Below are 281083 nucleotides of genomic sequence, written 5' to 3' on the forward strand. Positions count from 1 at the left end.
TAAGGGAAACTACCTGTGATAGAAGGAAGAAGCAAGGAGTTTCCTGCACCAGTAGCTGTCTGCATTTGTCTTTCAGCCCTGTTGCTCTCTAGGGTGTGGAGCAATTGGCAGCAAGGACTGTGGCTTTGCTTTGCCCTGGAGGGACAGTGAACATGATGTACGAGCCTGGAGAAGCCATACAGGCTCGACTGTATACTTCAGAGAGGTCTTCTTTTCACCAGCAAATTTTGACCAGGTTGCCTGATGTCCAGAACTTATGGAGAAAATGTCTTACTCATCCTGAATATATGAAACATGCACAGTAATGTGCATATGTTGGGCAGTTCTGTGGGTGCTACAGAAAGCTCTCTCTTTCCTTTACAGCCCAGATGAATTGTGATGATATTTAGCCTAGGAAAAGGAATCAGAAAAATAGAAATTGTTTGTTTCCTCCCTGCAGGTCAATGTTTAACATGGTTGAACCTGCTTCCACCAGCATGTAGAGCTGTCTGCAAATGATACCAAAAATACACTGAGAAATTGCATTTGTCTTTCTGTTGTGTATTACAGACAACTGATGTTGAAGATGTAGTCTGAATGTACTTCTGGTGGTAAACATGATCTCGGATATATGACAGTTGTACTGTAATTTTCTACATGTTATATGATTTTTGAGAGTCTCAGTTTTAAGTCAGTGAGTGAAGCTGTTTGTTAGGTTCCTCAGTGTGTCTCTAACATAGTGAAAGGAACTAATAGTATTTATTTTTGACTTTGCCACCAGGCTTTCCACATGTTCTGACAACCACTTTGTATCTCTTTGGTGATGGTGGATAAAAGCATTGATGTAGATGGAAGGTCCAGCAATAAATACTGAATGTTCTTTATACCTTGCCCAGAAGAGAAGGTGACTTTTAATGTATTTCTTGAAGCCTGTGGAAAGCACTTCTGTACATCACCAGTACCCATCATCATAAAGCTGCAGCTTTAGGCAGTTCTTCATTCCTGATGATAATAATTCAAAGCTACAAAGAGTTTTTTTTATGCTCACTGAGAACAGTAGCAAAAGCTCAGCAGGAGAAGAAGCTCTAGATGCCCTAAAGCTTTCTTTTGAGCAGAAAATCACGAAAGGTGTCATGTCCTGGGCTCTTTTGCATTTGGTGATTTCTCTGACCTTGTGACACGACCCTAGGGAAGGACTCTGATAAGCAGTGTCCATCTGCAAGACAGAATTTAAGGAAATACCAGGGGTAATTTTTTTACCAGTGACACACCTGGGATACAAATTCTTCTATCAGCAGTAATGCTGTATCCTGGTGATTTCATAATCATTTTCTTGCCTAAGTGAATAGGCATAATTTCTGGAAGCATCTGCATACAGTGACTGATCTTTACAATGTGGGATGGGCCTTGAACCTTCTCTGAAAATACATGCATTTTGCTTGAGTTGATTTGATGGGTTTTGCATCAGGGTGAGGCACAGGGCTTCTGCAGTTGGGTCAGTACTGAAGCAGCACTGTCCACTTTGATGCCCTCCCACTCTGGCATCAGGGGTTTCAGAACAAATTAATACATCTAGTCAGCTAGGAGAGACACTGGGGCAGAGTCTTCCGGGAGGATTTCCTCCCAGCTGCTCTGGAACTGATTTATTGTGAAATTTGCTGAGTCTCTGAGCTGTTTAAAGTGCTAAGAATGTCTTAGCAGTTGAGGGATACACACACACACAGAGACACCCTGGAGTTACTGTGCTGGAAGCAATGAATTCATCACTTCAATGGGCTTTATCTAAGCAGAAGTTGTTCTTTTTCTTGTGGTTGCTTGGGGATGGGAGCTGCTCAGCTTTTTCCGTTGTTCTTAAAAGTGGGTTAAAGCCAAAAGTGTGGAAACTGCACTGCATGTTGAGTATATTGGGTGCATGTGATTGCATTTGGAATGTGATCGCCTTGCATTCACACTTAGGACTCTCTGGTGTGTTTCTCCTTCTGCCTAGAACCTCGTAGAAGTATTTTTCTCCTTCAGGTATAAGGAGATTTTTATGATTCCAAAATTATGTGGATGGTTACTGAAAATAGTGTATTGCATCCCAATGCAGTGAGGCAATTAAGTTATTCTGTGTCAGTGAGATAACATGTATACGGTGCAGCCATGTTTCAGCAATGGAACATCCTCAAGTGTTGCAAGCCAGACACTTCATGTTCTCCACAATTTAACCGTACTCCAGACTATTATACTGAAGAAAGTGTTAGTATACAAATAGGATGTAATTCCACATATTCATCATTTCCCTTTTCAAGGGTATTATAGGTGCCTGTTCTCAGTCTTGGTTCAAAAGCAGCATATGTGCATGGGACACTCAGTCAGCGAGAGTTTTCATCTCCTGCCTGTGCTCTAGCAGACAATTCCTTTGGGATTTTCATCCACAAAATAGAACTGAATATGCCAGGATTACCATCTCATGTCTCAAACAGATCCACAGGCTAGGAATGAGGAAAGAAGAGACTATTACGTGACTGCTCACTGCAGTTCTGACTGCCTTGTGCTTCACTCCTGGTGATTCATGAGGTCTCTCCTGGTGGCACAGTTCTAACCTGGGATATCAGACAAATCTAGAAATATTGGCCTTTGGGCAACTGACTCTGCATTCATAGAATGCAGGTGATCATTTCCAGTTCAATGGCAGCAATTGCCAACTGCTCCTCCTTTCTGGAAACAAAGCACACATATAGACTGGGCATAAATGCTTTACTTGGCCACAGAAGCATTCAAAAACATGACAGCAGTAGTCAAGGTGTTACAATAGTCTGCATTAAAAGAAATACTTTCCTTCTCTTCAGTAACTTGACACAGAGCCTATTATCTACTGCATTAGGTCACACCAGTGTGTACTGCATGACAGAATGTATAGTAGCTTGGGAACAACTGACACAGCATTGCTTTTCCCCACCACAGAGAAGTACACTGGATGCTTGGGCAGTAAATGCTGCAGTTCTTAAACCCTATCTGCAGTTAGGCAAGTGACCTGTCCCTGAATCATTTGCATTTAATAGTAAATTGTTCTCTTTGTGCCACCTTGGGGACAGCGTTCTCTTATAAATCAACCCCACTGCATTGCTTTAGAAACTTTCAGGTTGTATGTTTTTTGTTATGTCTTGCTCTTTTTTTTATGGCATGTAAGACCTTGCCAGAAATCAAGGGTAAATGTTGTTCAAACAGGTAACAGAGAAGATTGTACCTGCCCTGATCATTATGAAACTATTTCCAGACTTTGTAAAATTTATTATTCTCTAATGATAACATGGGTGTTGAAGTGGAAAAAAATATTAGGACCTGATCCAAATCCTGTTTGATTTCACTGATGTTAGTGAACTTCAAATGAAGATAGTAGACTGCAAACGTTGCCAATGTAATTTTTTGTTAGAAAACAATAAAACTGTGCCTCACCACAGGTATTTTATGGTTTAGGTACAGAAGAAAGTATGTGAGGAGTAACAAATGTAAGATAATGTTATCAGCCTTATGTGATCAGGCTAGCGGCCTCCCCAAACACCCAAACACATCTATTGAATTGAAACTCCTAGTTACTTGGTTCATTTTTATTCCTTTATTTTTTTCAAAAGCCTTGATGTCATTTTAGCTCAGAAAGTGTCTGCTTGGAGTCGTTGCCTGACAACTGCAATTGCAAGTCTTGCTTTATGTGCTTTGAGCTGCTTGGAAGTGAAAGGGTATTGTATTGCTGCTGCCCACTGGGACCAGCATGGTAACAGGATAGATATTTTATGAGGCTACTTTATGAATAACTGTATCAATAATATTCTACTATAATGAAGGTTCAGGCACTAGAAGAAGAAGAGGAAGCACATTGCATGCTTGTGGAAAGCACAAACACATCTTATATCAGGATATAGGATTGATGATTTCCCCATCGTATTTGACCCCTTGTTAGAAAGGGTCCGTTTCTGTGTCCTAACTCCATCACCTTCCCTGAGAAAGACCAAACCTCTTGCTAGGTGGGTGTAGGCTAGGGTATGGAGCTGTGGCTTGGGTAAGAATGGGCTAAATTGGAAAATAAGGAAAAAGTTGTGCCTGCTCTTCTCAGGCCCCATACATGTACCTCTCTAGGCAGTGTGCATGACTTGGGGTACACCTTCCTGCTGCCAGCCTTGGTTTTGTGCTCTGAGGGTCATGAGAGGATGCTGGTGTTTTCCTAATCATGAGTACCAGGTGTGGGGCAGAGTGAGGACCAAGCCAGGAAGCCACTGGAGAGCTAGCATTAGGGTACTGTAATGGCTATGCTGACTAGCAAACTGGAGCATCATAGTTGGAAGCTGGAAGGTGACTGTGATCAGAGCGAGACAGAAACGAACTGAGCTACCTGGTCTGGAGGCTATGGGCAGACAGCTTGGTATGCACATTCTTCTGTGGGTCACTGATAGCCAAATCAGAGGGTTTAACAGGAAGATCAAGATGAAGCCTCAGGTGCAAAATTTCCTCTACTAATTTATAAATTGGCTCTTCTTATCTGTGTTGCTTCAGTAACTGAGCAACCATGATCTGTACTGGAGTCAGAGGGGATGTGTGAGTAAGGACCCCTTTCTTTCTTGCTATGTTAAGAAGCTACAGTAGGAGCACTCAGTATCAAACTGGTAGCGCTGTGTCTAAGTACCTAGGTCTCTGCTCCCCTAATAGGGACTTGCAAATATTTGAGCCATCAGACAGACAAGTTGCAACAAGAAGGGAAAAACACCCAGGATACCGAATTGCTCTGAAAGCCTGGGGAGACCTGGTGACTGAGCACGCATGTAAAGTCGGGTAATGCTGCAGTCGCCATGGCAGCATCTCAGAACTGTACAGTAATATTTTGAAATGTAATAGAAATTCTAATTTTTCAGTCTTAACCCATCACATCAGTTTTACTATAAATACCCACAATATCCAGCCTCTAAAGGGCTAACGCTGACATTTATTTTAAGACTGTCCAACCAAAGACTTAAGAACGCAATTTATATTCTCTGCCAAAATACTCTCCTTCAGTTAGGAGAACAGAAGGATTTTGATTTTCAGCAGGCAAAATCAAGGAAATACAGACATTATGGGAAGAATGTGATCTGTACTTCTTCATGTGCATGAATTATGGTAGCCTCCATTTGACCAGCCTCTGAAAACACTAGGGCTTTGTAGGCATGTACACAGGCATGGTTCTTAACATGACTAGGTATACTATAGATCAACTACAGCTGTGAAGGAAAGAATATATACAATAGCCAAGATTGGAGTGAAGCATTAAATTCCTTTAATAAAATTTAGCTCAGAGTCTCTGAGCACTGCCCTTTGCAACCACTGAGAAATTAAACTTAGCTTATTTGTCAAGACCAAACAAGATGTTATATAAGCATCTTGTAAGATAAGTCACCCGTGCATTGTAATGACCTTGCAGACTCTCCAAGAGCCTCACCCAGTCCTGCTGTCTCCTTTTTGCTGTCTGACACATGTGTAGATGGACCTCACCTAGCCTCTGAGGTAGCTGACTCCAGCCCCAAGGCTTTGTAACTGCAGTAACTTGACTTTCTGTTTGAGCTAGGTACTCACCCAGGCTGGATTAACTGTATTTCCTCCTCCAGCTGAGGATGTCTGGCTCTAGACTTCAGTGTACATACAAGAGGGAAGAACTAGCATTTTCTGGTCCTTGCTTTCCTTACCATGTTGTAGAAGCCATTTCTGCATGAGTTTGTGGGAATAGTCTCTGTGGATGCCCATGCATATGGATGGAGAAATAGTTACCAGAAAACAAGAGGCTGAAAAAGGGCAAACTCGCACTGAGATATAAAGTGTAAAAGTCTCCAAAGAGCTGATATGTGCCAGAGACTTACAGTGCTGTTGAATCCACAAGAACTGATAAACTCAGGACACAAAAAGGTTGCTGAATCTATCTGAAGCCATGAACATACACTGGAGCATACTCAGACCACATCTAAGAAGGTGGTAGCTGCTCTATGCAGACAAAAACTACAGGCTTGAATGCACATCTGGTGAAACAAGGGAGTCCAAGGGTTTTGCTGAACATACTAGTGTGTCAATATGAGCCTCTATGCCTGAGGAATCAGCTGGGCTTGTCCCACCGGACAGGTAACAAGGAGCATGTGTGCACACTCAAGAGAGTAACTGAATGTATGCTGTGATAGCGTCTGGTCCCCATAATAACAGCTGGATTCCATTCAGAATAACAACTTCATTGGGAAAAGGTGTTCTAATGGACATGAGCTGTTATCTCTGTCTCCACCTGACTTTATCCGCTGTTGGGGAAAGTCACAGTAATATTGTGGGAGCTGCTGAAAAGTGATCCCTGGAAAAAACGCCCTTATTCCTCAATTTTGCAAACAAAATTATCATGCTAAGCTGTAACTCCTGTTGAAGTTATTTACGTTTGCTGTGTAACTCTATATGCAGATGCTATTAGGTCTGAAATACTCCATTATCATAGACCAGATTTTCTAACCCCACTCCCATTTTTGCCCCTGCATGCAGGCCACTTGGATACCTGAGCCCCAGACTGCTCTTACAGATTGGGTGCTGTGAAGCCCAGATGAGAAATGATTTGGACAGACATGAAGTGGTTCTCCCCTATAAACACCAGGAGCCCAGTCTTACCCTCTGACTGAAAGCAACAGGCTACAGTCTGTCTGTCAGGTATGACAACTCTAACCCATGCCAGGACTGCTACTTAAAAATAGTCACTCATGCTCTTGGCACGTTATGTGTTTCCATCTGTAGCAGCAGATACTTCACAGCCAGCACTTCTCTAGAAAATAAGAGCATCTCATTCTTCCCAGTATCTGCAGGAACATCCAGGTGTTGCTGGCAGCTCTGCTGCTAATTAGACTTACAACCAAAGCAAAATGAAATAAATAAATAGAGTATGAGATAATTAGAAAGTGCTGAGAATGTCAGGTAAACAAGAGGGTAATCAATAAACAAATACTTCGAACAACTGTTTCTGTGGAAATTGGACACTCTAATTATCAAGCGGAGATACCAGCTTGGTGTCTCAGGTGCTGGCCTGAGCCCAAAGTCTGCAGGGTACTCGTCACTCCTTCCCAATGCAGTCAGTGCTTGTAGGATTAGGCCCATTTGTGCTTGCAATTAAATGAGAAAGAAGGGTTTGTCAAATGCTTGTGAAGAAGAGATGTGGGGATTCCGTCCATCCAGTAGGAGGCTGCAGCCATCTTGATAAGACATGGCAACCAAATAAAGAGCAGGAAAGGACACAATAGTTTGAAGACAGTGTAGACTGACTGCCATGACAGGATACCACTTGGTCTCCAAGATGCCCCATGTTGTATCTGCTGGTCCTGTCCAGATGCTTCAGCTGTCCCGAATGCGTACGCACAGTCAGCATACACTGAGCAAAGGTAAGTGCCAGTGGTCAGGTTTTGGTCAAGTATCTTCCCACTGCACCCACAGTCCTGGTTTACATGCGATCACTCCTTTGGCCTTGTGTGTCAGTCTCCTTCAGCTCTCAGGTGCTCACTGCATATCTGAACAGTGGTTGACATTGCTCCATCATGGATTATCACTGTGGTAGCTTGGACAGCCCCAGCAGAAACCTGTGTGCTCAAGCTCTGTACAAGTGACTGGTCCACCTTTACTGTCAGCAGTGCATGCACATCTCAGCACTCAGAGCTGCCTTTGCCTGCCTTTCATCTATAGCCGCATCACACCCCTTTGCAGCTGCCACCATCACCCACGTGTCTGCGGCTGCTTTGTAAACACAAGATCCTTTTCCCTTCAAGACTGGATTTGCCTTGGGAAGGTCTCCCTGCAGCTGGGGTTTTCCTGTGGTTCTGTCCCTCCAGCTGCAGTGAGGGGGCTGCAACAGAAGATGCTCTCCCTACTTCAGCTGGTGTCAGTCCCACTGTGGTGCACAGCCGTGGGTCTGCCCATCCCCGGCCCACTGGTACCACCTCCCCAGGCCCAGGCAAGGAGGAAGGAGGATTGAAATGCCAGCCCATGGGAAAAGTGAAGGGCAGCTTGGTAACATGGAGGTCACCATCTGAGACGTGGGCAGCACAAATGATAACAGTAGCACCACTCAATAGGTTCTACCCCAGGAGCAGGAAAGGAGGAAGAAAGCTCATATTACTGCATCTAAACACAAGCCAAATGCTCACCTGTGGTCATTTTCAACATAAAATTTAGATGTGGTTTTAGTCCTTTCTATTTGTACCACAGATGGTGAATACATTACCCAGCTTGTCCCATTTTCCTGCTGTGTTTTCTACATGTATTCCTCCCTTTATGGTGCCAGTGTTATTCTCCCCAAAACCTGAGCTGATTCTGAGTTACAATAACACATTCAGCTATGGAAAAAAGGAGACATGCTAAAAAGTAAGAAGGTCACAGTTTCAAAAGCAAGTTCCTGTCCCTCCTGCTTGTTATAAATCCTCTTTTTCAAATCTTGTGTCTCTCCAGGGGCTGTTTCTACCTTGTTGTTTGTACAGTATCTGGTATCATCAAATACAAGTGTGAAAGTTTTGGCATTACCACTGTATAAATGCTTTTAAAAATGTTCTTGATTTAGGAGAAATTCTCTCTGTTTATATCCCAAGGTCTGACATTTCTGATACTTAAAACATGTGTAGCAGAAAAAGCTACATCTGTATGCACTTCTGTATAAAGCACAAAAATGTGCAAAGAAAGAGCAAAGATGTTTCACAGTTATGCTTACAGCTACATATTCTTTCTTAATCCTCAGGTCAATCTGGAGCACTGATATGCTCAGTCAGAAAATTCTGATCAAAGCAAACCTTAGCTCCTAGCTGAACATTAAGGCTGAAATAAGGGGAACACAAAATTACAAAATGTAATATATAAACCTTTAGAATTAGTTTCAAGCAATGTTAAGTTCAATGGCTTTGTAACAGTAGCAGTGGAAAATTACTGAGGTGCATAATACATAGAAAAAATAGAGTACAGATAGAGAACATACTGGCACAAGATAAATTGTTATAGTTGATGTGGTCTTAAGAAAAACAGTCTAGAAAAACAGGACGCAGGGATAAGGAGTATCTGGGAATAGCAGGTGTCCAGGATAGGCTGTGGGTAAACTAACTGATAAGTAGGAGGATAGGGGGATTATTATGTCTCTGGTGCTAGTGAACCAATTAAACTGGTATAAGCATCTACTGCGCATGCTTCAAAGGCTGCCAGAAGTGATGAAGATTGTTGGAAGAAGTAAACGACCCTCAGAGACCACCACCACAGTTCTGTACGCATGCGGGGAGCTTTCTGGAAAATGATGTAATCCATACGTAGCCTCATGAATATGTATGTATGCCCAGTGACTATATAAGGATGGCTTGTGTAGCAATAGGGAGACACACGTTAGGAGGAGTTATCGCCCATGTGTCCTGGCGCCGCAATAAAGAATACCTGCTTGTCAGCTTGAAAACTTTGTTGGCAAGTTTGTTCCTGGAGTTTTCTCCGAATCAAGACCTAAAAAAGTGCATGTTGATTTAAACCAAGCATGCACACCCTAGAGGTAAATTTGAAATGCCACAGCTTCGTACAGGGTTGAGTTTAATGATACGAGCACGAAACACAATGCAGAAAAACATTAATAATAAAAAAATCAGAATCCTTCTCTAAAAAGTGCTGCCTGTCACATGTTTATACCTATCTTAGAGAGGGATTTGTTGTTCACAAAAGAAAAGCTGTGAAAATATATTCATGCTTTTAGCTGTTAAAAGCACCGTGGAGGATTCAAGGGAGACAAATAAGTGTTTTTTTGTCAGCTGGGTACAGGGTGGGGGAGCTCTGCTTATGTCTGGTTTGGGAACCTCAGAGAGCTGTTTATTCAGGACAACTCAAGGACTGAATCACAGAGCATCGCTCTTTATCTTATTTTACTTCACTTCCCCCTGGACAGGTGCCAGGACCTGCAGGGTCCCTGTTTTCTGCTAGTGCTGCGTGCTGCTTTGTTTCCCCTCCTTGCATAGTCTGGTCCTAGCCCCACAGTATAAGGTATCACCCACCGCAGTAGCTGGTGGAAAGCAGTCTATTTCATTGGACTCCTAACTAGTCCTTGGTGCCCAAATGCCACAGAGTCCTTGTTCCCAGACACCAGTCGTTCCAAGTGGCTCTGCTGCGTGTCTCACAGCAGTGGTGTTGATGTAGGCTGCAGTGTCCCTCTGCCCTTCCTGCAAGGAGCCAGCACTCACTGAGACATTCTCCATCTCTCATCCCCCCTTCTGCCCTTTGCAATACCTCTGACACCCCACATGTGCCCATCTCTGCTGTCTTGCAGCTACTGCCAAGCACCTGTGCTCACCTGGGGAGGGGTAGCAGCACTGTGGGGCACATAAGAAATTCCTCTTCTTTCCAGATCCATAGAGGCTTTCCTGATGAAATCAACCAATGCCCATTGACCTCAAGTTTCCTACAAACCCAGGGCTTCTGGCTCAGGTGGGCTATGCATTTTTTACATGCATGGTCCTGGGCTGGGTTTTTGATGCAGGGAACAGCTCAGAGAGAATTGGCCCTATTTGGATTTCCATGTCTCTGGTGGAGATGCAGCATTTAAGCATTAATTTGTTCTGCATGAATTTGCACAGGAGGCAAACACAGAGGTCAGACTCTGCCACGCTGAATCACGAGGGCCCCTTAGTTCTGCCTGCCTGACTGCCAATCAAGGTTAATAGGAGCTGGCAAGCTCCAGAAGCCCAGTTACACTCATTGCTTTAAAATCTTTCAAAGGCCACGTTGACTATGATGAGCAGAATTAACTGTGCTGGTCCCACTGGAGTTACATTTGCTTGCCCCAATTGTCAGTTTGTCTATTAAACAGATGGACCTGCTGTTGAAATAAAACATCTTTCTTAGGTCAATATTATTTAAGCTGAAATGCCATTGAAATGGGTATTGATAGCACTTGAATAAATGGACCAATAGAACCTCTAGTTGTGTTGCAGTTTCTGTATTGGCACTTCAACATCTGCAGTGCAAAGAAAGTTTTAGGACCGAATGAAATCTCGTTCTGCTGTGGCTGGCACTAGACAGCCTGGTGACATGAGGACCGAAGGGATCAGCCTTCCTTTCACACGGGAGAGGTTGCAAAAGAAATTATCATTGAACAGGATTCCTGCTCCATCAAGTACATCTATGGAGCACCTTCAGTTTTGCTCAGAGAGGCCACCCTGTGCTTCACACCCGAGCTGAACTTCTCAAGTCTGCATTACTGAACTACAGCACAAGGCCCACGGTCTCTCCAGAATGAAGGCAGTATTCGCGTTCAAGAGCACAGCCCCACAGCCATTGCCTGTGCCTTACATGCTCAAAAGTCACAAGCCCCATAGCTCTTGCTACTAAAGCTCTTGGTGTTCTGCTACTGCCCATGCCCAAAATAGCTTCCTTATTGCATTGTTGGATGTCTCTGTGATTATCTTACTTCTACGCTATGATTGGAATATCTTCAGCTTAATCCTTCACACACCATGCAAGCATAGGCCAGCATAGCTAGCACAGATAACTGCTGTCCTGAGTTCAGGATAAAACTTAAATGTGATTTCATTTCAAACCAGCAACAGTGTTGCTGCGAGAAGAATATGGAGAGATTGTGCACTTTTTCTAAAGGCTGAGAGTATGAACGTAGTGCTGTCTGTGCTTTAAAAGAATAAGTCCACTGCCCATTCTGAAAAAGGTGTCTCAGATGTTTAAGTCCAAAGTGCGTATGGAGCTTTGAATACCAGGCTTTACATTGGCACCAGTCCCAGATTCCAGAGAAATGCCTGCATTTGGAGGTGAAAACAGGATTTTTCCTCAACATTTCTGCCACAGAATCTTGTTTGAAGGTGGTTCACTGCCCCAGCACACCTCAGCAGAGCCCATCTCTGCAAAGCCAGTCACATCCTGAACCCAGAGGATGGAGAAGATGACAGCAAAATACCATGTAGGAGCTCCCAACAGAGTGCCTAAGGGCCAGCGGCCCTCATCTTGGCACCAAGGCAGGGCAACAGGATAACCTTCTGGGCTACTAGGTGTATTTTCATCTGCTGGGCATAAGAGGCAGCACCAAGTAATTCCAGAGTGGTGATGCTCTGGAGGAGGGCGTTCATGCTGCTGCTCAGCATTAACCTGGCCTCAGCCTGGAAACGGGGCTGCCTTTTGTATACCAAATACTGATCTAAAAGAAGGCATACGTAGCCCAAGCTCTTTCATGGCCAAACATCTGCAGACGCTGCCATTACAGCAAAGGCTCTGTGATGATGTTACATTAAGAAGAGCCTGTGTAGGAGGGAACAGGGAACCACTTTGCACTCAGTGCTAATGCTTTTGGCTAAGCATAATCCAGCTGAAGGCTTTTTCAGCACAGCAGAGTTCAGGGAAGGACTAGCTGAGTGTGGTGGTTCAGAGGGCACTAATGCAATTGTGTGATTCATTTACATCTGTGCTTTTGTTTGCTCTGAAGGCTGCCTTCGGTGGAGACAGGCAGCGGGATGCGGTCAATCACTCCTGCAGTGCTCACTGTCCTCTGACAACGACAACGACGACTGCTGGCCTTTGAGAGCGTCTCCTTCAAAGCAAGGATGAGTCACTGCCCCCGGGCAAATAGCGAATGTTATGATGATACTTAAGACTGAAAGACAGTGAGGTGGAACAAACAAGGTAATTTCTGAAAACAGATTTCTTTCAAGGGAACATATTGGGCTTAATCCTTCTTCCATTGATGTTAATGAAAGTTAGGCATTGACAAAAGGCACTACAGCGTTTGTAATGTATTTTGACATCTGTGGATGAAAGGTTCTAAATAATAGCTAAGGATTATGTATTCCTCAGTGAAAACATGAGCTAGCCTGCTGGATAAATTAATAAGCACATTGTTATGTAAGTATGGTAAAATGTTTCTGATTCTTCATGCCTACACTTGACATTTTGACAAAAGGAGGCTGAGGATCTGTTTGGTTTGTTTTATTATTTTATTTTTATTTTGTTTTATTTTATCTTAGTTTAGTTAAATTTTATAGTTGTAAGGCTTGCTTGAAAAACCTCCAAGTGCTTTCAGTTTTAAGACATTCAATTTCCAAACAGAGACGAATATTTCAGCTCTGTTTCACAGGTACAGAAATTGAGGTAGGCAAAAGATCACTGAGACTTCACTGTCATGGGATCTGTGAACTAAAGGCTGCACCCCTGGTCAATACAAAGATACAGGAAGAGCTGTTTAACCAATCATACCATGTGAAAACCTCAAAATGGTCTCACAAAAACAGGCACCTTCCTGGTTTAAAAATACCAGAAAACAGATGATTTTGGGGTTTAAATATTTAGCAATGGCCAAGAAAATTTACCATGCACTCATTGTGAAATAGTTTGCATTCTACCCTAAGTCTCACCATGAACACTACAAGCATGGAAGACCCCAGTTGGCTTTCCGTGCCATGTGGGATACAGGTTCCTGTCTCCGGGGGTTTCACCACTAATTTCTCAGAGCTTAGAAGGTTTTTCTCACCTCTCCATACAGCTGAATTTACCACTGGAGACACATTGCCAGCATTGCCAGTGGATGCTAAAGCCTGTCCTTGCATTCCAGCTCCAAATGCTAAGTGCCACTATGATTAAGCCAAAGACCTTTCTTTCTTCTTTCATCTAGATTCTTGAACTTCAAGCACTTGTACAGTGTTCCTCACTGTGGTGCAGGAGCATCACTTAAACACCAAACTTGATCTCAAAACTGAAATGTCTAGCACGTGAAAGTGATGTATAGTGGTAACACTAACTTGAAATCTGTTTTCAGGCATTAGACTGCTTGGTACATAAATGTCTGGTGTTTGCTACTGAATGCTAGACAGCCTAGTATGAAGTATTTATAGCAAATCACAAAACATATCACAAAGCGGTTCTGTTTTCCAGGTGCAGTTTACATCCTTCCTGCAAAGGAAGCCCACAGAAACGACCAAGACTGAAACTGGTTATCACAGGACAAACTCCAGTGCTTCCAGCTTATTCTGGTATTGTATTTTCTGCATCTCCAGCAACTCCACAATCATTCTGCTGGACTTGGGAAAAGTGGAGATTAAAAGATCACTCTCCAGTGGATGACAGCTTCCTTCTAGAGCTGAAGAGGGTTTGGTTTGGTTTTTCTTTTTCATGTTTCCCTCAGATTTAGGGATCTGTGCTGAAAGAGTGAAAGAGTTTAGTAGCCTGCCTTCTGTTCCTGGACCCAGACCTGCAAAGACTACTTTGAATTCTAAGCAGCAGCACATGAGGTATTTTTAAAGGCTTATTTCATAATGACATTACACAGACTGGATGTCCTGCCTTTCAGATGTTTGACTGGCAACTAAGGGAAAAACAAGCGATGCAACATCAAGTCACAGAACAATATAAATAAGCAAACAGACAAGAAAAAATAACAATCAGGGCAACATTGTGATATTTCCCACCATCCTGTTTTCTGGTCTACCTGAATTTAGTGCTGTTTTCCCGTGGGAATGAGGTTTGGTGTGATAGTGCTATCTCTTTGTTATGTCTCTTGATATGCCTTCGAATTTTGGTGACATTTGGCCCGAAGGTAATGGTCTGAAGGAGACAATGTTTCCACAACAGCCTCATAAGCACAGGTGGTTCTGTGCAAGAGGCTAGCTCTGAGTCCATTTGACTGGGAAGGAGACGTACTGGGAATCTCACACACTGTTAGCAGAGGAGTCAAGTGATGAAGTAGTTTTATACATGCCAACCATGGATAAAGCTCAATAATTTATAACTTCTTCTGTACAAAAACAGTCACATTGGGAATGTCCTTGGGAATTCAGTCCTGGTGCTCAGGGATCTGCTTGCTCCCTGCCTTTTTGAAATGCTTTACCCACTTAGATGATTCATGGGAACAAGGGCTCTCTTAATAAATGTCCATATCTAGCACAGTGAGTACCAGTCTCAGCTGAGTCAAGGACTCTTTCACAATGAAGGCAATTATGCATTGATGAAGCCTGCTTGCTATGAAACCATAATACTGAGATCAATCAGGTCGATCACTAATCTTCCTTCTCTTTGATACAGTTAATGGAGATTCTGCCTTCTATTACTGCTCTGGTATTACTGAGAAGAATTATTTATTACCACAGGAAATGAAAAAAAGAAACCCAGCAAATGAAGGTGAGACTGAAACTCATTCCATCATAGTGGAGACTTTGATTCTTCTTTAAGTTTTTCGTAGCAGACACTTAATGAACAAAGAATGGGTGAAGTTGATATGATGGGCTGGCAGTTCGAGATTGCACCTCATTTGCTTGGTGGTAAGGGAGTATAAAAACCAAGAGTAAAACAAAACTGGGCGTTTCTCTGGTTTTTAGAGGAGAAGAATGTTCACTCTCACATGTCTGTTGTCTTCAATGACCATCATGGACATTGGAGTCAAATGCTTCTGTTGTCAGGTTTTTCTGTGCAAAGAGTCTGGGTGCTGGAGCAGCAGCAGCAGCAGCTGTTGCAGGCAGCACAGCTTGGGAGGCCTCCTGTAGGTCACAGCTCATGGGTTGCTGCAGACAGCCTAGGCCCTTAAACAGCCCTTAGCCTTTAAACAGATACTCTGGTGTGAGGTGGATCTCTCTAGACACAGTTACAGCAGAGAGCAGTGCTTCCCTCCTCATGGCACAGTAGCTACCATGTAGTTCGCTTCCCTGCATTGCTCTCTCTTTCTTCCTCTCAAAAATAACTGCAGACCAAAAGCGATCACTTAAGCAATACTGTTGGCAAGATGAGCTCTGCGTTACTGACCTTTTCCCAGTCCTGGGAGACTGTACAGGCCTTTTGTCTCCTGCTCTTCCCTGACAAATGCAACATCTGCTTGTGCGAGACCAGTCTCTTGTCACTCCAGCTGCGATGATGCTCTGCCAGTATCACCTCCCTTTCTCTGCATTTCCGTTCCCTGTGTCTCCCCCTCTCTTACCAGCTCCTTTGCCCACACAAGCCCTGGCTGGTCTCTCCACATGCCATGTTCCATCTCTCCCCTTCCCAGTGCAGCTCCCACTCAGCCCCTTTCCAAGTGCGCTCAGCCTGCCAGCTGCAGTGACCTTTCAAGCACATGTACTGCTGTGTGTGCTGCAAAAACATGCTTCCCTCCACGTGCTGGCACAGCCTCTCATAAACCTCTGACCCTTGCTTACCCCTCCGCCATCCCCTGACAGAAACAATGGCAGGGTTCTTCACCTGGTTTTAGTTACCAGGGCTGGGGACTGCCAGGGAACAGTGTTGCAGCTCTGATTACACTTACATGGGAGTACTGTTAGGGCAACAGCTGCCATTTTCTTCCTGTTTGCATTTGTTTTCCAGGCTGGCTTCCCTCTTCTTTCATGTGTGTGTTGGTTTGGTTTTTCCCTATTATTTGTCTTTAGCCTGCTGCTCAAGATCTACACGTGAAGAGCTATATCCCTTGTACTGATACAGCGCTGTGCTCCCTGAGCTGTATAAGAAGTCTGTGTCACAGATTAAGGCAATGAAGAACACAGAAACAGAAAAGGGTGACTGCAGTCCTTTTGTGAGAGTGGGGAGAATGCAAAAGCAGCAAGTCCATGTGTTTAAATTGGAAGTCTGATGACAGAAATTATGTGTTCCTTGATTCCTATTTCTCTAGTTGTTTTATTTTGTTTTGTGTTTCATCATAAGTGATTTGCTCAAACTCCTGAAGCTTTGCTGTGCCCCTTTATCCTGCTATCCCTGTTCCTTCTCTCTGTTTAACAAGTGCATTTATGGGGAGGCTGAAGCCCAGATAAAGTTCTCTTTGCATCAAAGTCCTTGACACCAACCAAAGTAATAGTGAGATGGAGTTTGTGAGCTTGTGACTTCTTCCTCTCCAACATATATCCTCCTTGCAAGCATCAGCTTGAAAATGTGTCATCCAACAGAAACCTCTTTTAGTTGCTTCTTTCTTGGACTCTGGCACTGCTCCCCTTAAACCCCTTGCTTCTTGGCTGCTGTAGATTCTGCCAGGCAAATGCCACAGAGAGACAAACAGGTCCCTTGCACATTGCCTCCTTCCCATTACCCTTGCAGTCACCTGGCACCCCTGGGGCTGTACCAGGCTGCATTGCTGCAGCAAGTTTGCCACCCCAGAAGAAGAAGAGCTGTCTCATTGCTCCTTGGGAATAGAAGTGAAGACTCAGCTTCCTGAAGCTGTCTCAGTTGCCTCTGAGTGGCCTGGGTGGAGAAGCTGCAGCATTTCTTCCAGGAATGCCCTTAGTGAGGACATTCTTGTGGGGAAGGCTAGACCCAAGGAAGGATGCACATGCTTCTCCTTACCTGGGCTTAAAGCTGGGGGGGCCTTCAGCCTCTTCTATTATGCCAGGCACAGCAAGCCATAATGTTCACAAGCCCCGTGCTACCTTGGTTCCCCCTGGGGCTGCCATTTGTCCTCTATGAGAGAACAAGCCCGGAATTCATTCAAAACCAAATCCACAGGATATTTCTTGCTGTTACAGAACAGACAGGACTGGATTGTCTAGAATAACACAGATACAACCTGGTTTATATTTACAGTTGCTTGTTTTGGAAGTGAAGCTGACTCAGGAATTTCTGTCAACTTGGCAAAATCCTTCAGCTTTTACCAGCTGGGCTATGCCTGATGCCTCAGCTTCTGAATATTTGCTTTGCTCCAGACCTGTATTCCTGAAATGCAGGTTATAGGGAGGACACATGGTTGGTTGTTTCTTTTCTACCTGGAAAAATATTTTCCTTTTGTATAGTTCAATGTCATTTAAATAACAGCTACTCTCTCTTGGTGACATTTTGAAACAAAAGTTGATTCTGCAGACAACACACAACATTCAACATTCAAACTACCTATTTATCTCCATCCAGACACTATGGCCTTGAAGCAAACATGTTACACCACAGCACTGTGAAGCAGTAAGACTAGTTCTAGTTACTGGCTTTAACAGAGCATGTTTACAAAGCAGCTGTTTGATTCTTTTCATTTCTATTTCCATTTAAACTTGACACCCTATTTTTTCCACAGAGCAGGTGCCACAGCTTTAATAACTGAGATGCAGTATCTCATTGCCCAAAGAAAAGAAAAGGAAGGAAAAATTCCCAGTTTATTGTCAACTTTCATGAGAGAACTTGCAGCCAGAGCAGGAAGGTGCAGTCAGGTTCAGGATCCTGATGAGGAATACAGAGAAATGTTAAATAAATTATTACTTATGCATTATTAAAAATAAGTCACACTTCTATAGCTCGTCTCAGGTAATGAACTTGAAGCCATTCATAATTAATTTCACAACTCCATGTGGGTGAAGGAGAGATGCCACTTTGTTTTTATGAGCAAAGAGCTGTGACACTGGGAAGTGAAGCATTTAAAGCCATGTAGACCCCCCTTGAACAGCACTGGGGAGTTTTTCCCAAAGGTCACTCCACCAGGTGAGTAAGGGGGTCGGGCAGTCTGGTTGATTTCCAGGTTTTAAGCTTCTGGAGCTGGCACCATCTCTCTGTCCTGGATTTGGTTGGAGTCTGGCCCAAGGGGGTCTCCGGATGTGCCCACTGAGGCATTGACCCAGCATCCATAACTCTGTGGGATACACTCATCATTCCAAAACCTGGATTTGCCAGTAAGATTTCTCACAGTACAATGTTGCAACAGGGCACTGAGAGCTTCTGTCCCTGCTGTTGAAGCCTGGGAAATCGTAATGCTGCACAGAAGAGATACAAAAGGACCTGATGCACAAATACTGATTTAACCCCTGGGCAGCGGAGCGGCATCTGCCAAGACTGGAAGGTCTTGTGCCACGTGCTGACGGGAGGCAGCAGGGCAGTACTTGTGAGATCTGCTCATACGCAGCAAGGAAAAAGCATTCCTCTGCTGCTGAACCCAATGAGAAAAGTAAAATCCTACCCCACATTATTTCTAACATGGTATTTTCCAAACCAAAAGCTGGTATGGTGACAACAACATAAACACACCCCAGTATTTTCTGAAGTCAACTGTGCAGCCCCTGTTATTGCCACTTTTGTAGGCTGCATTGTAGAGTGCTGTGGGAAGCAGCATTTTGGGAAACGTCATTGTTAGAGAATCGAAGCCCCAGGAGCCCAGGAGAGCATGACGTGCCCTCCTTTCCCCTGCGATTCTTGCATTTCCAAATGGCAGATGCTTCTTTTTCTTGGCTTTCAGCCTCATTTTATTTCTCATTGGCAATTGAGTCAGATTGCCCTGTACATGTGGTGTCCTGTGACTGTGCTCCTTATCGGGCGACAGCAATCTTTCCGTGAAAGAACACGTCCAAATATTCCCTTACATTATCATCCTTGCCCAGATGAAGGTATACCTGGTACCTTCTGCACCAGCTCACTGTGTCACACAGGGAAGCAGCAGTGAGACCCTGGAGGCAGGGAAAAGCTATTTTTGGTTCTGTACTTTAAATGTGTATCTTTTTTTCCCCCACTTCCTAAAACTGTGTTTATTATTGAGTCATGTTTCAAAGAAGCAATTGATTCCTGCATTTAAAACACTTCCCCAGAAAGTGGTGGGCTTCCTTAATAAAGTGACAGGTAGGAAAGATCCTGGAAAATTATCGTTGCTTCCTTCTCATTTTACTTTTACTCAAGCTGCTCCTTGTTGTGCATGCATCGGCAAGAGATGCATGGATGTTGCCTCCAGCGTTGGGTTGTGAAGGGCCCAGGGAGCCTCGGGGAAGAGGATGATCATGATGAAAGCACACCTTCTCTTGGGCCAGAGGGGTTCCTGCAGGAGGTGAGATCCATATGGTGAAAAGAGGTGGTACGCTATTCAGACAGCAGCAGAGGATCTGTCAGGACTCCTGCTGCTGATGGTGAACTCTGGTTCTCACAAGGGTTTATGTATTTTGTGAATGTGAACTTTAGCTGCACTAAATATGCAGTTTTCTTCCTCAAAGCAGTATTCTTTTCATATGAAATATTCTGTTAGTTCTTCTCCTGCAGGCTTCTAATGACTGAGGGGTTAAATATGCTACAAAAACTGCCCATGAAATGGACTATGTGAAAATTTAATTAATATTGTGATATTCTTAATCTAGTGAATAGTTCACTCTTATCTTTGTGTGTGTGTGCAAGAGTATGAAAAGAGGAAATCTGTGATGGGTAATGGCCATATGAATAATTTATTTGACAGAAAACTATTTTGTATCTTGACAAAAATCTTGTATCCCTATGAAAGCAGAAGTCCCCGAGGCAGCACAGTTTGCCTCTAGGACAATATGCTTTCTTCTTATCTTCAGTTCTCATTTTCTACCAATGATCTTATTTACTCTATCAGAATTCATCATTAATAATCACTTGTCAGGAGTTTCCTGACTCTACCAACAATTATTTTGCTGTTCTGCATCGCATGCTTCCAGGGTGAACAACAGACCATAGATTCCATGTTTGCTAATAAAGCTCTGGAAAAGAAAATAAGCAGAAGGGATGTAAGCTCTGAACAACAGAATGAGGTACAGGTTTGGGGTTTGATTGCATTTTTACCAAGTGAAAAGTGACATTAGCATTAGACAGATTTTTTTTGCTGAAAATAAGAAAAGGTTACCTCAACTTTTTGCAGCTACAGGACGGTATTCAAAAGAGGTATTTTTATACCCATCAGGGAGCCATCCAGGGTTTATGCAGATTTGACATTTCCTTCTTTCCTCTCTATTTGTATCCAGAGCCCTGGGTGAACAGCCTCCCTTGTGCTTGCTCTCCCCAAATACCTTTGTCTGGGCAGCTGTTGATTCAGGCCCTGTGAATTAATAAAATGAAGAGGACTTCCTGCATGATCTAAAAAGAAATGCTATTTTCTGACTCCTGACTTGCCATTCCTTATGTTAGCATTATCTTACTGAGACAAACAAACCACCTGCTTCACATAAGCTTTGCACAGACAAAAGCTGCAGCAAGTGAACTTTCCTGACATTAATGGGAGGTGATGGCAGGCGAGGGAAGATGCTGCTGTTGTCCAAGAGGAGAAGCACTGCAAGCAAGCATGCCTGCAGTGCTCTGGCTTCCTGCACAGCTTTTATTCTCCCAGTGCTTGTGAGTGTTACTAAGGGAAATCAAAGACAAAATCCTTTAAAGAGTTCAGTCCTGTCAGCCCCCTGCATGCTGCCTCCCAGTATCGTCTAAGGGGGACTATTCACCCAAATACCCCTGTAATCACTGGCTGCAAGCATTGAAAAAGGGGGTCAGCTGACAGAAAGTGCATCCATTTATAATAATACTAGCAGCAACAGTCCCGTTAGCCTTATTTTACAAATATGGAAAGGGAGGCATGGAAAAGTACAATGTGCAAAGCTGGGAGCACCACCTGGCACTGGGATACAGGTGCTTCTTGTTCCAGGTCTCTCTTCTAAGGACTAGACCAAATTGCATGATCCCAACATGCAATTGCTGTCTGATGTTCCTTATTAAACATGACTAGAACTCGTCAGGAGAGCCTCACACAGCTCTTTGAGGTCCATATATCATCACTGACCTTCAGTCATATTTGTGCTGCCTCTTTCAGAGCACCAGGCAGTTAGGATGAACACTCCCCAACTGGTAGCTCAGCATCTGCATTTGTATGATGTAGCTCACCTGTGCCCTTTTTTACATCCCATTAACAGGTCTGAAGGCTACTGCATTAGCTGCACCCTGTACCTGTGTTTTAGCTCCCATTCCTTGCAGGCAGTCCAGGCCTAGGAAGAAGGAGATGAAAAGGACAAAATCATAGGGGCAATATGGCACACTGCTGTGCGACTATAGGAAGTGTTGGATACTGAGAGGTGCTCATTATTTGAAGGCTGAAAGTGCTAAGAATATCAGAAAAAGTGCTGAGCATCTTCAGCATTTGCTGCCCTCAGCAGGAGCAGACACTCAGCTTCTCTCAGGTGACACTAAGGACTCACCAGGATCACCCTGATAAAGAGCTCAAACTCACGCTCCTAGGCTGGCACAATGTAGGGAGACGTGAGAGCTGTTGAACAGAAAGTGGAATGGACGCTGGCTTCAGCAGCCATGGAAAAAGCCTGGGAACTGATGTGGTTTTGTTTAAATCACACATGCACTAATGCTCTGTGAAAAGCAGAGCTTTGAAAGCTGAGACACGCTGAAGCTCCAGTCTCCAGGGCTCCTGTGGGCTGTGGGGGCTCCCCAGCCAGGCAGCCACTCCATCAGTGCTCCCTCTCTGCTCTGTGCTGGGGGACAGCCAGCGCAGAAGCTGCTGCTGATGTGGAAAGGTGCAATTGCAGGTGCCATGTGTGGGGTGGGAGAGCACATGGGTGAATAGGAATCTTCACCATGATGACTTGTTTTCAGTAATCTCTTCAGGGTCTCTTTGCTTTTTGCAAGCCAAGAGGGATGTGCAGGTGATGGGGAGGTGAGGATGCTGGAGTTTACGTCGATCTGGAAGGCCTCTTGTGTTTACTGTGTCCTCATTAATGCTCTTGAGGGGCACACTTCTGCCAGATCAAAGTACTCGAATAAGCACCACTTCAGTGCTATTTAGCACACAAGCTTCAATATTTGAAATCAGAAAGAAACTTTCAGGCCCTCTCTCTGATCCAGGAAATACTTGGTGAAGTGATGTTGTTAACAGCTGACTTCTGTTCAGATCTGCCTGCTATTTTACCTTCCTCCAACATTATCCAGGAGTAGAGTCACCACAGTTTCTTCTCACCTGTCCTGTGCTAAGAACATGGCCCATGTGTAACTGCTCAAAGCTTGCCCCATTTCTTTCATGTTCCTTCCTGCCACAGGAAACTTACTGCCACATGGCCTCCAGCAAAGTCTCACTGCTCCAGCAAGAGCCCAAAGAACTTGCCTGCGTGTCTGACCTTCCCTTGGACAAAAGAATATTTGATAGAATACGGAAATGACTCGTGGGGACACTTGATGAGTACCAAGACACTATCTGTGAGCTTGGCAGCCCCATGTCCTATTCACAGTACAGTCCTTTCCTTCCTTTATTCTCTCAGTCCTTTCTGATACCGCTCATGATTTTTGTCCCCTATTTCTGCAGCAGGGTGCCATATTAAGACTCTTCTCTCAGCATTATTTCTTCCATGGCTGCTGCTTGTTGATGTGACAGATCCCTGGTTGCCAGCTAGCTTGTGCACGTGTTAGAAATTGCAGGGATTTAAAATGATCTGGAATTCCCAGTGTTAGAGCAGGAGGCAGTGAGAGTAGAGAAAAGTAAATAGTGATTGTGTCTACTGTTGCGGTCTTCTAAACCTCCAGAACACAGGAAAAGAACATGATTAAATACAGGTTATGAGGCTGGAAAATGATGAAATTCCTGTTAGCCAGCATGGTCAATTATATGACACTGAATTTTCTTTCCAAAGGTGCGCACAGGGCAAACCCAAAGCATCCAGCTGACAAGTCCAACCAAAAAGGACTATTTGCTTTCCTCTGAAAGCAAATGGCAAATCTGAACCAATTCCAGCGTCACTGGTGTCAAAGCTGGCCTGACATGGTGGTGATTTGAGCAGATGGAGCTGAAGCTTGTCTGAGGAATGCATTTCTTTGGAAAAAGCCAGGCTTACACAGTCAGCAGCTGGAGGAGGAAAAGGAATGCTTTTGGTGTCATACAGACCAAACTGCCTGGAAACAGAACATGAAGTTATGGAGAGTGCAAGTGCAGCATGGCAGGGGTGAACACATCCTGAGAGAAAAGATGAAACTAGGTCATAAAAACTGAGGAAAGAGGAGAAACTGCACTTGTCCATCGGTGATTCCTAGGTTGCCCGCTAGTTCAGATCAAGTATCTGTTCCAGAGATGCATTTCACAGTGATTTGAATGATCCCTCTTTTCAGCTCACTTTCAAGAAAAAACTGTACATTTTTCAAGTCTTACTCCAGAAACTAAAGGTATTTCTCATGTCAGCTGTCATGCCAGCCTGCTCCAGCCACAAAGCTGGGTTGTAACTTACAGCTCCCTTTCCTTACCTCACTGGTAGCAGTGTGCCAGCCAAGGGAAGTGGCGAGCAGCCTCCCAAGCTTTTGGGAGCTATGCAGTCCCTTGGAGCACCCACATCTTCCCAACAACTTTCTCTTAAGGGTAAGAAAAGTCTTAAAACAATATCCTGGGCTGCCTGTTGAGGTTTTGTTCAAGTGAACCTTTAACTGATTAAAGCTTAATAAACTCTGACTGGAGAAGCTTATGCTGTAACAGAGCAGCTCTGACTGTGACTGGCATCAGCACATGCTGGGTGGTTTCTTCTTGTCCCATGAGATGTACTTGGCCTGAGAGTGCTCTCCTTTCTCAGCAGTTACAAGTGGCTATCATATCTACTGCTTCTCTGCTGTAAGCAGTTTCATCACCTAAGTAGAAATCAAAACATTGGCACAAAACACTGCAATCAGGACTGCTTAAAATGTTCTCCTACTACAGGTATAATATGGAAGCACACCGCTGACTACCTGCTGTGGGTATGAGTGGAAAAGAGTGCAAAAGCAGCTCTCATCTTTTTCTATCTCCTTTGCTGCTACTAAAACAAAATTGTTATACTCAGCATGTCTGGTGATAGGAACTCCTGAAGGGGCAGAAAAATGTAATGACCATGCCTAGTAGTTTCCTGGCTCTTAATGAGTTTGCCCTTTCTGTAGCGCTGAGCAAGGTTAGCATCCTGCTGTTTCTTCTTGGTCTATTTCTAATGGCTACAAGACTTCAAAGCAGCATTACTGGTTTCACAGGCAATACCTGTCAAAAGCAAAGAGGAGATGGGGAAAACTCCACATATGTATGTGCCTGATATATTCGCATACACAGACACATTATGTGTTGGGAAGAGCTTTTTACAATGAACTCATCAAAGTGTTGGGGTTTTTTTCCTGACATGTTCTATACAGTCCTAGTACCTATCTAGGAAGTCTTTTTCTGCTAAACCTTTATGAACCTTTTGTAAACCAAACATGAGAGAAGGCTGTGCACTAAGCAGCTGCTATAACTAACCAACAGAACAAGATAAATACAGAATTCTTACAGATAATTCAGTTGTTCAGTATAATTGTGGGTATGTTTGCTTGATAGTTTTGCAATAAAAACTTTCTCTGGTGATGTACTTCCCAGATTTAACCCATGTAACAGATGCTTCTGAGCATTTGCAGCTCCTGAGCACTCCTATACTCTGAAAACAGGAATAAGGAAGCTAGTAACATGGCTATCAGAGCATGGACTATTGTAAAGTGACTTGAGATACAAGTCTGTCTATGACCCTGTGCCTTGGATATCAGGGTTTCTTGGCTTTTGCTTCATTCACCATCTAAGGCACAAAGAAACTTTGTTTTGTTTTCATTCGTGGAGAAAGGGCATTTTGCATTCTACATCCGCCATCTGCTCACTTGCTCTGAGTGATGGCTGGGAACAGTAAAATACTGCTCCATGGCCTGCAGAGCTTGGCAGTGCAAAGTCAGTGTGTGTACACACAGGTATCTGCTGGGAACTGGAAGTTTGCAGGAGCCCTAGACCTTACAGAACCAACAAGCAGAGAAAACTGGGCAGGCTGCCTCTCGTCCTGGACTTCTGATGATAGCTCATCCTTTCTTCAAGTCTGGCACCACAGTGGCCCTCATGCCCATTTTATACGGCTATGCACAATATAAAGTATTTCTCATCTGGAAACATGCTAAAATAGCAATTCTTACACTTCATCTGGAGTGGGTGAGAAACAGGGTGGGATCTCACAAAGCCTTTTACTCAGCTTATTTAGTTTCCTGGTAGGCAGCTGCTTTTCCCCTGCACTTACCATGGACTGATTTTTGACCTGCATGTCAGACTGTCTAGTTCTGTCCTTGCTGATGGGGCATAGCTGATACCTGCCAGTAAGTTTTCACAGCAACTGCATCTTGCTTGTAATAAAATGGCATGTCCTAGTTTAGACAAGTGGGTGAGTAAAAAGGGTTCTTCTAAGCTCTCTATTTCCTGCTTTCTATGGTACAGAAACATTGGCCAAAATTAACTAACCATTTCACTGTGTTTTATTTTCTACTCCCAAGTGGCTTCATAAGTGCTGGTGGGACATAGATGGAGCTGTCCTACAGGTTAGAGGAAGAATTATTTCTATGCTACAGAAATGCTGCTTGCAATATTAAGGTCAAACCATCCTAACATGATCCTACCACAGAGATGAACACAGATTCTGATGCAGTGTTGTGCTGTGTTGTCCTCAATTAACTGAAGGCAGTTTGCCCCAGGGCCTGACAACTCATCTGTTCGTTGGAGCTTGCACCGAATTAACATACCACAGAACTGAAAGATTCTTCCACGACAAACAGCCTGCTCATTCAGCTGTTGTTTCGCTGTGGTGCTTTGATTTGATACCACGTTTGATTTCATCTGTACATGTGCTAGTCATGAAAAAAATATTGTTGTAGCCTTGCTCTGAGGCATGAAAGGTCAACAAAACAAATAGCTGCTGTCTTTTGGGGGAATTAAAATTCACGATGTAAGACAGATTTGGAATGGCTTGCAGATGCTGCACATTAGGGAGCTAAAAATGTTTTAATCCTTATTTAGAACTTTGTGTGCTTGTGTGTGGGATGGGCTTTTTATAACTAATTTGCACACACATCTTGTGTAAAGGATTCCTTACCATACATGAGCCTTCTCCCTTTCAATCTTCACACACGCCCTATTACTAACAGAATAATCATGTCAGACCTACGTTCTAAGGAATACTCTCTGCTAAAGGGTTACTCAGATCATTAACTTGAGCAGTGATCACAGTAAGTGGGATCTTATAAGCACCTGTGAGGAACTACTGAGCTGCCACACTGGATTAAAAACTGAAGTTGCATTACTAGTTTCTGTTCCAGTTCATGTAGAAATAATCTTATCCACTATGCAATTTAAAAATACTTTGTGATAATAATATGACACTCAAAAATTCTCTGCTAAGACAAACATTTTCTTTTCTGGTAGCTTCCTAAGTTTAGCACTGTCAACTGGAAAGGCATAAAAGTACTGCAGATCAAAGGATAGAACTTCCCTATAAATTCTTCCTTTTCAGCAAACAGTAAAATCTTATTCAGGTAAGGAAAATTACTGATAACTAAGGTTCTCTCTTAATATAATTCCCATTAAAGATGTTGCAACTATTCAGCCAATAATGCTTTTGCATTCCACAGCACGATGTGACACCAGTTACTGACAGTGTTTCTAACTGTCACCTACTGCCTGCTCTGTGGGAGAGCCTGCAGGTACACTTCTCTAAGCTCCCGAGCACCTGCTTTCACCAGCTACAACAGTCATGGAAAGATGAAGGTGGCGAAGTAATGAGTAGTAAAATGAAGAAATAATATTCATAAGCATGTTTAGGTTTGCTTCCTAAGCCAAGATAAACCCTTAATACGTAAGAGAAACAGGAAAAGATTTTTAATTGCCATTTCAGAATGCCTTCACCTCCCATATTTCTTAAAGGTCTTTTTAAAAGGTCACGTTGCAAAATCATGCAAATTTATCCCTTTTAGTTAGAACACAAAGATATTTGACAGAGAGGAAGTCTTTGTTGCTATTCACAGTATTCTTGTAGTTAGGATGATTCAAATACTTATTTAGCAACAGTGTTTTAGTGGTAGTGCAGGTAACCACCCGATCAATGCCTTGTTCTCAATTATTAGTACTTAACTCTGCAAGCTTCTAAATATCCTTTTCCATCACTGAGATTAAGAATAAACTCGCCTGGGTAGAGAGGAACACACATATTTATGCTATTTTGTACCACTTCTTTCAAAATATGTTAAGATAGCTGACTCTAATTTTCATGGCAGTGCAGATGTAATTTTAACTTTCATAAACAACACAAACCATACAAACTGGAATTTATTCAATTCATACAGTACAAGGAATATAATAACTTCTGCTTTACACATATATTGAATTGATTTTAGGTATTTTAGTTTTAAAACTTAACATTCAGTAAGAATGTATATTATCAAAAGCCAAGTTTGAAGACCAGTAAAGGAAGTACTTTATGTCACTTGACAGATTGTCACACAGGAGTATTTAAAAACATTTTCTACAGAAAAGTAAGAAAAAAAAAATCCTTTAAAATGTTCATTAATATTAAATGGAGACTTACTCATATACCAGACAACTATTTCAGACCTGTCATACCAGCAGCATCCTGACAATCCTGCCATCTCTTGCATATGAGTTGCAACGTAATGTTCTAGCTGCATTTCAGTAAGTGTTACATTTTAAGATGACAGAAACTAATTAGGACTCTTAAACCTTTCCTGCTACTCAAACTAACGCAGGCTTTGCCGCAGGAATGCATTAAGTGTAGCTTATCTATTTGAGCTAGCAATTTCAAAAAGATGTATGGGACATTCTCTCTGGCTGTTTTTACATAATGAAACATAAGCTCATCAGAGCATAGCAAAGTGCTGCTTTAACTGTTTGATGAGCTGTTGTGTATCAACATGGCCTGGAAATGCTTCTTCTGACTTCTGAGCAGCTGTGTAACTCCTCTGCAGATCTCCAACCTGGAAGGAAGCACACAAACTCATTTTGTAACTCCAAGCACTGCAGTGTTTGCATCATGATTCTGTGCAGTACATTTCTGAGGCTCACCAATGTTTAAACACAGCTGGTCTTGAGAATGAACAAATAAAACAGAATCAGCACAGAGGCTTTTGAACTCACGGTTATATCCCCTTTACATCACAGGATGAGAAGAAAAAGACAGATGTGTGATTTTAATGGGAGGGATGCTTCAAGACAGTAACTTTAATTCCCATTCCACCTGACTTCTTGGAGAATGGACAAGGTACACCATGCTCAGTGCTTGAAAAGAGGAGGAATAAAAAATAGAAGGTCTGTTTTTAAACTCCACAGAAGTGTTGTTGCATATACAAGCAAAATTCAATCAGTCAGGTCTCTGTAAAAGCTGCAACTGCATGTGATTTTCTGCTTCCTCACAGAGAAGCACAGTAGCACAAGTGACATTGCTCCTCTGCTACTTCTAGAAGTATGTTTTCACATTTTTCCCTACTTTGGGAACTTTATTTTTGCCTAATTAGGCTAAATTCCTACATTATTTTTTTGGAAGGAGGAAGTGTATACACAGAGAGCATCTCAGAAAGTGCATTCATCAAAAAAGAACCCAAATATTCAGGAACACGTCTAGTAAAAGTCATAGCTCCTGGGTTAGAAGGGAAGAAGCTATGGAAAGTGTCAGCAGGAGGCCTGTGCCGCCTGTGCATCAGTCAGCACAGAGCTTCAGTACAGCAAGAATTCACTGAAAGGGAAGAAACCAGGGTCCTGGCCAGAGAAGTTATGTTTTGTAAACAATGGCCTTACATCGAGTCTATGGATTGCATTTACCACACTGCATCAATAGCTAGCTGATCTGGCTGTCTGCCTTCTCCCACAACCTATGCAGGTTCTTTGTGCAAAAGCTATGCAACAAGACATTTGCAGACAGGATTTACTCCTTCATTGGTAAGTACAGAATGCAAGTATTCGAAACCATCTTATGTTTCACAATGGAGAGGATACACTTACAAATTAATGGGTTGTTCTCTCCTTGACACATGTACTTTAGTATCTGTAGGAGTTGAGCTGCCCACGCAACTCAGACTCATAACAGAATCTTGAAGGTGTAGGCACAAGCAAAGGAGCAATTTTTTCTTGTGAAAAATGTAAGGACTTGCACAAGTTTCTCCTTATTAACAGGAATGTTAAACACACTGTTAATTCAGTGTCTGAGACACTCTGTAGGACAGAAATTGTTAGCACACGAAATACAAAGTTGGAAAGCAGAAGAACAGACTTTCCTTTTGAGATCAGTAAGATCATGGGATGAATAAATGATATTCTTTCTATAATTAGTGATATATCATATAATATTTCACTTGACATTCTGAAAAAGCCAATGACTGTAAAGACTGAAGATGGAGTTGTTACTTGTTGCTTGTCTTCTGGGCATTTGGAAATTACAAAGTTACTTTATAGCTAGCTGGCCTCATTTATCCTTTAAAGCAAACACTTGAAAGACTGCTTTTACACACAAAGCTTTTGGGTATTAAAATGAAAATGTAACTTAGTTTTCCATGAGTTTATGCACTCTCCTTTTATCTTACCTATTTGGAATTCTCAGTAATAACAATCAATCAAAAACCAACTGCTTCACCAAGGCTTTGTTTTCAGATTGCAAGAACAGGATAGTGCATTACCTTCTCTGAGAGTACTGCAAAATTGAAATGGGGCTCATACATATGAGGTGCTAAAGATGAAGCAGTCTGCAGCAAAGCTCTTGCCTATGGAGAGAAAAAAACCCCAAAAAACAGTGAAATCTGTGATGCAGGGAGGATAACAAGAATATAATGCAATTTTTATCACTCTTAAAAGAAATCATCCTATGTTTTCTGTACTAGGCCTTTCCTAAGAAAGTAATCTTCAACTATGTACCAGTTACCCTAATAGTACATTTAGGCATAATACAGTTTAATAGCATTGGAATTATACAACTCTTGGCTGAGTCAGGAAAAAAACACATTGCAACTTACTCAATTAAGCAATTTAGTTCTAAACACTGAGCAGAATATATAAATTAAAAGGAAAGCATTTAAAGTCCCACACCACTGTATTTGTCTTTTGTCTCTGACAGTACTGTCCTAAGCATCCACAAAAACTGAATAAAAAAGCAGTTTTCACACTCAAAAATATTAACAAAACATTACTTTTCTGACTAGCAAAACAGTAGTGCTAAAAATTAATGAAAAATTAATGAAAAATTAAGTATCAGAGTGTAAGTTTTCACGCTGTAAATTCAATACAAAATTAAGGTGAACTTGTGAATGGTTTTACTAAAAAAAGGTAAAAAAAAATTGATCTTTGAAAAACAAAAGTATGTGTAAATTGTTTGGGATGGCAGAGCAAAGAACTTACTAAAACTCCCTAAATCTGACAACTCTTAGTACACGCAACAAAACTTATGCAAGAACATTGTAAAAGAAAATCAAGTCCCAGATAAGCTGAATATGTTCACATTTTTTATTCTTCTATGCATAATGTCATTGCCATGCTAATCCTGATTTTTAATTATACTTGTGATACTGGAAAAAATAGAAAATTTTAAGCTAAAACCAACAGGAAACCACTGATTATAAGGGAAAGGCTCTGCAGTGTTAATTATTAACAATCACAACCTCCACAAATGGAGGCAAGCTCACCTGGGAATTAAATGTCTGTAATTTTACTGATTATGAAACTAAACCTAAAGTTTATTTGTCACTGGAAACATCCAGTGCTGGATTCATTTCAGTGTTCCCATGGTAATTGCTAGGTTATCTGAATAAAGTTAACTTTGAGAATTTGCTCATAAAAAAGGTGTTTACAAGTCTCTATATTGTATTATAGCTCTCTGACATATATATGTATCCATCAAAACAGACTTGCTTCTATAAGGATTAAAACAAGCCCACAGTAGTTCAAACCATCCCACAAAAGCGTATTAATTTTCCTTATATGTGTATAAAAATGAATGCATTAATCTACTTAGATGTCAATTATACATCTAAGTATAATACAACTTAGTATATTGACATTATGCAAGACAAACCCCCAAGCTCACTGATGCAGAAGTATATATCAAGAACCTGCTACTTTGTGACAAATCTCTAAAGCAATCTCCTTGTTGAAAAAAAATCTTTTAAGAGGTGACCTGATTGCTCTCTTCTGCCACCTAGTAAAAGTGTATTGTCTACATTTATAAAATGAATATATAAGGCTGTAACTTAAGGGATGATTAAAGAGTAATGGGTTTTGTTTTGGGCCTCAATGTAGAAAAAAAAAATCTCAACTACAAAACCCTGTTTGTCTTTGATGAACCATTTGGACATGCCCAGGAACAAGCAATTCAATGGGAGATGGCATGACAAAGTGGAGATTACACTGAAACATGCATAAAAATTACCCATGCTTTCTCCCTGTAGTAGTAATAAGCTAGACATTCATATGGGGCCTTCACCTCAGGGAAATGTCATGTTTCTTAAGCACAAAAGGGCCAAGAGAAAGATTCAACACCAACCTGTTCAATGTGACCTTTTCGCATTTCCAGCACAGCCAAATTGTTGTAAGCTTCTGCGTAGTCATTATTGTTGACTAATGTTAGCTTGAAACACTGGTAAGCCAGATTCAGGTCTCCTATCCCCTAAAAGTAAGACTATTTTAATTTATGACAAGACTGAAAACAACATGCATCTGTTTTGTTGTCTGGAGTATCTTTTTACCCATATGTACACTCTGATCAGAACCATATGTGCTTTCTTCACAGACCCTCTCATTTTCTTCTAATTCGTCCTCCAGACAGAATCATTTCTCTCCAGCACAAACTTCCATGCTCCAAGTGATATTCATTTAATCTAATTTAACTTTTAGATGACTAACGTGTCATCTAAAGGTTACATTGTCTGCTACCGTCTACAGTAGGGCAAGAAAAACATATGTCTCCAGAGGGAAAGTAATCTTGCCTCTCTGTGTCTACACAGAACACAAAAAACCCTCACACACCTAGTTTTTAGAAGACAAAAATTAAAGGAGATGAATTTCTTAGTATGGAACAGCTCACTACTCTTCAATATTTGAGAGTTATGACCGAAACTGATAGAGCCTCAGTTTAAAAATTAAAGGTAACAAGTGCTGAAAAATATAGGCACATCAGTTCATATGTGTTAGTATAAATTAATGTGTTTATCCTGGTTGCCATACCATCAAAGTGAGCAGTTGAGTTTCTCTATGATTTCAGTTAAATCATAATCAGCATTTCACAACAACTTGTATTAGAAGGCTGTCAAAAACTTTATCCAGTAACTTTATTCTGGGAACACAGCTAAACAGAAATCTGTTTAGTTCCAGACACAACTTCTGGAAGAACATCTAAAAAAATGTGCAATGAATGCAAATTAGTTTAGAAATGTAACAAACTTTATCACACAATTACACAATATTTCTGCTGCTGCCTATATGATGGAGGAATGTGCCTTCTCAACTATGACATTCGTAGTGCTTTAGTGTCTGCTGCATGTTGCTGAATACATATTTTTATGGCCACAGAATTGGTCTCATGCTCCACGTAACACAAATAACAGCTCAGAGAATTGAAAAATCTTGTCTTTTTTTTTTTCATCAGATGAGCTTGTGTTGCAGCAAAGGTTTTCAGGGGCTGGTACAAGATGCAATTTTCTTGGGAAAGGAAGGCTAAAGATAGTGAGGAGGGAGCATCTTTCAGGAGGAGTGAGCCACATTCTGTGAAAGTGTACAGAACTTTTTCGTTTGCCTTTTCCTCTCTAGTGTAGTGCAAATAAGCCTTTAATCTGTACTGTACCCTGTATACTACCAAGTTCCATATTTCAAAGTAGGGCAATGACACCTTCCTAGTTATTCTTTTTCCAGTTCTTGTAAAATAGTATTTACTCAGAAAGGTTGTTAATATTTTTCATACCACAGCCACATGTCCCAAGTTGTACCACACATCTGCTGTCTCCTCTTCATTTTCAGCCAAAAACAGCGCGCGTTCAAATGAAGACAGTGTCATATCATATTGCTGGGCATAGAAGCAACAGAGGCCCAGATTGTTAAAAAGTTGACAGTTATAAACACCCATCTGCAGGAGCCGTCTAGATTGAAAGAAAGTATTCAATTAATTAGATTAATTTTGAATAAGAATTCTGTTCTAAATGACAAAGTTCCCTCCTCCTTTCTCCCTGTACTGAGAGCATATAATAACCAAGTATTATAGTCTGATACTTGGTAAAGGTTTCATGAAAGGCAGTGTAGGACATTTTTGATTACCAGAATCAAAGCTGTGCAAAACAGTCTTTGTGTAAATCAGGTAACTTCTGTTTTTCTGACTGTGCCACATAATTTGACTTTACTGTAAAACATAGCTTTATGCAGACTTTCTCTATTTCCCCTTTCCAATCCCTCAATGTCAATCAAGATGTCACTTTCTGTAACTCTCAGACTTAATTTTTTTTATTGATTCCTGTCCTTCAGCACTGATCTAATCAGTGCTACTACAACTAGTATGTGAATCTACATGTTACATTTGAAATATAATTCAGATTTTGATACAAACTGATGGGGTTTAATGTGTCTTTTAGAATGGAGATGCTTTATAAAAATTCTGTTTACAGATATGCTAGGAGGGTCAGAGGAAAAGAGGGCTGACTGCAGCATGACTGTGAGTTTCTGAACTTAAATTAGGAAAGAGCTCAGGTCCAACAGAAATGAGATGCTAGTGTTTATATTGACTTAATCTGCTCTTAGGCTTCAGAACACAAGTCAGGCTTCTCTGGACTCTGACTGTACTGAAATTAAACCCAAGCAGCATCATTCACCACTATCTTTTTATTGCTTTGAGTAAAGCAGGGGGGAACCCCATCCCACATTCAAGTAAGGGATTTTGTGGTCACAACTTCTTGTGACTGCCTGTGGAACTTTCCAAAGACTGCTCTTTTTCAAAGGGCTAAATAGGAAGCCCTTGAAGCTTCTGAATACAGCTGAAGTTGTGAGTAAGGCCAGGGTTCTCAAACTGCCTCATGCTGTGAAAGATCATTTCTTCTTTGTTCATCTAATAATCACTGTTTTGATAGTATTTTTTGATACTTCCACATACTCCACGTGTAGTGATGACAAGTTTTTAAGACAGAGATATAATTATCACTGGCTGAGAAGATAAGTTGGTATGCTGATTTTATGGTCATATTTGTATAAACGCTTGATCACCCTCCCATACCAATCTCTTAATATTAATTTTTTTGCTATCAACATTACAAAAATCAACCCTTCATAATACTCTCCCATATGTTCAGTTCCCCCTCCACTTCCTTATAAGTAGTAGATACCTATAAAACCGCAGAGCTATCTCAGGTTGGTCTGAATAGAAGTGGTTACTGCCAATGCACGCAATGGCTTCCACATGAGTATTGTCTTGTTTTAAGACGTCTTTATAGTATTCTGCAGCTGAGGACATATTGTTCATTTCCTACACAGTTGGAAAAAAAACAGATTAATTCTACTTTTTATTACCAGTTCTTATTATAAAACTTATTAAAATGCTATTTTACCAAGTGCTTCACTTATACTGTGTACTGTACTTAACTGAGATTGTGTATGCTTTTACAGTTCTCTTACCGTACAATGCTACACCGCTGACTGGCATCTTCACAAGCGACATACAGATCCATGAGAAGAATGCATAACAATTTACTGGTGCTAGCTTTACCAGTCATTAACTCTATGCCATAGCTACAAGAGGAGCTTTCTTTGGTTTTTATTTTTCAGATTGGTCAGAAGCTTAGCACATGCAATAGGCATTTGCTACTTTTTGCATAATACCTTGTGATACACAGTACTGTGCACTTTCCCAGTATGGTAACACACAGCAGATTTTTTTCCACAATCAAAGTCTCAATTATTTTTAATGCTTTCTAAGTTAACTTATGAATTGATTTGAACACAAATGAGATTTGCATATGAAGAATTATTACCTGCCTTTGAAAACAGGAATTATACCAAATACCAGAATTTGTACTAGCTAGGATACACCAGCTGGAGAACTATACTGTATAAGTATATGCTTGGATGTATGCTACTTGGAAGATGAATTAGGGTGAACTCATTGCTGTAAACTACATCACACTGTTTCTAAAGAGTGTAAGTCATCAGAGGACTCTACCCCCATGTCAGAAAAAAATGAAAGATCAAAACACACTTGTGTGTTTGGAGAGGAGTAATTTTTACCTGTGTGCTGTAGGTACAATGTACTCTCAACACAACTAAAGAATAAGCTTTTTTTTAACCTCAGCAGCATTATTTAGCTATGAAAAAAAAAGTATTTCTTGTGATTAAAGGAAACGGCACGAAAGCAGCCCCCCCCTTCTTTTTAACCAATAAAGGTCTACAACTCTTACTGTCAAAAGGTAGAAGAAAAAAGGTAGAAAAAAGGTAAAAAAAAAGAAAAAAGGTAGAGAGAAGGTAAAAGAAGGAAAGGTAGAAGAGCTTTTCTTCTACAGAGCAGAAAAGCTCTGATTAAGATGCCTAATGCATATATTCCACTGTGAGTCTATGTAATGAAAAAAGCTCTGTCCTGCAGTACAAATCTTTGGTAATGAAGCTATAATCCTGCACTCAGGTGTCAGTGCAAAACTAGATCCTGTCAACTATATGCTGCTCTTTAATAATTCCTTAAAGGGTTATGCAATGTTATGTATGGCTCTGTAAAATCATATCCATATTAAAAAACTGTTTAACAATTCAGAAAAAAAAGCCTCACAAATATGCAGCTGTTTTCTTCCTTGCTGAAGGACAAAAAGGATTTAATATGAAAATGGATTAATGCTTAGGGGTTAGATGAGAATGATGAGAACAGGAAAGAATGCCAAGTATGAATATAAACAAACAAAAAAAATCATGAGTTTAAAACACTTGTTCTAGAATAGGATCATTACCAACTTTTAGTTAAAAAACAATGTTAAGTCCACTGTCTGACATGAAAATACAGGGTTTTAAAATACAAAATATACAGTTACAAAGCTAAAATGAAACTACTTTAAAACTAATCCTGCTTAAAATAACATCTACTTCCTAAACTAAGAAACATTCACATTCCAACTGTTCTCACTGGCTTTAGAAACTAACACTGAAACATAGTGCTAATAAAGACAATGCTGGTAAGTAGAGTATTTTGCTGTTCAATCCTGCTAGCACTGGCTGTTGGTGACTTAGACAGTTCTAGTACAATGAAGCATATATAAACTCAACCTAGCTACATGGGCAACATCTGGACCACTTGACTTAACGTGGACTTGCTTCCATGTGTCAAGGGTAAATAGGATCTCACTATGTGATTAACCATTTAAACAAATAAGCCTGAAGGGCTCCCCTGATGTTTCTTTGGTATCTTTGTGTAATGCTACCTGTTTTGCATCAGTGATGCTGAAAATCAGGATAGTTAATTTTTTATGACCTTACAGTTATATTCAACTCTAGGCTCTTTTTTCTTGCTCAGGCAGCTACCTTGGCCACAGTGAGTGCATAGTGGATGCATACCTCATGGATTCTGGCAATTCCACAGATAAGAGTCACTTCTCCAGGAAATCGATCTAACCCTTGCTTGAAAAGGTTCAAAGCTGTTACAGGCTGATCCAAGCGCAAATACACCTAAGCAAATAATAAGTGCATATAAATGTCAAATGTCTGACTATACCTCCACTGCTGTTTAACTAGGGGGACAAATAAAAGGGATGACACCTCCCTTTATGCAGGAAACCGTTATCTGAGATGGTGACTCATACTAGGAAAATAATGAATACTGAATATATCTCTGTAATGAAGATAAAATTGGCTAATTAGGATAATTACATTTGCAAGCCTATCACCTAGACATTATTAATTCAGATGAACATTACTAGTAAACGAAAAAAGTATCTTGATATTTATTATCATACCAAAACAATATACTCCCAAGACTGAGGTGAAGGTATCACCTTGAGTATTTTCCTGTTTAATATATGGTTTATGTTTAGGCTTTTAAGAACTGGATCTTCAGGCTGATAATGCTGGAATACTGAAATATAAGTCAAATAAGACTGCACTGCACTGAGCAATGACACTTTCAAATCTCCCAACTGCTTTGTCAACCTCCCCTGTCACAATCAATAACGTCCTGCAACAGTAAGAAGGCAGTTTTTTGTTTCTGTGGTTCTGGCTTCTGTGTTGACTATGACAGCATGTGATGTGAATAACACTGTGTGAGAATTGGATAGAGGACATCAACGTGTTGATAGAGACCAACTCTGTAGCTGCCTGAGAATACACCTGTAAAGCCCTCCCATTGTGGGGTATGGTAAATATAGCTACAGCAAAGGAAAGAAACCCTGCACGCCTACTCTGGGACACTAGATGGCTAATGTGATCAATCTGTCTCCCACTGAGTGGAAAAGTGTTTCGAGTGCTCCTGTTGGAGAAGTATTACATTAAATAGTGATAAAACTTGATATGATGAAAAAAGGGAAAGAATCTGTGACTGGTATCCTGCCACAAGCACTCTGTGATGCAATGTAAGAAAAATATCAATGTTAACTGAACACCTGAGAAACCTCCAAACACATTTTGTGCTTCTGGCCTTGAGCTTCATGGACTTTTGAGTGCCAATAAGCAAAATTGGAAGTTCCTTTATTTTCATCCTTATATACTGCTGTTGACATTTGCAAAGAATTCTTTCCTATGACCACTCCGGTGACATTTTTAATTGTCAAAGAGCTGTCGACTGTGAGTGCCTTCCTAGTAAAGGGACTGCCATTTCAAGTTGATCACTGGCAAAAAAGAAAAAAAAAGACAGGCATTTTTTAGAGTAATTTTGCTGACATCCCTTGCATTGCCTGTATTAAACGAAAATACTAACTCCTTCTTGCAAAAAGCGATAAAAATGTGAAGGTTTGGGGGTTTTAGGGGCAGAGCACTTGGGAGACTAGGACTGCAGAGCTGCTGTCCAGATGTGTGGAAAAAGAAATTCAGAGATAGGTAGGACAACTTCCACCTACTCACAGATGCTTTGGGGAGATCTGCTTAACAAGAGAGGTCTTTATTAAAGAGCGGTAGTCATTAAGTTTTAAAAGCCAAATGCAGAATGGCTCGACTTTCTTTTTGCTCTCATTTCTAGTAAAAATACCCTATCTCCAGTTCTTCTGAGTCATGAAATACTTTGTAACTTTCCAGCAGCCCTATTTTTTTTAAAGATTCTTTATTTTTCAGTTGTCTTTGGGTCTTTTATCTTTTCATAAATTGTATTTCAAGGGAGAGTTAGCTTTCAGGACAATATCAGAAAAAACCCAGATTGCTGTTGTAGTAATTAATAAAAATGGAACATTACTCAGTTCTGTAGTATTGAACTGTTTGCACAGAACTTGATGCAATCCCACTGTTTTTTCAATGGCTGCTTAACTCGAGTCTGATGTTTTCAGTACTGTCAGACTGCCCTACTCTATTGCCACTAAATCATGTTGTGCAATGCTTTATACTTGCCTGAGCTGGTCTATAGAGTGGGAGGTGGAGTTCAAATGCAGCTGTCGAGCTAATAATGATGTGGGTAAATGCATGTTTCCCATAACGAATCACTGTTAATCAAATTGCTCTACCAAATTAATCACTCTGTGTAGCTCATGTTTTGCAGAATGACTCCTGGTAGTGACAGAAATCTAAAATTGCTAAGCTCAATAGAGTAAACTAACTCTAACTGCTGTACTGAAGACATCCAGATAGCAATGGTGATCATCTAAATAGAAAATGTAAATTGCTCAAGAAATGTAAAGGTAAAGCAAGTATCATGAGTATCTGAATTATCCACTAGTAGAGATGACATTTGGATAGGCCTGTGCCAGCTGGCTTAAAGGGAGCTGATAAAGAACAGCTAATTTAATCTCTTTCTAGGACAAAAGAAAGAAAATACAGTTTTAGTTTGTCACAGGCCACCTTTTTTTTGAAAAATGTTTAGAATCTGATGTGTACCCTGGTAAGCAAGTAATTCCGAGGCTTAGCTGTGCCACTTGCTCTTCTAAAGCTTTTAATGCCTTTATTTTGGCAACAATTTCTGTTTCAAGGTCTCTGATTGCCTTCTTTAAGTTCACTTTGTTTTGATTTTGATTGTGAAACTAGGATTTTGAACTTCACTCTTACTGATTTACTGCATTAGTTTCCCAGGAGACTATATAAAGCTACATTGTTCTTCATACTGAAACTCCAATAATTCTTTAGTTACACAATCCTCATTGGTGTTTAGAGCAAAGAATACAGTAACACAGGAGATACTTTTTCTTTTCTTTTAGTGAAATCTGGAAGCTCCAAAATCTTTTTGAAAACTACAGACTTCCATTTCAACTGTTAGCACGTATTGCCTCAGATCAATATGGAGATCACACACTATTAAACTTAATAGTGTACCACGCTCAATACTCGCTTATTCTGGCATATGGTCTTCTCAGGAGTAGTCTGGAATTTCACTTCATTTTTAAAATAATCATATTTATGACTTACTTTTGCTAAATACAGGACTGTATCAACCATGTCCTGTTGCTTGAGAGCTGACTTAAATTGTTTTTCGGCTTCACGATATAATCCTAACCTAAAGAGACAAGAGGGAGATAAAGAAGGCATTTGCTTGTTCTTTAAAAAACATTACTAAATAATGAAGCAGTGCAAACTAAACCAAACATAAACTGCCTAAAAGCATACTCTGAAGTTATGTATTTCCATGTGTGTTAACAAAACCCATGCTGTCAAATATAATAAGGTCACAAAGACAACAATGAAAAACTATGAAAAAGGCAATTTCATGAAATTTCACCCCCTTCTGTACATGCAGCCTTCTGGTGCTAATAGAATAATTATGTACATGTTTTCATAGGACTCCTTCATGCATGGATCGTAGAAAGGAATAATTAGAAAGGTTGAGGACCTCAATCTCTTCCCACATGGTTTTGGAGCAGAATGTCACTCTGTAACTCCATGGGAAGCCTGCACTGGAGCAGGTTTACTTGCAGACCTTGTGACCCCGTGGGGGACCCACACTGGAGCAGTCTGTGCCTGAAAGACTGCACCCCATGGAAAGGATTCATCTTCGAGCAGTTCACTGCAGTCCATGAGAAGGACTCACATTTTCCCCAGGTCAAGTCTGTTTTGCCTGTGATGGTAACTGCTGAGTGACCTCCCTCTCCTTATCTCTGAATCACAAGCCTTCCATTATATTTTATCTGCCCTGTCCAGCTGAGGATGGGAGTGACAGGGTGGCTTCTGGGGGGCATCTGGCATTCAGTCAGGGTCCACCCACCACAGCTCAATAAATAAATACATAAATTAATAAATCAGTCTAATCTTCTAAAGAATGTCAAATAAAGGTTAGGGATAACAAAGAATTTCATTAGTTTGCACATCTAAAAAGAAGAACTAGTTTTAAGCCAAGATACAACATGGAATTTTAAAGGGCTAACTGCTCTGTATTATCAGCCTGTTCATACAAGAACTGCTTACAGAATTGTAAATACTACAAGATGATGCTTCAGGTTTTTTTAACAATCAATATAGAATCCGTATGTTTTACGTTCATGGGACAAACATGATATAAAGAATGAAAGGGGGAGCTGCCTCAAAACGTGTTTGAATGTTTGGAAGCATGGCTGTAGCAGGAGTTTCATCTGATTTGGTAGAACTGGCTGTTACATTCATAGCTACAACCTCAGCAAGGAGGCTGAACTGCTTGCAACAATCTCTCTTCCCTGCTGTTGCCACTCCTTCCCCAGAGACTTATGGCTGCACAGTATCAGGGTACTTCTAAGTCACTTGTATCAGATGCTCAGGAATGGGGTGCCAGTCCTAAGCCTTTGCTGTCTTTGGAATTGGTACTTCCTGGGCTATGTACTTCTGGCAAAAAGAGTCTAATGCGAGTATTTAATTTTTTATTACCTCCTCAATCTGAAGCCCTTATTGACAGTTAATTTATCAAACTAATATTGCAATACCCCTTTTGTATAGTCTGTTTTAATAACAGTTCTTTGCATTTTTTTACTGACTTTTCAATGTTTTTGAAATACATTAACAAAGGTGAAGATACAATGACTTCAGTTATTCAGTGTTGATGCCTCTACTTTAAGCAGATGAATATAATCTTGTGTGTTATAAGAGATTTACCTTTAAGCACAGTGCTCTGCAACTAAGTACATAGTGAATTATTTCCCTCAGTTTTCAGCACTGCACAATACACCCAGCAGTTCAGGTCCTGTATGGGTATACTCACTGCTCACAGAAGAAATTAACCATGACTTACCTATAGTAGCACTTCCCAATTTGGACTTTCCACCACCAGTCCTTGAATTGTGCATGCTCAGTAGCAAGGGCTGCCAAATGTAGAGCCTTCCAAAACAAATTAATCATCTTAACATTAATACCTTCAATATTTACACAAAGAAAAGAACACAAAGTGAACAACGTAAAGACCTTTAAGAGAAAATTCTGAACAAAAAGTCCTGGTAAACTTGAGGTGGGGGCACTGTTTTATGTTTACTGTTTTTATAGCTTAGTGTATGAAGTAGCTGAGAGGATAATTTGTCCCTGTAAGAACATGTAATCCAAATAGCTTCTGGTAATCCAAAGAGAAAAAAAATCAATTTTTTGATGAAAAAAATAAAATCAGACTCCTGAAGTGCTGCTTCAGAATATATAGAGTATTTGTGTAAACTGACCCACTTTTTACAAGCTTCCTATCCTTGCTCACTAGAAGTTGCTAAAACAAGTATAACTGTACTAAAATAAAGAAATCAGTTCAGACAGTTGGAAATACTGTAGAAATTGTCATGTCATTACTAGTATCAGGCTGCCTCCACTGCTGGAAATTCTCAAATGTTTACAGTAAGAAGTACTTCTTCCTTTTAAAAAGTCCATGACACAAGAAAATTGATAGGAAAAATGCGTAAGAGAAATGGATAGCTATTGAAAAGGATGGAAGTCTAAAATCTCTTTATCTGGTATACTAGCAAAATAGGTATGCTAATCAATGTGCTACCAACAGCTTGTGTAGAGAGTGGCTATGGCTTTTCATGTTTTAGCTCTAATCTCAACAATTCTGTTAAAACAAGATGTGTGTTCTGTACCAAAACCTACCAAATTAGCAATTTCCGGCATTCCTTTTTTAAAATTCCATTTTGTCCAGAACAAATCAAAGCCATGCTATGTTTTTACTTATATTTTAAGGATAACAACAGGAATAGTTTAAAAAAAAAAGCTTTAATGCAATATTTTATAACAAAGAATTGAATTTGCTTTCTGTTTTCATAAACACTTTGCAGACCACAGAAATCAGAAGCTAGTCATCTATTACGAACAATATGGAAAGCTGTGCAGTGGCCATTCAGTAGCAGAGGAACCAATAATTTCCAGGAAAAAAGTAATCTGAATAGTTGAAATAATAGAAAAAGCCTACTTTAGTGCCATCTACCTTGGGTTTCCTTCCTGTTCCTACTAGCAAAATGAGGCTGCAAGTAATCAATGAATGTAGATTTGACATATCACAGTAAAGACATGTCAGTGAAGCTATGACAACTCAAGACAAATTGTTCTCTTTTGGCTCTGAGAAAGAATGATTTGTTTTCTGTAGCTAAATTCAGGCTAAAGTTTTGCATTGATTCTGTCCTCATAAGAAAAAGAGAGCTGTTATTCCCTGCCTCTGTGACAGGAGAGAGAAAACTGAGGAAAGCTTACAACTCTGAAGTCACTGTTTCTTCCAGTTAGGTGGAATCCATGAAGACCTCAGATGGCAGCTCTTACCTTGGTTGCCCTTTGTTTCTTAATGGCTTTGCAAACCACACAACAGGGCCTCTGGATGCTACAGCTAAAATGAGGAAGGAGCTTGCTTCAAGACAGAAATTATAGGATTTCTCTTCCAAATACTTTCTTTAATCTGAAGATATATAAACAATTTTGTCCCAGTACTGGGAAAATATGGGAAAGCAGTGTTAACTCTTTGTGTCAATGACCAGCTGGAGTGCCTGGTGATGCATGAGGAGGTGGCTGAGAACTTATGGATCAAGATTAAAGGGAAGGCAGGGACTGTTCACATTATAGTGAGTGCCTACAGGTTGCCCAACCAGAAAGACTGAGTGCATGAGGCCCTCTCTAGAGAGGTAGGAGCAGTCTTATGTTAACAAGCCTTGGTCCTTATTGGGGACTTCAATCATCCCAGTATCTGGAGAGACAGCACAGCAAGGCATAACAAATCCAGGTATGTGTTGATAACTTCCTTTTCCAGATGGGAGAAGAGCCAAATAGGAAATGAGCCATGCTGGACCTTTTTCTCACTAGGAAGGGGGGAAAAGGGTTGGTGGGGAATGTGAAGCTCAAAGCCAACCTCTGTTCAGTGGAAGGTGTCCCTGCCTATGGCAGGCTGCTGTGTCTGGATGATCTTTAAGACCATTCTATGATTCTATATTAAAACATTGGTTACTTTAGTTGCATTTACAAATGCATAAACAATGCATGTGTCTGTCAAATACCACACCTGCTTATAACGCACCATGAGCAGCTACTTAAGGTGAGGATCACACGACAACATGCTTCAAAGAGCTTTCCTTAGAGTGCTCTGATGACAAGTATTCAAGGAGAAGGACTGAATTTCAGAAAACAATCCCTTCTGTACCTATACAGTCAGTTTTCTTTCTGATGCCCCAAGTATTTCTGATAACTATTTTATGCAAAGCTAACAACTCTGGCTGCTATTGGAAAACTAAGACTGCTTCAGGCATAGTAGACACTAACATCAGCAGTTTATCTGTCAGTGCCAATCCTGAATTCTTACTGGGATCTTATTACTAACATCAAGAAACATGTTCCTTCATTTTTAAGTTAGTTTCTGAAATATAGCCTTGTTCTTATAATTTTCTGTTAAGGCAATAGGAAAATCCTTTGTGACATTTTATCAGCAATCATAAAAACTTTAATCCAAAAATATTAGACATTACCAACATTTCTAAAGTGCTTGCCTGGAAAAGCTTTGTGCATATCAATGTCAGCTTTTTGCATGCTAGTAGTTAGACCTTTTGCTGGTATTAACAACAAAATCTTTTGACAATGTGGCCTTTGAAATGTTAGTAAATTGAAAAGTCAAAGCCTTCACCTTACCATGTCAATAACAATGGCTATCATAATTTAATTTCAAGTTTTGAGAGTTTTTTTTTAATTGCACCGTTTAGGTACAAACCAGTGTTCAATCTGCACAGCATGTTAATATAAAACCAGTCCATAACAACGGTTGTGTTATACTTGTCCTGCACTCCTGTGCATTTGTGAATGTTGGTGCAGTCCTATTAATAACTAGAAAAGAAAAACAGCACAGATTGTGGATTGGCAGATACAGACATATCTTTCTAAGGATTCTTCCTTCGAAAGAAAAACCCAAAACTGATCGACCCAAAAGTTTTAATAAATGTAACTCATTATTTGGAAATGCTGGTAAATTGAAATTATTACTCTATAGAGCACTTAGCATAGCTACTCATTTATGCAGGAGTCCATGTCAATAACAGTCTTAGCCCTCGAAAGTCTTTCTGAACAAATTTCAGTTCTTATATTGGTGCAAACAAAAATAACGAAACCCCTGAATACTTGGTGGGTTTTCTTAAGTTTTATTTAATGAATGAATCAAAGCTATTTTGTAGATTTTTTCAATTGTAACTGTATTTAGCATGATTCTGAGATTAATTTTATTTACCATTACTTTCCTTAGCTAAACTGCATTGTAACTGAGACTTTCCAATTGTCTACCAGCTGTACCTCAATATAAAACAGCTTGTAGGGTTGTGGTAATTTACTATTGTATTGCAAAATTAAATTGGTAAATGTACATTTGTTTGGAACTTAGTAATTTAATACACAGTATTGTAAGCACCAAGAAATTAGATAGATGGAAATCATAGCAAGCATCTGCTGCTTCTTTCACATGCTGTTGAATAGCAGTAATTCTCCCAGCAACATTTATCGACTCATCTGTAGACAATTCAACACAGGACAGTGTATAAGACTGCTGAGTAAATTACAGTAGCCATAGTCAATTTAATGCAATTTGTTTTGACGAGTGACTTCTGGATTTCTGTAGTTTGTAAATCTAATAAAGTTTCATTATAAATAGATTTCTATCAAAGAGCGTAGACTTCAGATTATTTGGAAGAACTAAGGAACTATCAGAGGTCCTAAGTATATACTGTACACTTGTTCCTCTTGTAAGGAGAGAATAATGGCAGAGAATGATGTCACAGTCAACTGTTACTATTTCTGGACAACTCTTTAAATCTGCCCTGCTCTTACAGCATTTAACACATAAAGTAGCTTTTAGAAAGTAGCTTAAGGGGTACAAAAGTCAGTTATTAAGTATATGTGTTCAACAGGAAACAAGTCAAGAACAACAATGGACAGGGCAATAGTAAATTCTTCAGATAAGTGTTTGACTTTTCATTAAATAAAAGACTTCTGACTACATTTTCAAGTGCTGAAAAAGCTAAGTGCTCTCTTCTTCCATCCCCACCTTTCTGACAATTGATAGCTTACAGATGTATTTACTTTTAATTTGAAGCAAGTTCCTAGCATTATTTGTCCAGTTGAATAATACACACTGATTGATGATATTTCTCAACTGAAATTGCTGAGGCTTTATTTTTTTCTATGAACTGACTGAATACTAAACAGAAGATAAATAATAAAACTGCCTTTGCTTCTTAAATAATAATGCAGCTAAGAACAGTACAGGCTGTTCCAATCAGTACAGTGACAAAGGAAGGGTATTGTCACTACCACTTTTGTGAGTTTTGTGTTTTACTTGCAAAACTGCAGGAACTGGTCTCCAATTCTACCCATGCAAAAAGTCCACTTTTTGATCTATACAGTCACAAACTTAAGCCAATTTCCCAGGCTTCCAAGCCTTCCAAGCTCTTTCATCGTAGTATTTCAACCTTCATCTAAAAATGTTCTTTTTGTTGTTGTTTTTTTGTTTTTCCCCACCCTCCACATAATACTGTTTTCACCAAAGAACTTTGCTCTCAAAAATAACTCACTCTAAGAGCCTGGCATTACTCTGCACCACCATGGACCATCTGAACGATGCTTCTGGTTGTATGCTTTAACTTTAGGTAGTCCTGCAAGGAGCAGGGATTTGGACTAAATGATCGTCATGGGTCCCTTCCAACTTGAGATCATTCATGATTTTATGCAGAAAAGTGGATTTTTGTTTTGGTGGGGTTTTTGTTTGTTTTTTTTGTTTGTTTTTTTTTAAGTATGTGCCACATCACACATTGGCAGGTAATACAAAGATGAAGAGATGTCAGTGAACGTTCTAAAGAGCGATCAAGCAAGATCCTGATCAACTTTTACACAGGTAACATACATGCTATTTCTCTGCTAAATCCTTCCCTTCAGGGAGAAGGAAGAAACTGAATTGGTGAATTGCCATTGTTAGGAGAGGTGACTAAACAATCATGCAGCTAAATTTAAGCAGAAGTTGTTTTTTTTTCTGTTGTTTAATAAAAATTCATGCAGATGAGGTTCAAAAGGAAGGGAGGACAGTTTGGAGAATTAGAATTATATTGAAAGTGATGTATAAATTACAGAAGAAGAGAAGAATAAAAGCAAACAAGAGAAAGCAGATTGAACAGTTTTAAAAAAAATCACTTCTTCAGAGACACACATGACATTATAAAGGCATCTCGCACTGTGAAGTGTGACGCATTCTTTCTTTTCCTATGAGATGCTATCAATAACCAAACATTTTGATCTCACTCCCGTTACACAATGAACATTGGTGACTAAACTGACACTTCTTTGCTTAGGGATACAGGCAAAACTTTTCCTGCAGAACAGTGATTTGGGATTCTTAGCAAGGATTTCAAAATGCATGCAGCACAGTGTAAAAACATCTTAAAATTTTCTTCTGGCATACTTGGAAAAATCCTTGCATTATATGAAATTATCTGTCTAGCCTAGAGATCCTGCTTGGCCTTAAAGTGCAGGTCACAGGCACATGTGGCTTCTTGTCAAGTAACCCTTTTATTCTTAGTGAAAAGAGTTTTCAGCAACAAACAACATAAATTTTAATTACTGGTTGCATAAAACGCAGGCACTTCCTTTATATTCATTATCAGAACATGTAAATAATAGTAATTGCTATTTCTATTTCTTTCTGACATTTCTGACACTTGTACTTACTATTTCACCCACATTTTGGATTAACAGTGAACTGCAATCCAACACTCTTAGACAAATGGTATGTGACAAATTGACTGTACAACTATAATTTCAACAGCTATAAATTCAACAACTTTTGCCGATGACTCCAAGCTGTGTGGTTTGGTTGATACACTGGAGGGAAGGAATGCCATCCAGAGGGACCTTGACACACTTGTGAGGTGGGCTGATGTCAACCTCATGAAGTTTAACCATGACAAGTGTTAGGTCCTACACCAGGGTCGGAGCAATCCCAGGCACAGCTACAGGTTGGGCAAAAAGGAAATTCAGTGCAGCCCTGCAGAGAAGGACTTGGGGGTGCTGGTTGATGAGAAAATGAACATGAGCCGGCTTCAGTGTGCGCTTACAGTCCAGAAAGCCAACTGTATCCTGGGCTGCATCAAAAGGAGTGTGACCAGCAGGCCAAAGGAGGTGATCCTCCCCCTCTAATCTGCTCTTGTAAGACCTCACTTGGAGTATTGTGTGCAGTTCTGGTGTCCTCAACATAAAAAGGACATGGAAATGTTGGAACAAGTCCAGAGGAGGGCCACAAGGATGATCAGGGGACTAGAGCACCTCCTGTATGAAGACAGGCTGAGAAAGTTGGGGCTGTTCAGCCTGGGGAAGAGAAGGCTGCATGGAGACCTCATAGCAGCCTTCCAGTATTTGAAGGGGGCCTATAGGGATGCTGGAGAGGGACTATTCATTAGGGAGTGTAGTGATAGGACAAGGGGTAATGGGTTGAAACTTAAACAGCAGAGGTTATATTGGATCTAAGGAAGAAATTCTTTACTGTTAGGGTGGTGAGGTAGTGGAATGGGTTGCCCAGGGAGGTTGTGAATGCTCCATCCCTGGTAGTGTTCAAGACCAGGTTGGATAGAGCCTTGGGTGATATGGTTTAGTGTGAGGTGTTCCTTCCCATGTCAGGGGGGTTGGAACTAGATGACCTTAAGGTCCTTTCCAACCCTAACTATTCTATGATTCTATAATAATTTGATTCTAGATTAAAAAGTTTTACATAGCAATGCATTTGGAAATGGTTCTGATCTATGTCAGAAAAATATTTTTGTGTTATTGATGAACTGGAGACTTTGATTTCATATCTAATCACACACCAGTTAGTGATCTGGCAGAAAATTCAGTAACTGTTTCATCAGCTATGCATTACTTACACAAACAGTTCTTTCAAACTTCAAGCAGAATTTTCTATTCCATTTCAACTGGGTGCATATCTAACATAGTAATTGAACAGTTTTGACACTTTATTCATTAAATTAATTATTTCCCTTGTTGAACTGCCAAAAAAGTTCTGCAACTTTTACCTATCTCTGAAAGTTTTAACAATAGGCACCCAAACTTGATCTTACCAATTCAGTGCAGAAGCAATACTAAGAACCACTGAAGAAAAATTCTGGACAGGGTAAGAGAGAAACTTAGGAAAACTTTTGGAGAATAAATGTTATAATCATATGGACAATACAGTCTTTCTCTTGAGGCCACAAAACACTTCAGCACTATGGAATTAAATTGCTAAAACAAGTGTTCAAAGTCCTCCGATATTTAAGTTTTCTGCAGTTTCACCAAACACCTTTCTTTCCTCTCTATTCACCAAAATGCCCAATCACCTCAATAGTTTAAAATGTGAAATAATTTTCAATTCAAGCACTACCTATTCAGCCAGGTATTTTCACCTTCTTCTGTTAACAGACAGCTTTCTGTAGCTTACTACTTATTCTCAAGTCTCAGAAGCACTGAACTTTCTAGGCAGTTCAGCTACCTAGGACACATTATGCGTTTCAGTTGCTGCTCAGGCTCAAGTAAATTCTGTTAACATGCAGTCATTAGATATGGGGATCCTATCGTGTTGACAGATGAGTGACCTTATTTTAAGCATTAGAATGTTTTGCTTCTCAAAACAGACAGCAATCTGTCTCTTGGTATTTGCAAATTATCGTTCCTAACTATCACCGATGTAAATAACACCCATGGATGAAGCCTTGCACGGCATGCTTTAGTGTGAGGTGTCCCTGCCCATGGCAGGGGGGTTGGAACTAGATGACCTTAAGGTCCTTTCCAAACCTAACTATTCTATGATTCTGCGATTCTAAGAGAGGATTTCTCTCTCCTACACAACCTTTAATGCTTCACTTCTGTACTCAGCCATGATGTCCTACCTGGACCATAAGTTCAACAGAATACTGACTGAAATAATGAATAATATTTTGTAAAAACAGAAAATGGAACACATGAATTACTTACATTTTTTACGTCATTTTCATGGTGAAAAATATATTCAAACAATGCCTGTCAGAAGAATATTTAAAACATTGTCATATTTGAAGATAAAAATTGATAACATTCTTTTACAGGCATGCAGAATCTTGATTATGTTAAGCAGAAATTAATTAGTTGTGAAAGCAATCACATTCACACACAATTGCTGGCATGTACATTTAATTAATACTTGAATAGACAAGAAGTATAGATTACTACATTGTCATTGCAGGAAAGCATTTTAATTCTTAATTTGTTGCCAGAGACCAGTGGAATTGCTTCTTATCTTTGGTCCTTAAAGTCACTTTTAAAAAAAGGCAGCTATCATTTGAAAGTGAATATAGATTTGAAAACCTGGTACCATTTTCATGGCTTTGTAACTGGAAAATCAACAAATGATCTAATAAAAGGCTTTCTGCAATGTATAGTTAGGTGCTTATGGTTGTTACTGGTTGAACCTTGATCTTTTTCTGCATCCAAATCCCAGTCTTAATTGATTCAAAAGAACAGAACATTTTTCTAAATTCTTACTATTTGTTATTAAAAAAAAAGAAAAATAGAGAAAAGAAGAAAATATTGCCCCATGAGGAAAGAACTAAAGAAAAAAGACAGCAGTCTTCCAAGGGATTCCATAACTCTCTTGCTAGCTTTTCTTAGATAAAATTCTTAAAAGATTTACCTTAAGGAAACTAAGGAATTGTCATGTCTGGGGAGGAAAGTAAATTGCAACCTACTGTTTTTTTCCTACTTTTGGTCAGAAAAGACTGAAGAGATTATTGAAAAAAAATAAAGAACTACAAATAAAATCACACTTATAGGGAAATTGGAATAGGCAGATAACAAAAGAATAGAAAATAAAGAAGTATTTGAATATTTCCTCTTCTAGTTCAGTAACAGGGAAGTTGCATTCAGTAAAAGTGGGTAAATCTAAAGTGATGAAAAATGCTTTCTTCCATGGCTGACACAATAAATTTACTACTGTTACCTATATACGTTGACCTTCAAAAGGATTTAAATGGCTGAACATTAACTTGGACTACAAAAAACTCTAGAGTTATTAAGATAACTATTAAAAATCCATAAACAATAAAAGATAAAAATTCCTGGTTTATACTATGAACCAGTTGCTAACTGAGATTTACTAGAGGCTCTCTCTGGCAATACGTGTTACCTCATACATCTACTATAAGGTTTCCTGCAATAGTTCTTAACATGGCTGATGCTAGTCAGAAAGAACCTACATTCCTGCACACTTCAAAACTTTGGAAAAACCAAGTCATGCAATGAAAAGATAGATAATCTAACTTAAAAAGAAAAAAAATATATATATAAAAAGACATGATGAGTATACTTTGCAAACATATAAGGAAGAAGCGCATGGAAGGATTATATACCACCATGAATATACAGGCTAATTATGTGACTAGTAAGATTTAGCATCTTTTTGCACCTGGGAGAGGTGACAGCTCAAACAGTTTTAAAACTTTAAGCAATGATTTTTAATGCAGAGTTTAGTCTGCAGTCTCACCTCCTGCTTTGGCTTTAGCCTTAATGTTGTCTTGTTTAAAAAAACCTCAACTTATAAATCCATGTAGTTGATGTAATTTAAAGTTAGATCTTACATTCTGTGTGAACTATTAATGTCAAAATGTATTAAATTCATAATACTGACAAGTACACTTGCTGCCTATGGATGTTGCTGTGACTGTTGCTTTACATGTTTTGGCTTAACCTTCTTTTCACATAAAACTGAAGGAAAATAGAGCTACCCCATTGTTCAAAAAATGCTAATTAAACCTCAAAATTGTTAAAAATATATACTTCTTATTCCTGAGAGCTGTTGCTGGGAACAAATATTTTATCTGAAAGCTAACCTACCTACTTAAATAGTATACAGACTTACCAAACACAATTAAAGGCTAGCTGTCTGCAATCAGAAGAACTAAGCTCAGTTTCTTATGGATGTGTCTTCTGTTTCTTAATCCTTCCCAGGTGTCCTACATTCTCCCTACTTTACTGACTGTGAGAGATATAGAGTAATGTGTGCTTTGGCAAGGTCGTAATTGAACAAAAGGCCTGCTGTTTTTCCAGAACTGATAAACTCACTCATAACTGCCCAAATTTTGCTAAAGTTTGGAACTCTTTCACTATCTTGCCAGACTAGAACTTCCTATATTTGAGATCTATTCTTCTGCCTAGTTTAAAGTGCACAAGGTACAGATATGTAAGAACACAGTGCAATTACACAAAATTTAGTTCCTTTGAAAATGACACTGAAAAGTGATACCCTACATCAGTCTAGATCACGTTTTAAAAAGCAACAGAATTTGATAATTGCTTATGAAAAATTATTGACTAAAGATTTGAACTGGAGGAGCTAATTTCCACCAGCAGATTATTAGGTACAGTTAGTCTTCTAGCAGTGTTCACCACTGTGTTTCTCAAGACAGACTGAATACATATAGGTTCCTGTGAATATAGGCTGAGAAAGTTGGGGCTGTTCAGCCTGGAGAAAAGAAGGCTGCATGGAGACCTCCTAGCAGTCTTCCAGTAGCTGAAGGATTCTGGGGATGGACTTCATCAGGGACTGTAGTGGTAGGACAGGGGGCAACCAGTTCAAACTTGAACTGTGGAAGTTTAGATTGGATATAAGGTAGAAGTTCTCTACTGTAAGGGTGGTGAGGCACTGGAATGGGTTGCCCAGGGAGGTTGTGAATGCTCCATCTCTGGCGGTGTTCAAGGCCAGGTTGGACAAAGCCTTGGGTGATCTGATTTAGGGTGGTGTCCCTGCCCATGGCAGGGGGGTTGGAACGAGATGATCTTAAGGTCCTTTCCAACCCTAACTATTCTATGATTCTATGTTACAGTTTCAACATAGTTTCTTCAGACATATTTTCAATTTCAAGTCTGGTAACCACTGTTAAAAGATAAGTAAATGCACCCTTTTTCTGAACTTTACATCTACACCATAGTTCATTGTATATCTATGTACAATTACATTAAAATGATGCCAGAAAATAAGGAAAAGATATCACAACATTAACCAAAATAGTTACATACCTTTGCCAGTTTGGGTTTTTGAGCATATTTTGCTAAATTCAGCCGAGATAGATTTATGAAAGGGCCATCTGGATTTGTTATCATTGAAGCCTGAAGGGGAGACAGAATTTTTTAAGTAGGAAGATCCTCTACACTTTTCTGGAAAATTTTCAGAATATTTGTAGTATCCAGGAAAAAATAATCAGAAACAAACAAACAAAAAGAAAAAAACCCCAAAAACCAAACAAAGCATTTACAGATGCAGTACTCTATTGTGCAACACAGATTCTTCTTACTGAATTTCAACTTTTCTGAAAGCCAAGACTTCGTCCTACTCCCACAGAGTCTCTGAAAGCGGTTGCAAGAACTACCTTCTAGAGCTACCTTTTTATTCCCTCTCTCTACTATTTCCATAATATGCCCAAACATGTAGCGTAGACTAACTGTTGATGGACTGAAGGTAGTTGAGATACATAACAAAAAATCTTCAGGAAAGGTTTACAACTATCAGTTAATACCTGCAATACTGAGAATATAGCACGTTTTGCTATTAGTGTAATGTTAATCTGTATTACATATTCATGCCAATTGCCGATTATTGATTTTACCAATAAGCCAGGATAAAACTAGTATAATTTATTTTCCTTCTGAAGTAACAAGACACTGAGTGATTAGTAATTGTTTTGTAGTAAACTAAAAAACTTGGAGCAGGTTTCAACATACTTACAGGGAAATCATGTCATAATCTTTTCATGGCCTTCAGTGAATAAAAGTGAGTCTCACAGAACTTGTGAATTTCGAATTTATGTGATGTTTTGGGAATTTATGCACATTTTTAATACAAAAAGACTAGAAAACAAGCAACAGTTTCAAACTATACTAGGAAAAGTCAGAAAAAAATTAAAAATGCTCACCTCCTTCAAATTTGAGTTTAGATGCAGCTATTAAATCAATTACAATGTCACTGTACCAATACTCTCACCAAGAAAGCCATCATTCTGAAAGCAGAGTCTACCAACTTACCGTTCCTAGCCTAATATATCTCCCAGAAGCACTAGTAATTGGACGAGCTGTGAGAGGTGTATTTATAGCCTGTTCCATAGTACCTGGCCGTCCACTTTGTGTGCTCGGTCTTACAAATCCTGTAATAGGTCTTCCTGATTGAGTTACTGGCCTGAAAATGTTAAGCACATTATCCTTATATTGTGTGGTTTTTATCAATAGAGAATTTAAACACTTATATCTGAAACATTTCATTTCCAGAAGTTAAATTAAGGATTTGCTCAATTTCAATTGGTCACATTTAAGAAAATATAAACAATTACACACCTAACAGCTGGGCTGGGACCTCCCCCTTGGCTAGTTCCAGGGAGTTTCAAAGATGTTCCTGGTCCTATAAAAAAAGAGCATTTCTCACTTTATATCGAGACACATCACCTTTGTCTGGCAGACTTTAAAAAAATTTTGTTTTACAAAAAACTGGAAAGCTCTTTGTTCAAACACAGAACAAAGAATATACACAAAGGAGACAAAAAAACAAATATTGCACAATACTACTGATAAATGATCAGACTATTGTGAGAAACTTGCCACAGTGAATGTTACTTTCTTACTTCTACCCTTCCCATTCTCTTCCCCATCCCACTTGGAAGAAGTGAGCTAATGGCTGTGTGGGGCTTACCTGCCTACTGGGGCTAACCCACAATTCTCAAGATCATCTTAGGAGTAACAGATAGCACTGAAGTAAGGAAGGTTACCAAAACAATGAGATCATGCTAATTTGAAATGGTATATTTTCTATGTGGGACTAAAATGGCAGCCAGATTTGAGTAAAGAAACCAAAGCCTTCAGCTACAGGGCAGATGGAGAATGAGCTCTCATATCATTAGACCTCTATAGGACCCCACCCACAATTTAGGGCACAGTAAAGCTCAAACACATCCATATCCAAAGGTCATCAATGAAAATATTGAATTGGCTTGAGCACAGGCGAACAGCTGAAGGGTCCCCTTTTCACATATTTATGTTTTGACAGTGGATCATTAAGCATTACTAGTTCCTGCATGTAGATTTTCCATCATCTTTACTGACATATGATTATAGCCAGTTTTTCTAACCTCCTGAGTGAATGTCTTAAGAGATGGTTTCAAAAACTTGGTTAAAAGCAGGATATGACATCTAAACCTTTGGGTTTGTTCACTACTTGTTACCATGTACAGAAAGAAATGAGACTTCAGTTGAAACAGTTCTTGACATATCAGTGTTACTTACCTACTTGCTTTCTAGGTATGTATGAACTGCTTTTATTCCAAATGTTTCAAAGAACTGAAGTTAAACTGATAAGTAGATACGGGTTTTTTCCCTTTAATTCACCAAGATAAAGCCTGAGTTTGCCCTCCTTCAGTTTTTTACCTCTCCAGCCCTCAAGCTCTGATTACCTCTGTGATACTGACAGGCCACTGTTTAAACCAGTAGACTTATCTAAATTTTTAACTTCTAACTCAATCTAAATACCTTTTAGCTTTTTTAATCCATAATGCCAACTAAATATGTAAGTGATGTTAAAAAAAAAGCAGCCAAATTCAGGATTCTCTCTCTTCTGGCTGGCTGCACTTAGGATCTCTGTTGTTTACTTGCTCTTTACAGTCCTGTGAATCTTCAGTTTTTTACTCAACAGAAAGGGTGGCCAGCCCATCCAGCAGAGCTTCTAACGTAATGATGGTACTCTTCCAAGAAACGGAGAAAGTGGCTTTCATCTTTTCAGGCTAGCAGATGCTGAACTAGTTTTCCACTTTCAGAGCCTATTTTTTAAAACTATCACAATAATACAAAAAAAGGTAGAGCTTTGCAATCCCTTTTCTAAACACAGTTTTTAATAACTATGATTGTTTCATGCTTTTGGTGCACTGGGAGAATCCTTACAGGATTTAGTTCCCTCGATCTCACCCCAGACAACTCAATCCTTTAAGAAACCCAACTGAGCTATGAATAGGCATCAAGAGGCCTATGTGCATGTGGCCACTAATGGCACCAGAATTTAAGACTGTAATTTCAGCAGTTAGTGATGAGTGCAGATGACTCCTGTAACTTCATTGTCAATGAAATAGGTGTGATTGGTATGAGCTGCCAATTAGTTTGTGTTTCCGAAAAATATGTTGTCAAGGTAACAACTTTAACAAGATTACAAGATTACAACATTAGCTCATAAACTGGATGTTATTAAGAGTCCAAATGTAGTATACTCGGAATTTTCTGTAAAATGATGCTGTAGGACTTTCTTATTAATAAACAAGACTGATAAAAATTAACATAGAAAAATTATAAACATTTAAAAACTAATGGAAATAGATTTTATTATATATATGTATGAAGTGGAACCACAATAAAGTAGTTGTTTCTACTTTACAATTCAGTAATTATTTAATAATGCAAGACCAAGAGCAAAACCATTATTAAGATAGCTTAATCTGGAAAATAAGATAAGGACAGATGAAAAATTTAAATGGATATTTAACTGATGCAAAAGGATTTGAACTGCTTAGTAAGTGAAGTGCATACAATACCAGTTGTAACATGTGAGGTATGACTACACATTTTGAAGTTTGTAAGCTATAAATATAGTGGTGGAGGATATCCTATATTTGCCACAGTAAAAGACACTGAGTCCTGCACAAATATGGATAACACACTTTAACAGCAAAAGAAAAAACTCACAGTCAGCTACCACTTTTTCTTATTAGATCATGTGTAAAAGTAGATGTGATCACAGAATTATGATATTGGCAGGGACCTCTGGAGGTCATCTGATCCAGCCAGGCTCAAACAGGCCACCTAAAGCCAGCTGCCTTGGACCCTGTCTAGATGGATTCTGAAAATCTCTAAGGACAGAAACTCCACAACCTCCTTGGGCAACCTGGGCCAATGTCCGGTCACCCTCACAGTAAAACCCAGTGCTTTCTGATTTTCAGCCAGAGCCTCCTGTGTTTCAGTTTGTGTCTACTGCCTCTGGTCCTGTCACTGGGCATCACTGCAAAGACTAAAACCATTCTCTTTGATCCTTCCCAAGTGATATCTGTGCTTATCTTTTATATAAAAATGTTACAGAAAAACATTTCAAGTGTATAAAGAAAGTAAAATCAAACTGTGGAAAAAAAACATATTTTCTATGTGTCAGTGGAACATTGTCTGGTTTAGCGACAAACCGAAAAAGAATGGAGACTAACTGCAAAGAGTTAAGAGAGTTTCAAGATTTGACTAAAAAATAAGAATATAAACCTCAGAATGAAAAAATTGTTTACTTTACCAAAGAAAAGATTACTGGATGACTTAATGACACCTTTAGCTACTTCGGAAATACACCTTTGAAAATAAAGACCTCGTATCAGGTTTAAACTATACACAAAGAAGCAACAACTGGAGCTACAGTTGATAATACCCACTAAAGATATGGCATACACTGATAACAGCTAGGAAACTTGGCAATTTAATGAAGACTGCAGAGGGTTCTCTCTCTCTCTGGAAAGTTCTTATGCTTTCTGAAATCTACATACTAGTTCAGGCACATCTAGTGGATTTGAAGCACAAATAGCAAAGTCTTATCTCACTGATTCAGGAGCTCAGGCCACACTATCATAGTGATTTTCCTTGGCTTCGAAATCTGTGACATACTATCTAGAAAGTCACCTTTTTATCTATTTAAATATAGCATGCATGTATTTTTCCACAATGCCTTATTTCTCAATAAAATTCATCAAATGACTTTTCTTGGCAGATGGTCACTACCACAGAGGACATAAAATCAAATAGAAGTCTAAATTTTATTATTATGCTGCTTTAAGACAGACACATGTAATTAGATTATTATAAAGTATAAACACAACTTGAATACTGCTTGGCTGTATTATGTGACCAAGCATATAATGAACATTTTTTAAAATGTCATCAGACAGATATGCAATTGCCTGCTTCTATCCAGATGAGAAAAGCTTTTAATGATTCAAGCATTAGTTCTGGACTACATACAGCTCTTCCCTTGAATTCTTTGACACAGTAGACAGCTAAGAGCCACATCTAATAAGATGCCTAAAAATTCTCATGTGGACTGGACTGAAGAAATAGAGAAAACCAGAAATAAGGCCAAAAAGTAGTAGAAGACTGAAAACAGCTGCTTGCAAGCTGAAAACAGCTGCGTGCAAGAAGCACTGACAGGGCTGAAGAACTGCTCTGGGAAGGAAGAGATGAAAAAGTAGAGAAAGGCAGGAGAGAGAAAATAAAAATGTTTGTGGGAAATGATACAAAAGGTGATGTCAGATTTGCCCAGACTGTTGCCTACAGTACAAGCATATGGATGAGATTCACACTATATCAAGAGCATATATTTTTCTCTAGATCCCCACAGTGCCTAAAGAAGCCAGAAAGAAGTAAAAGAAACAATGCACTGATAGAAAACAGCTAGTCAGTACAGACATGTAGAGGAAAAGCTGACAAAACACTATTTGTCTGAAGCCCTGTCTGACAAGACTAAGCACTACATCAATATCATGTGGTGTATCTCAACAGTGCCATGTAACCATGAAACAATCTAAAGAAGAGAAAACTCTTCTTGGAGCAATAGCTAAAAGCAGTATCAAGTCACCTCAATATGTACTATCTTGTGCTAGAATCCAATCCTGAGCAAAAGATATCTTCTTGCTTTAATATGTATAAGTGAAAGTCGTTCTTACGTGCAACTTGAGCAATGGCATTTTCATCTAGCACCATCTCTGCGATTTCTTCTTGATCCATATCAATTTCATCCACGTACACCATTTCTGTCAAAGCTCGTGTTTTCAGGCTCCAGGCAGCCTGAATAAGGATAAAACAAAAGTAAGATATTTTCAGGACATAAAGTAAATAATCTAATCAGCAGTTTTGCCACTTCTTTATTATTATTGCCTTCAAAGTTTTAACAGGCTTGAATAAGGTATTGACTTAAACAGTTGTGTGTACCCTGCAGTTGCCTGATGCAGTGGAATTGGGATCAAGACTTTAGACAACTCTTTTGAGGGAAAAGCTATAGTCATTGAATTTGGAGGGCAGAATTCCATTCCTCATGAAAAGTTATGACTAATTTAAGTCAGTGCAACCCTGTGAGAACTTGTGCTTTTGAAGAAATCCTCAGATACCAGTGCCACTCAAATACCACTGTTGACAGACACATTATTTAAATTGGGATGGGAGAGGGAGGTAGGTAAATAACTGTAATGCAAAATAATGCCCTTTCTAGACATCTGTAGAGAAAGAAAGTAAATCTTTTAATCAGCAGTAGTACATTACTATCCACGAGTGACAGTCTTTAGAAAGATAATCTAGAATGCCTTTGTTCAAAGCATCAAGTATAAAAAAATGTGTAAATGTATAAATTAAGCATCTGCAATTGTGAGGTTATTGGAGTACTTGTTAGTGAACTGAACTGACAAATTGCTACATTAAATGTCTTGGAGGATTATACAAGCAGTTTGGAAAGGCAAGCATAATTCTAGCCTATGTGACAAGCTTTGTGTAGACTGCAGAGAAACCAAATCAATGCAGAAAAGAAAAACCAGTGGCAGCCATACCAGCAAAATAAGTGCAGATCCAATCACTTTGATAATTTAATATGCCTATAATGTACTTATGGAGAAGGTATAATAAAAGGAGACGTAAGACTAATCCCTGATCTTCCTTCTGATTTTGAACAGATCATCAAAAATTTTCCAAATTGCCAACACAATTACATTTGTTTCCTTTCTGACACGGAGTACAGCAGTCTGGTGAAAAGCCATGGTTAATATTTTCTAAGTAGACATTTAAAAAAAGAATCAGACTGATGCTACCTTAATAGAACAAAAGGTCAAACGCATGTAAACATTTGTTCTTTAAAAGAGAGGTAAGAAAAGCTGCCTATAGTAATGATCACTTCCTGGGAATTGAAAGCAATAACTTCTTTACACTAACTGCTAAAACTGGGCCCAGTTCTTAATATAAAACATAAGTATGTTACTGTGATTTTTCCAAACACAAACATGAGATAATGTGTTTTGAGAAGCAATATTACTGACATTATTGGACAAGTATCTGTTATAAAAAATAGATTCCTTAGGTGGCTCTTCTAGTCTTAAGATCTTAGTCTGAGGCTTCACAGCCAACAAAAATTCAAATATTGCATATTATTCCCTAATTAAATATCAGCCTGTAGATTACAGTATCACCTGCAGCAGTGCTTGTTACAGGACTTCTGATCGAACAGAAATAGAGAAAAATGGCCAGTTTGCTACTTAAACTACAGAAAGGTGACCTTTACTTTGAGAGACTCGGTGTTGATGCAGATTCCATTTATATTATCTGCTCTCTCTTTGCAGGATCAATAATTTTGTTTTGTGACAAGCAACATGTCTGGCATTTATTAAGACAACCTGCAGTTTTATGAAATGGGCACTCAAACAGTAGGAACAAGAAAGGGACAGCTTATTTCAGACAATCCACATATACACAGCATAATAATAGATTTACCTTCCTTAACTCATAATCAGAACAGAACTAACAATAACTGATAGTGATTAAAGAGGGAAAGAGTATCTTAACTACTGTAAGTACAAAAATGTAATACACTATTTCTTAAGAAGTCTAAACTCCAGAAAGAAAAGTGACAATGTTTTTCACTTAGCTCCAGATAATTGTTTTTTAACTGAATCTTATATCTTCCTCTTGCTCCTCAAACTCCAGAAACCAAATTTAAAAAATAGATCAAATCTAAAATACTTAAAATATATTTTCTAAAAATAATAACTGACATTTGTAAGAGGTTTCATTCTCCAATAATCCTTTTAATTACCATACATTTTATTATGTACACAGTGAAAACCCCACAACAACCTTGTGAATCATAATCCTTAAAGCTAAGAAGATATCTGTCAGTACTTCACTGAAGCCATTTTGTATGCAAACAACTTGCATGACTTCATTGGAATTTAATTGGAAACTTGTAAAATATGTTACTGAGCTGTATTTAAAGATGCAATTTCATGTTGCATTTCATCTCTTCTGACTGTACGCTGGAGCCAAAAGATGCCACCTGCACATTACTATTCTTCCCATCTCAGTAACCTAGTGCTAATGTGGACAGAGTGAAAGCTAATCAATTACCCTTAGTCTTCCATCACTTACACAAAGCATCATCATGCAGCTTCAATACTACCAGATTCTACACAAGGTAGGCAGTGAGAATGAGCTGTAGGAGCAGGCAGATCATGTGTAGCACCCCACCATTACATTGCATTAAATTAAATGTGAAAGTGAAGCCTAACAGCTTAAATATTGTTCTGTCTGTGAAATATACATTGTCTTTTCCCTAATTTCATCAGCAGATGAAGGTCATTCAGCTCAAAACAGATTCAATTTAGCTTTTAGAAGGCACTAAGCTACTGAACTGTTGAATTGAAAACATTTGAGAGAAATAAAATTCTATTAACTATAAAAACTACCTATTTAAAATACCCTTTTCACATATACTGACTTACAAATGATGAAAAACAAATTTATGCCATTAAGGATTTAACAACAAAACAAGTATTATTCACAGTGTATCAGAACTTCTTCCCTGTGATGGTATCTAATAATTGTATTTATGAAAAGAATTTTACCTGAAACACGGAGTATTCAGAATCAGGCTCCTGAAAAGAGATTAAATAGGAACTGAGGAATTGAAATGTCAAACAATAAAAACAATGACAAAACATGGAATTATGCTCTGTGACCACCTCACTTTGAACAAAGATTTTCTCTCTCGACTTACACACATTATTGAGTTAATCAGTGTTTCACACAATAAAAGCAGATTTGTGGTAAGTACATTTTTCAGCTCTCTTTTGCTTCTGCTGGATCATGTTGGCCAAATCTTGCAGAACATTACAGAATTATTAAACTGAAAAACGATACATAAAAAAGAAAGTCAAAACAAAAAACTTGGAAGATGGAAGCAAATCTCTCAAATGTTAACCACACTATTACACCATGGGCTTTAGAATTCCTACGTATCATTCATCTTTGTGCAGTTTTGTTAACAGCTGATGGTTATCACACTGATATAAAGAGAACTGCAGAAATTGATTTTTTTCTTTTACCTCTACGATAGAAATAATGTATTTACTGTATTCTGGACAGTAATACTGTTAAGTGAAATAAATATCAAACAAATAGTTTATTGCATATTTCCAATAAACAAAAGATGAAGTTTACTACAAGCCAAAAAGCAGGAATTCCCATCTGTTCAAAAATTTGGGGTAAAAGTTAGTGAATAATAACAGGAATTGTCGATTTATCATAATTTATTGTCTAATATTCATGTTTATATAACATTTAAACCATCCTTCACAGCTTCTGCTGCTCAGTTCTGGGCACTAGTGAGGGATTTCTAATCTCTAACATATTACTTAGCTTGAGGATGACAAAGAAGGTGGGAGATGGATATTACTTTCTTTAAATTACTATTAGTCTTTCATACAGTCAGCTCATTTTTGCTCCTAGAGACAGTGGAAAATCTCCTACACATCTGTCCTTCTGTAAATCTACAGTTAAGTCAGCTATACTAGACTGAACATAGAACCATAGGGTAACACAGACTAGAAAGGGACTTTAGGAAGCCTCTAGTCCAAAGCCCTGCTCAAATCAAGGTCAGCTATGAGGTCAGCTGAGGTTGCTCAGAGCTTTGCCCAGTTGGGTACTGAAAATTTCCAAGGATGGCGACCACACAATGCCCCTGTGCAACCTGCTCCACTGCCTTACAGAGAAATGTTTTACCTCGTATCAAGCCAAAGCCTCCTTTACTTCAGTTTATATTTGGTATCTTTCACTGCATGCACCACTGTGAAGGGCTTAGCTCCATCTTCTTGATAATCTCCTTGTATGCATTAGAAGGCCGCTACTATAACACACCAATGTCTTCTCCAAGCTGAAGCACTGCTCAGCTTGCTGTTAGCTTCCTTTGCAGCCAGGGCACACTGCCGGCTCACGTTTCACTAGGAAAATGGCAAGGTCAAGCTTGCGCTTTTCCTTTGTAGTATGAGATACGGTGTACTTTTTTCACTTTGAACACTTTTACTGAGTAAACTCCATGACTGCAGGGACCTGGAAGACTGATGATGCCCTTGCATCTTCCTTCTGCAGTGTGCTGGAATTTAGTTGGTCTTTTAAGGATTCTATTTGGAATCTCAAACTTGTTCACCAGTGATAGAATGCATTACACAGCTTATAAATTTAGCATTTTACAGAACTAAACATTAATTGAGGGATTAACCTCAGCTCTCTGTGATGTACGTGGACTTGATTAAGACACTGAAACTGCCTTTATATTTTAGATGTATGATTAAATGAACTTCAGGTTCTTGTAACATGTTGTTTTATTTATAGTATTGCTCTTCTAAAAAATAACCTTCTCTAGCTTTCTAAGTAATAAAGGACATGGAGATATTTCAGCTTGCATTTTATTCACTCTGTCATGTCTGAGTGTTACTGCACATACAGTGTAGTAGAAAACATACAGGAAAACAGCAGTAGGTGATCTTCCATAATGTATGTGTAACAGTAACTAATGAGGACAAGGTTAGGAATATTACAGTGCCTTGATGTTTCAGATGTGTATTGCACTTAGGCACTGCTCATTAGTGCAAAAAAAATTAAAAAGGAAAATAAGTTTACTTATCTAGCAGCATTCATATTGCTAAAAAATACAGAAATTACTTCCCTCATCACTTTGAAAAAAGAGTTGACCAGTAATACTTATTATTGTTGTAGTTTTTGACCAGAAATCGCATAAACCCCCAAGCAAGTGAGAACCTCCCCATTAAACACAAGTCTGGAACAACAAAAAATAACATTAAAATATATCTTAACATGGGTGGATCCAGCAGTTTCTATTCATGCAAGTAATCCACTGGAACTAGGTTCCAAATAAAGATTTCTTTGAGAGGATTAACAAACAGTGGTGCCCTGTAAGCCTGTGTCTCAAAACAAAAGGTCAAATTTATTCTTCATTTACACATATAAAGCTCTTTTGAAATTAATAAGATTGTAAAAGCAATAAATGAAGGTTTTAACACAGATCTCTAAATCCACCAATGGCATTTTAAAATTAAAGTTAATGTGTAAAGTCAGTTTATTTGAAGACCAAAAGCATTTAGAAAATTAAAGTCTTCTGATGCTTATAGCCTAGAAGAGGGAATGAAACAAGATTACACATCTTATATTCAAATAAAGCTTCATTCTACAATTAGTTTCAGGTCAGTATGATTTCATACATGCAGAATATTAAAATCAGTATATTCTAAAAATGCTCTTCAAATAATTAACAGCAGAAACACAGAAAAAACATTACCCAGGAACAACAACTTCATTATAAGTATCACTAATTTTTATGCAAAACCTTAATAATTATAATCTCTTGGACCGATAACTGATTTCACTTAAAGATTTTTTTTCAGATCAAGTTCCATGTACATAAACACATTCGTGGTAACTTCATTATGACCTTAGAAAAAACAGTATGCACGTAACAATAGCTGAAAGCTCACCATAGGAGAAGAAAGGACCAATGAACAAAAGCAATTCCTGACTGCAGACCATTAATCAAGTTGAAGGCAGGACATCCACTCTATGTCTATTAATTACATTAGGCATTTTATTTTTTTTTTTTAATTGTTAAACTACAGCAGGCCTCAGACACTGGTGATGGTTATTGCCTTGAATCTGACATATGGAACACAAAGAAGAATAATCAGATTAGGTAACTAATCAGGATGATCAACAGCGACAGCCCTGGATTGTGTTTCCTCTAGGTCATGCTATTACATAGAAGACAACGCCTATACTACATAGAAGACAACGCCTGTCTGCTTACAACAGAAAATAATTAAACAGAACATCAGGGCTTTATGTGTTTGTATGCCCAAAAGCTGGTCACAGAAAATACACCTTTTATCCATCCTAAGATTGTCAGCATAAAAGTAAATGCCCTCAATAAAATCCATATTCCCAATTCTTACACAAAGAAATATACAGAACATTTTATGGGAAAAAACATTCAAGTCTTCCATAAAATCTAACTCAGTAGCAGCAGGAAAACAACTTATTTTAAAATGTTTTCATTCCATTGTTCTGTTCTTTAAGAATTCAAGTTTATAATGACATAGCATTTGATACTACTAGATGAGAATATTCTTGATTCATGCCTAGTTGAGTAAAAGGTCAACACCATACCTTAAAAACCTCCTACGGCTTACCGCATCTGGTGACAAGAGTTCAAAGAGAGTTCTACACCAATTAAGAAAGCTTCTAACCACTGACTGTATCATTACTAAACTTATTTTTGAGACTATCAGATCATTTTATGATGTTCTTAAAGGAGAACTTATTTAAAATCATTACACATGCGATGAAAAATATTCTGAATACTAAGCTGTAAGTACATGAGTAGTAAATTAAGAGACATATCAAGATGTACAAGTCAAGAAAATGTATTACATTTATAAGTGTGACTGGCAAAAAAGCCTATTTCTAAGGGTACTGCAGAAAGCTGATTTCAGCTGCCATAGTTTTGACATGGCACTGAGGATGCAATGGAACAGGAGCAGTTTTACCATTTATCAAATCAGCTGACAGCTGGGAAAAATGGACAGGCTTTCAAACAAGCAAAGTCTGATTATGCAGTTACTCTTTTCCTTTACTCACTACTTGTTACACTGCCTGTCATAGAAGGGAGAAAGTTAGTTGCCTGAACATGAAAAACTTCTTTGTCACAGCTTAACCATTCCTGACCATCTCTTTGAAGGACACCATTTCCTGTAGCTTGGTTTCTATCATATCCTAATGCATGCTTTTCAAAACTGGGAACACGGCTACTGTTCTTACACGATCCTTCTTTCCGTGGTTGCAGAGGTTGGGAGGCACATGCTTAGCAGAATATAGGACAAGAGGATGGGAACAGATGGCACAGTGATTACAGCAGTATTCCCTCGTGCTGCACAGCAGCTCACTAAGTCCAAACTTGCCATGAGTGTTGTATTTGTCTGTTTGCTTTCCTGGTGCCTACCATGACATAACTTGAGTCTGATTTGCAGAAGTGCTCCAATAAAGGGTTTGACCATAAAATGTTTTAGAATTGCTATATGGTTTTTAAGCATAAAACCCCACATGTATTGGGTTAAGCACCAAAAATGATTAATACTTAATTTTAGATATTTCTCCAGCTTATACCAAAGCACTACTAATATAATTCACACAGATGGAAGACAGCACTGTTTTCTAGAGGTAGCTAAAGAAAGAAATAAAGTTTGATCAAAAATTTAGGTACTGATTTCATTAACATGCCATCTTCAGAAGTATCACAGACTTCAGCAATCAACATCAATCTGCCCAAGAATGATCTCGGATTCTTAATTAACTTAAAAAAAAAAGTAATCTTAGCTCACTATTCTAGAACTTGCAACTACAGCAACTTAATTGATAAGCTACCATTAGAATAAATACAGAATAATGTAAAATAGTATTAGGCTATGCAGGCCTGGAGAATTAAATCATCTTTGTCACTTATTTGAGTTCTAATTACCTTAGTGTTCAGCCTTCCAGTTTTCAAAATGCTTTGTAAGGTTTCAACTACACATGAAACATTCTAGGAGCACACTGCTATTTCCTTTACTCTGTGCCTGAAGCCCATCTGGGCAAAAGTGATAGACTGGGGCCTGAAAGCAGCAAGCGTAGAAAGCAATAAGCTGACAGCGTAACAACATAAGTAGGTAAAAGACTTGCAAGCCTTTACAAATGAGAAATAGAATAATAAAATACAGGCTTCCATGGACTGATAACCAGTAAATATTAAGATTTTGTGTTGATTACAATGAAAAGTGTAAAATATAAAATACCATGAGCACAGTTGGATGAAGAAGAGAAATGCCATTCCGTGCTAAATCTGTCATGAACGTTAAAGCTATGTTTTAAATAGATAATTAGAAAATGTTTTACTTGAAGATATTTCAAAGTGTAAGATATTGCATGTTGAGTTGATTTGAGTTTGGTTCAAGGTGCACTCTTGGAAGTTATTTAACTGATATTCTAGTTTCTCCAACCTGCTGCACCAAAATAAACAGGTGGCATAAAAAACACTACATTTTCTGTTAGAATCTGTGCTCTTTGAACTAACAGGAATGATGGAAAAAAAGCTGTGTAGGCATTAAAGCATGAAGTACAGTATACTTCATGATCCTTCTGAAGAAACATGCTGAATTGCCACTTGATAATCACCTCTCTGTTTATCTTTTAAAAAGCTCTAACCTGTTTCTCTACTTATATTAAATACTTTATATAGAATAAAATCCCCTTGCTGTGCATACAACTTGCAGTTGTGCTTTACTCGAGCACTTATCTATGAAATATCCTCTTACAGGAAGACTGAAACATGCACTTTTAAAATGTGAAAGAGGAAAACTGAAATTTTCCAAGATAAAGTCAATATATTTTAAAATATTTTGGAAGTCACTAAATTTCTGTGACTAAATTAATTCCTGCTTAAAAGGAGCTCTTAATAAGGATCCATCAAGAACATTATACGGTGCAAGAGCACAACTAACCATATTTCAAGTTTGCTTCTACAGAAAGCAAAGACATTTCTCCTCCAACTACACTTTCAGGTAAGTTTGAAATATGCTGCTGCTGAAGAATATCTTTTTCACATAAAACTGTGAACAGGAATATAGTTCTGAAATGAACACACTGAAGTTACAAAGTCCAGTCCTTTGAAGGCAACCACAACATGGGAGTCATTCAGAACACTGACGAAGCTTGACCTAAAAATTCAGAAATTTCATACAGGGCCTCTTCTAAGAGCTTGTGATTTGGTGCCCTATAGACACCATTCATATCCCCACCCCCCACTGTTTCTCAAAACATAACTATCTTAAATGTTTTTACTCTTTCATACTTGGAGAAAATAAAGCTTACAGGCTGGTGTAATCATTTCGAAGACTAAATTAAGTGATGAACTGCTCATCCTAACTTTATACAGTATTTGGAAAAACTCCTATATTGCTGGTATGTAATGTCCTGCTTCTCTAAGGAGAATGTATGGTTTAATCTAAGAAAACAACTAAAATTATACACTTAAATGTTTGCACTATGTGTGATCAATGTTTGGAAGAAAGAAACCATGAACCAAGGGCCATACTTCTATATGCAAAGATCACACATATCAAGACCCAATAATGTCAATACACATAAATGATACAGGACTTTCACGGAACTAATATTCAATCACATCTAGTGCTCAGGGCCAGTTTTTTTAGAATGTCTTCTCTGCCAAAATTTTTTCTGCTGGTTGCTCCTTGTTGGTGCCTTACAGTATATACCACGCTTAAAAAAAAAATCAATAAAATCATGTTTTAAATATCTACCCTAAACCAGTTTATACAATTACTGAGCTTATATTTAAACAATTGTGTGACTATGCAGCTTAAGAGTTTTCCTTTGTGATGAAAACAAAATATGTAGCTATAGGATGCTACACATTACATACATACAAATATTAACCACAAACAGCACTCTCAAACGTTCGTTCTTGCAGAAAGGTGAGAAAATATGTAAGTATTGAACAATACATGCCCAACATTTCCAGAGACTGCAGTTGGAGAAAGTGCAAAGAGAGAGGCATGGAAACGTCTTTTGGCCCTTGGTAATGTTCCTACATAAACTGAGCTAAAATGAGTGTCTCTTAACCTTATGAGGCTTAGTCCATACAGTAACTGTGATATCTGAACATCTTTGTAATATCAACAGTAACATCCTCAAACATATCTGATTTGTCTTGACGTTTCTTACTTTGACTCTGCAAAACCTTGAGTGACTTAAAATTCTTCCTGTGGGGTGTCCTGGTACCCCACTATTGCCACCGCTTCATTCCCAGCAGCACAAGGCGCCTGTTGCACTACTCCCCTCCTCTTAGTGGCTGGGGAGGGAGGTACTACCAGGGAGCGTATAAGGAGGACCCGGCATCCCTACCCCGGCCGCCGCTGGCTACAGGGCAGCCGTATGGGGCTCGGTGAGAAGGCGCTGCAGGGCCTTTCTTTTTTTCCTCTCCTGCTCCTCGCCAGGCATGGCGCGGCCCGGCCCTGCCCGCTAAATGCGGGTCACACCAGGCCTCTTGGCGGCTGCAACAGGTAGAGAAGGAAAGCCGGGATGCTCGCTCTGTCGGGACGCTGAGAAGAGGGGCCACGGCCCGCTGCCGACCGACACCGCCGCCTCCCTTCCCTACGGCCTCCCAGCCCGCCCCCCACTACCTGCTCGCCAGGCGGCCCCTCCAGCAGCTGCGTGCAGAGATCCGAGCACTGCCGGAACTTCCTCCGCCTGAAGTAGCTCCAGGCCTGGAACAACGGCTCCGGCTCCAGCCCCATCCCGCCGGCGGGCCAGCCACAGCGGTTCTGGTGGGTTCCCGGCCGGCTGCCTGCCGAGCGGGCCCTGGGGAGGAGCGCGGCCGCCCGAGCTGCAGCCGCGGAAACGACGGGCCCGGGCAGGCCGAGGCGGGGCCTACCGGCGAGACGCGAAGGCTCGAACGGGGAGGGCGGCAGCTCCGGGAGGTCCCAGGCCGCTATGCGCACCTTGGGCAGGGCACGGCAACCCCGACCCAGCCCCGCCCTGCGGGAGCCTCTCCAGGATGACCAGAAGCAGAGTGTGCTCTCTAGTAATGAGAACGGAAGATAACAGATAACCCCACTATTTTTAGCAGTGTCCTATTATTTCCTGCCCTACCATCAAGAGCCATTTCTAACTGGAATATATGCCTAAACAAGAAGAATACAGTCCTTTAATTCTTACTTGGGTAAAATGCTCTTTAGAGTACTGGGTGTCCTGGTTGAGAAAAGTACAGGTTTCTGTGAACAGCACTGTTTTGAGTCTTGCAGATTCCACTAGTTCCTTTAGCTCATTAGTTCTTGCGGAGGGGCAGTAAGACAGATACTTGATGAAAAAAGCTGTAATACATCTATTCTTACTTTCTCTGTATGGTAAGATGCTGATTGCAACCATAAGCCCAAGTAAAAGTGGGGGGAGGAATATCTAAGAATGCTTAGACAAAGTGAGTTTTGTCTAAGTAAAATAAAAATTACTTACAAATAAGTAAGTTTTTGATGTGAAAATTTCTGATCAATGAACACGAATATGATAACTAAAATAATGTCATAGGCATTTTAACAGATCACTGTCTTACCTAAATATTAGCTTTTCTCCAAGATCCATGACATGATGTGCAGGTTAGCAAGATCAATGTCAGGTGGAAAGATGGAGAAACAGAAATGCCAATCCCAAGACTACAGCTTATTCTAATATGGGAGTAAGTGGCCTGAACTGAACTAGAAACTATAAGCAGCTGGGGTTTGGTCTCATGGAGAGTGCACAGGTATACTAGGTTCACATGGCAAAGGAAGGAGGGGCAGGCACGGGAGCAGCTTCTGTGAGAAGCTGCTAAAAGCTTTCCTATGCCCAGTACAGCCAATGCCAACTGGCTTCAAGTCAGACTCGCAGCTGCCCAAGGCTGAGCCCATCAGTGATGATGGTAGCACCTTTGGGATAACATGTTTAAGAAGGTGGAAAAAACCTGTGCAAGACCAGCAGCAGCCAGAGAGGGGTGTGAGAATATCAGAGAAACAGCTCTGAAGGCACCAAGGTCAGTGTAGAAGGAGGGGCAGGAGGAACTCCAGCCACTGGAGCAGAGATTCCTGTGCAGCCCATGGTGAGGCAGGCTATCCCCTGCAGCCCATGGAGGTCCATGGTGGAGCAGATATCCACGTGCAGCCTGGAGAGGACCCCATAACAGAGCAGGGGGAGGCACCCGAAGGATGCTCTGACGGTGTGGAAAGCCCACATTGGAGCAGACTCCTGGCAGGACCTGTGGACCCATTCAGAGAGGAGTTCACACTAGAGCCAGTTTGCTAGCAAGAAGCTGTGACCCCATGGGAGGACCCACACTGGAGCAGTCTGTGCCTGAAGGACTGTACCCTGTGGAAGGGAGCTCACGCTGGCAGAGCTCACTGCAGCCCATGGGAAGGACCATAGAGAACTGTCTCCTGTGAGAGGGACTCCACACTGGAGCAGGGGAAGAGTGTGTGGGGGCCTCCCCTTTAGGAGGAAGAAATGGCATAGACAACGTGATGAACTGATTCAACTCCCATTCCCATTCCCCTGTGCTGTTGTGGGGTTGGACGTAGGGAATTCAGGAGTAAAGTTAAGCCTGGGAAGAAAGGAGAGGTAGGGGAAAGGTGTTCTAAGATTTAGTTTTTATTTCTCATTATCCTGCTCTGATTTCATTGGTACTAAATTAAACTAATTTCCCCAAGCCGAGTCTTTTTTGCCTGTGATGGTAATTGCCGAGTGATCTCCTTATCTTTACCCACAAGCTTTAGATTTTATTTTCTCTGCCCTGTCTGGTGAGGAGGGAGTGATAGAGTGGCTTTGGTGGGCACCTGGCATCTAGTCATGGTCAACTCACTACACAGGGAAACAGTGATTGGAGTGAAGTCTTCTCTGGGACCCGTGCCACAGCCAGTTAAGAAGGGTGGAAAGAAAGGTAGAATAGTTTCTGTCCTGTATCTGCTTTTAAGTCTTTGGGGAGTCTGTATGTGCTGTATTCTCACAAAGCAAGTAGAAGACTTGCACAGGAGGCTCACTCTGTGCCTCAGGTTGGTTAGAAGACAGAACAGTATCTCTTCTTCCTCTGTCAGACCATCTGTTGTGATACTGCTATACAATTGTACTGCTGTGGCTGAGTAACTTTTGAGCTGTACGGTATTACCCCATTTTGTTTATAAATTCTTTTAAATGGCACATCCTTCAGCATGTGTTTTATGATCGGGCATAGCACAATGAGTGGGACGTGCTATACAGAGTAATAGTGAACAATGGTCAAAACCCACAGAGTTATTAAAAATACTAACTTGAAGCTCCTCCACTTTTGTGTACATTTATGAGATGATCTGTTTTTTAAATGCTGGCTGTTACCATGTTAGGTAATTCAGCACATTTGGGCTCTCTTTGTGAACTATTCAGAGGATATAGATGTGAGAATATCTATGTTCATTCTCCATAAGTCTTGGGAGAACGTCAGCTCTCTAAACTGTGGCACTGTTTTATTCTTGGAAACAACTGTCTAAAACAGTATGTCCTGATCCTGGAGGAACATTACACAGAAGATTCAATCTGATATTGACAGATTCCTGTATGAGCAGAGCCTTCAGACATAAAATTACACAATTCTACCTGTCCTACCTTTCAAGTAAAGCCAGTCCCCTGGTGAGACACTATTTGCATCCCTGGAGTCCAACAGCAGGCATAAAAAATGCATTCTCTCTCGCATGGCCTGCTGCCGCTACTAGGTGAGGTGAAATCCCTAAGTGTGCTGCTGATGTGCTTTCTTGGCATGCTTACCTCCTGGCCTGTTTCTGGTACTGGCACAGAGATCATCCTACACATATCATCTTTGAAGCCTTTTCCACTGAAAATACGAGCTTTCACTTCCTGTGTGGGGAGCATTGAGCTTTTTTAATATGGGAATTCTCTGTATCTTGATTATCAAAATCCCCAAATTTGAACCTTTAACCAGTCTATCACTTCCTCCAAATAATAATCTCTGTGGGTACCCACACCACTTTTCTAATTTATTAAAATCCTGGAGTAAGATGCGCAAAGTCCCTCTGTCTTTCTTCCTGTGCTTTGTAGAGTTCTGTATGGCAACACCCCTCCAGTGCAACTACATCAAAACTAAGAAGTCAGGAATTAGAGTCATTGCCTATGACCAGATTATCTTCAGGAAAAGAAAAAGATGTAATCTGATGCAGATGAAGTCAGGTGACATCAAACTGGGAGAACCTGTTCAACTGAGCAACTCAACCTAACCATCTGCCTATGGTATTTATTTCCAGACAAATCTGGATCTGAATACTTATTTCTGGCACATATAGAGGCACTCTTGCACACTCACATACTTCTCAAACACTGCATAGAAGCAAGACTGGTAGTCCAGCAAGTATTTCTAATACTTGCTACCCCAATACTATGCATGTTCTTTGTATTAGAAGCAATCTGGCTTTAGCTGATATGTTTAGGGAGATAATTCTCATCTTCTGTGAAAGGAGAGGAAATTCAGTGGTGCTGCTTTATTTTCATCTGGAGTATTGTGATGGTATCACTGTCTCATGGGTAATTTGAACCTTGCACTCATTTACTTGAACCAAGAACAGACAATTCAAGAAGCCTCTTCTTTCTGTGGTTTACTGTTCATTTGAAAAGTAGATGTCCCTGAGACAGCCTACAAGAAATAATTCTTATAATTATTTCTAAATGAAAGTATCAGGGAGCTCTGCTGAATATCAGGAATCCCTTATTATTTATCTTTATTAATAAAACACATGGATTTTTATAACTGATTTTTATAAAACGTAGGTTTTGTTGACATCTATATCTGTGTACTGGATTTCACTCGTGTTTCAATTAATTGTTCCATTACTTGACAAGAATAAATGTTGCTTAGAGATTTAAATCTGCTTTGCATTTTCACCTTTTATGTTGATACTGTTTTTTTCTTCCTACTGACAAGAGTACTTTAAACTGATACTGAATATGGGTCTAAAAGGGTAGATGCATTTAATGTTTTTATCCTGTACACACTCCTACAGAATAAACTATTGGTATGCCTAAAATGATCTGCATTTTTCAAATTTTCTTATGATTCTTCTGCATCAGTCTCTTAACATTTAAACTGTGAGTATGAGATACATGAATTAGTTTCTTACAATGTGCATATGGAAGAGGAGAGCAGGACAGGACCCACTGGTATCTAAGACCCCTTTCGTTTTAAAAAGGCTGACTTTGCCTTTCTCTGTAAGTCTCCCATGGGGGTCTTCTATGCATAGAGCAATCATACTTATTTCTTGAACTAGGAATGCTAATTCTCTGGCCTTATCTCTCATCATGAATTCACATTCTTATGATAAAACCAAGAACAGAACCTAAAAATAGTTTCTAAAATTCTGTTGGCATATTAATATTTCTTACTCAAGCCTGTGGAGAAACGTCCTGTGTCACTCAGTAGCTAAAGCATTCAGATGCAGGCTACTGCTTCTGTCAGTTACTCATCTCTCTCAAGACATAAGAATACAGAAGAAAGATGTAATTTGCTGGGCAATACAATTAACAAGAACTTGAAAATTAATATTGATATTACCACATATCTACCTGAAGATTGCCTCAGCTAGAGACATCTGGCTAGCCTTTGAAAAAGAACTGGCATTGGGAAAGATGACATGCAAAAAGGGTTCATTTTAATGATTCAGATACATTTGGCATTGGGAGAACTGAAAGCAACAGAGCATAGAGTAAGGTTTATTTTGTGTGCTTTGAATGAACCCAAACAGGACTACAGATCAGGCCATGCCAACTGCCTGCTTTTTGGGAAGGTGTGTAGTTGTGGCAGAAGAGTACGAAGAGGAAGTTTAATCCTCACATGCTATTTTCAGCAAGGACCCTGCCGTCTCGAGTTCACATAAAATTAGCTTGTAGAACCCATTTCTTACCGGCTAGAAAATTAGGAGAGATCATGCAAATGAAATCGCATTAAGAGCAGAGTTTTGTGCTGAGGCTTAGATTCAGCACTGGGGAAAGTAATTTGTAGTAGTAGCAGCTGCAGATTTAATTCTGTGACCAGCCAAGATAACAATAAACATCAACAGCAATTATTGCTATCATAAATAAGAATACTGCCTGTTCTTGCTGATCATACACGATAACCTAACCATGATTACCACAGTCTGGCTGAAAAAGGATGACCCAGCAGTTGATAACAGAACTTAGATGGCAGTACTGTTCAGGTTCCCTGCCATTAAATTTCATTTGACCTTAGATCTTTCCTGTTCTATTCATGTGTGGACTGAATACAACTTTTGTGATTGGATGCATACCTCCTTCAATGTGCAAGATGAACAGGATGTTTTTCAAGTGCTACTGTTACCTTCTTTTTTATCTTTGGTGGTTCATAGGAGGCACTACTTGTTTGATGCAGATGCTCTATATGCTGCACTGAGTATAGATTTGTGTTCATCACATTAGCAGGAATCAATGCAGCTATAAAAATAAACAGCGACCTATGAAAAGGCTGGTATGTTATTTTCCTTTAAAGATAGGTTGCAAAAAATTGCAAAAGATTCACTGATGACTGGATGCTCAGCTTAAAACACCCCTGGGCTTGACTCTGTCTTTTCAAGTTTAGAGCAGCTAGCCTAGCACACTTATTTGCAGCTTATCCTAAGTATCGAAGTAGGAACTCTGGTAATAATACTACTTAACAGTCATATCTGAAAAGCTTGATATAAATGGGTTTGCTCATATCTATCTGTATAAATATATATATTGAAACACTTGAGAGAGAATACAGATTTGGTACTTAGTCTACAAAGCCATTCCATCATCAACATTTGTCACATACCTATTAGCTCCCACCAGAAAATGGTGTAGGTACCCCGCAAATCTACTTTCATCCTTTTAGGAGTGTTAAACTGTTCTGTTAGTAATTTATCATTTTTAGAGCAAAAATGTATGAAAAAGTCTAGTTTTCCTACTGTGAGGATTGGCTATTTTATAGAGGCTTGTGTACAGTAAGTTACACTAAAAAATTATATTGTGTAGCAGTCTTTTGCCCATATTTTCTACTACAATTGGAATCACTTAAAATGAAGTATTTGCTGTCCTTAAAGTAGGCTTACTTCATTTGGTACACTGAATATATACTATAGGGAACGAGCCCGCACAAATGAGTACCTAAATCAATGAATGATTGGAAGAGATCTTTGAAGGCTAATTCAACCTCTCACTCAAAACATGGTAAACTTCAAAGTTGGATAAGGTTGCTCAGGTTGCTCTATTATCTCTTGGCCAGCAGAGGTTACAGATTCTCTGAGGATGGAGAATCCACAGCCTCTTTGGGCCGTCTATTCTGTCCTTAACCAGTCTGTTCCAGTACTTAGTCAAATCTGATAGTATGGAGTCATACAATGAAATTAATTAAATGTTTACATTCCACTGCTGGATTAATAGTGCTATGCTGTTTTTTTTTTTTTTTTTTTTTTTTTTAGTTTCTCAGCCTTGTGATAACTAATACTGTTACTTTTTTAGAAGTTTAAATATGTTATTTCTTTCAGTTCTTCTGGATATTTATATTATCACTGGCAAATTATGTCATATTTGATAAACCTGCATTATTGTACCTTGATTCTAAGTAGTGACTTATGGCTAAGCTCTTTTTTGATTCCTTTTGACAGCTGAGCTTTTCAAGAGCTTTTGCAAAGTTGGTATTGTGTATTATATTTTGAAATATTGTCAACTTCTGTGTAAAAAGATGTCATCTTGACCTGACAATTTTAAATCTAATCATTAGCATTAGCCAGCTGAAATTTTAATATACTCCCAAACCCCAATATTAACAAGCTTTGGGGTTGATCATCGTACATTATCCTACCTGTAAAGAAAAAATGGAGAACAGGTCAAAAAATTATCATTGCATGTAAACAAGGTGTTGCTTCACATTGGTTTTGATCATAAGATAGAGCCTGAGACAGCTGTCACATAACCGCATTCTATAATGTTTATTCAACAGTTGAAATCAATTGATTTTGAGAGTTCAGTATCAGATTTTCATCACATCTATTGATAGAAAATGGACTGGGATTTAATCAGCTTCTGTTTATGTGCTGCATTTAAGTCTATTTAGGTTGTCATATCAAGCACTGGTGCTTGATACAAGTTCTTCAAATCACCTAGATGAATGTCTTCAGTATACATATAATTGCACATGAAATGCAAGCTGAAAAAAGCTATTTAGATACAAGTGTGGGGGGCAACTAGAGCCATGTTGTGTAAACACAATGTCATTGATGAAAGAAACTGAGTACTCTACTGAGTGACTTCAGAATGCATTCTGATGTCAGATTGTTGGCAGTCTGAAACACAATAGTTTTTTCATTGTTTAAGAAGAATTTTTTTTTAGTGAACTATTCCCAAGTGCTAACACAGATTTTAAGACTGATTTTTAAAGCTTGTGATAGACATTTTTAGAAAGAATACAAATGTTAGTACCTTACTTTTGGGACTAATACTACATAGAATTTTACTACAGCAACTTCAAATTTAGAACTAAATGTGTAAGTATTTTTTACATTTACTTAGAAAAAGATATGTGTTGTGATGGAAGTTCTTAGCCTAATTTTTTTTTCCATTGAAATAATGGTATAAACCCTTTTCTTGGTTTCAAAAGAGAAGATTTGAACTTTGGATTACAAGGGAGACCATAAACCAAGATCTTTTGGCAAAAAATATCATAGCAAAATAAGCCAGTATACAATTTATGGTAAGTGTGTGCCTTCTTCAGTTTCAGCTGGTATTGTTTACGGATGTACTTGCATCACTTTCTGTCCTAACCAGATTTATTTCTGCTTTAGAACATCCAGAAGTTGTTGCTTTCTATACTAATGATGATGAATTTAATTTCAATAACATCTGTATCTTGTCTATCCATTATCAGCCCTATGTTAGGAAACATTATGTGAGGACATTTCTAAATCAAATTTCCATGAATAAATGTATTGCAGCCCCAGTTGCTGTCTGCATTGTGAAAACTATGTTGTGTTGTCTTTTCAATAGGGTGCATATTTCTTCCAGTGCCCAGAATGAATGTTTACCAAATGAATACAATTCCTATGATCATCAAGGTGTAATTTATCTTGCAGAAGGACAAATTAATGTCTGTAATATTTCATACATATACAGTTGTTTCATTTTCATTTCAACCACTGTCTGTATTTTATCAATCAGTACCAAAAGAAAATATAAGTATTTGTAGCTGCCAACTTTATAACAGAACTTGCTTTTAAAATGGTTACGTACTGGATGATGTTTTAACACAGGACATGATTTTAAAGAGCAATTGCCTTTGTCTCTTCAGAGCATGTCAGCTACATTTTGAAATTATCAGAATTTTTGGAGGTACAGTATAACAATTTTCCAGCACCCTGTTACAAAGATAACTCTTTCTGTAACCATACCCTGTACATGCTCCCATCTTGCATTTCCCAGATTCCTCTGTGTTGAGCAGTGATGTGAAGAAATCAATAACTATTTTTCTGTGCCATTTTCTTAACCTTCATTTGTTCCTTTGCTTCTTGATGATGCAGTAGACCTACTGATTATCTCCAAGACTTTCTACTTTTAATGTTACTTAAGAAAAAAAAACCAGCCCTACTCTACTGTTAATAATGTAACTTAGTCCTTAGTGTTGTCTGATATGATAAAAAAAATCTCACATTAAGTTTTCCATTTTCTGAAGGAGAAATAGTGAACTGAATTCAAATAGTATTTGAGTTTGTGATGCTGTGTTTTTTCCTTGACTTTCGATTTTTATCCAAGAGTAAAATGCCTTTGTGATCCTTAGTGTTTGCCTTGGTGCTATGAAACAGTAGCAGGTAATTCTCATTACTTTCTCTCTTCAATAGGTCTTTTAGTTTTGCAATATATTATATTATTTTCAGATACTGTGTTCCCATAACAGACTGAGACCTTTTTGTCCCCAAGGATGTTGAAACTAATGTTGTCACTGTTGCTCATCTGCTTCATATTATATAATTACTACTTGAACCAGCTACTCTGTATTACTTAGGATTTAACAGAATAATCCCTCATCTTGTGTGCTCTGGAATTAGCTGTTCCAAGAGCATTTGTTTAAGAAATCACTTCTTTAAGCCTTGTTCTATTTAGCAGAACATGAGATACATTGTAAATATATTTACAATATGCTAGCAAGCACATCTTATAAGCACACATTGTGAGACATAAAAGAGCCACTTATTTGATTTTATTTAGAGAAGTGATGTACTGGTTGGTGTCAGTGCATACTAGTTAAATACAATATGCAGTGATGTATCTGACATCATAGGAAAGATATAAAACCCATCATAGGGAGCTGAGACAAAACAACTAAACACCATGTTTCGCTTGTAAAATATCTTACTGGAAGCACATCAAATTATTATATGGCAAAAAGGTCGTTTATTTCCCGCTGTAAACATCGGTCTGATAAGTCATACCTTTTAACCCCCTCCAGGTACCCCCCGCCCTCACGGATCCCGCCTACCGAGGTCAGCACCAGGGACAGCGCCAGCCTCAGACAGCGGGACAGCTGTGCGGGAGTCGTGCGCTTTGGGAAGAGCTTGGAAAGGCCAGGCCACCATCGTTTGTGTGCCTGACGAGGAAGATAATGGAGCTGGTGTCAGAGACCTAGCGCACATCTGCAATGCAAACAACAGCTGGCAGAGGGATATCATGGGTCCTAGTGACTACACATGTGAAGACTGCCCAGCACCAGTCCTACTGCGTGGAAATATCCAGGCCAGTAGAAGCCAAATGAATTATGTGTGTTGAAGCCCAGTGGAAAAATTAGGTAAAGGCAGAGGAAAAGGTGATACCACACTGTTTCCTATTCCTGGCAAAACCAGATGCTGAGTGTGTAAAATTTCACTTGCACCCATTATGCAGGTTAGCAAAATATGACAATGAATAGTTTTCCTCTTGGAACTTTCTCTCAGACATTCTCTCATAGTACAGATGGTAGTCAGTTCCAGAACAATCAAAAAGAAATACTGGCTGTGTGGGTGTGCCATGCAGCTGTTTTCATCCTCCTTGCATTGCACACACATGATTACGGTTTTGGGTTCTCCCGTTCATTACAGGAAACATGATCTGCAACTTCCCAATAGAGCCAATGTCATTACACTTTGAAGTTTCTCCTGATTTCTGTTTTCTCTTTTCCCTTTTGCTAGCAGTGGTTTTGGAATATGTGGCTCAAACCAGCCTGTTCACTTTTACTAACCAAATATGCTCTTATTCTAATTTCTGAGTTGTGAATAAGAGCACAAGATTAAAACTTTAGTTCTGTTGAGGTTACTACCCCATGTAGCATTGATCTCAAGAGGTCCAGAATTCCACCTTAATAACTGAACAAAAGTATATATTTATATAGAGTAGAAGAAGGTAGAGACACCACAATTATGTATTTTTTTGGTACATTCATGTTTAAATGTGCAATAAATGTGCAGTAAAAAGAAAATTATTACATTCTTAATTTGTATCACAAAAACGCTTCTACTTTTAAATAAACTTTTTCAACAACAGAGGCCAAATATATATCAAATGCCTGTCTGCTGATAATCCAACCAATTAACATTTAAAAGCTAGAAACAATTTATTTCAGTCATAATGTACATTCAGTATTTTTCAAACTTACCTTCTTATAAGGTTTGGCTAATGCGGGGAGGAGTCTTACAGTTGCAATCTTATTTTTAGCCTCAATATATCTGTAACTTTATGGAACTGCAAAAAAATCTTACTAGCAGTTTGATTAAATGTATATGAACATTCAAAACAATCGGTGGAGTTCAAGGAGAAGCAATGCAGAAATGCAAATTTTGGGGGTTTTGTTTTTCAAAAGGAAAACTGTTCATTTCTTTTCCATATTATTCCCAGAAAGAGACTAAGCATTGTTATAAACTTTTTTCTGTAACCAGCTTTCCCATTAAAAGAGCTGGGAACGGCAATACAGAACAGCTATGCAACAGAATAGAAGAGTATGTTTTGTACTTCTTAAGATGATTTAGTCGGGAATTTTCCAGTCTCCTGAGAGGGACTCCTGAGAAACTGTGGCTGTTCAAGTTCCAAGGTGCTCTGGCTGTTTAGGAAGCAAACAGAAGGGAAAAAGACTGCTTAAGATTTTTGTGGACATAATGTTTGGTTTATCTGATAGTAAATATATATTCACCAACAGCCCTGATTAGAGACAGAAGCCTTTGTCTGTTTTCCTTTCTTTTTTCTTAAAAAAAAAAAAAAATGGAAGGTTTCATTGGCTGTATATTTGATGCCAGTTTCAGGCTGCATGAATCTCTCTGCAGACTTCTGTTATATGCACCTTGTGTTGTTTTCAATAAACGTATGGGACTGAAAGCTGCATTTGATCCTGGTGTGATGAAACTCTTGGTTGTGAGAGCTTGAGATAAATATAATCTGTTGGTGTTCTAGACTGTGAGAAAACATTAATATAAAGCTAATTGACTAGAATGCTCAAATGCATGTTTTTATGAAAGAATTCTTTTTCTAAAACAATGGAGGGAATAACATAATTTTAATTTTACTCAAGAAAGATTTAAGAGGAAAACCCCCCACTAATTGAAATGAAAATAGAGTAACACAGAAAAATGCACCCAACACGAAGTAACTGGTTAGAATTAGATGTTTTCTGGATGAAATGTCAATATGACTAAGGAAATAGTAGAAGAGAGACAAAAGTTAAACAAATGGAGATTTACAAATAACTCCTGACAAAATGCATGCCCTTGGAAAGCCAAATCTGTGCTGAAAGTAACAGGAAAATGGTTGGTGTTATTTCCAATTGTCGAACCAGGCTATCTATCCAGGAGCTTTTAGAGCAAGTATTCAAGTTCATGGTGCAATGGTGTTTGCATGACCACATAACGTGCATTTACTTAGCCGCCTATGGACTCGACAGTCTGACAAAGCTGGAAACACATTCGGGTCGTGACGAGAAGTTCCCCCACACTTATGCCTCATGCAATACAGAGAAGTTACTTCCCCACCTGGGACATCGGGAAACGGTGACTTTCCCATCTAAAGCGCTTTGAGATCCAGGGGTGAAAAGTTGTGTGATGAGAAAGCTAAGGCACGGGGAAGCGTGTGGTGTTTGAGCCAGGTGGTGGGCTCGAGGGCTAAATATAAGCCGTTAAAACGACAGCTAAAATTCTCTTATTGGATGAAACGAACCCGGCGTGCGGCTGAGCCCCGCGGAGAGCGTGCCGCGGGGGAGTCTCCACACACATGGCGGGGGTCAGAGGGAAAGGTAGGGAGCCAAAATATTCCCCAAAAGAACAGTGAAAATACGAACTAAACTTGGGAGAGAGGAAGAAGGCACAGCCTCGCCTGGAACCAAACACACACAAATAACAGTCCCACAAGCCGCCCGCTACCTCCTGCACCTACCACCGACACCTCCCGCACACCGCCATCTCCTCACAGCTCCCCGGGCCCGGCCCGGCCCGCCCCGCCGCCTAACGGCGCTGCCTTTGCGCAGGCGCAGGCTCGGGTGCGGGGCTGAGCTGGGGGGGCTGGGGCCCGGAGCGGCGCCGCGCCCTCGCGCCGCGTCCCGGGCGGTGTTTCAGTGCAGCCATGTCTGGCGGCGCGAGGCGGCGAGGCGGGCTCGGTCGGCGGCGCCCTCTGTGAGGCGGCGGCGGACGAGCGGCGGCGGCGGGCATTCATGTCGGCGGCCAGGGATTAGCGCGGCGGACACCCAGCCGAGCGGAGGGGGCGGCCGACTCGTCGCTCCCTTCCCGCGGGGTCTCCGGCCTGAGAGAGCCGTACCCGGCCGGCGGGGGCGGGGGACATGGCTGACCGGAGCGCGCCGAGCTGCCACCTGCGGCTGGAGTGGGTCTACGGTTACCGGGGTCACCAGTGCCGCAACAATCTGTACTACACGGCGGCCAAGGAGATCGTCTACTTTGTGGCGGGGGTCGGCGTGGTCTACAGCCCCAGGGAGCACCGGCAGAAATTCTACCTGGGGCACCAGGACGACATCATCAGGTACAGCCGCCACAGCGGGCCGTCGGGCCGCATCCCGCCTCGGGTCCCAGCACCCTACGGGCGCCCCTGCCCGACTCGGCCCCCGACCGCACCTCAAGCTCGTTTGGAGCGAGGCGCGAGTGGCCCCCTGACCGCTGCTGCCTGCCCCAGGTGCCGTCCCGGGCTGCGTTGGCAGTCCCCCTCCTGCGTCCGGATAGCGCTGTGCGGATCCGGGGAGCGGATCGAAATATATCAAGGACAGTCAGCTCTTCCTCCACATCCCCCAGGCTCCCGCTGGGCTTCGCCGTGGGCAGAAACAGCCTAGAAATGGCTTTTGGCTGTCTGGTTTAACGGTCTATGTCGTGTGTGTCCCCGTCGCCACCCGGTGCGCGGTGCCGAAACTTGTCCAGGCGCTGGTGCGCCGGTGTGCCCGGCACAGCACAGCGCGGCAGCCTGAGGGCCGAGGCTCGATCCCCGGCCACCCCTGAATGTCAAAGGGCCGGCGGGAGGAGAAGGAGTAATCTCGTGTGTGCCCCGAAGTGCTTGGGCTGCGGAGGAGGTTAATCTGCAGCAGGTAGACCTTTGGCTCGCATTTAAAAGGCGACGATTACATGGGGAATTAGTGGCTTGCCTGTAACTCGCACAACTTTTAGGGTGATCTTAAAAGATCAGCCTTTCTTGCAGAATTGAGGCTTCTTCTGTAGCTCAGTAGTTCACTTGGCAGTGAATATTAGCAAGTGCTAACATAAGAAAAATAATTACAGAGTAATGTCGCAGAACAAATGTGCTGGTGACATTTCTTAAATGTATTTTCAGCCTAAGGATGTTTTTGTAAGCCTAGTGGTGTTGTGAGATCAGTGAGAGAATTTGAGGAGTATGAAGGGCAGATGTGAGCCTGAGTCATCAATCCTGTCCCTTCCAGTAGGTGTCATTGCGGATGGATTTTAAATTCTGATTCCTTTTGCTCTTCCTTTTGAGGTAAGAGGTAGCAGTAGACAACTTGGTAGGCAATTTTCAGCACAAAATTTGTTTCTGTGATGCTTAGTGCTCCAAGACATATCTTAGAAGGTATGTGTTACTCATATGAGTAACAGGTATTATCTGTGCAGAGCAGAATAGATGCTGTGTCTCTTATTTAAGTTCTTAGACACAATAGAAAACTTAGTAATAATAGCCACATTTTTCTTTATTTAAATCTTATTAAAAAATCTAGTTCTGTGAATCTAGTGAATGTCTCTTAGAAGGGTATCATGTCTGTGGTACATTTTGCCTTGGTGCTAAAATTGTGACGAAAAAGGTGGGCAGGCAATGTACCATTATAGATTGTTGGACTAGGGCTGTTGAATCAGAAGTTTGAATCACTATTATTTGCATCATCTAATGCTTAAAAATTGTCATTTTAGTCCAGGAAAAGTGTTTCTTAGGAAGTGCTTGACATGTCTAATGTCAGGTGTTGCAGGAAGTCCAAATCTGCAACTTCCCATTGTGCTAAGGAAGCACAACTAGTTTTAATGTGAAATCCAAGGTTACCATGGCATAATTACACATTTAATGCCATGTATTCATGAGTGCCTCCAAGTGACACCTTTCATTTCAGTATGGCTCCTTATGGTACAACTACAAGTGGGGAAGTTGTTTATACTTTCCTGTGGTAACAGTTTTTTGCTCACTCTCTTCTCAGTTTTGTTACAACGTGCTACATTTGGCCAAAATGTGACAGAACTCATTATTCATAGTACTAAAACAAACAATGTGTCAAAAGTCAGCAAACCAGAAAGACTATAATGACTTTATCTGGTTTGTATGAGTATGTACTTTGATTTGTATGGTACCGTGACCCAGCATACTGGAGTTTCTCCTGCTTTGAATATAGTCCTAAGTAAGTTAAAGCATTACAGATTTATTCAATTACAATTTTGCATGATGCTTACATGCAAAAGCTATGCAGAAATGTTAGTATGCTTAAAGAAGAGTGCTCGATTTAAAAGCAGCATGGCTATTTCTAATAGTAAGATTAGATGTGCAGTGATCAGTGTTTTACTTGCCGCTTTTTCTAAAAGCGGCATGGTGCCATTTAAATGTTATCATCCCATACTTTTCCTGACTAAACTTGGGTACCTAGGCATGTCAGTTCTCAATATTTCAAGCAGTCATAGTAGGAAGGTGAAGTAATAGGAAAATGGATTTTTAAAATAGAGTGCAGGTGCAAAAGTGCGATTATATAATACAGTAATCGGTGTTACTAAATTATCTTTCTGAAGATGGCAAACTCAAGTTGCTGTACTGCAAAAGAATAATAATAAAAAAATCATGTTTTGTGTTTTAATAGGCTCAGCAAGTACTGTCCGAATGCTGAGGCATTTGTGATGTTTGTGGGAGGATTGAGAGTCTTCTTACAAGTATGGAATGTCATTTGTGAAAGCAGGTCTTGTGTCTGAAAATCTGACATATTTAAAGAATCGAAATTCTGTGAGCGCAGCTCCATAGCTACAAAGACTAAGCAGTATATATTGCATGCTACATGGCGATATTATTAGTACTTTTCATTATGAGAACTTTTATATCATTAGCATGCTTTGAATGACATTCTAATTTTAAGTATCAGTTAGGAAGAAAGGAATTTCAAGTCTTAAGACAGAGACCAGTTCTGTATCTATAATTATAGACACCACTATTAGATTAATGGACAGCTAATTTTTATTTAGAAAGTTTCTTTCTGCAACTAGCAGTTACTCTTCTGCTGTGAAGTTTTACCTCCTTTTGCTAAACAAAAATCTACAGACTTTCTGTAAGATTTCTTTATTTGATTAGATGTTTAAACATAACTTATTTCCAGTATAAATGTATAATCTTAATTTTAATCACAGTTTCCATACTCCCTGTCTCCTGTCCCCCTGCTTCAGTTAACTCTATATTGAAGATATGAGAGCTCTTTTTCAGTGTTCTGTCCCTCGGTTCTATCAGACAGGTTTTTGAAATAGAAGAGGGTAGTTAGGGTAACTTGAGGCCTCTTTTATTAGTCTGTTTTTAGAATTGAAATATCTCAGTCATTCAGCTCCAGTCTGTCTTTAAAAGGACTTTGCCTGCTTTCTGGTAAGCTTTTGATTTTTATATTTTGTTATTTTGTTATCTCTCCTGAGAATTACTTCCCAGAAACCAACCCAGTGTTTCGTAGGACAGCGAGTATCATGTTTTCAATCTTATCTCCCATTTCTTGTATATCCTCACATTTTTATTGTGGATGACCTCCTGGGTGTGTGCAGACATTTGTGGAATGTGTCGCTCAGATGCAGAAATTTGCATCTTTTGGGAGTGCTGATAAATGTTTTTTTTTTCTTGTATTTTTTAGGAGTAAATAAGGAGGAAAATCTTGTACCTAAAATCTTTGGTCACTTGATAGTTCTGTCCATGCCACCAGCATAACTTGGATGTTGACTGTTTTGGCAGCAGATAAGATTCTCTGTCCAGCCTGGGCTATGTGTATGTAGGAAATGCTAATGTTGAATGAATACTTGAATTATTTCTTCAAAGTTCATGATATTTACTGTGTGTATGGTAGGATTTGATAAATTGCTAAACTAGCTTGTGAGGTGTAGATTGGTTTACTTTATGGTAGAAGAGGAAGAAACAGTGTCTTTGTGTGTTCTGGTTAGATCTTTCCTTTGCTCTCTATTAATAATTTTAGTGTTTTAGAGGAACATGGGTTAATTAATGTAGTCTGTCCTTCCCCTGTCTGAGACACCTTAGGGGATCATATTTAATCCTGATTATACAAATCAGAGATTATACAAAGATTTCAGAAGATGGTCCTTCAGAGTATTAGCTTATCATATGGGAAACTGATGCTCATGTTGAGGCTCTTTATTTGTCTGGGCTAGTTAAAATATGTTTATGTACTTTCTCTGATGGAAGGTAGGAAAATTGGAAACCCTGAACTCATCCACGTTTATAAATGACTGCTGGCAGAAGCCTTTGATGTTACTAGGACTATTCTCTATACTGACCTGCTCCAAGAAGACTTTTAGAATAGTTTTTCCTTTTAATGCATTTTTAATTTTATTTTCTTTTTCTCCTTATTTTTTCCTTAATGCTAGCCCTACGATTGTCATCTTTTGTGAGCTTTAGAGTATTGTAATTTTCACCTGGCATTAATGATGCTACTGAAATGCAAAAGCAGAGCCTAAGATCAAACCAGTGCATCTTTTTGAGATCTTTAGTAGACTGGCAAAAACGCATATTTTGTTTTCCGTGACATTTCTTCTTCAATGCAAACTTCAGCACTCATTTGTAAGTCAGTCCCTGTGTACCATTATCTCTATGTTTGTGCAAAACAGCCACACAACCATGTAGGTCAAAGAAAGAAAAGAAGAACTATGTTTTTCTGTCAAGGGGAGAAAAATAAGAAAGAGCTGTTAACCCTCTCTCATTTTTTTTTTTTAATATCCATTGTGTGAGCTGGCTGGCAAGTAATAGTGCTCTTGTGCTCTTGTATATTCTTCCTACAACTTTAACACCAGTAAACAGTGGTTGCTTGATTAAGATGTTTGTGTTACATTTAAGTTTTGTTGTTAAAGGTAGTAGCTGGTGCATCTTCTGCTAGAAAAAAAAAGCTTGAATTTCTGCTGATAATGCCATCTCTATCTGCTGTAGAGCAACAATAGGCTATCTAATAAGTTCATTTACCTACTTGTCTGGAAGTCTATGTCTTTCCTTGTCTTGGGCTAAGTTTATGGAAAAAAATTAGGCATCATCTGCCCTGGGACTCATGCAGAGGTCTGTTTTTAGGACAGATAAAACTTTAAAAATTATTTAGAAAACATTAAAATTCTTTACTGTTATGAGGTCTAGTACCAGAAACTAACAGATCCCCTGCTACAAAGTCAGAGGAGAAAGAATACCTTTAGAGTGGTTAAAAATATCTGGTTCTTTTCCTCTTTGTGCCCCTCTGTAGCCAAGACTGTAGAGAGGTAAATTGCATGCTTGCAGAAAGCAAAGTCGTATGCAAGACAGGTAGAAAGAATGACAAATCATTTCTCTGTATTTTTTTTTTTTTTTCAGAAACAGTGTTTTGCTCCTTTCAGGAAAATAGTGTATTTGTCTAAGTCACATCTTTTGTCAAGGCATTTTTCTTATTTTTCCTGCAAACTCTATAGGAATCATCTTGGACTTTTATTTACCAAGGAGCAAAAAGCAGCAGCCAGACCTCTGGTCAGTTGGAACTGTGGTCTTTCTGGGGACTTTATTTAAGACTGTTATCATCTTATTTCAGAATTTGGCTCAATCTAGAGGAGATTGTCCTGCCTGAGATTCTGTGATTTTTACTCCTGTATTCTAAGGCAAAATAGGCCATTTCTTTTTAGTGTATTTCTGAGGTTTTAGTGAAAAACAAAAATTACTAAAATCATGTCTGCTCCCAGATGTTAATGCTGTACACCAGCTCTGCTTGAATGAAATTTTTCTCCCTCAACATTAGTCTGACCATCATCACCTAAGAATTGCACTCGCTCATTCTGACTGCTGCTAGATAATGTTCTCCAAGAGCAGGTCTAGTGTCCAGGCTTCCTGTGTGGCTGTCAGCTGTGGTTTGCAAACAGAAATTCTAGCAGTGCAGTGAATAGTCACATCCTAGTTTTGAATGATGACTTTGCTCTTTTCCTCCTCCTCTCTGTTAACCATGTATTGTTATGACTGTGTGTGACTAACTGTTGGACTTTTTCTGTAAAGGTGCTGTGCATTTCTACCACCTCAATGTATCATTCTGCTTCACTTTTCATTAGATTTGTGTCATGAAAAAATTGTATGAAAGAAGTAAGTATTTTTTCTCAGGAAAGAGCCAAACCCATTCACAAGAATGTAGAGGAGAATTATTTCAATGTCTTCTAGTCCTCCAGTAGACTGACACTCTAATATCCATCCTAGTTCTCAAAAACCTCAAGAAATAGCTCAACTTCCTGAGAAAAGGCTGAGAGAGCTGGGACCATTTAGCCTAGAGAAGAGGAAGCTCAGAGGGGATCTTACCAATGTATATAAATACCTGAAGAGAAAGTATAAAGGTAATGCAGCCAGGCTCTTTTTCAGTGGTGCTAAGTGACAGATGAAGTGACTTTCCAACCAAAAAGTGAATTTGGAGCCACAGGCTGAAGAGTGAAGACTTCCAGAATTGGAATTTCAGTTCTAAAGCTTCAGGATTCTGACCTCAAAAATTCAGTTATGATCTTCTTTCCACATGCAAATTCAAATAAAGTAATTTTGTGTAAGTCTACAGTACAGGAAGATATTTCTGAAATGATTTTTTCTTTAAGAATATTAGACACTGAGAACAGATTGTTTTTTTTTTCTGTGCAATGATCACTGTGAAACCTAATAGGAGCAGGTGTGCCAGTGTGTCCGTGGCTAGTGGGGTTCATTCTCCATTCACACTTGAAGAGGAAACCTTCAAAGGATAAAAGCAATGCAATGCTGAAAACTTATCATGTGCACCATTCTGAGAGGTTTATTACAGCAACCCAAATCACTTGACAAGATTAAATCACTAAGCTAATGTATTTCTTTGAATAAGACATTTTCCTTTCCTGAATACAGTCGTTTGAGGGACAGTTTGTTGTTGGGTTTGTTTTATTGTTTGGTTGTTTTTTTTTTTTTTTTTTACCCCAGAAAGTTTAGATTTGAAACTTAAAAAATGAAGTCTCCTTAGGTTATACTTAGGCTTACATGGTGCAAAGACTGTTTTATTTATACTAAGCATAAATCCATCTACTATCACTTTGTCATCTCCAGGTGATCTTTAAGGGCATAATCAGTTTATTTCCCTCCATTAATGAACTCATAACTTAATAGGACCCAAATTATGTCATAATTAATCTGATCAGTCCTCCTAAGAGCTTCTAGCTCAACTATCTTTTCGTTGTCTATGGCATTTTTTACAGCAGAATGGCATGGCATTTTATGCCATGGGTCATGAAGACAAAGGCATGATTAATTTCTGTCCAGCTTTTCATGTTAAGTGATCTCAAATTGTCAAATGGGTAAAAGTCTGGAGGGAAGATTTGTGTTTATGTCTTGCATAGATCAGAGGGAGAGGGAAGAGAGAATTACCTGCTTTTTCCCCGAGGAAAGCAAGGTTTTCTGGATAGTTCTAAAGCAGCTCTGGAACACATGTACCAGGCTGGAAGATGTTCTTTGAGGGATTTATTATCAAATCTTCATTACAAGCTCTTTTTTTTTTTTTTTTTTTTAACTGAGAGGTTTGTGTGTCAGCTTTTAAAAATGTCCTTTGCTTGGATTCAGCTAGATACAATGCAAATATTTTAGGATTACAGAATAAAATATTTCCTGGATTCAGTTTTGAAATGGGATTAGAGCACACCTGTTGTTTAATATACCTTCATACCATTGAAAAATTTATTTTTTGTAGTTAAAACTACATAAATAGAAATACCAAAAATATCCAGCCAGAATGGAATGTCTAAAACATACTAGAAGTTGATTAAAGTAGATCGACACAGCAAGGAGCTACAGGCTTATGAGCTTGCCTTCATGCATCATGCTTTTCATAGCCAGCAGTCACATCACCTTCTGATCTGATTCTGTCAGCACTTGGAGTTGGGGTCAGATCAGGTCAATACTTAAATGAGAAAACATCTTGGTGCTGTAGGAAACACTTCTCGTGATTTGGTAGTTGGCACTTTTCCTCAGACCTAATGTGACAACTCAAGGCTCTAGGACAAAGAGAGAAGAACAGGAAATACAACCCAAGGCTTAATAATGTATGATCATCAAAAAACAGGATTTTTTGCAGAGATTTTGAGGTCTGTCCTAATTTTTTTCACTTTTCCGAATTGCAGTCAAATCAATTATGTTTCTGCTTACCTATGTTGTGCTCTGATGTTTTAATTTGTTAGTCATTCTCTTGATGAGGTAGGAAAGTAGATTATGTTCCTGGCTGATTTTTTAACAGCATTATGAAGTTAAATTATTATTGTGTTTACAATGTTACTATGATTATGATAGGGAGGAGCTTAGCGAATTTGAATAAAATAATTCTTTTGAAGGGTTTGTCTGAAGTCAGATGTTTAGGTTTTTATTAATACAAAATAGAAAATTTCAGTTAAAACATAAAATTAACTTCAAGTTTAAAAGTTAATTATTTAAGAGTTGAATTATTCCCCTTCTATATTGAAAAGCATAGTATACTAGATCTATCTGATATAACAAAGAGTTTAGATTTTACTGTTATTATTGAGACATGCATGATAGGCTTTTCAGAAAGCATACACTGCTTGAAACAAGACATGAAATAATTGTAAAACCTCCCCTGAACAGCAAAAATTATAAAAAGTGTATCTAGTTTTATGCCATCTACAATTTTTGGGCTTTAAAGTTTAAGTTGATAGTAACATAAAGCTAAAATGCCAGAGAACTTAATTTTACATTATACAATATCTCAAGGGTTTTTCTTCAAAATGTAGTTTACCTAGTTTTCAAAGTATTATTGTATCACTTACAGAGTTACATTTGTGATTTAGGACAGCACTTTTGGTTAGCGTCAAGGATTATAAAAGAAAAAATAATTTGATTCATAAAACTGTCTAATCTGGACCAATGAGGGTCAGTCATATGCTCAATTTAAAATTTTGATTTCTTAAGATACCCTTAGAATTATAATGTTCTTACAGTATTATCAAGGAAATTGGTTTATTCACTGTATATTTGTTTGGCATGGAATAACCTGTTGCTTTTAGTACTTTTGTGTGTTAGACCAAGTTACTGAGTAACTGAAATAACTTAAAAAAAAAAAAGTTAAAATATTCCCTGAACTTATGTGTCCATCTTAATAATTCAGTAGAGTGTTAAATGTAGACGCTGTTAACTGTTCTCTCAGAAAATATATGTGGTCAAGATTTTCTACACAGTGCCATTCTGGTGTGGGTGCCATTTGCTGTAGTATGAATTTCCCTGTGTGCATCAGTTAAGCACCTTACAGAATATTATAGGTACATACAAATTACTTGCATTAGGGTGCAGATTGCTCTGATTACTCCAGTGGCTATAAAAGACTTCAATTTCTTCAAGAGATAACAGATGTCATTATTTGTGTTGCTGTTGTAGCTATTACAATAGTAATAGACTTTGGAAATGCAGGGCTTGATTTGCACAAAAAAAGGTCAGAATCAGCCGAGATTGCCTTAACTCTTGATGGCAAAAGATATGATTGAATTTTTAAGCCAGGTTTATGGTTCTTATCTGCTATGACTTGCAAAAAACCGAAACCACAAAGATTTTTTCTGAACGAATTGCGTGATAAATCCCTGAAACATTTTTGGTGTTGACCACCCTTACTTTCATTTCAAGTTTTTGTCTTTCTGCTTCGATTTCGGTGATGAAAATGGCAAAAAACGATGTGCCAAGGAAGAGAACAAACTTTGATAATCAGTAGTAGCTGATAACTGAATTGAGCAAAATCATTTCTGGAGACATCTTCAGTAGCCTGGGAACTTGAAGAAAATCTGTCCTTTGAAGTCCCCAACCTGACATACCTATTATTTTGTCAATAGGTGAGAAATTCTACTTCCAGATTGCATTTAAAGCTAGATGGTTTTGTGTGACCATTTCTGTTAGAAAAGCAGGTTTAGTTTTTGGGGGACTATTTTACCTAGCTGCAAGAGTATAACCATATTATTAAATCTCTAGAGAAATCTTGTATCTCTTCTTCAGAATAATTTTCCTTGGCTCTACATGAAAAAGACTTTCCCTTAACTGGAAATCCTCATTATTGTTGAGAAGTTTCCTGATAGACTTCTTTTGTTTCAAATAGGATCTGTATGATGGTGCCTGATGCTTATCCTTCTATGAAAACTCTGGATATTGAGATATTAATTCAGAAGATACAGTTGACAACCCTTACAGCCCTTTCTCACATTTTTTTAATTTCATGTCACTGCTTGATCTTCCAAACTTTTTCCAGGGAATTTTCTTTATAGTACCTGTTGTTTTTGCTTGCAGACAGGATGGATCAAGACCTGTATCTGTATGCCCAGATCAGTCTGATTCTTCTGCTTTAAAAACACTTGTTACTTCCTTTCAGCTATCAAAAACCCCAACCCACCAAGTACTGTTATCAACAGTAATGTTCAGCTTCCTATGGCTTAAATATTCACAGGGTCATCTTTGAAAAATATTTTTACTTTCTTCTTTCCTTGGAGGGATCTTGATATTATTTGCACTGTTTTGCATCAGAATGATGTTCTTATGCTAAAAAGCAGTGTATTCGTACAGTGGGAGTAATAGCTGTCTTGAGCTGTGAATTGAAATGCCTCCTTTTCTGTGCTGAGGTACACCAGTTTGTTCACAGTAATTTTTTTTGCTTCATACCTTCCAGATATAATCAGAATTACTAGGTTTTAAGATAGATATGTAGAAATAAGAGTCGTAAACATATACTGTAGTCTTAAAACCAGGACCCTGTCTTCAGAAAATCCTCACCTAAGTACATAAAAATAACAGTAACCCTTCAATTTTCTGAATTATAAGGTAATTTACTTTAATAATAAAGCTCCTGAAAATGACAGACTGATATAGGCGCATGCAAACACTATACCTACATGCAATTGGGGGAAAAAAACCAAAAGCATACTTCAGGGTAGAAGTCACTTAAAAATATTTATGCCTTTCATCAAGACAGCATGCATGTAGAATGTGTGGATTAATTCTATGTTTTGGTTAGCTGACAGCTGTATAAACCTTCTCCTGACTTTCATAACTGTGTTAATCCTTGTTCTCTGCTTATAAGCACTCTACAAGAGCAGGCAAGGTGAATAATGCTTTATCTTAGATCAAGCAAAGACATCTGACAGCATTTGGAAATTGCCTGAAGATTTATTGTGGTGAATGTGACATTTTAAGCTAGTCTTCCAGAGTATTTGGGGAAATAATAGGAAAAATTGAGGAACTGGTAAATGTTTGGTTTTGTGGTTTTGAGATTGAGGTTACACTTCAGTGGTATTTACATTTTTAGTTCCAGGTTCCACTTTCACTTACTGCTTTATTAATGTTGTTTCTTCTACCATACAAATGAATACTATAAAAATGAATAGCTTTTGGAACATTATTCAGTAATAAATGAATTTATAAATAATTGAGATTTTCAACTTTTGCAGGCTACAGCATATGCTTATGTGTATACATTACATTAGCTCATCAGGAATAGTAATCTGGATCAGTATTCTTGGATAAAAAAAATTTAGAGAAGTGTTGTATTTTCTTGAAATTGTTGCTCATGAATGTTCATTATCCATCTTCTTCTTTTTAGTGGTTTTTAATAATTAATTTTGTGAGCCCGTGTGTCTGACAGCTTTCACTGCTTACCGAATACAGATTGATTTGGAGTTCCTTTAGTATTGCATTTTTCCCATGTTTCTTTCCTGGTTTTTGTTGGGGTTTTTTTTATGGTTCTTGTACATATGGAGTATTTGTTTGGTTTAGCAGACAGGTTTTCATGTATATGTTTCTATTCTGTGGCCTCGGTCACATTTTTATAGTTTTTCTAAATGATGGTTCACGTGTTCCTACGTCAAGTGGTATCCTGGCTCATTTTGCCTTTCTGGACAGGAAATCAAATGCTGGGATAGTAAGTTTGAGACATGTTGCTAGTTACTGGCTTTCATTTCCTCTAGGAAAATACCTATGGAGCATCTGTAGGCCTAATGTTTTTAAGAGCTCAGGAAGAAATCTAAAGTATCTGCAGTCTCTCCAATGCTGGCAATATGAAGGTTGGCTTAGTGTTCTCTTCAGCTCTAAACCTTTGTTTGTAATGAAACTCAGCCTACTGAATTGCAGAATATTGTGTATATCTCAGCTTATTTCACTAGCAGCTCTGCCACTGCCTTCTTCCCACCATTCCTTATTTTGAACCAACTTCTAATTTTGTAAGGGTGACCTTTCTGTGTAAAAGAAAAACCTTTCAAAAGTTGTCACTAATTATTCTGTGACTCCACTCTTGAATATTCAGATGAGAAGTTCTCACATATTGGATAAGTTTTTCGTAATACATCCCATAGGAGAGAAGACGGAATTGCTGTCTAATATACTTGTTCAGAAATATGAAAGAAAATAGCACAATCTGGTTATTTTTTTTGTGCGCAATGTTAGAAGATCTAGTATAAATTTAAAAATAATGGAAGATTAATCTAGTAGTTAAAAACTTCTCATGAAGAAGAAGCAAACAGTAGTGACTGGATGAAAGATTGTTTAAAGGGTTTTACCATAATAGTAAAAGATTAAGAAACTAGGAAATTTTGTACCTCAAGCAACTTTAGTTAAATCTTGTGAGGTCCAAAGCATCCAAAATAGCCTTTTTCTGGAAAGAAATTTTCAAAATTTTCCTGGCTAGAAGATTTGGAGTAAATGTTTCTTGGACTTCACATCATTTATTCTGTATTATTCTAATTTAGCAAACAGTGCAATGAGCTTTTGGGCACAGAAAAATGAGAGTGATTATAACTGTGACAAGAATTTATGTCATTCAGTTTCCCTTTCTAGCCTGCATTTCATTGCAAACTTTACTTGAAATTAAATCTGTTCTAAGTTTGCAACCATCCTTGTCTCAGTGTTCACATAATTAAGTGGCTACAGCATGATATTCTTTATTTAAGCTAATTGGGTAGTTTCTTAGTTTGTAAACTAGTAAGAATGGAAAACTGGTATTTCCACTGAATTTTAGGTGGCCTCGGGTTTTTAAGCTATGATCATTTTGTAAGTTTGTATACTTTTCACCAATTGTTTTCAGGAGTGAAGAACTAGTTTATAAATTTGTGATTGACAGATACTAACCAAATCATGTAATAGTGCTTGCTGATTTGTTAAGGCATCTCTTTTGGGTCTGTGATGTCATTACCTGTTTTTCATTACCAATCAAAGAAGATTTAGAGCAGAAGAGACTGCCTGGGCATCATGCTCACAGTCACCTTCCAGTGTGTACCCCAGTTCTACCTGCATGAGGTGACCTTCCCCTTCACCCTCACCAAGGTAGGATGTGGATGAGGATTTTGAAGCCTCCTTGGGGATAAGCAAAATTTTTTGGGAAATGACACTATCAGAGATAGACTGGGAAAGGGTTGTACTCCTATAAAAAATCCTGTGTGTGTGTAGCTTGCACTCCCTATGCATATAGTGATGGGACAAGGGCTTTAAAACTGAAAGAGGGGAGATTTTGATTCGATGTTAAGAAGATGTTCTTCACCGTGAAGGTGGTGAGACATTGGAACAGATTGCTGAGAGAACACATCCTTGGAAGTGTTCAAGGCCAGGCTGGAGAGGCCTCTGAGGAACCTAGTCTAGTGGGAGGTGTCCCTGCCAATGGCAGGGGGGGTTGAAACTACATGATCTTTAAAGTCTCTTCCAACCCAAACCATTCTAGAATTCTGTGATCAAATGTAGTGACCCAAAGGAGATGAACAGCTAGAGTTAAGTTATTGACAGCTGATTGCAGTACCTGTGCTCTCTGCAGATCTTCCTTTTCTACATTTATTTTCTTTTTTTTTTCCTTTGCTGGTTTGTGTGTGTCATGGTTTGAGCATGTTTTGAGGGTGTTTTTGTTCAAGGTTTTTTCCAGCCAGGGGGAGTCTGGGAGGAAGGAGAGACAGGACACCTGACCCAGGCTAGCCAATGAGGTATTCCATACGATAGCACGTGATGCCCAGGACGCATACTGGGAAAGAGAAGGCTGGAGGGTAGAGCTCTGGAGAAAAATGGAGGAGGGAGCACATGGTGCTCGGCCGGGCAGGGTGGAGTGAGTTATGGGTCGGTGGCTGGTGGGGTGTTGTATTCTTTTCACTTGCTGTTTGCTGTATCATTATTATTTGTAGTAGTGAATGGCAGTAGGGGGTTTGTGTTATGCCTTAGCAATTAAACCGTTCTTATCTCAATCCGTGGGGGCTACATTCTTTGGATTCTCCTTCCTAACTCTCTGGGAGTTGGGGGACTTGGTTTAAACCACGACAGTGTGTGAATTATATTTGTAAGTTTATATGTAATAATGCTTTAAGGAATAAGTCTTAAGTCCTTGTATTGTCTCAAGAGGAAAGAAGGAAGTTGGATGTTTTTTTATGTGGGATTCCATTCCTTGCTTGCCTTCAGGCTTTAATATGTCATGTTATTGTACCACAAATTAATGCAATCAGAATTGCTTCTTTCATGCGAATAGCTAGTAACAGGTAATAGGACACTGTCTTAGCAAATTTACCTCCAAATCATTTTGGAGTATATGGTATTTCTGACTTTTCAGTGAGAAGAGCATTTTGCTGGAAAAATGCAAGAAACGTTTCTGCTTTGTTTTTCAAGGGACACGTTACAAAAGAAGTTTTCCTCAGAAAAAGTGTAATAGTGAAAACTCAATGATGAAAGTGTAAAGATCATGTAGAATTTGGAAAAAATCCCCAGCACTCATACCTCCTTGCCCCCAGTCAAAACACAGGTTCTCCTACTGGCACTGGCAAAAGCATTCATATTTGAAAAGAAGGGTATCTTTATTTTAATTCTCTTTTCTAGAGATGGTAACGCTTTTACTAGAAAGCTTAAGCCAATCCATTCCTCTTCAGTGGAGGATGTGACTATGCAAGACAAATACAGCATCTGCATAAAGCGGCATATAGTTCCCAAAATATGCTTCCTTAGTTGTCATATTTGATGAGCTGGCATATCTGTATCAGTATTACTGTACTCACTCTCCAACTCTTTCCATCTCTTTGGAGTTTGTAAACATTTTTTTGTTAATCTCAAAACAGTCAGATCTGAGAGGGGAGAATACGAAATTGTAATGAGATAAACTGCAGCTCAGAATAATCAACTTGGTTATAATGCACCCTCCCTGTCTCCAGTTCAGACAGTCTTTGAAGTTGTATGTTTGTACAACTTGAGAATCTTCAGAAAGTTATGTTTGACATTATTAGTGATATGATAGTAACTATGTGGAAGACCCAGTAATGGTGCTCCATGATAAGAACTGCTTTGTTTTGTGTATGGGAAGGAAGTGTGCTCTGACTTATCAGCTTAAACTTTGATGAGAGATGTTTGCTGATTACAGCTCTTTCTGTTTTAACAAATAATATGACAATAGTCATATTTGTAGTTTCAGGTGTGTAGTTTCTCCTGTCATTCTTTCTGGGGAAATACAGATAAATGGCAGCAAATAAGAAAATACACACAACTCTATAAAAATGTCTATAAACACGCAATGAAAGTACTTGCTTGAATTTACTCACTGAATTGATTTTTCACTTGGAAGTAACAATCAATAGATATCTGAGATACTGTTATTTTACTGCAGTGTTCTTTTGTGCATTTTTACTGGTGCCCTAGTTTCATGAAGCTCAGGAGAAGTCACATGAATATATTCTTGGATTTTCATCCAATATTGTTGCTAAGGAAACATCATCTTTAATACTGTATCCTTGCCTGCAGCTTGTCTGTATTAATCAGTGCCTGTTAATGCTTAGCACAAACCAAGTAAAGATGAAAAAAAAAAATCTTAATTTCTATTATAATCAAGTAGTTTATTATAGAATCTTCTCCTTTAGGATCCCCTGCCACTACAAATCTCACACAAATTGAAGAGTCATATCCATATCTTTGGTCTCATCCCAAACAGACACAGTATGGACAGCTTTTATACTTGTTTCATAGGCTGCTAATAATGATAATTGAATATCATTAATCTAACATAGGTATTGTACAATACATGGATTTGGTCAAAATGGTGTGAATGCTTACATGCTGTCTTAAAAAGGAGAAAACCTTTTCTACGAGGTGTAAAAGAGGAGCACTAAATTAAGAAACATATCCATTTTCAGTATACTGTTAAAACTGTAATACTGTATTTCAGCTTGCTTTGAACATCTATCTAGGGAAAGGCCTGTCAGTCAGAGATACCAGTGGAAATCTCTGTTCTCTGCAGGTCCAGATACTTTGTTTTGTTGCAGTAGTGATAGGCGGATTTTTTAAATTTTCTATTTCTGACCTCTTCTGAGAAGTACCAAACTTTATAGTCAATTTCAAAATTAATTCAACTTACGAGGTTTTTAGCCAAGTTCATGCTTGCTTTATTTCATGGTCACATTTGCCTTTTGGACATCTTCCTTAGTATCTGCCTTTTCAGAGAGACTATGTTAGATCTAACATCTGTTCTTGAAAAGCCGAGGTCAGAAATGCCAGAGACAAGCAAGAAGGCCTGAACATGTCTCATTAGGAATATTTGTTTCCTTTTTTTGGACAAAAAGTGTTACCTCCTTCATCAGCTTAGTTATCCTTCAAGGAAGAAGAAAAAAGTCAAGCACAAGTTTACTGTCTAGCTGTGTTGACTAGATGCAAGCACGGTTTCAGCAGTCTAATCTGATCCGAGCTTTCATTAGCAGGGCAGTAAACAGAACTCAAGTTCTCTGGAATGCAGAGCATCTTGTCCATTAAGCAGTCTCTTTCCTCTCCCTGTGAGAAAAAATGCAAGAAAATCTGTGTGAGGGTGTCAGTACACTCAAGTTCACAGAGCCCACATCAACAGATTTGGAAGCTGTCTTAAGAGCTGAGCCACACTTGTGCTTTTCTGCCTGTCCTCAGGGACTGACTGGATGGGTACTAAGCAACTATTTCAAATACTATTTCAATAGTTTTTATACTAGTAACACCTCTGTAGGGGTGTCTTAGAGACCTTATGTGGGGTATCCAGTGATACTTGTTATTTGATCCTGTTATTTGATCCTGTTAACTGAATCATGCCAGTGATGCAGGGACTACAGCGTAGTCCCTGTACAGTAAACATTCATAGTTACCCATTTCTGGGCGTCTATTCTTGTTGATTTTTTTCTTCCTGCACTAAGAAACTATTCACAATGCGTTGCTTGGGACTGTTTCAATAATGGAAGTTTCTGAATAGGTGAGGTGTTACCAATGTGTTTACTCTAGAGGCTAGACCAAGATACTGTATTTTTGTATTAATTGCTGTGCCTGTAAGGATTGCTTAGTCACACATAGTCCAATTAAAGAACTACAGAGGGTCTCCATATTGCTTAAACTGGAATCTAATCCTCGAGTTTTGATCTGGACTTAACACTTCAGACCTGGAATTCTGAATAGTACCCCATGGCTTTAACAATGGCCAAGGCTTGAGAATTAAGGAAAAGCGTCATTTTATCATTCACAGTTCAGATGAAAGTCATTTGAATATGTGTGGAATTTCCTTTTTGTTTTTAATGTTGGTACTAGAATCGGTAGTCCCTGACCTCTTTTCAGACTTCCCTTTTGCATCTGTCCTCATAGCTAATGGGATGAAATACTTGCACTTTGTACTTAAAATACAGTACTTTAACCTATCCTTCACTCCTTGGTCTGGAAGAAATGGTGAGGGAAGGTGTTCTCAGGTATTTCATCAGCCACTGCCAATAGTTCTACAGTTCAGTTTTCCCAAAATCCCTGCATACTGGCTTTTTTAAAAAACCTTGCTCTTTTAAAATGTTTATTGTATATTAGTTTTGTTCTACTTTCAATGACTAGCTAGAAAGGTTGTTAGCAGTTTACTATAGAGACTGAAGTGGAAGGGGAAGGACATTGGTAGTTCTACAGTGTTGTCTGTTATGATTTGGGTCTTAATTTGTGATGCATTATCCCATCTCAAGGCAGACTTTGAACTCAGTTGTTCAAGCGAGTATTTTATATAATGATATAGGAAGCATTAATATTACAACATTGCTATTAGTTAGTATTTTCCATTTATTAATTGGAAAGAGAAGATATGTATATATTCGCCTAATGCACTTTGAGCGGAATTAGTTGGCACACTTAGGCTAAGGCAATGTTTTCCTGGCCATTGGTAGTGCCTTGCATCTCTGATGCATTGTGTTTATTCTGATTTTTCACCATAAACATGCTAAGGTAATTTTTAGTTGCTGGAAAGTGTTTTCTAAAGTGTGATGTGGGGGTGCTTTTGCATGTATCTGTGTCCTGTGTGGTGCCTGAGTGTTTTTTCAAAGATGCAGTATGGAGTGGTTTTCACTTGCTTGAAACTGCACAATGCACTAATAGCAGAGCTAAGTACAGGATTGAAGAGGTCATGAATCAATCATAAGACTGCTGTGTTTCTACTTTTTCTCTCTCCTTTCCCCTCTCCCCCCATCGTGTATTCTTTTCACTTCCTTTCTCTACCTGAATTTCTTTATTGTCCACGTGGTCATATCTCTCCCTTTCTGTGGTGTTATTGTGAAAATTAGATTATTTCAAATGCAGGATTTCACCCCCTCCAGATGCTTTTCCTTTTTCCCCATGCGTACACCGCCTGCCTGTGTTTGACCTGGGAGATGTGCAGGTATTGGTCACGATTAGGTGGCAGAACTGCCGTGAAATGTGCTAAGTTTTGCTGCCAGCTGCTTTCTACTTTTTTTTTTTTAATTATGAAATTGATCTTTCAAATAAAGAAGGAAGGGAAGAACCAGAGAAATAACTCTGGAGTTGAAGAGAAGCAAAGAGGGTAAATGTTGGTTGCTTGATCCCAGTGCTGAGCATAATGCACAGCAGCAAAGAGGAGGAATTCCTATAAAAAGTTGAAAGGTCCAGAGGCTCTTTACATTTTGTAGAAACTTTGAAGTTAAAGGTTTCTCTCAGAGTTGTCCATGTGGAATTTGTCAAACAACATCAACCAACTGAAATGCTCCAGTACAATAGAAAAAAATACAGAAGTTTATCATGTAGTGTAGTATGACTTCATGAAATATTAAGTAACTTCTGACCTGGTTTTCTCTTAGTCTTTTTGTTGTATAGAAAACGTATAGATCTTTTTACTTATTTTTTTTTCCTGGTGATTTCCTGGTTACCTTTCTCCTTGCTGCTTCTGTTTATAGACTCCCCTTGTCTTCACCCTTGGAATTTCATTAACCAAAATCTCTCTTCAGGTGTGAGGTCATCTTACCATTGCAGAGTGCTTAACCTTTCTCCTTTACAAGTAATCTTTATGTTAGTGGTTCTGTCCACCAGTCTCTCAAGATCATTATCATATTATGAGTTAGGGGAGGAAATATTTTAGCCAAATTAAATGGTAACCTCTGAAATTTTTATCTCCCTGACTTAATGGTGGGACTTCTGCATCATTTTGGACTGCTATACCTAGTCTGTATAGAATGTTATGAAGTAGCTTTTTTGGGTTTCTAATAGAATATATTCTTTCTTACTTTTCTGTGTTATAAAATCTCAATCTTCAGACCTCATGTCCTCCCTTGCTGCTAGCTTGCATAAGGAAAACAAAAAACTGTCTTGCTGCTAGCCTGCTTTCTAGCTTTGTCCCAGATTTGGTGAAACAGTTGTGATGATCCTCTGTCAACTTTAAAAGATTTGGAAATATCAACTGTAAGAAAGTACTCTGCAATATTAGAAATATGAATAGTTAATAATTATTCAAAATCAATTATTCACAATTGTTTGATATTAAAATTCAGACATTGAAGATAATCTCATGTCACTTCAGTTTAGACATCTGAAGTCTAGCCATAGTGTCTATTTAAGCTAGTCATGCTTTGGCTTGCTGCAAGATCTCTCATAAAAAGAATACCAATTAGTATGTAGAATGAGGTAGTTCTGGAGATACATATGTGTCCATTGATGATAGATCTGTAGATAGCTAAATACCAACTATTAGAGCTATTGTGGAATTTGCAATACAAAACGACTTAATATCTATTATCAGTGGGAAAATATTATAAAATCATTATTAAGGAGAATTATAAATAAAAAATCTAGGCAAATGTAAAAGTTTAATTCAAAATATTTGATGTATTTTTCTTTGGCAGCCTTGCTTTGCATCCTGAACGTGTGTTGGTGGCAACGGGTCAAGTTGGAAAAGAACCGTATATCTGCGTGTGGGACTCGTACACTGTTCAGACTGTATCTGTTCTGAAGGATGTTCACACACATGGTATAGCTTGCTTGGCTTTTGATTTAGATGGTCAGGTATGTAATTAATATTCTTTTTTTTTTCAAACAAATAAATTGTTTATCTGTCACATCTTGTTAAGTAGCTTTGTGGTGTTTGAAGGATGTTTATTAGCTCAGGTTTTATCTGCTTATTCTCAAGTTGAGGAGAAAAAAGTTGGCATTACTAATTACTGACAAATACTCATATTTGGCAAATATAACTTCAAAAGAATGTTTAATGAAGATGAGGTGGTAGGGAGGTCCTTATGGTTTGTGGGCCACAGGGCAAGGTTATACTACATGGCTGAAGATAGTGGGGCTAGTGGTGCAGGGGTGTGTCTTGTGCACAAAGTGATATTACTTATCTTGGACTCTTTAATGCCTTTAGGCAGTATCCCTTTCTCTGTCATGCATTTTGTATGTGTTGATGACTCTTCACATTTTGGTTGGTTGTTCAGAGTCACGTATCCTGGATCCTAAGAGTAAAGAAAAACACGCAATATATAGATGAATCACAAGTAAAATGTGGTTCCTGTTACTGGTCTCTACATGATCACTATCACAAATGTGGGTCATCTTCAGTCACTGGGAAGGCATATGTGGACTGAAGTGAGGTCAAGCCCATTGCACTTTTCAATTTTTTTCTATTACTTGTTCATTTCTAATGCTTCATGTTTGGCTGTGCCACAGATCCGCTCTCCTCCCCACACAACTGAGCTGTCTAGCTCAGGAAGGCATAATTGTCCTTTGTTAATTGTCTTGGGGAATCTGATGATTCATTGATGCACCTAAAACCAACGTTACCCTTCAGTCTTCTTGGTGCTGAGAGAAGTTCAGCTAACTTTATATACTCTTTCATGAGCATGCTGGGTTAGTTTTTGCTTTTTTTCTGAGCTGTACTACACTGTGGAAGTCTGCTGGTTGGTAACAAGATTTTCTTGTTCCTAGGAGAACTGAGAACATAATTTAATCTCCCTTTTTGAGAAGTCATTGTATTGGCTTATGTCTGAAAAGGCATCACCAAATTTTTTTTGTGATGGGTATGCAATAAGTGTAAAACTAGTTTGCAGTTACTCCTCTCATTCGGCAGTAGGACTGGAATAGAACTGCTTGGAAGCATAGCTGAAACTGATGTTCCTTCTGAGAATATTTTCAAAGATGGAATAGAAAGGTTGGAATTCACAATATCTGAAAAATTGAAGTTTACAATAAATAGGGAGTATGAGTAGCAATTGTATTTAACTTGCTTCATGTAATTTTGGAGCTTCACAAAAAGTAAAAAAATCATGTTATTGGGAATAAGTTTCTGTCTTCGGGAAAAAATTCTCTTAAGTTTGTGGTTTGCTTTTGCTTTTACAAACTCAGTTTTATAACCTTTGTAGAAATTGAAAATTGTCTTTAATGTGTGTAGGTATTAACTGCTGAACAGTGAAAAAACTTTGTCCTTAAAGATTTGCAAAGCTTTCATCTATAAAATTAAGATAGCACAATTCATGCATAAACTGAACAAAAAGACTTAATTTTTTTTAAAAATAAAACTCAATGTCACCAAATTTCTTTTTATAAGCTCTTTAATCATGTTAGTCTTTCTGTTGAGAATTTCTATAGGAAAACCAACATTTTGACTAGTTAGCAAATAAAATAAAAGTGTACTGTTGTCTAATATGGTCAATGATTTGTATCAAGAAATCTGGAAAGGAATAGTTATTTGTACATAGAATCAACTAGGTTGGAAAAACGTTTAAATCATCAAGTTCAGCCTTTACCCAGGAGTGCCAAATCCACCACTAAGCTATGCACTAAGGCCCTACATGTACATAGTTTTTGAGCACTTCAAGAAATGACGATTCCACCACTTCTGGGCAGCCTGTTCCAATACCTGATCACCTTTTTGGTGAATAATTATTTTTCTAATATTCTGTCTAAATCTTCCCTGGTACAGCTGTTTTGAAGACTCTTAAAGCAAAAGACTCTTAAAGCTTTTAAATGCTTTTTTTTTTGTTTCAAGAAGATTAAAGAAAATATTTTTCTTTGTATGTCCTGAACTTGTGAAATAAATACTTAAATTCTGCAAGTTAAATGTAATTAAAAGTAAACCTAAGTAGTTTCATTAACTTCAGTGAGAGTCTTCCTTTTTGCAGATGTCTCCTGACTGCTGCTTGCCATGTGTGCTATATATAATTATATATATTAAACATTATAAATCCTAAATGTGTTGTTATCTGAGAAGATCTTTATGATCATGATACTGTAACTGAAGAATTATGTCTACGGAAGCTTTGGCATAAGATGTCTCTTTAGTTTTTTTTCTGTATCTATGTTGCTTCTAACTCAAATACATCATGAATTTGTTACAATTCAAAATGATTACTCTAGTTTTCATTAATATACCGATTTTTTAAATTTACTTATTTTGGACTTTTTTAGCGCTTGGTCTCAGTTGGTTTGGATTCAAAAAACACAGTTTGTGTATGGGATTGGAGAAAAGGGAAATTACTGTCAATGGCTCCTGGTCATACAGACAGAGTAAGTGCAACTAAAGAATTTGGTGTCAGTGTAATTTTAGTTTGTTAAACCATGTCTGTGTAGACATGCTAGAGCTATGTCTGAACAAAAAAACTTTTACGTTTTAGAAATAGAATTTGCATAATGCGTGATATATATTAAGATATGTGAAGATATTTTAGATATGCACATTTATTTCTAAAATAAAATGCATAACTCACCATTTATTTGTGTGTGGTTTGTTGAGACTGTAAGCATGTAGGGGAAGTGCAAAATTAAGGCACTTCCTAGACCCTAATCCCCACATGGGAAATCAAGATGCAAGTAATTGCTTAAATTTTTCTGGTCTGTAAATGAACCTTAATGTTGTTTTATCATGTGATGTAATTACTCTAGTGAAAAAAAACCAAACAGAGCTAATATACGCTACAGTTTCAGTACTGAATGAGGTGATAATATGTCGTTCCAATAATTCCATTTAAAGGATTTCAGACTGTCTGTTAATTGCTACAAATTTTTACTGTTTTAACTGTCCCTTGCTAGAAGGGTGATCTCTGCTGTCATCTTTGGGGTTTTTTTTATGCAGATATTTGATATTTCTTGGGATTTGTACCAGCCAAACAAGCTCGTCAGCTGTGGCGTGAAACACATCAAGGTAATGAAATAAATGTTGATAAAATATTTAAGCTGTAGTAGTTTATACCCTGTAAAATACATAAAAATATAACCTAAAATAAAGATATAATTATAATATAAAAGATCTTCTGTAAGAGTAATATTACTTCTTATGCACTGCAATCATGGATTACACCTGACTACACTAGACAAGATATACTTATAATAGAAAACAGACCAACTCTGCTCGACAGAGGTCATGCCCTGGCAGAAGAAATGTGGAAGGAATGAAACAGTTGTCAGTAGCATTGTATGTAATGATCGTAATAGAATTAAAATTTAGATTTTCTTAAAACATACTGTTTGAAACCACAAATAGCACAAGGCAGCATGCACATATTTAAGGCGAGTTCAGGTACTGAAGTTTCTGATTCTTGAGCAGTTAATGAATTGTTACAATTCAGAGGTAGAATGAATTGAAAAAAAGCCCATTTCTTACAGTGTGAGAGAGCATGGGAATACAGTGGAAAGAGAAATGGAAATTCTTGTCCTTCCTTTTAATACTTTTCTCTGCTGTTATTCCTACCTTTATCATTTTGAGCACTCTACCAGTTACAGGATTCATAATTCAGACAGTTCATGTCTTTTTCAAGCAGAGTGTGCTATGAAATGCTATGAATACTATGAAATGCTATGAAATCCATGTAACAACTGCTGTGCAGAAACAGCTCAGTTCTCTCAGCAGGATTATCAGTGTTTGATTGCCATCAAATGTGTTTCCTAAAGTCATTACCTTCTCCCATGCACTGTCTTCTGTGTTACCACATACCAGCAGTAGATGGCAGCTTGAAAGTTCTGTGCTGCTGTTATGTGTAGGTTCATGTAGTGGGAAAAATGTTTTGATTTTCATAAAATGAATTTTTAGATTAGTATGTATTTACGGTTTATTGAAGAAATTGTTCCATGTGTTGGCTAGATTGCACATGCCTTTGGTTTAGCGTAGCATTTAGCAGGTCATTTCCAGATATCCATGGGCTTGATTAATAATGATCTTTTTTTTCTGTTTCAAGATCTTACAGGACCGCTATGCCGATAGTGAGCTAATATGTTGTGCCAGCAGCAACTTAATATATTTGTGGTGGCTTTATGACTTAAACCATCTATTTAGATAAGCAAAAGTTTATTTGAGCAACTTTTAAGGCTCTGTGAAGACTTAATAGCTTTTTAAAAAATAATTGGTGTTTTCTTTGAGAAAGCATTAACTGAAAATCTGAATCCAGATATTTATAGGCGTTTAGATCAGGCAAGAGATTTTTGTTGATGTGTATTTTTCTTAAACCGTTGCAGTTCTGGAGCTTGTGTGGCAATTCCTTGACACCAAAGCGTGGAGTTTTTGGCAAAACTGGTGATCTCCAAACTATATTGTGCCTAGCCTGTGCAAGGGATGAGGTGACATATTCTGGTGCACTGAATGGAGATATATATGTATGGAAAGGAATCAACCTTGTAAGGACAATACAAGGAGCACATGCCGTAAGTATATCTCTTTAATATAAAATGTTAAATAGATTTCTGGAAAGCTGGAAAGGGCATTGCAAGTACACCTATTCTGTGTTTCTAAACTATTTCAGTAATAGAGACTCAGCATGTCTCATCTGAATATATTTCCTTTTCTGTCCTTTCTGTTGCTCAGGATTACTGTTGTGTTAGAAAGTGAATGCTAGATTCAGATATACATTTAGGTGTCTATTTATATAGTATCTTCCTTTATCATTGATGGGGGACTTAGTAATCAATACAGCCTGGAATGCATTTAAGTTTATCCTTCAGTAGACATGTATTATTCTGTTCAATTACCCATGCATGGGTATACGTAGTGATATTTTATATACCAGAGCTGGCTACATAGCTGCCTCCCCAAAAGCATATGGATCTACTTTATCTGACTTTCTTTTATGGATTTCTCATTAATCCAGAAGCATTTCAGAAGGCCTGGACTGCTCTATTTAGGTAATTGGTGTTGAAACAAATAAACAGGTCCCCAGAGTGGATCTGGAGCTTCATCCACATCTCTGTCAATTTGGAGATACAACATAACTGGACGCAACTCTTGAGCAGTGTGCTGTTTTCCAACTGTGCTTTGAGCAGGGATTTGGAGTAGAAGCTCTACAGAGTTTTCCTCAGCATCAGCTATTCTGTCTGAATTGAGTCCTACTGGCTGGTTGTCTGATAGCTCTCTGAAGTCTGTTGGTTTTGGGAAGTGTAATGTAAGCACAAACTCCCCGCTTGTTTGTAGACACATTCATTAAGTTATTTTAGCTGGACTCAATCACTCTTGTTCAGTGTTGCTGCCTTTCACCATATTCATTCAGCTTTTTAGAACATTATACAGCTTTGTAAAGTGACAGCATTAGTGAAAGTTAAATTTTTCCAAAAGGGCTTGGTGAGATTTTCTTTTAATCAAAGTGTTTAGTGTGAAAATGAAATGATTATATTTTTAGCACGTAAGTTTGTGTTTTCCATATTCTTTCAAATCATATGGTTTTTTGATTAAAGTAGGGAATGAAAAAGACTTAGTGGTTTGCAGTCTGACTTGTTTATGCCAATCTCTGAGAGTCCTCATTTCTTCTCATGGTAGTGAGTTATATATGGTAATGTAATGCAAGTTTCAACTTTTAACTTACCCAAGTATCACTTTAAAACCAAAACATGTTGTTGGTTTAACCTATGAGGCATGAAGCTGCTAACGTAAATTTACAAAGCTTTATTATGTGCTGGTTGAAGGTTGATGTATTTTTTTGGTTTGTCTGTTTGTTTTGAAAGGCATTGTACTTTCTAGATAATATTTAAAATTCCCCTATTAGCAATTTAAAATAGTATGAAAATACAAGCACATGAGTTCCTGTATTGCAGCTAGAATAATTTGCATGACTGGATGTATGTATGTAACTGAAGTATTAAAATATGATTTGATCAGGTGGAATGGAGGGGACAAATAGTGATGAATGATATATATGTGGGAGAGGTTGCAGTCAGTCAGTACTAAGGAGAATCCTGGTTTATTGATGATTTAGAAAATGTACATTCAGGACAGTAGCAGCTTGTTGATTTAACTAATAATTTAAAAGTGACTGGACTGCTTATTCAGACAGCAGTATAATGACAGTGTATCTTATTAGGAACACAAAGTTATGAAGAACCAGTGTAAGACTATTTTGCATTTGAGCTTTCTTTATGTTCATATAAGTGTATGTATATTAAAAATATATATATACCCACACACATGCATACCCTCCTTTATGCATCTATAGATATATTAAATGTATTCAAGAAGGCACAAATTCTAAGCCAAGAAGTATAAAGGGATATTTTAACCTTCAAATATTCCCTGATTGTTACTGTCTACCTTCAAATCTGGTTTCAGTGTTCATACTTAGTATTCAATAACATTCTATTCTGATCTGTATTTTCCTAAGGTGATGTGGCCATCTACTCTTAGATGCTGAAGTTAGTTAAATGAAACTTCTAAAATTGCATATACAGAACTGGATTCCCAGAGGAGAGAGTGCACTTTGTCTCATATCCAAAACTGATCAGGAAAAGAGTATCACATCCTATTTGGTGCTGTAGGAAACATCTGTCCTGTATACTCACATATCTGTACTTGGATTATTTGGAGTTGCAACAGTTTATTGCAGAAGAATGCTGTGTTTTTTAACCCTTTCAGTGTGAAATGATCTAACTGATAAATGTGGAGAGCACTTGTTGCTCCATTACTTATGTGCTGTGTCAATTTTGTTGACCACAAGATCACATTTGAAGTACTGCGGTCCTTCAGTAGCATCAGTGGATGGAGCTCAGGTGACTTTGGAGCATGTCTCATATAGCCTTCTATTTTTGGCTCTGTCCTTTAGGCTCAATGGAATTGTGCTTTGCACTGCTGAAAATTAAGTAGGGGCAGTAGTTCATGGCTCTGGAATTCATTTTCATGAAAGATTAGTGTCACTACAAATCTCACCAATTTCAGGGAAGAAAAAGACCAAATAAAATCTTTTCTGGAAGCTTACTTCCCAGTAAAATGAAACCTTGTTTTTCAATGAAATACTACCTTAAAGGGTAATACCGTCAGACTATTGTAAGAACAAAATGTGAAGCTTGGAGTAAGAATGTCTCTTCAGCCATACTAAACTATTATTATCATACTTAATAGTGATTTTGCACATAATTTTATAAATCATGCCCTTGTTTATTCTTGAAAAAAAAAAACAAGGGTAGATGATAACTTTTTTAATGTGCATGTTGTTAAAATCAGTGTGACTATAGCAGGGAATTGATAGAAATTTTTGTTCAGTATGCTGGTGTTATCCCTGCTTGCCTGTTTATTATCCTGAGTCATCACTCCTCAGAGAGCTTGCATTAAACTTATAATTCATTAAAGGAAAGTGTGTCTATTATTTGCATAAAGTACCATGTATTCATTTCTTGCAGCATAAACAGTAGGTATCTGAGATGCAGGAAAACATTTTCAAAAACAGGTGTGCACATAACATAAGGGATCCATGTACTTTGACCAATACTTGTAAAAGTGTAATAGTACCAAACAGTCTAGAAAACATTTCTGTTCTCCATGAAGTACTATATCTTAGAGCCACATAAATACTTGGAGTATAAAAATCTCCTGTAGCTGACTTTATGCTCCTGTGGTACTTCTGCGTAAATAGCCCAGTAGTTGTGTATGTGTGCATGCACATTGTTATGAAAAGAAGTAGATTCTTCCACTGCCTGAATCCGACAAAAATGAACATTTGGACAGCTTGTATGATTCAGCTAACATGCTGAACTCCCACTTTGATTTTTGAATTATGTTAGATTTCATTGAAAATGGTACTGTGTTATAGTTCTTTCCCATTGCCTGAATTTCCCATAAATAAGAATCCTGCTTAAAGCTGAATTCAATTCTTATGAAACTCTGGAGATGAATTTGGCTCATCGTATTTCAGACAATTACTGCTGTATGTATTTTTAATCTGTTTTTTCCTCTACATTTTTCTGGTTGGGCTTAATTCTTGGGCACATTCTGCTTTACTATTCTATTGTTATATTTCAGCTCCAATTATCCTGTTAGAACTGCTTTTGTTTCTGAATCTCATGGATTTAATTCAGGAATAAAAAAGCATCTGCTATATTATGATTACTTTTGTCGCTAGACCTATTAGATATGTATTCAAACATGTTAGTAATGCTGGGAAGTAATAATAAAATTGTTACACATGATATCAACATTTACTTCAGAACCAAGTGAAAACCAGTCTGTAGTCATACAACCTTAGATACCTTTTCATTTAGAAAGCTCAGTAAGAAATTAGGTTTTAATTTTGACTTGTGGCTCTTGTTAGGGCTAGTTAACTTTATTCATCTTCTTACCCATGCAGTGCTTCCTCATTTTTATATTCAGTATTAATACTGTAAGTACCAATAGCTGAACAACAAATAGCTGCCGCACTATGAGTATTCCAGTTAGGGTTTCTCTTCTGTGTAGTAATCTATTAATTTTTAACTTGAAAGAAAGAAAACAAAAATATTGTAGGGGAGTAACACACTTCTTTCCTGGATTCCAGCAAGGTAATTCCTTTCTTTTTAAAGAAAATCATCTGACTGATAAAGCTACCAAAGAAGAAACAAATGCCTCTATCAGAGCCATCCTGAGGATGCTCTGATTTCCTCAGTTGTTGAACTCTGTTGTGAAGAAAAGTCATTGAGACAAATATGGACAGCACTCATTTTACCAAAGTAGAATTTGCTTTTTAATTCTGGGACAAGGACCCTTTGTTCAAGAAGCAGTTACAGTAAATATTTTATCATCCCAGTGGACCCTCTTTCACAATGTCTAATCCAGTGGTGTTAATTTAGTTTTTTATTGAATACACTTGGAAATTCCTAGGAATTCTGTTATTTTTCCCCCCACTTTGCTGCTAATGTCTGCAGAATTGACACACACTGTACTTTCTCACAGAAATTATTTTTCTTTTTGTCATTGATCTGATCTAAAAAAAAGAAATTTACATTTAAAGAATGGAAATTTAAACAGCTTAGAAAAAACAGCATATTTTGTTTGATGCTTTTTGCTTAGTCCATGTCTATGTAGTTTCCATTCCCAATATCCTCAGCAAGTACCAAGTACATCCTTCCACGCTGGAGATTTTCCTTGAGACTTATCTTGCACATATTTTTAACTTCCTTTTTATGTTTTGAAAGACACACTCCCCACTGAGCAGGGACATCTCTTGGCACAAAAATAACTTTTACAGGAGAGCAGATTTCTCCTGAGATATCAATAACCTCTGGTTTAAATATGTTTTTATGGTTTCAACCTTCCTCCAAACACAGAACACTTTTTCTAATGAGCTAGGAGACCTATCTGCTGCATCTGATCCTAATCATACCAGTGTTAATAGCCCTGTATTTGCATAGTAGTTTCTCCTCTCATTTTGCAGTGGTGCTTGCCACTGTTTGAAGCAAAAAGTCCTTAAGAATGTGATGTAACTTGAGGTAGGCAAGGGACAACTGTATGTGGTTTGCAATACTTCATAACTTTGGTTATGAGCAGCTCATAACAGAACCTAAATTAGAAGTTTATTTGGAAATGTGCTAGAAGGATGTATAAAGCTGAACAAAAAAATAATAATTTTGAAGTAATATCCTCTAAAGTCTTCCAACCTCTTCTTTGGATTCACTTAAAGATACATGAGTGTCATTAATTGCAGATCAATAAGTGGATTGCATTCGGTACATAAATATGAGCTCACAAGAGCAGATAAGGGATCAGTCTGTTGATACTCTGGGCATGTAGGTGCTGTTACTGTGTCGCTGAACTTGATCTCCACACAGGACTTTCATTTGGAAATGTTAGTTCAGAAATCCTTAGAACAGTGAGAAGAGTGTGCAGCAAGGTCACTGCCCTGGACTTCAAGAGAGCAGACTTTGGCCTCTTCAGGAGCCTGCTTAGTAAGGTTCCATGGGATATAGCCCTATAGAGCAGGGGGGCAAGACTGTTGGCTGATATTCAAGGATCACCTGCTACAAGCTCAGGAGTGTTGCATACCAACTAGAAGGAAGTGCAGCAGGAGGGTCAGGAGACCTCCTTGGATGGATAAGGAGCTGCTGAGGAAGCTTCGAAGAAAAAAAGAGGCTTATAAAAGGTGGAAGCAAAGACAGGCAGCCTTCCCAGAATACAGGGATGTTGTTAGGGAAGCTCGGGACCAGGTTAGCTAAAGCCCAGTTAGAATTAAACTTGACCAGGGATGTGAAAGATAACTGGAAGGGATTCTATAGGTACATTGCAAATGAAAGACAGACTATGGACAATGTGGGCCCTCTCCAGAAGCTATCGGGAGAACTGGCTACCCTGGATTTGGAGAAGGCTGAGGTTCTTAATGACTTCTTTGCCTCAGTCTTCACTGGCAAAGGCTCTGACTACACCACCCAAGTCTTGGAAGGCAGACGCAGGGACTGTGAGAATGAAGACCTGAGGCTGACTGTAGGAGAGGATCTGGTTCAAGACCATCTTCAGAACCTGAACATGCACAAATCCATGGGACCTGATGAAATCCATCTGTGGGTTCTGAAGGAGGTGGCAAATGAAGTTGCAAAGCCACTGGCCATCATATTTGAAAAATCATGGTAGTCAGGTAAAGTTCCTGGTGATTGGAAAAAGGGAAATATACCCCCCACTTTCAAGAAGGAGAAAATGGGGAGAAAGAAGGAGAGACCTTCAAGAAGGAGAAACCCAGGGAATTACAGACCAGTCAGTCTCACCTCTGTGCCTGCAAAATCTGGGAGCAGATTCTCTTGGTAGGCATGCTAAGGCACATGAAAAACAACGAAGTGCTTGGTGACAGCCAGCATGGGTTCACCAGGGGGAAATTCTGCCTGACCAATTTGGTGGCCTTCTGTGATGGGGCTATGGAACTGATGGACAGGGGTGGAGCAGTTGATGTCATCTACCTGGACTTGTGCAAAGCGTACGACACTGTCCCACATGACATCCTTGTCTCTAAATTGGAGAGACATCAATTTGATAGGTGGACCACTCGGTGGATAAAGAACTGGCTGGATGGGTGCATGCACAGAATTGTGGTCAATGGTTCAGTGTCCAGCTGGAGACCAGTAATGAGTGGTGTCCCTCAGCAATCAGTGTTGGGACCAGTCTTGTTCAACATCTTGGTCGGCAACATGGACAGTGGGATTGAGTGCACCCTCAGCAAGTTTGCTGATGACACCAAGCTGTGTGGTTCAGTTGATAACACTGGAGGGAAGGAATGCCATCCAGAGGGACGTTGACAGGCTTGTGAGGTGGGCTGATGCCAACCTTATGAAGTTTAACCATGCCAAGTGCAAGGTCCTACACCAGGGTTGGAGCAATCCCAGGCACAGCTACAGGTTGGGCAAAAAGGAAACTCAGTGAAGCCCTGCAGAGAAGGACTTGGTGGTGTTGGTCGATGAGAAACTGAACATGAGCCGGCTTCAATGTGCGCTCTCAGCCCAGAAAGCCAGCCGTATTCTGGGCTGCATCAAAATGAGTGTGACCAGCAGGTGGAAGGAGGTGATCCTGCCCCTCTACTCTGCTCTTGTAAGACCTCACTTGGAGTATTGTGTGCAGTTCTGGTGTCCTCAACATAAAAAGGACATGGAACTGTTGGAACAAGTCCAGAGGAGGGCCACGAGGATGATCAGAGGACTGGAGCACCTCCCGTATGAAGACAGGCTGAGGAAGTTGGGGCTGTTCAGCCTGGAGAAGAGAAGGCTGCATGGAGACCTCATAGCAGCCTTCCAGTATCTGAAGGGGGCCTGCAGGGATGCTGGTGAGGGACTATTCATTAGGGTCTGTAGTGATAGGACAAGGGGTAATGGGTTAAAATTTCAACGAGGGAAGTTTAGATTGGATCTAAGGAAGAAATTCTTTACTGTTAGGGTGGTGAGGCACTGGAATGGGTTGTTGCCCAGGGAGGTAGTGAATGCTCCATCCCTGGTAGTGTTCAAGACCAGGTTGGACAGAGCCTTGGGTAACATGGTTTAATGTGAGTTGTCCCTGCCCATGTCAGGGGGGTTGGAACTTGATGATCTTAAGGTCCTTTTCCAACCATAACTGTTCTATGATTCTATGTTAGTCATGTGGGAATACGGTCCTTCCAGAGGTAGCCGTCTGCATTAGTATAGAAAACAGGTTCTTTTCAAAGGTTGACTCTCTTTGTTATAGTTAACCTCGCTAAAAAGACATTTTTTATTATAAGAGTAATTCAATGTGAAAAATAAACTAAGCTGTTCCAGTGTAAGCAACTGAGGAAAGAGAGCAACTTTAACACTAGCAAGCAAAATAAGAGTTCACAGCTAAGACACATTATCTGTCTTCTGTCAAAGCAGTACTAAGAACTGTAGATGGAGGAAAGAAGAGTTTCTGGCAGATTTCTATATAAGTTTGGGTAGAAATAAAAAGTTGAAAACTAATAGGTTGTAACAACTGGAGAATTAGTTGGAAGAGGAGTGGAGACTTCTCTTAATGTAGAAGTAGGAATGAAAAGTAGAAAAAGATGGAAACTATCAGGAGTTGAAAGACCTAAGGCACAGAGTTCAGGTGCAGGGAGCACTGGATAGAAACGGGAAACTCAAATTCTAGTTTTGCTGATCTCTTCTAAATAATAATGCCAAAATGAAAGTTTTAAAAAGAAGAAAACACCAACATGAAATCATGTCTAAGTTCACTGGCACTGGTAGTACTTCAGGAGATTAACTGTAGGCAGTGTATCTGATTCTGAAGAGTTAATATAAACCTTGACTAAATGAAAAAAAATAGATCTTTTATTAGATGTCTTGCTTTTGTGCTAGTGCAATTTGTGGAATGTAGAGTCTTCTATTTATTTATCATCTTACATATTCTGAATTCAAGCTAGTCTGTGACTATTAAGGTGTATGTACAAGATGTTACTAGAGTATTAAAACAACAGTGTTATGCTTATTTTAAAACACTGTACTCGTTAAAGATTCTTGTGTGCCTTTGCCTTGCATAGTGAATATGCATAAGATGCCTTCTCAGCAGCTGAATAATTTAATTTGAGATAGTCTTTCAGGGGTACACGTTAAAGTTGTGTGGATTGATGTCAGAAACTGAGGTTAAATAACAGGCTCGAGGTTAAATAACAGGCATTCTGTTAAAACTATTGCATGCCTATGTCACTTGGCTGAATAGTAATTAAATATAGATGGAAACAATATAATGAACTTAAATGAATGGTTTTAAGCTGGTGTCATGTACCAATGCATTAATTTGTGTGGTATTTTTCTTCTGCTTAGACTAGTCATAGATTTGAAAGGAAACTGTCCCCTTACTTCAGCCAGTGAGAGGAGTACATGCAACTGTTTTCAATATTTAAATAATAAGCTCATTTTAAATAATATGCAATTTTTAAACTGTTTTATTGGTGATTTGTTAGACAGGAAGATTAAATTTCACAGTAGTGGCTCTCCACTCTAAGCTTACTGATGCCGTCCTTAAATGTTTGCAATCCATTTCCTTGCTATGCAAGTATATATTGGGAGACACGATATCTTTGAGTAAGTGCTTAACATATGTTGCTTTACATGTTAGCATCTATGTCCCAATTGAATCTAGGAGTAAGAAGGAGGCATGGGACTTGTTATTGAACTGATAGGTTTCCATTCTCCATACTGCTCAGTAGTAGTCAGATGCTGCTGAAGTTTCCCTGTGATCTTTCAAGCTTTGTCCTAATTATAGCTAGCTGCAGTCATGTGTTTTAGGAATCACATAGTCAGAGTAAGTGTGGTGGATTTTATAGAAATGACTGCATTTAGATAAATTAACACTTGATTTTTGTCCATCAAGTTTTTGAGGCAAGATAGGTCCAGCAGCAATAGAAAACCTGAGATAACTTCACTATTAGAAGCTTCTTGGCTACAAGCAGTGGCAGTATATTCATGGAGTAGAGACTATCTTTGTTGTGTTGTTTTTGTACTTGTCCAGCTTTCAACTATCATTTCTGGTAGACCTTGGCATTTTTTAAATTTATTTGCTCTTGTTCAGATTTTTATTTTTGTTTGTTTGTTTTGGGTTGTTTTTTTTTTTTCCAAATTTGAGGGAACACTGGTGTGATAACAGCTAGTTCTATTGGAAAATAGGAAATACTCTGCATTCTGAGAAAACTGCTCGTCAATTTGAAATGTTACTTCCAGAATTTTCCTGTTTGTTAGGAAATGTAATGAAAAATTTACAACAGAAGAATGCAGTTCATGTTAAACTTTGTAACTTTTAGGATTGGAGACTTTGATCTGTACTTTTTATTTTGAGCATAGTCAATCTTTGTTGCTCATGTTATTTAATTGGATCAAAGTCAGTGCAATTGTTTACCTCTTATTACTGCTAGGAGGCTATTGACCATCAAAAATCAAATTATCTTTATGACAGCTGAAGGATTAAGAGAAGCATCAAGACTCCAAAATTGATTTGCATTAACAATCTTTGCAGTTTCCAAAAGGATACAATTGTTGGAAGAATTATGGGTGGCTAAACTATGAGAGCAAAGAATCAGTCTTTTCCCCATTAAGTGTCAGCCTATCAATTAAATGAAGAGTAATTCAGCTCAGCTTCTTCCATTGTGTACTTACAGTCTCCATTAATAAGGGACACCTTTTTTCTAGTTTTCATCTAATTCTCTATTCCAGTGGCACATAGTCTGAGGTGAGAATGTCCTGTTGCATTTCAAGAGATTGAGCAAGCACAACATCTGCCAAATCTCCTTGACAACCAGCATGTCCTTTTCAAGACAAGGATATTCTGTGAAATAGATAACAGATTAGTCCTGGATCCACTTGATCTTATCTTCAGAACATTCAGCCAGCTTCCCACATTACCAAATGTCTGATTCTTTTTTTAATACTGACTAATTAAATCATGGATTTTGGAAGGAGTTAATTAGAGGAAAGAGAATAATTCTGTTATCAAGGTTGCATTCCAAAAAGAGCTATAGAAGATTTAAATATGCCAGAACTTGGGCAGAATTCAGTATATGGTACAAAATGAGCCAAAATTCCTCTAGACTTTTATTTTCTCAATGGCACGAAAAGGTTAATGCAGTAAAACACAAGCACACACACAGACACAGAAACAAATACAGTTCGGGTTGTATTTTCAAAAGATCTCCAGACTCCTGAAGAAATAGAAAGAGGATTTTCAGGATGTTGGAAATAATGGAAGTTGGCCTTCTAATCTGCTTGTGACTTAAAAATCCCACTGCATTTCTGTTTAGGCACATGCTACTCAAAATCTGTCTTGCCTTAAAAGTCTGTATCCTAAGGATGGACCTGACACATCAAAAAATCTGAGTTGTCACCCTAGTCTTTCAGTTTTGACTGTGGTCAATGGTTCAATGTCCCTCTGGAGACCAGTAATGACTGGTGTCCCTCAGGGATCGGTGTTGGGACCTGTTTTTAACATCTTTGTCAGTGACATGGACAGTGGGATTGAGTGTGCCCTCAGCAAGTTTGCCGATGACACCAAGCTGTGTGGTTCAGTTGATAACACTGGAGGGAAGGAATGCCATCCAGAGGGACCTTGACACACTTGTGAGGTGGGCTGATGCCAACCTTATGAAGTTTAACCATGCCAAGTGCAAGGTCCTACACCAGGGTTGGAGCAATCCCAGGCACAGCTACAGGTTGGGCAAAAAGGAAACTCAGTGAAGCCCTGCAGAGAAGGACTTGGTGGTGTTGGTCGATGAGAAACTGAACATGAGCCGGCTTCAATGTGCGCTCTCAGCCCAGAAAGCCAGCCGTATTCTGGGCTGCTTCAAAAGGAGCGTGACCAGCAGGTGGAAGGAGGTGATCCTGCCCCTCTACTCTGCTCTTGTAAGACCTCACTTGGAGTATTGTGTGCAGTTCTGGTGTCCTCAACATAAAAAGGACATGGAACTGTTGGAACAAGTCCAGAGGAGGGCCACGAGGATGATCAGAGGACTGGAGCACCTCCTGTATGAAGACAGGCTGAGGAAGTTGGGGCTGTTCAGCCTGGAGAAGAGAAGGCTGCATGGAGACCTCATAGCAGCCTTCCAGTATCTGAAGGGGGCCTGCAGGGATGCTGGTGAGGGACTATTCATTAGGGTCTGTAGTGATAGGACAAGGGGTAATGGGTTAGAATTTCAACGAGGGAAGTTTAGATTGGATCTAAGGAAGAAATTCTTTACTGTTAGGGTGGTGAGACACTGGAATGGGTTGTTGCCCAGGGAGGTTGTGAATGCTCCATCCCTGGCGGTGTTCAAGACAAGGTTTAATGAAGCCTTGGATTATATGGTTTAGTGTGAGGTGTCCCTGCCCATGTCAGGGGGGTTGGAACTAGATGGTCTTAAGGTCCTTTCCAACCCTAACTATTCTATGATTCTAGTAATAATATGGATTTTTTTTTTGTGAAAAGTGAGGGGTTTTTTTTTTCCTCAACTTGAAGAATGATGTACTTGTTACCAGATGCTAGAGAAGCAAACACAGTCCATACTTCATTCTGATCAGTCCATGATGATATTGTCCTGAGTTATAATTTCAGTAGGAAAAAACAGGTTGGTAGGAGACAAGAGTCATGAGTTCCTGGGAATTCTGACAACTCACAACACTGGGTGCTAGTTTGTTCTGTGAGTGTACAGCTTTATTTGCCCCCAAAAGCTAATCTCTCATTTGCGAATTGTATTCACTTTGGGGGTTAATGTACTTCATTATCCCCAGCAGACTATTGGAACTTCGCATTTACTTCTTTACAAAACAGAAATTTCAGAACAATATGATAGAAGATATATGCACATTATTGGCTGTTCTACCTTCTTTTAGACAGGAGTACGGAGACAAGTTTTTCCTTCCATGGTTTTTAATGCTCTCCAGTTTTATTTTGTCATAGCTGAATATTTAAATATTTTCAACAAATACAGAACATCTTTTTTTCTTTTTTTACTTCTAATAGGCTTATTACCCAAAGTTGCCTTTTCATCATCTTTGCTCACTGAAATGTGTGAGCTACTTCTGGAAATAAGACTAGTGAATTCAAACAAAGGGTGTGTGCTCTTTAGATTAGGTGTCATGTATGCATCAAATCTAGTGGTTATGTAGATATGGTATCTTTGTTTTAATAAGAAATATATCATCCTTGGTCATATTTATCCTGAAAAAGCATATATCAAGTGAGTTAAAGGAAATGTGTTAGGTTTGGTTTCCTGATGTCTACCTTTAAAATAAGAGCCTTATATTATGTAGTTTTAAATGGCATAAAGTGATCACTGTGTTCCTCTGTATTTTGCTTCTAAACTTAGATGTTAAATCCATTTTCCGTAGCTTAAAATATAAAACATGCCTAATATTTTCTGCCTGGTTGCATAGAAGCTGAGTAATAGCAGCAAAGGCCCTGAAACAAGCCTAATAGAGATCAGTGAAGATCATCCTTCTGACATTTGTGGCTGGTGGACCAGGCCCTAAGGCAAGAGGATATGAAAGTGAACTCTAGGGATAAGAAGCAACATCACTACAATCAACCTTACTATAAAAGCAGTATTGCAAAAATTCTCATATTTTATTATTTATTATTGAGTGTAAATTCTTCTCAGATTTGAGTTTGTTTCTATATTTATTTGATTCATATTTAAAGCTTGTATTAGTTGCATATGCTTATGCTATTGTCAGCAGCATAACAGGTAGGAAGATGGGAAGACAATACCAACATGAGCAAGAATTCTGTTTTCTGTACTGATGTATCTAATCTGTGTATACTGTTAAAAATAACTTTCTTCTCTCTTTAGGCAGGAATCTTCAGCATGAATGCATGTGAAGAGGGGTTTGCCACTGGCGGCAGGGATGGCTGTGTTCGCTTGTGGGACCTAAATTTTAAACCAATTACTGTGATTGATCTCAGGGAAACAGACCAAGGGTATAAAGGTAAAAAGAAGTTTGTAATTTTTGGTATACCAGTAAGGTAGGAAATTTACCAGTGTTTTGAACAAAAAAAGACTTTAAAAAAAAAAAACCAAACAAAAAAAATTGTTTCATGTATGTTACTGTGAACTATTTGCTAGAAAAAGAAATTTGTTCATGCCATTAGTGTGAAAGTCATGTAGTCCTTCAGAGTTACTGCAAAACGTACTGTGAAGTTATAGACACAGACTTATTTTTTTTCTTTAAATCAATAAAATGCACATCTTTTCTGTAGTACAGCAATTTTTAACAAGGAGCAGTAAAACCTTAAGAGAAATTAAAAGAGACAGTGAGATCTACAGTGTAAAACAGTGGAGTACAAATATTGCACTTATTAGTTACCTGAATTTTTGCTAAAACTATTTAGAAGTTATCTACAGTTTCATAGAACTTATAATGCTGCTATACCTATATCTTCAATTACAGGTTGTCATGCTAAAATCTTAAATGCGGCAGTTTATAGCATGTTTTGTTAGTGTTCTAGATATTGTTGGTGTAGTGATTCAGGAACAGAACACAAAAGTATACTAAAGCACTAATGTCACAGCATTGCTTTTGTTGGCATTTGGTTTTCTTTACCCACAGTCACTTCATTATTTTCTAATATCTTGCAAAGAATTTGACAGTGTGGCCCAGTGTCCGATGGCAATCAGATATTCAGGGTCAATAAATAATTGACTGCAAGTTGAATCTTAGTACTCTGTAATTGACTTGGCATTCCAACCAAGACAGTAAAGTATTGCAACAAGATGGAATGTGTTTCATTTTAAATGCCCTTTGGTACAGTGGCTTTGTTTTGATTTTAAATTTACTCAGCTGCTTTTTTTGAGCTCTGTTGAAATGTGTGTTTAATTCCCCATTTTATTCTTTTGGTCTTGTTCTTCACTCCAGATTGTCTCCTTTACCTTTGGTGGAAAAGACTCTTACCATGAACTCTTGGTTTTTGATCACTTATGTGAACTCTGTCCTCATCTTTTAACTTCTCAAATGGCTTTGGCAGAGCTAATAGCTTTTAAAAAATGCTATCTTTAATAAATTCAGTTTCCTGAATCTTTTCACTTCAGTGTTTTTTTCTTACTGTATTCTTTTGAGGATTGCCTTTATGACCTGTCCTACTTTTTTTCTTAATTGCATTTTCTGCTGCTGCTATAGCTCACCTCTTGGTACTTTTGTCTGTGAACATAAACTCAAGTTCTGTATCCCTGTGAATGTCTTGCAGAGCAATTAGTTGACTCTTGATATATCTCTAAACAGTCAAATTGTTTCTCAAAATATCTCTCTCCACAATAAGAAGTTCCAAATTACTAAGACAGATGTCTTAATTATTCTTCATCGAAGATTCTGGTTGTTTCTTTTTTTTTTTTTTTAATCACTGTAGACAATATAGCCGTATAATGTCTAGATCATAGGGCTAAATGGTGAGGTGGTTATATTCACCAGTGCAGCACAATAGGAACAAATCCGTAAGACAGAACAATCAGTGTGGAGGATTAAAGTAGCACAATATGTATGTATTTTGAGGGGTGTTTGAGGGATGTTAGCTCTAGTTGGATTCAGTGGTCTGAATACTTTATTGCAGTTGGAGTGTACTAAGTGCATTCTTGGAGGACAGTTCTGTTCAGTTCTGTTTTGTTCAGAGGGTGTCTTATTTGTGCATTGGAAGGCTATCTTGTAATATAAAGCATGCCAAGTAGGCACTATCAGGAGCTTTGCTTTGAAAGCAGGCTTTGTTAGAATTAAAACATCAGTGCAGATCCATCAGACTGGCCTGCTAACCCACCCATTCACTGTTTCCGAGTTGCAAATTTTTCTTCAATGTAAATTTAATAACATAAGGCAGCACTTTGTGTAGTTAAAAATATTTTTCAGAAGCCGTCAACTCATATCAGTACAATATTCTTTTCAACTGATAGATAAAACTGTGTCTCATATTAATGCAGAGTAGTTTTTCAAATATCATTCTTGAGCTATTCTCCGCATAAATTAAGGCAAAGTGAATCAAGTTAAGCATTGCTACTGTCTGATTATCTGCACCTGAAACTGGCAAAATTAAGTTGCACTATCAAAGTGTAACAAACACAGCCTATTTTAAAAGGTGCATATTCCTAAAATTGGGCACCCAAGTCTGGATTCCCAGTTACAGCAGTCCTAACTTCTATTTTGTTGTTCTCAATCTTATGTATAAACAAGTAAATCCTCTGAGTGCTCGCTTTCACTGTAAGCCTGTAAACTGAATTAGTTACTAGAAATGCACATTGAAATTCCATCATAAACCCTTTTCATCTCTTTATATGTTGTTTTGTTTTGATTTAGTTTTGTTTTCTAGTTAGTGAGAAAAATAATTCTGGATAGTGTTAAGATGTTACAAAAGATTTGCTGTAGGGGGAGCATCTCAGGCACAGCCTGTGGAGAGCTGGGCTCTTTGATTGTCTTACATGCAAGGCATGTTCCACTGATGCTTTTATCACTTATAAAACATAAGTTCATCTAGCTAGTACTAAGGTCCATGGTTTGATCAGAAGTTGTAATTTATATTCTCTGCTCCCTTTGTTGAAATTTAAAGACATGAAATGTGCAATTCCAGATAAAAATGTCATTATTACCTTTCTCTGTCAGAGATCTTGTCTTGCATGAATTGGTTACATGTCCTTTATTAAAATAAGGGTCACATTTTATTTTAGATTTTTTTGTAATACTAAGCTTGAAAAGTTAATGTTATAAGGGCAGTATGTGTTATGTGGAATTCATAAAAGGAGTAAATGGAGGAATAAGAAAAGGTATATGGATACTTCTTGATGCTTGCTTTTATGCTTTGTCATGTGCTACATTGCCTTTGTTTCACAAATTCTCGGGATGTATCTTTTAGTAACAATCTCTTCTACAGGTCTGTCTGTGAGAAGTGTTTGCTGGAGAGGAGACCATATACTTGTTGGGACACAAGACAGTGAAATTTTTGAAATTGTGGTGCATGAGCGTAATAAGCCTTTCCTGATAATGCAGGGGCACTGTGAAGGAGAGCTCTGGGCTTTGGCTGTCCATCCTACAAAACCTCTAGCAATGACTGGAAGTGATGATCGATCAGTCAGGTTAAATATTGTTTGCTTGTTTAACTGTGTAGAGTTTTATACAAACAGCTCATTTTGTAGATAACCTGGTAAAAATGTAGATATTTTAAAATGTGGCATTGGTCCAGATAAGTTACACATGAAATCAGTGTAACTTAATCTCCGGTAAAAAAATATAGTCAAAATGTATATTTCACAAAAAAATAAGTGTACAAAACCTGAACAAATTTATTTTAGGCTAACACTAAGCTCTCATATGCAAGTATTCTATGTTTCCTTTTAAGGAGTTACAGGTTACAATGAAAAATTGGGATTTTTGTTAAGTATCTTTAGTATAACGTGATTAAGCAAAAAAGCAGTTAGATTATGAATATTGAAATAATGGTTTAGAATTCTAGATACATCTTGTAAGTGATAGCTGTTCTAATGTATCTTGTAGTAAAAACTTACATATTATAATATTATCTAGTTATAACTAGTTTATTGATAATGACTTGTTAATAGGAAGGAATGCGTTTACTGACCAAAGTCTTTAATTTTTCCTGCCTAAAATGATTACCAAAATAGTGGAATTTTCAGAGTGGCTGTTCCTGGTATATATTATCAGATGTTGTTGTTATTTTTACATTCAGAAAGCTAAACAAAATTAATCTGCACCTGCATTTTCTTATTAGATATTTTCTCTATATTTTAAATATAAAATGTTCTTTGCTGTATGCAAAATTTGTGCTTTTGTCTAATATTTTCCTTATGGAAAATATTCAAAATGCTTTTAAAGTAGGACTCTATCATGTTCAGAATTCTGCAGAAATGCAGTCTTCATGCTATCTGTAGCACAGCTACAAACCACTCATTACATTTGTACTTATTGCTTTATTTTAGAATTTGGAGTTTAATAGACCATGCTCTGATTGCCCGGTGCAATATGGAGGAACCCATTCGTTGTGCTGCGGTTAGCACTGATGGAATCCATCTGGCACTGGGAATGAAGGATGGCTCTTTCACTGTGCTTCGAGTCAGGCACGTTACAAAAATTAGATACGCTATTAACTCTTTCAAGCGTAGTGTCTAGTTCCTTTTATAAACTCTTTGTACATTGACACTGTAGTGACCATACATGAGATGACTTGCATTGCTGTTTTAAATTACTGATCTTGGAGTGCTCAGATTTTTTAAATATGTGTGCTACATGTGTTCATGTTGTCCATAACACATTTGAAAAAGTATACAGGTATATCTGCAAAGAACGGCAGTGTTCTAGGAAGTGCTTTATTTTAGGTTTTAGCTTTATTAATCATTCTTGAATTACTAAATCATAAATTATCTTTAATCCCTAAATTGTTTCCATGTGTTGGGATGCTGCTTTCAGCACATCATGCATGCAAAATCATTGCTGCCTTGTTCCTACGATCCCAGAGTTTTAAAGGGAAAATGAGATTTGTGTCTCATGTCGGTGTTGTTCCGTAAATGAATAAAGATCTGGTAACCTACTCGATTAATTTTTTTATGGACCCAATTTGAAGAGTTCCTTTTGTTCACTCCTCCTCAGCCCAGTGCAGCACCTTTTTGTGTCATTTTTCCCTTCTCTTTTTTTGGCCACGAAGCCCTACTTAACTCTAAAAATAGCAGTTTTATGTTTGCATATATGATAGTAAAGTTCGCGTCATGATTTTATCTTTTTTAAAACTGGGAACACGACAGTTTGGTAAGGCTCTTCTATACTTATGACATGCTTTCTTTCATACTACAGAGATATGACTGAGGTTGTTCATATCAAAGACAGGAAAGAAGCTATTCATGAACTGAAATATTCACCAGATGGGAATTTTCTAGCTGTTGGTTCCAATGACAGCTCTGTGGATATATATGGTGTTGTTCAGCGATACAAGAAAGTTGGGGAATGTATTGGATCTTTAAGTTTCATCACCCATATGGATTGGTCTTCGGACAGTAAATACTTACAGACTAATGATGGCAATGGAAAGAGACTTTTTTACAGAATGCCAAGTAAGATGCTGAGTTCCCTTTATGATATCTGTTACTTGTTACAGAAAGAACATATAGTAGTTTGGTACGAACAGCCACATACACATTCTGGTTCAAAGCATTGGGTTACAGAATTATTTTTTTTTCCTAAGTTCTTATAAATATCTACTATATTTGAGTAAGTACAGTATTTTCTGACAAAGCTACTGAAGTATCTTATGTGTTTACTCTTTATAGTGTATGTTTTCATGGTAGAGATGCTGGCTTATGATTTATTTCTGAAAACTGGATCTTTGTTCCCACTTTTCTAGAAAAACAAACAAGAACAAAAAAAAAACCAACCCAAAACCCCTGTAAAACCCCCCCAAAACCAACCCACCCCACCCCCAAATCAAACAAACCACTGCATTCAAATTAAGTTTTGCATTAGCTTAATAGCATTGTTCTTACTGAGCTTGCGTATTAAATCCATTTCAGTCTGTACTGTATGTTTTTAAAATGTTTGGAAAAGTCAGTGTGTTGTGTCTTGGAAGAGTCACTTGGTATTCTAGAATTATTCTTGCAGTAGAACTGAGGAATTTAAATCTAAAAGAGCTTTTACAGTGAGAAATTTGTAGCAGAATCAGAATGCATATTAATTTGGGAGTATAATGGTTTAAGGTAACTAGAGAAAATAAGAGTACCTGATGTAAGTATACCAGAATGCAGGAATTACTCACTGGAAACAAAAGAAATATTAAAGTGGAATACATATCTGATTCAATCATGCAACCTTCAAAATGAATAAAAATATCAAAATTAATTTTACTGATAATGCAAATTCAAATGTGTCTTTTTTATGGCAAGTGACTATTAGAGAAAATTAGTATATTACATAATACTGAAATAGAATTTTCAGCCTCTGTTTGTGACAACCCCATTATTGTAAGTATTTTCAAGAGAACACTGTCTTGAAAACTTGACTGAACTGTCCCATACTCTTGAAATAGTTTTCATCAAGACAAGTTCCCTCTGAAGTCCTAATTACAATATGTCAAGCGCAGTGTTTGTCACAAGTTTTGACTTGTTTCTTCTGTGTATACACTCTTTACATTATACCATTCTATATTTTTCCTACTCATTGTGTTTGTAGTAATTATCTATTATTATCATCATTTACTATAGAGTCCCTTCATTTGTTATACAATACTTACAGTTTGCACTGTGCATTATTTATAGTTCTATGGACACAGTACCTACTTATCCTAAATGAGCCTTTAGTCTGACACAGTTCTTAAGGTCTTACATGAAACTTTGTGGGACTGGAACAATCTTATTCCATGTAGATCTGATGTTAAAGAATGTAACAAGAATCTAAGTAAAAAGTTGGTGTTTTCAGTAATTCACAGTGACCAGAGGAGTTCTTTTTGCTCTAAGTAATCCAAGTTTCTAAACCAGTTCAGCAACAGAATTTTTCCAAGCTTTCCTAGAATGGCTACATGCAGTTTTTTATAAACATTTAAAAATAACACAGCCTTAAGCAGATTACCAAGAAAAAATTAAAACTGTAAATCACCAAACTTACTATCTTCTGTAGTCTTGAGAAGCCTTACTGCTGATGCTGTACTAGAGAATATCAGGACAGATTTAGAAGTCAGTTTTTAATTCACTCTCACTTGGATTTGTGTTCTGAAGAATGATAAATTTTACACTCTTTAAAATTATGTAAGTGGATATTAAAGAATTGCTCTTTTTGTTCTTAGGCGGAAAAGAAGTAACCAACAAGGAGGAATTAAAAGGTGTTCAGTGGGCATCATGGACCTGTGTTTCTGGCCTTGAAGTTAATGGAATCTGGCCCAAATATTCAGATATAAATGATATTAATTCTGTGGATGCAAATTTTATTGGGCAAGTTATGGTCACAGCTGATGATTATGGAATAGTAAAGCTCTTTCGATACCCATGTCTAAGAAAAGGTAGTACCTTTAAGTTCAGTTACAAACATATATTTTAGAATTTTGGTTATTCAAGAAAAAGGTTTTAGAAAACTGTGTTTAAAAAGTATATAAATGACCAATCTTTATTCTTAGAGGCTTAGTTTGAGTTCAGAGGTGAAAAAAAATAATAGACTTGTGTATTGACAACTGTAATACTAACACCACTTGTGTTTTGAACCAAATACACCAAAATTTGCTGGAAAAATAGCCTTTTTCTTTTTTTTAGTAACTGGATATCATGAGGTGATGCAGTATATACCCTTCTATGATATACATACCTAAGTATTTCACTTTGGTCTTCAAGTATTTTTCTTCCTTCCTCTGGATCAGTGATGGAGATTTAGGCTAGGAATTGGAAAATAATAACTTTACTAAATGATTAGAGGCAATACACATGTGAATGGCAAATTGGTCCTGTAATCAGAATATGCCACTGAATATCATTTGAAGTTTAAGAACTTTTCTGAGACATTTTCCTCAATTTTTTGCTAGGAATAAGGACAAATCACATGTGAAATTTTTAAACCTGAAGCCTAAATCAAGGAATATAGTTTTCAAGTTTAGTGTTGAGGACTGAGAGAACAGAGGAGGAATATGTGTTGTTTTAGACAAGAAAGGCTAAAGACACTGTTCAGGTTGAACTGTAACGAATTATCAGTGGCAGAGATCTCTGTCTTAAGCTGTTAATGTGATGATGATCAGAGAAGAAAGCCTGTGAAATGTTCTCTAGATTGTAAGAAGAGTCCCCTTAACCTAAAAATTTTGCCTGGGGACTGGATCTAATGTCTAAGTTTTGAAAAGCGAAACAAAATTTGCCCCAGTGCATGACTGCAGTTTGCAGTGTTGCACATTTAATGCTGGCTACAACCGCATGATCTTTGTGATGGGTCTTACAATATGTCTTCAAGCAGTGTGTGCTTGAAGAAATTACTTTTATTTTTTTCTTGATGAATGACATGAAGAGTTTTTTCAGCTGTTTTTGTGAAAGGTAATATTAAAAATCATCTCATTTTAATCATTCCAGTTTTACTTTTAAAGTTGTAAGGCTATTACTGATACCTGAGTAATTGAAAAATACATTTTTTGCAAACAGTATTCTGTCATTTTGAAGGAGTTGTAATTTGTTCCCTTTTTATCCCCTATTTTTTCACTAGAAATATAAAAACAAAAGGCACAAGGGTCTGAATAATGGAGTACTGTTAGGAACTTCTTATTAGTAACTGATCTAGTAATTGTATTGTAATTATGTAGTAGTCAGTGTAAACATTAACTTGATGTAGTTCTATTACTACTACTGCTATTAAAGATGTGCGGATATGAATTGCTAGAAGTGCATAGTGCTCAAATTGTACAAAAAGTGAGAACCAGTGCTACAAGCGCACATATGGGGATGCTTTCACAGAGCCAAATATACATAACTTAACATTTAAATAATTGCATGTTTTCCCTATAGAAACAGTAATTGGCAAAATCCTGGCTTATAATAAATATAAGATTAATATCAAAAAGTTTTAAGAAAATCTTCCTTTAGTACACCTCATGCAGCACTATCATATGATTTCTGTCTTTGTGTTTGACTTGTTAAAGATATTATATCCTGCAATCCAAATTTAAAAATGTATCTTAAAGACATTAAATTTGGAAATATTGCAAAAAAGTTGCTATTTTTAATTAAAATATCACTTGGAATATTTTAATTAAACTATTACTTTTTATAATGGTTTTCTTAATGTGTTTTCTTAAGGGGCTTCTGAAATATTTATTCTATGTATGTTGACAGATATTTTCTTTCTTGTTCTAGGAGCAAAGTTTAAAAAATATCTTGGTCATTCTGCTCATGTGACAAATGTCAGATGGTCACACGATCACCAGTGGGTTGTTTCCATTGGGGGGGCTGATCATTCTGTCTTTCAGTGGAAGTTTGTCCCTGACCGGAAGTTGAAGGATTCTCTTCATATAGCTCCCCAGGGTAAGTCATTTATTAAAAAAAAAAAAAGGTAGGAGGAGTGGAGGCTAAAATGGAAGTAAGATTCTTTGGTGGAAGTATAGAAATAGATATTCAGAATTGCCACCTGAGAACATTGACTAATGCTTGCCTGTACCCTGTATGTGCAGTCTGTCAAGATTCTGGGGGAAAAATAAGAATAGCCCCTGTGTTAACTGTGCACAGGGAAAATGCAAAAGTTTGGATCATGGATACAACTTCATGAATTCTGTATGTATTATCTTTTACTAAGTTGACAACAACTGGATGCCAAGATGTTACTAGAAAAAAAAAGGTTGATTAAAATTTTGAACTATTTAGATGATAGTTCAAGCATTGTAATTAATTTGTTTCATATGAAGATGTATCTATTGCAGACCCAGCTACTGGGTAAACGAATTCTGTTTCAGTGCTGGCCTTGTGAGTACCAAATGCAGAAAGAAGTGATAGATTTCTTCATCTCCTTAATGAAGCCTCCGAGAAGTCTGTTTGATTCTTTATGGCATGAATTGCTTTTCAACTAATTATTTCCTATTACTGAAATTTCTTCTTAGCTAATGCATCCCAAACTAAAATATCTATAGAGAAAGTGTTTAAATTTCTTGTTTATAGATACATAACCTTCTGGCTGACACTAAGTGCAGCATACATCTGTTTTGTCACACTATTGATAATTGTCCTCATAATGGCCTTTCTAACTGTGATCTGCTACTTTTATCAGTAGCTGTATTGGGTTCCTTTGGATCACTGATGAAAAGATTACTTTTTATTGCATGTTTCTAGAAATATTTCTTACTGAGTGGTGATTCTATCTTTGCAATTACATTTTGAGATCTTTTAAAATGATTTGTGTTCTAGACTGACTTTGTCTGGTTTCTTAATCAATAAATGTGCAACATTCAATCAAAGGTTGCAGAAAGATCCAAATATATTACAATTTATCATCCTGGACATTCTTTTCAGTTTCTGTTGGAATGAAATTCTGTGCTATAACATTATGTGGCTTTCCCCAGGTGTAAAGCAGAAACTTTAAATGACTACTCTTTCTCTATAGTAATGGAAAATTTTACCACTTCCTTTCTACATATGATTTTTAGTTTTTTCCCTGTAATGTACCTGGAGAATTGCTACTTACATCAATGGCTCACTTAACCATAAGTTTCTCTTTAGAGTCCTTTACTTCTGGTTACCTTTCTGCAAGTCTTATTTTCTGCTTTATACTCTTTAGTTGATTCTCTTATTTCTTTGTTTCCTCCTCACATTAATGTCAATGAAATAATTTTAATGAATGAAACTAAGTCACTCCCAAGTCCTCCTAAAATTACCATACTTACAAGTTGTCTTATTTCTACTAAATTTCTCTAATTTCAGCAGAACAGGTTCTTTCAGCCTGTTAATTGTTAGCAATTTATGTGTAGTTAATATAGGCATTGAATGTCAAATCAGAAACATTAAGCAATTACTTTAAATGCTTTCTTGTTTGTAATTGAGGTTGCTTCATTTTCTATTTCTGTTTTCTTGGTGGCAGAGAGTTTGGTTGATTCTAATAGTGATGACTCAGATTCAGATCAGTCTGATGTTCCAGAGCTGGACTCTGAAATTGAACAAGAGACACAGATCACCTATCGTCGACAGGTAAACATTCTTGTTTTGATGGTAGTTGGTATGCTTCCCCAGGCTTACATTGGTCTTTTATGAATAGCTGTTGAAGTCTGAAAACTGGAGAGACTGAAATCTGAGCAGGAACTGACCAGAACTTTTAGAATTGTTATTATCTGATGTATTCAAAATCTGAAGACACAGTAGATGAAAAACAAAAAATACATGTATTCCTAACATGTTCTGATAGAGTTTTGGTTGTAATTTTGAAACAAGTTACACTATGCAATAACCAGCTACAGTTCTTGGAGATTTTTTACAATTGTGTCAGTATTTCATTTATATGGATGATTACCGTGGCTGAATTCTCAGAAATATGTGTTTCTCCTGGTAATCTTTGAATTTATTGTGTGCTCTTTCTTAAAGGTTTACAAAGAAGATCTACCTCAACTTAAAGAGCAATGCAAAGAAAAAAGAAAAAGTGCAGCTTCTAAGAGACGAGAGCGAGCTCCAGGGAACAGCATAAGATTACATTTTGTTCATGGGTATGAAAACTAGGATTCTTTAACATACACAAGCAGACTGTCTTTTGTAGGTTGGTGATTATCATTTAAGAATCTGCTGAAAGACTTTTAGGTCAGTTGCATTGTGATTTAAGTAAAAATAAATGTACACTAATTTAATAGAAACCTTGGAGGCCAAAGTAGACTAATTCTAAGTGTGAATTCTGAATTGAATTTGGACTGAAACTTTAGCTGATACTTCTTATTTGAATAGAGGTGACTATAATATTTGGCTATTACATGATTTTCAGTATTTAGAAAGTAATAGTTCTCTAGTGTATTATTTTGGAAGCTTGGTGTAGTTGAAGATGGCTGGATTCTGTACTAAATATTGTTTCTATTGCTATTTTATTAAAAAAGCCAACAAAGAAACCAGACAAACCAAAACCTGTTTGTACCTAATCTGAAACAATTTACATGTTTCTGTGATAGTTTAGTAATTAAACTTAATTCTTACCAGGTCCTACAGGTGTGTTAAAATTCAGTTTCATTCTCTTTTTGGTGCTGATTTAAGTACTAAAATTACTTTCAGATGCATCCTTTAAGTTCTATGATTTCATCTTTAGTGTTGGTAGTCTCCCATAACTCTTCATAAGTGAAGATTTTTTTATCAGAACAAAGATGTGGTGTCTTAAAGCAAAATGGCAGTAGATGTTACTAAATTAGAATAATGCAAATGAAATGTAAATTCCCTTGATACAAAACATAATCAAAGCCTTGATTAAGTTAAGGCACTGGAAATTGGGTAATACTGTTTTCCTCTCAAAAAGGTACCTCTTTGTGGGAATACAATTTCTTTTTAGAGATAAGTAAATGCACAGATAAGTTGCTGGTTCTGTCTTTATGATGATACTTAAAACAATTTTAGAAGGGCTCCATATGAAATGCTTAATAAATTAATTGGCTAAAGATAGTTAATTTTTCAACTCAGCAATTTTGTCTGTAAAAGGCATAGAGTTTGAGGAATAGCTTTGGAAATAATGACAACTGGGAAGCTTGTTACAGAGTTGCGGTTTTCTATTTCTATTTTGATGCTCTAGAATTTTCAGTTGAAGATTTTTATATTGGTGTAGAAAATGCATTAAGGTGGGTAGCTCTATATAGTCTTTAAAATTTGGTCTAGGAATCGAACCAAATGATCCTGAAGAGGATGTAGCAGAAGCAAGGGCCCTGGATCTTTGGGATTATTGTTATTTCCTTCACAACAGAAGTGAAGCTTGACCAGAATATCCAGGAATGACCAGAAGTAGAATGTCCAGTTGAGTTCTGTCTGGTTACCCAATGGGCATCAAGGAAACTAATGAAGAATCCATGCTGAACAACAGATTTTTCTCAATGTCCAGGCTGTTAACTTTAAAGTGACCCACATCCAAGTGAGTAATAGGCATATTCTCTGATTCAGGAAGTCTGCTTTGCTTCATCTTTCTTTAGCTGCAATGGAAATGTCTTGGATGTTCCTTGAAAGTGTGAAAAATGGTGCTTTTTTGAACTAGGGGAATAGGAAGTTCTTTTTCCTTTCTTTTTTTTTTGGGCATGTTGGTTATGTTTTGAATTTATCGACTGCCTTGAAAGATAAAATTTTTAAAATTTCTTCATATCCTTTAAGAAATCTTGTAAACCTCTGCTTACTTCCCATTTTGGGAAGGGATAAAAATAACAGTTCTGAGTATGTGAGCCAGCCACTGACTAATACAGATGAGACAGCAACTTCTGTTAACAGTTTAATCTCTAAGTGCATCTTTCTCTAAGAGGTCTGATGCAGTCATCATCAGAAAGGTTATTAAAGTGGTGTACTAGTTTGGCCTCTTTTTGACTATCCCTATATTTTCTTTCTGCCATGTCTTTGACAGTGGTGGTGGTTCAGAAACATAAAAAGGGTACTACTTTTGAGAGATATTCAGAGGAACTCCTTTCTCACACTCAATGCTTACGAAAGTTTCTTTCTGCTGGCAGGGAATAAGGATACAAATATTACACTATTATATTCATAGAAGTATATAATAAGAACAGTAGTCCTGTATTCTCTCAAAGCTATGAGGTTTAGACTGGATATAAGGAAGAAATTCTTTACTGTCAGGGTGGTGAGGTGCTGGAATGGGTTGCCCAGGGAGGTTGTGAATGCTCCATTCCTAGCGGTGTTCAAGACCAGGTTGGATGAAGCCTTGGGTGATATGATTTAATGTGAGGTGTCCCTGCCCATGGCAGGGGGGTTGGAACTAGATGATCTTAATGTCGTTTCCAACCCTAACTATTCTATGATTCTATGAAAGTTTCTTTCTGCTGGCAGGGAATAAGGGAACAAATATTACACTATTATATTCATAGAAGTATATAATAAGAATAGTAGTCCTGTATTCTCTCAAAGGTATGAAGCTATGCTGCTGATCTCACAAGAATGATTTTTAATTATTCAAAGGTTTTAAACAAAATTTGAATTTCAGCATATTCATTGAACTGACCTTACCAAACAAGGTAAAATTTGGTTATTCTTTCAAGGTGACATGGGATTTCTCATGCCCTTAAATGAGAGTCTTTACAACATCTTGCATGGATTCCTACCAGAGGGTTAAAATATATACAAATAGCATTTGAAGGGAGTAAGCTAAGAGTGGAGCCTGTTGAGAAAACACTATTGTCATGCAAAAATATTTTAAAAGAAAATAATCTCTGCCTTTGTGCTAAAGACTGTGACCTCAACTATGTTTATTTTGACATTTGGTTCTTCTGGAGATTTTTGGGGCAAGATTGCACTCCATTTGGAAGTTTTCTGCATATGCTTTGAAGGTAACATACAAATTTTGAAACCCTTACAGAATCAGACAAACTATGGACATTGAGGCTTTACTCAGAGTGGACAGTACTTGTGAAGTTACCCCTTAAATGTCTTTAGATGCGTAATTTGCAACTGTGGGTAGGATCCAGTTTCAGGTTAAAGAACCTACACTTCTGTGCCTGAAAGCAGGTGTTTTATGTGTATATCTAAACTTCTGTTGCAGTCTATGAAGATCCAGTCAGTAGTCAACAAAGCATAAGGAGTGATTTGGCTCAAGTAAAGTTAAATGCTGATTGTTTGGTCAGCTGAGTAGCCCTGCAGGTTCCATTGGCTATATTGACTATAACACCATTGACTGAAATATAGGTGTTCGTATATCTAATGCACATGCAAACACCTGCATTTACGTGTCTTAATCTCAAACTGAATCCAGTCCCTCCTCTACATGACCTCGGTAACGGCAAAAATTTTTTTCTGCTAGCATTAGGAAGCTTTCTGTCTGAAAGTTACTGTCCTATTAACTTGAACTGGAGCTGGATGTGATGGTTTGATTACCTGTTGCTGATGACCACTTGGAAACAACTACTGCAGTGTTGTCATCAACAGAATGCCATATTATCTTTAATTGTGCCTTGTTATATATTATCCAGTAACTGTGATGCAGAGCTTGCTTTCATTATTATTTAGTTTGTCCTTGCTAATCAAATTGCCTCATAAATTACTTCTGTGGTTTGTTTTCTGCATGCAAAGAAATTGTTTCTCTTTTTTTTTTCTGAGATTAGCTAATAACCTTGGTTCTAAGTTGGTTTCATAATAATGGAGATGTAAGAATTTTGGAACTCAGGGAATGATCTTCTACACTGAAAAATGTATTTCTGCTTGGACTGGATAGCCCATCAATTCATTCTAGTGAAAAGTACCTGTATAGTTAAGGAGTTAGTAAACTGGCATATGGGAATGACCAGATATGTTTAACTGGGCTACAAAATGTCTTTCTTTACACTGCTTGATATTTTGACAACATAATGGTTTATTTTAATTGTAAGTCACTGATTGTATACCATTTTTTAATAATGGAAGAAGGGAACTAAAATCTCAACTTCTTATCATAAAAAAATATAGCCATGAGTAGTAATAAGTATTTTCCTGCTTCCTTGATAGATTTTGAAGGTTTTGAGTAGCACAGTGATATATGGCATTAACATACTCAGTTCCATTATGCTTAGCTTAGGGTATATAGGCAGCTGTTAGAACAAGAGCTGGGAAAAGTCTGAATTTTTGGGTTACAAGTAGAAGGATCTGAAATCCTTTTTCTATCCTCATGCTTTTTACTTTTATAGGTGACTTCTAAGCTTGCATGGTATTACTCAATGTCCAGTATTTTTAAAGCGTTATTTCTTTCAGCATACATTTTTGGTGGCTGTTTTTCAAGATATTCTCATTCAGGATGTATATTCAGCTGCTTAAAAAAATTATTATTACTCTTCATTTGCAAAGGGAATCCAGTGTTTTTAACAGAGCACAGGAAAATGATGCCTAAGCAGCAGCAGGTCCAAATACCTTCTTTGGCACTGTATCTCCCCCTCACTGAATGTTGTCATGTCCTTTAACTGCTGATGTTACATACTGTGATAGGTTATTTTGGTTTTCTTTCTTCACAGCTACTGTAGGTCATTCTGTCTTATGTCTCTTTAGAAACTAGTGGCTGGACATCAAAGAAGAATTAGCCAGGCAGGGCAAGCAGGCAGCACTTTTGGTCAGGCAGAAATCATCTTCAAAACATCCAGACATGCTGCTGCTAGGGGAAGTTGTTAGGGAAGGATATGGGTGGAGGGAGAGCAAAGTATGATTGAAGAGTCTGCACTTATATTGTGACTCTAAATTGTTAGTCACTTTTTGGAAGAGCAGGAAGCAAACATATAGCTGAGCATCAGACCTAATGGAAAGAGAAATTTTTCGAGAGACCTTGAAGGGACAGTAACTCAGGAGACACTTGAAAAGTTGCAGAACTGGCGCCAAACCTGATGTTAAGAGCCTGAGTGTGAGAGCAAATGTAAACAGTGGGCTGGAGTGAGATGTATTTAAAAGCTGTTATTTCTGTGCTATCACACTTTTTGCTAGTTTAAGAAGTTCATTAAACCATGGGAACTTGCTTGTTTGTGAACTAATGAGATCCAGCTTTGGACTTCATAGTATTGGAGGCAATATGAAGTTGGGAGGAGTACTTGGTACACCAGATGGCTGTGCTGCATTGAGAGGGATCTGAACAGGCTAGAGAACTACGCAGTGAGAAATCTTATGAACTTCAAAAAGGAGAGATGCAATATTCTGAATCTGGGAAGTAGTGGAGCTGGACTATCTGCTTTGTGAGGTGATTTTAGCAATTTCTCTCTAATAACATATGAGCTAAGTACCATTGAGAGTAGTGTAGGTGAGCAGACAGACAGGATGTTCAAACCTACTCTAGGTTTTCCAGTAATCACCTGCTGTGATATTTTACAGTAATGCAGAGATCTAATATTTGTATTGGTCTAGTACTGGTGCACTGGTTACACAGAGAAAGCTGTAGATAATTTTATGAAAAATTTTCTACCTGGACTACATAATTTCTGTGTCATTTAAACCTTTTACATGTCTCATACAGTATTTGTCTTAATGCTATCCCATTAATTTTGTGTATGACACTTACTGGTATGTGTGGAAATGCATCTTTGTCTTGTGTGATAGACCTGCAGTGTTGCAAAAAAGATCTGGCATTTGTTTTCTTCTTTAAAATGATGTAATTTGTTCTGGTGAAACATGCTTTCAATTAAGCAAACCAATTCATATCATGACAAGTGCAGCAGATGTTTGGGATTTCTGTCAGTTTGCAGTTGCCAATGCTGAAAGTTTAGTTAGTTTGCCAAGAATGACTGACTTATGACTGACTTACCATGGTCAGGGCTTATTTTCAATTAGTTCAGTTAGAAGCTGGGTTCAGAAATACTTAGGTAAAGCCTTATAATTCCTAAATAAAGATAACTTATGGAGAGTTCAAACACATTCAGGTGTCATTTCCTTCTTGTAAATGTAACTGTATATTTAGAAATGTAACCAGATTTTGTCTGCATCTTTGTAAAATAATTAAAAAATTTAGTGAAGATCTGCAAGAACAGAAGAAGCAGAAAGAGGTTACCTGGGCAATTAATAGCATAGGAATAGGATGTGTCAGGAGTATATGGAATACTGTTCATATCAGAAGAAAGGAAGGAATGGATTTAAGTTACACATTTTTAAATGTTATCTCCATTGACTGCTAAGAATCACATTGTTAAAAACAGTAGTTTACAACTTGATTGTTTAATGATTTTTGATTTCTGACTCTCTTAAATTACTTCTGAAACTAGGACCCTAGCCTTTTTGAAAATGTTACTATTGTTTCTTATGGGGTCCTGAAACGTAATCATGCCTACAAAGAAATGTATGTACTGTGATAGTGCATGCGGACCTCAGTAGGGAATCGGCCTACTCATGCATTTGCTGTGTCAATACAGAAAGGGTACAGGATTTTCCTTCAAAACAAACTGATCTGGTAGAAAATTTATTTATTTATTTTGTATTAGTAAGTTTCCAGAAACTTTCAGTTTTATGAAATCTGGGTTGTCCACATTCTTATGGAAACTTTTTGCTGCCTGTTGTTCAAACAGTAAGGGATAGAATATGTTCAAAGTACTAGTTTGGCTATTTTGTTTGATTATGTATTACATGCCGAAATTCTCCATGCTGTCTGAAAAAGTGACTCACTATTGCTTTCGCTTCTACACTGGTTGTGGAGAGTTACTATTAAATAGCAGCCACTTTCAAACTAACACTAGTAGCACTGATGTCTGAATAGTAAGTGAAATTGATAAATTGGCGCTCCTTTAGGAAAATATGTTAATAATGTTAAAACACCAAAACAGCAATTGTTAAGTGATTGAATTTTCATGTGTGCAAAATGCATTTTGCATTATTTTATCTGAGAATTTCAGTGTGTATCGTTATGACCTTGAAGAACAAACTTTTTTTCTTTAGTTACAGAGGTTACGACTGCCGAAGCAATTTATTTTACACTCAGACCGGTGAAATTGTATACCATGTTGCAGCAGTGGGAGTGGTATACAATCGGCAGCAGAACACACAGCGCTTTTATCTAGGTCATGATGATGACATTCTTTGCCTTGCTATTCATCCCTTAAAGGACTATGTGGCAACAGGCCAGGTAGGATGCGTGTTTATCTGCAGTAAGAATCTGAAGTTGTTACTATTGAATTTAGAAAAGCCTGTTTTGAAGGAAGAAAGTCCAGTGTACATTTATTAAGGTGAAGGATTGCATTTGAGTTGCAGTTCTTTAACATGATTCCATCTGCTACATAAGGGTTTTTTTTCCAGTTCTTTATTAATTCTGATAAGAGATTTTAGGTGGTAGGTTTTTGTGAATATCTGAGGCTTTTTAACATCTTTTTTATTTAAGAATGGATTTCTTTTTCCCATTATGTTGCTGCTTCATGATAACAGTGGAGGATATGTGCAATAAAAATACATTTTTTTTAGTATCTTAGTTATGAAGTTAGCTATATACGCATTCGTATACTATGACTTAACATGAGGTTAGCAGTTGTTACTACATTCTGGCATTTCAGTTTCATTTGTTCTGGTTTTGGTTATCACTTATAGCCAAACCACTTACTGTTTGTACATGCAACTCAGGTATGTATGTTGCTAAAATATTTATAAGAAGTTCATTTTACCTTTCACAAGACAGTAATTTTAGGTGTATCTTTTTCATTCATGTGTTCAGGCAAATACCTCTTCCCCTAAATGTTTATACACCAGGATGTGAAGGCTTGATTTGATGTTTCAGGGTTTTTATTATTGCTGTTGTTGTTACATAAATTGTATAATATGTGAATGGAAGTTTTTAATAGAAATAAACTTTTGCTTATAATGCCCTTAATTTATGTAAAAATGTTTGTGATTGACATAAATTTGCAGGTCAGTCTAGAGATTAAAGACCTAAATGTGAGAATTTATTCTGTTTAATTTTGTAGGAAAAACTAAAACTAAAAATATGCCTAGATTTGCTGTGTTTTAGAACACCTTATGCTATCAGCAGGAAGATATACTCTGTTACATACTGGCTTATATATGTACATTATATACTGTTGTTTACTACATTACCTGCAAAAATTAGTTAATGCAATAATGAAATTCCTCATGGAACACTGGTTCAGATTTTCTGGCTAGTGGATATTAAAGAGCTTTGCAAACATCGCATATTATGTCTGTGGCAAAACCAGAAATAGATCCTTTTTTCCTGAGTCCTGCCTCTGGTCTTAAACACAGGAAAGTGTTCTGGTTTTGCAGCCCTTTTTGTGTACTGAGGTGCAAAATCTTTGGAATAGCAAATAATCTTGTAGATATTGACTAATAATGCTTGTATATAGTTGAAAAGAATAAGCTGTGTTGCTTTTCTTACCATGTTCTAGTTACCTGCATTGGTGTCATTTTTGTGGATATTACTTCATAGGTATTGATGCTTTAAAAGCTGGCTTGTAGGCACTTGTAATGACAACAGAAAGCAGCAGAAGTCACCTTGATTTCTCAAACACAGAGTAGCTTCCATACCAGCAATAAAAATAACCTTTTATTTTTAGACAGGGAATGATTGATAGAGAATTGATGGAATAAATATGCCACAGTGCAATCAATGAAGGGCTGCTTCCCCTTCTCTTCCCCCAAGCGGAGAGTGATTTAGTTGTGATTAATGTGTCTTGAGTTATTTGGAGGAAAGAAAGAGCCAGCTGGGGAGTGGTATTTGTAAAGGAAGAGAAGGAATAACATACTGCTAGCCAGACAAAAGCAATACTGCAAAAAATTATCTCTGTAAATTTTTTCAGATACTTTTTAAAGAATTTTTGGGTATTACACTTTTAAACAACTGTGTGAAGTAACAAAGAAATGAAAAAAATTTTCTTATAAATGTTTACTTTCAGGTTGGTCGAGATTCCTCAATACACATTTGGGATACAGAAACAATAAAACCACTCTCAGTATTAAAGGGCTATCACCAGTATGGTGTTTGCGCTGTTGATTTTTCAGGTAATAAGTATTTATTTATTTATTTATTTACAATTTTATTTTTCTATATGAAAGCTAATCAGTTGTAATGAGCGATTGGGAATTCATTTACATTGAAGATTTTGCATTAAAAATATTCTCCAATGATCAGTGTCAAATGAGAGAGGCTGTGGTCATTGATTACAAAAAGCTCCTGTGGAATCTTGCACATCAGGAAATGCAGGAAACAGGTTCTGTGTCATTTAATAGCTGAGTTGGTCACTTTGGAATCTCTTTTGGTTGTATGAGGCAGGCGCACAGATCTTGAGTGTTACATCTGCATTACAACTGTGTAAGCAAATTCATCAGGTGTCCAGTTTTAAAGAATGTAAATCCTGCAAGCCAATTGGGTAGCACACTGATAAATTCAGAAAGTCCAGTTATGGAGGAATTCTGAGCAGAAACCCATCCTTTCTCTCCATCTTATACTAAGAAGAGACTGTTAGTTACATCTTTTGAGATTTTTACACCCCATACACTGAATTCCTGTACCAGTGTTAAGTTTCCTCTTTTCCACTGACTTCTGTTCATTCTTTAGTGGCTTGGACTTACTAGATAGGATCTCTAACCTCACGCTGAAAACATGTGATCCCAAAGATGAGTAGTTCAGGGTCTTTGATGCTTCTTACCTTTGGTTCTTTTCAAGATGTGTATCTGATTTCCCAAATTTTGTCATGGATGTATAGCAATTTCAAAGATTGATACATGTCAGAAAGTTGTTTATCATGAATGAGCACAAGTAACTTCTTTCTTGGATGTTGATGTGGGATACATATCAGAGCTTCTTGAAGACTTCACACTGTTACTAAGTTAAACGATATTTCATAAACTTCATGGTGTTGCTTTAATGCTTTCCTGTTTAAAAATTAACATGGATTTTCAGACTGAGCAGAAAATTCTCATAGTACAACCTGTGATTAAAGTTTTTTTGCAGCTATGTCAACAGCCACCTGAACAAAGGATTTGATAAAAACACAGAGGATCTAAGCACAATTTTTAGACAGGGTGCCTTAGAGTCCTAAGCTCCGTCCAACTGACCACTCAAATTTAAAAGCAGACAGACATGTCTTTAAGCACATGTCACATGATTATTTACCTGTTTATACATTCTTCTTATAATATTTGTGAAGTTATAATATTCTTTAATATGGTTCCTTATTATTGCAGCATAGTTATGTATCTACTCTCTTAATCACAAATTTATCTTTCTAGCGGATGGGAAACGATTGGCTTCTGTTGGAATAGATGACAATCACACTATTGTACTCTGGGATTGGAAGAAAGGAGAAAAGCTTTCAGCAGTAAGGTAAGAATGAACTCCATTTTAAAATTTGTACCTAGATTTACCCTCAAATGACAGTAAGGAAAATATATTAATGGAGGAATAATAGTTCTCTAAAAAATTTGCAGTTTCTGTCACTTCAGTGATAGAGTACAGCTTTAAACATATTTAGCACAGACTTAAAACATTTTTGGAAGAAACTGTTGACTCTCATAGAGGCAACAAAAGTGATTTCAGTGACAGCTCAACTGGTGAAGAAAACAGACATAAAAGGCAAAGTTTATCTACTTCTGTTTGAGTTCTGAAATAATTTCATTAAAACTCACTCCATACACTTTTGTTGGCCCTCTCAGAGATAGTAATATATGCTCTGCTTTTCAGAATCTTTTTCATCAGAGGTCCTATCTGTCTTGAGATAGTAGTTTGTGGTGGTTTTTTTCTCAGTTATCTTTTCTTCAGTATTCTTTCATTTTCCTTTCTGAGTCCTGAGCAGCCTGATCTGACTTTGAAGTTAGCTTTGCTTTGCATGGGAAGTTGGATTCAATAACCTCCAAAGGTTAAATATTTTGGAAGGGTTTTTTTGCCTCTGCACAGACTATTTAATGTAATTTTAATAAATGTAGTTTTAATGTACAAGATAAAAATCTTATTTGTGATGTTAAGTAATGGTTTTGAAACCTTTCTTTGCTGCTTCTAAGGATCTGTTGTTTTAAATAGAGCAGTAATGTGAGTGGATATTTCCCCACTGTCTAGATTCAGTATGTATACGCTAAATATAGTTCTAGGTAGATTTGAAAAGGATTTATTATTTGTTAGAAGCCCAGGTAGCTTGACTTCTCTGAAGATGCTGGTTTGGGCCTTTCAGTTGCCTCCTTTCTAGTGATTTTTTTTTGTTTGTTTGTTTTGTTTTTTGTTAAATCCCCCTATTCTCTGAACGCATCAGTCTCACTTAATTCCCTTTTTAATCAAAATTTAACCAGTTTATACTGGATTTAGTTTCTTGAGTGTTTTTCTTCCTACCTACTCAGAAGAATTGAGTAGAATTTTTGAGAGCAGCATATACACATTGTAGATTAAACTGTGAGTTTGGTAAGAAACTGGTTCATTCTTCTTGTTACTATTTCATTTAGAGGTCTGGAAATGACAAAGGTAAAAGATTCTTGCTACTCTTGAACAGTGAGCAAAAATTAGGGATTAGAGGCTGCTCTGCATTTTATAGACAAAAAAACCCCTACTAGTAAGCATTTCTTACCTTGCACAGATAGCAAACATGTTTGAAAGCTGGTGGGTAGTTTTTGGTGGCTTTTATTTGTTTGTTTTGGGGTTTGTTTTCATCTTGGGGGGGTGGTATCCACATTATAGGACTGAAGCAAGGTGTTGACTTCACAGAAACATAGTAAGAAATCTAAAACACACAACAGGTTTTAGTATTTCTAGAAACAACTGAAATTTCAGTTAAAATTGGTATAGCAGCATATGTTTTATACTAACAAGAAAAATGGAAAAATAAATTAAAAGGTGAATGAGAATGGCAGTTTGTTTTCACTATGAAAGGCTTTAAAATAAGATTTGCAACTTTACATCTCTAAGTTTCATTATGAACTGTCAGAGGTTGAAATGTTATATACCTGTTATATAAATGTGTATTCTTTTGTAAAGAAAATGCCACCTGGTGGATTTCTGAAGTAACATAGTTATCTTCGAAAAGTCAAGGGTAATGAAGATAGAGCAGGACTCAGTATGTGAGTTCTCTTTCTTCTCATAATAAATTATTGTTAATGATTTGGAAATAAATGTTAGCAAGATAGAGAAGGTATACATTATGGGACAAAAAAACCCCAAACTAACCCCAAACCAAAACCTATTTAAGAATATGAATAGTTTTTTTTTTTTTAATTTAAACTATTTTGCTTTGCATTTCAGGGGAAGTAAAGATAAAATTTTTGTTGTTAAGATTAATCCATATATGCCTGATAAATTGACTACTGCTGGAATTAAACACATGAAATTCTGGCGCAGAGCAGGTAAGGAAAACTTTCAGAGTTACAGTATTTTCTATTACTGCAAGTATAAACATTTAATCTCTTACAGTATGTTTTGTATATTAAAGGCAAATGTTGTCTCCATGTATTTCTCTGTTAGCTTTGGCCTAGTCAAAACTCATATTAATTGGCATTATGGCAGTAATGGGAATTCTTTTTAAGGTCAATTTGCCATGGATCTAGAACTATACAAATAGAGAGGACCCTGAATTTACTACTTTGTTTCTTTATATCTAATAATAATATAGCATATCTGATAATGTTACATAGCTGCTCTAAAATCATAGAATAACTTGGAAGAAGAACCTTTAAAAGAGATATTATAGAGAAGCACAAATATAAGTACATTTAAAGTTATAAAAATCCACATACAAGAATTCAAAGTACTTGAAGAGAATACATGTGCCAATTGAGACCTGTTTGTTTAGAATCCTTTGTTGAACTCAAAAATTAAAAGCCAAAGAAAAGCAGCTTGCTTTATTTGCTAAAAAAATGTTTGAAGAGTGAAAAATACATTCCCTGATATTACTGTGAACTTCATTGTTTCAAACCTCAAAAAGTATATAAAGACATACGTGGTATGGAAGACTCTGCTATCTGCTCAGAATGTTCCAATTATTTCTGCACATCAGTTCACTTGAGCCTGTGATGAAGATTCATTGTGGTAAGAAAACTGTTGACTGGAAAAAAAGACACTGGTTTTCTCAGCTCCTGTTCCAACAGAAATTAATCAAGATTGTCTGAGAGCAAGCTGTTGAAGTCTATATAAATAATTAATTGTAACTATTGTTCTTGCTATCTATAGAAAGAACAAAGTGTGTCAGAATATTTAATGAACAAATTACTATAACTTCTTTAGAAAGAAATCTTAACTATGATACAAGCATAGGGATGGTGATTTTAAATCAAATGAAATTTTTTAAAGTGCCTCTTTCCTCTTTGGCATTGCTCAATCAGCAGGAATCAAATTTATCTAATGCTATGGCCCATCTATAATTGCAATGGCACACTGTCAAGGCAGTTGCCTTGAAGCACACTTAGCAGTGTTAATGTGAGGAGTAGAGTATCAGTGCACCTTAACAAATGCCAAGTCTTTGAAGTCTGCACTAGAGCAGGTGCATTTGATGTGAGAAGTGACACCAAAGTATATGGTTTGGACTAAGTTTTCATCAGTGCCAAGTGGTGGCAGAGGGGTTCAGAGACATTGCCTCTGTAATTATGAGAACAGTATGAAGTGTCACATCCTGAGGGGCTTCTGTGTTATATCAGATGAAGTTTCTCTGATGACTGTGAAAATAAAAATCTGATGTTCTAGCCAGAAGTTACTATGTTTTGTACTTATTAAATGATTTTCAATACTGTATTTTAAAATTTTTAAAGCTGTAACATTTCTGCAATCCAGAGGTCAGTACAGCAAACCTCTAAAAAAATTCTTCACTGAAAAATTATCGTGAAAAGGAGGGATATCAAGATTTAAACTTTTTTTCCCCCAAGTTAATTTCATTAGGAAATTCTGTGAACTGTGTGGCATATATTAATGTATTTGTTTAGATGAGAGTCTATAAATGGGCTTTCTCTTTGTACATCTATATGTGGGTATATGTGCATGTTCAGATCCAGGTTCAAGTAGGAAGTTAAAAGTAATATTCTTTTTTCCTGAAAGATGCCAAACAGTGCAAAAACTTTATTTTCTGAGAACTTGGGCTTTATTTTTTGGTGGAGCAAAGGTGACCCAGGGGAAAAGGGCTTGTTGCTTTGGGCAAGGTGTAGTATAGTTTTTGGAAAAGAGTTCCAAGCAAACATCTGATATCTTGTTTTTGGTTTAAACCAGGTGGAGGACTAATTGGGAGAAAGGGCTGCATAGGAGCATTGGGAAGAACTGATACAATGATGTGTGCAGTATATGGCTGGACTGAAGAGATGACATTCTCTGGAACTTCCACGGGGGATGTGTGTATTTGGAGAGATGTGTTTCTCATAAAAACTGTCAAAGCACATGATGGTCCTGTGTTCAGCATGCACGCATTGGAAAAAGTAAATAAACTGCTCATTGTTTTTTGATGTCTGGACAAAAAAAAAAGTCCATGAAGTTAGGGCTTTCCCAAACTCAGGAATCCATGGCTTTATTTTCATTACAGAAAAGCCTTGTGAGGTCCACATTCAAACCAGTATTTTGCATGTCTCAAATCCTTGTGATGAAGTGACATTTTATGTGGTAATTTTCACGACCTCTTGCTAAAGAAAAAATAGTGACTTATGAAAAGTAAAAGTACCTTTTGATTTAAGCATCCATAAGTTTAATGGAATATGTGAGTTTGCGAGAGACAGGGAAGATCATATTCTTACTATTTAGTGGTGTAATTCTGTTCTACTAGTAGCAGCATTCAATCTGCAGATCACTAAGTACTCTCTTCTGATCCTCAACATCTTTTGACTCAGGAAAGCCTTTAAGCATGTGCTTAAATGTGAATGGGTGTCCCAGTTAGATTACTTGTATGTTTGAAGTTATGTATATGTTTGTATCTTCCTAAGTTAGACTAAGTTACTTCACCTTCTAATATTTGAGTTTCAGTATAGCAGCTTTGTCCAAAGCATATGTTAGTCATTGCCAGAACCAAGTCCTCCAAAGGAAAGTACTGATTTCAGTATGAGGTATACATGTTGCTTCATTAAATAGCTGTAAATAAATTTCAAGACAAACTGGCACAAATATGCATATATTTGAACAATGTAAGCACTAAACAAATTTTTGTGAGTATCACTAAATTTGGCTTGGAGCAATGAGATGAAATGCCAAAGGAAGTTTGAAGCTTTCTGGTCAGAAGCTTATTGGTTAGAACTTCCAAATCCAGCCTGTGTACCTGGACAGAGCTGTGCTGCTTTTGTCAGGAAAATTCAATCATTTTGTGGCCCCTAATCTTTTCATTTCTAGTATCTGTAGTTCTGTGCATTTCAGTGTTGTATATAATCCATTTTCAGTATTGGAGAAATCACTGAAAAATTAAGGAAAAGTAGTGATTGATTATATCTTGTGGGGTTTATTTATCTTTAATGATTATAATTTTATTTCCCCTAACCTCAGGGGTTTGTTACTGGAGGAAAGGATGGGGTAGTAGCTCTCTGGGATGATACCTTTGAACGTTGTCTCAAAACCTATGCCATCAAAAGGGCTGCTTTGGCCCCTGGATCTAAAGGTAACAGAGACTTTATTCTATTTAAAATACTTTCTTTAGAAAACTTACTGTGGAATTTCTTTCACCAATAGGAAGAAATCTACATTTGACATAATTAATACTAAAAATTATTTTTTAAAAAACTTTTTTGATCCTAAATAAGTCAGTTTTCTGACTCCCTGTTGGGAGGGAAATGGTATGTTATAGTGTCTTTGCATGGGTGCAGATCATAATATTTACTTTATTTGATTATCTGATCTTACCCCACACAGGCGGTTCATTTTTAAGTAGCAGCCGGAGCACCTATTATTTTTCTAATTGTGAAGTATCTTGTCTGATCTTCCTGGTTTTGGAGGAGGAATGGAAAGGAGAATTGTGGTTAGTTTTGTAAGGTCTTAGTACATCTCTGTCTCAGTTTTCTGTAAATGCATATATCTTTTGAAATTATTTAGGAACATTTCATTCCTATTATTCCTGTTTCTACAATTTATTCTTGATCTTGGTGCTAGTTTAGAGTTTTTCCTATGTAACATTCAAGATAGCCTTCTCTCCCCCCCAGTTTACATTAGCTATTTTCCAATGTGTGTGGTTTGATTTTTCAAAAATCATCAATGGAAACACCCATTAACTAAAACATTCTACTACAGAATATCCCATTCTCATATCTAAAATAAAAATCTAGATCAGAAGGTACCATAAATGCCAGCAGTATAGTAGTACAGTTGATAAGTTCACATGCACAGTTTTTCACAACGGCTGCCAGTGAGTGAGGCCGAGTAAACTTTGGAGATACTCATTTGAGAAGAAAGATTGGTGTCATTTGGGTAACTGCTAAATACTCCCAAATGAGTCCAAACATTTAAATTCTTCCAAGCAGGAATGATTTTACTTATTTACTACTGAGTATCTTCTACAATGAGAATGTAATGTGTGAAAAATCTACTTTAAGGGATGCTTGAAAGTCTTCTGTCTTCTAACATTTTAATATTCTAGGTCTTCTCTTAGAAGATAATCCTTCTATACGTGCCATATCTTTAGGACATGGTCATATTTTAGTAGGCACAAAGAATGGTGAAATATTAGAGGTGGATAAAAGTGGACCAATAACTCTGCTGGTTCAGGTACGTGTTGAATTTCAGTCAGTAGTCCATACCACAAACACTGTTTTCTTTTTCAAGTAAAGACTGTTGTGAAATAACAAGCATTTAAATTCCTAGTGAAGTTAAGCAAGTTACTATCTCTTTATAGATTTTTTTCTTAATGCTAGGCTAAAGCATCATGACTCTTTAATGAGCAAAATAGATCACAGCATTTAATGTACTGATTTGTTCAACAAATTCATCCTCCCAAAAGGAGAGATCATATTTCTGTTAAAAAAAGGTGTATGAAACAGTGGATCCTCCACCAAAATCCTTACTAGCTTTTTCTTAGTACTTATTACTCTTATTATTTTAAAAAACTGTCTCTTTGAGGCTGTTTTTTAGATTTTCTCTGTAATTATGCAAAAAACATTTTAATTTTCTTTGCCTTACCAAACAGACTGCATTTCTTAGGCCTGACTACAAAACAGATTTTTTACATCATATTGTGTGATTTTCTTTCACACTTCGATAAAAATCTGTGGATCTTTAATTCACGCTTCTGAGCATCCAATAAAATATATAAAGAACTAGATTTTTTGTTTAAAGAATAGATTAGAACAAAGGTAAAGAAACACTGTAGATTATAGAATTATAGAATAGTTTGGGTGGGAAGTGACCTTTAAAGTTATCTTGTCCAGTCCCCCTGCACTGAGCAGTGGACATAGAATCATAGAATACTTAGGGTTGGAAAGGACCTTAAGATCATCTAGTTCCAATCCCCCTGCCATGGGCAGGGACACCTCACACTAAACCATATCACCCAAGGCTCTATCCAACCTGGTCTTGAACACTGCCAGGGATGGAGCATTCACAACCTCCCTGGGCAACCCATTCCAGTACCTCACCACCCTAACAGTAAAGAATTTCTTCCTTCGATCCAATCTAAACCTCTGCTGTTTAAGTTTCAACCCATTACCCCTTGTCCTGTCACTACAGTCCCTAATGAATAGTCCCTCTCCAGAATCCCTGTAGGGCCCCTTCAGATACTGGAAGGCTGCTATGAGGTCTCCATGCAGCCTTCTCTTCTCCAGGCTGAACAGCTCCAACTTTCTCAGCCTGTCTTCATATGGGAGGTGCTCCAGTCCCCTGATCATCCTCGTGGCCCTCCTCTGGACCTGTTCCAAAAGTTTCATGTGCTTTGTATGTTGAGGACACCAGAACTGCACACAATACTCCACGTGAGGTCTCACAAGAGCAGAGTAGAGGGGCAGGATCACCTCCTTCGACCTGCTGGTCATGCTTTTTTTGATGCAGCCCAGAATACGGTTGGCTTTCTGGGCTGACAGTGCACACTGAAGCTGGCTCATGTTCATTTTCTCATCAACCAGCACCCCCAAGTCCTTCTCTGCAAAGCTGCACTGGATTTTCTTTTTGCTCGACCTGTAGCTGTACCTGGGATTGCTCCAACCCAGGTGTAGGACTTTGCACTTGGCATAGTTAAACTTCATGAGGTTTGCATCAGCCCACTTCACAAGTATGTCAAGGTCCCTCTGGATGGCATTCCTTCCATCCAGCGTATCAATGGAACCACACAGCTTGGTGTCATTGGCAAACTTGCTGAAGGCTCACTCAATCCCACTGTCCACGTCACTGACAAAGATGTTAAACAAGACAGGTCCCAACACTGATCCCTGAGGGACACCACTCGTTATTGGTCTCCAGCTGGTCCTTGAAACGTTGACCACAACTCTTTGCATGTGGCCATCCTAGTTCAGGTTGCTCAGAGCCCTGTCCAACCTGACCATGAATGTTCCCAGGGATGGGGCATCCACCACTTCTCTGTGTCAGTGTTTCACAACCCTCATAGTATAAAATTTCTGCCTTATATCTAGTCTGAATCTGTTATTTTTTAATTTAAACCCATCACCCCATGTCCTCTTGCAACATTGCCTCTTAGAAATCAGTCCCCATCTTTATTTATAGGCTTCTTTATATACTGAAAGGCTGTAATAAAGTCTCCCCAGAGCCTTCTTCTCTCTAGGCTAAACAATGTTAACACTTTCAGCCTTTATTCGTAGGGGATGTACTCCAGCCTTCTGATAATTTTTGTGGCCCTCCTCTGGACCTTTTCCAACAGGTCCATATCTTTCCTGTACTGAGGACTCCAGAACTAAAAACAGGTTGGGTCTCATGAAAGCAGAGTAGAGGGGCAGAATCACATCCCATTAGCTGTTGCCATGCTTCTTTTAATGCAGCCCAGGATACAGTTGTTTTTTTTGGGCCGCAAATGCAGGCTGGCTCATGTCCAGCTTTTCATCCACCAATACTCCCAATTCCTCCTCTGTGGGGTTGATCTCAGTCCCTTCATCCCCCAGCTCTATTGACACTGGTGGTTGCCCTGACCCAGGTGCAAGACCCTGCACTTGGCCTTGTCAAACCTCATGCAGTTTGTGTGGGCCCACTTCTTGAGCTTGTGCTGGTTCCTGTGAATGGCATCCCATCCCCTCAGGCATGTCAGCCTTGCAGCAGAGCTTGTTGTCATCAGCAAATTTGCTAGGGGTGCACTTGATCCCATTATGTCACTGGCAGAGATGTGGGTGAGGATTATTTCTCAGTAAAAGTTTTCTCTAGTACTAGTTACTGTAATTTGCACTTTAAATAGCAGGGTAATGGGTTTTTTTCAGGTGTTCTGTGTTTCTGTTCAGATACTTCTTTATAATCTTCTAAAGATATGCAGATTCTGCATGTTCTCTCTTTGTTGGTGTTGGTGGGTTTTTAACTTCCTTAAATTTATTATTTCATATTTCAGTTTAAAATACAAAATCATCTTATTCATTGTATTTTTCAGGGTCACATGGAGGGGGAAGTTTGGGGTCTAGCTACTCATCCTCATTTACCTATTTGTGCCACTGTAAGTGATGACAAAACTTTAAGAATATGGGATTTATCTCCTAGCCATTGTATGTTAGCTGTTCGCAAATTGAAGAAGGGTAAGATGCTTAGTATGAAAAATTTAACTGAATTCAGTTGACATTCACTAGTGTTATGAATATTTCAAAAGCAAGATTGAATAAATTCCTTTCTTTGCTCAAATTATTTTACTGATGCTATGTTCAAGTGTTTTGTAGCCCTTAAGCTAATTAATCTCTAAGAATGATTTCTAATACTGTTAAGATTATTTGCAATTCTGTTGTTTTAAGTCAGTGAATTTACAATGAAAGTTGGGTCAGTTATGTAAATCTGTCACAGTGTTTCTAGTAATGCAACCTTTTTTTGAACAGTGGAGGACTTCAGATCTTGAAAGTTTTGGAAGAAATCTTAACAGTAACATTGAATTTCTCTTCTTTGTAAATGTTAGAAAAATCTGGAATGTCAAGGAAAGAGAAAAGTCATAAAATTCTTACTTGTATACTACATCACTAGATTTTATTTTGACAGACGGGAAACCTGTTTTAAGTGACATCTAGCCTTAACAAGCTTTTAATGATAACTGTGCTGTGTTAGACTAAGTTACACAATAGGAATTATCTTTTTGGTGTTCAGAAAAGCATTATGGGAAGCTTAGTTTAAGATTATTTGGGTTGATTAAGATAAATGTAAGAAGAGCTGTAAGCTGATACAAGCAGGGATTAAACAAAGTTTCAAGTTGGTGAAGTCTGCTCAAGTCTTAAAACTGATATTTCGTAATATTTTTAAAAGTAGTTTTGGCAGAAAAATAAGGACTGCAATGACTTAATTTGCTGATGAGACATTCTGAGATGCTTTGACAGTCGTAGAGAGCAGCTGCCTACTGTACAGAAAGAGCTGGATACTTCTGCAGACTGCAGTGATGGAAATATGATAATATTTTGTAATGAAAAAAGGCAGGACTTGCCAATTGTAAGAAAAATGTCTGTGTAGCTGAGGAGTAACTGAGGAGCAGAAAGCTCAGGATGATCTAGCTGATCTCAGGATGGCAATTACGTTGTGATAGTGAGGTATTTTTCAAACATATAATGAAGTATTCAGGTAATTTATGAGAGACTAATCAGAATCCTTCTTGGTGTGCAGTTCTCATCTGTGTTCACCTGAATGAAATTCAACTGAAAGTAGAGTATAGAGAAAGAGGAGCTACAGGATAGTGAATGAGAAGCTGTGTGCTGGAGTCAGCTAAATAAAGGATTACTGTCTCTACAAGTTAATCAGAAGAACAAATAGTAGAGAAAACTAGTTAGGCTAATGGAAAATTCTGGCGTGAAAAAAAAAAAGTGTCTAAGCTGACCATAAATAAATTTAGATTGGAAATTAAACTGTTCTTCAAATGAAACTTGACATGTTATTAAAAGGACTATATGACATAGTGACCATGATAGCAAACAACTGGATTCTGTGAGTCCAGAAGGTCCTTTCCAGTTGTGTTCTCTTTACCAGAGCAAATGGTAACAAACAACTGGCACCAGATTCTAATAAGGAGAGAAAATATAAAATACATAGTAGTGATTAATCTGTATTGCTAAGGTAGAATATATATCAATTGGTATGCTAATAAAATGTATTTTGAGAATCTGGGGTTATTTGTGTATTGATTTGCCCGTGGCTTCTGTATGCTATTACAGATTTCAAACCTGGAAATCATCTTGACAGCTTCTAAAAAGTTTCATTAGACTATATACTGTATGAATAGCTTTCCTTTACTACTGAAAAAATAATTCTAAAAGAGAAATCAGGCACTGTAATGTACCTGAACGCCATTTCTGTATTCCTCATAGGAGGCAGATGTTGCTGCTTTTCTCCTGATGGAAAAGCATTAGCCGTTGGTCTCAATGATGGAAGTTTTTTGATAGTTAATGCAGATACCCTGGAGGATCTAGTCTCTTTCCAGCACAGGAAAGATGTTATTTCAGAGATCCGTTTTTCTCCTGGTAAGTGATTTAAAAGAAGATTTTGATATCAAGGTAGCTTAAGCACCCTTTGTAACCTTAAAAAAAAAAAAAAGTAGAGATTTATACTTTTTTACTTGTAACAAACAAGTCAGCAAGGTTACTATTAACATTTTGAAAAAGACTGGGTTTCAAGGACTATGTTCCTCATTTAAGAATGAGATTATTGGAATAAGCTTGCTCATAGTAACCTCCAGAATACAACACTCAATTTTAAAACATGAATATCCAGCAGCCTCCTTAGGTCCCTAGGGTTCCACTTTGAGCTGTATAAATCTGGCTCTTCACTGAGGTTACTGTTAGCTAATTAGAATGCTTGAAACTGTTGAGTCAGAAAGTTCTGATGGCATCTTTTTTCTTCTTTCCACCCTGCAGTGCTTAGCACTCCCAGTGAGGCTAGGTAAACAGTACGGCTTTTATTTAGGAACTTGGATATATGGCCTAACCAAACTAATAATACTGCTTTAGTGAAAATAGTTTTCTGTAGAAGAAATTTGATGCAAATTACCGATACTGTTTCTCATGCAACATTACTTTCTGGTACCTAAGCTTTAGCACTTTCTGAGTGCAATAAATGTTTAAAATTTCATCAAAGATTTGTTAATGTTTGATGATGTAATGATGTAACGGTTGTATATTCCATACTGATTTTGATTATGTGGTATGAACATCAGTCTGTCAAGGACTATGTATAAATTAGCAAGCTCATTTCAAAGAAATCTGAGTTGTATATAGCTCAGTTCCAGAATGTACTTGTTAATATACAGAGCACTGCAGTTTTTGAAAATGTCTTGTGTTTGTACCGATGTGTTTTAGGGGCTGGAAAGTACTTGGCTGTGGCATCCTGTGATAACTTTGTAGATATTTACAATGTAATGAGCAGTAAACGGGTAGGAATATGTAAGGGAGCCTCCAGCTATATCACACACATGGACTGGGACATAAGAGGTGAGTAACATTCATTCTGAAAATCTGCTGGAAGATTGATCACATTACAGGCTAAATACAGTACATCTGCAGTACGAATTTATGCTATCGCTGACAGATCTATTTCTTCAGTTTATGAGTATGCTCACGGCATCTGAATAAATATTAAAAATATGAATTTTACTACTATTTATATCATTACAAGATGTATTTCAAGGAAAAACTGTCTCTGCAGATTGGTTTGTTTGAGAGCTTGGTTTTTTTTTGACATCTTCTGTGTTTATTATGTGACTTCTGCTTCTTGAATAATGCACTGAGTAATGCAGTTGCATCTGTAGCTCAGGAATGTGCATCCTTGGCAAAAATAGCAGAAAGACTGGGTCTTAATACATGATTAATTTAAATACTAACTTTCATCCTGTTTTCATACAAAAACAAGGGAGTGCAACTGTGCAATCTATTAGTTCTGCTGTTATTCCTCTACATAATCACTTTTGAAACAATCCAGTTTAGTTTGAGAGAGTGCTACAAGTTAACTGCCTCTGAGAATTTTGAAAACAGGAAGAGGACAGAAACATTGAGAATTTCCCTCAGAAAAGTATTATTATAAAGGCAAGCAGAAGTCAGCTTCAGCCATTGGCCAGGCAGCGTGTGTTCAACCCCAAAAGCACATGCATACTGGCCAGCCAGTTGACGCAAACAAACTCTGAATTAGACCCAGTACATTTTACATACCATCTGATAGGACAACCATAAACAGGAGAGAAAAGTGATGCATTATGAGAGTTTTCAAAGAGAGGAGGAAGAACAGTGAATTTAAAGGGTCAAAGGATGCAAATCTTCAGAAGCCCATACTTCCAGGTCCTCTGTTTACATATGCAACTTTTTCCAATGGAAACAAATGTTTAATGTTGTTAGCAACAATTTCAAGATAATATGTTTTTGTTTGTTTTAATGGAATTTTCTTTTTAATGTTAATATACACTACATAATATGTTTTATAGGGAAGCTCTTGCAAGTCAACACTGGTGCTAAAGAGCAGTTGTTTTTTGAAGCTCCTCGTGGGAAAAAACAGACAATTCCTAGTTTGGAGGTGAGGAAATAGACTGCCACCTTTGCTTGCTTGCAAATTAGAGTTATGGTACAACTGTCTTACCACATAAGAGGGAATGATGTGTAACAAACGTAACTGGTCTGTTGAAAAAAGCTTCTGTTTTGGCATTTGCTGTCCTTTTTTTTTTTTTTGACATTTGGTTGACTTAAACTCTCATGAAAATCTCATTGGACTTCTCTATGCCTCCTTTAGTACCTAAACACCTTTAAAAATCTATTGCAGATGAGTTAGCCCAAACATTGCCCTGGAAGACCTCATGTCTGTCTTTACGTACAATGCAATACAGTAATATTTATTACAGCCTGATATACATAAACAAGGGTAGTATATTATGGCAATAATAATACTAATTTGCTTTTTTACACATAGATCATTGTTGTAGGGCAGACAGTAAAAATGGATAGGATGACTTTCCATTATTTTTTTTCTATGAGATTGAAAGGCAGTGTTGAAAAAGGTAAATTTTTTTTTTTATTTTTATCTAGCTCAAGGGCAGGTAAGATCAAATTTTTTAAAATATTTTTAGGGGGTTTGAAAGTTAAGAGAGGTGAAATTAAGTATTTCAAATCCTGAATAGATGGAAATAAATGGTTGATACATTGAAATACTATCTTTTACATGTGCAAGAAATCCATTTTTCTTGAAAAGGGATATGAAAGAAAACTGCCTGGGAAAAAGCATGATCTGTCTTAAATGGGTTGTTTTTGTAGGTGGAAAAGATTGGCTGGGCATCATGGACAAGTGTTTTGGGCTCTTGCTGTGAAGGAATCTGGCCCATAATTGGTGAAGTCACAGATGTAACTGCTTCATGCCTCACTAGTGACAGTAAAGTACTAGCCACAGGAGATGATTTTGGATTTGTGAAACTTTTTCGATACCCTGCTAAAGTAAGTAATTTTCAGCTGTTCTTGCAGAAGTTTGGTTAATAAAACTGCCTTTTCAAAACTATAAAAACTCATCACTTGGAACAAAATAATGCTTTTATAATTCTGTCCTTTTGATCAAAGGAGGCATTCAATATTACTCTGCAATTTGCAATGCATTAAGCTTTCAGTTAATAAGAATGCCCATTCCAAGTCAGACTAAAGAGCCATTTCATGTATTGTCCTATCACTGACAGTGATAAATGCATAGGAAAACCTGTAAGAATGAGAATGGGACAGGCACTGTTTAATAATGTCTTAGGTGCTAATATTCTCAGTGTATTTTTATCAGCATCTTTTTTAGCCCCTTAGGCCCTTGTTTTGAACACAATGAACGCTTTTTTCCTCACCTTCGTTTCATTCATTATTTTATAGACTTTCATTCTGTCCAAACATAGACAGCTTTCTCTAAGATTAAGAGCTTTAATATTGTTTAATCATGTATCATAGAAAGTCAGTTCTAGAAGCACATTATATTTTTATTGCTCTTTTGGGACCATTCTAGTTTTCCTGTATATTTATTAGTAAATGTTTTCAATTGTTAATATTTTGCCATGCTAGGCATGGTAACGATACACAAGCATTGACTCAAAATATTCTACATACATTTTATTCTTAATCTGTTAGACTCTTTTCTCTCTTAGCAAAAAATGATGTAGTGTTTATTGCTGGAATCTGTTTACAAACAAATTCTTGCATGCTTGGTATGGAAATATGGTTATTGTTTCATGAGATTGCTATAGGAGAGGAACTTGGCAAGTCATCTAATACATACAAATGCAAAGTAGCTGATGCATTAACTGTAAAGAAATTAAGAACATGCTGCTTGTGCACTGGAAATTCATTTCCATTTTATCTAGTAGGCTGGTTAAATTTGATCTGCTTAAGAAAATACCTTTTCTTCTCCCTTCTTAGGGAAAGTTTGGAAAATTTAAGAGGTATGTTGCTCACAGTACCCATGTAACAAATGTCCGCTGGACCTATGATGACAGTTTGTTGGTCACTGTTGGAGGAGCAGACACCTCTTTAATGCTGTGGACTTATGAGATAGAAGGACATCGGGATAACAGGCAGTGTGACAGTGAAGAATCTGATCTAGATTCTGAAGAAGATGGAGGTCAGTAATAATTTATAAAGCTAGCTGGGTCTTGCTATCTCAGGAAGACTTGAGATTGTTTTGATCTTAAGTAGAGAAGATGCTTCAAAAATGTTAAGTAAAATTTCCTTTTGAGCAAACGACTGATAAACTGTTGTGAAGAAAATGATAATAAAGTGACTTACTGCTTTGGTTCAGAGTGTATAAAAAGACTTGACATCTTTTAAAAGGAAAAACACTAAGTGCCAATTGCAGGTAACTTGCAGGTAACATGGAAAAATTTATTCCAAGATCATATCAGTAGTTATAAAGTGGTAATTACATTTTGTAGAATTAACTGTTGGTTTTGCCATACTTAATGTTTTTTTTTTTCATGTGATAATTCCAAGGGTTCACGAGCCTCCAAATTTGTTCTCTTGGCTCCCAAGTGCTGTTTTTCTTCCTTGTCAATTCCTCAGTCTTCGAGCATTATTCAACTGTCACTGCTACTCTTTATATAGTTCTGTGTAATAAATTAACTTCAATTTTCACTAAAACCTGTTAGATGACCTAAGAAACACTTTAAATATTAGGGGCATATTAAACTTTCATTGGAGAAAAAATTTATGCACTGTCTTTCTGCTTAAAAATCCTAAAGAGTACATCTGCAAAGTAATTTAATTGCCCAGAGGGGGCACTTGGTCAGCTTTAGCTTTCTGAATCAAAAATTGCAGTCCTCAGAGTTTTTGTCCAGCTTCTGCCTGTGACCTGTTAGCACATCTTTGCCCAATAACCTTTCCTAGGATCTAGTGCTTTACACAGAACCCTCTTAAGCAGTGTCTTCAAAAATACTATAAAAGAAAGAGAAGTTAATCTTTACAAGAGAAGACATTGACATATTTTTCACAAAAATTTCTCTTCATCAGGTCCTAGTAATTGCAGTTAGAGTTGAGAGCTGTTATTAAATTGGCATTAGCAATCTCATACTTTGTGGGGGGGAAACATGCCAAAAGGATGGTCACAATCCTGTTACTATTTCATCTGTTAGCTTTTTGCCATATTTAGTAAACATCGTTTGGATGTGCCTGACTATCCCTCCCTTAGCATTGTGTAGGAAACCTGTGCAGACTTATAGATTCCATCTTAAGGATGAATCCTGAAATTGAGAACAACGTGGTGCTAAGTCCTCCAGAACTTAACAGCAGGTGTCATGTAGTGTGGTCCTTTGTTAGTGACCCTGAGTTAAGGCCAACCAAGCAGAAACTGGTATCTTTGAGTATCCCTTTAATCTTTGTTAATATTTTTTTCCACAAAGATATTGTAGAGATTATTTTTTAATGTCTCATTAACAATGTTCATTATTCCCAGCTGCTTTCTTTCTGTTGTGTATTTATGTTACTAATAATACATGGTATAATTGTTCCTGTATTACAGTACATCGTTGAAACCTGCACAAATTAACAAATTGTGATTTTTTTTTCTTGGTTTCTTGTTTTGGTACTTTTAACTCTGATTTTGTCAGGTTATGACAGTGATGTGACAAGGGAAAATGAAATTAATTACACCATCAAAGCCTTATCAACAAACATTAGACCAATGTTTGGAATTAAGCCTCACCTGCAACAAAAGGAGCCAACCTTAGATGAAAGGTAATTGCTAAATTACAATTCCAGCCAGGAGAGCAATCTGAAAAGATGATTAACAGTAAAATATAATTATATTGGAATATATATACAACTTAAAAGGTTATGTATAAAAAGAGTTGAAATGCTTCTTTGGTGGAAAATAACTCCACCAAACTTAAGAAAAGCCTTGCCAAAGGAGTAGGGTATATCTTTTTCAGAGAGCACCAAAGACTACAAATGATGTATGGATATTATTATGTTTGGGGAGTTTCTTGAGATAATTAATTTATTTGCTGATATTTGATAATACTTTTTTTTTTTACACCAAGTGATATCTAGGGATGGCATTATAGGCATGAATGTGTACAACTGTAATTGAAAAACAGCTCTCAGGTTTTTTATTTTGGCAACAAACTAATTTGACTAATTTAGCTTCAACTGCTCCTTGCATTGTTTCTGTCTCCAGGTAACTTCTACCTTTCTTTGAAAAATTCTTTCCGTGGTGGTTCTGTCTTTACTGAATCTTGGAAAATGAACTGCTTTGCAGTGTTAGTTGCATTGCTTGGTTTGCTATTGTATGCTTTAGAAGAGAAGGGGATGGGGAGCAGAGTAGAATAAAACCAACAAGTAAGGCAAAGAAAGCAAAATTATTTATAACCACTAGAATTTAAGCAGTTGTAGAACGTGCAGCTGAGCACAGGACCTTGAAAGATGTCAGCAAAATAAATGTGGATAGCGTATGTGAGGGAAAAGGAAAGAGATTCCTAACATGATACCGTGACAATTGAGGAAGATTAGTATTAAAAAGAGGGAAGTGTGGAAACATGGTACAGTATAGTTAGGTATAACAGTATAGAGAAATAGTGGTTCAAAACTTCCTGCAAGAATGTGGGGAGTTCTGGTACAATGTACATGCCTCTTTCCACAGTGAAGGTAACAGATCTGTGATGCCTTGGTTGAGAAATGTAACATGACTTACATAGGTGTTTTGATCTCATCTATTTTTTTAAGCTTTGTTGATGAAGGAGATAATGGATGTCTGTGTATGAAGCTATAGCTCCCTGTCTTTCATTTAAAATTAGAAACTGTCTTTCTATTTATTAAATAATTTGATGTGGAAATTGAAAACAAATATTGCACACAACATCAGTATTTTGAGTTTATATTTACTGTTGTTAATGAAAGGCATGATTTGTGATTTTTAAGTGAAATTATAGGCCTCTGGTATTTCAGTAATTGTTTCTGGAAGATAAGTGAGTTGTGTTTTTCAGTTTCACGTAAAAACATTAAAGAAAGCTCTGTTGTAAGATAACTAGATTCTGATTCAGAACACACAAAAGTTATTGAAAGGATTTCTTTGCCTGCATTCTGTAAAAGGTTGGGGCCCTAAAATCTGAAAGAAAAGTTTTTGTGAAAATCGAAACCAGAATATGGTTGCGGCATGCATTTTAACTTCTGTTCTGCTGATGTTAATACTATGTAAGCTTATGAAAGGTTTTAGTAAGTCTGCTTTCATAGATACTAATTTTATTTTATTTTTATTTCCCTTTTGCTTCATATGAAGGCAGGGGGTAGTCAGGTAAGTTCATTTACACAAAGTCCAGGATCAAGCACATCTTAATAACTTAAGCTGCTTGGAAAAGTAGTGATACTTTGAAATAGAAGTGAAGGTTTTAACTCTTTGCTATTAAACAGTAACTTGTTAATGGGTGGAAAAGGGATAAGGGACAAAGAGCAAGCCCAGCTCTCAGTCTGAGTGGCTGTGAGAAGGGTGCTAAATAGAGTATTTGGGGGGAAGTTATCAAGTCTCCTTCTCTTTTCCTCATGACTTTGGAGTGGCTAAGGAGCAGCTTCACTTAAGTAGCTTAGACAGTCTAACAAGAAGACTAACTTCTTGTGGACTTCTGTAAGACTGTATCACAGTGTTGATGTAGAGGTCCAGCATGGAACAAAATGTGCAGGGAGCACATCGCGGAGATGCCTGAAGTGGCTGTATAAGCAATATTGCTATGTCTGCACCACTGTGTTGGAGCTAATAAAGCTTCAGGGACAAGAGGAGTGTTACTGACTTGGCTGTGGCATTTTACATACCAGTGCATCTGTGCTAAAGCATCTGATCTGCTAGGTCCGAGTATCATCCATAGGACATGCAGAGTAACTAGCTTGGGTGCCAGCAGTAGGTAGAAAGTTTTTGTACATATTCTACTTAGAATGTATGCATACTCAACATGGTTTGTAGTAGAACAAATCCATGATCTGTAAGGCACCCTTCAGTCTTGTAGACTAAGCTGCCAGGACACTTGGACCTATACAGGCTAAGAAAGGAGAACTCCGTCATACCTACCTGGACCCTGTTTTCACAATGAAATCACATCCCTATAGTGATAGATGATAGAATTGTATTACTCTCTGTGTATCTTTCTGCAGACAACTTGACATAATCAAGAAAGCCACAGTCTTGATCTAAATTTTAAATCATGGAATCATAGAATAGTTAGGGTTGGGAAGGACCTTAAGATCATCTAGTTCCAATCCCCCTGCCATGGGCACGGACACCTCACACTAAACCATGTCACCCAAGGCTCCATCCAGCATGTCCTTGAACACCGCCAGGGATGGAGCATTCACACCACCATTATCAGATTAATTCTGGTTTTAGGCTTTTTAAAAAAGGTGTATCTGTAAAGTCAGTTTCTTTGCAAGTTATACAAATGCGTATAACTCACACAGACTTTCGTTCTACATTGGTTCATTCACAGGGTATTTGGATATATTGCTGTGATGAGTTGACCCTGGCTAGACACCAGCTGCCCACTAAAGCCAATCTGTCACTCCCCTCGTCAGCCCAAGATGGGAAAGAAAATGTTAACAAACAGCAAGATAGGGACAGGGAAATCACTCAGTCACAGGCAAAAGAGGCTTAACTTGGGAAAAAAAGATTATTTAATTGCCAATCAAATCCATGTAGGATAATAAGAAATAAAAACTAAATCTTCAGACACCTTCCCCCCACCCCTCCCTTCTTCCTGGGCTTAACTTTACTCCCAATTTCCCAGTGGCACGGGGGGACGGGGAGTGAGGCTACTTTGCTTCTGGCACTTCTTATTAGAGGGGAAGACTCCTCACACTCTTCCCCTGCTCCAGCTTAGGAGCCCTCCCATGAGAGACAGTTATTCACAGATTTTTACTTAGGTCCTTTCCATGGGTTGCTGTTCTTCATGTACTGCTCCAGCATGGATCCCTTCCATGGGGCCACACGTCCTGCTGGAAGCCTGTTGCAGCATGGACTTCCCACAGGGTCACACAAACTCATTTGGGTGCATCCACCTGCTCCCATGTGCAGTCCTCCCTGGGCTGCAGGTGGATATCTGCTCCTTCATGGGCCTCCATGGGCTGCAGAGGCACAGCCTGCCTCACCATGGTCTGCACCACAGGCTGCAGGGGAATCTCTGCTCCAGTGCCTGTAACACCTCCTCCCTTCCTTCTTCACTGACCTTGGTGTCTGCAAAGCTCTTTCTCTCAGATATTCTTAATCCTCTCTCTGGCTGCTATTGCCCGGGTTTTTTTTTTTTCCTCTTCTTAAATACGTTTTCCCAGAGATGTTACCACTGTCATTGATGGGCTTGGTCTTGGCCAGCAGCAGGTCTGTCTTGGAACCAGCTGGCATTGGCTGTATTGGACACAAGGGAAGCTTTCAGGAGCTTCTCACAGAAGCAGTATCTCCCTACTCTCCAAGTACATCTGTGCCATTCTGTGTTATAGTTAGGCTTATTACATGGACTGCAAGACATTAGAAGAGAGAAGTTTCATGTAGTAACACATCATTAAAATCCTTCTCTTCTCAGGATCACATTCTACATGCTAGTGTAAAAATATATGCTAGTGTAGAATGTGCCTCTGAGAATGTTTTTCAAGTAATTTTGAGTTTGTGTATAATGAAAATTCCTCATCAGAAAGTTACCTGAATCTCTTTTCTTATTTCATTCTCTATGGGAGAAGATGGAAATGAAGACAGTACCAAAAATGTAGTTACTACTTGAGATTGCTTAGTGATGTGCCTTCTGTATAGAAGGAATTTGATTTTTAGTATCCAGATTATTAAATGAGAGAAACAGTAGAATACTAAAGCATACCTGAAATCTTGTCTGTTTCTTAGTTCTGTCTCACAAAAGCACATCTGTGAGGCCAGGAGTAGTCCAACACCATGGCCTGGATTTAGAGTCAGAAATTACTCAACTGGGTATCAAAAATTGATGCACTTAAGATTATTTTGATTCTAATGTTATTTGGTTAAGTTGATCTCACCTTTTACATTGTAAGTGGTAGGGTGATGTAGGAAATCAGATGCTTAGGCTGTTTGTCCATCAAAACTTCACATCACCAGTTGGGTCAAAACAGTGTCACTCCTTTTTGCTAAAGCTCTACAGAAAGGAATGAAAGAATCCCTAGGGTCAGAAAGGGAAAATAAGCAAAAAGGCTGCAAAACACTGCAGTCTGGTGAGCAGGTAGTTTCTCTGTGAAGTACGGAACGTGGGATTCTACATTCAGTGTAGCATAATAATTTTCTGCCAGTGTTTCTTTAATTCAAAATGTAAATGCAGTTTCTAGAACATGCATACTACCTCTCCAGCGGAGGTAGGGTCCTGTTCTCAGTTTCCTGGTTTGGCTCATAAAATTTTCTTTTTCCTTGCAGTAGCAGAAGTTAAAAAAAAAAAAAACAACCAACCAAACAACAATTGTTTTCCCCTTCACAACAGCAGTTTTCCTAGGAGCAGTGGACATTTGTGTATCTTAGTCATTTTTATGGCTAACACTCAACCTGTTCCAGTTTCTCACCATATTAACAGTAAAGAGTTTCTTCCATATATCTAACCTAAATCTCCCCCTGTTTAAGTTTAAACCCATTGCCCCTTGTCCTATTGCTATAGTTCCTGATGAAGAGTCCCTCTCCAACATCCTTGTTAGGTCCCCTTCAGATATTGCAAGTCTGCTATAAGGACCCAACCTGTAGCTAGCTGTGCCTGGGATTGCCCCAAACCAGCTGTAGGACCTTGCACTAAAGTGAAAAATGCACACATTGTTGAACTTCATGAGGTTGGCATTGCTCCACCTCACAGGCTTGTCACAGGCTGGATGGCATCCCTTCTCTCCAGTGTATCAGCTGAACCACATAACTTAGTGTCATTGGCAGACATGCTTATTCCATGAAGTTAAGCCTGCACAACCTTTCTTTGAGTAATTCAGGTGGTGTGTTTGCCAGCTCTTGAAATACTTGATATACTTCACAGCTATACTTCACAGCTTTTTGGGTCTGCTTCTGCTTGCTTTCTCTGTTTTTGTGGTAGGAATAACTCCTAAGAATTATATTCTAATGCCAACACTTGTTTATAATTCCCATTTAAGTGAATGGGAGTTTTCTGTAGGAATAATAGATTTATATAACCTCTGAAGTTGTGAATAATCCCCTTGTACAAAGAAGTAAACAAACTATAGAAAGCAAATATAATTATTCCTATTAATAATTCACAGACACCTAGCTTTCAGTCAAACTTGTATAAGTAATCCTTTTCTCTTTCCCACCTGCTGCTGAAAAGAGGTTCCAGGTAATGCTTTTATTTTGCTATCTAGTCTGTATTTTACTCTCATCTCTCATTTTCCTTAAAAAGCCATCTGTCATGTTGGGTGCTATACTTTGCACCTTTAACGTTATTCCTAAGATATATGAAAATAATTATGAATAATCACTGTCAAGAAGCAGTGTTTAAAAACTAGCAGATTTCATTATCTTCTAATGGAAATCAGATATAAGAAATTACACAAGTAACTGAAAATCTTGCCAAGAGTAAATGGAAAGACCTTTTCCCTTTAAAATTAGTTCATGCTTGCCCACACCTTTGGCCAGTGAAAGTCACTTTATGCTGAAGGCTAGTGCAAAATCGTTTCCCAGTACTCCAAGTATGAGATGCAGTTATAGTGACCCTCACAGGAAGGGATTTCTTTTGTACTGACAGCTGTAATTTGCTCTGCAAAATCATGTCCAAAATAACAGTTGGATTATTAAAAGAGAATTAAATGTTGATTGACACTGTCGTAAGTTACTATAGAACTTGAAGAATTGATGTCAGTTTATATTAACCACAAAAGACCATCCCTTTTTCTGTTAATAGTTTTAGAAACTCAGTATCAATACTAAAAATAGGGAGTGAAGTACAACAGTATCATGCGAGACAATATGGATAGCAGTGTCAATAATACTGAAATAATGCCTAAAACCATGAAATGGGGCTTTCTTTGTTTCACAAACTACTTCGAAGTGCTTGTATTCAATTTTTATGGCCTTATAACAAGAAATATTAATATATATATACACACTAAGCCTATTTTCATGTTGAAAGTAAAATGCTGATATTAAGGTTTTTATTTTCTCTATGATAGATGGCTGGAACTCTCCTTCTGCATGTGCAAACTGACCCCATCCATATGTGCATTCACCCTAAAATGTTATTCATGCTCTCCTTCCCATCTTTTAGCATACAGTTTTTGAGCATGCAACCAGTTATACATGCAGGTACATGACCATGTTGTATTTGCCATTATTCACTTGCCTGCACATTAAACAGCAAATGAAAAATACCTTCAGCTTTCACACCTTTAAAAAAAACAACCTTGTAATTTGCATTCTAGTTCCACTGCTCTGAATTAATATAGACTTAGCCTTTCTTAGGTGGGTACTTGTATAAATTATATAGGTGATCTGTAAGATAATATGGCTGAGTGTGAATTGTCAAGTCAGGTTTTATTGACCATTATACATTCACTTGATTATTTGTATGGTAATGTACAGATGTAAATATACTTTAATGATTGGCTAAGGATGAATATCAACCTAGATTTGTATCTGTTTATCTGTATAGTCTTTTTAAGTACAAGTGGTCTATTAGGTGGTTGTATAATGTGAGATAGTTTTACCTCTTCTCCCATTCGATCACAAGGGATTAGCAGACATGTTATAAAAATGCCACATTCTATATCCAAGTAGCAGAGAAATCTTCACTTCCAGTCAGCTCAGTTCCCATAACATAAACTTGTGTTGGAAGCACGTCCTTTCAGTTTTTGCTGCTTTCATGAAACACCAGATATGGGCTCCTGGTCTATTTGTTTTTTTTTCTTCTTTTCCATAAATGAAATGGGGGGAGAAAGGGAGGAAGAAATGAGGCTTGAGTAGTCTGTGTCAAATGCGAGGGTGACAAGTGGAAGAAGGGCTCTTTATGCTGTGTTTTACCAGTTTCGAGAACAACAGTAATAAGACTTCCAGGATTGACTGTGAAAAACTAAAAATGAAAAATATAAAATATTTGGAGCATTCTGGAGTGATCAGAAGGTGGATTGTGCAGTTTTGCTCAATCTTCCCCCTGTGCCTATCCATAAAGCAGGACTGACCTCCAGTGATGGAGCCTACAGCCCTTTTACACCACTGGAATTGTCTCTCAATTCTAAACCAGTAGGTCTGTTTAAATAACTATAGTCATCAAGCTTTTTACTTCTGTTAAGCTTGGGTTTGATGGTATGCATTTGTATGATTGGTTGTTTTTCTTTCCCGAGGGAAAAGGTTGTTGAATCTGCTTTTCATTTTCTTTACCTCAAATGTGTAATTATTTGGGGTACTTATTTTCTCTGCTGATTTAGATTTATCCTTTTTATTTCCTTAAATCTCCCCTGACCAATGCAGTCTCTGATGTTTATGTACCTTTGCAACAGCAGTCAAACAGTACTACCCTCTGACAACCAATTAAACACACATTATTCCTTTTAAACAGTAATGTTTTTGGGAATGCCTGTTTTTTTCTTAGAATCTTTGAATTGAGATAGGCATAAAAATATTTTTATGGATAGATTGTTGGGAGTTGTCCCAAGAGAACTGGACTCAGTTCCCTACAGTTTGGACTGCTTGCTTCAAATCAGGTGTTTTTTCTTGATGGTAATGTAGTAGTCTCCTCTCTTTGATATGAAATTTTTGTTTGCTCTTGAGCTACTTTTTCGTAGTGTTTTTTTGGTTCTAGTCGTTTGGGTTTTTTTGAGTAGCATTAGTTACTGATACACTTCTTAGTCTGCTGTTCAAAATGATAGAGAAATTTATGCAAGTATACTAAATCTAGAAATTTACATTCTTGTTCCATGTGCTGGCTACAATTTAGAGGAAGCTACATTTAAAGATTTCCTTGCTGCCTGAAAAGCATTAGAGATTATGCTTCTCTCTTATCTAGGAAGGCACTCTGGAACTGTAAGCGTGTGTCTTTTTCTACTTTCCTTAAGAAGGTTTGGATATTTTTATGCTGGTGTTTGTGTAGGCTGGCAATCATATCTTGGCTGTTGAGGCTTCACAGCTGAGTAAAGTCACATTTTGATTTTCTTTTTAGTCCTTAGCATGTCTTTGACAGCTGAATTTCTTTTTGAGTTCTACAACATGCCAGTAGAAGCAGCATGCACAATAACCAGCATGCCAGTCCCACATTTCTGCATTTCTGATTTTTATAGCTGCTGCATGGGATGAGAGAAGAGGTAATATGACAGTGGAAAACTAGTTACAGATTTCTCTTCCCTCCTCTCTTCTGCCCCCACCCCCCCATTATTGGGAAAGCTAACAGAATTACTGATACACAATCTTCCAATTTTCAACACATCAGCATTGTTTCTGATTTCCATATTTTCCTTGGATTAAAAAACAGATTTAAAATCAACGTTATGTAAGGGGGTTTTAAGGAACCACTTTAGAATAAGTATTTTCTAAGGAGCTTCTTTTGTTTGTAAGTGTGCTCCTAATTAGTTAATAAATGAATAGCAATTATTTATGGAGGTATCAAAAGAATTAAGGAATTTTAATTATAATTCAAAGCAATAAACTGTCAATAGGAAAAATATTCATTAGCAGCTCTTAATATTATTAACCTATTACACAAACCAGCTATTATATGTATTTCCATAACTATAATTCTTATCCATAAAATAATGGGGTATGTATGTGCATATTCAATTAACTTGTTAACCCTGTTCATTCTTCAAAGACTTTTGATTGCACAGGGAAGGAACTGGTTATTGTTTTGCCATTTAACTTCAGACACTATAAGCACTAGAATTTGTTCAGTTTTAAGCAGTACTAACATTCATATGCAAAAAACGCCAACAACCAAACAAACCACTCCAAACCTCAAACAAAGATTTATTTCTTAAAACAGTGCGTTCCCCATATAGAATCTGTACCTGTCCATTTTTGTTCATAAATTTCAGTAGTTTTACTTGATTGGAGTTGATTCAGTTTGGGTAGCACACAGTGTTAAGAAGGCTTCTATGGCACTGAGAGATACCTGTTAACCTCTCAATCAGTGTATTTGTAACTGAAATTGCTCATCTACTGTGAAGGTGGGGAACAAATATGGTCAATTTTTTTTCCCCTGCAAAACTTTAGATATCCTCTCTTCATATGTATTTAATCTGATAAACATTGTGACCTGTTAGGTGTGTTTCCTTTTGGTGATTTGGAAATTTCTGAGTAAAATTGATTTCTTTATTTTTAAAAATTAAAAAGTGAGATCTTTAATTATACTTAGGGATACTATTTTAGTAATGTGACAGGCTAGATGAGAGGATGATAGGAGTTGATAAGCCTGAAAAGAAGAAAGGACCTTGAAAATAGCTGGGGAGGTGAGGAATTTTCCATCAAGTATAAAACCTAGAAAGAGCTGGTTGAGAGATAGTGGTGGACAATTCAAGAGTGGTCATGAAATTGGATGTTAGGTTTGCTCACATAAATCAGATGTATTCCTTGCTTCTTGCACTGGCCAACATGCTTGTATAGGTAATGAGGAGGGCAGCCCAGACTGTGCTTGGTGTGCTTTTCCGACTTTTCTGCAAAATTTAGGAGAATGCTTTTTCATCTCCACAAATTAAGGGACAGGATGCTATGGCTGTGAGCTTGGTTCACGCTGTAACTGAGAAACAAGTTCAAATGGCTTGCTTTTCTGTCTTGAGATGTGTGTGGATTCCTTGTAACTGGAGACCTTGTAGAGGAAAAAGAGATCTGTAACTGAAGACCTTTGAGAATGAAGTCTGGTGTTGTATTCCCACCAGACATATTTCAAGCAGGACTGACAGTGTATTTAAGACTTGCTATCTTTTAATATTTGTTTCTGAGCAAGGAGACCTTTAGTGCACATCCTCACCTGCAGATTTTTGCCTTTACTGCCAGTTTGTTAAAAGTCTGATTTCCAAGAGTAAGAATCTTGGAGAAGCAAAACCCAAGTGTTAGACTACCATTCTTTGTGAAGTTATAAAAGTCTTTCCCTATCCTTCAGTTAGTGTCCTCTGTTTTAATTTGCACTTAATGTATGAATGAATATGAAATATGACCCTTAATTATTGTCCTTCATGCCTTTAGTTTTCTTTTTGAACTTAACATTATTTTATATTTTGCTTTGATAAGAATTTGTTTAATGCAGCCCATATTAAGTTTTAATAAACTTGATCATGTTTGCATGATCCAGGCATCCGCCAGGCTGCTTTACCAGACAGAAATTTTTCATCTGTGCGGGGGTTTTTTTATTTTTTTTTTTTCCATAGGTACCTGACAGGCATCTAAGCATAGAGAAAGTACTGGAGTATCTCAGAACACAGTCTATTGTTAGGTGATGTGATATTTGCACCCTAATATTTACAAATCTTTTAATTAGGGATATGACATAAGTCTATAAATAGTACTAAAGTTAGTCAGGGAAAATGGATGAATAAAACTCAGAAAACTGTTATTTTATTTGAATAATTTAGTATTATTCAAATATATGTATGTATTCGAACTACATTCTTTTCAAATGTAATTCAAAATATACAATGTACAAACAAATCACAGTATATTCTTCTTAGAAAGGACATGGTGATAATTTTGTGTCAAAACCATCATTCAAGAGCAGATGTAGAATTAAAAGTACTTCATACTAAAAAGGGAATATAAAAGAGAGCTGAACTGTTGTATATGTGATACTAGTTTGTCATGCTGCCTATTGGATTAAATCATCTGGATTTCATTGAACATGTACATAGAATTTATTTTTAAATTAATTTTCTCTTACAGGTCAAACTTAGAGTTTTCTTTTCATAGCCACATATGCTGTATATATATAGAGTCAATAAATAATGCTTCTGCAAATCACTTGAAATAATTGCACAGCTTAGATAAAGGAAACTTATTTGTTTGTTTCTTTGTATATAAACCATTGAACATAATCTGAAAGATATGTTACAAATATTTATCAAACATATCTGTTTGATATCTCTTCAGTCTGGGCTATTCAGGACAGTGGAACAGAAGTTATGGCTGATATTCATGTGTTTGCGTGGTAATAGCTTACTTCTAAGTGTTGATTGTTAACTTGTTTCTATTGATGTAACAGTAAATGGGCAGGTGTCCCTTGAGTTCTTTACAAACTGTTACAAAAACAGGAAAGTTAGGGCCTTCTAACAGGAATGGCAACAGGAATTATTATCTCAAGTATTTAGATTAATCAGGTAAGCCTTTAAAGTTTATCCAATAAAAATTGCTGCAAAGATGGAAATACCTGAAGAACATAGCATGAAAAAGTGAAGAATATTTTATCGGTGGTCATGCATTGTAAAACAAGCTTTTGCATTAACCTCACAGGTTACTGAAGATTTGACAAAAAAAAAAAAAAACTAGCATGTTAAACAAAGATTTTTTTTCTTTGATTTTTATTTTTTGCTTTGATAGAGGTATTCCTTTTAAAGATGAATGAAAATATCAGTTAAGCAGGATAGGGATAGAAGTTTTCCATATGCATTAGCACGTTGGAAGGTACTGTATTAGTATGGAATGGGTGACGGACAGCGTTCTCTTATTCGCAGTTCTTTGTTTCAGACCGCCAGTTAGTAGGGCATTGCCACAGCCGGAGAAACTTCAGACAAATAATGTTGGGAAAAAAAAGAGACCTATAGAGGTAAGAAAAACATTGATCTCCTCTTCCTCTCCTTCTAGGATTATTATATCTCTTCCCCTTATCCCTCACAAAATTGACACATTTGTGGACACACTAAGTGATTGATTCGTTTTACATTTAATCAGTGATGGAAACACTGAATAGTGAGAAAATAGACCAAAAAGTGGCAGAGAGGTTTTTTTTGTTTTTCATTTTTTCATCTCAAAAGCCTGATGCTACTTTTTCTTGCAAATGTAATGGAGCACAACTCAATTCTTAGTAACAATAAAACCTTTTAAATGCAATGTGTAGAAAGCAATTACGTCCTGGTTAGATAACTGAATTGTTAATGGCTGTATTATCACTAATAAAACTAAGCATTCTTACAGCAGTTTTTAAAAAATTTACTTTAAAACTTTATCTGAAGTTCATCATTGTTAATAACTTTAAAAATAAAATATTTTTAAAAAGTCTATTGATGTCGGGCTTTTGGTGTTTTTTCATTAAGTGGCTGTTGCAAATAAATGTACTCCATTTTGATTAATCTGAAGTGGAAATTTCATATAACCTTGAAAAATGCAGTTCTTCATGTCAACTGAAATATTTTCTATGATACCTCTATGATAGCTATTATGTTTATTCTTTATGGTTATTATGTTTATTTTCTATGATAGTTCTATGCTAACTGTTTATTAATGAACAGCCTTTTATCATTAGTGTTCTAGAAGTTTTAGGCTGCAATTGAGCTTCTATAATGGCCAGCAGGAATTAAATTGTGGACCAGTGTTCATCACCCTTTGTTTCTTAGTACCTTTTCATCAAAAAAACTGTGTTCTTTGTTCACTGTAATTTATTTACATGGATGTCTATGAATATCTGTCTGTATGTATATATATGTAAGTGTGTATACACATAAGTATTCTACAGCATCCACTAAACAGAGATCACAGGATGACATGCCTGGGTCTGACAAGAAAGAGCAGCAATGTAAGTTGATAGGGAAGGCACAATCTCAGTTTCTGTTGGTTTGAGACATCATTAAACATATTTTCTTGTACTGCATAAAGACATATTTGGAAAATAAAACCCTGGAAAAGACAGTAAAGTTCATAATTGCTTTAAGGTTTTGAATGTCTAATGGATGTAAATATATTTTTTTAGGACCTAATTTTGGAGCTGGTATTTGGGTACCGGGGCAAGGACTGCAGAAACAACGTGCACTATTTGAATGATGGTGCTGATGTAATATACCATACTGCATCCATTGGGATCTTGTATAATGTGGCAACAGGTAGGAGAAAGCCCACTTGAGGGAAAGTATTTCCTCACACACTTTGAATTATAGAACTGGTATGCCTTAGGTCTTATGAAAGTATGTGGGAAAACTAGTATTTGTTGCTGAAAATTTAGCCTGTGGGCATGATTCATAATAGCTGCATAAACAAACTAAATATAGTGACTGAATTTTGAAGGAAGTAAAGGTTTGAGTATTTTGTTATTAGCTTTCCAAAATTCCTTTTGTATAACTTTTTCAAGCATTAACCATGTCTATGTGTATGTAAGTGTCATAATTAAAGTTGGACTTTTTTATTTTTAGGCTCTCAGTCTTTTTACCAGGAACACAATGATGATATTTTGTGCCTCACTGTAAATCAGCACCCCAAGTTTACCAACATAGTGGCAACTGGCCAAGTAGGTATGTTTGTATATTTGTAAAAAAGAAATTAACATAAATGCATGCAATTAGGGCCGTGTGAGTTCATGATAAATCACAAAAATATTTGATTATGCTATCTCCGTTTGTATGAGTGTTACTCAGTTACCTGTCCTCTTTAGAAGTTTGAGTGTAATTTAATAAAGCTCAACAAAAAACATTAAGGCATGAAAGAAGATTAAGCTTATCTTTTTTTTGGAGTGTTATCAAAAATATTTTTTTATAAATATTAAGCCCCATGAAATTAGTCTGGTTTTATTTAACTATCAGCTTGAGTAGGCTGAAGCTTAATTGAGCTATCCTTCATTTTTATATGCACCAAACTCAGAATTCTTAAAATAAATGCCACTTTATGTAGGTTCTATCTCATCAGGCAGATTTATAATACCTATTTCGTGTTTCGATAATACATAGTTGTAATATTCTAACCTGAAAATTTTCATAATACTATTAAAATTGATCTACAAACTAACCAGGAAAAAAAAAATAGAAAGATCCCCATTGTGCATCTCCACAGCTGAACTAATACTGCAGATTCTAAATTTGCAGAACAGTGTGTTTTTGTAGTCCTACAACCCAACTGCAGTTTTCTTATCTTCATTTGCTCCTCAGCAGATTCAAAACCACATGGTTTTCCTTAGTGCATAGAATGCAAAAACCTCTTGGTTCATTTTAGTCAGAATATATTTTTTTTCCCTGTAGGTTTGTTTTAGGTATTTCATCTAAATATGGTCAGTTTGTTTATTACCTGGTTCCCTCTACATTTTGGATTTTTAGGTGCATGTCTCATTAAAATTGACTCATTGATAACAGTAACTGCTTAGCTAAAATAGCTTCATTTCTTGGTGAGTTATCACCAATAATTTAAAGAAATCATTAATGGAAATTATTTAAATGAAAAAAACTGTCATTAGATTTTGCCTATGCTTTGGTTGAAAAAAACATTTGCAGGAATTACAGACCTTTTATTGTCTTCAGGAATTTGCTTTTTCAGGTTATTTCTTAATCTGGCCTTGTTTGCCTTTTCATGACAGAATATGTGGGAAGAATGTAGGCATAATGTGAAAATGTGGGGTTTTTGTGAATTTTCTTCTGTGTTTATCTTACTCAAGAAGGAATACAGAACCCTTAATGCTTGTTTATTTCATAATAATTTCTACATCTATAGCAGTAGAACAACTTTAACTGCTTTGTGATGTGGATTAAGGCATGCTAATCAGGAGCAGATGACACTTAAAAAATAGACTGCAAAACATTTTTAAAGAGAAAATTAAATATGAAAAATGAGATGGAAGCAAAATATCTTCGAACAACACTTATTTTTAGAATCTGAACAGATGTTAAGGAGTAAATACGCCATGAAGAACACACTTAACTGCTGCTACTTTTCCTGCTCATGTAGCTGTCACAAACATAGCTTCAACATCATGATTTAAATCTTCAAAAGACTTACAGAAACATTACTTCAAGCATTTTTAAACTGTAATGCTGCTATGCAGAGTCTTGATAATACTTCCAAGTACCTGAACCTTTATATTCCTTCTTTCTTAATGCTCCTATAGAAGAACATTGGGTGTATTTGCCACTTGTCAAGATCAGACTCAAACATTACTACTTAGCAGAAGTAACTATCAGCATTTTGGGGGGGGTGTTTCACTTACTTTGTTAAAACATCAGTAACATGTAAAATATGTTTTTATTTAGCTTGGCAGAAAGACACCTAACATACACCAAAACTATATTTTTATGTTGTAAGTCCAAATGGAAATCAAAATATATTCTACGAATTTTTATTTCTGATGTGACCTCCTTTTATCAGTAGTTGTTAATTTTTAACACTAAAAGCAGTACTGGCGATGCTGTGATACAAAGAGATGACATCAAGGTGTGTTTTAAGAAATTATGCTAAATGTGGCATATATTTTCTTTAGAACTAATCTTATTTCTGGTCTAATTATTTTTCTGCTGCTTTTCCATTACAGGAGACTCAGCAGATATGTCAGGTAAGGGCAATACAATTTTAACCTCTTCAGGTGTAGTTAGCCTATCTAGTAGCTGTCAACAGCTTTGTAGAGCAATAAGTGACATGAGTTCCTCAAAGCTATATCAGTCATATTACTGTCAGCACTGAATATAAAACACAACAGCTCAGCAAATCGTAAGCATAGAACCAATTAAAGTGTTAGAACACACTCAAAAACTACTTTTGTTGTAACGTATTCCCTTCTTGCTGCCCAGTGATCAGTGAGGTCTAAGATATACTCCTGCTGTAGCATTCCTACATACACCTGCAGATTTTATAGACATGTTGGGGCTGACAACTAACATTTGTTTTAGACACTCAATTGAGTATAATTTTAAATATGCATTTCTAGAGTAAATTCCATTGAGGAGGCCTAGGTGACTGAGTGAAAAAAAAACAAAACCAATCACCTCTCACATATATGTATGATTGTCATGCCGTTATTACCACTGATCCAAAATGCTGGTTATGATGTCAGTTTAATTTTTTCTTTATCATTTTGGGTCTTTGACAGCTTGACAGTCTTGACTGAGCTGTTTTTTATTACTATGTTGTTTTTTGAACTGCAATCTTAAAAAAATTCATCACCATCATGTGTGAGTGAGTTCATTGTTAAGAAGCCATAATTGTTTTGTGACACATCTTCTAGAGGTGCATAAATGTGTGTTCATGTATACCTAGAAATTATAATAATATTCATGTGGATCTAAAGCTTTTTCTGTGAAGAACAAATGTACAATGGCATTTTTAATGTGTGTTGACTTCTTTTAAATATGTCATATTGTGCCTGCTTTAAGGATGGCAGGAAGCATATAGGTACCTTTTCCCATGCTTTTAAACTGTATAAAAGAAATGGTGATAGGGTTGTTTATATGAAAGAAAATCTCTAGTCCTGCATATAATGCCTAGAGACTTGCCCTCTCTCACCTGCCCTCTTCCTACTGCAGGTTTGGTTTGACCTTGTATGTGTTGCTAAATTCTGTTGTCACTGCTGAAAATCAGCACTCTTGCTTTTTTTTTCTTTACGGAACCAGTAGTCTGGAATCCAGGCTGCTGTCTACCCTCATTAGAAAGTTGCATAGTTTCACTTAAAATTTATCGATAGCTATTTGGCACCTTGGTCACCAACAGCTTTTACTTTCCCTCTTCCAATTTTATGTTGCCTACAGTGATGCAGGGGTTCTTGAAACAGTAATGTTTGCAATAGGCTGGAATGACAAATTAAGTTTCATAATGACTTGGTATAGATTTCCTTCATCTTAGTGGAGGTATTTTTTTTGTCCTGCCAGCTCATGGTAGCTTTATCTGACTTATTCCAGAAGGAGATGAAAATCTCTCTTGTGAGAGCAGATATTGAGCAGCTGGAGTACTCCATAAGCAGGACACGGTGTCAGGATAGAGTCCACGTTTGTTGTCCTGCAAATCTTGTTCTGAAAGATTTTGTTGGTTCTTGTTCATAAAAACTTGTGAAAATTTCTGTCTGCCACCCAAAAGATGAATTTTCACATTGGTTATGTGGGAGGTGCACAGGTAAAAACAATGCAGAGTTTTACCCAGGGGAGTGCTGAAGACGAAAAAACAGTCAAAGCTATAAGAAAGCTTTCCTTTCCTCAGCTTTCTGTAAGGATAGCAAGGAGTTTGCTGAAAATTTTAAGATAGGCCAGTTGTCGCCAACCCTTGTCTTTTCTGTTTTAATAGCATGTCTGTACAGTGCTGTGGTACCTCTTGAAAGGTGATAACAGTATGTTGGTACTGTGAGAAGAAAATCCAATGGGAAGGAGAAGATTTATCTAGAGACTGTTTTGGAACAGCTGTGGAACTGTGCTTAGCTTCATGTTGCTAAAATTTACCTAGGTCCCTGTGCCTACTGTTTTCCATCGCATGTCTGCCTTTGAGGGACTGGGTTTAGCTGATTAGAAACACAAAATGTGGAGCTGAAATAGAATTTAGTTTAAATGAATCTGGGTCTACAACAATAATCAGTGACCTCCAGGCTCTGCAGTCAGATTCAACAGAGATCAGAAGTAAAGAAGTTTGAGGGAGAATCCTACTGTCCTGGAAATGCCCTAAATGCTATTTAGAGATTGCAAACTATACATGGATTGCAAGATTGGTGGAGAGGGAACTGTGTTTGGAAAAAAACCCTAGCTGTCTTCATAATAGATATAATCACATATATTAATAGCGTGAAAAGATGGTTCTTACTGCAAAGAACTTGCAGTCTAAACAGCACAAACTAAAATAAATACCCTAGTTCTTCTGCATCAGTAAGCAAGCTGATTATTCAGCCAACGCTCTCCTCCTAAGAGAGCATGCAGTTCAGACAGATGGCCGTTTTGTAGAAAAGGAGATTTTGGCCTTGCAGTGTAAACTAATTTCTCTGTTGCTACCAGTTGTTCAAAAGCCCAATGTAGAAATTACATTCTTGATAACCTATTCAATATTTATGAAGGTTTTTGAGTTAGCATGTGGAACTGAGTTTTATTTAGGAGAAAACAAGAAGACAACTTGCTTTCAGAGCCTTTATGTGTGCTGTGCCTCAGAAGTCCAGTAACAGGGTAAGCAAAGTTTTCATCTCCAGTAGTGTAAGGAGGCCAAAGGCCAACTTCTTAGTCCTGTTTAATGCTCCTGTTTGCCTTAAATTGGTTGCCAAAGGAAGGCCAAAATCTCCTTTTTTTTGTTTTCTTTTTTTCCTCTGGCCAAAACAGTTCTATTTGTCTGATTAAAAAATATTGCCTGCTTCAATAAGAATTCTTCAGTAAGAATTTATTAGACATTTTCAAAACATATACCACTTACATGTTTTTATATGTGTAGCTACAGCTCCTTCTATTCATGTGTGGGATGCAATGAACAAACAGACTCTGTCGGTGCTGCGGTGCTACCATTCAAAGGGCGTGTGCTCAGTCAGTTTCAGTGCCACTGGCAAACTGCTGCTCTCCGTAGGGCTGGATCCCGACCACACCATTACCATTTGGAAATGGCAGGAAGGTAAGAAAGCAATTGTGTCTGTAGAATGTGTTTGTACTGTTAGAGGAATGTTGGCTTGAGACAAGAGCAGTTGTAGCATAAATATAGAAGAGGTAATATAAATGCAGTTGTCCATTCTACTAACTGCGAAGTATATATCCTTTGGAACTGTTGTGTAAAGACCAAGTTTACCAGTTAGAATAATTAAAGAAAGTTGTACTCTTCTATTTTATTTCTTTTTTCGTTTTATTTCTTTTTTCATTCATTTATTTATTTATTTATTTTAAGTTGCATGCATTTCTTTGCTGCTTGGTAAAAACTCTTTATAAAATCTGTTTTGCTACTGAAATTCTTCTCTGTTCTTATTCTTCTTTAAAGTCTGGTTACTGACTAGCTTGTTTTACTCCTAAAATTATCCCCACAAAATAGCAAGTTGCAGAAATGTGATGTCCGCATAGCTCCTTTATGCAGCTATATAGGTGGTTGTCTTAAGTTACACTGCATGTTTTCAGATGCGATTTGATTGGAGTTCAGTATTTCGGCTAAAGCAATTTGGTCTGCTCCTTTCTTCGTCTCCTTTATGTCCAGCAAACCTATGCCCAGACCATGAAACTGATTCTCTTAGGGGTTTATTTCCTCTCTCTTTGTCTATATCCACTGATCAGCTAGTATCTCTCAGAATTTTAAAGATCAGCTACTAAGTTAATAAAAAAGTTATCCTTTACAGCTTGTCTGCTAGATCCTGGTGAGCTGGATGCAATGTCAAATGTGTATTGTACAGTCTCACGTAGCATGAAGGATGTGTAGTAAAAGGAAATGCAGCAATTCACTGCTGTCAGTCAGAAGTCTCCTTCTTAAGAGTTTATACAGATTCAACATGGCAACTAAGGAACCAGACTTGAGGAATCTTCATATGGATCAAAAGGCCTGATTTTAACATGTTTGGAGAGACTGGAAAAACATTAGCTTTGAATCTAAGACCATGTGTACCCAAGTCAGTTTCTGCATTTTCTGCAGAAAGTGCGAAGTTTTCTAATCTTGGTGAAATTTAGAGAGAAGTAATTCATTAGTCTCATATAATTTCTCCAGAGTTCGGGGTTTTCAGAGGAGTCATAGGAGTGTAAGAGGAGATGGGATCTTGTATCTGAGCTCTTAACTCATTAGGTGCTACGCTTTGCTAGAGGGCTTGATTTAATATGGTGGTTGTAGGGTTTTTTTTTTATCTGCATCTTGATTTAGTTTTAATTTAGGGCAGTTTGTGCTTTTCTTCCTGACCTGTATGGTCTTGGGTGACTCATCATTCCCTATAACTAGAGATTCTTTAACTATAAATTTGTACTTTTCATCAGTGAATTCAGAATGTCCATTTTCTTTCTGCCAGGTGCCAAAATTGCCAGCCGAGCTGGTCACAATCAGCGTATATTTGTAGCAGAATTCAGACCAGATTCAGATACCCAATTTGTTTCTGTGGGAGTAAAACACGTGCGGTTCTGGACACTGGCTGGAAGAGCTCTTCTCAGTAAAAAAGGGCTGCTGAGCTCCATAGAAGATGCCCGAATGCAAACGATGCTCTCTGTAGCCTTTGGAGCGGTATGTATGTTAAGAAACGATTTTTTTAAATACATGCAAACAATTTTTTTTCCATTTCTGCCTTTATTTAATGAGTTTAATGAGGTTTTTCTAATCTGCTAATGAATATATCGGTTGTTTTATTGAACTCAGTTTAGTGTTTCTAATACTTGCCTGCTAGTTAGAACGAATACCAGCTTTCTTTAGAGCAGAAAAGAAAAAGATTGTGGCTTTGTGTTTTTTCAAGAGAAACAAATGTGCATGCTTTGGACAGATAATATGCTGCGTGGTATTTCATCCAGGTAAAACAAGGCCAGCGCTGTACTGCAGGAATCAAAGAGTAGAAATGAGGCTAATTTTATGCCCGCCTGGGGGTGATTGTATTATAATCTGTATGCATTGCTACTCATGGGTGACCTAAGAACAGCATTGTCCTGGGGCATTTGTTAACATCTGTGACTGTTAGAAGACTGCTGTAGGATTTTGTTTTGTTTTGCTTTGGGGGTTTTTTGACAGATGCAGGCCTCTTTGCTAAATTCCCTATCTTTGCCATTTCAGGAAGTGCTCTGTATGAGCAGCACGCATTCTGTTCACCTGGGCCATTCATTTCTTTGCTCTTGCTTTTCTACTTTTTCACAACAGTTTGTGCACTCTGTAGACTGAAAACACAGATAGCCCTGTGGCTGCCTTTCTTCCTGTATTGCAAAGCCTATTAGCTACCAGAAAGCATGTTTTTGACTTCAAGAAAGAATATAGTAGCTCGTTGTTTTTTCCCTACAGGCTGTTATTACCCCTACTACAATTTGCTTCTCTACAGCAGCAAATAAAAGCAATCTAGCCTAAATGCAAATGGTGATGATCTTTATTTCTGAATGGTTTTCTTCCTGTCTTACTCAGAATCAGATGACAAATATGTTTTTCCCCTTTTCAGAATAACTTGACATTTACAGGTACAATCAGTGGAGATGTTTGTGTTTGGAAAGATCATGTATTGATACGAATTGTGGCCAAAGCTCACAATGGACCAGTTTTCACAATGTATACTACATTAAGAGATGGTTTGATCGTTACAGGAGGCAAAGAAAGGCCGTGAGTCATCTTTTGTTCTGTTTTTTTTTTTTCCTGCATGCACATGTATTCTTTAAAAATTGTTTGGACTCATCCCATCTAACACTAGGCAGTTCAGACATCAAAGTTAGAAGAGTAGTAATTTCAGATTCCTGATTAAGTGGTAGGAAAAAAAGTAGCCACCATCTCCAAAGAGAATGTAAGCCCATATGAACTTCAATTACCTATTTTTTTCCATTGATTAAGAGAGCCTAAAGTCACTACAATCCTGACCTGGGTACCTTAAGTACCTATAGTCAAGGGAGATGAATCAGAATCTAAGTGCTGTACAAGTACTTCTTCATAATTTTAAATTCTAGGCAACAGTCATGTTTCTAAAGTACATGTACAAGCTTTTTCAGTCACAGTTATCAACGAGGTGATACAGTTCTCCCTTCTGAAGCTGAAAAAGGCTGAATTATAATAATAAAAAATAGCCTTGAGATCATGTTATTAAGTTACTAAATTATTCAGTGGTATTTATCACAACAGTATTACTTTTGAGAGAGAAGGCAAAAACATGTAGTTTAAAATACAGTTTTAAGCATTAAAAGTTACCTAATCCTTGGTGGTTACCTCTTTTTCTGAAATTGAGCTGAGGTTGCTAAGTAATTTGCACAATTGTGATCAAATAAATGAATGATAGATATTATAACATCGTAATGCACAACTTCTTTTAAAGGAAAAATCTGTTTAGTTATGACGGCAGAGGCAAACTCTCTTCTCTCAAATCTAAGTTACAGCAACATCCTTTGTTTCTGGTGTTGTAAGCAAAATACCTCTTCAAGCATTTTAATTTTTTCTTAGTGCCTCGCTAATGACAAAAGGGAAAAAAAGCTATTTTTTCCTTCAAGTGGACTGTGTACAGTTCTCCCTTCTTAAGCTGCAATACAGTCCACCTGATGGCATGATAGTGCCCCATTGTGCAGGACTCGGGCCGCTTATTACCTTTTCCTTAAACAGTCCTTAAAGATCCTGGTTGATACTCAAACCCAGCTGGAAATTTATTTCTCTGCTTGAAATATTTTCTTTTAGTATTTAGGAAACACCACCATGATTTTATTGTCAGAGTCTCTTAAATAATTAGTGTTTGACCCGAAAGAAATAGTAATGAACAATGGTAAGAAACAATAATCCATCCCCTGTGACAAAATGGAGCATTGAAAGTATACAAAACAAAAGCTACAATTAGGCAAATTGCATGTTTGCTTCTGCCTTGGCATTCTTGATTGCAGTTGTCCAGCCTCTTTTGATAAAATCTTTTTGCTGAGTATGATGGCCAGTCATATGTGAAAACACTGCTGTTGGGAAGCAAAGAATATTGCACTGCAAGAACTAGCAATTTATAATACATTACGGTTCTTTTAGTAATAACAGTACAAAAGCAGTAATTGTGATTAAACTTTCTGGAGTTCTTTGTCAGGGTTCAGTCAGTAATCAAAGTTGTAACAATGGCAGCTCAATGTCATGGAACATCCTATTTCCTGTTGGGGGAGATTATTTTTGAATACAGATAAAACATGTCCCTGCTTAACTGGAAACGCAGTATTTATAATAATTTTATTAAGCATCATCTCCTTTTTAGAAACTTCTTTTAATGTGTTCTTTACTGAAATACAAGTTCTCTTGAAAGTGGTTGGAAAATACTGAGAGCTTTCATGATTAGTACTGATTAGTTGGGTATCTTGTGTAATTAATATTGTTTTTTTTACTTTATCTTTGTCAATTATTTCACAGCACTGAAACCAGTGAAATTTTCACAAAAGTGATTTTTTTTTTGTTTATTTCACGGTAGTAAAATATGGATCTTGTCTCTTTCTTGTTTCCCCAGCTATATTCTGATAATTTCTGTCTGTCTTAATAATATGGCAGTGTGTCCACACACTTTACTGTTCCTTTGACTAGGCAAATTTCCTAAGAGATACTAATTCAGACCAAGTTTAGCAGCAACCGTTGTTCAACTTGCTCTGTAAAGAAGTACGATGGGGACTTTGAATCAGAATTTCTTTGGCTAGGAGGCTCAGCATATTAACATCACATGTTCAGTAAAAACAAATTGAGCCTTTAATTATTTAAAACATACCAAAAAGCCTCATTTATAATACTTTACATTAAATAATACAGTTCTTTCATACATTAATCATCTTTTTTTTTTTTGTACCAGCCATTACACTCATGGTTGTTCCTGATTTCTTCATAGTTCAAAAGAAGGAGGAGCAGTTAAGCTATGGGATCAAGAGCTGAAACGATGCCGTGCCTTCCGACTAGAGACAGGACAAATGACGGACTGTGTTCGCTCTGTTTGCAGAGGCAAGGTAAAGAAAGCCTCATGAGTTTAAAAGGATGCTTAGAATTCATGGATTGATCTATAGCATTAAATATATGGTAAATTGCTTCCTCTTTTTCCAATAATTAGTATTTGAAATTCAAGTTTGAGATAGAAGGTTTCTGCAACTGATTTTACAGCAGAAAAAAAAATTACTTCAGGAGATCCTAGTCTTACTTAGGATAATATTTTCTATATATTTTTATTAAACACTAAGTATTTCTTTTCTGTTTTAATTTTACACTTCAAATATCTGACTTACAAGCAGTAGCTCAACTGGCATTATGATAGTGTACAGCTTTGTACTTGAATAATTTGTATATGAGTTTAAGAAATAAATTTTCTTTGATAAAAACAATCGTTTGATCTCAGCAAACCCTCTTGTCAGAACTACAGCTTTGGATTGTATCGTTATTACTGTTTATTATGAGTAGTTAAAGTGTTACATCAGAGATAATTCTTTCACTGTTGTTGAAGGGGAAAATTCTCGTTGGGACAAGAAATGCTGAAATAATCGAAGTTGGAGAGAAAAATGCTGCATGTAACATTCTGATTAATGGTCATATGGATGGACCGATCTGGGGCCTAGCAACGCATCCTTCTAGAGATTTTTTCCTTTCTGCTGCAGAAGATGGCACAGTAAGACTCTGGGATATTGGAGAAAAGGTAAGTGTTGGAGGACAGTTGTTGTTCAGGAAAAAAATAATAAGAAAAAAAAATATCCTAGACTTGGTGTTGAGGACTTGAAACTTATTTTCTTAATGTGTTTTGAGAATAATCCATCTGATAATGCCAATCTGTTAGCATAAGGTTCTTTTGAGGTATGAACAAATAGAAATATTTACTCTTCTGTGGTTTTATTTCTTCACAGAAGATGCTGAACAAAGTCAGCTTAGGACATGCAGCTCGTACTGTTTGTTACAGCCCAGAAGGTGATATGGTAGCTATTGGCATGAAAAATGGAGAATTTATTATCTTGCTTGTAACCTCTCTAAAAATCTGGGGGAAGAAAAGGGACAGAAGATCAGCAATTCAAGATATAAGGTCAGAAAATATAATGCTTTTTTCTATTGTAGTATTTTAAAAATGTGTAATATTTTGATTTTTTAAAATACAAGTTTGTGTTCTGGGAAGCATTGCAATGATATCTCAGAGTCCTGGAATCAATAAGTGAATTGTGGAGTTTGTGTGATTGCTCTGATAGCAGGAATAAAAAGGAAGGAGGAGGTACACGAAGACATGAGAATACAATCACTCAAAACCTGGGCCATACCATGGGGGGCTCAGATGATATTGTCAAGAATTAGTTAAAATGGAGAGTGAATGAGAAAGTAAATGGACAATAGGAAGAGACTGTCCTAATCAAGGGGCAGATGAGAAGGTGTGAAAAAGAGCAGGTTAAGATGATGTGTAAAATGAGATTAGAAGTTTACAGATGCAGATTGGATTGTGAGAGACACTGGGAATGCCTGTATGTCAGTTTGCTCTTTGTTGTGTTTTGTTAGAAAGGAGTTAGAAGTAAAATTTTGCTTCCATTTCCTGAGAGGAGAACAAGACTGTTCCTTCTGTGAGATAAATAGGTTGTGATCAGCTGAGAGAAGTTTCTGAAGAGCAAAGAGGGATTTGTGGGAGAAATATGAGCAAACAAGGACCTTGCTGCAAGGAGGCAGGAGAGCTCTGCTAGGAGCTAGGGGATTGCTGGAATCAGAAACCTGTCCCAGTGTATATCTCAGAGATAATGATAATAAAGATATTTCCTTAGTAACACAAAAGGGGCTGTGAGGAACTTGTTCAGTTCAGGAAGCTGCTGAGTTTCAAGACTAGAAAGAAAAACTGGAAGGAGGAAACCACTGTGCAGAAATACATTGGGCAGGTGAAAGGTTTGATTTCACACCTTTTTGTTCAGTACGTTTCATCTAGAAGGTCTGACATTTCTTCATTTACATCAATTCATTTCTCTGGTTATTAGCCTTGTAAGTATGGCATTAGAGAATCAGATATCAGGGCATGTCACTAAGTTAGACCATGGAAATGGTAATGAGATCAGATAATGAACAGAGTTATTCAAAGTGTTCCCATTTCGCTTATATGTGACAACTATACCAAAATTATTGCCACATTCTGTTGCATGTATGTTCACTGAAAAAAAATATTTCAGAAACTATTTTGCTTAGCAGACTCTTTTGTCTCTTCAGGTTTAGCCCAGATTCTCGTTACTTAGCAGTCGGTTCCAGTGAGAACGCAGTGGATTTTTACGATCTGACTTTGGGTCCCACACTGAATCGAGTCAGCTATTGCAAAGATATCCCAAGTTTTGTGATCCAGATGGACTTCTCTGCAGATAGCTCCTATCTCCAGGTATCAGTCATTAATTTTTCAAATTACTGAATGTAAAACATACGAGGGAGATTCTGCGAGTATTCTCCTTTGGCAAATGCTAGATTTTGTAATGAAATGTTCAGTAGGTTACTGTCCCTGGGCTGTTTGTGGTAAGTGGGTGATGAAAATAGTTATCCTAGATATTAAATACAAAGAATAAGCACAAAAATGAGAAACGGATTTCAAAATCCCTGTAACGTGTCTCCCAGCCCTTTTACCTCTGTGAGGCTGATGGACTGTCTTAAAAAAATTAGTAGTCTGTTATTCTGTAAGCCCCAGGGACATAGTAATTTTTTTATATCCCTGACCAAAATGGTAGCATTACACACTGTTTTGGTGCTAGCCTTGGTGGAGCAGCACCAGAATCATGGTGTTATGATTCCCAGCCGCAGGGCTCAAGACATTTCTTAAAAACAAAATAAAATAGACATGCTCTGTTTTCTGTATTTTGTTCATATCTGGGAGGAGGAATAAGCTTCTTTCACTATCAAATCAACAAAGGAATATCTTTGTGTCAGTTTTAAAGATAGGAGTTTATTTTGCCTTTCTTATTTACACACACACATCCTAATGCACACAGTATCTATATATATAGAATTAATGTTCAGACTGAGATGCTTCAATTATTTTTATCAGTTAGTTATTTTAAAATTCAAGATTTCTTACACTTTCTCACTGTTGTTTTAGGCTTGTACAGAGTTTTGAGAATTTTCAGTTCATTAAGGAAGCTTATTAATAAGTTACAGAGTAAAAGATAACTATCAAGAAAATGCTTTTTAAAGCTCTTTAGATTTATATTTTCATCTTTTCAAAAAGTTTGTGTATTCTAAATTGACTGTCATCAACTCAAAGGTCTCTACTGGGTCTTACAAAAGGCAAGTCTATGAAGTGCCTTCAGGAAAACAGCTTGTGGACCAGGCTGTGATTGACAGAATAACATGGGCAACTTGGACAAGGTAAATGATACAAATATTTACACCTATTAAAACACTTGTAACTTCCAGGAGAAGCACCTACTGTTTAAAAAGCATATTTCATTCCTTCATTGAGCCAGATTTCTTTTAATGCACCCATCTGCTCTGGCAGTAGATCAGTTAAGTACAGTACAGCAAAAGATAATACAGAATATGAATTTGACTCTTGAGGACATCCGGTAACAACAGATCTCTTCAACATATGCCTTTCTGTTTGCTGTTTATCTCTGTCTTCCTTTGCTATATCTCTAGCAGCCTCAGCAGTTTTTCATGGCACTGCACAAATACTTGGAATTTTGCTTCAAAATGGCAACATAGGTATAAGAGTACAAGTAATATTAAAACATATCAAAACATGAAAAGACAATACAAGACTATGATGATTGAGGTTTTATTTACAGTATTACACTAATGGTATCTGTGTATTAAAGTTGTTATTGATATTTGCATATCAAAAGATATACAAAAGTACTTTTAAATACCTTGAAGTTATTATAGTTCATTAAACAGACTTAGAAATTACCATATCTTACTTTTATTTCCTTCTGAAGTAAATAATTCCTTTTGAATGTGGTGTACTGTGCTCTGATTCAGGAGGAAAGAGTTGCAGAAGATTTCCCAAATTATTCACCTCCTAACAAATGATAAAGTGCTTTTTTTCTGCACTTTCCTGGCAGTATGCACATACGTTGTAAGCAGAGCTGAATGAAAAGCAACTTTTCACAACAGTTTGTGAAGGAAACTTTCTATAAATGTCTGGTTTGGAATCCTTAAGATAATTATGTTTTCTGATTGAACAATTCTCTCTCCCTCTGTTTATAATGAAGAAGGATGATTTTTAATTTTTCTCCATTCAATATTTTGGCAGATACCTCACTGGATAATATTAGTACCATTGATTTCACCTCTGCTTCTTAGTGTTGTTATGGGCCACTTTATTTTGGGAAGTATATTACTGAATCATTTTCAGAAGTAATTATGGAGTGATACAAAAATTATTTACAGAGTGAAACCTGTCTGAGATGTGTACGTGTAAGAATAAAATGTAAAAAGCACAATTCTATAGAATCAGTTACAACGTGAGAGCTGCTCACTGTTTCCTTACTCTATTCTTTTTGCTGTAGTTTTCAAAAGAATCTGTTGCTCTTCTGTTGCAGTGTTCTAGGGGATGAAGTAATTGGAATCTGGTCGAGGCACACTGAAAAAGCTGATGTGAACTGTGCCTGTGTCTCTCACTCGGGAATCAACCTTGTAACAGGCGATGATTTTGGCATGGTCAAACTGTTTGACTTCCCATGTCCTGAAAAATTTGTAAGAACTTGTTTTTCAATTATTACAAGTACTGTTGATATTATGGTCTTGTGCTGTTTCTCTAGAAGACCTGTGATGTAAATACTTCCTTCTCTAAATCTGTAGCTTTTTAATGCACCAGTGTAACTTCATCTCATAGTCTCACAAGCATGCTTTGTCTCTTAAGTTTTCCTATTTTGTGCACTAGCTCTTGCTATAAGCTATAAGCTCTTGTAGGTGTTAATCATAGAGTAGTTAGGGTTGGAAAGGACCATCCAGTTCCAACCTCCCTTCCCTGAGCAGGGACACTTCACACTAAACCATGTCACCTAAGGCTCTATCCAGCGTGGCCTTGAACACTGCCAGGGATGGAGCATTCGCAACTTCCCTGGGCAACCCATTCAGTGCCTCACCACCCTCACAGTAAAGAACTTCCTTATATCTAACCTAAACGTCCCATTTATGTTTTAACCTGTTACCAGTTGTCCTACCACTACAGTCCCTAATGAAGAGTCCCTTCCCAGCATTCCTATAAGCTCCCTTCATACAGGAAGTGCTCCAGTCCCCTGATCATCCTCGTGGCCCTCCTCTGGACTTGTTCCAACAGTTCCATGTCCTTTTTTTGTTGAGGACACCAGAACTGCACACAATACTCCAAGTGAGGTCTCACGAGAGCAGAGTAGAGGGGCAGAATCACCTCCTTTGACCTACTGGTCACGCTCCTTTTGATGCAGCCCAGGACACAGTTGGCTTTCTGAGGTGCGAGCACACACTGAAGGTGGCTCATGTTCATTTTCTTATCACCAACACCCCCAAGTCCTTCTCCTTAGGGCTGCTCTGAATCTCTTCTCTGCCCAACCTGTGGCTGTGCCTGGGATTGCTCTGACCCAGGTGTAGGACCTTGCACTTGGCATGGTTAAACTTCATAAGTTTGGCATCAGCCCACCTCACAAGGCAGCCTGCATTAGCGTAGTGCCTTCACAATAAAAATCTCAGAACCCATAGCTTTATTTATCAGCATCTCCAATCTCCATTTGACAGATGAGACAGACAGCTGGTAATTTTAGTCCCATCTGTGTATTTCCATGGATGAAGAGTTTACCAATTTTTCACTAACACTAGCACTGCTCATTTTTAGGATTTGAGACGGCACAGTGTAAACTGTGTAAACTCCTTACACACTTAGGATCAAAATATTTTTTCAGTGTTAAGAATTCGTGCACAATATTTAGAGTTTGTGCAAGATATATTTCTTGTGACAAGCTATATTTCATTTCATTGTGTTAGCTTGAGCATTGTTCCCAGTTTCCAGGTGCTGTCTCACTTAGCAACATTTCAACTGTGTTGCAGCACAATAATGGTTCTCCTTCAGGAGATCTTTCATGTTTGAAAACCTATATAACATTCTGAATGATATGCAATAAGAAGGTAAATAATAATATGCATGCCTTGTTTGGCTGTGAGAAGGACACAAAGTATTTAGACCCTCATTTTGTTGTTGTGTTGTGTCTTTTTTCCAGGCAAAACACAAACGATTTTTAGGTCACTCTGCCCACTTAACCAATATTCGATTCACAAGTGGAGATAGATACGTGGTCAGTGCTGGAGGGGATGACTGCAGGTACGTATCCTTGCTGTTAGTACACAGCAGTGGGCATGGACAGTCCAGAACAGGATAAAGTTCAAGTTCAGGATATTTATCTTTTTGTCTGTGTGCTTGCTTTTCTGTTTGCATATAAAGAAATGGGTATTTGCAGCACAATAAATAGCCCAGATGTTAGTATGAGCAAGTTAAGATTTAACAAATGAAAATATTATTAAATCTGTACTCAGAGCATTATAGAGGTTAATTTTTTTTCTTTTGACTCTTAGCCATTTCTTTTGCCAATATTGTAGTATTTTATATCTCATATTTAATATCTCTTTGGGAACACAGCTTGTTTGTTTGGAAATGTGTGCATATGCCTCATTGAGAGAGACATGGAGACTTGCAAAGAGGACACTGCATGAAGTACCAGGCATGAATAACCCAGGATTGTGATGTGACATTCTGCTGTGCCCTGCATGAGTAAGAAATGGTGCTGATCCAAGACAGAGAGCAATCTATCTCTGAAAGACAAGTGTCTAGATTTTGTCAAAAGGATGACCACAACAAATATCCTGAGGCTGTTAGATTTACTTCAGTGTTGGATAATCCGGGTTTGTATTTCACTCACTGCCAGATGCTGAAAATGAAATACATGGATAAAAGGAAACAGTGAATTGTTAATCAATGTACAGTTTCACAGTGAGATCCTGGGGTTTTAATCAAGAGATGTAATTCCTGACCTAGTGCTGTACATTGATCTATTTTCGGCATGAATGTTTCTCCTTTAAGTTTTGGGGTCTGAATATCATTGAAAAAGAGTATTCCATATTTTATTACAGAAAGAAACCATATATTAACTCTTAAATATATAGTATTTTATTAAATGTTTAATTATTATAATAGAAACTATATTTCTATGACTGGTCAAAAGGAAACATCATCTGGTGAAGCAGAAAATAATAGAGCTGATTCCTTAGGACTTTAATGTTTCTGTATTTAGAGGCCTGGGTCACAGTCATGTCTGGTAAACTGTTGGATATGCATGATCTTCATGGCTAATTTAGTGTTTTTGTTGCACTTAAACATTAAATTAGTTCTGTGAGCAAAAATAGATTTGCTCACTTTGCGAGTGCCTTGCCCACAACCTAAAAGTCTAACTCCAATTTTTGCCTTGTGAATAAAAGTATTCTCAGTGGAAGAGAGATTATTGCTGTGTTACTTGGCTGGGCTGTTAGCCACTGTGCTGGAAATGTGGATGAGGCTTAGGATTTTATAGTTCATAGATAAAGCTTGGGATGCCACCAGTTGCAAAAATAGAATTTCATAGCAATATGAATTGATTTTATTTTCTCAGCATCATGGGGTGGGAGGGTGGGAATCCAGAGAAAATATAAACTTTCCAAACATTGTATTTTATACATTTGAACTTTTTAACAGAGTTAGGACTAGCTGGGAGATGTCTCTACTCAGATTTCTCTCCTGATTGTAAAAAATGTTGGTCGTATGCTTCTTTAAATGGACCTGCTGTCACCTCTAGCGTAAATGCATTTATGCTATCCTGCAACATAACTGAGCCTCTTAGTTGAGAAAAAATTTTAGTGATAATGAAAACCTGAACAAAGCTGTGTTTTGGGTACCAGAGAGGAAGATCTCAGCTGTCTGTCTAAATCATGTCATAGAGATGTACTACAGGCTGAACCTGTTTTTTAATCAGTGCAGTTCATGTTCATGCAGTGTGGAAGGGAACAGAAGTCTCTAAGTCTCAGCACTACTCTCATCATGGTGTTCTGCTGTGAACATAAAGCTCTTTTTCTCTGTGTAAGCCAGCAGTGCTTTACCAATGGCATTTATGTAGGTCAGCTTTGATGTTACCTACCCCTTGCATTCTCTTATGCCAGATAAAAGTAGAAAAGAAAAACTTCATCTCTTCTTGTAAGCATCTTGTGTGCATGGTGGTTATACAGCTAATGGGAGGGCTTGCGTATGGAAGGAAGGGGAAGAAAAGTTAATGAGCCAGCCTTCTGTGCTCTCCTATGTCTAAAAATCATTTTTGTGTTCTATTTGAAGCTAGCTACCCAATGGTCTTCAACAATATATTCTATATATCAAACTATTAAAAACACTTATTTTAAAGAAGTGAAAAACTAAGCAATTATCAGGTTTCTTTGCATGATGGTTCTTAGCAAATTATTGACAGTCCAACAGCTGCATGAGCTACAGGAGCAAAACCTGTGGGTTTGATCAGGAGTGTACAGAAAGATCTTGCTGGTTATGTTTTTTACTTTAGCAGAATTGCATTTGAGAATTGAGATTAGACCTGTTAGATCTTGTAACCTTGCTGCCTGCCCACCTGTTTCATGTGGAAAGTGCTATCTGGCATTTAAATCTTACCTGTGACAGAGAAATCAGTTATAGTAAGCTATTTGGTAGCTGTGATTCTATCCCTTATTACACACATCTCTGCAGGACTTCTTATCTTGCCGTAAGATTTGTCCTGCCTCTATTTTAAAGTTGCCTTTCATTGATTCAAGTTGGATGGCTGTTGAGAGCTCCCTCCCCCATGGTCTTGCTTACTCAGACTGCAAGATCAAAGTCCAAATTTTTCTTCCTCTTTTTGATTTTTTCCCTCAAAATCCTAAACCCAGTGTCTCCCAGCCTCATGATCTTCCATAGGCCTTCACCCCATGAAAGACATATGTGGACTGTCAAGGGGTATGTTCCTCTATGGCTGTCACTGGTAATGTCCTCTTCTCCTCCCTCCCTCCACCCCCTTCACTAACGCTGTGCTCCTGCACCGATAATGTGTCCATTGGTTCTTGTGCCCTGAGAAACTTCAAATGCCAGCACTCCAGCAGACCTGTGGGCCCCTGGTGGGCGAATTGGCTCAGTGCAAGGCTGATAGCTGCAGTGCTGGAGTCTGAGCCTCCAGATCTGCTTGCTTCTGCACTCCCTTCCAAACCTCACTGCTGCAGGGAAGGGCTAGGGGTGGGGACTGGGATGGCTGGAAGCTGAGGAGCTATTTAACAACCAAACTACCAGCCTTGTTCCTCCTGTTGCAGCTGGTATGGGTAACTGGTGTTTTTCCTGGCAAATTGATGGTGATTTGCCAAGGAAAATGGGGTTAGCAGCTGGGAATGGTCATGTACATTGAGAGGAGGGAGTACAGCCTCAGTTGCAGCCTTCTTCCTGGGGACAATTTGGAGCATATTCTGTAGGACAAGTGGCATTCCCTGCTGAACAGCTGGCTGTGTGCCTGGTTAAAGGTGGCAGCTTTGTGGGCTTTTTGGTCTTTGTATGTGATGATGCATGTTACTGTGCCTCCTTCGCTGTTTACATTAAATGCTACTGTAGTAACCTGCTAACTGTTGCCATCCCTGCATGAAGCACATCTGTTTAGGAACAGACTGCCTGCTGTGGTGGGCCATGGGAGCTCCTGTCAGAAGATGACCTCACCCTGTAGGAGAGATCAGGGGAGAAGCTGCAATGTGGAGGGATTAGTGTCAGCCTTCAGAGCATCAGAGAGAAGAACTGTGGGCAAGAGGGCTTGCTCTGAAGCTGGAGAAAGCCTTTTCTGTGATAATACAGCACAAAGGAAGGGGAGGCAAAAGCTCTTTGTGTGATTTAACCACTCATGGATGACCTTGTTCTCTGGCTTAATTGTCTTCCTGACATCTTGGGATCTTCAGTCAGCAGTGTTTTTTTGTGTAAAAGAAATAAACTAGAGAACTGATTCAATAAAAGCAAAATGACAGAAATAAATTGCCCTTGAAAGCTACTGAAGTATGCTTAGAAAAAAAAGAGAGTGAGAGACACAAAATCCAGTTCCTAGGAGCAAATAAAAATTACAAATAAACACACTGAGAACTGAAAGTTGCTCTAAGTGCAGGAACCGAGGAGCACTGCTGAGATTAGGTCAGAGAGAACAAATTGGCCAAATATATTAAATCATTTAGACTTGAAATCTTAGGGGTTTTTTATCCTTAAGGAGGCAGTCATTGCATTATTATGACTTTCTGATTATGATGGGGAGGCAAGAGATGGTTTGAAACTAAGGATAAAGAAAGCACTTCAGAAATTTTTAAGGTTACTTTATCACATTTTGACAGCTGAAGGCAGGCATGCATTCAGAGTAACTTCTGACTTTTCTCAGTATCAGGGTTTCAATATTAGCAAGGTTCATTTCAGCATAACTCTGAACTTCAGACAAGTCCAGTTGATGCTGACCTGGAATCTTAGTATCAGAAAGCAGATGCATTGCAGTTATCTCCTGAATCTGGAAACTAGAACAAAAACCAGGACTTCAGTGCTTGGGTAGCATTCAGGAATGACTTCATTTAAAACCATGATCCACTCCTCGTGGCTGCTGCCTGCACCCTGCTATTGGTCTTGCAGGCTTGCCAAGGCAAATGGTGCCCTTCTTCAACCAGCCCTGTGTCCATCTGTGTGGCACCTACCCTGCTTCCTCTGGGTTACACCCCACAGTACTCAAATCTCCCTTTGCACGTGGATTTCACTCCAGACCTATGCATTAGAGTGCTTTACTGAACTTGCAGTGCGAGGTGCAGCAGTGTCACAAGCTAAGGGTTTTGGTTTCAAATGCTATGCTTACATGGGCAAGGTGATGTTTCCCTATTTCAATATTAGTGTCACAGATGTGACAAGCCTTAATCTGCAAAGATTCTTCTTTTTTTCTGTTATTAAATTCTATTAGCATAAACTATAGACAGACGTTGACTTGTCAGTGTTTTGGACAAAACCTGCCTGCAGACTCTACAGAAAGGGAAGATTGCAAGTCACAGATCAGTTGGCACATCAGTGATTTTAACATCACTGGCTGTATTGCACTTGCATACTCTTTTGTTCTCATGGCTTTCTTATGCTTCCTTGCAACCTAAAGTATGCTTCCTTGCTTTCCTAAAGTTCATAGCACCATTTGATTTTTTGGATCATGTGGGTATAGAGCTGTGAGCTTGCCAAAGCCTGCTGGGCACTCTTCATACCAGTCACTGCAGTGTATTTTCTTTGGTTGTCTCCAGCTTCTGCTCTTCAATTAACATTGACTTCAGACTTAAACTGCATTATTTCATTTGAGAACAAAAATAATATTTTTAGGTGTATCATAAAAGTCACAATAGGTTTCCTTGCCAAAATCATTCATAAGTAACTTGGAAGTAGTAGGTGGCTTGCTGGGGGTTTTCTCCCATCTGCTTGATGCTAGAACAGGTAACCACTCACCATCCCCTTCTCAGATTACCAACAGCCAACAGTCATCACCTTGATCTGTTGTTTTTTTTTTTGTTGTTGACTGTTAAACAAGAGATCCAACCAATTCACTTGTTCTTTGGGAAAAGAGAGAAAAAAAGGGAAAAGAAACAAGGCATGGGATGTGTGCTTTTCCCTCCTCATGTAAAACAAAACAACACTGTAAGGGCTGAGCACAGTGACAAGAGGCAATTCCCATAATTTCCACTCAGTTTTGAGATTATGGAACACAGGATGGAGCAAACGATAACAGGAAATCAGTAACTATAAACCTGGAGGAAAGGAGAAAGAAATGAAAACAGAGGAAATCAGACGAAGGCAGGCTCACAAACAAGCAAAGACAGTACCAGAGAGCTGTTCCAGTGGTACTGGGCATGGAGTCTCAGGGTTGGAGAGCAGTGGAGTGCTCATGGAGAGGCTGGTTTTGGGAAGGTACATCTGCTCCTTTTCATTGCTGTTTCCACTCCCATCCATGTGGGACAGATATTTAGTGCTCAAGTGCAGCAGCTAACATGGGTTAACTTCTGCTGCAGCATGTGCATGTTGGTAGCAAAGAAAATACTGTAAAGGCAGAAATGCCATGTAGTGTTGAGAGCTCTGGCAAGAGTTTAATCTCATCTTTCCCACATAAACCAAACATGGGTGGTGTCATGTGGCCTTTTCTGATTTATCCTTATTTTAGCTTCCCGTGCAACTGGGCTTGAATGCGTTCTTTAAACAAAAAAGTATTAAACCAAAGAAATACTGTACTTTAGAAACCTCCTCACGAACAAGTGGTATCGGTTCCTGCCTCTTTCATTCCTTTGCTATCTAAATGTTGTTCACCCATTCTGGGCTGCTGTTCACAGCATTCAAGATAGGAGGCACCAAAGCCGCAGCCTGAACTCGTCATGTGCTGGAGACAGGTGTCTGCCAGGGCAGTTTGAATGGCACAGGAGAGGAACTTTCCTTCGGTGGTTCCTATACCTTAGGTACAGTAGGTCAGGGAGGGTGTACGTGATGTGGGCCTAAAAATACATGTGAGTAAAAATGAATTAGTAACGTTCTTAATTTGATGCTGTAATAAAGCATTACAAAATAAGGATGTAATTGGCTTAATGTGAAATTTGTGTAAAAAAAAAATCCAAATTCATTGCAGGTGCTGCTTAGCTGTTTACAGCTGAACTGGTCTTTCACCTGTAGCAACTCTTTGTAAGGAACGCAAAATCCTTGCACAGAGTGGGACTGCTGCTTCCCCACCTGCTGAGGACAGCTCAGTCTGGGGTATGAGAGGCACAGTGTTCCATCACTCCGTGTGTTTAGATTTCTCTTCCAAAAGCCAAATTATAAGTTTTCTGAGTTTCTTGCTTCTTGTGGAAAAACTTCAAGACCCTACAAAGTGATTTTGCCCTTAGTAGTACGTATCTTGCTCAGTTTGGGCACAGATGCCACGTGAGACCTTATTTAAAAACAAAACCCCCTGCAAAACAAACCCAACAACCTCAAACATGTTTTGGTTTTTAAAACTATCCCCAAAATTACTGTCATGAACAGTGTGTCTGATTCACACCTTTCTGTGTTCTTAAAAGCAAGCTCGTTGTACCCACTTAACTATTCAGTAGGCTCACCAAAGCAGATGTTCTAAACTGGAGGTTGAGCTGTGTACCAGCTCTCAGCGGGATGAATTCTCCAGGAGGGGAGGAATGCTGCTGTCCCATTGCTGAGTGGAACTGCAGCTTTCATAGAGCTGGCACCATCTTGGGCAAGTCTCTGTGGGGCCGAGGCAGGAGGCGAGTGCTTAAGGAAGGAACCACAGGTGACTGAAGTGAGTATCCTGTTGGTGGGTGCTGCAGGAGGGAGGTGGTAGTGGTGGGTGCTCAGTGTCAGTCCTGCAGGGTGACAGCCATTTGGGGAGAACAAAACCATAAAGGTTTTCATATAACATCCTCCCATTGCTCATCCAGTTACTCACTTTGTAGCTTTCCCATTGCTCTCCTTTTTCTTTTTTCTCCCCTTACCATAGCAGCCCTTAACCCAAGCACCCCCAGCCCCCAGATAAGTAACGGGGTGTCTGTGAGAGCTCAGCGAGGATGACCCCCAGTGCAGCTTTTACCACAGCAGAGCCAGTACAAAGTGTTTTATTGCTGAAAATGACTTTTCTGTTAACTGAGTCACAGATTCCAATACCAGTCCCACCTGGGCTGTGCTCTGTGGAATTTAGTAACCAGCCTTGATAAAGAAACTCCAAGCATGGAAACGGGCACAGATTACACGGGAAAAAAAGAAGGGTTTTGTGCTGTTGTGGTGCTGGTAGGGTAGGCCTTCCACATTTCTGGTCTGGCTTTCCTTTCTGTGATGCTATTCATCATTGCATTGTGGTTTTAGGTGTAAAATAGCTTGCTTTCTTTTTAAAGCCTATCTGGTAATTCTAAGCTCTGTTTATGCTTTTTAGTTCAGTTACAGGTATACAGCACATTATAGTAAGTAATTGAAAAGCTGTATAATTGATTTTATAAGTTAATGCAATTCTAATATAAAATTTCCCTTAAGCATACATTCGGCACCACAGCGATCACTTCAAGTAACGAAACAATCTAAGTAAATGCTTTAGACCCATTCCCTTTAAAGCACGTGCACTTTAGCTTTGTGGCTTGGCTTATTCACTTTTGGGTTTAGCAGAGCAAAAGCAGCAGCCTGCCTGATGTTGGATGTGGTACACGAGGTTGTAAGGCATCAAAGCTGTTGAAATCCAGAAGTGGAGATGAGTTAGTGCTCTGCTGCCCTTATGTGTTACTGTCTCCCCGTCTCATACTGCAAACAGTGTCATGGTGACAGCTTGTTCTGAGGGATGACTCAGGAGGGCTTTGGAAATTCCCTGGCAACCACTTAGTTGGTCTTTCACCTGGAGATCCTGTGTGGTGATGCTTCATGCAGTACAAGAGCTCACCCATTTCTCCTCTACTCCCCTGGCAGGTCACCTTAGGAACATACTGTACTGTAGTTATTTAAGCTTAAACTGCAGTTGTCTGTTCAGCTTTGTTGTGTTGCGTTATGGAGTGTGTCACATCATAATCCCTCCTGCTTTAACACAAAAAAAGAACAAAAAAAGGTATTTTAAACTAGTCCAAAGGTATGGTTCTGTGTTACTGTAATAAGGAACATGGGTTTATGTGTACTCCATTTTGGTTTCCACCATGATCGTCTAATCCCTGTAACAATGTTGTATGTTTATTTAAAGTATATATATATATATATATATAAATATATATATAAAAATGGTAAATGTCAGATTTTTGCATTAAGATTTTTTTTAAATTTGAATATGAACTTTGAGTACTTTATTTCACACACACAGAAAACTAAAAAATACTTTCCTGGAGTGTTGAGTTTCAGAATTCCAGATTGTATTTGTCAAATTTAAGTTTAAGATATGTAGCTACCATTGTTTTCTGAGATCAAATGTAAATATTTGTAAAAAGAAATTCTTTTGTATATTTTTGTGAAAATGTAGTTCCCCAAGAGATACAGGAGATTTAATAAAAATGTGCATTTCTGTTACTGCTCAACACTTTCTGTCATTGGAATGTCACCAAAACATCTTCGTGGTCACCTCCTGGGCTTGCGAGTTGCAGTGCTCAGTCACAGGAACTTTCTCAAACGAGGCAGTGACACAGGGTGGTCAGGGAGCGTGATGTCACTCATGGTTTAATTCTTGCTCATGAAGCAGTTTTGTTCCCTTGTGTCTTTGTCCTTTCCCTCTTTGAGAGAGTATTGGTGACGACCACATGGAAAAACCAGCTGGAAGGATCACACAACCCCTTCACTCTCTCTGTGAGCAGATGAACAGTTCAGGCACTGCACCAGGACACCAGGCCAGCTGAATGCCTTGTACCAAACATTTACTGAACAAAAGGTGCTTCTGTTATGATCTGAATAGAGGAGTAAGCTTTCTAAGCCCTTCTGGCAATACACTTTACTTCTTCAACACACCTCATCTGAAGCAAGTCACATTACCCAAAGAGAACACAAAACGTCCTTTGAAAGTTTTTAATGGAATTTAAAGTAAAACTTTTCTTACACATTTTCTTCTTACAGTGTAAAAAAAATGTAAAATTGCTCAAACTTACAAACTTGGAAAAGTAGAGACATTTCAAGTATGCAATCATCAACCTCGTTTTATGAAAACAATATATATTAAAAGTTTAAAACTTATGGATTTTTTTCAGCATCCTATGTCTCTGGTGGTTACAGTGTCCCTATATCCCCTTCCTCTCTGCTGCTGTCCAAGGAGGCCAAGTCCAGTCCCAAGTTCGTCAGAATCATTCACTGGGGGAAAGAGAAAAACACACATCATAAGTGACAATGGCACCAGTTTGTAAAGAGGGGCTGAGCATGGATTTTCACCCTCCCTCTGTAACAATTCACACCTTTGCAGAGCAGAGGATGCAAAGCTTTGCAGAGCAACGTCTGTGGGTATGATTGTGGCTTTGGGAAGTTTGCTACTAGTTCATGAAATCAGATAGGTGACAGGAAGGAGCTGTTCTGCCAGAAACAGTCCAAGAAACACCAATGTTTTGTGGAAAAGACAGCTTGGACACACGATAAAACAACAGCAAAGAAGAGCTGATGGCAGATTTTCCGCTTTACTCAAATAAAATTCAGTAAACACACTGTGTCCAGGTCAGGACTCCAGTGCCCCTGCCACATCCTAGCTGCAGGGCACTTGTTTTTCAGGGTTACATCACATTAGTCAATGTTTATACCACTAAAACCAAACAGTATAGAGTTCTCTGTAAAAGAAAGATGCCTGTAACAGGTACCTCTCTTCATACAACATTCATTGTTCATCACACACATCAGTCCTGTGAGTAAATTACACTGATGATGCCAGTCACAACAAACACTCCAAACCTAACCAAGAAAAAGTTAACCCCCCAAGTATCTTACCTGGTTTGAGCTCGAGTCCATTTCAAGGCATGGCGAGGAGGAACAGCAATGGTTGGATGGTAGAAGGTGCAGTCCGGTCTAGTACACTGGGTATTAAATCTGCAATGCTAGAAATGAAAGTGTTTCAGCAGAGGCTACTGAAAGATGCTGTCCGACACTCCTGAACAAGCTAACCTGGCATGTGTTACACTCACATTGGTATTACTGTATGATATGTCTGATAGGTAGCCAAATCAACAGCTACACTGCCTCATGCCCTCAGTTCAACCCCATGACAGAGGGAAATCCTTTTTCAGCAGTATTACTTATGAATTAAGTGCTCCAAAACTGCCCCTGCACCAAGGGGTAGAGAAGTTCCTTTGCTTTCAAGGGTTTACACAATTCAGTTTCAGTAGATCTGTGTGTGTAAGTCAGGAGTGTGACACAGCAGCATCTGACATACACAGGGAAAGCCTCTGTGTATCTGCTGGTAACACCCGGGCACCCAGCACACTCCAAGAGTCAGTGCTTGAAAAAGCACTAAACTTTCTTAAAGGCACATGAATATGCAGGAACACACTTCTGTGGAATAGAAGTACCCAGGTTATAAACTCTTGTACAATATAAATTACATAGATATACTTTGTGGTAACTGGGCAGTCTTCAAAGGTCTTGTATGCTGCAGCACATCTGAAGGAAGAGTCAGGAGTCTGAAACATACTCTTCCAATGCAGGCTACAAGATACTCTCCCCCTCTGCCCCAGCACCTTTGCTAGGCAGGGCTCTGACAAGTGCTAGGGCTGTCTGCCTGTCTGAAACTCCCAGGAGCAGCTGGCAGAAAGATTATGTTTTAAAATTTTCCAGATTCCTTAAGTCACTGCTTTTGCATACTCTGCTTCAGACTGAAGTTAAAATGTGAGAAGTAAAAGCACAAAGTGCAAAACACTAATGACACTTCCTGACCCAAAGCAACATACTGCAAGTAACTTTCTAGGAAGAAAAAGAAGAGACAGGAGATAATTCTTACTTTTGGGTGGTAAAACGGACATTCCATTTTCTTACAAGCAGGAAAAAACTTGCACAGAGGGCTACTGGAGGATATGGATGGTGTGGGTAGTGGTGCTATAGTAGAAAAGGACAGGAAGTGAGGCTGGACCAGAATAAAGTGCTTCTTTAACAGTTTAACACAAACATAAATACATCAATCCTTCTGCAAGGAATTACATTTTATAAGACACCAAAGTTCCACAAGAAATATGGGAAGCATATGGCAATGGATCAGTGGATCTCGTCCTGGAGCAGAGCAAGACTATCAGGTAATCCTGGTCTGGGCTCAGCCCCATTTTGGGACAGAAGGTGCCATGGCCATGGCAACGCTCCCAACAAATTAAGCAGAGATCTGGTGAGCAGAGAAATTCCAATGTTCAATTTAGCCAGCAGCAGGCCTGGGAGAGTTCCGGCTATAACCGCACTGCAAAGCACAGGCACTTTCCAGGAACAGAGGAGCTGCTGGAAATGCCACAGGAGATAAGCACATTGTACTCTGCCTTCTGGCAAAGTAACAAAACTGCATCCTGCTGTGACTGGGCACTAAACCGCTTCCAAAAGATCACAACTCCAGTGGAGTGAAGGCTCTCCACCTTGGCACTGCTCAAAGGCCCAGGCACACCAACCTCTAATCCAAACAGAGCTACTGTCTTCATTGGGTAAACCTGTCCCCACACATCACCTCTTCATTACAGAAGTTAACTCCTACAGTGTCATTAAAGAAAAACATGTTCATACCAACACAGCAAACTGTTTTCAACTTGTGTAACAAGCTCCTGCTATGTGTGTCCAATTTAAGAAGCAAATTTGAATAAAACTGCAGTGCTGAGAAATCACTTCAGAAGGAACAAAACATCGTTTTCTCACCACAGTCAGTTTCTGCTTGAAAAGCATTGTTTTCCCTTCAGTGCTCTCATTTAAAGCTCAGAAAAACAAGACATGCTCACCTGGCTTAGGAGGTGTATGGGGGAGTCGCCGACTAGCATGAGTGTAAGGACAGTCTGGCTTAGTGCACTTCGCATCGTATTTACAGTTTGGATGGATGAACAAGCATTTATCAGCAAATCTGCAGTTAGGAAAAACTCTGCGGGAAAAGAATTGAGTCATAAGCCCACATTCAAAGCAAAATCCCCAAGCAGCTGCTGCACATGAAAGCCAAAATACCACAGAAAGCCAGAGGTACGAAGGGGCTTGCACACGTGTGTTAGTTCCTCTCACAGCAGGGTGCACAAACAGATCCATATTCATTGTCCCTGTTTACATGCAGTACATAACTAACTACCTCACACTGGTGGCTCACAAGCAGGCTACTTGTTCAAAGCTAAGACACATTAGTGTGCAGTGCAAAGTAGCAAAGGCACTCTGAATTCAGGCCTCCACACAGAGCAGCACAGAGATCCCTAAGTAATGTGGTTCACTCACTGAAGAGAAAGTTTACTTGGAATTTAGTTATTTTGGATTTTGAAAGAAGACTCAAATGTCCAAGTAAACGAAGCTACTCAATCTGGTAATATTTATCCCAAAACACAAGCTGTTTTTCTAGACTGTTGCTGCTTGTGGAAGTCAAAGGCACAGTGTACACTCGAGTCAGCCTTTGCTTTTGAATAAAAAAATCACTGCATTACTATGTAATGGTACCCTAACATAGAATCATAGAAGAGTTTGGGTTAGAAAGGACCTTCAAAGGTTATCTAGTCCAACCCTCCTGTAATGAGCAGGGACTTCTTCAACAGGACCAGGTTGTCCAGAACCACATCCAGCCTGGCCTTCAATGTCTCCAGGGATGATGCATCCACCACCTCTCTGGGTGACCTGTGGCAGTTATTTTACCATGCTCAGTGTAAAAGCCTGTATGCTGAACTAAGCATGAGCACAGCTGTGACTCTGCTTATGAAAAACATCACTGTACTCAGATGTGGTAGATGGGAGGAAAACAGAAGAAATTACAGTGTGACAATCTAGCTCCAATCCTACCCTAACAGGCTTACATTGCCTTGGGATATTTACTAGCACAGAAGGGAAATACGGTAGCACCAAAAGAAAAATAAAAGTAATGTGTCAAGTGGATGAGCTTTGCTCTACTACCTGCATGGCAGCGTGGGGTGATGGAACACACATTCATCTCCATTTTTGCAAGCAGGCCAGTATTTGCAGCGCTCAAGCACCTTCTCCTGTTTTTGCAGCATGTTTAACTCTTCAATATCCACTAGAAAAAAGAAAAAGAATAAAAAAGCAAGCTGGGACCTTTATGCCTATACGCAGTTTGGTTTACACAATACAGCATCATTGAAATTCTCTCTCCTTTTAACCCAATTATTGATAAGCCTCCACTAATTAAAAAGAATCACAACAGCAAAATATTATGTACAACCAAATAACCCAAAGAAAGTCTCCAACAGTATAAAGTAAAGAAGCTGTTAACACTGGGCTGATTACTGTGTCCTGGTGGCAGAAGATCAAACTTGCACTAGTTAAAAGCCAAATAAAATCATGTTCTTCAAAAATCCAAACTGAGGTGTGAAAGTCAAAAGATCAGATCTTGATCAGACAAAACAAAGATTCTTCAACTGAACCTTAGTTACGACTTTGTTCTGCTGAGACGTGTTAATAACAGCTGTGCTTCCTCTTTCCAAGGTATTTTTTGGATCTAGAAAATTATTTCAAGACAGAAGGTGAAAAGTCATTTTCTACATTAATCGGATGTGATTTATAAGTTTAGGGGCACACACTGGAAAAGAAATACTTTCATGTAACTGGCTTCGATACCACATTTACTTCAGTTACCTGAACTCAGACTCTAATTCAAGAACTGGTTTAAGAATACCCAAGATGAAGCATTGAATACCTTCACTATGCTTAAGGGAACCTGGGACTTCAGTTTTCTCCTATTTAACATTATCCGTACAACTTCATTCTGCAAATTCAGGCCATTACGTGTATACCTGCACTGTTGTCTTATTTTTTCAAATCTGACTAAACCTTTGGCTTTTCAAACCTTCCCAGGACTGCTAGACTTACTCCTCTGATCTTACTAGTGACACATTTGCTCCAGCTTTATTCCATCCTCAGGTTCATTTATGCCTTCTCCTTGCAACCCACAGAAACCACACACTGCTGTCCTACTGGAAAACCATGCTGCTTGTACAAACTGCTTCCACTCCCATCTGATTCTGTGAGACTTCAGCCATACCCGTGCTACTTCTGGCTGACACAGCTAATCAACTAAGAATCCCTAACAGAGACATAAATGTATCAGCAACACCTTTCTGTAGCTAATAGCTTTAGTCAGGAGTATCAAAAGAGTCTATACCAGTAAAAGCACAGATTCGCAAGGGTACTACTCTAATATATATTTCACTGTGCTAGTAAAAATGTGCCAACGGATATATAACATTCCTTTCTTCAAGACTGCCTGATTGATATGTGTTGCACTTCTGCAGCCAGTGGGACTGAAAGGATGTAGACTTAAAGATCTTTTGCCTTTCCCCCATGGTTCCCTCATTATTGCAATAGACATTTACAGCTGGAGCCATGGAATGTAAGAGTTCCCTGGATAGCATCAGGTATTACTCTTTATTTAGGTGAGAAAATGTGGATAGGCTGCTACTATGGAAAATAAAGGTCTTCATTTTCATAAGAAAACTAAAAAAATTAAAAAGGATCCAAGCATGACCTGCAGGCAAGTATTTAACCTGTTGTCTATGACAAAGCAGAACCTTCTATATTTTTCATTGCTGTGTCAGGATTCTAAACAATTCATATGCTTCAGCAACTTCCCGTGTTATTCAAAAGGTACCCTGAATATAAAAACCTTCAAGTACAACACAGAGCATTCAAATTCTATTTTCAGAGCTTCTAGCAACCTGCCTCTGTCCAAGCACCCTTTGATATCATGAATCTAGACAGAAACATTAATAACACCTGATGTATTTTTTAAAGTTCAAAGCAAGGCAAAACACTCATTGTAAAATCTCCTGTCTGCCAGCCTGGGGACAAATGCTAATGGGTCAGCCAGAAGAGCAGGTTTCTGGCAATGAAGACAACCTACATTTTCAAAAGAAACAAACCAAAACAAATGTTACCAATACTGCAATGTGTGGCATGTTATCTATGTGCGGTACTGCTCTTAGTTTACCAAGATAAAGGCTTCTGAAGATATGGCTCCACTGAACCACCACATTTCATTTGCCTAAACAGTGCTCTGATTTGAAGAATAAACACCATCACTTTGATTTCTTCAGAATGATATATCCAAGAGTTCTATCCACAACCACACCACCATATTGATGTTAGATCCTGTTGGTAAGCATAATTACCATCACAGCTCTCCAGCTGCCTGGTTACAATTTGCATCTGCTGTGCTCGAAGGCCTTTTAATCCCTTGCCGGCACACATACTTTTGTAAACTGGCTTTAATCCTTCAGTTATACACATATCTTCCTCCTCCTGATCAGAAAGGTATCCTGGTGGACTGGGCACGCCATCCAGTGTCACGATGAACTTCGGACTAGCAGGTTTCTCTGGCTGTGCAAGCTGGTCTCTGATAAACAAAGGAATGTAGTAAAAATAAGATTTTGTGACTCGAGATGTGAGTAAAAGGGAACTGCACCAGTAACTGTAAGTAGTACAAGCTAATCTATGGAGGGTCACGCAGTAACAAACCTTCTTTCAATACTACTAATAACGTACTCCAACTAATAGTTTGCTTTGTATTCTCCCTGAAGCACTAATAAGAAATACAGCTTTTAACGGCATTCAACAGAGAATTCAACAGGTACATTTCTGTTTCTTACACCGTTCTCAACAGATAGATCCAAAAGCTCATTTACAGACATGGTTAAATTAAGAAAAGATTAATCTTTTCAGGAATTTAGAGTTTTGAGACAAAGAAAGTGAGGGTAAATACCATTCTTGAAATCAGGAACCTTTAACACAAAAATAGGTGTCCTCTCAAAAATACTCAACAGTGCATTATGAAATAGTGGGTGAAAAAGTTGTCAGGACTAGAAAAAGAGAACTGAAACACTGACACTATGAACTTGGGCGCTGAGGCTGACTGAAAGATTAGTCTAGCCTAGTATCATGTGTCTGACAGCACATGTGGGTAAGAGAGCATAAAAACACAGAATGAAATGCTTTCTACAATATTCCACTGATGCACCCATTTGACCTGAAGGATTTCCTGAATGGAATGTGATTCTGAGTATTTCAAAACGCCCTAAGAAGTTCTCACCTTTGACAAACAATGATAGTATAAAATTTGCTTTCCTATGAAATTAGTCTAAAAGCAGCTACAGCATAAAAAGCCTTTACGACAGAAAAAAGCAACACATTAAAAACATCACTAGCCAGACCCTTCTAGTTGAAGCAGTCAGAAACTGACCTATACATATGCAAAAATTTACTACACTCCTGCAGCACAGTCAGTTTGCAACTGTAACATTGTGAGATTATCCTTGTGTTTGTTTGTTGTTTGCTGAGATTATGTTGGGTTTGTTTGTTGTTTTTTAACTATCACAGGCTTTTTTAAGCCACTCATGGAAAGCAAGCATTAACAGTTCCCCAAACATAGTGATGAAGTCCCTCACATTGTACTGAGTGGTTTTTAACTCTTAACAGGGATAATATATGGAACTATTTGGTCGCAGGAGCTACCAAGGCCTCTAAGAAGTTAGGAAAATGATAGTACATTGGCCACTGTTCCTCTGAGAAAACATCCACAGCACACCATTTGAAACTGACATGAACTTTAAACTTCTGTCAGAACTCACCAGTAAGGAGCCTTCAATCACTCTGTCCCACATGTCACTGAACTGTTTGCTGGTACTGAGCTATAGAATCATAGAATAGTTAGGGTTGGAAAGGACCTTAAGATCATCTAGTTCCAACCCCACTGCCATGGGTATGGACACCTCACACTAAACCATATCACCCAAGGCTTCATCCAACCTGCCCTTGAACACTGCCAGGGATGGAGCATTCACTACCTCCCTGGGCAACCCATTCCAGTACCTCACCACCCTAACAGGAAAGAATTTCTTCCTTAGATCCAATCTAAACCTCTGCTGTTTAAGTTTCAACCCGTTACCCCTTGTCCTATCACTACAGTCCCTAATGAAGAGTCCCTCACCAGCATCCCTGTAGGCCCCCTTCAGATACTGGAAGGCTATCTGCACATAGAATATGCTGGTGCCCATCCAGCCCTGACAGCACAGGCTTCACCATACCCAATACTGCATTAAAAAACATTTCTTAAGAAATGCAGTCTCAGAGTGAAACAGGTATAAAACTAAAGCAAATTTATTTAAGCAAAAGTCTTACTTCACTAAGACCTAAGATTTCAGAAATCAGAAGAGCTGTGACAATAAAGAGCACTACTCTGCAGCTCCTTCTTCTTTCTTGCAAATCTTAAAACATGCTCAAGCTACAGCTGACCCTTGGAATTATTTTCCATTTAGAAGGATTTCTGGGAGATTTTTTTGCCCCCTGCTTTTTTTCCTCTGCTATTAAATGTCAGTCCCTTTTCCCATGATTTCACAGATCCTGACTGGACTGACAAAACACAGGTATGGCTGAATGATTTCATCTAAATCTCAAACAAGCATTCTGACTGATAACAGTCTTAAAAGAAACAACTTTTTACCTTGTCTGTATTAGACGTCCCGAGAGTACTCGCATCGCCTCTGTGGCCTTCCTTCCCAACTGCTGATTCTGTGCCAATATTTCCTCAGATAATTTGGGCTTTTTCAGGATAAATGACCGAGTATCTGCATGAACCATAGATTCTATATCGTAGTAATCTGGATTGGAAGAAAAAATACATAGAAAAATAAGGTTGCAGTTGTAATCTTAACTTATGGCATATTTTTTAGGATCAATTTAGATGGCCAATAAGCTAATTTTATTTTAATTTCTTACTAGTAGCTTCCAGAAAATGTTCTTTACTTCCTTGCTAATTATACAGATCAATTAGATCAATAGGAGCCATAGCCCATATTAGACCAGACCAGGAAACTTTCTTACTGGAATGGCTGGGCTGAAAGAGTATTGAGGCTTCTCTCTCAGGCTTTGAACACCTGCTACTTTTACTCCTTAGAGACATGGAAGCTAGAAGATACTAAACCCAGTATAAGTAATTAAAAAGGAAGTTATATTTTAGCATTGACTGATCATGAGTGTTCAGTTTGCAAATAAACTATCACAAGACTTAACCTTGAGCCACTTGCAAAGTATCTTCAATCGTTGGATCAATCTGGAGCCGAGACGAGAGCTCCTTTTGTTCAGCTCCTAAAAAAATATGAACCCAGAAATCAGGAACATATTTACTGCATGTCAAAATGCAACAACAGATTAAATAACCAAAGCATGCTCTTATTCCTTTCATATAAAAAAAATACCAAAAAAACAACAAAAAAAAACAACAAAAAATCATGAAAACAAACCCCATGAAAACCTCCACATTTCTAACATTGTTACAAACCCCTTTCTCATTCTTTCAGAAACAGAATAACATATCTGCTTCAGCTAGATAGCATGGAAAAATCTGAATACTGAAAGAGTCCAGGCATTCCCATAATGATTGCTTGGTACAAACTAGGTCTGTGGGTATGACAACCTATAAAGGCCAAGTTCTTCCTTCCCTTTTGTAAAGATGCTGACTATTCAGAGAACACATATGCAGATAGTTCCAAAGGACTACTTTACGGTCACCAGAGTAGCTGTCCTGGGTTCAGCAGTAGCAGTTATTTTTCTCCTTCTTAGTAGCTGGTGCAGTGCTGTGGTTTTGACTTTCAGCCTGGGAACAGCGCTGATAACAGCAATGTTTTTAGTTAGTGCTCAGTAATATTTACTCTGACCAAGGAGTTTCTGAGTCTCAATGTTTTTCCAGGGAAGAGGGGCAGCCAGGAGGAAGCAGAGACAGGACACCTGACTCAAACTAGCCAAAGAGGTATTCCATACCACAGCACATCATGCCCACTATATAAACTGGGGGCAGCTACCCAGAAGGGCTAGATCACTGCTCAGGTCAGGCTGGGTATCAGTTGGCGGGCGGAGAGCGGCGGTATTCTCTTCCTTTGTTATTTCCCTTATCATTATTATTATTGGTGGTAGCAATAGTGGTTTGTGTTATACCTTAGTTACTGGACTGCTATTATCTCAACCCATGGGAGTTATGCTCTTTCAATTCTCCTCCCCATCCCTCCAGGAGCAGGGAGAAGAAGGGAGGTGGAGGAGTGAGTGAGCAGCTGCATTGTTCTGAGTTAACGAGCCAGGCTTAAACCACGACAGTAGCACTGTTCTACATTTGACTTATGATTTGAAAAAAATTACTTTGTTTTCCATAGGTTTCCTAAACAAGCTCTCATTTCCACTTCAATGGCAAAAAAAGAAAAAATATTTAGCATAAACATTTGCTGTACATTAATTCAAAGACTGATAAAGCTTCTTACACTTTACAGATACAATTTAAACAATTTTATGTTGGCATAAAAATTCCAACTACATCTATATAAGAAACAGGAAAACAGATTTTTTTAATAACAAATGTTTGCCATTCCTTCACACTGACCATGAGCTGATGTAACAAAGATCTTACTCAACCCAAATTTTTTAATGACAAAATTGCTCCTAAAAAGTATTAAGGGAAAAAATGAAAAGGATGTGGAAAAGCTATCATAATGTAAATGGATACATTTGCGTATACAAAATTATATTTCAGTGATATTCCAGAATGCTATATCACTCTTTGCTTATATATAGCTTCAGAGGATTTTCAGGGCATTTCCACATGCAACTTTTGATGCTGCCTCAAAAATTACAACCATTTCTGTTCTTGGCTCAGCCTGTTGCAAAAAGACATTCCCTGGTATAAATGTTTAAAGAATATTATCAGATGACCTTGAATTCCTTCAGGTATCCGCTCCTTTGGCTCTTCTGCTTGAAGCTGGGAACTCAGAGCAGGCAGTCTGCTTTGCACATGGATTAATTCTAACTGAGATCCTTCTGGGCTAATTCGAGTTCTTGGTGCAACTGGAACAGTCTGTTTCTGTGGAACTTTATTTAAAGAAACAATGGTAAAACATTTACACACAACCCAATCACACAACAGTACTATTTTTATATATTGTGGTAAAATAAATTCCTACACACTCAAAATCGCAAGCATATGTCCTCACAAGAAGCATCTTTAGCTATCTGTAAAACTCTTAAACTGAAAGCATGTGCATGTGCATAGAGCACTCTATGAGTGGCACCTGAGAACATCTACTTTTAAGACAAAGAAGAGAGGTAGGAGCACTGATACTCCTTAGTTCTAATGCCAGTTTTCCAGCAAGAAGTATTTATAGTGGAAAAAGCAGCAACACAGGGAACAGCACTTCGAGGTGATGCAGGAAACTCTTCCCTGTGTACATAGCAATATGGTAGAAAACAGAACATAGCCAGAAATATTTAAAATTAATTAAAACTATTGATTTTTAATAGTGGTGATCTTGTAGTATGAATTATCAACATAAGAACATTTCAGAGGAGAGACCAAAAATCACAACTTTGTGTTTTAATACAGAGGCAATTTGTGAATTTTATCTGAAATATCATGAAGGCTCTTCTACTTCAAAGGTGATTTTTCATCTATTTTTAAAGTATTTTGAATAAAATACGGAAATAAACTAATTTGAAATCCATGGGTAAAACAATAGATTTTTTCTCCTCCCTTCTCAGAAGGAAGGAAAACAATATGGAAAAGGAAGAAAAATCAGCCACATAGCTCAAACAAGCTACTTAATTCTGAACACTTTCCCCTTGGCAACTATCAACTTCAGAATATCTCTGGCAGTTCCATTTCATATCTGTAAACCTTACAGACTTACTATCTCAATTAACATTTTCTAAGTAACTCTTTCCTCCCTTGTTTATGCTTTCAAAATTCATCACTGAAAATAAGTATAATGTTCATAGGACACCAAAAATCCCTTCTGTGTATCACTGATGTGCTATCTTCAGGTTAGTTTTATAAACCAGGGTTTGGAAATATTGTATCTTAGCACTACAAAAAAAAATGCTAATTACCAGTGGAATAATTAGTTGTTTTTGTAACTGATTCCTGTGCTTCAGAGATTGCTTTCAGTATTAAATTCTTATTGGCTTGTTTTGAAGGTGGCAATGAAGGTCTACGGGAGATAAAAAAACTAATTAATTGCACATGAATTGCAACAGCAACTGTATCCATGTTAAATAGATAATTGCAACAAGTTAACACAGTCATGCATAATTACACTGATAGAAATCATCATCTAAAATCACTTAATCTATATTTGTGTTCGGCTTGTTAACCTATTCTCTGAGTGGATGAGCATCCACAAAACACTCAGGAATGGAAGTCCAGACGCATGATTTAATCTCAGCTTAAGCTGCTGTGAAACCATGCTGCATCTGAAAGGCACAAACTTTCTTTTTTCTCTCACCTGCGCCTCTCACATGCCTGTTGCTATGTTAGTGTACACAGCCGTAATTCTGCAACTGCCCTGGAGAGTAAGATCCAGCTGAAAACTGACTGTCAAAAACATGACTTGTAGAAAAAGCTTTCCCTTTGTCTTTAAACATAAACAGTAAGAAATTTTAAATCAGATAAATGTGCTGTGGCTCTGAAGATAAATTTGATGAAGTGCATTAGCTCAAATTTGTACAACAAGCACTGTAGATCAGCAGAACTATCCCTTCTCTAGTTTGAATGCTCTTCATCTTATCGTTGAAAATCAGATACAAAATAACTGATGTACCCTGACTGACATCTGACAGTCAGACAGAATTAGGGAGCAGAAAAACAGGGTATATCTCTCAAGGCTTTTGAAAAGTGAAGAACACCATAAAGAACAAGTGGTAACTGGTTTGAAAAATATTCCTAAAATTAAAAAAAAAGCAATTAAAACTCTTGGAAAATTATTTTTCCATATTAAGTACCTGGTTTGAAACATGCCAACATTAATGTTCTTTTGCCAGTAAATCTTATCCAAACAGTGTAAAATTTCACATTCCGTTGCCACTTATGCACAATACTAAAAATACATTAAAAAGTCAGAGGAGAAAGTGTGGTATAAACAGACATCTCTCTCACGGAGTTGTGAGACAGTACAAAAATATAAAAGTGGCTTATTGAATTCTGTCAATCTTCACAACTGCAAATGGTTTTCCACTTTTGAAGGTTTTGTTCATTAAATTCACTCTTGAAACCACACAGAATCACAGAGATCTTAAGTACCTTCTTTCTGGCTTTGCAGGTACAGACACGCTGCTGGAGATGCTTCCTGTTCGTGATCCATAGTCCTCCTCATCCTCCTCATCTTCCCCGTCATTACAGAACTTTTTCACTTTGACTACAGAGCTCACAACAGGCAACCGCCTCTTCCTGGAGCCTTCTTCCTACAACAGAGCAACCAAAACAGTTCACTTAGCTTAAAACATCTAATAATAAGCGAGCAAAGAAAGTATTGCAATTCTATCTATATCCAGAAGATGGAGAACTTTCACACAAATTGCACGGGACTAGGACTACTACACTGTCTGCAGAAACAAGTGACAGCACTAGAGAATATGAAAATTGCGTATTTTCACTGAAACACCTCATTAAAAATGTAAATAGCACTTAGAAAAAGAGAAGAAAAAAAGACTGAAGTAGAACTTATCCAGCATTTACAGAAAAATCAGGGTTTTCTGAAGAAATCTGCACTATCCTTCAAGATGCGCCTGTTTAAAGTCTGATAGAAAAAAATGAAAACAGTATGAATGACTCCTCTGTATCAACTCTAACTTCAGATTAGTGTAAAGATTACTTTCTAGCCAGCTGACATATTACAAAGGACTCTAATAGCTATACAAAGGAGGTCCAGTTTAGGCAGTGAAAGGTCCCTGTTCTGATACACCACCACCACAAAGCATGTAGTAGTAACAAATGTAACGCTAGGCTGCCTGAAAGCATAAGAAAAAGCACATGTAGGAATATCCTGTAGGAACCATCACTCAGTATTTAACTACAGCAGAGCACAATGAGGGATCCAGATGCAAGGTTTGTACTAAGTACCCTGTAAAAGATTCTATATCCTCCAAAGAGAAAGAAATATCCTAATGGATGGACCCGGACTAAACTGATAGAGAAGATTTGTACAGTAAAAAACCCCAATACCTAAAGAAATTATCTTTTTAAAGGCAAAACTTCCCAAAGCACAAGAACTCGTCTAAGAGAAGGCAGAATACAACAAAGGCACACAGGTCTAAGAAACACTCTTGGAATAGCCCTCTTCTGGACATTATTCATGAAACAGGAACAAAAGAAAATTATCACAAGAACTTTTCCTAACAGAGATGTGACTCTCACTCATCAATGACTTATGTACAGCCTTAAACAAATTACTGTATTGTCACTATGTTCTCATTCTCACTTCCCCATCTTAAAAAAAACAGACATTAGCACATATCTTTGTGAAGCAATCTAAGTTTCCAAATATTCCTTGTCCTTTATACAGAGCTAATTTAGTAGTAGCAAAGACAGAACTACACAGGCAGTGACAAACACAGATGCACTTGGAATACAAGGTATGCAAAATTCCTGCTTTGTTACATTAGCAGCAATAAAAATACTAACTCCTCTCACAGAGGGCTCTTAACTGATTCATACAGATAGTCTTAAAAATATCAGATCTATCATGCTGACTACCTTAGTCAGGCCTGCAAAGACTGTAGGGCAGCAACCACCTTTTAGTTTGTCCTTATACAAGACTCATCCCAAAGACTTCTTAAATGCCATGGCTCTAAACAGGGTGATAATAATAACCTTAATAAGCAAAATATCTGGGCCTAGAGACTAACGTATATCTAGCATAAGTATGAACAAACTGCATCCCAAAAATACTGATTTACAAAACTATGTAAAGACGGGTATTTAACTAGTACTTATGGAAGATCATGTTCCAGTGATCTAGAGATCAAAATTATTATTTCTGATTCATCATGTGCACCATAGCAATGTGCTAATCCATTAATGCAACGCAAGATGGCATGAAGATGTACAAGCTAATTAACTCTGAGATCAGCACCTTGGCTGGTGATACTGCTAAACTATGCAATATTTTTTTATAAGTGGAGCCAAAGAATGAAATCCCAAACCTCCTGGTATCAGCGACAGAATTCCTTCAGTTTCTCTGAGGTCATGATTTTACTGGAAGTGTACATAGTAATTTAGGTTCCTAGCAAATGTAAAATACTCCAATAGTTTAGATTGTAGTAAACCTCACTGCCTACTCTATCAGCACTAAGTTTGGAGGTGGGTTTGTAACTTTCTGCTAAGCTGCCAAATGTTTCTGTATTGCACAGCTGGACTGTTTCCAAAGACCTGCAGCTTTGCATGTCTAACTGCCAGCCCCCCTGTAAGTTGTCCTGTTGTGACAATCTGTGCACGTGTGTATTGCCATCTGCACTCCTAGCAGCTGGTGGTCATTAAATTTCAGTAGAAAGATGAGAAGAACTATAAATTACAGTTACAATGGGTTTCTTCCGTGACAAAGGATTCTCCTGCACGAAGTTTAGGTCTTCATCAATTAGATCATCTGGTTCAGGTTTAATGTCGATTACAGCTTCAGAAGGTGACAATTCCCTCAAAGGCTTGACTGTAGATGTTAAGCGTGATGCTGAACCATCTTCACAAGACTGCCTGATAAAATAAGAAATTGACAACTGCTAACTCATCTGGAAATATAGTTCTGGAAAATTAGAACTGTCTTTTAAACAAAGCCAGCAGGGAAGAATTATTAAGGTATTATTGTTTCTACAAATTCAACACACTGATCACTATTTTTAGCTTGGTTAATTAATTGAAGCCCATCTGTTGCTAAGGAAATGGAACTGAATACCCAATTTAATGTTTTCCATGCTACAAACCATAAAATGCTTTACTCTTCAAAACTACTTTGAACTACTTTGAATGGCTACAGCAGTCACACAACTACTAATGTCTCAATCTGTGTTAGTAAGTAACCAGAAGCTTTACCGAGAAGCAGTGTTCCTTTGCTCTTGTGAGCTAGTTGAAACTCTTGAATCATTTCTTTCAGTCCGAGTGCTGGAAACCGCAAGAGGTGGCAAGGTATCCTCACGCCTTCTCTCGTCACTCACATATGAACTGCTTTTGCTGGAAGGAAGGTTGCTCTCAAAGATACTAGATTCTGAGGACTTTACACTAGTTGGTTCTGTGGAGACAGGTACCTTACATTTTAAAATCAGAGCACAGCAATAGAGGTTCTGCAGTAAATGTAGCTAAGAAACTGCGAACAAGACATGGCACAGAAGCTGAAAACATCAGCAAGAAACACCCAGAAACAAATTCTGGACTCAGAAATAAATTCTTTATCTCAAAATACAAAGCAATTTTCTGATGAGTCAGGACACAAAAGACCATATAAACTGAAAACTAACAAAACAGTCAGCTCTTTTTGGAAACTCATTAGACAAGCAACACTGCACAGAAAAGATAAACCTACTTTCCCTCAAAATTAGTTTTTTTTACTTACCAGTAGTAACAGATCGTAGCTTATCCAAAACACCATGGAGCCTGAAACAGATGAGAGACAGGAAAAGAAGCAAAAGAGAAAAATGAGAAATAAAAGAACTTTCATTTACATTCAGAATAATCATCTTTCAGAAATCAACTGTCCTTCCCCCCCTACAACAAGCATCTCATTTACCTAAGCTTTCACTTTCCCTCAACTGACATATGTTTAACCTCAAAACTGAGGTTTGTAAATATCTTGTCTTCAGTGAGTCTTCATACATGCAGGTAGGGTATTCATCACTGTACTTTCTACTTTCATTACAGTGATGCCAGCTAAGTGTCCTCAAAAGGAGCGATTCAAAAAACCTACATCAGAAACCTAAAGTACAGCTGAAAATTTTACTTTGTATATGAAACTCTAATTACACACCAGACTGAAACATAATTTTAAACACAAACCTAAACAATATATAATTCACAGCACTGAACATAATCAGGGCTCTCCACATATGCTTTGTATACACCAACAACATTCTTGGAGATATGTTTGTGAGCAAAAACATTTCAGCAAGTTTACAAATTTACCATTTGCCTGTGAAACAGTCACCAAGCTGAAGCAATACATAACATCAATGGCTATGAAATAATAAGGCTGTTTAAAAATAAGAGCACATTACAGGCAGAAGAAAGGGGGGGAAAGGAAAAAAAAAGTCCCAACACTTCGGTGCATATGCTACTTGGAATTCAAATCTTTGTTTGGGCACATATCTCTAATTTACAATAAGAAAGCAGTTAAGGAACAAAAGCATATTGAAAACTGGAAAAATAAGACTGCACGTGAGTGTAAGGAAGGCTTATACTCGCCTCCTTGTGAGTTTTTACTAGAATACTAGAAAAAATTCCATCAACTGAGCTCTGCTGATGTGTACCAGTTTTCACACTGACCTCTGGATAACTGTGACCTCACGCTTGGTTCAGACGAAGAAGTGCTGGCCAACCAGCAGGACTGCAAGGCCTGCCACAGAATTGCTGTGGAACTTTTGCCAGATGACCCGCAAATAAATTATCAGCTATAGAGACAAACCAAGTACCATGATGAGTATTGTATTTAGTCAGAGATCCAGTGCTGAAAACTGTACAAATTCTGGGTTGCCTTTAGAAGAAATAAAAGTATATAAAGCTCCCAACTACAATGCTACACAACTTTTTTCCACCAGTCCTCTTAATGCTTATAGTGTAATTTTCATCCTGTCTTCTTTTCTGGAATTCTTTTAACCAATACCTACCTCATCACTTGATAAAGCACCACCACTGAATTTGTGTTTAGAAACAAATGTGGATACTGAATTAAAAGACTCATAACACTGGAATTTAAGCAGGTGTCAAAACCAGCAGGAGGTATAATATCTACATATAATTCATAACAACATAATAATATGTTAAAACATTAATGTTGATTACTCTTCCCTGCCAGAATTTGCCTTCTCTACATCTTTATTATTATTTTTTCAATGAAGTTTTAGTTTCATTTATAAAGCCATAAAAGTGTTTTCTGCTATATATTACTATATGTATATCCATATACATATAATTATGGTATTTCTTACTGTATATAGAATAGAATCATAGAATCACAGAATAGTTAGGTTTGTAAAGGACCTTAAGATCATCAAGTTCCAACCCCACTGCCATGGGCAGGGACACCTCACACTAAACCATATCACCCAAGGCTTCATCCAACCTGGCCTTGAACACTGCCAGGGATGGAGCATTCACTACCTCCCTGGGCAACAACCCATTCCAGTGCCTCACCACCCTCACAGTAAAGAATTTCTTCCTTATATCAAGTCTAAACCTCTGCTGTTTAAGTTTCAACCCGTTACCCCTTGTCCTATCACTACAGTCCCTAATGAATAGTCCCTCTCCAGCATCCCTGCAGGGCCCCTTCAGATACTGGAAGGCTGCTATGAGGTCTCCACGCAGCCTTCTCCAGGCTGAACAGCCCCAACTTTCTCAGCCTGTCTTCATACGGGAGGTGCTCCAGTCCCCTGATCATCCTCGTGGCCCTCCTCTGGACTTGTTCCAGCAGTTCCATGTCCTTTTTATGTTGAGGACACCAGAACTGCACACAATACTCCATGTGAGGTCTTACAAGAGCAGAGTAGAGGGGCAGGATCACCTCCTTCCACCTGCTGGTCACACTCCTCTTGATGCAGCCCAGAATACGGTTGGCTTTCTGGGCTGTGAGCGCACACTGAAGCTGGCTCATGTTCAGTTTCTCATCAACCAACACCCCCAAGTCCTTCTCCTCAGGGCTGCTCTGAATCTCTTCTCTGCCCAACCTGTAGCTGTGCCTGGGATTGCTCCAACCCTGGTGTAGGACCTTGCACTTGGCATAGTTAAACTTCATAAGGTTGGCATCAGCCCACCTCACAAGCATGTCAAGGTCCCTCTGGATGGCATTCCTTCCCTCCAGTGTATCAACCGAACCACACAGCTTGGTGTCATCAGCAAACTTGCTGAGGGCACACTCAATTCCATTGTCCATGTCACTGACAAAGATGTTGAACAAGACAGGTCCCAACACCGATTCCTGAGGGACACCACTCATTACTGGTCTCCAGCTGGACACTGAGCCATTGACCACAACTCTTTGCGTGTGGCCATCCAGCCAGTTCTTTATCCAACAAGTGGTCCACCTATCAAATTGATGTCTCTACAATTTAGGGACAAGGATGTCATGTGGGACAGTGTCCAATGCTTTGCACAAGTCCAGGTAGATGATGTCAACTGCTCTAGCCCTTTCCATCAGTTCCATAGTCCCATCATAGAAGGCTACCAACTTAGTCAGGCAGGATTTCCCCTTAGTGAAGCCATGCTGGGCTGTCACCAAGCACCTTGTTGTTTTTCATGTGCCCTAGCATGCCTCCCAGGAGAGTCTGCTCCAAGATTTTTCCAGGCACAGAGGTGAGACTGACTGGTCTGTAATTCCCCAGGTCATCCATTTTCCCCTTCTTGAAAATGGGGGGTTATATTTCCCTTTTTTCAGTTGTTGGGAACTTCACCTGACTGCCAGGATTTTTCAAACATGATGGCCAGTGGCTTTGCAACTTCATTTGCCACCTCCTTCAGAACCCACAGATGGATTTCATCAGGTCCCATGGATTTGTGCATGTTCAGGTTCTGAAGATGGTCTTGAACCAGATCCTCTCCTACAGTCAGCCTCAGGTCTTCATTCTCACAGTCCCTGCGTCTGCCTTCCAAGACTTGGGTGGTGTAGTCAGAGCCTTTGCCAGTGAAGACTGAGGCAAAGAAGTCATTAAGAACCTCAGCCTTCTCCAAATCCAGGGTAGCCAGTTCTCCCGATAGCTTCTGGAGAGGGCCCACATTGTCCATAGTCTGTCTTTCATTTGCAATGTACCTATAGAATCCCTTCCTGTTATCTTTCACATCCCTGGTCAAGTTTAATTCTAACTGGGCCTTAGCTTTCCTAACCTGGTCCCTAGGTTTCCCGACAACATTCCTGTATTCTTCCCAGGCCACCTGTCCTTGCTTTCACCTTTTATAAGCCTCTTTTTTCCCCTCGAAGTTTCCTCAGCAGCTCCATATCCATCCAAGGAGGTCTCCTGGCCCTCCTTTCTAGCTGGGATGCAACACTCATAAGCTTGCAGTAGGTGATCCTTGGGCCCCTATGCCCTTTAGGGCTATATCCCATGGAATCTTACTGAGCAGGTTCCTGAAGAGGTCAAAGTCTGCTCTCTTGAAGTCCAGGGCAGTGACCTTGCTGCATGCTCTTCTCACTGTCCTGAGGATCTTGAACTCAACCATCTCATGATCGCTGCAACCAAGGCTGCCCTGGAACATCACATTTCCAACCAGCCCTTCGCTGTTGGTGAGCGAAGGGTCAAGCAGGGCACCTCTCCTCATTGGCTCCTTTATTGCTTGCAGAAGGAAGTTGCCTTCCACGTAATCAAGGAACCTCCTGGATTGCTTGTGCTGGGCCATACCGCCCCTCCAACAAATATCAGGGTGGTTGAAGTCCCCCATGAGGACAAGGGCCTGTGAGGGTGAGGCTGTTTCTATCTGTCTACAGAGTGCTTCATCCACAGAGACCTCTTGATCAGGTGGTCTGTAATAGATCCCCACAGTAATGTCCCCCATTGCTCTTCTCCCTTTAATGCTGACCCACAAACTCTCTGTTAACTGATCACCTGTCCCCAGACAGAGTTCCATACCCTCCAGCCTATCATTAACATAAATAGCAACTCCAACGTAAGTATTATGATTTAGTCAAAACCCTAGTACTGGAGTTACCCTCATCAACTTGTAAACCTTGCTAATTTGTCTGATTTCCACAACTACTATGAAAAAAGACTACTGTGTGACTAATACAGTGAAATCCAAAGGTTTTGCCTAAGCAGGCCAAAAGAGGGAACAAAGAACACGAATGCTTGTGTACTTGTGTGCATGTGGGTGCATGCATAATTGGTCTCCTTTCTTATATTTTTGGCAAGCACCAGGAAAAAACTGAAAACTTTGGAAGCAAACTGAAATTTTATCCATACAAGTAACACTGTCCCATGGAAATCAATCAGGTTTAACAGTTAACTCAGTGAACTGAAGAGCTGGAACTAATTCTCATTTTTTGCCTGTGTTTACAGTTTAATGTACCCAACTTACAAAAAGTTTGGCTCTGCTATTTAATAGCATAAAAACTTCTAACCTTCTATTGACTAATCAACAGAAGAAATACTGGAAGTGAATGTAACCAGTCAGTACGAAATCTTCAAAGGAAGCAAACTGACAAAGCAGGAAAAAATTTAGTACTTGTCTCATCTATTCAAACCAAAATAACATTCCCTAAAACTGTATTAGGTTAGAGACTAAGAAATAAGATTAACTTGAATCAATATACAAATCTGAAAGCAAGAAAAATCTCTGGAGGGAAATATCTGTTTGAATACCCTGAAACATGAAAAGTTTACACTGCAAGCCACATTCAGCATTAGAAAATGCATGAGAAATATAATGGCTGAGGCTGTAATGCAGCATAGCATAAATTAATCCACACTATCAGAAGTTTGTAAAAGAGTTCATCTGTTGCCAATTTGTCCTGCTCACAATAATTCTAGGCGTCTGCTTTTGTTTTGTAGAGCTGGGTGGTGGCAATAAATAAACAGCCTGAGAGGTGGGAATACCTAAGCATTTGGCGTTAAGCCTTGTCAAAGACGGTATACAGAATTAGATCTACTGCTCATCTGTCTTGATATAGTAATTCCCATGCACAACAGCAATCTGAAGTACTATTAGCATAAAAGAAGCTTGCCTTTAAAGAACTATTTTGCACGTAACTACAGTGAGTAACAGTCTCATGCTCAAGTGGACTTTGTAGGAATAGTTTTTTTTAAGCCAACATGTGGCCCTCCCTTACCTGAGCATTTCACACTTCATTCAGAAATTTCACTGGACTTCTGAGCAAATAAAGAACACAAGACCTGCAGTCTTTTGTCACTTCATTATCACTGCAATAGCCTAACTGTTGCCAGACTAAAATAATTTACTTATTAGACCCATAAAAAGTTTTGATTAATGTAAATTACACAATGACAAGATATGTAACTTGTTAAATTCTCAGGTTTCAATTATAGAAATCAGTCCTGATTACTGGTAAGAAGTGTGACACATAGCTTATAAACATACCAAACAGTAAACCTGACAGTATTGTTTCCAAGGAAAAGGGAAAGGTCTTCTGTCATCTGCTCTTGACTCTTCTTATTCGCTACCATCACCATAATATAATCAGGGAGCTCTTCATCTAGTAGAAAGAAAAATATGTTGATTTAAAGTATAATAAATCATAAAAGAAAGACACAGCAAACATCATTAAACATGTAACCAGGATTTATTTTTTTTCTAGTTTTACTATAAAGACTCTGCAGGCAGAGGATTAGGTAAACAAATTAACAAGACTCCCATTTCTTCTGAGGTTCAATGCAAGTTTCAGCTATGAGTGAGGAATAAAAGATTAACTAAAATTGAACGTAAGCTGAAGATAAGATCAAGGTATTTAAAAGGTGAGTAAATAAAATACAAAAAGGACAAGATAAAAGAAGGCTACTTTGCTTCCTGTATCCTTTTACTTAAACACTAACAACCATCTACAACTTCCATATTGCCATATATAGGGCCTTACCCTTGTCAATTTTCCTTCAATTACAAAGACCAAACAGATAAATATTCCTTTCGGATTTGTGCATTAAAGAAAACTGTAATTTCATGCACAGTAAGAAATCCACTCCCTTGCTGGACTGCTCACACAAGGTACACCTAATCATCAGAATGGATACAAAGGTGCCCAGAATCTGAAATCAAACAGCACATTTTAGGTTTGGGGAGTTTGGTGTTCAGCTTTTTTACTTTGGCCTAGCTCTGGTCTACTGTGAAGGTCTGAATGGCTCATTTGCTGCTTGAGGGCACTAGGCATGCTTCTTAAGCATATATTTCAATTTAGTTTGATCAAACATAGAATGGTTTGGTTTGGAAAGGACCTTAAGCTCATCTAGTTCCAACCCCTTGCCATGGGCTGGGATGCTTCTCCTTAGACCATGTCACTCAAGGCTCTGTCCAGCCTGGCCTTGAACACTGCCAGGGATAAAGCATTTACCAGTTCTCTGGGCAACCTGTGTCAGGGCCTCACCACCCTCACAGTGAAGAATTTATTCCTTATATCCAGCCTGAACTGCTCGTGTTTTAGTGTTAACAATGGTAAGTGGAGATATTTGGGAAATTCACTTCAAACTGTGAATTTGAACCAAGGCACTAACACAGCTGTACTCATTTTGTCAAGTGAGGTCTGTATACAATATTAAAGACTTAAGCAACAAAAATTTTAAACAGAAACCAAAATACAAATCAAATTAATTGCCCATCCTCTGTACCCTGTAAATAATTCATCTATACCCTAGTTTACAGAAATAACATTCATACGCTGCACCTGCAAGCCACTCTCACTACTCAGGTATTCCAACATAAGAGTGTTTTGTTTTTTCTTTCTTTTTCAGAAATCCAGGAAAAAGCAGACAAAGAATCAAGAACTGGGGAACTGAAACCTGGAATCATACTAAAAAAAAAAAAAAAACACAACAAAAAACCCCCACAAAACAAAAAATGAGCCACTGCAAAAGACAACTTCTGAGATGGTGAAAAAAGACAACCTTACAATGAAAAGATTCTAAGCATGGCTCCTTGGCACCTGGTGAGTTCAGAACATCAGCTCATAGGTTAACTCCTTTCTATGAGTCCATGCATTTTGATTCCATAAATACAATGCCCCCCTTCAAATAGGAAGGAAGATGAATTCAAGATCAAACTACAAACTTTGAACTTCGTCCTGCAGCTCACAGGATCTGTGAACTATGTTCTCAATTCCTGTCCTTCACCTGAAACCTAAGAAGTATCACAGACAACAAGGCAGTTTCAGGACTGAGGCATTCTACCTCCAACAGAATACTGTTAAAGTTACCAACTTTTACTGCTGTAAAAAAACCCAAACTGTCTGCTTTTGAGTACAATATCCATTTAATCCTGGATTCAGGGAAAAAAAAAACCAATACAAAACAAAACAGGTTTTTTGGGTTTGGGGAGTTTGGTGTTCAGCTTCTTACTTTGGCCTAGCTCTGGCCTACTCTGAAGGTCTGAATGGTGCATTTGCTGCTTGAGGGCATTAGGTATGCTTCTTGAGCACATATTTCAATTTAATTTGATCAAACATAGAATCATAGAATGGTCTGGGCTGGAAAGGACCTTAAGATCATCTAGCTCCAACCGCACCTGCCATGGGCAGGGATGCCTCACACTAGACCATGTCACCCAAAGCTCTGTCCAACCTGGCCTTGAACACTTCCAGGGATGGAGCATTTACTACTTCCTTGGGCAACCTGTTTCAGTCATCATATCTCTTTCCTCACAACCCAAAAGAAAATCTCACCCTGCCTCTAAGATTCAGCCAGATATGTTACATCAACAGTAGCTTAACATATGTCTTGGTCTTCCCCTTAAGAGTCAAGCTCTCAGATTTGTCCTACATAACATTTCTGACATGGCCTTTTCATCTCCCAAAACACTTACCCTACCTCTCTGTCTTACAGTAATATCCTTTCTCCAAATATTGACAAAGGTCTCACCCTGAATTCAAAAGACAGCTGAAAGGAGAACTGATTCCATCTCAGAGTAGTCACAGGTAACTGCTGCTGTATTTTCAAGGATCTTGTTTTATGTTTCTACTTGTGTTTCAAATAAACTTCCTTAAATACTCAGAAACACAGCACTTGAGATAATTCATCTGATGTTTAAGGCTTCTGTATGCAGTAACACAACTAATAACAAATATATATGCATTAACTAGCTGGTAGTTTCCTATATAATAACAATGAACCTAAGGAAGGCTGCTAAACATGTAATAAAACTTACCAACATAAGCCCCCAGCTCCTGCAACTTTCCTTTTATAGCACCCTAAAAAATAATAAAATAGCATTTAAGGGATGGAGAAAAAAAATATTGCCAACTTCAAAACTTAGCAGTTTTTCGCATTAACTGTTTGAACACGTTCGTTTCACATGTTACTTTTCCTGTTCTCCACTGCTTGTGATTTTAGATGTTTTAACAGTGAGTGACTGACAGCAGAATAGTGAGAACTGCCAGGAATCTCACACTCCCTACAATATTTCCTATATACCAGTTCCTGGTGCTACCAGAGATCCTCCAAGTCCCAGCTGTCCTTTTTTAAGCACAGACCAGACGGACTCCTAAGGTGCAAAGGAAACGAATCCCGTATGGTTCGATAAAATGTCATTCTCAGCTCAGCAAGAGAAAACACCTGCCAGGATGTTCAAACTGCGATTGCTAAGGAGAGGCAGCTGACAAGACCTGGGCTAACGGGGGCTCATACACCAGAGTGGAGGGCTACGGCTGGTTCTTTTCCCGGCAAGCCGCCGTTTCCGGGCTGCTGCAGAGGGGGAACTACAGCTCTGGGAAAGAGACGGCAGCTGCCCTCCGGGGTACGAGTCCGGCTCCACCTCCCAAAACCAATCCTCCTGGACGTGCCCGCTCCCGGGGAGTCCCGAGGCCGAAGGCTGCCCTTCGCCGGTTGCTGGTGGTAACCCCGGCCCAGCTGGGGATTCACCCCTCCGTTTCCTCCAGCCGGAGGAAGGGGGCCCGGTGCTGCACTCTGCATCGCGTCCGCGCCTCAGCGACCGGCCTGGCCTGCCGCACGCAAGCAGGTTCAGGCTCTTGCCGCGAGTGGAGAGTGAACGACATGGCTGCATCTTTCTCACCCGGATCTTGCGGCTGATCTCGGTGCCGATCTCCATGGTCGCGCCGATCCGATCCTTCCCGTAGTGCCGTATCCTCTCCTACCGCGGCCTCCAGGCTCCGCTGCCGCCGCAGGCCGCACCAGCTCCAGAGCGCCACGCCAAAGTACACGGCCTCCACCTGCGGCGCCCCCTTTCGGGCCGCGCCGGTGCCTCCCCGCCGCCGCCGTCTCCTCCACCCTGGGAAGGCGAGTGGCGCCCCGAAGGCCAGCAGGCACCAAGGTGGAGGCGGAAGGTCTCCGAGCTCACGCAGAACGTCCCTCAGCCATCCCTGCCGGCTTCCCTCGTCCCTCCTTGCCCCTTTCACAGCTGCCGCCCTAGCCAGCTGGCCGGTGCTCAAGGCCCACACCGACCTCTGCCCCTCTAACCTAATGCTGCCTGTGCCCAGTAGACTTCGGGATGGACGGCCGCTGTACCCCCGCGGCCGCGGGGATTAGCGGGACGCGCAGCCCCAACCGGAAGGCCGCCCTGGGCCGTCTATCAGCGCGCTCGCCGCTCGGCAAGCAGTGGGCAGCCCGAATCGCTGTGCAGCCTGGCCCTAGTGTAAATAAAATACTTGTATCTTCTAGCGTTATTTCTAAATAGTTGTGTATCAGAGGGTCTACTCTTAATCATTCGAATGTAACATTAGGCTTTTTTAAAGTTGCCTCTTTCTTCATTCCTAGTTTTTATAAAACTGGTTTATAAAGTCCTGCCACATGGATTACTCTAGGTATGAATACAAGATTAACTATAAAGTTATTTTTAATGCTTTTTCTGAAAAAGTACAAAAATTAAAGATTTAAATTTCTATTAAAAAACACCAAAACATTTTACAGTGCCTTACAAGTAAAAATCTTGCAGATATGAAATTTAAGGCTTCAAGCATGTAATAGACATATTATATGCTTATTTTTCTAGTGCCATGCATTCTCTCCATTAATACACAAGGATGCATAAAGACCCAGCTCTTTTTTCTCACAAATAACAAATGGAATGATGAAAAACCACTTCAGACACAGAGCCAAAGCATGGAAGTGATGAATAGAATGAACTTCATTCTAAAAGCTGTTCAGAGGACAGCTTTAAGAGTCACATGTAGAATCAGAGGTAGTGTGACTTTTCAGTTCATTATGTCAATTTTGCATGGCTAGTGAGTAAATAGAAGCATTTTCCCATGACTTCTTAATTGTTTCAGCACCCCGGGAATACCCCTTCAACTCATAGTTTCTGGATTATCGTGCCTGTGTGTCTACCACAAATGGATAACTCCATGCTAGGCTGAAGAGTATATACATGCAGACCGCTTTTCTGCCTGGAGGGTGGCTGATTTTGCTTCCAGTTTGGCTCACTGCCAGCCTTCCATCTAACTATTGGTCAGTGTAAAGGTCTGATCCTGGAGAGAGTTCCCAGAATCAGAACAAGATGGAAACTTGCGTCAGTCTTCACCCTGTTGGCTGATACACTCAACTGCAATCACCTACTTGGACCAGGATGCAAAAAAAAAAATGAAAACTGGCCCCAGGAGGGAAGATATCAGTAAGAATCAAAATAGGTTTATCCCTGTTCTGCTGTGGGCAGGCAGTATTCAACCCAACAGGCAGAAACATATCTTTGTACTTCTAGAGCAAGGGCTGCAACATTCAGCTGTTGGATATTATTTTTTTCCTCCTGTAATCTTCAATAAGACAGTAAAAAGTACAGCAAAAAACACAGGTTTTTCTACCCATGCATGTCATGAGTGTTGATCAGGGGCTAAAGGGGAGAAGCAGAAGCACAGAGAAGTGCCCTGAGGCTGTCACTGTCTATCTTTTTGATTATGTCGTTATCAGATTTCACCACATGTTAATGGACACCTTCATCTCTTTGTCCTTTTTATTACAGTTGATAGTTGGAGCAAAGCAGGTAGTAGACATATGATGAAGTAAAAAGGTAGTGCAAAATGGAAAAAGTGCAGAAACCTACAAATTCAGGATACAAACTGGGGTAATAGGAAGGAGAAGAGAAAATAATTCGGGGATAGAGGTTTGGTGAGCTTCAAAAGGAGAAAATGTAGGCAGTGGAGAAGCACATTGACAATGTCTCTTTTAAGATGAGGTGTAGTTTTTAATGTAAATGCAAGGAAAGAAAATGCAGCAAGGACTAACTCCAAGAAATGCAACTTCTAGGCAGGGAATCAGGCAGGAAATGGGTGTGATCTTGGTTTAGAGTAAGAAATGTGAGGGATAAGAGAATTGAGACCTTGTTTCCAGTATGAATTGTTTAGAAATAGGAGGGGCTGCCTCTTTTACTCTCAATTTTCATGGCTTGGATTGTCATTTATGGTACTGGAGTTTTCTCTGGCAAGTAACTAGTTCTGGCCTGTAGCAGATGCCATGAGAGCTGGGTTTTAGGTTAGTTCTTAGTTTATTTTACTCAATATAAAATTCCACCTTATTAGTTATTATTTTGGCTTATGGACTGCTTCATCATAACTATGGCTGATGTGTAGATGGGGGGGGGAAGAGGGGAAGAGAGATTCCTCTGATCTGAGGGAAGACCACTTTTGTCTACAAGAATTCCTTGTAGTATAGAATTACCTACATATTCCAGCTAAGATCAGTGTCCTCCTGAATAACATACTATTTGCATAGTAGGTCTGCAGGTTAGACCTGCTCAGACAGTAGCATGTTTGTGTGCTTTACATTGCCAAAACACTTTCTATGTTTTACAATTATGAGTCAGCATTCACATACTCACTTTACCTTCTTCCTCATCCCTGACCTGTTTCAAGTTTGTATATACTGTTGCCTGGCTCACAAAATGTGGCAAGCTGTAAAATTCCAAACTGCATGAAACTGCTGATTACACACTTGTGCAAGCACATGCACACAGTGGCCTCCATATGTTTGTGGCACTGGGCTGCAGTCCTTACATGGTGGTTAAACGTTATAAATATTACTTAATTGATATGCATGTAATCCTTGCCAAGACAATTGTTATTAAGGATATAATTTCTACCATCACCTGTGGGAGTTTTAAGTCCAGACAAGGGCTGAAAGATCAGTTTTTGGTCTGCATTATCTTCTTGTGTATATTACCAACAGCTTAAACTTTGCAAGGACTTATTTTTTTCAGCTGCAGACATATATGTATGTGCATAGGTCATTTGCTATGGCATATACAAATTAAACCTTGAAAACTTTTCCAAGTGGTGTGAAAATAAAACCAACAGAATTTTGGTAAGAGATTTGCCTTAATTTGAAAAGCTTAAAATAAATGATCATATGGTTAAAAAAAGCAAGGATTGCCTGCTATTTGTTGTAACCCCTATTTCTGTAATGCCCCTGTAGCCAGAGAAGCAGCTGTTCATTGCTGACATTCTCCCTGCCAGGCATTCCAATTCTCTGAGGTAATGGGCTACAAGCATACGGGCCTTTGCTTTAATTCTTTCAGCGTATCCTTCCGCATGGATAGAGCGAGGGGAACGCCTCCAGGAAAAGAAATTAAATGCACACACACAGAAGCACACAGGGACAGGCGATTTGAAAATACCCCCAAGAACGCAGTTTGCAGTCATGCAGCACAGCGTCACATGAAGGAGGTTGACTGAAGAGCTGTCTGGCACAGGTTTATTTTGTTGTAGTATTTTCTTCCACCCCCAGCTCTTTACCCAGTGGAATGATACTCAGAGCAAGTTTTTTGAGACAGGAAGTGAGGAATGTTTTGACTATGAGTTATCTGAGAAGAAGGTGGGTTAGCCGAAATAGCAGCTGTTTTGGCCAAGAGGAGCACAGTAAGTCAGTTCCCGAGGAATACAGATGAGATGGCTCTGGGAGAAAAAGTCTTGGAGCGCTCTGTGTTTTTTACGGCTATACGTATGTGAAAGAAGACTTGGTGTCTTTGGATCACTGCGCAAGGTAAGGGGAAAACAGCAAGCACAGTAAAAAAAAGTAGAATGTGGTCTTCCCTGCTCTGTACCCTAAGACTGAAGATTTTCAAGCATTAACTTTTTAAAAGTAAAGGCTGCGGAATTGTGCTTCTGGAGGTAGGGAAGGTTTGAGATAAGTGCTTAATTGCTGCTGTTTCATCCCAAGAGTCATGTCAAAGATTAACTGGTAAAACAAGTGGAGGGTGGAGTATTCTGATTATTTTTGGCTCCCCAAATATTTGTGAAATAAATATATGTACTTTAAGCATTTGAAATAATAAGAACCCTTTTTCATTATTACATAATGCAGTTTTATTTTGCATGCTGCCATTCATACAGGCTGTTTAAGAAACCTTTGTAAAGTAAAATGCTAATTGCTGAGGGGGGAGTGGGAGGTGTAGGTAAAGGGGAGAGATAACCACAGCACTCAGTAACCATGCGTCAGTCACAGCCATGTTGCTGAAATTCTGATGTAACTTTTTGAAAGTACATGTTTGTGTTGAATGTAGGGAGTTTGGCCACCAAAGACATTTTTAAGGTGCTGCCTGAAAATTCCAGGCTTGCTAAATAAACGCTTCCTAAAAAAATGTATTGTGGTGGTCATCAATTGGCTTTGTAACTCCTGGCAGTATGTAGTTGGTTTTTCTGCAGTAGCTTTATAACAATGCAGGTGTGTCTGAATGTAATGCAGAAGGCAGCTAGCACTGCAGAATGCACAGCTGCTGAATAAAACCAGCACAGCTGTGTTTGCAAGAAGTACACATGGTTCATGGTAGAAGTTGCTGAACGATTCCTCAGTGTTACTCATCAAACTTGCCCTTGTCCTACAATATTTATTATATGCCAGAAATTTCTGGTTTTAATTTGGTCTTTTGTGACATGGAGTGGAAGCTAGGTTAAGTTTTTTGTGTTATGAACGTGTTTCAGAAGTAATGAAGATTGTCAGGCATGTACTGAGTTAAAATGAAATAATTTAGGATAAATGCTCAGTAGAGCAATAAATGCAAACAACAAATCATAACCTGAAGAGTGCTTTTGGCACATTCTGAAAATTCTTCTCTAAACTTACTTCTTATGCTTCCATTGTGACCTGTCCATATGGCCAAATAACTGAAAGTCTGAGATTGCCTCAGGTCAGCATTAGAGGAAACTTCATTTGGAAACTTCACTGTCAGGTCAGCATCTGGTTAGCAATGTTTTAACTATTTTTTTTCCATGCCCTAAGAATACACTGCTAAGGCCCTGATAGGGGCATAAAAGTTTGAAAGTCTTTCGTATTCAGTGGTACTACATTAAAACTGAGATTAAAATAGACTGCACTTCTGACTGCAGCTTTCAGAAAGACAAGTGAGCTGTTTCTTTTCATTGCTGTAGCATTGAAGAAAGCGTGTAACTGTGCAAAGAATGCATTGGAAAACAGGCCTTGTGGATGGGAGCTGAGGTCAGTCAGCCAAAAGTTACGCTGTCAGGAATAAACCCAGTGTTAGTTTCTGCTGGCAGTGGACAGGAAACTGAAAGCTTCTGTCTGTTAGAGCATTCCCTGCAATGCTGCTCTAGGGGAACAGGATTTGGAGGATCAAAGTGCAGAGTGAGTAATAAAATGAGGGTTCCCTTTGTATCCCTAATTTTTTTCAGGGAAACATCCCTGCCCATGGCAGAGGGTTTGGAACTAGATGATCTTAAGATCTTTTCCAACCCTAACTATTCTATGATTCTGCAGCTGTACCCAAAAATAAAATAGTTGGTATTTGGGTCAGTTTTTTTTTATTCAATTGAGATTTTAGGTGGTATCTGTTGAGAATGGGAATTCTGAAGGATTTGAATAATCTGCTTCCAGATTATTGTAAACATGTTCAAGAAATATGCTATGGTCATTCTCTGGAGTAGGATAGTAAAGATGCCATTGAGGAAAACCACCCTGCCCCCTCTTTCTCCCCACTTTAGGCCGTGTCTTTCTGCCTTTTTTTTTGTCTTTGCTGTGCTGCTTATGAGGGATTAAGGAGTCTGATGAGGGCTTTCAACCTAAAGAGTCTGCAGTTGTGTTGAGTACCATAAAATTTCTGTGTATATAAATGTACAAGTAGCATGAGGCTCTCTGTTTATAGGTGTACCTTTGAGTTTAAAAACAGGTATGCTAGGAAGGCTACTTCTTCTGATTCCCCCACTCATGTTATTTTTGCCTGATAGTTCTAAGAGCCTTCAGAAATCAAATTACGCCTTTTAAAACGTGGTACTGATGCATACCAGCGTATGAAAACTCACAAAACCAAGCCACAACAAACCGGGGGGAGGGCTCCTTGCCGTCTTTTACCGTGCAGGCGCTGCGGCTCCGCCGCTAGAGGTCCCCGTGCGGAGCTCCCCGCGCCCTCAGCAGCCAAGTGACGGGCAGCAGGGCCGCTGTCCTGCGGCGCGGGGCGCGGCCTGCTGTGTGCGGTTAGCGAGGGCCGGGGAGCGGCTGCAGGCACCTGGAGCTGGTGGCGCGGCGGGGAGGCTCACCCCGATTGCTGCCCCTCACCTCATGCCATGGCGGCTTTACCTCAAGTGTGTGAAGCGCTTTCACATCAGTGCCCAGCTTCGCTGTAGAGACTGCTCTAGCCACACGGACTTCCGCAGACCCTCCCTGTATTTAGTGTATGTTTTTATTTCGCGTTCGTTGCTGGAAACCACCGCTAGCACGAGTGACAGGCTGGGGCCCACGCCGTAAGAAAACACCTGAAGCAGAAGCAGGGGGAAGCTTGCCGGTTGAGGAATTGACAGGAGAGGAGGCGTGGAGGTGTTTGCCAAAGGTGGGGAAATGGGTGGCTGCCTTTCGACTGAGAATAAGCATGTTTTTCAAGGAAAAATTAGGAAATAAATGGTTCTCAGAATTTACATACTCTCTTTGCAAAGCAAAGTGTAACCTGAAACATCATACAGCAGTTTAAAGTGAAAAATAATAGTGCAGCTAGCTGTAATGCAGGGCAAATGAGAGGAATTGGGTTTTAATTGTCTGGTAGGAAATAGCTGAGGTGTAAGCTTTAGTGCCTCTCTTCCTGCCTTTCTGTTTTTTTCCTTAATCACTTATGGGGCTTGGGTTGGTGTTTAATCCAAGGGCTAGCAGCTGAGGCTGCACGCCAGTCCACTCTGGAAAACAAACCTGATTTCCAGATCCGCACTTACAGAAAGTGGCTTTGTTCAGTATTAGAAATACTGTAGGCAACGCAGACTTTGTAGATGTATTTCATTTAAATACCAAATCAGTTTAGAAGTACATATTTGAAGACATTGAAGCCACATTTGATTAAGGCTCATTATTCATCTGTGAGTTTGAAAAAAAAAGAATCAACTTGCCAAAGACCAGTGTCGTTTGTGGAAAAACCAGAAACTCTGGTGCTTATTTCATTATTTGAATGCAAACAGCTCTGCATTTTGGAGAAGTAGACTGATTATTTAGATTTAGAAAAAATATACATGTTAATTTTCCCACGTTGCCTTTCGCCTTTCAGTCAAACTGTTGTTTCTGATTCTTGAATTTATTCTATTTCTCTTTTGCCCCTTACTAGGATTCTAGTGGATGTCCCTTCTACTTGTCTCTTGGTGGAAAACGTGCTTATCTTTAATGGATACTGCTGCTGCTGGTTGATCTCTGGAGACTTTACAGCTCCTTGCCTTTTGAGAGGAGATAGCTACTAGTACCTCTCAAGGTCCTGGTGGTAGTAGCTTTTTATCAGTAACCATCCCTGGGGGAGAAAGAAGATGCCTCTACCTTTTGGGTTAAAATTGAAACGAACTCGACGTTACACAGTATCCAGCAAAAGTTGCTTGGTGGCTCGCATCCAGCTGCTCAACAGCGAATTTGTGGAGTTCACGCTGTCGGTGGAAAGCACAGGCCAGGAAAGCCTGGAAGCAGTGGCTCAGAGACTGGAATTGCGAGAGGTAAGCAAACTGTTGAGCGAAGGTGTGATTTTTGTCTCTGGTGCTGGATGACCTATGTGGTGAATCCTTGCCCTTTGGGGCAATGGATTTAGCATCAGTTACCCTGTGTTCCCCTTGTTTCTTCAGCTTCTGGTCTTGATGGGGACTTGGATTTCTCCAAAACAGTTGCAAAACTTACATTACAGAGCTAGGGAATGCCCAAGGGGAGGACATGTGAGAAGTGGTAGTGAATTGAAGCTTAGAGTGATAAACAGTGTGACTGTTTTTTAAATCTGACAATGCTGAAATGCAGTTCAAAAAAACCCCACAAAGCAATGAAAAGGAATATTCTGCCTAAGCAACATGATTAAGAATTACTGCAAGACTTGAGACAACTTTTAGCTAAGGATATGAAAGTGTTTGTGTGCATGTATTTTTTTTTTTTTTGTGAAAAGAACCTAAAGCACAAAATGTGATAAGCATACCAGTGATCAACTGTTTGTATTTCTTGTTCAAATACCGCAAACATGTTTGCAGAAACTGCCTTGGAGGAAGCATATGGTCATTTAGATTGAATGCTGGCCTCGTGAGGAAATATGGTTTCCACCAATTGAATCTGTACGAATCTGTGTAACCTTCCCCCCCCCCAAAATTCCTTACTTGGCATTTTGAAGGATCCCTTTGCAAGTGAAATTTACTCTTCTCCCACACATTTAGTGATTATTTATACATCTGCATTGAGTGAATTACTTCTAAAATGTTGTGTTGCAAAATGTTGCTTATAGAAATCTCCATAGATTACCAACCTACCAACCAATGTCATTGTTTTAGTCTTATTAAGCACAGGTGGATTTGATTGCAGTAGTTCAATGCTCTTGATCCTGTGTAAACTGACATTTCCCACTAGAGTCTCAAAAGGTTTAGTTCATTTTGTAGTCATTAAACTGTGACAGCATGTGCACCTTTGGTGGTCTGGAGGAGGAAAACTTGTAATAAAAGCTTAGTGTTGCTGAAAAAGATGCTTTTGTTGTGTTATGTGGTCTGCTATGTAGTAGTGTTTTGAATATGGGATTCAGATACAGAATGGAAACCCTAGACTTTGGTAACCAAAGTAAGAGTCATCATGAGAATACTCATTGTCTAATAACTATGTTTGTTTTTGAAATGTTATTTTTTCATTGTCAAGCAGCTGCTTGGCATTGACCTTGACATTTCTTGACACTGGCATTGACATTTCTTGACATTGTCAAGAAACTGCAAGTTTCAGCTGCTTAAAACCTTGGTCAAATGTTGCACAAGTAAATTTAGGACTCACTCCTGCAAGTATTTATTACTTCAAACAGCATGGTTACTGTAGGATTTCTTCGTAGGAAGTGCTATATATAGTCAGTTTTCAGATTTTCTTTTCCTGTTTGGAAAATAATAAATAAATGAAATAGATTTGAATCTATTAATCTATAAGTGTTTGTTTTCAGTCCCAATATGCATTCTTGTGGATTCTCCAAGTATTTTCTTTTAGTGCATAGTTATTTTGGAAAAAATGCAATGTTGTACAACGGTATGACTTCTTTATTTCATCTTGCTCCTTCTAGCAAAGGGAGAATCTAACTACTCTCGTAGCCTTAGAGTTTGTTTCAAACACATTAGCCATCATAGATTTAGCATTCAGTTACTGTTGTGTGAATGGAGTTTGTCAATGTTGCCTATCCACTTTCAGATGTCAGTGCAAAGTCAACAGAAGGTAAAGAATTTTAGCTATATTTGGTTTGTAATATGCAAAGCCTTTGTCTTCCTGAATGATGACTGCTAGCTTTCATTGAACTAGTCACAAAGCATTGGAGATGCCAGTATTTTCAGCTATTCTTCATTATCTTTTTTCTTTGGAGATACTCCTAAAAATCTGTTTTTAAAAAAGAAATAAAAATGGCAGTTCTCTCAGTTAAGAGTCATACATCAGACTGAGGGAGTTGACAGTATACTAGTGACCTCTGAGCACATACCTTCAGTCATGCATTCTTGCATGGATTATTTTGGCAGGAAAATGTGTTGCAATAAAAGGGAATGGAAAATGGGAATATAAATTACTTTCCAGAGCTTGCATTCAAAAAATGTTGTTCTGCCTTTAAATAGTCGTATTTACCAGGCAGATAATGGATCATTCCTGACTGCTTGCTTAGTAGAAGGATTTCAGAAACAAAAATCTGTTCAGCACTTTGCTTCAATCTGAAGAAACAGCGTTAGACCTTGACACGGTAAAATACTAAGTACTTTCTTTAAGATGTTACATACTGTTCATGCACTAAGCACCCTTATAAGTGTGAATTCAAAGTGTTAGACATGAAAGTGTGACTGCTTATTTGAATACTGAGACTTAACGCAGTTATGAATGCCAAGGCACCAGTTTCAGATTACTGTATATGGGCTACACAGTTATGACATGCAGTTCCCATGCACCTCCAGAGCAGTTTACTGCATGAGGCTTGAGGGGAATCTCTACCTTTTTACACATTGAATGCTAAAAACACATGAATATCACTTTCTGTCTGATGTAGTCTGCGATTACTGAACTTGGACAGTGAATTGAATGGCTTGTTTTTAACGCTGTGATATCTTTAATGTAATTGCTTTAACAGATTACTGTGGAAATGAGTAGTCTTATATTAGCATTGTGTGGCCAGGCACTAGTTTTCTTTTGATTTTTTGCAGTTTAAAAGAACTATACTGTTATGGACACATTGTTAGGGTTTAGGAAGTTCTAAGTATGGTGCCAATTTTAGTGTTTTACTGAATGGTAAACTTTACAGAAAAGTGAAATGAATGCATTAAACCAAGAACAACATCTGGTATTCCCAGAATGTGACTCATCAGCAGGGAGTATGCAATCCAGCTCTCTTAAACTGCAGAACTGTGGAAAGAAGCCAAAGGGAAGAGGGAACATAAGTTACTTACCCTGTGTAGAACAGCCTGTCTTTTATCCTGTGAGAGAACTATAACCAAACTTGATTTATGCAGAAATCTGTATTTGTTGCGGAAAACCATTCTGGAATTACAAGTTTTGAAAAACTGCTGAGAGCTCTGATTGTTAACTACCTTAAAAAGTATGTGCAACACTGCTCATCTTGCATCTAGGGCATAGGTATGCAAATGAAATACTTGAACATATAGATTTTTTTTTTTTCTTTTTCAATGTTAATACAGCTATAGGATGTTTGGCAGGAGATGTTACAAGTGATCTACTTCTCTTGCTGGAACTTCTTTTATTGGGTTCTAATAACACTTCTAAACCAGAAAGAAGGGGCAAATACTCAGGACATGTACAAGCAGTCTCTAACTTACCTGCCTCTTCTGTGTAGAGATTTGGGCTTGAGTACAAGAACTACTGGTAGGGAACTTCTGTGAAGAGTATGTATTGTGCATATGCAAGTTCCTGTGTTTGTTTTGGACGTGAATAGGGAAGAAGGAATCAAGGTTATCCGGAGCCTGAATAACTTTGAAGTTCTCAAACAGTGCTTCAGCAATGTTTGAACTATGCTGTAAAACTTCTAAAATATCAGCTGCTGTTCGGAGAAAACACAAAAAAATACCTTTAATTCAGTGTCATGGTTTCTTAAATGTGTGTTTTGCATATGTAAAGAGTTTTCAAAATAAGACCAAGTACAACCATAAATATTCTTATGTGTATATGTATCAGTAAACATATTGACTGGCAAATAAATGTTGGGCCAAGTCATGACAGAAAGATCACTAACATAAATATGTTTATGTCCTTTGTCAAAGTCTGACAAAATTTTACCTAATCTTTTGAGAAAGAATAGGAGAAGCAGTGCTCATACTCGACCTGCTATGCTTGGCTCTCTGAACTAAATTTTCCTTCAAATTAGAAAAGGAGAAATTGTCATGGATGGAAGTATATAAAAATACCGACCTTTTGTGTACAATCTAATTAATTTAAAAGATAAAAATACTTTATTAAAAAGCAAACTTGACTCCATCTAAAACACATTAATTATAAGTGTGCTGTAATTGTTATTTATGAACCAAGATAAATTGAAAGACAAAGCAGTCAGCCAAAAAGCAGTAGGCGCCTCAGTGCAAATTATTTTATTTCTTCCTTTTTCCGAAGGAAAAATGCTATACAAGCAGGTGTAGGATTTACATGTGGTCGTACCGCACTGAGCAGCACAAAGTTAAGGTCTTTTTCATGAAAGCACTGGTGGCAACTAGGACACCTTGCCCCTCGTTTCTTTGGCTTTTTTTTTTTTTAAGTTAGGTCAAAATTTGGATGTACCACATAATTCTTTTTTTTTTCTTTGTCACAATGCCTGTATATTGCTGTACAATTTTGTACTAACTTTGACAGAAGAGGTTTTCTTCTGAAGCAAAGATACCAGTTTATTGTGTAGTATTTTTTGACCATTTTGAAATTTTGCTTTTTCATGTTGTAAAGCAATGAGAATTTAAGCTCCTGAAGAGTGGGAACATGGTACTCCTTTTAATGTCAGTGCTGTGTAAGGCATGAGTCAAAAGCAGATATTGAAGTCCATCCTTCTTGGAGCCTTGGGCAGTGGTGGGGAAAAAGTAACACATTTTTTTAAAAAAGTATGTTTCTACATGTCTTGGTCATGCAGATAACTGAGTTGTTTCTGCAAGAGGTTGAAATGTGTCTTGGATACAATGTTTTCTGTGCACTGTGAAGGTGTTGCTCTTCGGCTTGTAAATTAACTACTTTACCTTTGTCAATGTACTGATGAATAGAATCTGCCTTGCCTGTCCAAAGACTATTTATTCAAGACATTCGCAGGGTGTAAAACAGTGTATTGTGATTTGTGCAATGTTTTGATTTGAATACATTAGAATGTGTCAGATTATCCGGCAAAGTATTGATTTTATTTCATATCCCTGATGTTTTACTATAAGCTATAGTTGGCAACTGTTTCATTTAAATAGCATTTAGGAAACCTATATTGGAATAGTTAGGACAAATAATTGTGAATGTGTGTTGTGAAAAAAGTTTCCATTATGAAAGAACTAAGACTTAAGACAGACTTCTCTCTGTATTCATGTAGCTACCCTGCTAAATACTCCCTGTGGCCGCTACAGTTGAAGATCTTGTCAGTACTCAAACAATAAAAGCAGTGTAAGCAAAAGTACCCTAAAGTGAGTAGCTTCAAGATGGGGAAAAGGGAGAGGGTTTTGTGGGGCTAGCCAGCAATCCTCCTTTTTCTGGAAGAATTGTTTTTTGTAGTATGTAGAGAAGTGCAACTTTCCACTCAGTGACTGGTACCTGGCAAGACTCATGGGTTTTTTTTCACCACTTTCAGGAAGTCTTGGATCTTGTACACTGGCCAGTCCCGGATTCTCCAAATCCTTTCTTCCCTAGAGATTGGGAAGATTTGTGGAGGAGGTTATCTGCTGTGATAAGAGTGGAGTTTCTGGAAAATTTTCAAGGCTTCTTGTCTCCTCTGTAGTTCTTAACATTGGGTGTAGGGTGAAGCTTTCACTTGGTATCTGGCAGTTGTGCATGGTACAGAATTACTGACCCAGTACTTCTGCATGCAGTTTATTTAAGCTGGGATATCCTGATGGCAGAAGCTGTTTTGTGTCTAAGCATGTAATAAAGCTAGACACAGTGGAGCCCTTGGGCTAACTGGGATTTTGTAAGTCCAACTGCAGTGCTTATCCTTTGGTAATGAGAAAGTGTTTCTAGCACTCTGTATAGGAGAGCGTTATGGCTTGTTTTATTTGTGTGTATCAGTGTGAAAGAGGAAAAGACTGTAAAAGTACTTTAATTGTATTATTCTGTAAACTCTGTTATTGTTTTCTTTTTTTTTTTTTCTTGCCTCACATTTTAGGATGGTGATTCCTCAGGTCACTGCACCCTTGAGGCAGGTGGCAGATTACATTAATTAAAAAGCACTTTATTAACAATTTGAAAACAATTCTGTTTTCTAGTCTATTTGTAACCTGAGAGATCTCTGCAATATTAATAATATAGGATATGGAAATTAGCTGGGAAATACATAAGTTTGAAGTAAACTTTAAACATTGCTATGCCTCGGGGAATGCGGGGTAAAGTCTGTGTGTACTCCCTGCTTCCATCTGCAAAAAGCAGTTAGGTTTTTTTTTCTTTTAGTCTGAAGTTTTGTAGTGAATGATCTTTTTTTTTTCTTTTTTCTCATTCTTCTCTTTCTCTTTTTATTTTTCTTTTTTTTTTAAGATCCACAGCACAGTAGGGTTTTCTCAAAATCCAAAAGAACATAACTTTTTCTTTATATAATACTTAAAAAAAAGGCACAGTCAAGTTTGAGTATCATGATACGTGCTGTTAAGTTCAAGTGAGAAGATTACATATATTTTATATCCGGTGTATACATTTGTCATTTTTATTTCATTTCTGGATAGTGTAAACTGTGACCAAAATAGACCCTGAGATCCTATATTAAAACATTTTATTTTATACAGCTAATCAGAATAACTGATACATACAAATTATGTTTAGATTAGAGTAAAAATGGAGTTATATTAGGGATGACGCTGATCCACATTGAGGAAAATAAACCAAAATGCAGCACTTAGTTGTAGCTAATATGAGGCAGTTGGTACAGGAAAGAAAGACTATCTCATTCGTTCAATTTCAAATTACAGAGCAGATGAGGAACAACAAACTATGCTCAATGGATGTGGAAACTGATGAAAATTTGAAGATTTAAAGTTCAGTTTTTAATGGGTTTGTAAAAGATAACCCTGTTTTCAAAAAAGGTGTTACGTAATTCACATCCGAGAATTTCTGAGCCAGTTGTTTATCAGCACCAATTCTGTAATGACATAGAATCACATAATATTTTGAGTTGTAAGGAACCTCTGAGGGTTGTATGATCCCACCTTCTGCTCAGAGAGGCCACCTTGGATCAGGTGGTTCAGGGATTGCCTGAGTGAGTTTGAGTGCCTCCTAAGACAGAGATTTGGCACCTTCTTGGACTACCTGTTCCAGCGTTTGGCTAGTCTTGTGAATTTTTTTTCCTGATCTAATTGGAATTTTCCATGTTGCAGCTTGTGCCCAGTGCTTCTCATACTTGCAGTAAGCACTTCCAAGAAGAGTCTGTCTCTGTCTTCTCTATACCTTGCTTTTAGGTAGTTGAAGTCCACAGTAAGATTTTGCTTTAGCCTCTTAGGAATACTCAGCCCCATTTATCTGATGTGATATAGCTGCCTACAGTAACATAGTTTTGTGGTGTTCATACCTGATGAAGCTCCTCTGCTTAGCTTAGGAAATCTCTTTTATTTCATAGATGAAATCACTCCATGCCCACCAAACTTGTGTTGCCCTTTTGGTACCTTTATGTTCTTGAGGACTCTTAAACTTTCATGCAAAAAATGCTTACTATTCCTGTCTGTAGTGACAGAAAGCAGCTAGATAGAAAGTAACTGTGCAGAAATTGTATGCTCTTTTTATTTCTATTTGATTTTTCTTTGGAGGGGTTTGGTCATGAATAAGTCACTAAAATAAATGAACCTCAAAGCAGTGTTAATCTTAACAGCTTAACATATTTTAAGAATTATGTCATGACATTCTTTTTAGCATTGGGTGTTGTCCTGAGCTGCTAATAATAAAATGTTTTAGCAATGAATAAAAATGGATTCTATTTTAATCAGTGCGAATATTCCAGGGTGCATAAGCTCCTCTAAAAACTCACAGGATCAAATTCTGCCCTTGAAGTCAAGTAAAAGGTTTGCATAGAAGTCAGAAGACAGGCTTTGGTCTGCAGTGTTTTGCTTGGCTTTCATTTTATTTTTGGTAGTGCAGACTGGGGGAGTTCGTAAGGGAAAATACTGTGACAGAAAAATCTTATTTAAAGATATGCTGGATTCCAGAGAATATTTTAATATGCAGAAACATTTTTCTTAGTCTGTTGTGCCAGTAATTACTGTGCTGTGTGTAGGCAAGAAAAAGTCGGTTAAAGAAACAGGCCAGTGCAGATGATCATCATGCCTTAACAATAGGCTCTACATCAGTTTAGACTTCAGGGTATATATAGAACCAGGCATATCTTACTTCAGAGAGTCTTTCAGCTTTGTTGATGTGCTTCTGTGGTTCTGTAGCTGTTTCCCTTAAGTTTCAGTCTCTGCCATGGCCTCTGCACTCACCAGGAAAGTTGTGGTTCAGCATTTTAGGTTGCACTCAGCCCAGGGCTGATGCAGTTGACCTGTTGGGCAGTGGGGCTGGGACAGCACAGTAGGCTTTCGTTTTTGAGCTCTTCCTAGCAAGTGATATCAAATAGCTCATGGCATACAGATCAACTGGGTTTTTTTACTTTTTCGTCCTGTAATTTATTTACCATCTTGCATTATATATACATTACATTTATAACACTTGGAAGCTACAGAATGTCAGCATCACAGTCTGACTTTGGCTACTGTGATTGTGCACATGATGGTAACAGTCTTATAATGAAAAAGAAATACAACTTTTTGCATGCATTCCTTTCATCCTTCAGTCTCAGGAAGGATTGAGGACTAGTCATTTGGTATATTTTATCCTTTTCAGTGTGTGATGTTACAGTTAACATAGTATTTCTTCAGCAGTGGAGCCGATTTGTTGCAACTGTTATAGTTCCTAACATCTTGTGGAATCTTAAGATACTGTCTTCTCAATATCTTTGTTGGGTGCTGGAGACTACCACACACTACATCTTATGGTTGGCAGACTGAAGCACAGAAATAAAAGCAAATGTTGTCCAAGGTATCAGCAAGCTTAATGCACTTAAACTGAGAAATTTAGAAAGCAGTGTTGTTTATAGTATTTGTATACAAAGCCATATTCCTTTTATCCTCTTGAAACTGGAAGTATTTATGACTTCTTAAATTTGACCCTTGGTTTCAGAAGTCAGAAGGAAAGACCACAGAGTGTCCACCTGTGAAATACTTGGTTTGTAGGATTTGATTTCCAAGAGAACTCTGCAATGTGGGGATGCAGTCTGTTTCTGTATGATGATTTTTAAGCTTTCTCAAGCATTAAACTATTTTGTATATATCAGCATTCTGCCTTTTCTCCAGATATCAGTCTACCATATTCTAGTTTAAAGCCATTAGCCCTTGTCCTATCTTACACTATACCAAAAAACTGTTTTTTTTTCTTCTATGAATGGTTCTATTTCAATTTACTTTTTGTATTACAGCCTGCCTTTTTATCAAGTAGGAGCAGAGTTGTCTTAAGAGTTTGCAGAAGGGAATCTAAGTTAAGGTTAAATGAGCAGAGTTCATCCTAAGATTATATATATATATATATATATATATATTTTCTGAGTACTGTTTGTGTGATTACATGGGAACAGTAATTTTAGTTTAGAGGATTTTTATTTTTTTAATATTGGATGAAAAATCCCACCAAAACCTGCCAACAGTCACTTTAAACTCTGTTGATGCTGTGTTAGGGAGGGGCAAAGTAGTACATTTTGCCAGTATGCAACATCAAAAGAACATGGGGTATTACAATTGGCTCCAATTTCCCAGTTTTGCTAATTTAGCAGAGATTTTTTTTTTAATGGAATAAAAGCCTTTATTTATTTAATGCTAAACCTTGATTTTTGTGCCCACTGTTATTTTATGATCTGTGCTGATACAGAGCACTGACTTCACTGCTGTCCCTGAAGCTTGGGATGTAGCATACCTGCCTATGCCATGGTATGCTAACCATGGTATGGTAACCATGTAACTATGGTTACACTCATAGTCAGCCTGTTGAAGTTGTAAGGAATAGCCAGAAGCCAGTAAGGGTTAGACTCTTCCTCCTGTTCAGACTATAAAGTAAGAGGATGTATGTACATGATTTTTACACATGTGTATATAGGCAAGTTTTCACAGGAAAGTACTAAAGTGGCCTTTACTACCAGCTGTTGCTCCCGAGTGAATTTCAAATCTGTGCTCCATGAAGCATTAAAATGCTAGAGCTTTTGGAAAAACAACAATAAATACTTTGTTTGCTAGGTAGACAGTTTTCCCAAGTCTAATTAATAGAAATTATTGATATAAAAAATCACTATGATGAACAGTCATTTGTTTTATAAAACTTTATCCTTGATAGCTTCATTTTGTATACGTTGAAAACGTCTGATAATATATGAAGTGTTGGATTAAAGGTGTTCGTATTTCTACCATTTCTACATATGATAATGTAGGAAGGACTTGGAGAATTCTCATGCAAATGCCTACAGATGAAATTGGTAGCATTCCCTTATCTCCCTCCCTCAATTAATAACCTTGTAATTCCAATTTCTAGTTTTGCTGTGATAATGACAGAAATATTTTCCAGTCCCTATCTGTTTGCTGGTCTACAACTGAGTGAAATGAATACTTCAGGAGCTGATTTTAATCAGTTTAAGCACAGCAGAGAAATTTAAATTTGAGTGGCTCTGTAGTGTTAGGAAAATTTAGGTTATGAGTGATAAAAATGAAAAACTTTAGGTTAGGAGTGATAAGAAAATATGCTGGTCTAAACTCCTTCTCAGAAATCTAGTCAAAGTTAGGTTGTGTAGCTCAAGATGTTGTCCAGTGGAAGTCTGACATTCCAGGGGTGGACATTCCTCAGGCTCTTTGGGCAGTCTGTTCCAGTACATACTGTATTTTGGTTTTGACTTGGTGAAGAGTTGCTTGCTCAGGCAAGGAAGCTTGCTGCTGCATCTGGACATCATCTTGCTCATGGGATGAGCCATACATGTACTTTAATGAGTTTGTCTTTGACTGACCAGCTGTCATGTGCTCTTTAGTCCTTCAGCACCCCATGTGAGCCTACTTGCCAGTGCCCCAGGGAAGCCATTCTTTGCTCTCACACTGTCCAATGTAATTTTTTATTTGCCTTCCTCACTTCCTTTAGTTTTTCTGTCACACATAAATGCTTATTACTAATACCTTGAGTTGTCACGACAGGGTCAGGGACTGTTTGCAAATAAGTAATAGGTTGGTAATTTTTTAGGTGGGGGACCTTTTGTACTTACCTGGAAGTAGTCTACTTGTGATATTAAATGTCTCTCCAGTTCTCTTGAGTTTTCAAACCCCCATAGCATTTGTGTTTTAAAACCTTTATTTCTAAGTAGCAAGGCTTTCATGCAATATATTTTATCTACTATGTTAATATTAACTGTTTTTCATCATTGAAATGCCTCTTTTTCAGATTACGTATTTCAGTCTGTGGTATTATAATAAGCAGAATCAGCGCAGATGGGTAGATTTGGACAAGCCTCTGAAAAAGCAGCTGGACAAATATGCCTTAGAGCCAACTGTGTATTTCGGAGTAGTGTTCTATGTGCCTACTGTTTCTCAGCTTCAGCAGGAGATTACCAGGTAAACTTCATGCATGTGTCTGTAGTTTTACTTTCAACGTTCTGAGATGTATGGCTAATTTAAAAATTGCCTGCTTCCCCCACACCCTCCTCTGCAGAAGTGGAAATTATTACTTTAGGCAGAATTTATGTTCCAACTGTGTATTTAATTCCCCCTTGAATATTTAAAATATGTGACCTTAGAAAGGTATTGAAAACTGTTTTCAGTAATAAGCTTTCTTCAACAATATTTGTATGATTAGACTTTCAATTGTTTTCCTCCCTTTATGTTTGTCTTTGGGTTTTTTGTTTGTTTTTTTTTTTTTTGGTGGTGGTGTTTTGAAGAGCCATCTGTTGCTTTTGGGGATGTCCATCCTGCACAAAGCACATTCAGATTTTATTTAGCTGTTCTTGCCTCTATTTTGCTTTCAGTACGTTATGTACTTTCAGTACAATACATTGGCAAACTACAGGCTAAGTTTCAGTTTGTGATTTATTTTTTTCTTTGTGTATCGCTGGGCAATAAGGGTGGATGTTAGCTTTGATATCATATATCCATTTCTACTGTGAATTTGGGGAACATCACAGAAGTGGTGTTGACTGCAGGGGGAAAGTGAAATTGAGCATATAGTAGCCTATTATTCCTATGGGCCTATACATTGACTTGCAGTGACCTGAATGTGCATATTTCTTTCTGATTTAGTTATTATTCTTTAACAGGCAAATGAGTACAGACTGGATTAGAAACATATTTGTTATTTCAGAAATCTGTGTTTGTGTTAATTAACCCATTCAAGCTGGTAACTTCAAGCTGGTCCTACTCTGAGTGAGAAGTTGAACCAGATGATCACTGAGGTCCTTTCCAGCTTAATTTATTCTGTCGTTACATGAAACTGTCTTTATATACTCTGGTGCTAGAATACCTTTCCAGAAACCTTTCCCACTAGTTGTGGTATGAAAGCTTTTCAGGGAGGTAAGCCTCTTCATGCAGACACTGGTGCTTTAATGTGTTGCTCAGTGCCTTGCAGCTTTAGGGTTCTTTTTTATGTGCAATACCTGTGTTAATATTTTCTTTCTAGAAAAGTGTTAAGTGTGGGACTTTCTCTCAGCAATTTTACTGGCTTAAAAATAATTCTTTCTTTTGTCTTCTTTTTTTTAGTCTTTGGTAGAGATTCTGTGCTCGTTGGTATGCTAGAATGCATTGCAGTAAGATACATATTGTGTTGTATTGAATACTACATTGCTGGAACAATCTTGCATATTCTTCTCTGGCATTAAAGAATTTAATGTTTATGCTGGAGCTTTAATAGCAGTTTTGCAGTGTGTTGCCATGTAGAAAAAAAGAATTCATTTGCCAGCCTTATATTGATGTCTTAGAGGATGGTACTTGCTTCGATTTCCAATAGTGAGAGTCTGGATTAGTTTCAGAAGTCAGTGTTTTTTTTCATGCCTTTTCAATTAATATAAATGAGATTGAGTGTGTCAAAGCAAATATTGTTTAATGTATACAAGGAAATGGAAATGGACAAAAGGGATGGTATTTGTACTATTACAAGGTAGTGTCAAGATTCTTCATCTGAATATTTACTTTTAATAATAGTTCTATGGAAAGAGCTTGTATTCTACTGCTGGACTGGGAAGATTTATTTCCTCAAATGCCTCGATATGTGGTGGCTTTTTCCTTCCCTTTTTTCTAAGGCCTGGGTTTAGGCCCAGCTTTCTTGTGTGTGTTGTATAAGGATGTTAACTGCTGTCATACAGCATACTGCTCTTTTGTAGTAGGATCCAGAAGACTCTAGCTAATATTTATAAAATGTCACCTTTTTAACAGGCTGGTTAGATAGCGAGGGAAGAAAGTTGTTTTTTAGCCTGATGAAAATCTGTGTGTAGTTCACCTGACTTTTCTAATCACTGAATGCTTCCATGTTCTCAGTATTAAAGCCTTACTTCACAAGAGTTAATGTACAATATAAGGAAGTTAAGCAGCTTTTAAAACTATACTTATTGAAGACAAATGTCCTTCTTGGCAAAGTATGTGTTATAATCACATTTTGAGGTGTTTTGGGCTCAAGATAGTGTGTTTTGTGGATGGCTGAGAGGGGCAGAAGAATTCAAGAAACTAGGGGCTCAGTGTGTGGACAAATGGTACACATAGTAGTGGTTGCACATACAAGAAATGACCCAGGAAAAGATCAGATTAAAGGAAAAAAAATGGTGTCTTGAAAGTAAGAACAAAATGTACTTGGAAGTTGTAATGTGGAAACAAAAGCTGGTATTGTGATTGAAGGGATGTGCAATGTTGTATCTGTTGAAAGGGAATGCAGCAATACAGCAGCAGTGCATTGAACACCCGTGTGCTGAACATTGTAAAGAGGAGATAATAAAAATATTGAAGAAGAGGTAAAAATAATAAAACAATATTAGGACATGGTAGTACGTAGAAATTGTTGAGATTATTTGTTTCAAGAGGCAGCAGTATTTGATTCTGCAGTGATGTATGAAAGCTAAGAGAGGAGGTAACAAAGACTGTGAATGGTTTGAATGATGAAGGTCGCCCTCCACAAAAAGTGGGGAATGCAGAGAGGAATGGGAAATGCAGGCATATTTATCTGCATTCTCTTTAAATTAGGAAGACCATATTAGCTTTTTCTTTTTTTCTTGTGTAGGTATCAGTATTATTTGCAATTAAAGAAAGATATCTTGGAGGGCAACATTCCTTGCACGCTGGAACAAGCAATACATCTGGCTGGTTTAGCTGTTCAGGGTAAGTTGTGCTAACTAGCTAATGCTGCACTAGAAACTTTGCTGATGTATTTTGTATTGCAGTTTTTCTGTTTATCACTCAAAGACTGAATTCCATAAGTTATGAAAGTCTTACTCCTTAGAACTTCCTTGCATATGCTGAAGAAGGGGAACAGTGGGATCAGTGGGCCTGAACTTGTGGCATTTCTGTGCAGTCCTCAGAGATGTGCCTGGCTGTCTAACATGGAGTTGGGTTTGAATTAGACATCAGAGATCCTTTTGGGGCAAAGACTTCAGTTGTCTGCTTACAGACCTTTCATCTGATTCAGTTAATAAAGGTGCTTTATTCTGACATGGTAACAAAAGAAATAAACATGCTTTGCTAAATCAAACTTGAATGTACTTGTATCTCCACATTTTCTCCCAAATATCCTAACATGTAAGATTATTTCAAGTTAGTATGCAAGACTGTTAACGATTTCTGTGTTCAAATCGCTCCTGAACATCCATTTCTGTGATAGCTACATGAAAACAGACTCCTTATTTTTCCTGACTGGAGTCAGATGTGATACAGTAGACACCAGAGAGGCACCAGTTCTATCTGCATTGGTCATATCTCGTATTCCCTGCTGACATGCTTGTTAGATCTTAAATCTCTCAAAAGTTTTTTAGTGGCAGCAGCTTTGTTTAGTGTTTGTATATTGCTACACAACAATTGCCACTGCAGTACATCTAACAGCAAATGTAAATCTGCCAAAAATTGAAAAGGACTTAAAATCATTGGCAGTACATATGACTTGGGTTTTTTTTTTTTTTTTGTGGTAGTATCACATTAAATATGACATCTATGCTTTTTGAAAATGTGGTTACCAGTAGAGTATGGTGAATTGTGTTAGTACCTTGTTTGTATAATGCATCTGTTTAATGAATTTATGAATCTGTTTAATCTAAGCCAGGATTTAATGGTTTTCAGTTGACAAAAGTCTTGCTTTGTTATTTCCCTATCTTTGGACAGTGTAACTGTCTCTCTGCTCAGTGAGTTGTTTATAGAAATATTTCAATAAAATCCTGTTTCCAGACAGAAAATATTTATCTCTTTAGCTTTTATATTCCTTTTCAGTCTTGTGTAATAGAGAAACTGTATGTGATTATAAAGCAGTGAAAAAACAAGTCAGAAAAAGCACAGGTAAATTAATGTGCTCCAGTGACTGCAGTTGCTTATACGAGGTAGGTGGGTTAATTTGAGATGGTGAATGAACAAAAGCAGTTGTTTACTGGTTCAGGTGAACTCACTTCAAGAATAATCTGTATTTTAATAATTATCATAGACTAATTCTAAACACTGCTTTATCTTAAGTGCTGTGTTGATGTAGCATGTCACAAGTCCTCCCCTTTCATCGCAAATAACTTGCATATTAATTATTAATTCAGAATACAAATCTGGTTTCTAATGTCTCTAAAATTATACTGTTATGGATGGATCTGTATTCTTGGGATTTGTGTTTATATTTCTGGAAGCAGCTGCTCCATACCAACTGCTGTTTCACAGTTTCTCCTGTGAGACTGATACATAGCTTTTACAATTTAGACTGCTTTATTTCTCTTCTTTGAAGCATTAGTTAGCTTTTTCTTGGAAATAGAAAAAGAGGCAAATTCCTTGGGATGCCATTTGGCATGACACAAATTCAAAACTGTTATTAAAATCAAACCTGGTATTAAGCCCCAGAGTCTGGGAAGGCTTCTAGGTCCCACTTTGTGTGTGTCTGTGCAGTGTTTGAGTGCAGCTGCAAGTTACAGCAGTGTATTGGCACTATTCTGCAAGTAATTTAAATATATGACAGGAAGGAGTAAAGAAGATGGAGCCAGACGTTTCTCAGGCAGTGGGTTCAAGATGAAATATATTGAATTCTGTCTAAATGTGATAAAAGTTTTCTGTTGTGCGAGTGGTGAGACACTGGAAACAGGTTGCCCAGAGAAGCTGTGAAGTTTCCATCTGCTGTATTCAGAACTTGACCAGAGAAAGCTTTGAGGCAGTGTGCTGTAGCTGACCTTGCTTAGGGCTAGACCTCCAAAGGCCCCTTCCATCCTCAACCACTCTGGGATTAAAAAATTAAACAATTAAAAACCCAAGGAACTAAAGAACTTGGAGCAACACTCTGTTTTATCATTTCTCCTTTCCTGTCCACAAGAAGCCTTACCAGTTTTTCAGAACAAGGTTAAAAGGTGGGATTCGTTTTTAGATTTTCTCATCATAAACATTACTGTTTCGTTTGTTACGCTGTTTTGATTTCAGATCATAGTTCAGTAGGGTGGAGATTTGCTACTTGGAGATCCTGCTGCAATTAATTGGGTATTAAATAATTTTATTACAAATGTTTAATAAAAAAAAATTATTATTTTTTTTAGCTGATTTTGGAGACTATGATCAGTATGAATCTCAGGAGTTCCTACAAAGATATGCTTTGTTTCCAGTGGTAAGTGCTTACTTTAAATTGATAAATGTAAATTCTTAAATTGATAAATCTTTCTTTAGATTGGTAAATGAAAGTTATTACTAAAGAGTCCATAATCCAGCCACTTTACTGCTCCCTAGCTTGTCTAACTCAGTAAAGCTTTTCTTTGAGACTGGAGTGAGTCATATTACAGAGAAGCAAAGATGTTGCAAGGTCTTTTTAGTTTTATTGTATATTACACTGAAAAGAAGGTTGGGGTGGAAATGGGAAAGTGAGTAAAACTTCGAAACAGTACTTGCACTTCTTGGTTTTGTTTGTGTGCATATTACAGCATTTAAGCTACAGGAATAGAGTGGAGGGTTGACTTGCCAGTGTCAAGAAACTATAACTAAACTTAGTTTTGTAGAACTTTTGTATTTCATTCTATAAATACTATCTTACCTTAAGGGTTGGCTACAAGAAGAAAAAATACTGGAAGAAGCAACACAGAAAGTTGCCTTGCTACATCAGAAGTACAGGTAACATATCTAACACTCTTCATTACTTAATTTTGATGTGATTACTTCAGTAGCTCAGGACATTGGGAATTAGTTGGACTAATTTCACCTCCCATTTAGATGAGATTTTCACCGATATGTCTGTATTAAAATTACAGTATTTTCTTTTCTTGCTGAATGAAAGTGAAAGGAGAAAAGAATGACCAGTAGAATAAACGAGAGGATTCCACTTGAAAATTAAGAATACAGACATAATTGAATAGTATGGCTTCATTTGTATGTTTCTGAAACTTGTTTATAGGAAGGTGTGACCCCAGTAAGTATGTTCCTTGATAAACAACATTGGCAGATACTGACAGCAGTAGAAATACGGAGACAGTTACTGTGCCAGAATGCTTATGATCTAAAATGTAGCTAAGATGCAGTTGTTCAAGACAAAGGAAAGTTAAATTCTCTGTTGTCAATTCATCAGTGAAAAAATATTTGTGACTATGTGAGTAATACTGATTATTTCTTCCTGTGTTGTTTTAATAGAGCAGTTTGAAAATTTCGAATCCATTTATCCTTGAAATACTTTCATAAGAAGATTGTATGGTTAAGGTTCAGCAAAGAAAACTTAATCTGCATAACATTAGGAAAAAGCAAAGAAACAGAGATTGATGATTGAAAAAGTATTGAGAGACGTAAGAATGAGCATGACAGCATTTTGCAGGCAGACATAATGTCTTTTGTGAGATCAACTGAGGTAGGTAGGGAAATAAGCTTTTAATCCCTGTGACACTACTGTAAATCTGTGAGAAAACTATCTAATTAAAAAAAATAAATTAACTTTACCTACAGATCTTCTCATGTTTCAGACCATTATAGTTAAAACTCAGCATTTAGAAAATGAGACTCTCCTTCCTGAGATGTGAAGCATCAAACTTCATCTTGGTACTTAACTGCAATAGGAGAAATTCAGGTCTTGAACACATGCCCTAGAAAAATCATTCTGATACTGTGAGAAAAATCTGGTGACAATGATGGATGTCAAGAAGAATGTGATACTTGTCTGCCATAAGCAGAGATTATAATTTTAACTGATCTTTGTGCCATTTACCCCTAGAAATGCCTGAGATAAAGAGGTTGCTAGAATCAAAGCATAAAGGCTGAGACAAATAATAGCATGATTGAGGGTTGCCTGGATGTCTTGTGGATGTTTTTCCGGCTTTTGACAGTGTCAGTCAGAGTAAAACAAAGATGAATTTTTCTTACTGACGGTACTAGCTGATGGTTATTTTCATTTGTAGAGGCCTTACTCCTCCTGATGCAGAAATGCTATACATGCAAGAAGTAGAGAGAATGGAGGGCTATGGTGAAGAGACTTATCCTGCAAAGGTAAACAGGGCTTTAATCTTTGTCTCAGTTCCTTTTTCCCCTATATAGAAAGGGTTCCTTTCTGCCAAAAAGAAATTAAACCTTAAACTACACCTCCCTTTTTCTCCCCCAGATTTGTTAAAGCAGTTGCTTCTCATGTAACTTTTCTTTCAGACTTTTTTCTGTATTTGTATAATATTTTGCAACTTCATACAGGACAGCCAAGGAAGTGACATATTCATTGGAGCATGTCTTGATGGTATCTTTGTGAAACACAAAAATGGTCGTCCTCCTGTTGTATTTAGGTTAGTATTGTTCTTTCTTAAAACATCTTTGTGCACTTCACATTTTAGGTGTGTTCCTCACTAGCATGAATGTGAGGAATGTGATAGATGTGATGTGTGTTTATTAATTTGATAAAACCTGAACATAGTCTTGTCGTCATTACGCTACAGTGAATTCTTAGATCCATTGGAATTTTTCAAAGTATTGATTGCAGGCTGAATCTCTTTAAGCCAGATTAATTCAAAGAGATGAACATTTAATGTAAATTCTATCGCAAAACATTTGTGGAGTCAAGCAGGAACAATTCTCTATGCATAAAGCCTGAGATGGGCACATCGTGTTACTTAGAAATATTCAATTGTAAAATTATCCGGGAGTTCCTTTCATATATTACATATAAAAGAAATAGAAGAGAGTCATTTGGTAACATTTATTTCATTATTTTGAATTAATGCATTGTTTTAGTTTATTATTTAATATTCTGAAGTTAAATTGTAGATATAGACTTGTATGCAGCTCACCTAACAGTTAAAATTCAGTCCCCTCATGTGAAACATCCTGGTTCCCACTGACTTGAAGAGTGGTTGTTTGGGCATCTTTGGATAGAATTTGGAATAATTTTTTAAGAATACATATTGAAATTTTGGGTTGGTGTTTTTTTTTTTTTAATCTTAGTAATGTGTAGTTATTTCTAGAGCAAGGAAGGCTTTATATTTAGTGAACTTTAATCCTCTAGAATAGAATTGTTTGGCTGATTATGAACTGAAACTTGAAATCATGTGATCTAACAGTTACTGGAAATCATGGTAAATTCCAGGGGTTAGAGAAGGTAGCAACTGTGTTTTCTGCTCTTAGTGGCTTTAATATCATTATTAAATACAGTACCGTTAACGGTTGTTCACAAAATTCTCTGTCTCTGCTCCTGAGAGGAGAGCTGAAGCCAAGCTCTTTTTAGTTGTGTAGAGTGGTAGAAGTACCCTACTCTGCTTTTTTGGAGAATGAAGCAACAAAATCTCTGCTGACAGGTTTTCCAAGAACACAGGGGAGTGAAATAAAGCTTTTCCCATTCATTTAGCATAATTTCCCCAAGAATTGTGTATTTAGGGCCTGTGTAAACATAAGAAAATACTTGCACATTGGAGAGCATCAGAGAGTAATCACATTCTCATTTCAGGATCTAGTTTTCTGATCTTTGCTTATTTGTTTTGTGACCGTGGGCAGTTCTGCTGGGGATAGATATACCATGGTATTTGGGTGGCAAAAAACCATAGACAAGCACAGTTTACAAAGGCTGGTTTGTGCTTCAGATTGGTTCAAGTAATTTCATAATTATGTCCATAAATGCCTATGAACCGAAGCTTTAAATTGCCTTTGTTATAAAGCAGAATGGAACACTACTGTTTCTCTACCTCACAGATCTGATTTTCAGTAACTATAGAAAATGCTATCAGCCCTATCTATGTGTTGAAAATGGAAGTCATATAAACACCTTTAGGGAGTCTTGTGTGTAGATGGTGCTTTTTTCCTGTGTTTGTGTACTGCAGAATATTCTTTTAATAAATCAGTGATATAGGCTTTCTTTAGACTAACACAATACTAATGACCTAACCACATCTGTATTTGACAGGAAGTTGAAGAAATAAATGTTATTATATTTCTTGCAATTGAAGTTTTTCTCATTTGTCAATATGCAAGAGAGTTCTTGAAAATATGTATAATCATGCCTTAATGGCTCTCTTGAGTGTAGATTCTCCCCCCCCCCCCCCATCCCCATCCCCCCCCCCATCCCCATCTCCTAGAGTGTATGGTTTGCTTTCAAGCACTTGGGACAATATAATTTACTGACAACTAAATCTGTCTAAATTTGATTAAAAAAAACCCCAAACCCAACAGCAAACCCACTTAAAATTCTTTCAAGTGGAAGACAAGTAATAAACTTGTTAGTGTACATGTTGCACATCTTCAGAAGTGTCATATACACATTTTAATTCATCAGTCATTGAATGGATATAGAAGTGATGGTCTGTAACTTGTTCAGACTGATGAACTTTTTATTTGTCCTCACTTCTTCATCTATATTTGTAGTGGGTATTCTGTTCTTCAGCTGCATTTTCTGTGGTTTGAAAACCAGAGCTTGACAGTCATGTTCTATTATCTCCTTTGTTTGCAGGTGGCATGATATTGCCAACATGTCCCACAACAAATCCTTTTTCGCATTAGAGCTGGCAAACAAAGAAGAGACAATCCAATTCCAAACTGTGAGTAGGTTTTTACTTCTCTTTTTTGCACTAAGGCATCAGTAAATAAAACCAAATTAAGACTGCTAATTTAACTCAAAGGATAAAACCTTCTTTTTCTATATTTAGCAACTTTGAACTGTATGAGTAAGTCCAAAGTAATAATTCTGTCTCTGGCTAGCTTTCTGCAGGAAGGCGTTAAAAATCTGTCCTTTGATGTTTAGTACATTGACAAGTTTGGTTCAGATGGTCATAAACATTTTCATGCATTCTAGGAAAATTTCTAGCATGGTTTTTTGGCTTTTAAATCAGTGGCATTGAAAGATGAACATCTTAGAACTTTGCTGGAATGGGCCATGTTTTTCCTTGCAGAATTAATTCTGTGCAGCATCTACAAGTTGCCTTTGTCAAAAAGACAGCTTTTGACAATCTCGTGGCATGGTATACATACACTGTAAACATACAGTGTTAGACACTCTTATCAGTTATAAAACTTTGACAAAAGGCTTCTACATTCAACTTTCATAAATCTAGTAAAATAGGCTAGAATGAATGTTCACATCCACAAAGTACAGTTTTAGGGAGAATCTGGTGACAGTAATGAAGTTATATTAAAATTAAATTAGTCAATGATAATTTACTCTTAAAAATTTCAGTGACTTGCCTGAAAGCAAGTAAAGGGTATGCATATTTGGCTTAATATGCAAATTTTGGTTTTATTTTTTTGGCAGGAAGATATGGAAACAGCAAAATATGTGTGGAGGATGTGTGTGGCTAGACACAAATTTTACAGATTAAATAAATGCAGCCTGTAAGTAGAATACATTACCAGAACTCTTGGTGCCTTTGAAGCTTCCATAAGGAAGTGAAATCTTCTATAACCTCTGTGATGTCTTTACTGTCCTTTTCAGATGGTAGAAATTAACAAATTGGGTTTTTTTCTTAATCTTTTTTTTGACAAAATACTTATTACCAGTTTCTCAAATGTGTTCTGCTTTATACAGAGAACATTATTAAACACTGAAATCTTAGCAAAAGTAGCAGTGTTTGGCCCGTGCTGCTGGATCTCAGTGCTGTGACAGGTTTTAGTTGCTTCAGAGGCTACACTTACTAGAATGTTTGTGAGCTACTGGAGTCACTGGGGTTTTGGCCTGGGTTTGGGTGAACTGCTCTGAAAGGGCACTCTAGAGGCCTTTAGAAGGGCGGGAAGTGTATGTGAAGCACTCCTGAAATGTGCTGGATTGACAGCTGAGAGGTATGTGGTCCTTTGGATATCCATGGAATCCGTACAGCTCAAGTAGCACCAGTGCAAAGTAAATTTAATACAATTCATCAAATTAAATTTAAATGGGCTGATCTCCAACTTGTAAATCAAGGACTGGAATTTTAGCTACTCTACTGGTACAGCTTTCCTTCAGTTAAGTTACTTCAGTCAAAGAACAGAGAATTAGACCCAGGGAATAGTCTGCCATTAAAAAAGCATGATTCACAAATGTTCATGGGGTTCAGGATTGTACAGGAGGAGATACCTATGGAGGGGTTGGTCCAAATTTTCCTCAGGCCAGTGGAAAGATGATGGAATATTTTGTACTACAGTAACTTGTTAGTGTGTTTGATGCTGATTTACATTAGAAGAGTAAAATGAATTTGGAGCAGTGTGGACCTCATACCTCTAAGTTTGTAAACCTGCCTGCCTTTTGAGAGGGATAAGAAATCTTGGTAGAAGTGCATTTGTGGGACTTCTGCATTGCTATCCAAATAATGTTAGTTACGTGGTTCTGTATTGAATGTCAGTGTCTAGGATTACTCTTTTTAATCCTTTCATCACAACATGGTTTTACTAATAAGTAAAGTCCTCAAATAATCTTTTCTGATTATCTCTAATCTAAGATTCCCTGTCATCTGGTCCTGTTGCTAAAAACTGTCTTATGCGTGCCTGTATTAAGTTCAGGGTTTGTTTTTTGTTTTGTTTTCTCTTTATCTGTACATACCTTGTCTTTAGAGACTCCCTGGACTCTCCATCTGAGGAGGGCTCTCAGAAATCTTCCCTCATTCTTTCCCTTCCACGCTTTCCAATCCTTTCTCGTCCTTCACTTCCCAAAGGGTGAGCTGAAAAATCATCTTTCTTTCTGAAATCTGTCCCTGCATTTGTATTATTGTGCCAACTCCTGACCTATGTCTTGCTACAAGAGGCAGAATAGAAGTGCAGCATAAGATGGGGAAAAAGGTGCTTAAGGCTTCTGGACCTTATATCCTGGAGGCAATCCAACAATTTATAAAAATTTATTGCTGTTAGCTTGAATGTTAGAACATGCAAACGCTTGTGCAGTATAGTCACATTTTCCAGTTCTTGTAGCATCTACAATGTTAACATTCTGTAAACAATTTCATATCTAGTCATGTAGAACAGGTAACTTACTGTGTAAGATTTTACATGGGGTTCAAATTTGGAAGTAGTCCCTAGTTACTCTGCTGCTTTTTCTGCCCTGCTGCAGTGCTTCAGGGCCATCTCCTTTTTATGCTTCATAGAAAATAGGCAAAGAAATAACCGACGTATTTTTCATTCTGGCTTTGTGATTGTGCCCATACTGTTTGTGATAGTGGTTTATTCACAGAGCTCTTTCCATGTGAGACAGATGGGGAGAGCTATTTATCTCGGGGCCTGATTCCAAGAAATGTGGAGTGATTTTAAACTGAACTTGGGATCACTTTTCAAGGGTTGAAATAGGTCTTGTTGTTGTTAAGAAAAATTTCTCACCATGAAACTCCTTCTGTAGACAAACCCAGACTGTTACAGTGAATCCTGTTAGAAGGCGGTCTTCGTCCAGAATGTCTATGGTAAGGACAGCAAATAGTTTTATTTTTGCATTTTCATGAATTTAATTTGACTTTGAATCAGGCAATAGTTTCCTTCAGTAGAATAAGGTGAACAGTGAAAAGGATGAATCTAGTATGTGAGGAACTGTTTCTGAATTGTAGAAAAAGCTGCTATGTAATATCCAAATTATGGAATTACAGTAATTACTGTGAAAGATATTTTAAACACTTCTGGTTTTACTTTGATTGCTCTGTATCTGATAGACTCTCCTAGATGACCGATGGCAAGATACAGTCTTGAGTTGGTGGTGTGTAGTTTTGGTTTTGATTCCTTTTTTTGATTGTTTCTTGTATGACCTCACAGGAAAATAACCTCTGCAGATTTAGAGAAATGGTTTAAGATGAAGGCTTTGTGTGTTTGTGTGTATGTATTATACATTATGTATTATATATATATAATATTATGCATGCATATAAAAAATTCTTCAAGACATTTTTAAAATAAATCACGAGGTTTTAACTAACAATAAGATGCTTGTTTTCTTAGCCCAAGCCTCAGTCTTACATGATGCCTCCACCACCTCAGCTTCATTACAACGGTCATTATACTGAACCATATGCATCATCCCAAGGTAAATTCATTAAATCCAAGGCTACAGTACATAACTTGAGAAGGCAAAGGCTAAAATTTGCACTTACAGCTACTTTAGCTAGAGCTAAATAAAGTAATAGGGTGAACATGGGACAGGTTTATACTACAGCACTCATTGAAGTGCATAGAGGCATTTAGGCTGATGTGAAATACAATTATAGAATCATAGAATCATTTAGGTTGGAAAAAATCCTTAAATCACTGAGTCCAACCATTAACCTGACACTGCCAAATCCTAAGCATGTCCTTAAGCACCACATCTACCTGTCTTTTAAACACCTCCAGGGATTGTGACTCCACCACTTCCCTGGGCAGCCTGTTCAAATGCTTGACAACCCTTTCAATTAAGAAATTTTCCTGATGTCCAGTCCAAACCTCCTCTGATGCAACTTGAGACCATTTCCTCTTGTCCCATTGCTTGTTACCTGGGAGAAGAGAAAAACACCCACCTCACTACAACCTACTTTCAGGTAGTTTTAGAGAGCAATAAAGTCTCTCAGCCTCCTTTTCTCCAGATTAGATACCCCAGTTCCCTCAGCCGCTGCTTGTCTATATCCTCTCCTATGGGATATGAGCAAAATTAGCTATGATAGCATATACAGCAACTATATACAGGCTGTGGTCTCTTGCTGTTTAACTGATCTCATGAGATGAGTGCAGACCCTGGTGTACATGTTCTTTCAGGTAATGTGGTTTAAGATTGATATGGATTTTGTTTAACTTGGTCTGAAACTCAGCAAACCTATCATAAGCAGAAGAAAGCCATTCTTACACTGAGATGGTGTTTTCCAGTAGGAATTTGCATCATCTAAATTAACATAATAGGTTATTGTGTTATACATACCTTCATTATTCACAATTAAAAGCTGGGATTGTTTTGGTTTGGGTTGTTTTTTTTTTCCTTCCTATTTCAATACATAGCTAAGAATAACTGAAATTTTGAAAATTGAAACATTGGTTAGCTATATCTTAATAGAAATATATCTTTGTTTGATGTCTTGGACATATTGTTCTTAAACTTTACTTTCAGATAACCTCTTTGTGAGCAATCAGAATGGATACTACTGTCACTCTCAGACTAGCTTGGATAGAGCCCCTCATGACTACACTGGTCGGATCCGCAATGGTAGTGTCTATAGTGCACACAGCACAAACTCCTTGAACAATCCACAGCATTACTTGCAGCCATCCCCCATGTCCTCTAACCCAAGCATTACTGGAAGCGATGTCCTCAGAGCTGATTATGTACCATCTCATAGACATAGTGCACTAATACCACCCTCTTATCGTCCCACACCAGACTATGAAACTGTGATGAGACAGCTCAACAGGGGAATGGTGCACACAGATAGGCAGAGTCATTCAATGAGAAATCTTAACATCAGCAATTCATATGCTTACAGCAGGCCTGATGCCTTAGTTTACAGTCAACCTGAAATACGAGAACATGCTCACTTCGCTTCACCACAATCTAACCATTATCCATTTAATCTGAACTACAGTTTTCACAGTCAATCCCCCTATCCCTATCCTGCTGAAAAGCGCCCAGTTGTTGGGGCAGTCAGTGTGCCTGAGTTGACAAATGTGCAGCTCCAGGCTCAGGACTATCCAGCACCAAATATAATGAAGACCCAAGTCTATCGACCACCTCCCCCATACCCATACCCAAGACCTGCAAATAGTACTCCAGACCTTTCACGTCATATCTACATTAGCAGCAGTAATCCAGATCTTATCACAAGGCGAGTGCACCATTCTGTCCAGACGTTTCAGGAAGACAGCCTGCCTGTGGCACATTCTCTTCAGGAAGTCAGTGAACCTCTAACATCAGCACGCCATACTCAGCTGCAGAAAAGGAACAGTATTGAAATAGCAGGCTTGACTCCCAGCTTTGAAGGAATAAGAATTAAAGAGAGGACCATGTCAGCTTCTGCAGCAGATGTGGCTCTTCCAAGAGTTATTTCAGAAGGGTCACAGCCCAACATTCTGATGGAGAGAACAAAGCAAAAAGAAAGTGAGCAAGAAGAGGGTGTAAACTGTGATCATAAGAAAACCCTTTCAGATGCCACTATGCTGATTCACAGCAGTGAGGAAGAAGAAGAATTTGAAGAAGAAAACAAGGCTAGTACAAGCCTTTCTCCCCTCCCTGAAAATCAAACTCAACTTTCATCTGTTATGGGTGGTTATTCTCGTGATTCAGTACTCAGCTACCCTTACAGCTCTGTTGCTTCGTCTGCTGGACCTTTGCATATTCTTGAGCCTAAATTACATATTACAGAGACAGAAAAGAGAGTGAAAGATATGAGCCCCATTCATTTACTAGTAGAAAGTCAGGTACAGAGAAGAGGGGAAGGACTGCTTACTCCATCTATGTCAGAATCTGATCTTACAACATCGGGGAGATACAGAGTAAGAAAAGATTCATTAAAGAAGAGACCTGTGTCCGATCTTTTGTCTGGGAAGAAGAACATTGTGGAAGGCCTTCCCCCACTAGGTGTAAGTGGATACAATTCCTCTTGTTTCATGTTGTTCTGTAGCAGGAGTAGTGTTGGGGTTTGTTTGAGGTTTGGTGTTTTTTTAATCAACCTAAGATGCTTTTAAAACGTGGATTAAAAGCTAACTTAACCTTTATGTTCCTGCTTTTTCATGATTAACTTTGCCCAGCCATGTATGAGTTGTTTTATATTTCCCCTGCCCCCAGATCCAGCCATGCAGCTTCTGTCCATCTGATACACCTAACCTGGCTAGCAACTGTAGAACAAGCTAGTTTAAAGTCAGTTCATAGATGGCAAATTCTGCCATACCATTCCTTATCTGGAACAGAAGCAATTCTTTCCATTCCACTACCAGCTTTCTAATCTTTCTCTCACTGAAAAATTGGATGTAACTGAATGTTTACATTTTTTAATTTGTTTGCTTTCTTCTTCTGACCTGAGAGAGGGACCTGACTCATTAGGCAGTAAATTCTTTCCTTGCATTCTCTTCTTTCCTCCATCACTTCCCTTTTCATATCTTTTCCCATTTGCCTTCTCTTCAAGCTGTTTTTATCCCTCTAAAGGTAGGATCTTGCTTACTATGTCTCTTTCCAGCTCCAATCTTTTGAAGCCATAAATAGTGAACAACTGCAAGTTTCACCTTTCCTGTAATTCTCACTTCATAGAAACATCAAACTCTGTGTGGGGCTGTACAACTTCACTGGCACTCCTTACCACTCATTTTGTTTTCAACTTCTGTTCAGTTTTATGTAGTCTGTGACACATATCAGGTGCTAATGGAGGAAGACTACTATTATTATTTCACCTTTTAGAACTGATTACTAACTTTGCCTGCCTGAGTTACTGTCAAGTAAGTTTCTGCACAAATTGGACTACAGTGGAACTACCATATAACTTCTACTGCTGTAGTAACTGCTACAGCTGATGCTGCAAAAACTAATTATGCAAAAGCTATGTATTTAGATAGTTACTGCTGTCACTGTTTTTTGTCTGTCAGACTTCCTGTACATGGAGCTGAATACTTTGAAATGTACCTCTATCAGATTCAATTAATTTTATAATTGTGTATGTTTATCTAAATCTCCTTCCTACTGTTTGGTACATAGATACAGGTGAAAAAGGTGATATCTTTCTTGAGTTCACATTTAGATAGTAACTTACTATTTTGTTCTTCAAAAGACACATTTTCAGACACTAATGTGTTTCCACAAATCATACCCTGCCTTTTCCTTCTAATACCTATGTAAATGCACAGGTCAACCTTTGAAATTATGTTAAAACTTTTTAGTTGGAAATGTTCAATAAAATGTTCAGTAACATTTAAGAGTGTCATTGCATAACATAGAATATTACCTTTCTGTATTCAATATTAAGATGAGTATCCTGGTAACAAAGTTGTCCCCTACCAATGTTTACACATTTTGCTTTTCAATGAACGCTTACTGTCATGTTTGTTTTCACTTTTAAATGTGGTCTCATGCTCTTAGCTTTGTCTTCCTATTCCTCACTGCCATTTAGTTTTTGAACGCATTGATTCTCATTCAAGCAGCACATTCACTCACATTTTCAGTGTATTTTTAATAACCAAACATCAACTGCTAAGTTCTCTTACACTTTTTAAGAATCATTTTAATTTATTCTTTTATAAAAATCCCCCTTTGATATTTTTCTCAAAAAATGAATGTGAACTTCAGTAATTTAGATTCATGTTCTGGTTCAGGGCTCAGATCCATCTGCAGTTCTGTGTTCATGTTCTGTATGTGCAGTTTGTTGCAAGCTTAGTCAACCATTTAACTATATCCAAATATCTTAAAGCTGTATGTTCATTGTTATGGCTGCTTGTAGAGAAGAAAAGTGCCTGCAAACTGAATAGTAAGGAATAGTAAGAAATAAATTTTATGCATTTTTTGGGGTTGGAAAGTGATTTCAATTCTGTCCAAGAATGTTAATTATGCAGGGTTGTCACCTCACACCCTTGGTTGTGAGCTTTGTGGGCATTAATATTTGTCATTCTCATGGAGTTCAATTAACCTGTCTGGAATGAAATCAGACTTGTACTGTGTCCCTGGAGGAATGTAGTCCCACCACCCTAATCTCTTACTGCAGTGCTTAGGGAAAACAAAAGTCAGAGCTGTTTGCAGAAGGGGTCAAAGAAGTATCCTTTGCTTACTTGCACTAGTTTGGTTTCTGCTTTATAACTTCATCAGATATTTAAGAATAATTACAAGTTTTAGCTTTTATTTTGCAGGGTATGAAAAAGAACAAAAATGATGCAAAAAAAATAGGGCCTCTAAAGCTAGCTGCCATGAATGGACTAGCTTTGACTAGAATGCCTCTGCGAGATGAGGGGAAGGAAGAATCAACAAGAGCAACAAATGATGAACGGGTACGTTGAAGTTCTTTAATGCTTGATTTGTCTTTTATACTAATGATTTAAAAAAATGAAATGCATGTGAGTGGTGCTTTGTGTTGACTTTAAAATGCTTCAAATTCAAAGCAACTCGAACACTGAGACAGGAACAAAAGAATGAGACTACTGATTGGTAAGTGAATGCTGGACATATTGGGTGTTAACTCTGAATTTTCTTTAAGATTTAAGATGACAGTGGCTGAGATAATAATTCACCCTTTGAACATATGGGAAGCAAATTATCTAGTATCTACTGATACATTTTCGTGCCAAGTCTTTCTGTTTCCTCCCTTAATTTTGAGGTTTTCCAGACTGAAAATTAAAATTTGGAGTGTGAGATTGGATTTAGCTGTAATTATTAGTTATTCATAACATTTTTACAATAAATTTTGTAGTTAATTGCACCCTCAGGGGCCTGCTTGTGCAGATTGTATTTATCTGTTTTCCTTGGGTGGATCCCTGAAGATAATAGATGGAACTTGTGTAGTGTGCAGAACTTGTACATTCAGTAAAAGATCTCACACCAGTGAGAGGTCATCCGATTCTGATGAATTTGAGGATCATTCTTTGAGAAATACTTCATCTGCTTCTGCCAAGGTAAAAGAAAGGTCACTAAATATACTTTATGCTGCCTCATATACCATTAAATAGGTGCAGGAAAGTGAAATTGAGTCAATATTCAGCCTGTGAAGGGCTATGTAGAACAGTGCTTTCATCATGTATCTGACCAGGGAGCAATTAGATATATCAAGTTCTGCAGTGATTATTGTATGTTCTGTGACCAGTGGTCTCTTTAGAGTCTGATTCTGAGCATAGGTCGGCATCCTCAGCTGCAGACCTCCTCTTGCTCAGTTTGTTGTCAGTCACTGGACAGTGATAAAACCTGAATTACAGAATCATAAACTGAACTAGATTGGAAGAGACCTTTAAGATCATCACATCCAACTAAAGGAACAGGCCAAGTCTTGCCAGCTGCAGTTTTTAAGGAACAGGCCAGGAAAATTATTTGCAAGTCACACAGTGGAAATTCAGTCTTGGAGTTTGAAGTCTTGGAGTGAGATCCATGGGAGGAAGTTTTGACTGTTCCATTTCAACATAGTTGAAATTCTTTTTGAACTATATATATACTTCTTAAATATGCTAAAGGACAAAAATTAACATTATGTTATTGAAATACAGTTCTACATTTAGTACCTGAGTTGGTTACTTCTTCTTACTTATAGCCATCATCTTTTATTGGATTGACCTTTATTGAATTCAGCCATGTTATCATTCAGCTAGCTCTGCCCAAAGTGTTCAGGAAGAATCCATAAAGTCAGGTTATGAAGGAGACATGTCACTACAGTCTCATCAGGCAGTGAAGTGGAATAACTACCATGAAATGGGAGTAGTTCCTGAAACAGTTGAGAAGAGGCAGTGCAAAGTAGACATGTGACATGAAGTCCAGACTGCAGATATTTTAGAAGATGACTTTAAATTTGATTCATTGCCTGTTTCATTGCTCAGCTTCATGCTGTTATCAGTTTAAATGAGGGAATTTCACTTAAAGATTATAAAGGAGTTTGTATAGTTGATGTATTGATGTGCAAATTGTGTATGATTGTGGTTTTACACCTTCTTCTGCAACATTTGGCATTACAGTTATTTGATACAACTTTTCTGACCTGATACCACAGAGCAGTTGCTGTGAGAGGCTGGGGACATGTGACATAGATGAAATTTTCTGGCTGAAATCTTACATATTATTCCTCTAATTATTGTTGGCAAAGAGATGCTGAAATTCCAGACGCGTCTTATGATTTAGAAAGAACTTGGTTTCAAAAGAATAAATTGGGCAAGTGGGGGGAAGGGAGGGAGCAGCTTATTAAGTAAAGGAGTCATACTAGTAAAAATATTCTGGGGTTTATCTCTCAGCCACAGCAAGAGGTTCTAAGAAGGCTTTGTGACTGTATGCAGAGTTTATTATTTTCAGCTTAAGAAAATGTGGAATATTGGTAGTGAATTACCAGCTCATTGACATGAGGCAAGTGTGTTTTATATTTTTAGAGTTTTTCTCCATCCAAATGACAAAGTTGACAATATTTTTTTGGATTACAAGTTTAAAGGAGACTTTTTCAAATGGTGGAATCTAACATGCTGTCTTGAGCCAGAGGATTAATAAATATTTATTGTTCAAAGGTATTTGAGGTGGTTTGTAGTATAGCATAGCTATCTGGTTTGGCCAAATATTTTTTGCCCAGCTGGGTTGTCTTTATAGAAACTATGAAGTAATCTTTCTTTCACCAGTGGTATCCACAGTGTTTGTGTCCTAATGAAATATAACAGGCTTCTTAGTTTGCACTTGAACAAAATTCCTGCTCATTAGGTTTGCTTCTAATTTATTCTGGTATGTCTGTGAAAAATTATTAGCTGGAAAAGCACTGAAAATATATGTCAGAGAGGAAAATACATATGTTTTATCCCTCATGAATTCTCTGTTAAAATAGACTTGCCTTGGAATGTGACTTCATATGGTTATCTGTGTCTGTCTTTCAGTGTAAAGTTCTGGAACAACGGTTAGAGCAGGGGATGGTGTTTACGGAGTATGAGCGCATTCAGAAAAAAAGACTTACAGATGGTGAGTGCTCGATAGCTCGGCTCCCTGAAAATGCTGAAAGAAACCGGTTCCACGACGTGCTTCCTTATGATGATACCAGAGTAGAGCTAGTCCCAACCAAAGAAAATAACACGGGTTACATCAATGCATCTCATATCAAGGTGAGAGAAATACTGTTGGAGGAACATTTTCCGGTTCATGTAGTGACTAAAAATGGATTTGGCTATCAATTTTTGTTCAGTCAGATGAGTGAAAATGCCTCCATCTCTCTTGTTCCCTTCTTCTGCAGAGATTTCTCTGGGGAAAGGAGCAACTTTTTTTTCCTCATTACCTAGAATAATAGAGGGTTAATTATTGGAGAGGTCTTCTGCATTTCACTTCTGTATTGATCTGCTGTCTTTTCTCTCTTTAGATTGCTGCTAACAGAAGGCATATCCATTCTTTGCAGAGTTAAGAAGGCAAATAGCTTTATAACAAACTGGAGTCCTTTAGAATGATTGTGATATTTTTGAACTGCAGTAACAATAATTATCTCTTCTTTTTCCGTACTCTCTGACTTGATCCACAGCAGGCAGTATGCCAGCTCCCAGTTTAAGCTTTTTTGAATGGTTAGAGGAACAGATGGAGCCAAGGGGAAATCTGCTTTTTCAGTATCTTCAGTTGCCTCCTTTCCCCAGCTTTACCTATTTAAAAGTGAAGTTGCAGAGTGACCTCAGGAATGATCAAAGCATTTTGTTCATTTTTCAATGCATTTACCTACTTGAAGCACAACTACGAATACATTTGGCTTCATGCTTTCTGAAAAGAGTTGAGATCATCAAAGCAGCCATTGCAGTTGTGTCACTGTCTTTTTTTAATCCAACAACTGACATGGTACCATAGTTTCTATACTTCAACTAATTCACAAATGTTGAGTAACTCTTCTGATCCTTCTCAAACAAGATAATGGTTTTTGAGGAATAAGCTAATTCTGACTCTTTAGTACATGAAATAGCGTTTACAGCACCAGGGTATGAAAGCTTCTCAAAACCCCAGTTCACTAGAATACGTTTACGTCACAAAAAAGAAATACAATTTTATTTACTCACTTAACATTATGCTTGTGATGCAAAATACATTTATTTAGCTATGTACCTATATAATTTTAAACATTGTGTCTCTTCTACATCTAATGTGACAAGATGCAGCTGAAGAATGGGAGTGAGATATAACAATGGGCTCTTGCTGCTGCAGTGTTGCTGTAATTTTTCGGTTTGTGCATCTTGATATGGCTGACTTAAGAATCGGAGAAAGGGATTTTAGGTAATTACTAAGCTACTGTCTTTCTTTTACAGGTCTCTGTTGGAGGCACAGAGTGGGATTACATTGCTACACAAGGCCCTTTGCAGAATACATGTCAGGATTTCTGGCAGATGATCTGGGAACAAGGGATTGCCATCATAGCTATGGTGACAGCGGAGGAAGTGAGTACAAACTGAGTCAGGTTTCTCCCAAAGTCTGCAGTGTTTCTGTTATGATCTGTTAGTGGAAGGGGATCTTTGCTCCAACAGAAAGACCAATCAAAGATAAATTTCTTGTGACCCGTTTGCCATTTCCTTGGCAGAAAGATGTAAATTTACAAACTCTTTCTGCAGGAAAGTTGGTGTACTCATTGAGAAATCATAACACTGTAGCAATACATAATAGAAGAGAGAGACAGTTTTGATAGGACCATTAGCTGTACAAGTGTTCTTATGCTTCTTGTTAAGCAACTATTTTACTTTTAAGGAAAGTGGGCGAGAAAAAAGCTTCAGATACTGGCCACGTCTTGGTTCAAGACACAACACTGTAACATATGGAAGATTTAAAATTACCACACGATTCCGTACTGATTCAGGCTGCTATGCAACTACGGGTTTGAAGATTAAACATCTTCTCACAGGACAGGAAAGAACAGTTTGGCATCTGCAGTATACTGACTGGCCAGAGCATGGCTGTCCAGAGGATTTAAAGGGATTTCTCTGTAAGTTGTATTTAATAGCTTTGGTTTGGGGGTTGTTGGGGTGTTTGGTTGGTTTTTTTTTGTTTTTATTTTTGTAACTATTTTGCTGTATGTGAATTAGCTTTGATCGGTGATGCCAAGCATTCTTCTGGAAAAGGTTTCTTCTCACCAGCAAGAGATACTGAATTATATTTTTAGCAGGAATATACCTGCCAGTTTGTTAAAGTGACTGTTTATGTCTGAAGCCATATATATAATTCACTAAAAGTTCAGATACATTAAAACATAACTGCATCACATACTACACATTTGAGTTTGTTCCAACAGTAGCAAGATGGCTATGAGCCAGCTTTGGTGGGGAATAGGGGAACAAGGCAAAGAAAGCCTTACGAATGTTAGGTGGTCTTTATAGATCTATATTGCTTTGCTTGGGATATAACTTCTGATTTATACAGGGTGTCATTTTTCTGTGGGATGTAATTTATTAAATTACTGTTTTTCTGATGGTCATATGGTTTAATAGCATGGCTTATGGGGCTTCATCTCCTAATTATTTTATTCTCATCTTGTTGAACTTAATAGCATACTTGGAAGAGATACAGTCAGTGCGACGCCATACGAACAGCACTGCGGATCCTAAAAACTCCAATCCTCCTGTACTGGTACATTGCAGTGCAGGTGTAGGACGAACAGGAGTGGTCATACTGTCAGAGATCATGATTGCTTGCCTGGAACACAATGAGGTGATCTCTTTTTCTTCTTCCTGCTTCAAGTAATGTTAGGTAGTGGATGAGTAAATAACCCACGTAATAAATATTTAATGGCTGTTCATCTGAACTTTCTGAAGATGTGGCCTTCAGAAGAGCCCTTACAACTGTGGTTGAAAGAGCTCTTAGCAATTCAGCAGAAGCTAATAATCTTCTAGAGTTGCCCACTTATACACTGGATACTGGAATGGTCATTTGGATTCTTGATAAGATATTGAGTCACTGAATAGAACAAGGTATGCCCTAGGCTACTAAGCATATTTCAGGATTTCACCCTGACTTTACCACTTTTACTTCATGCCTTAGTTTTAATGGGTAATATTCAAAATATGCTTTGTAGCCAGTCTCTGTGCTTGTTATTAAATATTTTGATCCTAAGTGTAGTGTATTTGCAGTATCAGTCTCAGCAGAGGACAAAGCAGTAGTTTAATAGAATAAAACCTGGTCCTGTCAGCTTTTAGTGGAAGTAAAAAGCTGTAAAGTGTTTATTAATAATGTAACATGCTAGTTGAGACTCAACAAACTGTTTTGTTATGCATCCCTGCCCTAACACTGTGATAGACTTTTGCAACCATTAGATTTGTGAAAAGTCCTACCCCATGACATAGACAAGTTTAACATTATGCATATTTCATAGGTGATGAGGTAGGCATGGTGTAATGCATGCACAGGCAATGAATTGTTGGAGTTGACATTAGACAAGCTGATTCTGCCCTTAGATCACTGGTACTGCTCTGAACCTCCTGCTGAGAAAGTGCAAGCCAGTCTCCTTATTCACCAGTCACTTTTAATGGTTTGTTCTCTTCCTTCAGATGCTGGACATCCCACGAGTGCTGGACATGTTGAGACAGCAGAGAATGATGATGGTGCAGACTCTTTCACAGTACACTTTTGTCTATGGAGTTCTCATTCAGTTTCTCAAAAGTTCTAGACTCATATAGTCTCTGCCACTTCCTAAAGAGCACTGCAAGAGTTTACAGAAAGACCGCTACAGTTGTCCAGGCAGACCTGCTCTCACTGGTGTTTTCTTCATATGAAGAATCACAGTTACCTTTTAGGGTTGGTATGTGACTGCTAAATGCAAGTCAGCGTAACAGTCCCTGCAAAGTAGGATCTTCACTGGACTAAATTCTTCCTATGTTCAGCTGCAGTCATATTAGGGACAAATTTACTTGTACTGCTCTGTAGTACTTGCATATATTCTTTAGAGTGGTGTTACTCTGGTCAAAATAAGTATATTATGGAATGGAAGTACATGGCACAATTTTACTAATGTCGTTTTAAAACATAATTGTTAACTGTGTGAAAGCTAAACTCTGAAGGTGCACATGGGGTGAGAAGCCTGCTCCTTGGGAATGTCAAGGTCTTACACAGTTTCATTCTGCTTTCAATTTTATATTTAGAACAATACAACTATATTTTTTCAAATGAACTTCTGGTTTCCTCTGGTTTCCTCAGCAAAATTAGAAGCTCTTGGATATTTCAAGCTGTTGCTTTAAGGACAGTTATTTTTATATTCAGCTTTTTTTTAATTAAAAAAACCCAAACCACCACAACCCAAAACTTTTTAAACAGAATAATATTTTCAGTGAAGACTGACAATGTTTGAACTAACTTTTAAAAAATCAGAAAGAAAGTATTAGGGAGGGCTATTGGTAGTTACTTGTAGTGCCATGTAACAGAACTGACAAATGAAAGATGATGATAACTGTCAATAACTTTCATTTGGGTGGAGGCATGTTTACCTGCAACAAACGGGGAAAATATTCAAGTGGATGAGAGAAAGTACATATTCAGTATTATTCATATATTTAGAGGACAGTTTGATTTTACTGGCTGAAATCAAAGTGGATGCAAATGTTTTAAGCACTTTTTTTCACTGTTATTTATGTAGTTAAACATAGAAATTATAATCATGCATTATTTCTTGTGGTAATGTACCATTACTAACTTGTAATTTTAGGAAGAGCCTTTTAACTTGATGAAGTGAGAGAATCAAAATTGGAGTAAGAAGGTGCATAGTGGTGAAGTGGAAATGATCGTATGAGACATAATGGAGGAGGTGTGGCAGCAGTGATTGCTGGTTTACACAGTGCAAAGGTGACCAGTAAAAATGTTTATGTTCTCAGTCAAGAAAGCCTTTAAAGCGCTGAAGTTTCTGTAGAATCCTCCAGATTATTTTGTCAGTACTAGAACAGATTTTGCTAATGCTGTGCAGTGTTGCAATGAAAAATATCCATAGAAGCCATTTGAGAACACCTGCAGAATGTAAGAGCTCTTAGAGATAAGACTGGAGATGTGGGTATTTTAGTAGCAGTGTAGGTGGCTGAGTCAATGGCTGTGGCATGGACCTAAAGAGAATTGTACCTCTGGTGGTTTCCGTTTTGTCCCATGGGTCTGGTTTAATGATGGTATCCCTAAATAGTCCTCTGTCTGTGGTTTTCAAATGGGGTCAGTGTGGTTTTTACCTGCCTTCTCAAGTGTTTTGAGATGCTGAGTTGAAAATCCCTGTTCAAAAATTAACTATCAGTTTGTAGATATCTGGTTTATTTTTAAAACAACCCTATGGTAGACCAGCCTGCAGGCATGTTTAAGTGTCCATTTCCCTTGATACCTGCTTAGCAAAATGAAATGAGACTGAAAGTAATTTTTATTATTGGTGAAAATACTTGGGTTTTTTTTTCTGAGCTATGGTAAGGGTTTGGAAACTATTAGGAATAATTAAAACCCCTTCAAGATAGTAATTGTCTCAGAAAACATTAATTAAGAATTGTAAATAAGTTGCCTCACTTTCCTCTGTAATAAGCTACTTCCACAAAGGAAAACACATGGTCCAAATGACATTGTGCTAATAGGTCATTCTATATAGAATATATTACTTTGAAGTACACTGTTATTCTGGTTAAACTAGTGCATTTGGTCTGCTTTTCAGGCTGAATTGTTCTATTCTTACTAAAAGTAATACAGAATATTTCAGAGGAGGAAAAAAAAATGTTCTTTTTATAACTATAAAATGCCTATAAAGTGCCAAATGTAAAACTGGAATTTCAGAGGAAAACAGTTACTGAAGACATTCTTTTCTATAGAAAGCTTGAAAACAAACCGAACTCTGTGTTAACAGAAGTATTGAAACAAACAAACATTCTTAGCTATGTGCATCATGCTGTGTTATAAAAACCTTGCTAGGTTTTGCCACAGTTCACTTATATCTTCAGAAATGTTTTTGAATAGGAAGGTATGTTCTAAAAGGCAGCTCGTACCATTTCCACTACTAAACTTTGGACTGTGATCTGCATAGCCTGCTATCTGCAGCTTTTAATGAAATTATACCCAACCACAACTTCAAGCAGTAATTTTTAGCAGTTCACAGTTACTGGGACAGAACCTAAGCTGGGAGACATTAAAAGGAGCAGTTAAAACGAGTGATTTAATCCTAAATTTACATGATTATCTGAGGTGGGTGAGGAAATGAGTGTCTTTTGGCTTTCTTTTCTGTTCTGATGGAAGAAGTTGTGTTCACATTTAGAGGCAGTCGCTTTTTAAGCTGGTAGTCATGGTCTTGATTTGTGTTTTTTAAGCATAGCACTGCTACCTTCTCCACTTCAGCCTTCAGTTCTGTCTGTCAGTAGCCCATGTTTGCATTAACAGACTTGATCTTAACAGATTTGACTTTATGTGAGTTTTTCTACTGAAAGAGCAGGATTGCTTTTGTATGTAAGCATATGGCTCCAAGTGAGTAGTGAAAATGAGCATTTTCTCTTATAAAGATACCAAATGAATATAAACTTTACAATGTCCTGTAAGAAAATTAATTTTAAACCCATTGTGTAGATTTTCAGTTAATTTTTAAAAGAAAATCGAGCTTTTAGCACTTTGTTCTGAGCCTTGAAAAGGGATGCTTTATACATGTAGTTGTGCTGAATGCTTCATGAAGTGTTGGACATTTTAAGAACATCCACTGTCCAAATCCAGTCACAGTATGAGTCAGGTGTGGATTTATTTGTTGAAAGAGTAAAATTCTACTATAAGCATGTCTTTTTTGCCAGATGTGCTTCTGTTCATGTGGGGATGAAACCAGATTGTTATGCAAGATTTGAGCTGACTTTTTATAGTAAGAAAAGTCATGTGAAGATATTCTTGCAAAGATGATGCTGATCTCTAGGGATGTCAGAGCTCTCAGGGATAAATAAAGGTGCTATATACTGTGAAGAGACAGATTTGACTGGTTTTTGTGGGCTAGGTGGAAAATTACTTCTTAGCATCAAAGCCTATGAAGAGTCAGGAGAAGAAGCCGCAAGCCTGTAGTAAGGGCTTCTGCACATTTGATTCTTTTCTTGGTTGCTCTGATGAGAGATTTTCTGGCTACTGAATCTTTGTGATCTTGGCCTAGCTGCTCTTCTCTGAGCACATGAATCAGAGCCCTGTTCATTGCAAAGATGTTGCTGACTTAGCAGGCTTAACTGTAGACTGCAAATCACTCCTCACCCCATTCTGGGAGGGAGAAGCTCTGTGGTACACAGGGGAGTTTTGCATAGCTTTTCTGCCTCCTGCACAGTAGTTCTCTCCTTTTTCTGTCTTGGTGATACCTTTTAAACAAGGAAACAGTAAAGACTGCAAGTACAGGTTTATGGTTTATATCTAGAAATCTAGTTCAAAGCAGGTGAGCAAGGCAAAGTTCTGTGGATGAGAAGCTGCTCTAAGTTATTGCCAACATTTAGAAAAGAGTAAAATGAAGTAATAAGAAGTAAAATAAATGTGTACCAAAATGGAGAAAATTCTTGGCATTTTGAGCAATGTATTTTTGGCTCCCCTTGTGATCCTGGGTATCTTTTGTTGAAGTAGATGACATTAGGAGCAATTTTCTCCAAAAAATGCTTCTTAATTTTCATAATTAAGACTACCTGAGGCTGCTGCTACATTTTTCTTGTTGGAGCAGCTGAAGTTGAGTGACTTGTAGATTTCAGTGGGCTCTGGACCAAACTTGGGAACTGCAGGGTGGTTTATCAAACCAGCTAGCTGTGGAGTGAGACCTCAGTTTTAATATCAGTAGTGTTAATAAAACCCTGGACTTAAAATGAGGGAACTCACTACTGTATTTCAATACTTAGTTTAAATTGTTAACTTGAGAAACCCAACGCTTCAACTGCTAAGAAATGCTGTGCTTTAGGGTTTGGTTGTTTTTCAATACTGCAAAGTCATGCAGTCCAGAGTCCAGTCCTGCAAGATGCAAAATTCCTGCTTCTTGGTATTGCAGGAATTAAAAAGCGTTTATTGCCAAGGAAAGCTTGAGCCCTTAAAGCATGAATACTCACATGTCTGCTTTAAATTTAAATACAGATTACAAGAATTAACCAAAAGAATGCAGCAGGAATGTGCATACATGAAGCTACAGTATTCAAAGGAAAAGCAGCTGAGAGAGTTCAATACAAATTCTCTTGTGAAAGTACAAAATGTTGGAAGCAGAGAGTGAGGATTTGAGGAATGGCTGAAGGCATTTGGAGGAGGATTTGGAATGTTTTGTATCTGCAGTAGAGCTGCTAGGAGCGTTTGATTCATATGGTATGTTTGTCTTGGCATGGTAGGGTAAATTAATATGTAGTCATAGGTGTTATTTTTACTGGCTTTTTAAAACATGGTTTTTATTTTTTTTTTAAATTACAACTATTTTTTGCAGAGGTTCCGTTATTTTTACACATCTTCCTTTCCAAATGTATTTAATTCAATCTGTCAGCTCAGTTTCTGTTTACTTATTAAAGGTCAGATTTTCAAACCACGGTCTTTGGTTTTACACATGCAAAACGCAGGGGGAATAGGCATACATGCAACTTTGCAGTGGTAATTTCTAAATGGATGCAGGTTAGATGATTTCAAAGTCTAAATACCGTATGAATGCAGCCAGGTGTTTACAGTAGGTGTGAACTGAACCAAGTTAAGGCTGGGCTGAAAATCAAGCCCTTGAAATGTGGAATTTAACATGTGCTTAGAAGGTGTGTTGTAGTACAGCGTTTGCAATACAGTGATATTAAAATGATATAATACTGTGCTTAGGTAAGGGAAAAAATGTTAAACTTCTAACACTTGCTGCAAACATATTTGTAAAAATATTTAAAATAAATAAAAAAATCATAGTGAGATCCTGTTGGGGACCAGCTAACTTGGTGCATTCTGTTGGCACATGCTATTTTAAGGTCTAAAGGGGCTGAGAAAAAAGGTTTTGTTAACTTCAATGAGCATTTCAAAAGACAGTTGCTAAATGGCCTTTGGTTCTATTCTTTGCTGTTTTCCACATGATGCTGTGTTCATTGGTGAAGAATAACCTCCAGTGTATTTGTTCTTTAGAAGACTATTCTTTGTCTCTAATTAGGGAATGAAGATAGAAATCAAATGCAAAGAATCTAATGAATAGAGTTTACAACAGGTCCAGCCTGTGGCAAGTTAGAGAGCAAGTCTGTAGATACCGTAACATTAGTTTGGTTCAGAAATGTGGCAATCAAAACTACCAAATCACTAATTTTATGAGCACAGTTTCAGAAGGTGCCTAACTTTTATAAAGGGAATTTAAATGCTGTTTTTTTTCCAGTTGGAAATATTTAGGTAGAATTAGGAGACTTTAAAAATACTTCAAAGACTTTGCAAGGAAACTTGATGGGAGAAAACTGTGTAAAAACCCTCCAGTCTTTCACCTTGGTAATCCTGGATAATTCTGACAGACAAGGTGTATGTGCTCTTTACAAAGATACTTTGCTTTGAAACATCCAACATATCTGTCCTCTTTATAGCTGATCTGGGGGGACTTGGATGGAAATTGCAGACGCGTGACCTGGCAGGGCAGTAAGTATGTGCACTCCTGCACACTGCTGAAATCTCTTCATCCAGTTAAAGCAAATGGGTGTTTGAAGTCCTTTTAGCAGTTTTGTAGGACTGAGTCCTTAATGTCAGAGGAATTCAGGATCTGGCTCCATTTTCTTCCATTTTCACTTGAGCCAGTATGCAAGGATTTAAATGGGACTTTGTTTAAAGAGTAGCAAACATGAAGTATTATTTTCTAGTACTAAGCTAGCAGTTAACATGTCTATTTTTGCTGTCTTGCCACCAATACTGTAAAAATGTATAATCAAAACAGCTTTAATTCTTGTAAAACTGAAATTGGTTTGTAAAACAATGTACAAATTGTGTTTCATAGACAGAAAAGCTTGTATTACTGAATGTAATATATGTGAAATGAATATATTATAGTCTATTTTTGCCATGGAAATAAATATTTGAAGGAAGTATGAGTTTTTCTTGTTCCGTTATTAAATGAAAAAGAGAACTCAGTTTTCAGTGTAGTCCTAGGTTGGGACTTTACCTTCCATACGCAAAGTTGCTGTATCCCTCTGCTAAAGCACTCCAAGTACTGCCCTGTATCTCAGTACAAATATAAAACTTGTACTTTTGAATGCTAATAGCTGTCATCTTTGTGGCAGAAAGGTTTTGTGCCTGCTACCAAAGCATTGTTGTTTATAATGATCTGCATTTTCTAAAGCTGTTTTTAGTATTGAAAAATTTCCCTGTAGCCTTTAAGTGAAGGGGGGATAAAAAGGTTTTGAAAGTTGAAAAACCCTTTCCAAAGCATGTGAGAGGAAACAGTTCATGATATACTTACATACTATCACTGGAGCTGCTACCAATAACTAGCACTGAAGTTTTTCTTCATTTTATAATTGATATTTAGTCAAGAAGTGATGTGGTGCCAGAGGCTTGCTGTATAACACCTGGTGCAGCACAAGACCTCATAACATCATGATAAATGAACTGCATGTTGGACATTGCAATTTCAGAGTGGACAGTTGCATTTCCCTTGGTTTTGCTAAATGCCTAATACACTGCCCACTTAACTACATCTGAAATGATTGGACTCTTAACTAAAATTTGTCTTCTAGGTATGCTCAATTTGATGGCTTTAATGAACCTCAGGTAAGACAGTAACATAACAGCTATTTATGTACTTGTCTGATCAATTCCCAAACCCTGGGAACTGAACCCTGTGCAACGTTCAAGTGTGGGCAAAACTCTTATTTACTTGACATGGATTCAAAATCAGAAGAGGAAAATGTGACTTCTTTGGGTTCTAAGGATGTGGTAAAAACACCCAGGTATTCTGATCAGTTTTACTATTTACAATGGGTTTAGACCTGAGGCAAAGGTCTCTTAGAAACCTAAATTTTTCCTAAATCTGAATTGCTATAAACTGTAGCTGTCCTTTTCCAGTTACTGTAAAATCCACAACAGAGCCTTCTGGTGGCCAGAGCTGGCTTGACTCTTGGATTTGGCACATCTGGCCAGCAGCTTTCTTGGGCAAGAGCTCTAGGACTTGGTACAAGAGAAACTTAGGGGAGCTGATGAGAGAGATTCCTAGACTAGGGTCTTGACTAGAGGAACTTAAGTACTTCTCATTCCAGATTTAAGTAACCCCGACAGCTGAATGGCTGTGGATAGATGGAGGTTACATGAAACTCAGCAATGCTAGGTACCTAGCTGGAAGTTTTACATGTGACAGTTGCTCTGTTTAGGATCTGATGGGAGGTTTCTTATACCCACTCTTTTCCCCTGGGGGGCCAATGACAGCATGTAAATGTGTGTTCTCTCTCTCCACTATTTTTATGAGCAGCCCCTGGAAGGTTGGACATGAAATGAAGGCTGCAGGAAAGCAGAAGGTGCCCAGTGCCACAGAAACATTGCCAGTTTACCTCCTGCAACCTGAGAAGTACCTGTGGATAATCACAGTGAATATGATGGGAATGTCACTTATGCAGGTACTGACAGGAGATGCTGTTGCAGAAAAGCTGGAGTGAGTGAGGACTGTGTGATAGGTGAATGCTCATCAGCTCTGATCCAAGCAAGTTATTTCATGTTGCTGTATATCCCATTGGCTTAGTCTGGCTCTTGGGCAAGTGGAACCTTCTGCTGTCAGCACTTGTGGTCTGTGGCACCAGTGGAACATAATGCTTAGGGAAATGATGGTTCTGATACTTAAAAGCTAGTTCTGTTGTTATTACAGTTGCTTTAAACTAGGATATGGGTGAGCCTGGGACTATTTTACCACAAAATGGCTTTACCTTTCAGAGCTATGCAGGGTTAAAGACATGTTGTTTTGACTTCATGGCATTCTTTGTGAGCTTTTCTAAAGCAAGGACTTGCAAAATGGCACAACATAGATGTGCAAGCTAGAAGTAGAGCTTAGAAAATCTCTGTCCCATTTCTGATCAATCACCATGTCTCCCAAACTGGTCTGCATGCCAGTCATCTTTCAGACGGACACCTAAGTTTAAAACAAGCATCTGCTATCCCCAACATACCAAACCAGTATTATTTGCTGCTCTGCTTATTCTATGGATTTGAAATATCTGTTGTAATAAACAAAACAACCAGAAAAAGCTTGGAGGGCAGGCAGATGAGGTTCAGATTATTATTATTAGCCATTTCTAAAATGACAATCATGTGACTTATATAAATTTAGAAGGACATCAAATCCTTCCACGAACAGACCCTGAATTATCATACCCAGAGGCGAATGAAGAATTTTCACTGGTGTTAAGTACCTGTGAAGAAAGACCCTGTCAAGCCTGGCTAATACTGATAATCACTGATTTGAAGGAACTGCATACTTTGTGTGTGCATGTGTGTATCCGATTTCTTCTGTCCGCATGCTGTGCTGTTCATGACTGATGGAAGCTGAAATTTTCCATTGACAAAACCTTTAGCAAAAGACTTCAGAATTTGGGAGATGGTTTAGTTTTAGTTTGATAATGTGGAAGATACTATAATAGCAGATTTAGCAGGGTTTATTGAGTTTTCTGTACCACAGCACTAGAGATGCAGTAACTTTCATGCACTGTGAAAAAAGTCTACCTAAAAAAAGGAGCATTGCTGAGTGGATGCACTCCCTGCAGTCAGAGCAAAATTTAACCTTAGTGCTTTGGTGTTAGCTAGCAGGGCTGCCAGCATGAGTTTAGCACTTTCAGTGCATTTATACCATCAAACTGGAAACAAAATGTTTCATTTGAGCTTGTTTTCAGGACAAAAGGTCAGCCTCATCCCCCTGCACAATACTGGTGTTTAAATAATGACAAATAAGCAGAACTGAGGCTAATTTATATTCTCTGTTGAAAGAAACTGGAATACTACACTAATGCTACAGACTGAATTTTCCCCATCACCTGTGAAGCCCGCTTGGGCCATGAGCTGACCAGCTCCATTGCTCCCCTGTCCCATAGCTCTGTCATTGGAGTGTGCCTGAGACTGCAGCTTGAGTGCTGTATGGCAGGGGTGTGCTCCCACCTACCAGTTACTTCTTTGGGTAACGGGGTAGACAACAAGGAGCTGGTTGTGGAGATGTTCCCACAGGCCCTCTGGAGAGGTCTGACTGCACCATAGTGAACTGAACATTGGTTCTAAGAAGTCTAAATCATGAGGAACAGCCATGGGGAAAACATGTGCTATGGAAAGCTACTTTGAGGGCCTTTGCAAGACCCACATGTAAGCTGAAAGCCCCTGTGTAAGGCTTAATACTCTCAAGTTGGGAGGAGAGGACCCATCATGCAAACTTGCTGCTCAGAAAGGGAAGCTGAGATGAGAGCTCTGGGAGCTCTTCTATCTTTCTCTTACAATCAACTGTCATCAAAGTTGGTTGTGCCCAGCATTTGTGAAGCCTTATATCCAGCTCCCAAGCCTATGTGATCTGTATTATCTCCAGTCTTGCCTGAGTCAAACATCAGGAAAAGCAGAGCGCCAAATTCCTCTGAGTTGAATTCCTGGTTGGGGAGGATACACCTCTGAGGTCCTGCAAGGAATTCTCAGGCTGTCAGAAGAGCAGATGGCCTTTGACACGTTGCTTCACTTCTTATTTGGCATGTGAACATGCTTATGAGTGAGAGAAACAGTATATGGGAAGAGCTTGGGTCACCTCATAGCTCTGTTACTCATGTTCTGGAATCGAGCTCCGGCTGCTGTGAGATGTAAGGTATGCTGCAGCCCTCAAGCAGATACTGTAAGGGGAGTCCTACGGGCTTGCTGAATTCTTGGGATAACTGCAGGGAGCTCTGCACCTCGTGCTACAGATCACACCGTCTGTCCTCTGCAAGAATGGGATAGCATAGCTCTGCAGCCTGCCAGGCTGAGGCGGTGCTCGAGTTTCAAGTTTCCTATGCCTCCCTACTCCATTTATATAGCATTTACTTGCCCTTCTCAAGGTCTAATTTGAGTTCCCCAATGTGGTAGGGCTGGGAGGATCACACTCTATGTGCCGCAGCCTGTGATCTGCAGAGCAGCAGCCCATGCCTGTGCCTGCTGGGGAGGGGTGTTTGGCAGCTTCAGCATCCCTCCAGCCTAAAATGTGGGACTGGGTTGAGAGTCTCTGCCTTTTGCAGACCAGTCTGACCGTTTAAAAGATGAATGCAAAGGTAACTTTCATGTGTTGTCACGCACACCTCCTGGACTTCACTCTGCTGGAATTAGCTTAGTAGGTAAGCTAAAAGGATCAGTCCTTTTAGGAGGCCTAAAGAGAAAGCCCTGCTTTCTCTTTATATATATAAAGCTATATATATATATATATAAAGCCTCTAGGCTTTATACAGAGATCAGAAAGTTCCATGCACAGTAGACACAGCATTCTTAATTTTGGTTCTTTTCACTTGAATTAACACTTCTTGTTGGTACTCATTGACTACCTGCTACCCTGGAGTCCTCCCAACTAAGGTGGCTGAGGTGGAGATGAGCTATGGGTGCTCTACAGCTCTACTGATGATTTGTCATGCCAGTGATAACTGCTGATTCTTCTTTTCCTCCCCAGCAGTGCTTTATCCCTGTGACATGCTCAGCTTCCGCTGGCCCACGACCCGCTACAGGTTTTGAAACTGGATCCCTTGACTGGTTGTGACCCATGCTGGTGCAATGGCTGGCATGGCTGATGATTAGTTTACCACTCACCTGTTTGCATATCACTTTGCTGCTTGGAATAGAAACTGAAGGTGGTTGTTTCTGAATGAAGCAGATTTCACTACTGGTTAAGGAAACAGGAAGATTGGACTGCTTGTGAGTATCTGGTCTGGTTGTTTCTGAGAGAGAAATCATTTTCATCAAAATCACTGGTTATTGTTCTGTTCCTTGTAATCTGTGTACACACCAGTGTTGGCTCCTGAGAACAGCGGGTTAAGTGCTTGGGAAGTGCCAGTGAAAGATCTGATGGCTCTAGAAACATCACACAGCTGTAGGTGCTACAAATGAAGCTCCTGAACTTGATTTTTACTTAGTCTGATGCTCCAGTATTCTTGTTGATACTCCTTGCACAGATAATTGCTGAGGAAAAAGTAGCCATTTTTCCCCACTGGCCGATGGAGCCATTGGTTCTTCAATTATGAATGTTATCAGTTGAGCTGCATCATTCTACAGCTACTGTTGCATAGCTATAACTGATGTAAAACCATAAAGAAATGCAAAGAAACAGGACCCTGGAGTCATCCTGCAGCTAAGCCTAAGTGACAAATGTGTAGGTCTTAGACACGGGGTCGATCAGGAATAAAATGATAGCTTGGGTTTTGCTTGCAGGTTTTTGTGTTCTGGTCAGCCCTAAGACACCTTTTTCCTTTCATTACAACTTTACTCCAAATGACGGAAAGCCCAACTTTGCTTTGTAAATAAACAGAATCCTCCCTTTGAAAACAAGAGTGATAACAGAACTGTAGGCTTTGAAGATAAGAGGTCAGTTTGTTATAGAGTGAAGTAACGATAGCCACCTTCTGTCCATATGAAGTGAACGCTGATGTTATGCACATGCTTATCACCCACATAAATATGGGCAGAAATAAGTCTTTACATTGCAGAGACTGCTCCCAAGTTTGTTACTTCTAAAGCATTCAGTGACATGGGCCAGGCTTGCCTACCGAGCTACTTAACTACGTGTTAAGCACCACCTTAAAGCAAATGTGAATAAAAAGGAGAGCTCTAGGCCTGTGATAGCCTGAACTTGCTTTCGGATCTGTAGATAGACTCGCTGATTTTATAAAGATAACATCTCTAAGGCTTTTTCCCACTGTCTGGTGGGAGCAGCTGTACAATGAGAAACAGTTCCTCGGACTGCACTGATTGCTCTGGCAGCTGGGACAGGAGAGCGTGCGATCTTCTGCTTCTTTAGCAGGAATTTCATTCTGGTTTAGGCAAACAGATGCTTTCTTTGTAAAAAGTCTTGTTTTAATTAATTTACTTACCCTTTAAATTCCATCTAGCTAGAAAAAATGTCACTGATGACAGGAAATATGGTCAAGGAACTGTTTTCATGTTACTCATACTACAGGAAATGAGTATGTCATTATTGCACCTTTCTGTGAGGTGACACCATGACCACTTGCACTGCTGTGCTTTTTAGTTCCTTTTTTTTATTTGTGGAATTTAAATGTGAAATTCCTATTTCAGACTCACACTGACCACACTGACCACAAGCTAAAGTTTGCTGAATGACCTTTCTTATGATATGCAAGTTATTCAGTGTAGAGACAGGTAGGGAAAAGCCATCTAGGTTCCATTATCAACAGATAGAAGAGCTCAGAATGGAGGGCCCTACGAGTGGATGCATTCCTGGCTGAGGAGCAAAGAGGCTTTATACTTGGAGGTAGCTAACCATGCTCTTAAGTTGTCTTACTGAACCCTCTGGTACAATTGTTTATACAAGAGAAACAATTAACTCCCTTTGTGAATCTGGCCCTTCAGCTTTGTGGGGTAAGGAATAGAGAGGGAGTTTCCTTTTGGACAGAGAAGAGCTTTTTTGGTCCCTTGACTGAGGACAAACCATCCCTGCACAGCCCTGAACCAGCCCTGTGAGCGTGTCTTTTCAACAAGACAAACCCTGATGGAGGGATGCAACAATCCTCACATTATCTTACCTACTCTTCAGTGAGCCAGAGCACTCAAGCTGCAGGCCAGATTCACACGACAGCCACATGAGTGACGGCAGATGAAAAGCTTGTGCCCATCTGCACTGCCGCATGCACACGGCTAAAATAAACCCAGCCTGCTGGCACTGTCAGCACGTGTAATTTATAATTGCAGCCAGGAAGCTGTGTTTTGCTTTTTTTGGGAACTTCTGTTCTGTACTGCAATGCCACTGACTGTGCCCAAAATTCTGCTTTTGTTTGATTTTCTTTTGAGTCATTTTTAGATATTATTCTCCCTGACAAAAAACAAACTAGTTTATGCTTCACAAGTGAAGCAGTGACCTATGTGTATTGGAGCTACTTATAGCTTCAGCAGTCATCTCCTTACAGAATCAATAGTCTTTAACAGACACTCATGAGACCCTGGGGAGGCAGGCTGTAGCAGTTGTGCATGTGAACTGTAACCACTTGGGTTTGTCCTTGCAGGAAGCAGAATAAGACCAACTCTATGAGGTGTTTGGCGACAGGATTTGCTGGTTCTTAAGGCTTCTTATAGTTCCTCACTTACAGCAAGAGAATGTAATATCCCAGCATCTCCTTGGAACATGTTGAGCTCCTTCTGCAGTAACATGAATGCCAGGTAATGGCTGTACTCTTGATTAGACAAATAAATTTGGGCTGATTTTTTGTAATGCATGT

The 281083-nt window shown here is 38.2% G+C and overlaps 4 protein-coding genes across 7 annotated transcripts; 2 read left to right on the forward strand and 2 right to left on the reverse strand.

The window, feature by feature from the left end:
* Window positions 1-27745: 27745 nt before the first annotated feature.
* On the reverse strand, window positions 27746-69679 carry TTC8 (tetratricopeptide repeat domain 8). The gene is made up of 15 exons (XM_034062420.1): window positions 69355-69679; window positions 61678-61707; window positions 58741-58861; window positions 54347-54410; window positions 54041-54191; window positions 53039-53128; window positions 49964-50008; window positions 41769-41854; window positions 39983-40070; window positions 37001-37111; window positions 34795-34934; window positions 33390-33564; window positions 31977-32099; window positions 30121-30204; window positions 27746-28428 (listed from the first exon to the last, which is right to left on the reverse strand). The coding sequence occupies exons 1-15, from the start codon at window positions 69466-69468 to the stop codon at window positions 28312-28314; spliced, it is 1539 nt and encodes a 512-aa protein (XP_033918311.1). The 5' UTR covers window positions 69469-69679; the 3' UTR covers window positions 27746-28311.
* Window positions 69680-82553: 12874 nt separating this feature from the next.
* On the forward strand, window positions 82554-189724 carry EML5 (EMAP like 5). Of its 2 annotated transcripts, XM_005149496.3 has the most exons (44): window positions 82554-82750; window positions 102550-102709; window positions 105101-105199; window positions 105765-105833; window positions 107141-107326; window positions 120634-120769; window positions 123690-123891; window positions 124753-124890; window positions 125621-125877; window positions 127599-127811; window positions 129634-129801; window positions 131345-131451; window positions 131842-131960; window positions 138805-138991; window positions 140766-140871; window positions 142102-142195; window positions 144095-144195; window positions 146045-146247; window positions 147296-147407; window positions 148380-148507; window positions 151317-151458; window positions 153217-153369; window positions 154204-154335; window positions 155319-155407; window positions 156139-156315; window positions 157267-157468; window positions 158949-159075; window positions 160616-160630; window positions 164646-164654; window positions 170975-171053; window positions 172194-172323; window positions 172630-172728; window positions 174729-174749; window positions 177587-177760; window positions 179121-179329; window positions 180240-180397; window positions 182616-182730; window positions 183219-183407; window positions 183613-183785; window positions 184937-185099; window positions 185973-186076; window positions 187252-187405; window positions 188905-189005; window positions 189321-189724. In XM_005149496.3, the coding sequence occupies exons 1-44, from the start codon at window positions 82554-82556 to the stop codon at window positions 189355-189357; spliced, it is 5934 nt and encodes a 1977-aa protein (XP_005149553.2). In that variant the 3' UTR covers window positions 189358-189724. The 2 variants fall into 2 exon arrangements, with proteins under 2 accessions (XP_005149553.2, XP_033917997.1); XM_034062106.1 differs by lacking the exons at window positions 160616-160630; window positions 164646-164654; window positions 174729-174749.
* Window positions 189725-198245: 8521 nt separating this feature from the next.
* ZC3H14 (zinc finger CCCH-type containing 14) lies at window positions 198246-224274 on the reverse strand. 3 transcript variants are annotated; one of them, XM_031049335.2, is made up of 17 exons: window positions 224056-224274; window positions 223192-223234; window positions 220423-220537; window positions 214742-214782; window positions 214225-214420; window positions 213720-213888; window positions 211444-211604; window positions 210255-210355; window positions 209085-209240; window positions 207399-207473; window positions 206830-206986; window positions 204503-204726; window positions 202272-202392; window positions 201134-201270; window positions 200167-200261; window positions 199161-199267; window positions 198246-198539 (listed from the first exon to the last, which is right to left on the reverse strand). In XM_031049335.2, the coding sequence occupies exons 1-17, from the start codon at window positions 224089-224091 to the stop codon at window positions 198533-198535; spliced, it is 1941 nt and encodes a 646-aa protein (XP_030905195.1). In that variant the 5' UTR covers window positions 224092-224274; the 3' UTR covers window positions 198246-198532. The 3 variants fall into 3 exon arrangements, with proteins under 3 accessions (XP_030905195.1, XP_030905194.1, XP_030905197.1); XM_031049334.2 differs by having other exon boundaries at window positions 213714-213888; window positions 224056-224264; XM_031049337.2 differs by having other exon boundaries at window positions 204584-204726; window positions 213714-213888; window positions 224056-224260.
* A 7433-nt stretch (window positions 224275-231707) lies between these two features.
* PTPN21 (protein tyrosine phosphatase non-receptor type 21) lies at window positions 231708-267834 on the forward strand. Its single transcript, XM_005149494.4, has 18 exons — window positions 231708-231895; window positions 243042-243211; window positions 245856-245953; window positions 248338-248405; window positions 248832-248902; window positions 250171-250258; window positions 250454-250542; window positions 252693-252780; window positions 253491-253570; window positions 255537-255597; window positions 256124-256208; window positions 257259-258724; window positions 260972-261109; window positions 263669-263890; window positions 265064-265192; window positions 265497-265731; window positions 266293-266453; window positions 267290-267834. The coding sequence occupies exons 1-18, from the start codon at window positions 231716-231718 to the stop codon at window positions 267416-267418; spliced, it is 3558 nt and encodes a 1185-aa protein (XP_005149551.1). The 5' UTR covers window positions 231708-231715; the 3' UTR covers window positions 267419-267834.
* Window positions 267835-281083: the final 13249 nt, after the last annotated feature.

The sequence above is a fragment of the Melopsittacus undulatus genome, chromosome 4 (genome assembly GCF_012275295.1).
Source record: "Melopsittacus undulatus isolate bMelUnd1 chromosome 4, bMelUnd1.mat.Z, whole genome shotgun sequence".
Classification (NCBI taxonomy): Eukaryota; Metazoa; Chordata; class Aves; order Psittaciformes; family Psittaculidae; genus Melopsittacus; species Melopsittacus undulatus.

Bases quoted from the DNA above. Each gene is read 5' to 3' on its own strand.
- TTC8 (XM_034062420.1), bottom strand. From the start codon at position 69,468: ATGGGGCTGGAGCCGGAGCCGTTGTTCCAGGCCTGGAGCTACTTCAGG. The intron at 53,129-54,040 runs GTAAGTTGGTAG...TCTCCCCTTCAG, and splicing joins GATATATTAGGCTAGGAACG to GCTTCAATGATAACAAATCC. The intron at 28,429-30,120 runs GTAATGCACTAT...GCTTCCTTCCAG, and splicing joins TTGCAGTACTCTCAGAGAAG to GTTGGAGATCTGCAGAGGAG.
- EML5 (XM_005149496.3), top strand. From the start codon at position 82,554: ATGGCTGACCGGAGCGCGCCGAGCTGCCACCTGCGGCTGGAGTGGGTC. The intron at 105,200-105,764 runs GTAAGTGCAACT...TTTTTTATGCAG, and splicing joins CTCCTGGTCATACAGACAGA to ATATTTGATATTTCTTGGGA. The intron at 187,406-188,904 runs GTAAGAACTTGT...TCTTTTTTCCAG, and splicing joins TCCCATGTCCTGAAAAATTT to GCAAAACACAAACGATTTTT.
- ZC3H14 (XM_031049334.2), bottom strand. From the start codon at position 224,091: ATGGAGATCGGCACCGAGATCAGCCGCAAGATCCGG. The intron at 223,235-224,055 runs GTGAGAAAGATG...ATTATTTTTTAG, and splicing joins AGATCAGCCGCAAGATCCGG to GGTGCTATAAAAGGAAAGTT. The intron at 207,474-209,084 runs GTCATCTGATAA...ATATTTTTTTAG, and splicing joins GATACCTGAAGGAATTCAAG to GAGCTGAACAAAAGGAGCTC.
- PTPN21 (XM_005149494.4), top strand. From the start codon at position 231,716: ATGCCTCTACCTTTTGGGTTAAAATTGAAACGAACTCGACGTTACACA. The intron at 258,725-260,971 runs GTAAGTGGATAC...TTTATTTTGCAG, and splicing joins AAGGCCTTCCCCCACTAGGT to GGTATGAAAAAGAACAAAAA. The intron at 266,454-267,289 runs GTGATCTCTTTT...CTCTTCCTTCAG, and splicing joins CTTGCCTGGAACACAATGAG to ATGCTGGACATCCCACGAGT.